This window comes from Carassius gibelio, chromosome B10 (assembly GCF_023724105.1).
Source record: "Carassius gibelio isolate Cgi1373 ecotype wild population from Czech Republic chromosome B10, carGib1.2-hapl.c, whole genome shotgun sequence".
Lineage (NCBI taxonomy): Eukaryota > Metazoa > Chordata > Actinopteri > Cypriniformes > Cyprinidae > Carassius > Carassius gibelio.
In genome coordinates this window covers 8,516,936-8,767,211 of record NC_068405.1, presented here as the reverse complement: position 1 = coordinate 8,767,211, position 250,276 = coordinate 8,516,936, and the positions used below count along the sequence as shown (strand labels likewise).

At 37.6% G+C, this 250,276-nt stretch overlaps 15 protein-coding genes across 23 annotated transcripts; 9 read left to right on the top strand and 6 right to left on the bottom strand.

The window, feature by feature from the left end:
* Window positions 1-833: 833 nt before the first annotated feature.
* fstb (follistatin b) lies at window positions 834-5,691 on the top strand. Its single transcript, XM_052567795.1, has 6 exons — window positions 834-1,050; window positions 1,825-2,016; window positions 2,182-2,400; window positions 3,253-3,477; window positions 3,750-3,980; window positions 5,415-5,691. The coding sequence occupies exons 1-6, from the start codon at window positions 966-968 to the stop codon at window positions 5,495-5,497; spliced, it is 1,035 nt and encodes a 344-aa protein (XP_052423755.1). The 5' UTR covers window positions 834-965; the 3' UTR covers window positions 5,498-5,691.
* A 16,976-nt stretch (window positions 5,692-22,667) lies between these two features.
* On the bottom strand, window positions 22,668-65,816 carry arl15b (ADP-ribosylation factor-like 15b). 3 transcript variants are annotated; one of them, XM_052567793.1, is made up of 5 exons: window positions 65,405-65,816; window positions 47,408-47,552; window positions 47,115-47,174; window positions 42,972-43,180; window positions 22,668-24,297 (listed from the first exon to the last, which is right to left on the bottom strand). In XM_052567793.1, the coding sequence occupies exons 1-5, from the start codon at window positions 65,510-65,512 to the stop codon at window positions 24,145-24,147; spliced, it is 675 nt and encodes a 224-aa protein (XP_052423753.1). In that variant the 5' UTR covers window positions 65,513-65,816; the 3' UTR covers window positions 22,668-24,144. The 3 variants fall into 3 exon arrangements, with proteins under 3 accessions (XP_052423753.1, XP_052423754.1, XP_052423752.1); XM_052567794.1 differs by lacking the exon at window positions 65,405-65,816 and adding an exon at window positions 63,671-63,925; XM_052567792.1 differs by lacking the exon at window positions 47,115-47,174.
* A 1,617-nt stretch (window positions 65,817-67,433) lies between these two features.
* snx18b (sorting nexin 18b) lies at window positions 67,434-71,139 on the top strand. Its single transcript, XM_052567791.1, has 2 exons — window positions 67,434-69,128; window positions 70,433-71,139. Exons 1-2 carry the CDS (start codon window positions 67,682-67,684, stop codon window positions 70,678-70,680), a joined length of 1,695 nt encoding a protein of 564 aa, XP_052423751.1. The 5' UTR covers window positions 67,434-67,681; the 3' UTR covers window positions 70,681-71,139.
* Window positions 71,140-72,545: 1,406 nt separating this feature from the next.
* On the bottom strand, window positions 72,546-85,547 carry LOC127966644 (chondroitin sulfate proteoglycan 4-like). Its single transcript, XM_052567789.1, has 10 exons — window positions 85,260-85,547; window positions 83,735-83,898; window positions 79,558-83,070; window positions 78,988-79,461; window positions 78,612-78,788; window positions 78,039-78,237; window positions 77,819-77,950; window positions 77,380-77,555; window positions 76,111-76,288; window positions 72,546-75,999 (listed from the first exon to the last, which is right to left on the bottom strand). The coding sequence occupies exons 1-10, from the start codon at window positions 85,342-85,344 to the stop codon at window positions 73,916-73,918; spliced, it is 7,182 nt and encodes a 2,393-aa protein (XP_052423749.1). The 5' UTR covers window positions 85,345-85,547; the 3' UTR covers window positions 72,546-73,915.
* An 11,742-nt stretch (window positions 85,548-97,289) lies between these two features.
* On the top strand, window positions 97,290-105,943 carry rasgef1bb (RasGEF domain family, member 1Bb). Of its 2 annotated transcripts, none has more exons than XM_052567787.1 (14): window positions 97,290-97,566; window positions 100,058-100,247; window positions 100,339-100,461; window positions 101,327-101,464; window positions 101,833-102,057; window positions 102,719-102,793; window positions 102,914-103,006; window positions 103,273-103,375; window positions 103,505-103,584; window positions 104,460-104,555; window positions 104,646-104,741; window positions 104,823-104,946; window positions 105,323-105,395; window positions 105,509-105,943. In XM_052567787.1, the coding sequence occupies exons 2-14, from the start codon at window positions 100,065-100,067 to the stop codon at window positions 105,528-105,530; spliced, it is 1,431 nt and encodes a 476-aa protein (XP_052423747.1). In that variant the 5' UTR covers window positions 97,290-97,566; window positions 100,058-100,064; the 3' UTR covers window positions 105,531-105,943. The 2 variants fall into 2 exon arrangements, with proteins under 2 accessions (XP_052423747.1, XP_052423748.1); XM_052567788.1 differs by having other exon boundaries at window positions 97,290-97,585.
* A 295-nt stretch (window positions 105,944-106,238) lies between these two features.
* Window positions 106,239-109,479, bottom strand: si:dkeyp-41f9.4 (PR domain zinc finger protein 8). The gene is made up of 4 exons (XM_052567786.1): window positions 109,138-109,479; window positions 108,890-109,057; window positions 108,205-108,412; window positions 106,239-107,772 (listed from the first exon to the last, which is right to left on the bottom strand). Exons 1-4 carry the CDS (start codon window positions 109,153-109,155, stop codon window positions 106,790-106,792), a joined length of 1,377 nt encoding a protein of 458 aa, XP_052423746.1. The 5' UTR covers window positions 109,156-109,479; the 3' UTR covers window positions 106,239-106,789.
* A 2,646-nt stretch (window positions 109,480-112,125) lies between these two features.
* Window positions 112,126-121,479, top strand: antxr2b (ANTXR cell adhesion molecule 2b). The gene is made up of 18 exons (XM_052567783.1): window positions 112,126-112,557; window positions 112,759-112,830; window positions 113,149-113,220; window positions 113,304-113,385; window positions 113,478-113,582; window positions 113,798-113,866; window positions 114,436-114,516; window positions 114,602-114,662; window positions 115,353-115,451; window positions 115,760-115,829; window positions 116,254-116,332; window positions 117,894-117,989; window positions 118,089-118,139; window positions 118,222-118,317; window positions 118,401-118,574; window positions 118,668-118,748; window positions 121,007-121,073; window positions 121,156-121,479. The coding sequence occupies exons 1-17, from the start codon at window positions 112,412-112,414 to the stop codon at window positions 121,043-121,045; spliced, it is 1,473 nt and encodes a 490-aa protein (XP_052423743.1). The 5' UTR covers window positions 112,126-112,411; the 3' UTR covers window positions 121,046-121,073; window positions 121,156-121,479.
* Window positions 121,480-122,423: 944 nt separating this feature from the next.
* Window positions 122,424-126,639, top strand: paqr3b (progestin and adipoQ receptor family member IIIb). Of its 2 annotated transcripts, XM_052567785.1 has the most exons (8): window positions 122,424-122,592; window positions 123,022-123,220; window positions 123,293-123,455; window positions 123,592-123,747; window positions 124,596-124,793; window positions 124,896-124,986; window positions 125,733-125,924; window positions 125,985-126,639. In XM_052567785.1, exons 2-7 carry the CDS (start codon window positions 123,036-123,038, stop codon window positions 125,873-125,875), a joined length of 936 nt encoding a protein of 311 aa, XP_052423745.1. In that variant the 5' UTR covers window positions 122,424-122,592; window positions 123,022-123,035; the 3' UTR covers window positions 125,876-125,924; window positions 125,985-126,639. The 2 variants fall into 2 exon arrangements, with proteins under 2 accessions (XP_052423745.1, XP_052423744.1); XM_052567784.1 differs by having other exon boundaries at window positions 125,733-126,639.
* Window positions 126,640-128,067: 1,428 nt separating this feature from the next.
* Window positions 128,068-133,683, bottom strand: anxa3b (annexin A3b). Its single transcript, XM_052567782.1, has 15 exons — window positions 133,532-133,683; window positions 132,654-132,708; window positions 132,165-132,209; window positions 131,995-132,042; window positions 131,818-131,905; window positions 131,575-131,669; window positions 131,375-131,488; window positions 131,196-131,286; window positions 131,005-131,084; window positions 130,843-130,899; window positions 130,234-130,327; window positions 129,993-130,088; window positions 129,767-129,825; window positions 129,515-129,637; window positions 128,068-128,425 (listed from the first exon to the last, which is right to left on the bottom strand). The coding sequence occupies exons 3-15, from the start codon at window positions 132,177-132,179 to the stop codon at window positions 128,363-128,365; spliced, it is 1,023 nt and encodes a 340-aa protein (XP_052423742.1). The 5' UTR covers window positions 132,180-132,209; window positions 132,654-132,708; window positions 133,532-133,683; the 3' UTR covers window positions 128,068-128,362.
* Window positions 133,684-142,907: 9,224 nt separating this feature from the next.
* Window positions 142,908-159,757, bottom strand: LOC127966637 (ribosome-recycling factor, mitochondrial-like). 3 transcript variants are annotated; one of them, XM_052567778.1, is made up of 8 exons: window positions 159,620-159,716; window positions 157,639-157,765; window positions 155,174-155,344; window positions 154,721-154,873; window positions 150,970-151,088; window positions 147,723-147,814; window positions 145,010-145,169; window positions 142,908-143,490 (listed from the first exon to the last, which is right to left on the bottom strand). In XM_052567778.1, the coding sequence occupies exons 3-8, from the start codon at window positions 155,340-155,342 to the stop codon at window positions 143,413-143,415; spliced, it is 771 nt and encodes a 256-aa protein (XP_052423738.1). In that variant the 5' UTR covers window positions 155,343-155,344; window positions 157,639-157,765; window positions 159,620-159,716; the 3' UTR covers window positions 142,908-143,412. The 3 variants fall into 3 exon arrangements, with proteins under 3 accessions (XP_052423738.1, XP_052423737.1, XP_052423739.1); XM_052567777.1 differs by lacking the exon at window positions 157,639-157,765 and having other exon boundaries at window positions 159,620-159,757; XM_052567779.1 differs by lacking the exons at window positions 157,639-157,765; window positions 159,620-159,716 and adding an exon at window positions 155,878-155,898.
* rbm18 (RNA binding motif protein 18) lies at window positions 159,743-172,493 on the top strand. Its single transcript, XM_052567780.1, has 6 exons — window positions 159,743-159,930; window positions 160,656-160,769; window positions 167,307-167,433; window positions 167,942-168,022; window positions 171,152-171,240; window positions 171,461-172,493. Exons 2-6 carry the CDS (start codon window positions 160,663-160,665, stop codon window positions 171,621-171,623), a joined length of 567 nt encoding a protein of 188 aa, XP_052423740.1. The 5' UTR covers window positions 159,743-159,930; window positions 160,656-160,662; the 3' UTR covers window positions 171,624-172,493.
* A 1,780-nt stretch (window positions 172,494-174,273) lies between these two features.
* On the top strand, window positions 174,274-188,179 carry lhx6a (LIM homeobox 6a). 2 transcript variants are annotated; one of them, XM_052567775.1, is made up of 9 exons: window positions 174,274-174,729; window positions 175,351-175,422; window positions 175,808-175,990; window positions 177,678-177,799; window positions 184,442-184,662; window positions 184,751-184,851; window positions 185,410-185,505; window positions 185,602-185,776; window positions 186,650-188,179. In XM_052567775.1, the coding sequence occupies exons 1-9, from the start codon at window positions 174,652-174,654 to the stop codon at window positions 186,727-186,729; spliced, it is 1,128 nt and encodes a 375-aa protein (XP_052423735.1). In that variant the 5' UTR covers window positions 174,274-174,651; the 3' UTR covers window positions 186,730-188,179. The 2 variants fall into 2 exon arrangements, with proteins under 2 accessions (XP_052423735.1, XP_052423736.1); XM_052567776.1 differs by lacking the exon at window positions 175,351-175,422.
* A 1,403-nt stretch (window positions 188,180-189,582) lies between these two features.
* On the bottom strand, window positions 189,583-199,707 carry morn5 (MORN repeat containing 5). 2 transcript variants are annotated; one of them, XM_052567771.1, is made up of 5 exons: window positions 199,445-199,684; window positions 198,552-198,699; window positions 198,154-198,265; window positions 197,925-198,056; window positions 189,583-189,940 (listed from the first exon to the last, which is right to left on the bottom strand). In XM_052567771.1, exons 1-5 carry the CDS (start codon window positions 199,489-199,491, stop codon window positions 189,843-189,845), a joined length of 537 nt encoding a protein of 178 aa, XP_052423731.1. In that variant the 5' UTR covers window positions 199,492-199,684; the 3' UTR covers window positions 189,583-189,842. The 2 variants fall into 2 exon arrangements, with proteins under 2 accessions (XP_052423731.1, XP_052423732.1); XM_052567772.1 differs by lacking the exon at window positions 189,583-189,940 and adding an exon at window positions 195,847-195,946 and having other exon boundaries at window positions 199,445-199,707.
* A 66-nt stretch (window positions 199,708-199,773) lies between these two features.
* ndufa8 (NADH:ubiquinone oxidoreductase subunit A8) lies at window positions 199,774-202,130 on the top strand. The gene is made up of 4 exons (XM_052567774.1): window positions 199,774-199,944; window positions 200,499-200,662; window positions 201,531-201,696; window positions 201,819-202,130. Exons 1-4 carry the CDS (start codon window positions 199,894-199,896, stop codon window positions 201,954-201,956), a joined length of 519 nt encoding a protein of 172 aa, XP_052423734.1. The 5' UTR covers window positions 199,774-199,893; the 3' UTR covers window positions 201,957-202,130.
* A 32,681-nt stretch (window positions 202,131-234,811) lies between these two features.
* On the top strand, window positions 234,812-243,508 carry LOC127966633 (keratin, type I cytoskeletal 18-like). The gene is made up of 9 exons (XM_052567770.1): window positions 234,812-234,888; window positions 236,375-236,760; window positions 237,299-237,381; window positions 237,449-237,605; window positions 238,892-239,056; window positions 239,940-240,065; window positions 241,201-241,418; window positions 241,579-241,607; window positions 243,007-243,508. The coding sequence occupies exons 2-9, from the start codon at window positions 236,380-236,382 to the stop codon at window positions 243,120-243,122; spliced, it is 1,275 nt and encodes a 424-aa protein (XP_052423730.1). The 5' UTR covers window positions 234,812-234,888; window positions 236,375-236,379; the 3' UTR covers window positions 243,123-243,508.
* The last annotated feature ends 6,768 nt before the right edge of the window (window positions 243,509-250,276 follow it).

The following is a 250,276-nucleotide window of genomic DNA, read 5'->3' as shown; positions in this document are numbered from 1 at the left end:
TGCATACATAAAAAAAATTGCCTAGAACACATGACAATTTCTCTCTCTCTCTCTCACTATACACACAGACACATACACGCACACATTTTTTATTAAAAGAACATGAAATTCCAGGTTAGACATCGGCCCATTTCCCTTATAATTCCCCTTATCTGTATAATACCATAATTTAATGAAAATAATTCATAATAACAGTAATTATCATTGTGAACTTGTATTTTTCATCATCTTATGTTGTATTATGATTTTTGGCAAGTACAATCTAAAATTGTCAACCCTGTTGCCATATGTTTGAAAAAAAAAACTGGATATTTGCAGAAAGATATCTTGTAGTTTCAAGATTTTAAGAGCAATGTAATATTTAGCATACAACTCAACTCTGTTATTCTTATATATAACATTTCAGCCTCATGGCACATCCCACTTTATTAACATTAACATTTTCTGAGAATGTTTACAATCCTACAACAATCAAAATGTTACCCCATCAAAAATAAACTAGTATTTATTGTGCAATTTTTCATAACTGATTTGTTTCATAAAGTTCAACTTCAAAGTTTGGCATATGCTGAAAGAAAAAAAATATTATGCTTTAACAATCAGCTTTCTTTCCACATTAAACACAAACAGACCCCAAATCAGTTTCCTACTGTTTTCCAACTCTTTGAAACCCCCCCCCCCAAACTCAGCCCCAAATCATAATGTTGCACTTGAGGGGAGAAAGTTTCTAGACTTCCAAGTGTCACCTGATAAATTTCGGTGGGCAAACTATTACAATGCTCTCCCCACCCCCCTATGAAGTATGAAGACCGCCCACCACAGGCATCCAACTCGAGACCCCATATAGATTTAAAAAGCGAGACGGATTCGGTGTGTATGACAGTCAGTGAGTGCAAAGCATCGGGAGAACATCTGTCCGTCTGTAGCCCGTCTGTCTCCAACGCGCGTCTCCACTTTTTCTAGGGATGCTACAGTTACCGCAGCTCCGCCAGAGCGTGATCGCGCTTCTCATATGGTTCGCGCACTTGATGGAACAGCAGAAAGTACAAGGTAAAGTGACACATATCTTTCGCGTGCAGTCTGAAGTCTGAATGGGGGATGTTATGCAGTGAAAAAGCCATTCATGCGTTTATTTGGACTTGAGCAGCGGTCCGGTTGCGCGCTGGTGCCTCTCGTGCGTAAAAACTAAGAAAAATGATATGAACTTGTTTTTGAGACGCCTATAAGAATTTTACTATATATATTTATTTTAAAGGCACTTCTGTCAGACGTTCTGTCAAACTTTGTGCAATAGCAAGTGTGGTATTTTTTTTATTATTTATGATGTTTAAAATGGTATTATGTCTAAACGGTTGAGCATGTTGCCGAACAATGCACACACACACAAAAAAAAAAAAAAAAATTGCTTGCACAACCACAATATAGTGTTTCTTAAGTGTCTGAGTGGATTCAGATGGCAGAATGACTCTTTGAACATTTGGAATTTAAACCCGAGTTCCTTTTTAAAAATACCAGTGAAATCATTTTCGAAGGTTTTTTTTTTTTAAGCTTTTACCTGGATCAAGCGAAATCTGTTGTTATTTCATAATGTAAGTCGTCACTAAAGATGTAACCAGATATTCAATACTGAAGGGACCAAAGTTAGAAATTGTAGACATGTAAAGTAAAAAAAAAAAATTCCAGCATGTACCCCTCAGTGTCCAAAGTAGTTGTGGCTCTACTTGGCACTATTTGGTTTCAGTAAGCTACATTCAATTACATGCCTGGTATGAGTGATATATAAGCAGAATATTATTCAGCACGTAATAAAGTGGCTCTTTGCAGCTGGGAACTGCTGGCTTCAGCAGGGCAAGAATGGGAGATGCCAGGTTCTCTACATGTCTGGGATGAGTCGGGAAGACTGTTGTAGAAGTGGTCGTTTGGGCACAGCGTGGACCGAGGAGGATGTACCCAATAACACGCTCTTCCGGTGGCTGATCTTCAATGGCGGTGCACCGAATTGCATCCCTTGTAAAGGTACCACATAAGAGTGATTTCATCTTTTGAATGACTTGCTTTGAACTGTTAGCCTATAAAGATTTCAGACAGGAAATTAAAGGGAATGTTTATGAACATTGTGATCATTTGTCAGTCCAGAACTGACATGTCAATTAATCATAGCCTTCTTTATTGATTCCACAGAGACTTGTGATAATGTGGACTGTGGTCCTGGAAAGAGGTGCAAAATGAACAAGCGGAATAAGCCTCGCTGCGTATGTGCCCCAGACTGCTCCAATGTCACCTTTAAAGGGCCAGTGTGTGGCTCTGATGGGAAAACATACCGGAACGAATGTGCCCTTCTTAGGGCTAAGTGCAAGAGACACCCTGACCTGACTGCGCAGTACCAGGGAAAATGCAAAAGTACGGTCACTTAAACCTGAAACCTTCAAATTAAAAATGAAATCTAAATTTAAATGCTTAAATATTTAAAAAAAATAACATGCTCCATCTCTGAAACAACTTTTTCATTGACAACAGGAAGAATGCAAGAATTGCTTTTAAGAAACTTGCATTTTTGTTTACATTTGGTTATGTAACACACTTTTCATAATCCACTCAATTCCCAATGGATATAGAAAATTTAGGTCCCGACTTACATTTATCTTGCCGAATATCCTGTTTTATGATATTTTAACATTACAGAACGTCACATTAACGTCACATTACAGAATTAAAATGTTCACCAAATACTAATCTGCTCTGCCTCTGAAACAATTTTTCGTTCCGCTGACATCATGCAGGCCATGCGATCTCATTGGCTCATATAAGATCAGTTTAAACCAGCATTTTAAATTACATTCTGTTATGTACAGTAACACCCACTTTTGACGAACCCCGTAAATTCCCAATGGATACTGCAACTGTAAATTCCGATCAAAATTGTCATTAAATATCCTTTTTCACTCAGAAATATACCACATTACAGAAGTAAAATGGTTTCAAATGCTGTTTCACGTTGACTCTTTTAAGTTTAAAACTCAGACTCAATTCTCAATTCTTTAAATACAATGTGCATTTAAAAGGAACTGAATGATATCTTGCTAGTAATTGAATGGACATGCATAATCGCATGTCTTTTTAATAAAAATACTATGCCTACTAATGCACTGACAAAATATAAAGTTATAGTTTCACATCAGTATCACGTAACCCAGGTGTAAAAGTTTGTTAAACAGAAGCTGCCAGCATTGATGGATTATTATTTTCATACAGAATCATGCGATGATGTGCAATGTCCTGGAAACTTGAAGTGTGTACTGGACCAGACCAACAACGCCTACTGTGTGACCTGCAACCGACTTTGCCCCGAGGTGACCTCACCGGAGCAGTACCTGTGTGGGAACGACGGGATTGTGTACCCCAGCGCCTGCCATATCCGAAGGGCCACGTGCATCATGGGATGGTCCATTGGAGTCGCCTACGAGGGGAAATGCATAGGTGAGAATAAGTCAAAATCCTGTGCTTGCACAATCCTCTCTTAAACATGTGGTTCTCATTACTCTGTTTTCTGTTGCAATAACATATTCATGTTTCACATGGGTAGCTTTGACTGTTGCTGCTTTTCTGCATTATTTAATACCTCCTCAAACCACACGGAGTGGAATAAGACTAAAATTAACGGCCGAAATGGGCTTGGAAATAGGTTTTATATACAGTTTTGTGAAATCATACTTTGGGAAAACTTCTAATTTTCTTTGTCTACTCCACAGACGCCAGGTCCTGTGAAGATATCAAATGCCGGGAGGGACGGAAGTGTCTTTGGGACAAGCAGACGGGACGGGGACGCTGCGTGGTGTGCGAGGAGACCTGTCCCGAGAGTCGTCCGGGCGACAGCGTCTGCGCCGGCGACAACGCCACTTACCCGAGCGAGTGCGCCATGAGGCAGGCCGCCTGCTCTTTGGGTCTTGTCCTGGAAGTCAAACACTCGGGCTCCTGCAACTGTAAGTAGAGGATGCTAAACCTAGCCGCACCCATGTCCCGCATTCCCTTCCCCTGCCGAAAAACACCCCTCTTTCTTGCCCCTCCCATTGCGCCCACGAGGAACACGAGGACTGTCGGAGAGAGAGCGTGTATTTGCCATTGTGTCGGCTTCCTAACGCAAAGACTTAACTCAGTGGCGATGAGATGTTAGAAGTGTCCGGGACAGTGCAGTTGTCCCCTGCTCCTCTCGTTCGATGAGGTGTAAAGCCAAAATCTTTGAGGTCAAGCCTGGAAGGATTTCCGTTTTGGGATGCGAGACAGTTTTGAACATGCTGCTCCTCTGATTTGGTTTCACTGTCTGCGCATCAGAGACAGAAACGTGTCTGACGGTGTCATGTGGAAAGTGCATAGGGACGTAAACTCGATTAGCGTGCTCTGTTTGTGAATCGTCTTGTTGTTTTCGCCCTATGGCAGGCTGACCGACTCTGTGATGGACAAAGAAAAGCGTAACTGGTGCCATTATGGTGCACGGCCAGAAATTCACCAGTTGCAAAAGTGACAAAAAATGCCCTGGAAATATAAAATATACGGGGGCAGAATTTGTTTTTTTTATGTGTATTTTAATATATAGATGTATTTCTGACGCATATTTTAATTGCAGTTTTTGTAATGGTCAGTATGCTATGTTTTATAAGCCCAGAAAATCAAATCCGAGAGACAAATATTGTCCGCGGACGTTCATTTCTGACCCCAGCTAACATCTTTAACACCTTTTGTCTATTGTCTATATGTAATAAAGGGAAACTCCATTTTTTTCACTGACGGTTTGTTATGTCCATTTTGCGTAATGTGAAAAAAAAAATTTTTTTTAACCATATTCTGTGTTTCGTAAGTATTTTAATTAAATAAAAAAAGCTATGTTTTCATCTAGAAGAAAGGACTTTCTTCACATTTCGAGAAAATATAACTTTTTCATTTGAACCCTATAATGATTAAAATGTGGGACATAACAAATCTCATGTGGGAAAAATGTGATTTTATGTTTAGCAGGAACATGTTTAGATGATCAGTTGTTAATGCCCTAAAGTAGAACCATATTTCACCGGGGCGAGTCTGTGTGTGGTATTGAAGAATCATCATCTTCCAAACAGCGATATTTTTGTTTATACGAAGGGATTACGTAGTGTCTCTTTGCTTGATTTGATTAGATTTTATACAATGACTTGACAAATACAAGAAATCGTCTCCACTAATAAAAAACAGAGGTAAAGCGCCATTCCACAGAGAAACTCAAATCCCACCCTCTGGTTCCTCTCTGAGCTGTGATCCCACAACCTTGTGTGAATTGCAAAGCATCAGTTAGAGATGCTTTTGGGAGAAAGATGCAGTAAGACTCTGTGCCTGAATGCTGTTGTGTTTTATACTAATGCAACAGCTGCTATATTCCTCCGTAGCTCTCTCTGAAGAGACGGATGAAGAGGAGGATGATGAAGATGACACGGATTATAGCCATGAATCTCTGTTACTGACTGGATAAACCACCGTCAACAGCAGGACTCCATTTGAGCACAGAGTCGTGTTCATGTTGTACAGACGCGGACTCTTATTTATTTTCCACAGCCACGTGGAAGATGCTTATTGTTGTAGATGTTTATTTATACTTGGTTTTTTTTTTTGTGCCTTTTTTATTTATACATTTATAGTCCAAATAAATGATCTCTCTCGTCTTTCCTTTGTCGTCTTTGAAAGAATATTATTTATTATAATGTGCAATGTTACTCTATGTAAGATAAATGTGTTTTGAAAAGTGTTACATTTTGTGAAGCTAAAAAAAAATCAAAAGAAGAAAAAAAGAGAATAGTTTTCATCATTTCCCCAAATGAAATCTGCAGCGAAACATGCATGTGTTTTATTTATCAATCTAATGTTCACTAATACATGTACTTTGTAGATCTGGATTACAATCAAAGATGACAAAAACAGCTTTGTCAGTCAAATCTGTGTCTGATTTGTTTTCACTCTGACACCAAAAATTTGATTTGTTTTACAGAAATCATGTTAATTTTAGTGTTTTCTAAAAAGCGAAATATACCCGTTTTTGCTAATATTTTTCTGTTTTTATGTGGGTGCTCAGACAGAGCAGTTTATCGTATGTTGTATAAAATTAACCATATCAACTTTAGCATTGTTTTCTTTCCATATATTGTTTGTCCTTTTATTTTAGAGATCCAGCTATAAATTTCTAGTTTTGTATTTGTATGTAAATGTTTAATGTATATAAAGTTAATGATGTAAAGATGCAATATAAAAAGTAAAAATTGAACCAAATATGTCTCCTACTTCACTGGGGTTGGATTTAAAAGATTACAGCCATGAAACTAATCTCTGGAAATCTCTCCAAAACCTTCACAGAAATGTACATTTTAAAGAACCTTTAAGAACTTAATTGGCCCTGACCTTGAATCCTTAAAGTGGAAATTTGTTATTTCTTTCTAGTCACAAGCAGATTGCCTTGAACACATACACACACACACAAGCCAATCCAAATTCTGCAGAAGCCACCGGAACTGTCTGAGCTGCAGCGAGGAAACTAATTTGCCAGGAAGTCACACAGACGGCTAATTGGAAAGCAGAGCGACAACACCTCTTTGCTTTGCAAGGCTTCATTAGATGCTTATCGTTAATTCAAACCCACTGAGATGTTTTTCAGACAGTGTGGGAACTCATTTTTCTTCATCTGATATTGCCACACAGATGCCTTAAAATATCACATTAACTGGTTTTATGAAAACAGTTCTGTCTAGACTCTAAGCTAAGCTCTTTACGAACAGAGCATCCAGTGACCTCCAACTTACTTTGGCTTCACTGAAACTGAAGTATGAAGAGAGACAGTGTTCAGGAAGGTGAAGTGTGTCTACGCTGAATCAGCAGCAGTTGTCATGAGGGAATATGGGCATCCGGGTCTCGCTGATACCTGCTGGGCGGCATCTGTGATGGCTCAGAAACAGGGAAGAGTAATCATATCTGAAATGACTGCAATGAGGAAGATGGTAATCAAGAGTTAACACTTGTGTCACTGTCTCTAACTTTGTTTTGAACAAAATAGCAGGCCACCACTATAACAATGTTAAGAAACAGCTGATGTGACATGAAAGAGGAGAGACTGTTTCCTATTCTCACGCTGATGAAGTTAAAATCCTGTGGTCAGGTTTTACATTTTATATTTAATCCTTTAGCAGACACTTTTATTTCAAAGCAATTAACAAATGATGACATCAGAAGCAATCAAAATCAACAAAAGAGCAATAATATGCAAGCAAATATACATAAATAAAAATCTAAACATCTATAATATAATCTAAATCCCTCTGTCTCTCTCTATATACACATATTATATATATATATATATAATAAAAAATGCATTTTATGATGAACGCAGTAGGCTAGGCAGTTTAAGCTCACATGACAGGTCATTCCTGCATCTGTACCCGTGCTCGCTCTCACCTCATGTTTGCAGCTGAATACAAATGATCATCATAATTAATGGACAACTAGGCTATGTAAGGGAAAAGACATCAGCGCAGTCCGGCGCAGAGAAAAGAAAACGTGTTTTAATATTGACCAAGCATTTAATACAAATTTGTAATTTTTGGCCACCTTTTTGCGAACCAAAACATGTAGACATCACAACCCTTACCAAAATGATCTATGGTTATCCTAGTAAAACTGCTTAATTTTATTTTGTGTGATTTCTGAATGCTTGAGACTGTGAAATCAACCAGACAACTGTTTTAACAAAATCATAGCCATTGTTAACTGTCTAGAGCAACGATTGTAATTTATAAATTATACAATTGTTACCGTTTGGCCCTGAACTCTACAATAAGTAAATCCACTTCACCAGCTTTAACAATAAAGCTATAGAGCTTCACAAAAATGGAAGTTCAAATACGAAATTCTGAAGATGGCTGATGTACACTTGTTTCACTGAGCCACAAGCTATAACTCTATAACTGCTAAAAAAGAAAAATAATTAAAACCTTAAAGCATTAGTTCACCCAAAAATGAAAATTATGTCATTAATAACTCACCCTCATGTCGTTCCAAACCAGTGAGACCTCCATTTATCGTTGGAACACAGTTTAAGATATTTTAGATTTAGTCCGAGAGCTCTCAGTCCCTCCATTGAAACTGTGTGTACGGTCTACTGTCCATGTCCAGAAAGGTAAGAAAAACATCATCAAAGTAGTCCATGTGACATCAGAGGGTCAGTTAGAATATTTTGAAGCATCGAAAATACATTTTGATCCAAAAATAACAAAAACTACGACTTTACTCAGCATTGCCTTATCTTCCGTGTCTGTTGTGACAGAGTTCAAAACAAAGCAGTTTGTCATATACGGTTTACTGACTGAACTGCTGTGAAGAGAGAACTGAAGATGAACACCGAGCTGAGCCAGATAACGAACAACAGACTGATTCGTTCACGAGTCCGTTTCTGTCAGACGAGTCCGAGTCGAGAACCGAGGAGCTGATGATACTGCGCATGTGTGAATCAGCGTGAAGCAGACCGACACACAGAGTGTCTGAACCGAACTGATTCTGTGCTCGTGTTATGAGCCCGGGTAAACCAAAGGCTTGAATCAAGGGCAATCATCGCAAATGATGCCATTACGTAGAGCGCAAAAGTTTTCTTCAACCGGTTTATTGAATCGAACTGTCCAAAAGAACTACTGGTAATCCGAAAACCAATGCAACCAGTACTTGACCTGTGAACGAGTCATTATCTGGCTCGGCTCGGTGTTCATCTTCAGTTCTCTCTTCACATCAGTTCAGTCAGTGTACTGTTTGAGTAAATGAATTACTCCGGGATATTGGTTTGTTTGAACTCAGAGGGAGTCTCAGCCACATTAAAAAAGTTAACAGCTTAAGTCATTTGTGGATTAATGCGTATTAGAGATGCGAAACGTTCGATTTGGTGAACTGAATGATTCGTTCGTGAACCGGATATCCAGACTGCTTTGATTTGAACTCTCTCTCACACAGACACAGAAGAGAAGACAATGCTGAATAAAGTCGTAGTTTTTGCAATTTTTAGACCAAAATGTATTTTTGATGCTTCAAAAAATTCTAACTGACCCTCTGATGTCACATGGACTACTTTGGTGATGTTTCTCTTACCTTTCTGGACATGGACAGTAGACCGTACACACAGCTTCAATGGAGGGACTGAGAGCTCTCGGACTGAGTCTAAAATATCTTAAACTGTGTTCTGAAGAAAAACGGAGGTCTTACTGGTTTGGAACGACATGAGGGTGAGTTATTAATTACATAATTTTTGGGGGGTGAACCAACCCTTTAAGAAAATTATAATTTTTGTATTGCAAACAGTCACCATTGATTTAAAAGGCCTACAGTTTTCTGCCAAGTTCATGTGAGGACACCCTTTTTCTCTCTAGGTATAAACCAGTACAAAAGGACAGTGCTCAAAAAAGCATAAAGCGTTCTGTGGCGCAAACAAAATGTTTGAAGAGAAGCCGTCTGGAGAGAACTGAGCTCTGTGGGTCATTTCCTGACAGTTCATTGAGTCTCTCTAGCAACCAGTCTGCCGGATCCCCGCTGGGTCTCTCATAGAAGTTCAATACAAACGTGCGAGTCAGTCGATGTTGTAAGGGAAACAGGTCAATTTAGCTCAAAGGGAATCATTTAAGATTTTAAAGGGAATTTGAACAGAATCACTGTTTCACGGCTGTTCACGGAGACGCGCCTGCGGTTCAGTGAACGAGCCGTTTAACATCAAATCTGCGCTGGATACTAATATCCAAACTATAGTGAAACACTATCAATTAGCACAGTAACAAGATCGGCAGCTTAAGACATTAACTTGTAAGCACAAAACACAAGATACTTCTCTTTTCAATATGAATAAGGCTTTATTAGATAAATCTAAAACATATAAACTAATCTAACACATAAACGCACGCACACACACATTCACACAAGTTGCAGGAATATCGAAAGTTAGGGAAATATGAGTTTAAGAGAATGGAAATATGGAATCCCAAGTTTACAGCAATACGTTAAATTGCATAGACATGAACAACCATCAATCACGTAATTAGCGCTCGCATTGAGTTCCTCAATGAGGTTAAAATTATATTAGATACACCAGTAAAGGTCACAGTCTGGAGGTAAAGTTACTTGCATCTCCTGTGAAGAAGGAGCCTCGGTGAAAGGGCTATCCCGAGGTCGTTGATTGGCTGGAAGTTCAGTCTCTGAAGTGACGTCTTGGGAAGCCCGTGGTTGTTGGGCGTTAGCTGAAAGTGCAGAGTCGTGTTCGCTGGTTGAAGTTGAATGGATGTTACAAAACTTAACTCAGAACACGAAACTCTCAAACGGAAAAGAAAAGAAATAAAGTTTGACGAGACTAGGTTGTGTTCCTTCTCATTGTGGCATAAGTAGCAGCAGGCAGGCACGCTGGAACCGCGCTCGAAGAACCATGATGACTAACCACATGGCTAGATGCTACAAGCTAAAGCTAGGTAGCAAAGCTACAAGCTAAGAGCAGGCATGACTGATAGCACGAGCAAGGCTGGAACTAAAAGCAGACTAAAAGCCGACATGGCTAATAGCAGCAGGCAGCCTAGAACTAAAAGCAGACTAAAAGCAAGGCATGACTAAAAAGCGAAATTACATCGTGTCCAAAGTATTTAAAACTTCCTGTTGGCCACCCCTCAAATGTTGCCTTGACCAATCAGATATGTTCTTGAGTCTTGGGTATCATAAATCATTTGTTTATCTTACCAAGCATGTGGTTCTTGCCTCACAGGGTCTAATTTTGGACATGATTCCTATAACATGATTATGATATATTTTACAAATAAATGATTGTCAGGACAATATCAAGCAAGAAAATGCGATTATTTGAATACTAGACATGACTAGGTATCCTATAGTTATCAAAAGACATACACAATAAGTGATTATACATGATAGTCAAATGTTTGGGTTACACGTAAATGAATATGGAGTTAAGCAATGGAATGATTCATTCATAAGTCTTTTTTGAGTTCATTCTGGTCCATATATAATGTATAAAAAGGGTTTCTTTGCCATTCTCTGGCAAAGGACTTTTCTGTGAAGACAAAGGTTTAAAGCCCTTCCCCCCTTAGGAATTTCAGTCTGGTTTCACTGGCTGGGGGGGGAAGTCAATGCAAGTATTTAACTTGATCTCCTGGGTTTACATGTGATGTCCAGCGTTGCATTCCAATCACGAACAATAAATTTGACAATCTCTTCTTCGAATTAAAATTGTCAATAATTGTTCTATTGGTGTTAATGTTGAAAGCTGTTGTGTGAACAAGTTGGTTGGTTGGTTATCTTGTTTGGTTCCTGTGGCACTAGAACTGATTTATGACTTCCTGAGGAATTCAGCTCATGTTTCAATGCACACAGCTCTGATAGACTCTTTGATTTGTCTGATTTGACTCATTTCTGCTACATATATCCCCCTTTCGATCGGCGAGGTGTTTAGGTGAAGACATCGTCGATCGCTGGAGAAACAAAGGCAGAAGAAGCAGACAAACACAGCAAACAGCAAGACAACACCTCCATGACAGTTACTGTACTGGTGCAGGCATCAGGTTATTTAGGTACACGTGGTTAAGTTCAATTAGTCAATGTAGTTTAGCACATTGAGGATAGTTTAGATGGTCTTGGAAATTGTTTTTATTTTGATTCATCAATCAAATTTGTGGTTAACTTTGTTTGGTTCTTCTAGGTTGTCTTACTTTACATGTTTACCATTAGTTTTCTAGTAATTTCATTTTCAATTCAATGGATTGACCTATCATGCATGGAGCTCTCTGGCTTCCATTCAGTTTAGAGTGGCTGGCGGATATTAGGTGTTGCGAGTCAATCCTAATATCAGACCTTCAACCCTCGCAGGGTGTCTAGGCATTTCACCTACTCAGGAAAGAGGGGAAGGAGAAGGATAGGTAAAAGAAGAACAAAACAAAACAAGGCTGCTGTGGGTTTTCCTAGCATGTGTTACAACTACTATTGAGCTAGGATGTCAGGTGCAGCTAGTGTGTCGTGAACCTTAACTTAGTGTCAGGTGTTCTACCTATTGTGAGGATGGCTGCACGTTTCTTCATGGTGGGTATGTGTAACTTTGTTACGCTAAAAGTTGGATATTCTACCTGTGGGAAGAATATGTTTGTTGACTGTGTTATCAGTAGATGTGTTTACCTCTGGGTGTAGGTAATGTTGTGTGTTAATGGTGAAGTGCATGTGTGGTCAGATCTGTTCAAGTCTGTGTTGTCTCCCCCTTTTTCTAGCATGTCACTGAAGACTGGCTCTCTGCATCTTTGGCTTGGATGAGGGCGTGTCCATGGTCTAATGAGGGGTCAGTCCAGCAAGGCAGGAAGTTCTTTAGCACGCCGTCGGAGGCAGTTTGGCATGGCTGTGTGAAGCTGAGTTGCAAAACTTGTCTCCTATGTTGCATTCTTCTTGTGATGCCTTCTGGCTGTAGCAGACTTTCTGACCTTCTGTGCTCTGGTGGTTGCTGTTGCACAGACAGGGAATGTGGTACTTGGAGTTGGAGTTCATTTGACAGTTTGTTAGTGACTGAGGTGATGTCCTTTAGTACCTCAGATTTTTCATCAACAGTTGGCCGTTAAAGACTTGTTCATTCTGGGTTGTTGTTGAACAGGTGCTTGTCATCTCTGATGTGGTGCACCAGGTGATCACCGGCCTTCCGTTCTGTCGCTGGTCACAGCGAGCATGACTCAACTTTGTGGTCATATGCATGTAAATTGTCTTGAAGGAACTCTCTTAGTTGTTTCATGACTTGTTCCGTGTCTTCTAATGGTAAGCGGTTATGTTCTTGTGCATACTCAGCACTGTGCATGTCTGAGTGGTGCTGAGGTGGGTTTTGTTGTCGCTTACCCACACGAGTTGCTCTTGGATGAGTCAGGTGATTACCTTTGGATCTCTGGTTAGGTTTCCAGATGTTATCCTTTTGGTTTCTTGAGAAGCGTGGCTGGTCCCATGGATTTTTCCAGCAGTTGGGCTGAAAGCGGTCGTGGATATGGGCGTCACGTTCTCTGTGCTCTTGATGGAAGACTCTGGTGTTGTGATGCCACTGGGTGTCGTCCAGTGCAAGGCTTGAGTCTTTGTTGACAGAGTTCAAGAGTGTGGATGTTTTGTTACCTTTCTTTGAGGCCAACTTCTGCTTGTTATAGGCCTTCTGTGTTAGGTCACGCAACTGTTGGATGGTCATGGAGTTCGGACAGGCCATGACACCTAGATGGTGACTGACTCCAGGGTGCAGATTCTTTAGGAAGAGGGTTTTGAAGTTCACATCCTCTTCAAGGTCAGAGTTGTTGTGTGCACCAAAGTAGGATTGTCGGAGTCGGTTGTAGTAAGCTTGTGGAGTCTCTTGACGACCTTGTTTGGTTTCCAAGGCAGTTAACAGTCCATGTTCAGACTCTGGGTCTGTAAACTCTTTAATCAGGACCTCACGAAGTCGCTGGTAGTTTGACTTGGTTTGACTGGGCTGTCGATCTAGAAAGTTTCGTACCTCGGAACTGGACGTGGCTCTAAGGAGGTATAACCAGTCTCTGTCAGTCACATGAGGTCTCACTTCCAGGTGAAATTCGATATCTCGCAGATAAGCTTGGATGTCGGGGCTCTCTGTGGAGTTCGGGTTGAACCTGCTGATGTTTTTAGACAGCTTGTTGAGGTCTTTGATGGTCATCCCGTGTGCAGCTTCAAGGCCTTGGACGGGAGGTTTTCTTTCGTTGGCAGGAAAGGGTTGTGTGGCGAAGGCAGGTGAGGTTTTGGGTTGTGGCCCTTCGCTCCTTTCGTCACATGCCAGTTCTTGGACGTGGGACTCTGCTCTGCTCAGCAGTGATGAGGCTAAGAGATGTTTCTCTTTTCTTGGCTCTAGTTTGTGCTTGTAAGCATTTTGGAGTTCTTTTCTGACCATGTAGAGCTCATCGTTGGTATCATCTAGTTGTTGGGTCAGATTGTCCATTTCAGTTCTGTACCTTTCAAGGTGGTCTTTCAAAGCACTGATTTCAGAGTTCTTGTTTCTGATGTCTAGCTTGGCTTTCTCTAGTAGCTGTTCGGCATACTGGAGTCTGTTTACCAGGTCTTTCTGAGCAGCCGTTGCATGTCGCTGGTCGAGCTGAGCTGCTGCCAGGGCTGCTAGGAGCTTCATAACTTGTTCTGTTGTATCCTGCTCCCTCTCGCTGGGTGCTTTGAGTTGATTTTGAACTTTCACTTCCAGCTTGTCTATGCGACGTTGAGCACCTGTCAGCTCCTCTTGAAGGTGGGTGATGTGCTTGTCGCTCAGTTTCAGCTGGGTTGTGAAGGCATAGTTTAGGGAGCTCGTGATCTTGACTAGCTCCTCGTGGTTGTTGTTCTGGCTTGAATCTTGTGTCAGGAATCTTCTCAGGATTAGGATTATTATTAAAAATAATAACAGTTCAAATGTCTTTGGAGTGAGGCTGTCTGTTATGCCTCTCAGCCAAATGTTCACATCTTCCCCATGGGCAATGGGGTCTGCAGTCTGCGGCATGTTGGCACGCTGGGGAGAAGAGAGACTGACACAGATCTGTGTGGAGTAAAAGCCTATGTGTGGTGGGACAACTAAGTGTTGTATCAGTGATTGTGAACCACTAGTGAAATGTGGTGATGACTGTGTTGGTCTCAGGGTGTCTAAGTAGACTACAGATGCGAAGACTTTGTCACTCTAATGAGGAAGAGGAAAAGAGAGACAGAGGTGAAAAACAAATTCAAATGACAAGCAAAATTTCTGTTTTTCAAATGAGGAAAATTATTTTTTCCAATTAAATGTTATCAAAAACGTAAATAATATTATTATATTTCTTGCTTTGGACAAAAGAATACAATAATAATTCTGATATCTCTTTTCTTAGTCTGACAGGATTGACACCGTACACCTTTCAGTTGGACCGCTCACCAGGGAGTCAGCGAAGGCGACAGTTGCTCAACACGTATCTCTATTAAATTGATCTCAACGATGGATGAGATGCTAAAACTTGGAATGCGTTTCCAAATGTAGGGAGGTTAGGAAGAACAAATGAGAGGATGATTACAATCAAATTCATAAGGATGATTCGTAGTCTTTGGCACGATTGTGTATTTACTTCACTTAGAATTGATTGATGGTTCTTACATGTCCTACAAATGTAAAAAGAGAAGAGGAAAGTAAAGGAGAGAGAGGACGGAGATGGTAAGTCTCAGAAGCGGTTACCTCAACTACAAGGAGAGCGTTGTGTTAGTTGCTGCACAACTAATCAAACAAAATAAACTTTAAATGAAAGAGAGTTGTCTTTCTAATTTATTTGAACTCGTAGTGAGGGATAACAATGTCTCCTTTTAGGGCTCAGGTTTGTCGTTCCCAGGCTAGGATACACAAAGTAAAGAAATGGTAAGAAAAAGTAAAATTAAAAAAATTAATAAATGGGCAAAATATGCAAAAATGAAAAAAAAAAAAAAAAGGAAATCAATAAGTAAAACAATAGTGGTTAAGTGTATAACCAAAATAGGAAGAGGGGTAAAACGCATTCAAATAATTAAAGGTCTGAATAGCATATATTCAGATGGGTAATAAATAAATTAGGAAGAATAAGTTTACTTAAACTTCCAAAGTTCAAGGCTTATTCATTCCTAAAATAATAAGACCCAAAAGAGAATACTAGAAATAAAAGATCATATGAAATGATCTGAGAGGGAAATTTTAAATGATTCAAAATAAATTTAATGTTTCAATTAAATTTCAATTTGACAATTAATAATTGTGAGTCAGTATTTCCCTTTCTAGTAAAATGAAAATAAGTGGTCTAGTGAGAAAACAGAGCGATAAAAAGAAAGAGACTAACAAGTGTTAGTTGAAAATTGTTAAATCACGTCAGCGTTGCCCAAACACACATTATTCTACCACTGGATGGTAATGCTAATGGCTAACCTTTGAGGCTAGTGGCTTTAGTATAGACTTCAATGTAAATGCAATGGTTTCGTTAGCTTAGCGACACCGCAGAGTTTGTGCGCTGCGCGTGCACAGTTCAGAGTTGCTCCGGAAGTACGTTAGGCTTCCGGGTCACGGTCGTCACTATGGCAACCAAAACACATTCTAGTGGATCAGCACATGAATCGTTGCATTGTTGCAAATACAGTTAAGCATGTTACATGAAATGTCGGCTCATTTCAACACTGTACAAATAACAACACCGCCTTTCAGTTGGTTTTGCGATGTGGCACTTAAACTCTCAGTTTGTATAGAGTTAAATTTATCTTAATTCAAATAGCAGCTTCCTGCTGTAGTTAAGGGAACACAGTTATATCAATCTCAGCAATTTGAATCTCCGTGCCAGTTTTTCTGGACACAAACATAAAAGTTTTCCTTCGCTGTTGGTACACAGTTAAACTTTACTTGATCAAGCTTTTAAAACACTCCCATTCAAATTACTCTCGGACACACGCAGTGTTACGCGAGATTGCATTCACTTTGTGAACGGATACAAATGGGCAAACATTGTTCTCTAATGTTTAACGTTAATTTAGGGGAGTAGAATATCAAATTTGATTCGGCAGTGGAACACGCACTGGCAATCAAACTATATGAAATATGAATACGGGGACTTTGATAAATAGATTGAGGAACCCGCTCAAAACTATTCTTTATTCACCGATTTATATCCCTTTTGAAACACTAACAGTTTAGCTCCGTTCAGCAAACAGTGACTGAGATAGCGTTTGAGACACTGGAACACGCAGTGAAATCAAATCAGCTATAAAACAAGGCATTACACAAATGAGGAACACGCTCAATTTCTACCTTATTGTACGATCTCAGATGTTTACTTTTAAGTTCACTTACTGCTGTTAACAAAGGGGAGACGGACTCGAGTTAAAGTCTCCTCTAGCTCCTTTCATTCAAGCGGGAGGGCGCGCGCTGCTTACGTCACGCAAACACACACACATACTCAGGTCTCGGAAGCTTTTCATCCATCATTCCTTTAGCAAAATCAAAGATTAAATAACTTGGTTTATGCTCACAATTTAGGTTAAACTGCCCGCATCCTCCACCATAATAAATGTAAGGGAAACAGGTCAATTTAGCTCAAAGGGAATCATTTAAGATTTTAAAGGGAATTTGAACAGAATCACTGTTTCACGGCTGTTCACGGAGACGCGCCTGCGGTTCAGTGAACGAGCCGTTTAACATCAAATCTGCGCTGGATACTAATATCCAAACTATAGTGAAACACTATCAATTAGCACAGTAACAAGATCGGCAGCTTAAGACATTAACTTGTAAGCACAAAACACAAGATACTTCTCTTTTCAATATGAATAAGGCTTTATTAGATAAATCTAAAACATATAAACTAATCTAACACATAAACGCACGCACACACACATTCACACAAGTTGCAGGAATATCGAAAGTTAGGGAAATATGAGTTTAAGAGAATGGAAATATGGAATCCCAAGTTTACAGCAATACGTTAAATTGCATAGACATGAACAACCATCAATCACGTAATTAGCGCTCGCATTGAGTTCCTCAATGAGGTTAAAATTATATTAGATACACCAGTAAAGGTCACAGTCTGGAGGTAAAGTTACTTGCATCTCCTGTGAAGAAGGAGCCTCGGTGAAAGGGCTATCCCGAGGTCGTTGATTGGCTGGAAGTTCAGTCTCTGAAGTGACGTCTTGGGAAGCCCGTGGTTGTTGGGCGTTAGCTGAAAGTGCAGAGTCGTGTTCGCTGGTTGAAGTTGAATGGATGTTACAAAACTTAACTCAGAACACGAAACTCTCAAACGGAAAAGAAAAGAAATAAAGTTTGACGAGACTAGGTTGTGTTCCTTCTCATTGTGGCATAAGTAGCAGCAGGCAGGCACGCTGGAACCGCGCTCGAAGAACCATGATGACTAACCACATGGCTAGATGCTACAAGCTAAAGCTAGGTAGCAAAGCTACAAGCTAAGAGCAGGCATGACTGATAGCACGAGCAAGGCTGGAACTAAAAGCAGACTAAAAGCCGACATGGCTAATAGCAGCAGGCAGCCTAGAACTAAAAGCAGACTAAAAGCAAGGCATGACTAAAAAGCGAAATTACATCGTGTCCAAAGTATTTAAAACTTCCTGTTGGCCACCCCTCAAATGTTGCCTTGACCAATCAGATATGTTCTTGAGTCTTGGGTATCATAAATCATTTGTTTATCTTACCAAGCATGTGGTTCTTGCCTCACAGGGTCTAATTTTGGACATGATTCCTATAACATGATTATGATATATTTTACAAATAAATGATTGTCAGGACAATATCAAGCAAGAAAATGCGATTATTTGAATACTAGACATGACTAGGTATCCTATAGTTATCAAAAGACATACACAATAAGTGATTATACATGATAGTCAAATGTTTGGGTTACACGTAAATGAATATGGAGTTAAGCAATGGAATGATTCATTCATAAGTCTTTTTTGAGTTCATTCTGGTCCATATATAATGTATAAAAAGGGTTTCTTTGCCATTCTCTGGCAAAGGACTTTTCTGTGAAGACAAAGGTTTAAAGCCCTTCCCCCCTTAGGAATTTCAGTCTGGTTTCACTGGCTGGGGGGGGAAGTCAATGCAAGTATTTAACTTGATCTCCTGGGTTTACATGTGATGTCCAGCGTTGCATTCCAATCACGAACAATAAATTTGACAATCTCTTCTTCGAATTAAAATTGTCAATAATTGTTCTATTGGTGTTAATGTTGAAAGCTGTTGTGTGAACAAGTTGGTTGGTTGGTTATCTTGTTTGGTTCCTGTGGCACTAGAACTGATTTATGACTTCCTGAGGAATTCAGCTCATGTTTCAATGCACACAGCTCTGATAGACTCTTTGATTTGTCTGATTTGACTCATTTCTGCTACAATGTCTGCGAGACAGACAGCCACTGGTCAGCTCAGCACACTCTATGTGCGACAGATGCCTGGAAATAGACTGAGAAATGTACTTGGGGGTGTAATCGAACAGCTCTGCCGCTCTGGACAGCAGTCAAAACAGTCTCTCCTGCCTGTCTCTGTCCACTCTTGATGAAGGCAAACCAGAGTGTTTCTGTTGCAGCTCATGCACGCAATATACAGACCTTTATCTTGGTTTATACACTCAGTCTGTTGTCTTTAGTGTTTATAGAGCGTTATTAAAGCCAGGGATCGCTGCATAGCGAGTGACTGATGGGCCTGTATGGAAAATCCACGCTTATTAATGTGCTGTTGACTGTTTTTGCCATTTCAGAAATGGTCTCTATTAGCGGTCGTATAAATTTGGTTTGAATTTTAACAAGGAAATGGAATGCACAGAGCCATCAAAAGAGGCGTATGCTTCCTCCAGCTTCAATGGGCCGACGGAGAATCGTAGTCGAATCTGAGAGGGAACTTAATCTGCCGTTAAAAACAATCAGCAATTAAACCCTGGCTTGAGGCTTTGAAACCAGATCACAGAGAGCCGCCATTAGAGACTATCTTTGTTAGTCCTAACATTAGTAAGGTTTTTTCACTCGCTGATGGAGAAAGTGTCCCAAATGAGCATGCATGCCTCGTTACCCCAGACAGGCCTGTTTTGATGTCCCAGGGTTGTAAAGCGGAGAATGTACATTTTGTCCTTACATTTGACCCTTGTGTTGCAACACAATGCAAAATGGCATTCACTAATGCGAGCTGCAGCCCTAACTCATTATAATCAGTCATGGGAACATGTTTGTGGAGGTACAGCGGCGATAGGAATTGCACATTTCTCATGAGCATGAAGGAAAGAAGCAATGCAAAAGGGTCATTGCTTTTCAGACGCATGTGCTTTTGCTTTGAGTGAGTCTGGCCTAGTTAAGGTCATTTTCATGGGGAATTCTGGGATTCTTGAGTTTCATTGTTTTTTCCTGCACAATTTTGAGGTTTTTTTTGGGCTGTTTGGCTTTTCGTAGGATGCTGTGTCAGAACAGTAGAAAGAAAACATGCATAATACACTTCTTAGTGTTTATTTAATTTGCATCTACAGCCTACAGTTACTTTGTTTATCTTTAAAAGCTGTTTTCTATATATGTATATATATATATATATATATATATATCTGTATAATTTGTATCTCAAATTTTTTTACTAAACTAAAAAAGAAAACTAAAATATGTAAATAATTTAAACTTTTCATGCAATTAAGATTTTATATCTTGCAATACATATTTTCTTGTTTATATCTCACTGTTTTGAGAGAAATACCTCTTTCTGTTATTATTTGTTTTCTCCACAAAATAAAGACTAAAACAATAATTGCAATTTATTATTTCACAATTCTGACTTTTTGAGTCACAGTTATAACAATTTTTCTCTTATTTGTGGGGGTGGGGTACTGTGGTTTTTGGTCGGACCTGAATTGTTCTATAATGTTTACATAATTCTGTTTTAAAAAGAGATCCAAAATCTCAGAAATCCAAAATATTCTCTATTATGTCAGGAAAATGAATTTTGAACATGACTTTCTCCAATGTTTAGATTTCTGTTCTGGAATTATATACATATTAGTGCTAATTTAATGATATAATGTCTCATATGCATATACTGTATGTACAATGTACATTTTTGAAAATGTGTAATACAAAAAATATATATATATATATATCTGTCAGTTACATGGTTTTCAACTAAAAATGAACTTTCTGTCATTTTTCTTTAACCTCATGTAAATGAAAGCCAATGACTTTCAAAAACAGTTATGTACAAAAACAGTTATATCTCAGAATATCTTGTTTTTCCACCGAATAAAGAGCGATTTTAGGGTGAAATATTCCTTTAAGAGCTGCAAAAGAAACTAATAATACTTAATTTTAAGAAACTTTCTGAAACTCTCCCGTTGCACAGGTGTGAAAGAGAGCAGAGACGTTTTAAGAAGATTAGCACACGGCTGTCAGACTGACACTGGAGAAAAAGAAGAAAACATTGAAAGTTTGTCTTGCAGACAGTTTTGTGAAGTTCTTCAGACATGGTTGAAGTTGAAAGATTAATCCCAAGTGTTCATCTGTCTGCATACTAATATTCGTCTGGTATCGCGTGGGTGAGTCATTTCAAATGGTCTCAGGTTATTTTAGATAATGTCTCTTCGCCAGACACAATACCCATTACCAAAAGATGGATTTTTCAGAAGTTCATTTCTTTCAACAGCTTCATTTGCATTTCATTCTGTCAGAACAGGTTTTGTCAGTCAGATCTGAAAATCAGAGGAGTAATTTTCTGTCTGCCCCCAGAAAGCAAAGTCACAGACAATTTCAATGTTGTATTTAGAAATCATTATCTGATCATCAGTGTCTGTGCTGCTTCTTACTTAAGTTGTCCTCTGGTCAAGGAGAAATGAGAGCGAGGTTAAACTTTAGGCGCCTAATTATATTTCCGGACGTCTGCTGTCAACTGAAACTAGAAGAAAGTTTCTTTAAAAGTCGTAGAATAACAATGTGGTCTAGTGATTGTGGTCCAGGTTGCCTAAAGCTTGCATTTTAGATGTTTTTTGTCCCCACTCTGTTTTGTTTTGTTGAATCCCCAGGATCTATAAATGTGTCATTTGACATTGTAGCAGGATCTGGTTTTGTTAAGCTCCTGTATGAATACATTATGTTTATTGGATACATGGATATATTAACTTCAGAGTCTGATTTATGGGATTCCCTACAAGCCAATGAAAAGAAACTGCCTCCATGTCATAGTTTTGTGTGTTATGAGGACAGCTGGAAATGACTGTAGATGACTAATCCATAGACGAGGAAACACTATGACTAATCACTCTTGTGCTGATGACCCACAGAGATGCTGGCATTCCTTACGCTTTAGTCAGTGGCGAGCTCAAAGCCGTTCAGATGACCAAAACAAAGGGAAATATCAAAGAAGCCAACTATGATTATTGGTAAATGGGTCAGTGAAATGAATGGATGAGAGTTCATACAAATTTGAGGACATGAAGTCAGAAATAAAGGGACGGCATCTTGACATGAGGAAAAAAGTGAATCTTAAGAATTCATTTCTTGAAAGCAAAACTTAAAAAACACCAAATTAAAATTTGCTTAAAATGTACTCACCCTCAGGTTATCCAAGATGTAGATGAGTGTGTTTCTTTATCAGATTCGGAGAAATGTATCAATACATCACTTGCTCACCAGTGGATCCTCTGCAGTGAATGGGTGCCGTCAGAATGAGAGTCCTAACAGCTGATAAATACATTATAATAATCCACACATCTTTTCACTTCACAAGTCATTAACTGATGGACATTTTATCAGGTGTTTGGGCTCTCATTCTAATGGCACCCATTCGCTGCAAAGCATCCACTGGTGAACAAGTGAAGAAGAAACAAACTCATTTATGTTCTGAAGGTGAGTAAATTTTTGGCTAATTTATACTTTTGGTTGAACTATTCTTTTAAATAGTTTTCCATAATCTTTTACTAATACTTTTTAGAAAAAAAACAAGACAATAGCGATGTTTTGTTAATATATTACAATTATTAGCAGAAAAAAGATATAATAGAGAAGATCGTTGAAGACATTCACAACTCTGCGTCAAGGTCTACAGTAGATAAATTGATCCATTATTAATGGGAAACATGATATCATCCTATAAATAAATGACCAAAGACAACATATTTGTCCTTTTTCAGCCTTTATTTTCCATGTTGCTCAGTGGAAATTATGCATAAATACACATAAACATCGTCAAACATGTGAATAACTTGACGCAACCTTGGTAAACGGCTAAAAGTCCACCTAGACCTTTTATCTTCCAGTACAAAGACAGGCACATGTCTTTCCAGCGACTGATCTGTAACAAATGTACAAATATTGGAATTACAAAAAGGCAGCTGAATTGGTTCGGAGGGTATAAAATTGTAGTAGATATAAATAAAACCCAAGATGTGGCCCGAGTATGATGATGATTATGAATTCAAGGTGTTTGTTTGCTTCTGGAAGTGTGGCTGATGTGGCACATGAATGATTCGGTTAACACCAGACTGGGCTCTTGCATTGCTTCCTCCTCCAGAAACTCATCGAAATGGGACCACATTGAGACTAGAGGAGGTGTGACGATGCAGAGAGAGCATGTTACATTCAGGGCCAACACAAATTCAAATAACGTGATATCCCAACAAGCACATGGTAAATACATCATAGATACAACATCAAAGGCTGTGGCACTGTTCACCTAAAGGAGTTGATTGTGGTTGTAGTGTCTTTGGAGAAAAGACAAAGTCAAAGCAGTGTTTTTTGTTTCAGTAGGGCTTTGTCAACCATTACCATCCAAGATAAAGAGACAGACAGCAAAATCCTGGATATGATCAGCTGTGAAATAACACTAGACCAAGATATGAAAACATCAGTGTCCTCAATGATCCCAAATTAAAGATGTGCATTTATAGTCACTCTAAAGCTCATCATGGTACATCAAGTGCGGCTCCGTGCAGCTTAGAGATATTATAGAATATTTCTATATTCACGACTGAGGAATCACTCTTCTTTTTCACTTCACAGCCACAAATATTTAAGACGGCTTATTTGAACGACATACAAAGACTGTCGTTTGTGAGAACACAGTGAAACGTTTGTTTTAAAAACACATTAGCACTCACTTTTTAAGGCTTTTAAGTACAAACTGACATATCTCTCTCGCAAACACACATTCACGCAATCACTTGCACGCTGTGCTAAGAAAACAAACTAGAGACTACAAGACATCCAGTTGCCCTACGTGACCAAGCATATGACTACATTATCTATTGAGTAGCAATGTGCAACTAGGTCAGAATTAAAAAGGACAGATACAACCATTTAACTGAGAATGGTAATCGTGTGTCGAGCGCTTGTTCTGGGTTAATACGTGTGGTTTGAGAGAAGGTATCAAACTTAAGAGCTGAGGTACCTTCTTTTTCTGCAGATATGCGTCCTCACATGAGGATTTACCATAGTCCATTTTTCCCATGGCTCAATTTGTTTCACCACAGTAGCAGAGCTATAGTAACAATGTAGTTTACACGATGGCCAGGCTGAACCGGGATGTGCTGGCCTGTGGTAGGTTGGCATTCGGTAGTGTCTGTGGGATGCTGGGATGTTGCCGTCGTTCCCGGGTCATATCCTGCCTATCTCTTGGTCCTTCTCTTCGAGCAGATGAATGAGCTGACTGAAGATCTCCTTCACCGCGTCCATGTTGTCCACTGTGCTGCCCTCCAAAATCCAGCTCTTGCCTCGTGCCAGAGGTTCCAGCTCAAAATATTTCTTTATCTGTGGGATAAAGAAGTAAAACTTAGTTCGGTGGAGGCATCTTACACTATGAACTTGAGGTAAAAGGAAAAAAAAATGTTTAATTCTGATTGGTCGGGAACCATGTGAACAAACCAATGCTAAATGCAAAACAGTGGACATTTATAGAATAGATTAATGGGATAATAACAGGACAAATTTTGTGATGTAGGTAGTGCATCTAATTAAACTTAAAGGTTAATTAATTGGATACTTGGTAGAAGCTAGTTAAATTAGATGCCAACATTTTCAAACATTATTTAATCTTTTGCAAACCCAAAATGAATATTCACTATCATGCTGCACATTATTGATGCCTAAATTCTCTTGTATTATTGATTTTACTTTTTAGTGTTTTATTTTTTTATTTAGACAAACCGTATCAGTTATCAATCATAACATGACAATAATTAGCAAGTTTTTTTAATTACAATGCACCCAGCTTTGTAACAACCAAAATATGCAATTAGAGGAATGCGATATACCAATAGACACGATTAACTGTACAAATCTGTCAACCGAGAGATTTTAGACTCTCTTCTGTATCACAGTTACACGCTCATGTGATTTTGCTGTACTCTGGGTCATGAAAACGTACTGTGTGCATGTGTTTTAAAGCATTGCGGATTAAAAGAGAACAACTCATTTCGCTGTATGTGCGCACTGTCTGAAAGAAATTTCTGAAAGAAAGCATGTGCACTTGAAGACAGCACTCGTAGAGTGTGGGAGTTATTTTTGCTACTTACAGAACTTGAACTGTTAGCGTCTGTGTAGCGTCTACGTCACGGCTCTCAGCCCGCCCTCTGTTTGTTGATTGGCCGGCTGTTTTGGAGCCGGAGGAAAACTGGGAAATGTTCGCTATCTCAGACTGAGTACAGAAGCGAACTGAAAATTAGCGGAAGTACGAAGTCTGACGTAGTCAGGCTAGATCAGCATGTGATGTCCAATATAAAATCTGTTGCCCTAAACTGTTGCTGTAATTTACCTCATTTACGAATGAGACATGAATCAAATCTGCAACGCATTAGCTAACATGCTAACAAATGCTGTATTGGAGTTACCATGACTCGCTAGTTAACAACATTGCTAGCATGTGTTGGCTTACAATTTTTATCAAGGTAATTATCCAACTAATATTGTAGGACTGTACTAAAAATCCATCCTGAGATTTTAAACAAGAGTTTTTAACGAACATTTGGCTGGGGTTGTTATTTTGGAACAAGTTTCCCCTATTGACCAATAATAACGCAGGATAAATTGAATCTGTAAATATTCAGCCTGTGAATGAGTTCCAAAATAAAACAACTAGATCTTTATTCTACTGAAGTTAGCAAGTATGAGGTATCAGCCAAGAAATTCCAATGTATTAGCCAGGGGAATATGAGGACAAACTTGTAGCACTAGCGCCAGTCCTTTTCAACGGGGCAGAAATGGGAGGGGAGACAGGAATGCACACACACTGCACTGATCAGCGTTTGCTATGCTAGATGATGTGGAGGAACATTTGAGGTAACAACAGAAAAAAAATGCAAAAAAAAAATAAAAAAATAATATATTACAATCTTATGATTAGCAAACATGATAGACACAAAGACTTGAGGGACAGAAATGTCAGAATTGATCGCAGCATTACATGAGATAAGACTCTTCTGATTATAATCAGCTCTGTGTTTTCAGAATTTCCATGGCAACAACAGAAAGCAACAATCACAAATATTTCAACAAGAGCGATGTCCATGCTTGAAGCCCTTCAGGAAAGATCTACAACCATTTTATTAAAAATTTAAACAGCCAGGTGTAACATGTACAGTGGTCCCAAAAGGCATTTGGAAACTTCTGGATAGAAAAAAAACACCTAAAGGGACAATTCACCCAAAAATAAAGGCCTTCTGAAGCAAAGTAATCTCTAGCTTCCGCTAACTGTCATACACATGTACACGAGAGAGTAGCATAGGCGTAGCGTAAGCTCTGATGAGAATAAACTAGTTTACAGTAAAGGAAATCCAGTCTCCTCTTGGCTTATATTGCAATCCACCATCATTTTTCTTTATAAATCCTTTTTTGTTTTGTATACTCATCTGCACTGCCACATTTGTCACTTCTCACTGGAGCTTACACTACGTCCTACGTCATCCACTGGAACGCCACTCTCTCATCAATGCATGTATGACAGTTAGCGGAAGCTAGAGATTACGGTTTATGACATTTTAAGTATGGATATTTTTTTGTTTTTATGGATATTTTTCAAATGCATTGATTTGCTTAAGAAGACCTTTATTCACCCAGCAGAACTGTGTGGAGCACTTGTTATGATGGATGGATGCACTTTTTTGGGTTTCAAAATCTCGACCTCTATTCACTGCCAGTATAAAGCTAGGAAGAGCTTTTTAATATAACTCTTCTGAAAGAAGAAAGTCGTATACACCTAGATTGACTTGAGGGTAAATATAAAAATATAAAGAGTAAATATCGGGGTAATTTTCATTTTTGGGTGAACTATCCCTTTATTAATATGTCTGAATGTCATTGCATTAGATTCTCATTACTTTTAGAGCAATTTCTGTCCTGTCAAAGTAACCACAGGTGTATTTCTCTACTTTAACTATTAACATGTTCTACCAAGTATTCAAATTTTCATAATATTGAAAAAGCAATTTAGTTTTTCTGATTTCTCTTTAAAAAAAAACACTTTGAACAATATTTTTCTTTTATATTGTTTTACATTCATCAGTTAGAACTTAAAGGGATAGATAAATTGGGCCCATTTTACAGATATAAAATTTATAAAATGTGATTCTGGTCTTAAGTCATTGGGGTATATTTGTAACAATAGCCAACAATACATTGTAGGGGTCAAAATTACATATTTTTCTTTCATGCCAAAAATCATTTAGATATTAAGTAAATATCATGTTCCATGAAGATATTTTTTAAATTTCCTTCTCTAAATATATCAAAACTTAATTTTGGATTAGTAATAAGAACTTCTTTGGACAACTTTAAAGGTGAATTTCTCAATATTTAGATTCTTCTGCACTCTCAGATTCCAGATTTTCAAATAGTTGTATCTCTGACAAATATTGTTCTATCCTAACAAACCATACATCAATGGAAAGTTTATTTATTCAGCTTTCAGATTATGTATAAATCTAAATATCAAAAAATTGGCCCTTATGACTGGTTTTGTGGTCCAGGGTCACAAATATCTTTTGTGTGTACAGAGGGGAAAAAAAGGTCATAGAAGTTTAAAATGTCAAGAGCAAATGGTGACAGATTTATCATTATAGGCTGAACTAGCATGATGCCAAAAAAAACCTTGACCTTCGCATGAACAACAACAGCATCTAAACATCCAAAAATGTCTCCGTCAAAGTGATTTTTCCCCTCCAGGTCCTAATTTATGCTTGTGCCAAAATCGTTGACCTTTGACCTTGGGGGACTTAAAGAAGCCCAGAATAAATATGGAGTAAGCCACTAGCACAGGTGTGGAAAGTGAAGGCTGAGAGGTGCTCACATCATTCCCTACACAAAAGAAACACAAAATATGTTTCTCTTGTTTTGGCGGTGTTTCTGGAAGCCAGCCTGTCTCGTCACCTGATTGGTTCAGCCCCAAACCTCCCTGCTGTGGAGAAAGACCACCCCAATGGGAGCACTTCGTCAAGCCTGGCCTGTGATTCCATGTTTAAACTCACTCGCAGTGATGAAAATATGGCATCAGTGTCACATCTAGGAAGACTGAGCTTAACTGACAGCCAGCGGGAAGGGGCCAAAAAAGTTGTTGGAATTTTTTACTTCCCTTTGAGAGTGCAATAAGAGGAAAAAAATTAATGAAATAATCAAACAAAACATCCTTTGAGCCAAAGCTTTCCTATTATGCCAAGAATGTTGATTAAGATTTCCCTGTCTGGGACTTCATTGCTACAAAATTACACAATCCTGCTGCTTAAAAGAGCAAGAACAATCTTGGAACGTAAAGCCATATTTGTCTATTGTCTCACAGTGAAACCAAATCTAGACTTGAAAAGCAAAAGTAACATTTGCAGAAGACAGGAGGATTAGGACGGTCTGCCACTGACGTTCAGGAAAAGTACTTAAAATGATGATACAGATTGATACAGAGTGCTGGTATGTATGACGACAGCTGATGCAGCAAAATGTGTATCATCTATAAATTGCACAATAGCTAAAAAAAACTAGGCAGAAGGAATGGGTCAAAAAGAACAACTTTGGGCGGTGTTTATAACTTTTTTCGCACGTATATGTAAATTTGTAAACGGAAAGCATTTTTGTCTTGCATTTAAAAATAAAATCCTGTCCACACTGCACTACACTGTCCTATCATAAAGGCAAAAACACCAAAAAATGTAATCAAAAAAAAAAAAAAAGAAACATACTTCACTCTTTCCCTGCCCGTGTTTAAAAAAAAAAAAAACTGCAGGCATTTTTAATAATTTTAACGAAACCTTGGCCACCATGATATTTTGTTACATTAACATTTGAACTTGGCAAGCATGTGCTGAGAAAATTGCATTTCTGTAGTACATCTCAATTGAATTTACAACAATGATCAAAAAAGATGATACACGATTGCTGTTTCTGCTTTTTCACCATGTTGTGATTTAGGGATTCAATAAGGAGATGTGTAATAGTGCCCCCCTAAAATACAACAGTGGAAACAAAGAAAACCAGAAAATTGTGTCAATGGTGGAGACAGAGTTAAGAACATTTTGGCAATGTAAAATTTACTGATGCCGTATATGCATACTCCTCCGTATAGCGGTATAATAATAAAAAAAGCAGCATTTTGCTATCGTGGTCAGAATCCTTCTTGACGCACATTTTTATAATCAACTGTTGCCATGCACCCACAGTGCTCTTGATGTGATCCAAAATGTGTTTCACGTGTTCACACACATCAAGGAAAACAGCATTTTGAAGTGTTTTCCGAATCCTCTGTTTTCAGTGAACTAAAATGTTTACATGTGGATGGGAGGCCAAAACACAGCGCAAACTCAACGTTTCCATAAAAAAAGATCCATTTGTTTTGAATGGGATTTTAATTAGTGTGCTGTTAACATAGACATTTGTTTAACAGCAGATGCAATTATGTTCTGCAAATCAAAGCTGATAAAAAAAAAACTCAGTTAGGAAAATATCTATGTGGCTTAAGCCCCGTTTAGACAATTTTTTAAATGTCTGTTACAACAGTCACTGTGTCAGATTATGTAATTTGATTCATAAAATCTTGACGTGTCATGAACAAGAAACATGTCAGATGTTCATCATAAATTCAGGAGTATTGTTGCTGTAGCTCCACGAACATTTTCCTCCATTTTAAAATTACACCTAGCAGGACTGATACCATTGTCTCCCTTTCATTTCGGAATGTCTGAAAGCTTGTACAAAGGCGCTTCTGTGTTCCTATTGGCCAGAGTCATAACTGCGATGGAACTTGTTGTGTACGATGGGGAAAAAAAATTCAACACGCTAGTCTTTCTGTGTCAACGTCGTAAAGCATCACAGAGGCATTGTGTACTATGACACACTACATGAGAGGAAAGATTGAATCGTGCGTCCCAACGCCAATTGTCGTATACGAATGCCCACAACACCTTAAGTCAAGCAGATTGTGGTAAAATCGGCCTAAAATCATGTAATCTGAATGGGGCTTTAGATGACAATTAAAATGATTTGCAAACTGAAAAACAGAGCATAATACAATAAATGAAAACAATTGATGAAAAGTTGCCAATTTAACCATTTAATTATTCTTAAAAATAAAAGGATATCTAAATGTATCTATGGATGTTCTAAGAAACCAGATATCAGTCTCTGCACACAAATACGATTACACAAATTTAGGCGTGCATCCCTACAGAGAAACTTTGGCTAAGCTCAAGATGAAGCTTACCTCAGGACATGTGCAAGGCTCACATGGCGCCAACTAAATCTGCACGTTCTTCAAGCCAGATTGGCTTTTACACCTGGTTTACTGCAGATCTTTCTCTTTATGACATGTTTGGGTATGAAGCCTTTCCGGGGTCAGTGGGATAAACCCTTACTGGAGACAAGCCGTGACTAAATCACTTTGTCAGAGACCTGACTACTGATGCCCCTGCACAAAGTCAGAAGCTCACAGGTTCCAGGTCAGATGCCACGAACAAGTCTCTTGGCCTGTGCGCTTTCACAGTGTGTCTGCCTGGTCATAGAGCAGATTTACAGTAACTCAATTTGCATTAAGCTTGACAGTTCACATCTGGATTTGCAACACGATAAAAAGGAGCTGAGATTGAGCTAATTAACTGCAGCATTGCAGGACCTCAAGGTCTCTTATTGGTCAAACTAGCCAACCGCCAATCAGTTGAACTCTTGCCCTGTGCATTTGTGAGGATCACTACCACAAAGAAAGAACATATGTCCACAGATGCACTGCCTAAGGCACTGACAGGTGACCTGCTGGCGAGCCCACATTAACAAACCTGCTTAAACTATGATACATCTGATATCCATCAGACTCTGAACTTTATATGCTTAACCGCACACACAGACCCCACTGCAGGCCTGCTCCCCAAAAAGGGAGAAATTCCCCAATGGAAGTGCTAATTTCTTAAGCATACTGCAAGTGTTACCATTGGGAGAGTCGTTTTGAGGATCACAGCACAGTGAGTTTCTAAAGATAGGAATGCGTAAGCATTGTAATATTCATCAATTTTGAAGAGAAAAACATTACAAATTTTCAGTCCAAAGATGGGGTTGAAGCAGACTGCTATAAAGAAACGGTGAAGAGCACACCTCCTCCCCCAAATACTGAGACTCTGTCCAGTTGTTTTGTGGAGCTCTAGTTTCTGTTATTCATATGTTAAATCAGGCTCATTCCATAGCAAACCACAGCAGTTCCATGGGCCCCCCTCTATTCACATGCTGGAGGCTGCACTCCCTTTCTGAAGAGATTTCCTCATATTAATAAATCGAACAGTATTTCATGCAGGGCAACGAAGGCCCTGTCGCTGGGGATTCCTCAGTGAAGAAACATTCCTGAAAAAGTAGCTCAGAACAAGAGCTTCAGCCAAAATCGTGTTCAAGTTTCAAAACAAAAAGTGCTGGCCAAGCAATATGGGTATACATGTGCATGTATTAGAGGTGTATACATGTGCGTTATGTATTGCTCAATCTCTCTTGACAGGAATGTCTTTGCGAATTTAGAACATGAACAAAGAGACAAAGCTGCAACAGACAGATAGTTTAAGCTGTCAAATCCAGTGCAGAACAAAATGTATTGCACTCACTGGATCTCTCCATGCACCTGAGATGAAAAAGCGCCATCTGCTCCAATGCCATGACTGTCAACCCCAAACAATAACTTCCCATCGTCATGACTAGTGTTAGTCGGCTCTTATGTAAGCATGTGTTTGAGTTACGGCGATGACTGAAGTGAAGTTCAGAGTTCTCAAAACTCACATAGTCTGGCTCCAAAACATTAGGAACATATTAAAAGGAGCTGAACCTGGCCCCCTGGATATCTTCAACAACACTTTACCTAAACATAATCCAACCGGGAGCCCCAGGCCATATCATTGCTGATTCATAGACAAAAATTCTAATCTTGATATTACGCCAATAAACAGTCATCCATAAGATATTTCACTTTCCTTTACAGGTTCACACCCTTCTAGCGTGACATGCTCAAATGCAAATGTTAGGCAAGGCCTGCTGTTCAGACTCACAAGACTGCAAATCAAATTGGTTAAAAATAACCAATTGTAACTGTTGCTCATGAGAGACATGATTCAATTAGAGTGCATGTTGCAGGCCAAATGTGGTCTGCAAAAGTAAAAATGGTCTATTACAAGATGAGCAATCTGGTGCCCTTTTTCAATAAATTAGACGTGTGCCCATTCTTACAACACTGCGGATCATAAAAACAGTTCCATACCAGCCCTCAATGATTGCCAGTCTAGAATCAGGAGTCTGCTTAAAGACTATAGAATATCCAAGACATGTCATTAGTAAAGTTGTGAATGGAGAAAAATGCAATGCTCAATATGAAATATACAATCCTTCCCTGGTTGTGCTGATTTAAATCTAGTGGGTCTGGTGTAGGAGATTGGGTGCTTCTGAATTTTCTCAGTGAACTGTTGATGGAAAAAGCTGAGGCTTTAAATGGATAGTTCAAGTTGTTCCAAACCCATAAGACCTTTGTTCATCTTCAGAACACGATGAAATCCAAGAACTTTCTGACCCTCCATTAAAAGCAACTCAACTACCATGTTCAAGACAAAGAAAGGTAGCAAGGACATTGATAAAATAGTCCATGTGACATCAGTGGTTCATTCACAAAAGCTGACACAGAAGAGAAGAAACTGGTGGGTCTTTGATGAGCAGCTGACCTTCAAAGACCACATTGCAAAGACTGCTTGATCTTGCAGGTTTGCATTGCACAACATCAGAAATATCAGGCCCTTTCTAATGGAGCATGCTGAGCAATTTCTTGTCCAGGCCCTTGTCATTTCTAGGCTGGACTACTGCAATGCTCTTCTGGCTGGACTTCCATCAAGCACAATAAAAACTCTACAAATGATTTAGAATGCAGTGCCACAACTGGTCTTTAACAAGCACAAAAGAGCCCATGTTATACCTCTCTTTATCTCCTTGTACCGGCTACTGGTTGCGGTTCACATCAAGTTCAAGACATTGATGCTTCCATATAGAGCAGCCACATGCTCAGCACCCGCCTACTTCCACTCACTATTACGAATCGACATCAAGTCTTGAGATCCGCTAGTGAGCGACGCCTCATGGTACCATCAGAGAGGCTGAAAATCACTTTCCAGAACATTCTCATTCACCATTCCTGGCTGGTGGAATGACCTTCCCACCCCTATCCGAAGGCTGAATCCCTGACCATTTTCAAGGGACAGCTGAAAACTCATCTCTTTCGACACTTACTTGACTTCATCCTAAATAAAATTGTAAAAAAAAAATTAAAACTTTGTCCTTCTCTTTATTTATTCCTTCCCTATCTAGCTTGTTCTTATTTGAACAAATGCCTGAAACTTGGTATTACGAGCATTTCCTGTGTCTTGGACCCTCATTAAGAAGAACAGCTTTATGTATTTCACAATTATAAGTCGGTCTGGATAAAAGCGTCTACAAAATGACTAAATGTAAATGTGATGGGGGGGGGGGGGAGTCAAAACATTACAGAAGATAGTCTATTACTTCTAAATGTATAGAATCTGGCTTCAGAAGTAGACATTCAACCAAGACTGCCTTGCAGTCCTAAAACTGGCAAGAGCGGAATCCAAATCTTCAATACTTATCTTGCTTGATCTGTCCGCTGCTTTTAACACAGTTAACCACCACATCCTCCTGTCAACCCTACTGACATAGGGCATCTCAGGAACCGTACTCAAGAGTCTTACCTATCAGATAGTTCCTTCAAAGTATTTTGGAGAGGTTAGGTGTCCAAGTCGCAACATCAAACTACTGGGGTGCTTCAGGGCTCAGTTCTTGTACCATTTCTCTTCATTCAGAAACATGGCTTTTCATACCACTGCTATGCTGATGACAATCAACTCTACCTCTCATTCCATCCTGATGATGATCAGCTTGTCTAACAGACATTTCTTACTGAATGAAGGACCATCTCCTTCAACTCAACCTTGCCAAGACAGAACTGCTTGTGGTTCCAGCAAAACCATCGTTTCATCACAATTTCACCATCAAGTTAGGAACATCAACCTTAACTCCTTCAAAAATAGCAAGAAACCTAGGATTTATGATTGATGATCAGCTAGCTTTCTCAGACCACATTGCTAAAACTGTCAGGTCCTGCAGATTTGCTTCATTCAACATTAAGAAGATCAGGCCCTTTCTTTCGGAACATGCTGCACAACTCCTTGTTCAAGCTCTTGTTCTGTCCAGGCTGGACTATTGCACTTATCTCTTGGCATGTCTTCCAGCCAGCCATATCAAACCTTTAAAATTAAGATTGCGTACAGATTTTTTGAGATGTGTTGATGCCATGAAATGCAAAATCAAACGTCGCTTTGGATAAAAGCGTCTGCTAAATAACAATGTAAATTATGGGGTTTTTTTATGTACAAAATCTTGATAGCATTAATAGCAGACCTCGGGGAACAGTACAAAATAATAAAAAAAGGCAGTTCATGACTGCTTTAAAATTTGTAGTAAGGAGTAGTTCTGAACATTACAACAAAAACTCTACAACTACAAACACTTCTGCTCATGGTGCTCTCCTATCAAGCTAATCTCCAAATCAGGTGTGTTAAATAAGAGAGACAATCAAAATCTGCAGAGTTCTGAATTCCCAGAATCAGGACTGAAAACTACTGTTGTGCGTATGTTGGGCTATACGGAAAGTATCCAGCCATATAATATGAAAAATAGAGACATTTATCAAAGAATATACAAGATACAAAAACAATTTACATAGGATAATGGTGCCTCAGTCTCCTATAAAGGTTATTTTAGTTTGAAGCAAAGTCACAGAGTGCCAAATTTGGGCTGTAGATAGGGCCCTATGACTTCCGTGATATGGAAAATGCAGACGGATTCACAAAACCGAGTAATAAAAATGGAATTTACTATATAACACAGAATATCACAGAATTTCAAATAAGTTCAAAATTTCAAAATTTTAGATAAGTAAATCAATCAAAATCCGACACGAACTGTCTGTGAATATTAAGCCACAAAACATATTGTTATTCATATGTAAAACTATTTAAAAATGAATCCTGCAGGTTCTCCGCTTCTTAGTGTGAATGAATGGCGCAGGTGTACAGTTTCGTTTACTACACACGTCCATGTGACGCTCATGTTGTTTTCAGCCTTTGCCACCTCAGTATATGAGTACATGAACATAATCTAAAGAACTGCTCTGAGAGTCACTTGAAGAGCATGTTTTGGCAAAAAATTCTGCATGAGATAAACAGGCACAATTTTGTGATGAAGCTGCCAATAACACAGTTGCCCATAGCTGTGGCTGTTTTCGTCGTGTTACATCACTCACCTCATATTTTTCATATTACATGGCTGGATACTTTCTGGAAAGACCTCATGGTTTGAAGAGAAATGAGAGAATTTGCAAAGGATTAAGAATTACTAATATGTAAATATGACAAGAAATGCTAAATGCTGAGTTTAAAAAATATTCAATTAGACATCAGCATTCAGTGCTGACGCCATCAGAAACGTGGATGCAGCCAAGAACCAGCACCATCTCTGAAGTAAAGCAATGTGGGGTGATCAAGGGACACTGGGATCTGTAAAACAATGGATTGTGTTGCTCACACATGGTGGTACCTTAAGACACATCTTCTAGATCTCCTCTGTCAATACTTCTGAGCTTTTGGAGCACTGCCTTGCTTGTGCTCTATTCAGACGGTGGGCATCATCTGCCAGACGGTACGTCACACGTCCGTTCAAAGTTCAGAGGAAAGAACATTAATTGCCATCATGAAACTATAAGATGTTCCAGCACATGATGTTTCCCTTTGAAATGCTTTGTACACCACAATAAATTATTTACCATGATCTCGCTGACAACTTGTTCTCGAGTTGCTTGCTGTAATCTCAATAAAGCACTGTCCAAAAACCACACAATTGGACTGAAAGAATTTGGGTAGTTCAACTGCATCATTTATCCAGGATCCATGACTATATGGTCTTGAAGCAGATGGCTGCTGGTTGTTCAGACACTGGGCACTGCCACCAGACAGAAGTACTCCATGTGGCAGCACCAGTGACCTCTCCCAGCAGAATGCCCTGAGTCAGGCTGCCAGCCGAGACACACAATAATGTCTGGCCAGAATGTTTCTTTCCAGGCCAGACAGAATACAGAGTGCACCCAGCCAGACAGTTCTACCACAGTTCAGTCTCCTTCAGGCAAACAAGATGGCCTTTGTCTTCACATCTCAAACACATCTTTCAGGATGAGGAAAAATTCCTCCCCCAAGAAAACATTCAATTGATGGCGCCTGATGGCAATGAGGACTTCAAGATTTTCCTCACCCAAAGTATTTTAGAGATTCACAACAAACCACTCAGGACTAGTTACATAAAGTGCCTTAAGGTATGTTGTACATCTTATTGCTCAATGTTGGTCAACACGTTGGGACTCAATTCTATTGTATAGCTAAATGAATTTGGCGCGCAAGCAGTGTCCAGGAATGAGAGTATTCTTGAGAAAGCAGGGTGTGTGAGTATTGAAAATGAGAAAAGCAAAAGGGTCAGTGAGGACATAAGAGGAGCAGATAAGCCAAACACCAAACATGTTTGTTTTCCAGCTCTCTATGCAAGGAAAGCGATGTAAAATGACACATGCATTCATTAGCGGAGAGGAATCGAAGATCTGATCTGGTCATCAGAAACAGGTCCAATTCTGGAGCTTGGGGGTCTGTGTGTGTCTCCCACTCATGTTGGTTCTGTGTGCATCCATCTCCATCAGTCATAACTTTATTAGAGCCAGATGTTACGGGTGCCCTGTCTACTTCCAGAGCCGTGGTAATTTTATTATTACTCTAAATCACAACCCAGTGAGATCAGCCACGGGAGAAGGGGAGGGGGACTGGGTCATGCAGGGGAAAACCGGGCAGTTCTGTTTAAGGTAAGACATTGACCCCTTCCATTACCACACGAGGGGGAGCTGCTTCCAAAGAGCAAATGGGGAGACGGGGGCAGTAAATTACACCGGAGACTGTGACTCTGCTGGGTAGAGTTTCAACTGCCAAGCCCTTACATTTGAGGACCATAGAGCTCCAGGGGTACCATATATCAAAGATACAAGAGTCTTTCTCTTTAGCATGAGGAAGGGATTTAAAAAGTACACACACACACACACCTGTAATAGTCAACATTAAAGTGTTGCTTTGAAAAAATCATTTCTTTAGAATTGTAAGACTGGTTTAGAATTGTAGCTCTGCTTAAGTCAGATTTTCTGGCGATCAAAGCCAAATTATGTCAAATTAGACAAACGTCAATATGGACAGGTTATGCAATCTCCAAAAGAATGAGCAAAACTATGTAAGTAAATCAGACAATATTAAAATATAGGATGAAACAAGGATTAAATATGTATATTTACTTTAGTATATAAAGCTTAAAAGGTGGCTTGAAATAGAAACCCTATTTCTATTCACCCTACATGCATATGTTCCTTTTTTTTTAGAACAATAATTTTCAATCTAAAGCAATTCTGTTACATTGAAATTTTTGCTCATGAATATTGATGACATGATATGATGTCTGACTCATAGTCTTAACTGATTTGGCAAACGCAGAAAAAGTAATTCGTCATAGGAGAATGCTGAGGCTCTAAATGGATAGTTCAAGTTGTTCCAAACCCATAAGACCTTTGTTCGTCTTCAGAACACAAACTACGATGAAATCCAAGAGCTTTTCTGACCCTCCATTGAGAGCAACTCAACCAATGTTCAAGGCAAAGAAAGGTAGCAAGGACATTGATAAAATAGTCCATGTGACATCAGTGGTTCATTCACAAAAGCTGACACGGAAGAGAAGAAACTGTTGAAAAAAGTTATTTTTGTTTTCTTTGCACACAAAAAGCATTCTCGTAGCTTCATGAATTTCATCAATCATCAATTTAACGATGTTCTTACTACCTTTCTGGACCTTGAAATATATCTTAATTTGTGTTATGAAAATAAATAAAGGTCTTATAGGTTTGGAACAACATGAAGGTGAATAATAAATGACAGAATTTTAATTTTTTTTGCACTAACCCTTCAAGTCGTCATTTTACACGGTTGGCTACTTTTTTTCTTTGCAATGTGGCCAGGCAAAACAGAAATCTTAAAGTGGAGAGAGTCCTGCACAAAATATAAAGATAAGAATGTTAAGAATTAATTAGTAATATTAATAAATTATCATGAATAAATATATGAATACATTTCAATGTTTGACATTTCTGTTTACTTTTGCTACTGTGCTGAATTGCCACTTTATGTCCAATATCAACCTGAGTCCTGAAGCGAAACCAGTCAAGAGCCACTGGTCTAAAGATTCACTGGACTCTAGTATCTTTGTATAACCAAAATGAGAAAGAAGATAGAGTGGGGAAAGGAGCAAAAATGGACAGCACCAATCTTTCCCACAGCAAGTAACATGAGAGACTGAGGAAGGGATGTAAAGCCAGACAGACACCCAGACAGTGGAGTGAGTGTGTGTGTGTGTGCGTGTGGTATGAGGGAGAATGGTGTTTCTCCTGCTGATCAGACACTGGCCTTGGCACCCAGCACTGAAAACCATGCCAATGTCGGCTGAGCAAATTCCGAGCCCCCGAGGAATACAACAAACGGGTCTGTTGTTCGGACCCAGATTGCTGTGTGACCACGAAGGACACAGATTCCAGGTCTGTACTGACTGAACTGAGCCGGTCTCTCACATCACTTCTTGGATCTAGTCTTTTGTTAACATGCTAACTGAATGGTACTAACTGGCTAACTGGCTTTTCTCTTCTAGATCTTCATCAATTTTGTGTTGTCACAACTTTTTCCCATCCATTTGGCTCTAGATTGTCAACAGTGCAGTGGTTTGACGACAGATTTCCAAATCTGCGAGAACAGAAACTCCTCGTTCCCTTTCGAATCTCATTAATCAAAATATGCTTTGTATAGTTACATTTGTCCCCTTAAGCAACCTTAATTACAGCCTCTGGTCTAATTGGCACACAAGAAGGAGAGAATTATACATTATTTTTCATGTGGTTGTTTAGACAGTAATGCATTGGTTTATTCAGTTTCGGTACAATAGGTCCCTACTGCCACATTTTTAATCACTTGTATTATTCTCACAGTCAAACATCTCAACAGGTCCCAAATATGCTTTTCGTCTCATCTTCATAAAGAGCAAAGAAAACAGAGTCATAAATCTAGCAGTCAACACAAACGGGTTCTTTTGAAATTCAATTTTTTTTCAGTTTCTCCTGCGTCATATTGTATGCAAGACAGCAATTTTACACTTGACCAGATCTAATCCAAACACAGTTGGACAAAACGGAGTCTCAAGTTGTGTGCTAATAACCATATATGCTGTTTAGTGATATGAGAAAATATTTTCAAATTTGATTAGTCATTGGGTTGTATGAATGATTAGTCAACTAGTCGTATTTAGTGCAACCTGGCTAAAAATCATTAAAGATAAACATTTAAATCCAGATAAACTTCATTAATCAACCATTTGGTTGGAGGACAACTAGTTAGTCCTCTTGCTCCTGCTCAACCCTAATCCAACAAAAAACTATGCTCAGTCATCTCAAACTCATCTCATAGCAGTAACCTACTGTAAATTAAAAATATTGATGTGCTAATGTCAAAAGACAAACTATAGTAAAAGCAATCGAGACTCAAATTTATGAAGAATAAGTGCAAGTCTTGTCACCAGTCAGTAGTAATTTATTTAGGATTAAGTATAAATTGAAATAAAACAATCATTCACCTCTGCAAACTACACGCTATCTTTAAAATATCAGGTTTACCATTTTTTAAGAATCTGCATGATGGAAAATACACAGCTGCACGCATATTTTGGGAAGGGGGTTCCTCGCAAGGGGGTCATCATATTTGGAGTTCCCTGGCAATAAAATATTTGCAAACTCTTGACATAGGTGGATTACTTAGTAACCTTAGAAGTACGGAAATGTTTACTGGAATCAAAAGCATTATGAAATGGTCATTCAGGGCAAGACAGATGATCCATCACAGTTCACACCCTGAAATATAAAACAAAACAGGTTGATGCTGGCGCACAGGCCACTTCCATGCAAACCACATTGCGATGCAGACCTTCATTTGATACATTCAGCAATTTATATCTGGCAAAAATGAAAAACGATCTGAAATGTCTCCACAGAATAGCATGTGCAGATGAAGTAGTACAGAGGGAGGATTGTATTTCAAGATTACATTTAACAGCAAGGCTTTTGGCTGAAGACTTGTGGACTTAATCAACAAATGGAGCGGTGTGGCAAGTAAACAGTCCAAAAAATAAAAATAAGAAAATACTTTTTGGTTTATTTATATAAAGCCTCAAAGGTACATTTAAATAGCGGTGAAGCTGAAAAACAGCTTGATGTAATTTGTCACCCATAAACTTTTTCATAACAGTGGATTTTTTTTTTTTTTAATGCTGGCAGCAACTTTATCTCTTATAATGACCAAAAAATATTTGACCCGTTCACTTTCTGTTTTCTACACTGTGGATCTTTTCTTCTTTCAAAAAATGCCCATAGGAGGTCCAGGAGATCTGATCCAGTCTGAAATCGATTGAGAGCAATTTAATGGAAAACAAGCTGGTCAGGACCGATATTGTGTAACCCAAGTTTTATCTCCAGCAAGGAGAGCGAGTGTCGCTGCCAACTGAAAAGCCCCGTTTTGACACTCATCAGTGAACTGGGATGTGTTATTCTCCAAAGGCAGATATTTACTGCTCACTCAGGACCACTTCTCAGCCAGTTAATTAGCGCTCTGTGCATTGGGTGATACCCTGCAGCCCGTGGACCGATTTCTCCACTCGGAGCAGATGTGCGCGCATGCACGTTCACACACGGACACACAAACCAACACGCATGGTATCAGCCAAATAACACACACAGACACCAAATCTTTCAGGAAAAGACGCACAGGCTGAGTAATTCAATCCTCCAAACATAAAAGTGACAAGGGGACCATTAAAATAGAAATGTGACAGCAGAGACATGCCACACATTCCAAATGTTTGCGATTACCAACAGCGGCCAGCAATTAATCTGAATTTCGATGCCACTTGCTTTTGAAACGATGTTTGAAAGAATCTCAAATAGAGTCATCGGTAAAATGAATACACTCTTATGAGATGGGACAACAGCTGTAGTGTTTCCCCACACCACCAGTGTTTTGGGCTCGCAACAATACAAAGACTTATTGTCAGGATAGCCTGAGAAAGTGGGTAAGCTGGGTGCTGCAGATCTGTGGGAGAATGTCTTGTGGCCTGTCAGTGTTTGCAAACAACAATCGAATCCTCTGAAACAGACAGAGCTGCCTAAAGTTGTCATTTAAAGGAGTGGTTCAATTTCAGAATGAAAATTCTGTCACCATTTACTCACCGCCAACTTGTTCCAAACCTGTATCAGCTTCTTTCTTCTGTTGAACACAAAAGAAGATATTTTGAAAAATGTTGGGATCCAAACAGTTGATGAGCACCATTGACTTGCATAGTATTTTCTTTCCTACTATGGAAGTCAATGGTGCTCATCAACTGTTTGGATCCAAACATTTTTGGAACAAGTGGGATGAGTAAATGGTGATAGAATTTTCATTCTGAAAGTGAACCACTCCTTTAAAGGGTTAGTTCACCCCAAAATGAAAAATCTGGCATCATTTATTCACCCTCACGACTTTCCAAACCCATCAGATTTGTTCATCATCTGACAGATTTCTGTCCCTCACTGAAAGAACCAATGAGTTTTGTTCTTGTGCATCCAGTAAAGTGTGGTTGAGCTTCTATTTATGCTCGCTGATCAATGTTTATGTGAATAAAAGCCTAAATTAAATCTGTTCATCACATAAACTGATCATGTCTCTTCAGAAGACTTGGATCAGTCTCCAATTCCTTTTTTGACATCTTTACGAATGTTTTCAAGTTTCAAGTTTATCTCAGGTTTTATTTAAAAATATCTTAATTTGTGTTACAAAGATTAACAAATTTTGTATGGGTTTAGAATGACATGATGGTGAATAAACTATGGCAATTTTCATTTTGGGGTGAAATAATCATTCAACATTTACAATAAATATCTCAAAAGTGGTACACATTTTTGTATCTCAGCAAAGGTCTAAAGATGTGGTTGCATTTACCATTCTTCTGTTAATACTGTTGGAGAAAAAAGCAGGATCAGGAAATGAACGTAAGGGTAAAACATTCCTCACGTGAAAAGTTCCATCGTTTTTTTTTTCCCTTGAAAGCATTCCAAAATTTTGCTAAAGTGAGCACAACATAAAAGTGACAAAAAAAGAAAGAAAACATAACGTTAAATATGGTGGCTATGGTCCCGCTGTAAAGTTTTCATAAACGCATACATTTTTGGGGGGATTTTATAGGATTTGAGCTAAAAAAAAAAAAAAAATTACCAATATTGTTGCCAAATTATTGTTTTAATAAGACAATATTTTGCTTTAAAAGGGACTTTGGATTTAGGAAACCTCTTTAATTCTGTCATCATTTACTCGCCCATAATATCATTCCAAACCCGTATGACTTGCTTTCATCTGCTGAACATATTCAATGAACATGAACAGATATTTTAAATATATATATTTTTATACATGTAATTCATGTTTGGGGCCCTGCTGACTTTTATTTCATGGAAGAAAGTGAGTCATACAGGTTTAGAATGACATGAGATGGCTCTTGAATGGAGTGTATGACCATTATATGATGATGATGGGAGGTATAAAGCGAGTATTAGGTTGGTTTTAGTACAAAGGGGGCGGCAGGCTTGTCCCAGTGGTTGGCCAGTACGATGATGGGAAGTATTAAGCGAGTGTAAAGTTACGGCTCGTTCAGAGCGGGTGGCAGGTTTGTTTTGGCCGTTAGCCAGGGTGAGGAAGGGAAGTGTTAAGCGAGTATTAGGTTACCTCTTGTACAGAGCGGGCAGCAGGTTTGTCCTGCTGGTTGGCCAGAATGAGGAAGGGAAGCGTGCAGAGCTGCGGATGCTGCAGGGCAGAGTGGAGCTCCGTACGCGCCACCTCCAGGTCCTCCTCCGACGAAGCACTGTCCAAAACAAACACCACCCCCTGAGAGCCCTGGTAGTACCGGCTCCAGTACTTTTTAATTGAATCCGCTCCTGCAACACAAAACACAAATTCACACCATCAGGATCGCAGCGAGGAAGTCATAACATTTAATACACACATTAACCCCTTCGCCGAGAAAAAAAAGGTGGTTTTCCTGTCCGAAATAAATCAGACGCCAAAAACCAGGCAAAACTCTAAACAAAAAGCACAATGAGAAACTTTCTGGCAACTGAGTGGGAAACGGACTACAGCGTGTTTCGACACAGCATCAGTTCGAACATTGCTGGAATGCATTTGGTGAGGACCCAGACCTCCTTTCAAAAATCATTGCGGATATTGCATTATGTATTTTTATGACTTCAAGAACACATGCCAACTCGCACTCTCGCTTGGGGAGGCCTGTGGGAAAAGCCGTGTCCAAATGAAGAGCGCTCGATGCAACAAGTCGACCCTGAGAGCATATTAAAATGGTTTCTTTCTGATGGCCAGTCTACAGCACAGTTCAAATGGGCCCACTTTTACAGTGAACATATGGTTTCTCTTGTGCACAGCAATTTGGGGGTACAAAAATGTGGCCACCAAGACACACAAGCACAGCATGGCTTTGGTTAAAGTGAGTCACTGCGGGGCTGTACCCTAACCGTGAAAAAACAGAGACCAGTTTGTCTATACCTCTGGTCCTTGTGAGTCTCCCGAATGGAATTTGTCGTATTAATTACTAGCATGACTCACCCGCGTCATATCCTATGACGAGGAGTCCTAAAAAGTAGCTTTATTTCTCTGTATTCATCTCGAAGCATGAAATAATAAACAGAATGCTTTTCGAAAAGGTGGCGTCTTAAATCAATGCCAGACAGTAATCGACGGCTTTATTCAAAGCTCTTGAAGTTTGGCCAAGACGTATAAGCTGTTTGCTTGACACTAAGCAGCTGTGCGATCCTTTTTTCCCCTCGCTAAACACACTGGACGCAAGTTTAATGGTTCCACTTCTAAACTTCTAAGCCTTTGTCACACCACAAATTGAGCTCTTAGTCACGCCTCGCCAAATTATCAGCACTAAAACTGTTCTAGAGGTCTCGGTTCACGTTTGGAACAGACTCCACCTATTCGATATCATCGCCGTGTATGATGCACAATGCAATACTTCCAGTTCTTATTAGGTATTATCCATTGTGGTACTCTGCAACAGCTTTCCAACCGCTGACATGCAAGCCTGACAGCAACAGCACACGCTGGCCAAGGAAATAATAATGTTTTTTGCAGATGTTTAGACAATTTGTGACTCACAATAAATATTTGGGATCCTCACAGACAGGCCATGTCCGAGGCTGACTCATCTAATTAACAGGCATTTGATCTGCTGTTGCCATTTTACCAAGCCCTATTAACGCATAATCACTCAGCTTGATATTTCTTTCCTATATGGCCTTGGCTTTTCCAAAACACAACTTCCCATCAGTCTCAAATGTGCATCAACACTTTCTTGGTGGCTTGCCTTTTGTATAGTTTTACTCAAAGTCTCCATCTACTGGCTGTGAAAGTAAAATCAAAACGCTGGGAGGTCTTCGGCTTTGAAAAGCAGCAGTTTACTTTCATTTCAAATGCATAAACATGTGCATTAAGACGAAAACAATGTGACAGAACAAAACAGCATTTATCAGCAACGGGCTGGTGCATTACAATCTCATGTGATAATGCAACTAAAGCACATTTTCGCAGAAATCATTACATCATGGCCGTGGTCCAGAGACAAAGAGAGAGAGTCTGCTAAGTGCTTTCAGATGGTCGCTGCGAGATGGTAAATGTGAGCATGTGGGGCTCCCTTCTCTGGTGTGTCTGTCAGCCTGGCAGGTCGCACAGGGTGTCATCGTGACACTGATGGGAAATGCACGGAGACAGCGCGGTGCTTTGAACGTCTCCCGGCTTCCTGACATCACTCACGCAGACCCAAAACACGGGCCAGACGGGCAGACCAAGCAATAACACGCGAGAACGGTAAACGGCGGGAGAGCCAGCATGCCAAGCCGGCATACAACCTCCATCAATAAAGTGTGACATGAGCCTTCCGCATCAGATTCAAGGTTAATGTCCCAGCCGTAACCCTACACTGATATTTTTGGGGGAAAAGAGGTCGCGCTCCGCAGGCCCCTGACATTGAGCTGAACTCGTTGGAGGTCGGGAGGAAAGGTTTCCAAAGTGCTTAAAAGGAAAACAGGACATAATTATACTGGTTTTCAAGGAGAATTCAGAGGTTCATCAATTTCAAGGCGATCTCCCATTGTGGGGCTTTTTCTCACCGATAAGAATTCACTTTTAAAGGATTAGTTCACCCAAAAATGAACATTTGTCCTCATTTACTTTCTTCTGAGGAACACAAAAAGAGAAGTTTGGAAGAATGTGCTCATCTCTCTCTTCCATGCAGTTAAAATTAATATGGATAAAGGGCAGAACAATACACCGGTGTCATGATACACAAAACTAATTTCACAACATGACACTCTGACGATTCTTCAAAAAAAGCCAAAATGTATAAACTATTACTTCATATTCAAAACACATATAAAAAAAAATTGTTAACAAAAACCGTTGTTCATTATCCAGAAAGACATTTTCCCACTTAGGGTTAGGGTTAGGGTTAGAAATACAGAATTATGTGAAAGACATTCTGTCCATGAATACATATATTTAAAAAGGTTTAAATATTGTTGTTGTTTTTTAATTAATAACTGTATGTTATAATGAAATTTTGAATAATCATTCATAAAATGTGTGAGCGTCCGGGTTTACCATATTTGATAAGCTCTTTGTAAGTGTACTGATCATTGATTATATGTGAAATAATACCTGAAATAACACTCTCCCAACATTTATTATTGTATGGTCACTTGTGATATATTATGACACAATATACTGCTACACCCTTAACGGGACCTCAAAACTTTCAGCTCCAAAAAGAAGGAAAAATGGCATAGAACCATAACTGTGCTCCAAGACTTGCGTCAGGAACAGGTCAAAATTTATAGTTGTGATTACATTTTGAGAAGTGGGCACTGCTCTCAAACATGAATGCGCACTAGCAGTCGGATGCAAGAAAGAGAAAGGGTTTTTTGTTTGACAGAAGTACTTTTGTTTTTTTGACGGAAGTTCGGAACAACATCCAAACTTTCAGGATTTAAATTTTTGTAGAACCAATTCCTTCAAAAAAAGCTGACATCTGCTTTTCTATAACAGGCGTCAATACACATAGCCTCTTTAATATCAGTTCCAGCAGTTTTTTTCTCCTCACCTATCTAGCCCTCCCTTCCCCTCGGGTTCCCTGCATCCTCAACACCCTCTTATTCTTGTCATCACTCACTCATTTTCAAGACAGATTCAAAGCCTCAGCCCATCACTCATACGAAAAAGGAAACTCGGGCCAAGATGGCTCTGGGTTCATTGAGCGAGTGACATCTGAAACATTTCCTTTGCGTGCCGCATCCAAGCACTTGCGCTTCCTGGGGTTCAATTTACCTTGAAGAGAAAACTATTAGTCGTCAAAGAAATGAGTTTGTGTCCTTTCTGGTCGAGCCCTCATGTAACATCTGTGTCAAATTACATTCATATTCGTCATGATATGTCAGATGATGTGTTGCGAAAGTTTACTTTTCAAAAGATCACATGTGAAATAATGGTGAAATAACAGCTTAAAATGTTGTTACAGATGCGTCCGCAGATATTCTCTAATGGGTCAATTACATAATGCACATTTTTTTCTGAACTGAATAATTTACTCTACAATGACTTGAATGCACTTCTTACACTACTATTTAAAAGTTCGGAGTAGGTAAGGATCATGTGACAGTGAAGATTGGAGTATTGATGTTGAAAATTCAGCTTTGAATCAAGGGAATAAATTACATTTGGTTATTTGGATGGTTATTTGTCAATGACCCATAAATAAAAAAAATAAAAGCAGTATTCTCATGAACAACAGAGAGCATTTACCTCCGAGCTCCTTGACATTTAAAATGGCATTCTGGAACGGGACAGCTTTAATGCTAAAACCTGCAAATGAAAGTTGAACAAGATTAACAACCGCAGGCATGAGGATTTCATAAAAGGAAGTCATTAAAACACCTTCACTGCTACACTGACTGAGATTTAATCACTTTAAAAGACAATCACAAGGCAAAATCTCAATACAGGGGAAAGCGTATCTGAAGGCTAAGAGGAAGTGCAAAGATCTGTGTTTGTGTTTGCAGGACGGGTCTGGTATTGCTCTATGATGGTGGGCTGACCTGTGGTAGGGACGATGTTGTCTGTTGCCTCACTGCAAAGTCTGGAGAGCAGGCTGGTCTTCCCAGAACCCGTCAGGCCGATACAAACCACGTCATATTCTGGTCTGGGAGGGGGAGGTCCTTTACAGCACAACGTCCTGAAGCACTGAAGACGGGGCAAAGAAGGGAAAGGGGAGGAAGGAAAGTAAGAAAAGTTACAACAATTTAGATACAAACGTCCCACTCATGTTTGTGTTTATGCGTTTTTTTTTTCTCTCCACGAGAAAGGCTGTGGGTGTATGCGTGTGTCACTCTAGGAACAGAAACACATCTCAAAGACATCTGACATCTGTTGACACCATCTGGTTGAGGAAAAGTTACTGCGAACGAAAAAAACAAAGTCTACCACACAGTGCCTCCATTGAAATCATATGGGCCCAAAGTCACCACAGTGTTCTGGGATAAGTAAGCACCCCTATATATTTCCGCCAGAAAACAGCCCTGTTCTCTGTAAGCCGCTGTCAGGGCCCTTTGGTTGACGTCATGACATTGAGTGATAAAGCAAATAAAAAATTACCCAATAAATTTCGACAGAGCGAGTAGAACTAACCACCAAAACACACTCACACACATAAAGAAAGCCCGTAATACTGCTTAAACCAATCACATCACATCAGATCAAACGCTTCCTACTATACGCTCTACGCAAGGAAGATCAAAGCATGTTTGACATGCTTTTGGTGCGAGGAGAAAGCATTTTGTTTTGTTACAATGGGATGGGTAATACGGTCAGGCCCCTTTCGAGTCAAAACAAACCGATATTTTGTATTATATTCTTCCCTTTTTTTTTGTTGAGTAACAAAGTTCATTTCACATCTGAAGGTCTTTATCTGGTTGGCTGTGTATAGCTGTATCTCTAAACAGAGGCTTATAATAACCTCTGCTGCACAAACTTTATATTGCCTACATAGCATCCTGACCCAGATAGACCCTCCAAAGTGATTGACTTGGACCTCTTCATAAGCCAAAAAAAAAAAAAATGTTGTTAAGCCAATGAAATGAGAATCTAATGAGCATAGAAATACATAGCACACTAACAATAGTGTTGATTTTTTTGCTGTTCCTTTTCAAACATTTAAATTTTTTCACTTAACTTTTTCATGGAATGCATTCTAGCATTGTGTGGAAGAATAGCCTACTTTTTTGGCTACAGTGTCTTACATTTCTGTCTAGGTGAACAACTAGAGTTTTCAATTAAATCCATATGACTGTTGAATTTTAGAAAATACATTTCAGTCAGTTGGTACTTAAGATGGCAATACAATTGTTTTTTTTTGTGTTTTGCATCAATACTCAAAAAGTTGGAGACAGAGTGCAACAATGGCTGCCCACTTTTTCAGTGGCATCTTTCGCATAGGGTTTTAAGATGTTAAAGAGTTCTGGGTCATGAATCAAACCAGCTACGAGGAGAATCACAACATTACAAACTTTGATTTGAAGCAAAAAAGTATTTGAAAATCTTAGAAAAAGGAACAGGTACAAGATTGTGAACTTTGCAGCTTTAATGAAGAAATGAACTACAAGAACTACAACAATCTCATGAAGCACTCCGCATGACAATCAAATAAAAATGACAGGAAAATATAAAACAATTATTCTACTTGCTGATTATATAGAAGTAATATATTTTAAGTTTATAGCAAAATATGGATATATATATTTTAAAATTTGATTCTCTAAATTGTAGAGTTTTTTGAAGAATCATGGGTAATGTAGTTTCTGACCAGCATTCCCACTGTTAGACCATTTAAAAATAAATATTTTTAAATAATGCAAGCTACTGGCTTCAACAAAAGAATACACCACTGATTAACAACCACATAATTCACATAAGGTCTATCTGTTATTAATTTCTGAGTTATCATTAAAAACTAATTTTCATATAGAGAAAATCAATGGGATTTTTACTTATGGAACCCAACAGTTGCACTCTATACCACTGACAATTCTTTCTGAATAAAACCCATATGTCTACTACGCTATGAATTGTGCTCTGACTGATTAAAAGACACAATGTGTGAAATCGAGCCAGACAGACAAGTCTCTTAAAGAGATTATGTGCCACTGGAATAGGGCATTCCTTCATCATCACTAATGGTGGGAATATCTGTGAGTTCTCATGTGACACATGAGCCAAGCAAACACTGGAATGTATAGAAGAGGGTAAACCGTAACCAATACGGTGAGAAATCATGACAGTCTATAAATTAGTTCCTTCATTCAAACATCATAAAGCCTGAACATGTGACTGCGAGGAAACTGTGGGTGGGGTTGGGGGGCGTGTTTTACTCTAAATTGAATACAGACTGAGTTTCTGTGTGCGGTTAGCAAATGCTGCCCTTTAGTGGACACACAGAGCTTTACACCAATCAAATAAAATGAGAAAGTTTTTGCCTGCTCATAAATGCTACAACATCCTGTGGTCAGCAGGCATCTGCCTCCACTGATGGTCATTCAAAAGTAAGTATCCCTTCATACTGATTAAATGCTTTTGCAAGCAATCCAAATAGGTTATAATATTATGACTTTTGTACCAGCGGCCATTGGTTTTGGAAGGCTGTTTTAAGACATTAAACGAGATGTATGTGGACTAAGTGCCATGAGCAACATTTTTAGACTATAATTTAGTTTTTGAAAAGCAACATTACCAGCGCTCTCTCCACCTTCAAACTGAGGTGAGACCACTATTCACAATTCAATCAATTCCCAATGGGTAAAATCAAGTCTCGCCCCACATTGTTTTTCCCAGTGAATATCCTGCTATTCTCGGAAATACTTCTCGAGTGACATAAACCCACTCCAGGCAAACAGGGAAAATAATAAATCTAGACTTTCACGTTTTGAAGGAAAAGTGTGTATTATTTCTTTATTAAATAGAATACCCAACACAATGCTAGTGTGTTTTGGGAACTGCTTTATAGCCCAAAGTCAATGGCTAATATGTCAGTTTAATGTGGTAATTGGGTGTGGTTATTTAAAAAAAAAAGTAAAATGGGGGGTATGGGGGGGTACTTTTACATTCAGCAATAGTTCATTTAAAAATATTTACTCTGCTCTCTTTTAGCAGAATGAACTAGGCACGTGTATCAGTTTTCTGAAGCCATAGTTTAAGGCAAACTACAGTATTCCTTTTATGCTAGCCATTATTTGTCACCCGAGTACACCATCTGCCCCACTTTCTCTCAAAAGAGACAAAAACTAAATACAGCCTGCAGGGGTCCATGAAAACACTATCTCAAAACTTCCTCAGCGAGTAAATGCTAGAAGAAGCACTTCAACAGACAGAAGGTGGCAGCACTAACAATGTTCCTGTCTAGTTCAAACTGACTTTCTACAATCTTTTGATACTGTAAAAAAAAGATAAACGTGCAAAGTATTCAATCAAGAAGTAATCTTCCTATGACTGCACAAGTGCTCTATCATGCAGAGCATCATCTTAGGGGACAGTAATGCATTTTGAGAGTAAAACAGGTCAGACCTGTAATTGGTGATCTGTAAACTAATGCAGAAGGTACATGTACAGTGGTATGTTTTCAAGGATTCTTTCTTAGGAATGGAAAGCTGCTCTGATTCATGCACAAGCTGGTCAGCATGCATGAAGATGATCAGATGTCCTTAATTACAGTTTAAAAACAATTAATAAAGTGTTACCAAATTCAAGTCGAAACTTACGAGTTTACAAAAGTGTTTACAAAAAAAGGGGGAAAAAATTTTAAAAATGTGATTTAAAACGTACAATTTGGTTCTAAAAATGTATTCTTTTATATAATTTTCAACAAAGGTTTACATTTAAATGACTATTTAGCTTGAAAACAAATTACTATATTGCATATTGATATTATGTATAATATATATTATGTTTATTTATGTCTTAATGCCATATCAGCAACAATGGCTATATAATTAATGGCAACATTAACAGTATCATTTGAATATATCATTTTCAATAATATAACACCTTCTTTAGTAACAACAATAGTACTGAAAAATAATCATATAGAACTTTTACATTTAATTTAATGATACAATTCCAAAATTCTTCCCAGAGAGACAATAAAAAAAATGTCATTTGGTATGTTTTCTTATTGGACATTCTATTAAAATATGCTTTACACTCAAAAAGATTCTTACACAAGTCACAAACTGGTTTCTCTTCATAATTGGATGGAGGCATATCTGAATGTGAGCTTACAGACGATTGTTCGAAAAGTAAAGAGTATAGAGTAAATTAAACGATTTGAGAAATTGTATAATAAAAGTGGTGCATGGATGTAGAATAGGGGTGTAACGGTACGCAAAAATCACGTTTCGGTACGTACCTCGGTTTTAAAGTCATGTTCGGTTCATTTTCGGTACAGAAAGGGAAAGAAATGCAAACATTAAACTGCAGGTTGTTTATTACTGCAAACCTTTTTTTTAACAATTTGTTTACACTTTTTTTATATATACTTTTTAATAAAATATATATAAAATAAAAAAAGAATAAGAAATAAAATACTGCTGCAAAGTTCTCCACTAAATAAAATACTCTCAGTCTCAAACCAACATCATATAATAAAATATAATGAAAAATATAAATAAATAACTATGATTACAGTGCAGCATTACCAATCCCAGCTTGTAGGCCTGCTCATATTTAACATATATATCGGAATTAAGAGCAAAGGTCTGTTTAAATGCAGACAGGAGCTGCGTTTGAATTACAATCGTTTTTTTCCTAGTTGTAGTGATGTTCACACTCGCGTGATGCCTTTTGAAAACATAGGCGGTGACACACTGGCATATTGCACCTGTCAAACATAGTCTATTTTGCCGTCAATACTGTTGACGGTGTCCTTTATCAGTAGGCTTTATGCTCAACATGAAGTATAGATATTGTTGTCGTGAAGACAAGATCCTGGTCTGTTGGCGGTCTCCCTCTATGTCACCTACAGCAGCAGCAGCGCACCAGCGCCACGTCAGGCAAGATTCTGGTGTGTAAAGACACAGAAAACACGAAGCAGCCATCACGCAACTAACACGCAGCAGAAACGCCACGCTCACGCCACGCAGCCAGTGTGTCACCAGCCTTAGAATCAGCTTAGAGACTTCTGCCACTTAATATGTTCGTTTGGAAACTCGAAAATGTATATGTTCTGCACACAAAATATTGCATTCGGTACACACGTGCACCGTACCGAAAACCCTGTACCGAAACGGTCCGGTACGAATACACATACCGTTACACCCCTAATGTAGAAGATTAATAAAAAAGATAAAATATTAAAATGAAAAAAAAAATCCTTTAGCATTAGAAACACTGTCTGTTTAAATATCAGAATCAGACTCAGAATTACTTTATTGAACCACACTGAGAAATTCTTTGTTACAAGTTGCAATGGAAAGTAGGTCAGTCCCGAAACCTCACGAAAAATGCATGCCGTGGTTCGGACAAAGTTGCTTTTATCTTCATTAAAATTTGAGGGGAACGTTACTCTCATCATAAAGAACACAATTCAGTTTGTGTCATTTTTGTGCTCAGGCTCTAATAATGACTACTGGTTAGGATCACCTCTAAACCATCTCGATTGGGTTGGGATTGCCGTTATATATATATATATATATATACATTCATTCAAAGAAAGGGTGAGCCACTGCATTTAAATTAAAAAGTATTTTGAATTGTCATGCCACTAACCAACAAATTAAGACCAAAAGTGGAAGTTGAACTATTGTTCAATGGCATGCGAGTATCAAGAGGACTATCACAAGAGTATAAACACACCCACTTCTCCCAGTTAATCATGCATAGAGCAAATTACACCATCATAACAACATCAACAGACCAATCTTTACACAGGTAATCCTAATGTATCCTGATTCATCACTGATAATAACTATCATACGTTTCCACAACAGTACAAAGGGATATATCCACAAGCCAAAACGCCGACTAATTCTGGAGGTCCAGTCACAATGGACTGTGGCTGTTTTTGCAAGCTCCACAAGGTCCCAGTGGCAATGGCCACCCATGGCAATGACGCCCACATTACTCTGCATTGCTGTTATGATAGTGCTTCCATGTAAATACAGGCTGGGCCCAATGCCAGCTGGAAAGGCCAACAACAGGAAACAGGAAGGGTCTAAACTGTGATTGATGCCACAATCAGAGGACTGGGAGGAAGAGGTAGTCCCATGCCTGAAACGCACCAGAGACATGCTGGCACATGATAAAAGCAAATGGCACCTGTTTGTTCTAGGATAAAGGTAAGGGAAAGTGGAAAAATCATAGCATAGATGCAAGGTCTGAAAGACACAAGCAACTTCAAGCTGATGACTTGCTTGGCAAATGTTTAATTCTCAAAAAAGATTTAAGGGATAAAAAATAAAAATAATTTGAGATTCGCTGTGGAAAAGCTGATTCCCTTTAACCTAACAATATTTTCACCCATCATCCAGTTAAAGGTATATTCTGGGTTCAAGTTAAGGTCAATTATGCAAAGATACATGCAAAGTTCGGAGTTGAAAGATTTTATGTTTTTGTAGTGTTTTATGCTCATTAAGGCTGCAATTATTTAATCAAAAATACAGTAATAACAGCAATATTGTGAAATATTGTAATTTAAAATAGTTGTTTTTCATTTGAATATATTCTAAAATGTAATTTATTCCTGCGATCAAAGCTGAATTTTCAATATCATTACTCTAGTCTTCAGTGTCACACTATCTTTTAGAAATCATTATAATATTCTAATTTGCTGCTCAAGAAAAATGTATCATATTATCAGTGCTGAAAACAGTTGTATTGCATAATATGTTTGCTTAAAATAGTGCTGCACGATTATTCGAAATTAAATCGCAATCGCGATTAGGCAAAAGCTGCAATTGTCATGATTATCTTTCAGTGGAGAACGGTTCTGTAAACAGAAGCAAATCTCAAGCCATTACTACCCAGAGCCATAGTTCACTGACATGCTACGCAAACTACTTTCATAATCGCAGAACCATTTCATCAATTTCATAATCACGCAATTAAATTATTATTACTGTAATTATTACAGCAGTTTTGAGTAGCTAGTCAGTGAACTACAGCTTTATTGTTAGTTTCCAGCCACAGTGGTATTCCTTGTAGACATGACCCCGGAACAATGTGCAACACCTTTCTTCTGCACAGCATATTTGATCACAGAACCATGCTTTACTAAAATATACGCATGTGCATGAGATCACATTCGATTATTTGTGCAGTCCTAGTTTAAAACATTATTTTTTCAAGATTCTTGGGTGAAAATTTTCAACATAGTACATACACAACTTCATTGTAACACAAAACTTAAAATGACTATAAAAATATTTAAACAGCTTTACAGAACAAATTATACAAAAGTAAATAAAAGTAAAAAAATTATCATTTTCAGATTTCTGCTTTAAATATACCCTTCATTTTTGCTTTTCTCAACTTTAAGTAAGGATTTAAAACTGGCTCAACAGTAAACTGAGAACTCTGCCTCTCATGCTAATTCATTGTGGTGATTGGATACACAGTGACTATCTTCAATATAGTGGAGTTCTGCATCAATAGAGCGCATGGGGATTTGCACAGTATTAAAACTTCATCAGGATAAAAGGAAGGGGCCCAACAATACCCAGCTAAGCTAGAGCTCCCCCCGCTCCTCCTGCACTGATGCCATTAGGCTATAAATCTCCACTGTTCCACCCCTCCTTCAGCATTCAAACATGTTGAATATCAGGCTCCAATCTCCAAGCATCAGCTAGAACACTTCAGATAACAACACTATTCTTGGCCCTTAGGAACCATCAAACAATCACATCATCCACAAGGTCAAGCCGTTCCCTAAATAACTGGTGAATGGAGATTTTATTTAGACTTTCTGAATAGCGAGCGACTGGCCAGTGAGAGATGGCTTGAGTTATGGTCCCAGAATCTGGAATGGCCAGGGCAGCCTTCAAACCCAGTGCACTGGGAGCTCATACAGGAAGTTCTTTTTGTTTTCTTATTCTGTGATGATTTACATCCAGTTCCCACCTTTGATGGGCTGTATTTGGAGTGGTATCCTGTTTGGTCTGATGAGGCTTCCAATTCCCAGCAGCTCCTGAGTCCCACTAGCTATACTGGAGTGTGGGATATTCCCCGCTCGAGAGGAACTCTGCGACCTGACTGCCACATCCTGGCTTATCAAAGCACGGATGTGAAGCACACCGAATACATGGATAGCGTCTCCATTCCAACACCAGCCAGTCTCCAGTGTGGGCCGCCGTCTGCCAGAGATGTCGTCCACCCTCTCATTGTACCATACAGAATGAAGTGCAAGGAGACTGGTTTTAAAATCATGACTAGTCTAGAACTGAAAACACCAAAAATATTGCTGGATGATTTCTTACTCTATTCTCTGTAGGAATAAGTCATGATGGTCAACTAGTCATCCAATAACTGATTAGTTGGTTTACTTTGGCATGCTGTTTAATTGAACACCATAATGCATGTTAATGAAACCCTCACATTAAATACATCTGATCAAAGACATGTGACCCCAAATCCAGCCCAAAAATACAGGGCTTAGGGTTCAGTCCAAGTCAAAACCAAGTCAATATTGCTCCTGAGTCTAAGACAGAATATGATCTTGGCCCTTGAGTCCATGCCAAGGGTCTTGGTCCTTTTGGACTATACATGGACCATGAATACATGGACTTCAGATGGAGAATTTGTGGTCTTGTCAGAGCCCAACAAGGCCAAGACCACACATTTTTTAGTGTGGGTTCAAGACCATATATTTATGGTCTTGGTTCTCAAGTCAGATAAGATCAAGACCTTGGTAACAGACTCAAGGACCAAGAATATAGCTTCATGGTCTTGTCAAACTTGAGACTTGAAGACCAAGACAAAGGGCATAAAAATATGGTCTTGGACTCAGAATTGAATACCAAGACCATAACCATATTTTTTTTTATTTGCTTAGATTTGATAGCATGTGGACTCCTGAATAGTGCTCTTCTCTTCTAGTCTCACTCCTGACCCTTAAATGAGCTGGTCTCTACTACAACAATGTGTATATTAATATGGGCGTATTATATGTTCCCTGAATATATATAAAAAAAAATGGATTTTGTGAAAAACTGAGAGCATTGGCATTTTCTGAGACACTCAAACGACCTTGTTTGGCACCAACAATCTTTTCACAGTCACAGTAACTTAGATCACATTTCTGGCCCAGTCTGATGTTTGGGTTGGAAAACTGACCTGATTAACCATGACTGCATATTTTGGGTTGCATGCATGCTTTTGGATACAAACCGCTTTAACCTAGACTATGAGCTAAGGTCATCAAGTGTGCAAAAGTGACACTTAAAATACTGCCTAACTGGTTTCACACCTTAAACCACTGGTAAACAAAGATAACTCTAGCATAAGGGTTGGTTCCCTACAAGGTTGCTTATTGCAGTCTTACATTCACTATCTTAGCAACATCTCTGCAAATTGTCAATTATTTCACCTTTTTCACCTCGGAGCAACCTGGGGCAAGTGTCTTGGTCAAGGGCACAGTGATGATAATGTGTTGGGTTTGAACCTTCAAGCTCTTATTTTTTCTAGCCCAGGTCAGAAAGAACTAGACACAAAACTGCTCATGAATGGTAAAAGAATGGAAATGCCACTGTGATTACTCTGTATGTTGTAAGCAAGACTAATTCAAAACAAATACTTGCCCTTGATCCTAAATGCTGCATGAAGCTAGTCAATCAGACTGGAACTGTAGGTTTTAGCCAGCACTGATTATTTGTATGTGCAATATGCATCAGAGGATCAGTGAACAAGGTGTGGGTAAGCTACAGAAGAAGAGGTGCATCCCCTGTGGGCTTCTTAGGTCCAACTGAATGATCTACTTTTTTCACTCAAGCAGTGAATCTTATCAAGGCCTCTGAATCAAACAGGACTTGAGCCTGCTTAATAAACATGAGAGTCACTGTTACTAGTAACCTCATAGCATCCATTAAGAGATCAGCCTGATAAACCGACTATTTAACACACCATTAGCACTGAAACTAGATCACACAGGGCACAAATGACCCACATTACACAAGCCTAAAGACCTCTTTCAGCCCATGTCAGTTTGTTTTATGGCTACGTAAAAGTTGCCAAATTCACTTTTAGCAGATAATCACATTTAGATCATTCCATTTCAAATGAACCAAATTTCGGAAACTTCCACATCTCATTTTTTTTATTTTATTTTTTTATGTAGAAAGCCAAAATATTACATTTCACAGATGTATATTTAATCAGTAATCCATTGTATTGTAGAGGGGGTCAAAATTAGAATTTTTACCTGAAATTTGGAGCCAAGTTACAGGGGTGTAAAAATGACTTTAGAAAGCTGGCAGCACTTAATTATTTATTATAAAGTTCATTATTATTATTATTCTATTAGTTAAATCTGGTGACTTTGGCTAAATATGTATCATCACTGGTGAAAGTTCAGAAATGCACTTTTTGATCCCATCAATACCATATACCAGCAACACTTTAAACTAATAATATAAAATCATTAAAATAAAGAAAATTAAAAGAGCGAAGATAAATAATTAAACAAGTCCTGACGAAGCAGAGAGATGTTCTTCATGTTGACTTTATCAGTGGGAGATATGAGGTCAGATCTTTTCAGGTCACCTCCTGACAAAACATAATGACAAAACTCTTAATAAATTATTAGCTCTTTTTTGACACTATTGCTTGCTCCTGACTATAGGTTTGACTTATGTATGTAGAGCAGAGATGGAGTTTCCAGACTCCTGACATCTACAGAAAGACCAATGAGGGGCGTCTCCTGCAAGAAGACCCGAGAGGAACTCAACCCTTAGAGAAGGACCCTATATATGTAACATGATAGAGCACGTCATGAAGTTTCCAACCCCAGCTAGGAAATCCAAAGATGCCTGGAGAAGATGAGATCTGTTTTGCTCCATTGCCCCAATGACATACTGTGAGCAAAAACCACCAGGCAGATAATTGAGCAGGACGAGCCCAGACTTCACCACCCGAGAGTATAAACAGAGGAGCTTCTGTGTCAAACCTCTCAATTTTATCCAAGCTGTGATAGTTTGAAAATACGCCAGGGAGAGGGCCACTCTAATTTTGGATTGCCTGAGAGTTTTAGAAATCTAATATGCTTGAGCTAATTATAAAGCGTTTAGGAAGAGCAGAAAATGGTCTCCGGTGTTATAGATTTGGAGTTCAGTCGTAAGCACTGCCGCTGCTAATGAGTGCAACGCTAAGATGGTCTCAGATAGTATTGAGCAATCAAGAGATGGATGCAGAAATTATTGTTTAATTGCATCAGTGCATAATTTAGTCCACACCACAGGGAAACAAGTTCAGTGTAAGTCTGAGATCACAATAGAAGATACTTCAAATCTTCAAATCAGCCCTGCTAGTTAAAGGGATAGTTCACCCAGAAATTAAAATTATTTCATGAATCCCCCCCCCCCCATTTCGTTCCAAACCTGTAAGACCTTCATTCATCATCAGAACACAAATTAAGATATTTTTGATGAATTCCAAGAGCTCTCTGACCCCCCATAGACAGTAAGGATCCTTACACGATCAAGGCACAAAAATGTAGTAAGGAGATTGTTAAAATAATCCATGTGACATCAGTAGTTCAACCGTAATTTTACGAAGCTACGAGTACAGGCCTACGTTTTGTGAGCAAAAAATAATGACTTTATTCAACAATGTGCATCACTCTATAGCAGCATTTTGGAGAGTATAACATTTGTAAACAACGTATGCAATGTTGATGCGTATGCACTTGGATACGTTGTTTACGTTAGATCAAAGCATAAACAATGTAAACAATGTATCCTTACACATATGTTTACCTTTAGTCACTGACTTCCTCATTGCATTGCTCGACTTTCTCTCTTGCTCAAAGTCAGCCGAGCTCACATCTACCGCTGTTTCTTTTGGCAGTTAAACTCAAACCAAGGCTTTAATGCTCACCAGGGTAAAAGTTAAACAAACAATTCAAACACAATGTTCCCGGACACATATTTTCCATGAGCCAATATGATTTTTCACATAAAAATACAACCGTCAACTTACAATGAAACATAAAAACATAATAATTGTGACTTTTTTAAAGCTTAATGGCTTTAACACACTAGAATAGTCCAAAAGAACCGTCATTGACTTCTGTCAAAAAATGCACTTGAACAGCACTAACCATCAACATAAAATCCACTGCCATTGATCCAGTTTCACACACAATTTCCATGTCCACAAGCTATGATAATAGTCCTTAAAAGTCCATTAACCCTCAAAAGGTCCTCATTTCCTGTTTACCAATCTGGTCTTTGGGGTCAATATGACCCCAAAATTGAAAGCATAATTGTAGAAAAAATATACATTTTCAATAATACAAATAATATATCATTTTTTTTGTTAACTCCTCAACTATGCATTAATGATGTGTTTTGGGAGATTTAAAGTACTTTTGTACCCATTTACCACACAAATCCACAACTACACCATTAGCTTGCATGTGAAATATCATTTTTTAATGAAAAAATCACTTAAATTATTATCTAAATTTAATTTAAACTGTTTCTGGATATAGATCTAGGTGTTATGTGTAGAATGCTACCATCTGGAGGTTAGTGAAAAAACTAAGGAGATTAGTATTTAAGCAATAACTTGTTTTGACCAGCAGAGGGCCATTGAAAGCCATTCATTTTACTGGATGTGACCAACTGTTCATAAATGGCACCTAGGTCACACCTAAAGGACAAAACTCTGAGTCAGACTGTAGTTGCATATTATTGAACATTTGAATGATTCAAATGCATAAAAAAATAATAATAATAATAACTTTAGAATGTAAACAAAATAAAAAAAAGTGTAAATAAACAACAGCAATATCCAGAAATAAACCGGAGTAAAAGTATAGGCCTACAACATTTTTTTTTTTTTTTTTACAATCACATTCTGAACACTGAACATAAAAGCAATACCAAACTACCAAAAAATATGTGAAATACATGGTGTAAAACAAATAAAATAATCATTCCATACACATTTTGTGAGTGAGTGTGAGTTAGAGAGGGAGAGGGAGCATGTATGCCTCTCTCTCTCTCTCTCTCTTTCTGTGTGTGTGTGTGTGTGTGTAAGTGTCTTTCTGTGTGTGTGTGTGTGTGTGTGTGTGTGTAAGTGTCTTTGTGTGTGTGTGTGTGTATGTGTGTGTGTGTGTGTGTGTGTGCGTGTGTGTGTTTGAGAGAGAGATAGAGAGTGTGAGTGAGAGGGAGAGAGAGAGCATGTGTGCCTGTGTGTCTCTGTGTGTGTGTGTGTGTGTGTGTGTGTGTAAGTGACTTTGTGTGTGTGTGTGTGTGTAAGTGTCTTTGTGTGTGTGTGTGTGTGTGTGTGTGTGTGAGAGAGAGAGAGAGAGAGAGAGAGAGAGAGAGGGCAAGAGAGAGCATGTGTGCGTGGGTATCTGTGTGTGTGTTTGTGTGTGTGTGTGTGTGTGTGTGTGTGTGTGTGTGTGTGTGTATCTTTGTGTCTGTGTGAGTGTAAGTGTGTGTGTGTGTGTGTGTAAGAGAGAGAGAGAGAGATGTAGAGAAAGTGTGAGTAAGAGAAAAAGGGAGAGAGGGCAAGTGTGCCTGGGTCTCTGTGTGAGTGTAAGTGTCTTTGTCTTTGTGTGTGTGTGTGTGTGTGAGTGTGAGTGTAAGTGTCTTTTGTGTTTGTGTGTGTGTGTGTGTGTGTGTGTGTGTGTGAGAGAGTGAGTGAGAGAGTGTGAGAGAGGGAGAGAGAGCGTGTAGAGTGGAGAGTGTCTCTGTCTGAGTGTGTGTAAGTGTTTGTGTGTGTGTGTGTGTGTATGTGTGTGTGTGTGTGTGTGTGTGTGTGTGTGTGTTTGTGTAGGTGTGTGTGTGTGTGTGTGTGTGCGCATATTAGGTCTCACCCCTTTATATCTTTTTTTCTGCATGTGTGGCCGATTTTATTAGACAAATCGTATTTGCCAAATTCTATATAAATGCTCTCTGTGGCATACCTGTGTGTGTTTGTGTGTGTGTGTGTTTGTGTGTGTGTGTGTGAGCATGTGTTTTCTACATTGCATTTGTGCTCAAGTACCAGGCCTTAATTTCTGTGTGAAAATTTTCAGATTTATGTTGCATTTATTGTTTTTTTTGGGGGGGCAAATGAAAAAAACACACGTTTTTTTGCATTTCCCATTCATTTTCAATTGGGGTCATATTGACCCCAATGCCCAGAAGTGTTAAATTTTTTTTTACACACCTTCAGAACAACCGAATCAAGCCCAGGTTTTTTGTGTATGTATAGATAGATAATGTAGGAAAAGTCACAAAATTTTATTCCTCTGAGATGAAGGGAACCCTTTTTTTTAACTAATTAAAAGTCGATTGGGGTCATATAGACCCCAAGGACCAATTGAGGGTTAAGTAAAACCAGAAGATGCTTTACTGTTTAGGATAAAGAGATTTCACATACTCTTAAAGAGGGCTGAGTGGTGATGGAAAAGCATGGTAGAGATTAGGGCTGCAACTAATGATTATTTAGAAGAAGAAAAAAATGTGATAGCTCAAAAGTTTGCGATCGGTAAAACTTTTTTATGATTTTTCAGTCATATGCAAAGCATAGCTGCATTTATTATTAAGATAGTGATATTGTGAAATATTATTACAATTTAAAATGTTGTATAATTGATTAAAAACATAATTTTTTCCTGTGATCAAAGTTGAATTTTCTGCATCATCACCCCAGTCTTCAGTGCCACATGATCCTCCAGAAATCATTATAATATGCTGATTTACTGCTCAATAAATATTTAGGACCTATGTTATTATCAATGTTTGTAAAACATTTGTGCTGTTTAATATTTTTCTATATTTTTTAAATAGTAAATTTTTTGTAACAATGTACTGTCATTATTAAGCAGTTTAATGTATCGCTGCTAAATATATATTTAGAATAAAATAAATAAAAATAAATGAATAAATAAAACACTAAAAATTATAACCAATCAATTCAAATGCTTGAAAATGTAGGTGTCACAACATTGTAATGTACAGTATTTTTTCTCCTGAAGATTACTTTATTAAATTATTCATGCATTTAAAGATTAACTTTGAGTTAGCACCAGATGATGGCAAAGGTAATCTAAAAAAAGGCAGGTATGAGAATAATAATAAAAAAACTACCTACTTCTAAAATAACACCTCCACCCCGTCAACTGCATGTCCTGTCTCCAAAACACTGCCTTCCAAACACTAAATAAAAAAAATAAAACGTGCTTAACTGCTCAAAAACTAGCAACCTGACATACTCAGTCCCTCAGTTAACCATTAAATAAAGCTTCCGGTTGGCTGTAAATTAGCTCGGCTGTCCGTAAAATGAATAACATTTAAAAAGGATCAAAATAATACAGCAGCTGTATGCGATCCAGCTTGATTTAATGAGAGGGTCACCAAAAAACGGCTAATGGACAAATCCTTGAATACATTATGATTCCTCTCACAAATTAACCATACAGAGTCAGGGAACAGAACACAGTACAATAGGACCATTGTTGTTCCCATTCATTCCTAAATCAGCAGAGCCTGGTCCAAATGAGGCCAGATCCATAATTAAACCGAGCTAAGATTCTGCACTGGATCCACTGTGTCCTTTAATAATGGAAAACCGTGGGGACACCCAGAAGAATGAACTCAAACCTGAACAGTTAGAACTCAAAGCGAACATTAAAACCATTGGGCACGGATGGCCCGCACTTAAAAAGCGTGAAGGAAACGCGCTGCTCTGGAAAAACATACCAGTAACGTAGATACAATGATGTGGTTTCCATGCCAATTACAAAGGCACAGATTTTAGCTCCACCCATTTTCGAGGAGAGGGGAACCAACTGAGCATGGCATGAATCTTAAGAGCTGACCATGACAAAGCTTTCACTGACCATGCTAAAGCCTTTTTATAAGCAAACTGTTGATTAAAAGGTATTAAAGTCTGTTTATTTACAGCTGTGTACAACCTGTTAACTACAAATATATGCCGGTGTGCACATGTGGTTTCAGTCGAACCTAGTTTCCACATTCTAGTGAAATAAAAGTCTCAAGAAGTACAAGACTCTTCGATTTTATAATGTATCAACTGAAGAAAACCCTGAGTGAGAAAAAACATCCTCGTCCTTAAGAAGTCTGATTTTTCCGGATAAAAATACTTACATAATCAAGCATGCTCCTAATCCACACACTGCCAGCACTTCCAGTCTCTTTTCGGCTCTGTTTCTTGAGGAAATGGTTCTATTCTGAGAATCCTGACCGGAACATCCCAAAGGAAACACCCCTGTGACCTAGCTGCATATGTCAAGTATCAAAGCACTGAATGCGCGAGAAATGTACTGGCACCAGAATTCAAAACTGTCACACTGTGGAGCGGCACCAACAAAACAATACAGCAGCATTCCTCTGAAACTGAATATTTAACACGATCAATTATATAACACGAATGGTGCAAAGAAAGGACTTTGAAAGAGGTCACGTCAAGGCCAAATAAGCTGATAGTAAACATAAAATGTCATAAAATATTTGATATGTGACCACTTATGTGACCATAAGTGGCTGTTTATGTCACTATAATATCTAGATGAAAAGAAATGTCATAAAAGGTAATTGTAGTGGATTTTATATGGACTGTAACAAGGTCACATTAAAGGATGATCACAAACAATAAGCTCCAAATGTAACCAGAACACACAAATATCTGTAAACGTGTCAAGAAATCATATGATATATGCATCACTGATATATGTGACTTAAACATAGGTCACCCTAAAACGACATTTATGCCATCATTTACTTTCCCTCAATTCTTCTGAAACTTATACTTTATTTCTTCAGAGAAACTCATAAGGAGATGTTTAGCAGAGTGCCCAGAGTGCTCTTTTCCACAAAATGAAAGTGAAAGGGCACTGCTGTTGACATGATATAAACTCACAATTCTGAGAAGAAGAGCCAGAATTGTGACTGAGATAAGCTCGCAAACTACCAGGAAAAATATAAAAATGACATATATATATATATATAAAACAATTTTGTGGCAGAAAAAAAAACAGTTCAATAAATTAGAATCGTGAGATACAAATTCAAAAATGAGATGTAGGTTAAATTTAGAACTAAGAAAAAATACAAAATTCTGAATTAATATGATACAATTTTGTTTATATCTTGTAATTCTGACTTTTTCACTCTGAACCGCAAGAAACAAAGTCTGGATTGTGACACAATATATATATATATATATATATATATTATCCTGTGGTGAAAACAGGCATCCATACCATTCATTTTTACTGTATGGAAAAGAGCAGCTTGCACATTCTGTTTGCTGTTTTAGTGTTCAGAGGAAGAAAGGAAGTCGTACAGGTTTTGAAGGACATGAAGGTGAGTTCATAATGACAGAATTCACATTCTTAAACTATTCCTTTAATACTTGCATAGTTTTGTTACCTGATTTTGAATAAGTGCAGCAAATTAAATTAATTTTGTAAATTACCTTATCTTACAGGAAAACTACTATACATTACATCTAATGTGAAAATTTGTTTAATTTTTTTTCAAATAGGCAGAACAAATAAAGCTAAAAAGCATAAAAGAGGTGGCCAAAATTGTTGGTATATACTATATAGCGAAAGACTTTCTTTTAAGTGTGCTCAGAACTATGTTTTCTGGACACCAATCTCTACTGGCTTAGGTTTGTTTTTAAGCGAAACAAACAGCAAACTGTAAGTGACTTCACCCATCTAATGAGTACATTTGTATTAGCTGCATCAAAACATAAATGTTCAAAAACAATCCCGAACAAGGTTCATAAACTGTGGAAGCAGCAATGAAAACAAAACACCTGATCCTACATATTCTGACCTTCTTCAAAAAGAAATAAAAAACACTCCAAGTTACCAGATAATCCATGTAATTCCTCGATAGCTTCTTGCTGTTGTCTTCAGAAAACAGAAGTCCTGAGATAAGGCGACTATGAAATGAAACGCTGTCGTTAATTGAATGCATCCAAAAGTCTCGATTTTTTTGACAGCTTTGGATTCCCCGCCTCTCAGATGAGAAAATAATATATGAATAAAGCGGCTAGCAGTGTTAGCTGTGCACTGCACTTCCTCTGTAAATCCCGCGCGCGATTATGTGACTAATACACGTCCATGTATAAAACAAACAAAAATATTCAGGCTTTTAATACATTCAAATACATTACTATAAATGTATTTAAGTCGTAATAATTCGGACTGGTGAGATGTATGTACGGCGAATGTACTACAGTTTGGTGGTGTGGGCGGGGAGAGACGCTGTTGTTTGTTGTGTGTTCGCGAGCCACAGAGGCTCGAGCATCACGACTTCCACGTGACGTCACTGTCACGCGGAATATTACGTTCATTCATCCAACGTGGATTGAAATTATTTCTTGTTTCTTACTCATTTTAATTGTTTAAACCGATATATAATATAAATTGGCCACTCTTTCGAGATTGTTTTTGTGTTATATTAATAAGGTAGGCTACGTGCTGGTTCTACGTACGTCTGAGCGATCACGTGATCGTAGATCGTATCTGAAAGCTGTGACGCTACAGGTCCTTTGACATCACGTGACAAGGAACTAATGGTGCCAGATTTTTGTTTGACGGTGACATCTGCTGGTTAAAGTAATGTTTTATTCTTCAGAAAGATTGATAGGAGACTTAAGGTGTGTTATGTGATCTGAGATCATATGTCCATAGAAACGTGACCTGCTGCTAGTTTATATCATAATGCATAACGTTTTTTGTGTTTACCTTTAAGTATAATATACACATTTAGAAATTTAGTACAAGACAAGTAAAGTAGGCTAGACTGGACAATGTATTCAAAATAAGGGGGAAGTAAAAACACACACATAAATGTTGTTTATTCTAAAGACTTCATTTAAAAACATGCTTCAATTTAAATATTAGGCATTTAATGTAATGTTTTAACACATTACATAGTGTTTATTTATGGATGAAACATTTTGAAGTAATGTTTTACCTAATACTCATTTGGCCATATTATCACAGTGCAATAACATTTCATTTTTGGCACAAATTGAGTTTGAAAGTTAATTTGCTACTTATTATAAACAGTTGTTTGTGCATAGTTCTGTTAAAGTGAACAAAATGCTCTGTAAGTTTAGATGACATGCATGTTTGTATTTTTCATGTTTTACTTTTCATAAGTAATGTGTCTATTTAGGATTACATAAAATTTGTCACAGTGACTTGTATGACCTTTTAGGCCTTTATCCTTTTATATATCTTCAGCCAATGAAGTATGTTGATAAACTTTTTAATCAACACATTATCCTCTTAACACCCAATCCAACCTAAGTGAACTATAAAAGCCTTTTTATTTTTTATTTTATTTTTTTACAAGTACAAGCGAAAAAGACGTTACATTTGGAAATGTAATTTATTAAGTGTTCAGTTAACAATCATTTTTACTTTTTATTTTTTAAATGGTAAATGAACATTATAGTTATAAATTATTTCTGATATCAATACTGCTATACATACTGGGTATTTTTTTTAGAGAAAAAGAGGTTACCCAGCATTCGATTAACAATCATTTTTACATTAAATGTATACAATTTTTAATAGTTATAAATAACCACTGATAGAGAGTGCTATATATATATATATATATATATATATATATATATATATATATATATAGCAAAGTATAATGACCAACAAAATATATATATATAAAAATATATATAGATCATTACACTTTGATAACAAAGTTATTATAAAAAATGTAACAACATATGATTATATAAAGATGACATTTCTTCGATAAGACAAGGTCTACGATGGTTTACATTCATCATATTGCTCTATGAAAGGGTATTGGGGTTTATTCGTGACCCCAGGGCTGATTATTCGGATTGGCTCCACCCTCGATTATTCTGCCCTGGACCACAGAGCATTCAGCGGAGAGGGAGGCAGGCGCACACAAAACCCACTTTTTACATGCTCTACTGACAGGAATTTCTATCTGTTTTCACGGGATAATGTCTTCAAAAGTTATCGACGTGTTTTGGTAGAAAACAGCGAGCGTAAATTCCTGAAAGAGGTTGTTTTAACGGGACAGCGCGGAGGAGAGTTTATTGAAACTTTGTAAACTGAGTTTACAAAGCGTTTCCACACAACTATGGCGCTCAGAGCGAGAGCTTTATACGACTTTATCTCTGAAAACCCCGGCGAGATCTCTGTGACAGAGAGTGAGCTTCTAACTTTGAGTAGTGAAGAGGTTGTCGATGGTTGGTTGGAGGGCACGAACAGCAGAGGGGAGACGGGGCTCTTCCCCGCATCATACGTGGAGATTATAAAGACTGACACATCACTACACGGTAACGGGACATCCGCCAGTCAGCACTATTACCGACAAACTAGTCCTCAGAGGAGGGACACCTCAAATGAATCGACTCCCACTCATTCCGCTGTTTACCAGGGACATCTTCAGCAACAGCGACACAGTTTTCAGACGAGCCAGGGAAGTGATGAGGATTGGGACGATGACTGGGATGACAGCGGAACGGCGGATGAACACGGAGGAACACCTGAAAAACGCGGGAATACTCAAACGGGATATCCCATGACAAGCACCTCAGCTTCTCGACGTGGAAGTGCGCAGCAGTCCAAAAGTACAGGAACAGTTGGGAAAAATCTCAATAGGTTTTCCACTTTTGTAAAGTCAGGCGGTGAGGCATTCGTTTTGGGTGAAGCTTCAGGTTTGGTCAGAGATGGAGACAAAATATTTGTGGCTATGGGCCAATTCGGTCCTGAATGGCAAGAGAACCCATATCCATTCACTTGCACTATCGATGATCCTACAAAACAGACCAAATTCAAAGGCATGAAGAGCTATATGTCCTACGGACTCACACCTAGTCATACTCAAATCCAGGTGAATAGAAGATACAAGCACTTTGACTGGCTTTATGCACGGCTTGTAGAAAAATTCCCTGTCATTTCGGTTCCTCACTTGCCTGAGAAACAAGCTACGGGTCGTTTCGAAGAAGATTTCATTTCGAAGAGGAGAAAAGGTTTAATATGGTGGATGAATCACATGACAAGTCATCCTATTTTATCTAAGTGTGACGTTTTCCAGCATTTTCTCACCTGCAGCAGCAATGACGAAAAATCTTGGAAGCAAGGCAAGCGAAAGGCCGAGAAGGACGACTTAGTCGGTGCTAACTTCTTCCTCACTATCTGTCCTCCAGCTTTACCACTTGACTTACAAGAGGTGGAAAGCAATGTAGATGGTTTCAAAACGTTCACCAAAAAAATGGACGAAAACATCATACAGCTCAATGTCACTCTTAACGAATTTGCCAGAAAGCAGATCACTGGTTTTAAAAAGGAATATCAGAGGGTTGGACAGGCTTTCAGACTTCTGAGTCAGGCCTTTGAATTCGACCAGCAAGTATATTCAGTGCCATTAAACAAGGCCATGGTACACACTGGAGACGTCTACGAGACCATTGGGGATTACTTTGCAGAGCAGCCCCGTCAGGATTTGGAGCCAATTTCCGATCTTTTAGCGATTTACCAGGGCCATCTTGCAAACTTTCCAGACATTATCCATGTTCAGAAAGGTTTGGGATTTTTCTCATGTGTTTGCTCCAAAACCACTTGTCAGAATGGCATGCCATAAAATGAATATAGGTCAGTAGGTCAGTAGTTTATGTGAATGCCATCAGTTTAAAGAAGTGACGCACTATCCCGTCAACCCACCATGTATCAAGTTAATATTTAAGAGGAAACCTAAATCAGAATCATAAACTGCTTTTTCATGAAACTAAAGAAGCATCTTATTCATACTGAATTGGATGGATTGCGTTCTAGCTGCTGATGTAAAATGGCATGCTTTTTAGATTTATTAACTTTTTATACCTAATAGCAAATGGCACAAGGTTCTCAGCAGTGTGTCAAATGACATGTCCTGATTTTTCCGTGGTTGAGAGAGAGGGAGCATATGAGGCCTGCTAGCTCTTGCAGCTTGAGATGTGTGTTGGTATGGTGGAGTGACGCCAACCCTGTTGTAATTCCCACATCCCTTTAGTGGGGGAAGTGTGTACTTCTGACTAATCAGTTTTTCCTTTACTGTGACATTAAATTTAATGATGTCATTCTTTATTGCAGAATCTTATCTCTGCGTTTATATGACGCAAATAGCTAATGCGGTTTTGCATGAGAAATAGCTTGTCTACATAAAACAACTGATGCTGGGAAAGCTTTTGTGTTGAAGGCCCTAATCCTAAGCTTAGGGCCCCAGCACAGGGTAGCTCTGAACGCTTACACTACATTTTAACACACATAGTTATTCTGATGTCTTGGATGTAAAACCACATCTTTTAACTAAACATTTTATATACTGTATGTGATTGTCTTCTTAACGTTGATTTGAAACTACATTCAGAGCTTATTTTACTTCCGTAATCAAAAATATCCCAGGGTGAAACATGATATTTGCAAGAAAAAAATGTAGGGCAGATTTTTTTTCCATCTGGAATTGATTGGATCATGAAAAGTAGGCGTTGCATGTCAGAATGGAGGGGGGAACAGCAGACGTTATTTGTGAAGTCATGCATAAAGAAATATTGTTTCAGAAAAAGTGCAAGCTATCACGTTTTTGATGAGCAATAAGACCAGGAATGTGGAATTAGAATGTTAGTAAGAGATCATTTCATGACTGCACAGGGAATATAGATTTTTCCTTGCGAAATTCCAAAGAGAGCTGTAAGCCATAAATCAGAAGCCTGACTCTTTAATGTGTTCAAAAGAGTGCATGTGTGTTTTTACAGATGTGATTGGGTGTTGTAGATTTTAATACTTTAAATGAACCATTGCTTTCATTTGTTTTTTTCGTTGCTTTCTGTTCACTTCTGTCTTTCTCCAGGAGCCCTCACGAAGGCCAAGGAGAGCCAGAAACATGGGGAGGAAAAAGATGGCATTGCAGGTGGAGGCATCCACGACCGCTGCAACATCATCTCCTGTGCTACGCTAGCTGAGATCCAGCATTTTCATCGCGTACGTGTACGTGACTTCAAGGCACAGATGCAGCATTTCTTACAGCAGCAGATCAGCTTCTTTCAGAAAATCACAGGCAAGTTGGAGGAAGCCTTGGACATGTATGACCAGGCTTAGGACGTTACCATCCCACACTGTTGTGAGAGAACGGAAATAAAACAAATACGCAACCTTTTTATTATAGAATCATAAAAGTACACTTACTTTATTGTAGTAGTGTTTGGGGTGGCTTTGAGAACAAAAAATGATGACAACGTGTGGCAGAAATTGACAATGGTCTTTAAAATGTAGAGTACTATATACTCTGATTACACATAACTTAATCATAATTGATTTGAATTGGAACCCTTGAAACATTATCACAATTTTAAGTTTACATTTTAATCGGCTTTGTAGTTACAGTCGATATAAACAAAATTATTACTTATGAGTGTGTGCCTGTACTGATACGATTCTGTCAGTGGACTCATTCCATGGACATGTGGTGATGGTAATTAAAGGCATTTGTGTCTTCTGACCTGTCCTCTGATTCCAATGGATTTAAATAGAGATATAAAGATACATTATGCACTTGAATGTCTTATTGTGTCAGTCTGTTAAGTATGATCCTTGTCAGTCTCTGCAAGTTATACTTTTAGTAACCTTTATCTAATTTGCTCTGAAGGAGAGGCCTGTGTCTGTTTTAAATTAAGAGCTTGCAGGAGAAAGATGAGACACAGTTTCTCAGCCCGGGAGGAAAAGTGCAAAGGAACAATGACCTAGAAAACATGGGCTGAACCCTCTTTATCTAGAGGACATTCCAGACGAGGTAGAGTGGATCCCTCACAATACTAGTTTACCAGCACTTTCATTATTCAGTTTAGACTTTTTTCTCCCATGTTACAACATAAGTATTTTAGTTAAAGTACAGCAAATGAGAGCTCAGTGGAAATATTTTAAGAGCTGAAGACCGTTACCAGCTGTATGAGCAAGAAAAATTGAAGTGAAACCTTTAAAAATGGAACTGCGGTTCTCAAACTCTGGACCACTGGTGGTCCGTGAAAGATTCCCAGTGATCTGCCAGTTGTTACTGGCTGGTTTACCAAAACAGACCTAAATATAGAAATATATCGGACAAAAAGCACCAACATTAAATAAATCATCCAATTAATAAACTCACAACAATTCATTATTAGTAACACTACAATCAACCGATTGTGTTGTCAAATTTGGTTGTGCACTTTGATAATATAGATGTTACATGTCAGTGTAACAGTTATAATATCAATGTTTATTCCAAATGTTTAGCTTGAGATTTGTTGGCTTGTAAAAAGGATGACCAATGAGAGCCCCATTTGAGATTGGAGTTGTTAGGGGTTTCGCAATTTTTGTTTTACTCTTTAATTTTCACAACTTTAATTTTCACAACTTTTTCAACAGTTCTTAAAAGCTTTTTAAATGACGGACCATTCCGTCATTTAAAAAGCTTTTAAGAACTGTTGAAAAAGAACAAAAAATTAAAAATAATCAACCATCAAGGAAGATCAGCATACTCAAGAGTTGGGCCTCAGAGCTCCAATCAAATGACCTCTTGAAGGAGACTGTACCATTATTAGTTTCTGTGCTTACTAGGGAGAAAAACCAGAGCTGCCCGGAGCAGTCAATCCCTCACTGCGTTTGAATTATTTATCAGAGCTAAAGTTAGGCTTCTCTTTCCACACACACAGGTCCTTAACCATGAAGAATTTATTCCCACACCCTGATCACTTAACAAGCCCACACATATTACGCATAAAACAATGCTAAGGAAAAAAGGAATAACTACACTGTACATTTGTGTTTTTATGAACCACTGTTCAATATCAATATTTGTTGCTATATTAATTAACTATATTAATTACCAGTAATGTAATGCAATTCTAACCCTAACTACACTAATATAATTTATATAATGTATTAATCATAAATATAATTTTTGTACTTTTCAAAACTGGTCAAAGGACTATAAAAAAGAATTCATTTATTATTTCATAGATTTATACATGTAATGACAATCATTTTTACATTAACAATCATTTTTCTAACACACAGACATAAATACACACATGCATGTGAACATTCATAAATCTGTAGCCCAAAGTAAATTATAGGTATTACAAGATAACAAACACATATTGTCAATATCAGCACATTTCTGTCGTATCTCCTGCTAATGCCATCTTGCTAGGAGTGTAAAAATTATGGTGCAATATTTGTGAGGGAGTTTTTGTTTTTGTGCTCAGCGTAATATTTTAATTTTAGATACTTCTTCAAAATGCACCTTTAAGCAGTTTCAGTTCTCTCTTCAATTTCATTACTTTCTGACAGACTTTGTTTACAGCAAATGAGACCATATAAACAAACATAAGGCATTAAGGTACAGCATGAAGCTATAGTGTCTTTTGAAAACCATTTAGAGAAACTGTGAAAGAAATATTCAGTTTAGTTATCTTTTAGAAGTAGTAGTTATTCTATATCTTTCACTTTAAATAATTACGAATACACTGAATTAAACTTTACCTTCCCTATTCCAGTACCTTCCCTACCTGTAGGCTTACATGTAATAACAATACTTTATTATTTAAGCAATCCTATAATCATTAAAACAATCATGTATTGTTACTACATGAAGGGTGAAGTAGCATAGTGACCTACATCAGTATTTTATAAAAACCAAGAACACTGGATGTAAACACTTGTGGTGTTTTACCTCTAAAATGTAGAAAATTATTTAAATTTATGATAAACATTTGTTTTATACTGTATTCAGTGAAATGAATTACACATTGTTCATTCATTCTATCCATAGCACATTATCAAATAAATGTGCAAAAACCCATTGTTTGTCACTGGGGTAGTACCCTCAAATGTTTACCTTTGTACCTTATAAACCCGTAAAGGGTACATATTAGTACCTTAAGTGTACCTTTGAGGATCCTGCCCAGTGACAAGCTAAAGGTAAAATGTTTCTGACTATGTGTACTGGAAAATGTAACTGCAAAATATTGTGACTCTGAAATAAGATTTGGTGGCCATCTGTGTTTTGTAAGAAACAATTTTAATCTGTGACAGGAAAAAAATTTAACAATAGGATTAACATCAAAAATGTATGTTAAAATTGTAGTTATTTGGTGTTTTTTTTTTCCCTTGATACTAAGCCAAGAGACCTTCAGAGTCTGATTAGATAATTAAGTTTCTCAATGTATGGTATTAAACGTAGAAGCTTACTTTCTTTTGCCTTTAATGCTAAGATCTGTCTCCGATCATGGTCATGCACAATGATAGTTCATGAAATGGGTTCAAGCAACATCTGGATGTGATAAAAAGAGTTGAGTCAAACCCAGTATTGGTTTTGTTTAAGGGGTTGTGTTGCTGGTGAACAGTGCTGGGCAGAATCAGGGTTAAGTGGATTCCATGTGCAAAGGAGAAATGGAGACACAGCTTGTTCAATTGCTGGCACCATGGCTGCATTATGTACTTCCTGTAAAACAGGACTACCAGGGCAACTCGGAGTGAGGGGGGTTACTATAACTGAAGGAACAGTGAGACTTCTCTCAGGCTGACCCAGATATGGGCCTCTGGCTAAAATATCTTCACTAGGGTTCCCTGTCAGATGCTGTATCATTGCAGGGTGAGCCCGCTTTTCCCTGCGGTGCCGGAAGACGAGTATGAGAACCACAAGAATAACAATCAGGAGGAGGCAGGCCAGAAGCGGCAGGATGATGAACAGGGGATCAGATGCAGGTCTCGGTAAAGTCTCCATCCTCACCAAAGTATTTTTCGGGGAGGGGTCCAACTTGCTCATAGTGGTACGGGGCACGTGAGGAACCGTGGATCTGCTTCGTGTGTGGTTCCCCCAGCGGTTTCGAGGTTTGAGCTTTGAGGCAGTCCTGTGTGGTCTTGTTGATGGATCTATGTGAGATGGAGGGTACACAGCATTTGTTGTTTTGTTCAAAGTCGGCATCTTGGTCGGCTCTGAAAGCATATGCTTCCCTGTAACGGGGTCATAAGGTAATACTAGGTACACAAATTCACCCATGGCAGGCTGGACGTTGGCTGCCTTCAAAAGGAAAACGAATGAGTCATTAAGTGGATGGACCGCTGTAATGTTGTACCTGGGTGTTGTTGTGTTGCCATAATTGGCATGGAAGTTGATGTTTTCCTCAATAGCCACTCTGCCTTGTTCAACATCCCTGAATGAGAAGGACTCCACCGAGTGAGAGGCTCCTCCAAGGTCAAATGTGACTTTGACTAGCTTTCCGTGCTTCGGTGGCTCAAGAATTTCAAAAATGGGATCACTAGCACTAAGGGAAGCCAATTCTGTTGCATCCAGGACGTCCTTTCTTAGCTTCACTGGGATGCCATCTGGGATCCTGACATGCTCTCCTAGGTGGATCAGTGGCTTGACTGTAATGTTGACCACCTGGTTGGTCAGATTACTCTCAGATGTGAAGACCGTGAACTCAAAGCAGTCCCGAGGGGATGACAGGTCACTCATGTTGTAAAATACTCTGCCGCTGTGCAGGTCCTCTTGGTCAAAGTGTGTGACCGGTTCTTCCATAACCATGACACTCCCATGATTTGGTGAGCTTGTAACTAAATACTTAATGGATGCATGTCTCTCATTGGACACTGCGGCCAGGTTCTCAAATGTCAGAGTCACTGTGGTCTGGCCTTGCAATAGAGTCAAACCAGTGTTGTTGACCACACTGATGGTGATATTCTCTACCTCAACACTGAAGAGCTTGTAGAGTGGTCTGTGGAATCCATCAGTGATGCTGAAGTGGATGACCCCTGATGAGAGTTCCCCTTTCTGTACAAAGTGCACTCTTCCTTGATTTACATCAGCTTGGGTGAAGGTGCTGATAGACTCATTGAGCTGACCCTCCAAAGCAAGGAAGCCATTTTTGGGCTTGCTGATTACAGTATAATAAAGCTCCTCAGGTGGAGTGTCTTGGTCCTCCACATAAAGATTCTCAGGATCCAAGGTCACAGTGTCCCCTTTGACTACTTTGAGTCGAGGGGATCCTGTCTTAAGCACAGGAGGCCGGTCATTAACAGGGGTCACAGTGATGTTAAATATTTCAGATACTATATAATCTGTATTCTGAGGTCGTTGAGCAATCTTTCCTTTTGGGATTAGCCACACGTCAAAGGTGAAGTTATCATGAGTGGTCTCTGAGTCGTCATGTACGTATATGATTCCATGCTTATGGAGGTTGATTTGAGAGAACTTTGGGCTTTCATGTGTCAGATTTTTTTCACCTACGACAATTGTACCATGGTGGGGTGGAGAGGTGATTTCGTACCAGATCTCATAGAAATTATGTTCCGCTTCATCTAATTTTCCCAAAACGTTTGAGGCATCCAATTTTGATTTATCAATAAGAACACTACTTCCCTCAGCGACGACAGCACCTAAATAATAATTTGAAAATATATATGTTATATATTGTGATTTATTGTTTTTTTTTATGTAATGGTAATCTGTTTATCATATTAAAATAACCAGAAGTCAGAAATAATTACCAGTATTTGTTAAGAGTGCACTCCTGTGCTCCGGACCTGTATTTTCATAAGAGATGTGGATATTAAAGGTATGAGCTTGGAGGATTGCTGGGGGGCATGACGCAGTGAAGGTGAAGGAATCTGTAGCGCTCCATGAAACAGGTTTAGTCTGTGCATACAGCACAGCATGTTCTTTCACCTAAAATAACACATTGACACAAGTAATTTAGCTTGTTTATAAGTCAGAATGATCATATCCACCTTTTTCCTGAATAACCTATCAATGTCGTCATGATGGATTCTAACTTCGGATTGGATGCTCACATTTTTCCGTCTCGATCGAAATGGTGTAAAGGTCAACTGAATGAATTTAATTTATAACTAAATATAAAAATGTTGGCAGGGTTAAGCTGTGTTATCGGCTGCCACAGTAACAGCCATAAAATTAAAGAATTCCTGAACAAAAAGTACTTGTTTTGCGCAAAAGCAAATCTGCAATTCTTAAGTTAAAATACAGTATGTAAAATAATAAAATAATGTGTTTTATGGACAAAATCCCCTGAACTTCACACAATCGGGAGCTCTATGTAGGATATGTGTGATCATGTGTTTTCAATACAGCTAACCGTGGGTCGCTTCATGTCATCTAACCATGTTGTAAACTCACTCAACTATAGTTGAGTAACTGCACAAATATGGACATTGCAACACTATAATGTAATAAAACAATGGCGCAATGTGGTTTTTAAAACCATTTTCATAGGTTTAACTTGGAAAATACATTTTGACTATAATTTGTCTTGAAGCACCAGAGACCAGAAATGTAAAGAATCGTTCCAATATGAGTTGGGCAAGACTTCCACGTTCAGGAAAAAGGTGCATAAATGTTATTTAATATCACATTTGAAAAATAAATCAGCTTAAAAGAAAACGCTAGTCACTAGAAGATGAGGAAGTGTTAACATTATGTGGTTGATTCAGATAACATGCAAGAGAGTGAAGTTTACATCTAAATTTCTTACTGCCCAAATAAAAATTGTGATGCCAAAAAAAGAATAATAATTTGGGCTCTTCAAAACCTCTATGCTGAATGATCTTTGTGATAGAGCATTTTAAATGTTAAACATTAGCAGAACTTGCTAGCTCAAAAGAGTTTTGTCTTTATCTTAGCAATGTCCTGCACCAGTTCCTCTCTGGAATTGAAGAACACTTCAATGTGAACATGCTTTTGAAACGAATTACACATTTTAACATCAGCCAACAAAACTCAGAAGCAGATTTCATAAATACCATGTTTTGTGTAAAGGATGAGATTTCTTCTGTGGAAGTTTCATCTTGTTTCCAAATCAGGCTGCCAAATCTTAGAGGTGAGGTCACAGTGTACGTGATGGTGCGATTGCCATAAATATCATCAAAGTCATTTGTGATTATCAGCAGCTCATCTTCAGTAATTAACTTTGAAGACCCTGTAGAAGGATACAGGAAATACATCCTTTACATCACACAGACAATTACACCATTACTGTTTCATTGACTTGCAGTCTGCTACAATATCTTGTTCTTTTGCTACCCTATTGCTTCATATGAAACAGCACCCTTACCAGCTCCTTTCTACTAAAAAAATATATAACATTAACAGCAGTACAAAATATCACTTGGGTTTTATTTTAAGAAAACAGCAACAACAAAAAAAGTCCTGAATTTTCTTTAAAGCACAGTAAAATAAAACCTGGGAAAACCCTGAGCTCTTGGTTTTTCTCTAAGCTGATGACCAGAGATTGGGCTGCAACACTGAAGATTTGCCTTGGAGCAAAGTTCACCCCATCGTTGACTTGAAAGTGAAATCCTCCAGACAGGGCACCTGTCAAAACATAAATACCACAGACCTACTGAGAGATCAAGGAAAATGGGTTATCAAATCTTATGGGCACTTTATTACATAAACTAACCACTATGTACAAACACCAGCTGGCCATGACTGATATGCTCTTGGGTGAAGTTCAGAACAGGCCTGGAGGGGGCGCTCTTCAGGGCTAGATGCCCATTACTCGGTGGAGTGATGATGAATTCTAGGCTCTCAGGAAGAGAATCTGGATCCTCAGAACTGAGGTCTTCAGTGGTTATCTCTGTCACAGAACCTTCCCACACCTAATGAAAGAAAGTTTTGTCAGGTGAGGTTTGACATTTTTCACTTGAAACTTTTTTTATGTTTTTGACACCAGAGACTATTTTAGAATGTGTTTATTGAGCCTCCTTCTGGCCAAAGCAGGCATCTAAAGTCTAGGTCTCCACACAGTTTATGCTAAACCAATGCTTTTTTCCATGATGAAAATGGAAAAACAATATGTGCCAAACCTATATTAGATAAATGTACCACTATTTTAGTGCTGGTCCACACATTTGTTGGGTCTGTGGAAAGAAGATGTAAACTGACATTTGAAAAATCCAATTTTTTAAGATTTAATTTCATAAATACTATACACATGAGAAGATTACACATTGGCTTAAAGGAAAAACCTCACCTTAAGAATTCTGTTTACAGTTACAATTGGAGGTTCATCATTTATGGGTGTTATATTGACATAAACCACAAATGGCAAACTTTGCTTCCTGATATCTGTATTATTGGCCACCACTGTAAAATTATCAGCCACGGTCTCACTTCCATCATGGACATAGAATATGAATCCCTGTTCAGCCTGTGGCAAAAGAAAGAATAAAATCGTTTTTGTAGCAACATTTATCATAAAAACTACTAGTGAAAATCATCCTTTCATAATGATTATACATATATTTAATTTATTCATATAAACTGTGATAAATTAAATGCCTTGTTTTAACCTGTGTTGTACGGGAGTGAAGAGAAACAAAGGAAACAAGTGAAAAACAGAAACTCACTTGAGCCCTTGTGAAAGATGGAATTGGGACACCAGGGATCCTTGAGTGTTCAATTCGTCCATGATGAGGCCCCTCGGTTACAAGATAGAAGATTTGGAGTCCATGAAAGTGTCGGTCGACAACTTTGATGATGTCCTGAGTGAGAGCTTTAGAAGAACCCTCCATCAGGGTCATATTGGACACTTGAAGCGGGATGTGCAAGGGGATAATATCCACTACGACTACAAGGTCACGGATTGTTTGAACGCCATTGGTTACGTCAAGTGAGAAGGAGTCATTGACATATCCATGCTCAGTTTGAACATACTGAACATGCCCTTTATTGATATCACCCTGTGAAAAGCTTTGGATGGGATTCTCCTGACTGCCACGGTAGTGATCTTCTTCTAGCATAGATATCCGCAGAAAACCGTAGGTGGGTGCCCCCTTCAGACTATACACAATCTCAAAAGGTTTGTTATCTTCATGAATGACCTGGAACACACCACATGTACACGTTAAATACGTAAATAATAGTCTACATTTCATAACCTTGTTATCTGAAAATGATTTTAATGAAGCAAAACTAACCTGAAGAATTTCCTTGTTGATTTTGACAGGCTTTCCTTCTTCCACTACAATGGGGTTATTGTGAATGATTCTAGGAGGCTTCTGATGACTCTCAAGGTACACCTTAACTGGCACACTAACATCCAAACAGAGGCCTTTAACCTTGCTGGTGAAATTAAAAAAGTCCTCCAGGATTTCACTGTCATCGTGATGATACACAACATGACCCATCTTCAAGTCATGCTGTGTGAAAGTATTTGCTTTTATATCATTGCAGTAAAGAGTCCCATGGCTCGGTGGTAGAAACACCTCAAAGACTACTTCTTCATCATGCCTGACATCCAAATTAGTGGAGATACTGAAGTTAGCAACTCCTAAACTGGCCATCTGGCCTTTCTGGACCAAAATACCCGTGTTGTTTGCCACCTTAACAAATGGATCATTGGCCGACACTTCAAGTAGTGTTGATGTGTAGTGCTTCCCATCAGATATAAAGAGGACAAAGCGGCCATAACTCACCCCTTTGTGAATGAACAGCACTCTCTTCTCTTCTAGGTCCATCTGATGGAATTGATAAAGCTTGTGTGTGGTGTCATTTACCAGGACCAGCTCACCCATAGGGATCTTTCGTCTGGTATAAAGCAGATCTTTGTCATCAAAGTCTGTATCAGCATCATGGTAGCACAAATCTTCCAGTGTTAGCAACCGCTGGCTGTCACGCACCACATGGAAAACTTTATCCACAACACGGATGGGTTTCTGATCATTAACCAACTGGATGGAAATATTAAATGTACCCGCCGTGCCTTGGGACTTATTTTTCAGAGAGCCGAAAGAGGCCAGGAATGTAAATGCATCATGGGTGGTTTCACTATCATCATGGACATAAAAGATGTGTTCCTCTAAAATGTCCTGATTGGTGAACTCTACTATGCTGTCATTGCTGGCAGAGGAATTGGAGAGGTTCGTTCTTTTCAGTACCCCATGTTTAGGGCTTCTGGTGACAGTGTAGTATACTGCTCTAGAGCTGGGAGTCTCTGAGAAAAGCATTGCCTTAGTAATGACCTTGCTCTCCCCTTCCAATAGAGAAATTCCATGATTTTTTAAAATTATGTTATGAATATCTGCTTTGATACTGATTCTGAACTCATGAATCCCTGACAAGGCAAATTTTGAGAATACTTGAAAGTGAAACATATCTCTTGTATCGTCAACTGGCTTTTCTAAGAGCTCATATTGCAACTTGTGATTAGCAATGTCATCTTGGCTGAAAGTTGAGTTCTTTTTTAAAATCTTATTACCGAGGAGAAGATGTCCTTTCCTTGGTAATGTCAATAAACGAATGTGAAGGTCATTTTCCAAAAGTCTTGCACCCTTGGCAACAACATGGAAATGTTGAGGTGTCAATGTGACTTTAAGTTCACCATCTATCTCTACCTTATTTTTGGTGATTCTATAACGAATCCAGTGTACTCTAATCAAAAACAACAACTCATCTGTAATGACTGAGCCAACTGTGGCTTTGCATTTGAAACTGTCAGTGATATTACTTTGCTGCGTCCCATGGAAGGTGCTGAGATATCGTAGACGCTCCTTTTCCAGAAGTTTTTGCGTAAATGTGCTTGTTTGTTTCCACTGTCCACTTGAATGCAGCCTTTGAAGCTCACCGTAGATTGGTGGCACTGTGACGTCATAGCGAATGTCCACTGCTTGTTTAGGAACATTGACTTGCACAGCAAGATGTTTGTTACTAATAAACGTTGCTTCACCTTGGGTTACCTCTACGCCGGTGTTGTTGGCAACCTTGTATTCTAGAGGAACAGCGATGATCCTGAGTACCACTGTGTTGCTTAACTTGTCCCCATCACTTACCCTAATAGCCATTCTAGCGTTCTTGACACCTTTGTGGACATAACTCACTTTACCCTGCTCTAGATCACTTAGAGAAAATGAGGTAACTGCTCTGCCCGGGTGTTCCTCAATCTCTAGAAAGCCTGAACCCGCATTCAGGTTACCAAGGACTGAGAACATCAGGTTTGTGGAGTTACTGTCAGGGTCGATGACCCTGAGGACATCTGTGCTCATACGACGTCTTGAGCGCTCTAGGAGAATGAAGAGACTACCCTCAGGAAGGCTGAGTTCAGGAGCATCATTGACAGGTGTGATGCTGATGTTAAATCTGTGGAGACGGTTTCCTTTGAGAAAGCTAGGCACTTCCTTTTTGCTGTTGGTGAAGATGGAAAACATGAAAAAGTCAAGTAGGTCCTCAGATCCTCCATGGACATACATGACCCTTCCTTGCCAGAGATCCAGAATACTGAAGGTGTTTCCACCCAGATCAGGGTCAACATCCAGTCGGAGTTGTCCATGGACCGGCTGCTCTTCAACTCGAAACATAATCTGTGACTGACGGATCCCAATCTTACGAAACTCTAGATTAATTTTAATGTGTTTAGACTCAAGTGGTGCCCGTCCGCCTTCAAGAACCTCCAAATCCTTGAGTAAAAGGACATTCTTCTTGTCCATCTCAGGTAGGGCATCTGTGATATTTTCCGAATCTATGGTAATAACTGTTGGACTTGTGGTACTGGGTCCAAGCTGTATTGCTGGTTCACAACCAACAGAAATATCCTTGGTGACCAATGCTTTAGGAAGGCCCATCCTTTGGTAATTGACTCTGATATTCCTAAGACAGCCTTTAAACGAACCAATACGTTTCCCTACCATAGAGAGCAATCCATTCTTGCGGACCTCTGTGTAAGTGCTGACATCGACCCCACCTAGGAACAGAGGTCCAGTAAACTGTAATGCACTGGCATTTATCCCAAAGCTAGAATTGTGCATCTCCAAACCCAAAGTAAACTGAAGATTTAAAGGAGACAAATAGAGCCGCAAAATGTGCCATGCCCCATCATTGATGACCATCAGGGAACGCAATGCTGTCTTGGTTACACCTATTTTAATTACAGCAACAAGGTGACCCTTTTGGATCTCCAGGGCAAAATAGTTACCCTTTCCTGCAGAGCTGTATAAAAGGATGCCCTCTGAATGTACTGTATGTAGTTCACATTCAAATACACCCTCTTGGGGTACGTCCCATGTTGGCAGGGACATGTATGCTTTGGAACTGAAAAAACTTATAGAATCGTTGACAGTGCCTGAAAATTGTGGGCTGCAACCAAGTGACACTTCATGGATCATTTTGTATCCAGAGTAAGGCCTAAGGGAGGATAGGAGGTTATGCTCATTGAACAGAACCTCATCCAAACATCCCCGAAAGCCAAAGGGAGTTTCATTTGCTGAGAGGTAGGATTTTTCCAGATCCCAGACACCACCAACAAAAAGTCCATCCTGGACATCCAGTTCAAAGTCAGGTCCTGGCATCTTAGCAGATGTTATAGAGTTTTTGTCCACAGTAAGCGTGACGTTCTCATTATCATGTTGAAGTTCTAATGTATGCCAGGTCAGATCATTTAAGGGGATACCCTTTTCAGAGCGAACAGTCCGTTCCCCAGATCCAAGCTGAATTCGCACCTGACAGAGACGGACAAGAAGATCTTTATAGTAATGTAGGAAATAATCTCTTTAAAAGCTTACTACTACCAGTATTGCTAAGACACTCATACTATATTAACTGCAGGCAACAGTCACTGTGTCAGTATTTCTTAGCAAGAAAAAACTTGTCAGTACAGTGATGCATGTGGAGGTTTAGACTATGAACAGACCTTTTTGTCTGGAAGCAACAAGAAATCACTTGCCTTTTGTTTTTGCCTCCGGGCAAAAAATATCTGAGTTGAGCGTGCAGCTAATTACAAGTCAGATGAATGTAACTACCATAGATGGGAATAAGTTTAACCTCAGTTTTCATATAATATTTCAACAAACTGTAGTTTAGCCAGTTCATCCAAACTGATCAACATATGCAACCTTTCACTAAGTAATCTCAGCTTCTTACAGCAGTTGCAAAACTGCAGTGATCTCAAGACAATTACTGTACTGTATTCTTATGCTAAAATATTCTTTCTGTTTTTGACTTATCTCTGAAATTGACAATTAGAAACTTATAAATAATATGCAATTAAATGTTACAAAACATAAAATTACAGGTTGCAATAAAGTATAAATCTATAAATACTGTTGTATATGAATATCTCGTTTTAGAAAAATGATTTAAATGTAATGCATTTAATTAAATCACCTGTACTCTACCAGAATGCAGCCCAACCCAGAGGAAGTCCGTCTCCCCAGCTGCCAAGAACAGCAGTCCACCAGGTCCAGAGGTTCGAAACCGTACATGGAAAGATGTCTGACTAGACAACTCAACTGCTTTCAAATGGACAAACCCATCTCCGTAGAAAGAAGCTGCAAAGTCATTTGTACTAGGATTAATTATTTATATATATATTAATAATATATGGAACCCCTATTGATCCAGATGTTTTATAATACTATTGCTTAATACAACATATACATAAACATGACAAATTTTTTACAACAGTAAGCGCAAAGGACACATTCCTTAAAACAAAAAGTGCCAGAGGGGGCATATCTCTTGCTGTTTAAGAAATACAATTTACACTTTCAAATGACTTAATTTCATCCCCTCAGCTTGTGTGTCTCATCATAATGGCATGGATTATTCGTGCATACTGTATGTATCGGAGTTGCTACTGCCCCCTGTAAATTAAGAGATTTATTGGCCTGAACAGCTCTGTAACAGCTGCTGCTGCTCTGTGCCTAATGCAGTTTAGACTAAGTGCTGTTGTGTCTGCAACCCTCTAATGCTTTATCAGAATTCAATTAATGCATTTTAATGAGCTGAACACCTTTTAGGGGCACAGTAGTACTGCTTCATTTCTAGAGCACTGTGTCAAAGGAGTCAATAGAGATTAGCACAGTGACTGCAGATGAACATGCTTTTTTAAAATGCTAACCATACTGAGTTAGTAGGGCAGGGAATTTTTACTATTTAGATTGCTCTAATTTGATTGTTCAACCTGTAAGAGACAGATTGCAAATTATGTCCAAATAACAGTATAAACTAGTCATAAACATAAACACCTATTCAAAAAAACAGTGAGTCCATACATGGTCACTGGGATGAACATACATTGCATTAATGTTTACATAACTTTAAATAGCCTGTAGCCTAACTTCAATACTCATAAAAGTGTTTCAGTGTTGAAAACTGTGGTTCATATTTTTAAAGGTTTGAAGCAACTTTATCTCATCTTTCTAGCAATGTTAGGATGTTTTTAAAAATGCATTGAATTGCAGATTATGGTCTATATCTGGTTTTGGACTGGGGGAGGTTGCTTCCATTCATGCTGCAAGTAAACAAAATGAACTTGGACAGATCGGATTATATCTAATCCCATATTAGACATGTGCAGAAGTGACTTTGTACAATGAGGTATTAATTACTCCTTAAATGTCCCTATCGCCACATATGTTGTTTATGAATTATTGTTTATATTTTATGTCGTCAACATAAATAGTTGTTCCATTTTTAATAGAATTATTGAAACCAAACTGAAATTCTACTGAGACGAAACTAACGTTAGATTTAGCCTAACTACTGAAAACAAAATTTGTTGTTTTAGTCTTAAAATGTAAATAGAAACTGATCATTATATTATATTATATTATATTATATTATATTATATTATATTATATTATATTATATTATATTATAATTAATGTCGTGGTCTGCTCACACTCACCTCCGAAAGCCTCTCCAACAGTCAAAGAGAGCAGCACAAACACGCGCCACCAAAACTTTCGCTCAAAGGAAATGTGAATCCACATGTTTCATAGCTTTTCAGATCAATTTAAATGTCTTATTGATTTTATATTCCCTGGAGTACGTCCATTGCGCGACCTTAAATCATCGTTAACTTTAAATCACTGTACCTGCAAATCTGTCATCTAAGCGACGTCACGGGTGTGTGACGGGTTACCCCGCCCCTTCATGCATATTCATAATGCGCATGCCATCGGAGGAAAATACCAGTCTCAGAAACTGCCCAAACTCTTCATTCATATTTTGCAGTATGCTTCTACTTTAGTAGCAGTAATGAAAGCTACTGAAATCTTAAAGCTGCAAAATCTGTGGATCGTTTTTGTAATCCTTATCGATCGTACTTGAATAATCATAATATTAAAAACAATGGTTTTCTGACATATTTTGTCCCTTTTTTTATGTATGTAGTATATTTTATGTTTTGCTTGTTTATGTGTTGTTTTATAAATATACGTCAAAAATTCCAGTTTCAAATCATTATAGTTATAAAAATAAGTAGAAATATAAAGATGTAATATCATTTTAGTAAAAAAAAAAAATATTATAAAATATTATTTTAAAATATGATATTATAAAATAGACAAATTCAATATCTGCGTTTAGTGATGTGTTTGTTTATAGTCTATTTATTTTTGTACAATGACCACGAGGGGGCGTGACCACACTACATAACGTGTTAAAACGTGATTTAACGCTGAACAGTTTTTTTTCAGTGAACTCCTGCACTGAATCTAATATTGCTTCCTTCGTAGCACGTGTCTTTATGGAGATAATAATTAAGTATTAGCTTTCTTAATTCCTTTGAAACAAGACCTTAACACACAGATCACAACTAATGTTATAGGTAAGAAGTTCAATACATTTTATTCTAAGGCCACTGTGACTAAATCACTTTTTTTTTTTTTTTGTATTTGCCCAACAACAAGTAGACCAAGTTCACATATTGTTTCTTTTTAATCATTTGAATAAACATACAAGAAGATATACTGTGTTAAATACATAAGATACGACATTATCACAACATCTCCATGAACAGAGGGTGTTTAAGCAATGTAGCTGTAGCATGGATGGTATTCCTTCAGAGTATTTCCACAGTATATAAATATCATATCACAAAAGTACCATGATTATTACCTGAGACCATCATGGTTCAGTTTTTATTAGGGAACTCAAACAGCAAATACAGACTGTGTATCTGATAGCTACAGTCCATGATAGTGCGTGCAGAGGCAATAAGCCCGAAATGAACCCAGCCATATGTAGATATGCCAAGAAAAGCAAATGTTAGGTAACACATTAAAAAAATAATAATATATTGAAGCAGTATTTTCTCCGGGGCAAAATTCCCCCGAATACATTTTAATTTCTGACTCAAATCCAACTGCTGTCAATAATGACTCCCTGTTGTGTGGTTAAACTGGTTGTCTTTTAATATGAGGGGGTTCCATCTGCCTTGTTCTTTAACATGAAAATACATAAAAGTTCTGTGATTTCAGATGCACTACTGAATCATCTTAACACTCTTATAAATAGCGTTCAGGGAAAACATGTTTGTTATTGCCAACGCTTTAAAAACCTGTTGTTTTTGAGTGCCAATGAAGTGGCCGGGATCCAAATGATTGGGAAGAGAATGTAGCTAGGTCAGCACTGGGGCAGTTCGGAGAAACTGGTGACTTAATTTTGATGTCCATAATTGTTCCAAACGAACACAAGCCAGGCCTGTATCCTGTGATATAGAGCAGCATGTTCTGGGCCATGTGTTTACTGTCATTAATTTGGATGTGGTGGGTGGAGATCAACCGCTACATCAGGAAAGACTTATGGATCATTTTTCCAAACGTAAATATGTCTTCACTGAAGCATGTTCTTAAAGGAGTAGTTCACACTAAATTGAAAATTAGCTGATAATTTACTCATCCTCAGGTTATCCAAGATGTAGATGAGTTTGTTTCTTCTTTAGAACAGATTTGGATTACATCAGCATTACATCACTTGCTCACCAGTGGATCCTCTGCAGTGAATGGGTGCCGTCAGAATGAGAGTCCAAACAGCTGATAAATACATCACAGTAATCCACAAGTAATCCACACAACGCCAGTCCATCAGTTACTGTCTTGTAAAGTGTAATGCTGTATGTTTTTGAGAAACAAAACTATCATTAAGACATTTTTAACTTCAAACTCTTGCTTCCAGCTAAAATACAAGTCAATAATATATTGTTTCCGCCAGTGAGGAAGATGTCTCACCTGAATCAGGAAAGAAGTATGTGCAGATCAAGCATTGATTACAAGGGAAATGCTCCAAAAACAGTTCTAAACAAATATGTTGGTGGATTTGATCTGAGATTATAACGGGGGATTTTCACTGGAGGAAGCGTTATTATGTATTACATACTCATATTTTTACCAGTATTGTTAAAATGTATACATCTTAATGATGGATTTGGTTGTTACAAACACAAAGCTTTTTGCTTCACACGATGTAAACTGATGGACTTGAGTGGTGTGGATTATTGTGATGTTTTTATCAGATGTTTGGACTCTCATTCTGACGGCACCCATTCACTACAGAGCGTCCACTGGTTAATAAATGAAGTAAAGCTACATTTCTCCAAATCTGTTCTGATGAAGAAACAAACTCATCTACATCTGGGGTGGCCTGAGGGCGACTAGGCCTACATTTTAAGCAAATTTTCTTTTCTTTTTTTGGTTGAACTGTTGCATTAACTACACAAGTTTTACATTTTACAAACTATATGATCAGCTAATGTTATGGGACCTGATTATTTAAACTAAGTAACGCTACGTTTTAAGAGCAAATAGGGATGTTTCAAACACATTACTGACCCTGAAATGGTTGCATAACGAAAAAGAAGGGTACTTTTTTTTCCCCCCAAAAGGCCTACTTTTCGGAGATTACCAAATATGCAATGTCCCTGAGACTGCTCCAAAACCCACAAGTTCTGATTTGACAGATCAGTGTCGGCCTCCAAACACTCTTAATTATTTCAATATGCAGTGGATGGAAAAAGCCTGCTCTGGACAGAGTAACTGGGCTACATGCATACTTTATTCGTGGATCGTGGTGTAGGCTAACACCAGATTGCATAACAATCCACTTTTTTGGAGCTCTGACTGCCATGAGACAGGCCATATCCGGAGAGTACGTAGACAGCAGGCCTCTGGAATAAGTCTGGGATTGTGCAATAGCAAAACAATTAAAGCCAGACAGAAAACGCTCCTGCTAATACTGATATGTTCTCTTTGATGAACTTTTAGAAGGAATTTTAACCATTTATAAACACAGAGTTATTGCTTAGCATTTGGTTGCACTAAAGCTTTGGTGTCCTTTAAAATGACACATTAAAATTACCACAGACCACATACTTAGAAATATGGAAAATTATTAACATGACATTGGTTGAATGTAAAAATATACAGTATGTAGAGCACTTGTATATTAGAAATACAAGCTTGAGGTCAGTGAGTTTTTTTTATATATTAATACTTTTTCAGCAATTCAGCAAGGATGACTAACTATATTGTTGCAAATATATATATATATATATGTGTGTGTGTGTGTGTGTGTGTGTTTGTTTTGTTTTATAAATGCTGCTCTTTTGAACTTAAATGATTTCTGAAGGATCATGTGACACTGAAAACATAGTTATGTTGCTAAAAAAATTCAAGCTTTAAATCACATAAATAAAAAACATTTTAAATTGTATTAAAAGTTAAAAATTCTAAATTCTATTATTAATTCACAGTATTACGTTTTTTGTTTGTTTGTTTTTTACTGTCTTTTTTTGTATCAAATAAATACAGCCTTAGCCAGCATTAAACACTTACTGACCCCACTCTTTGGAACAGTAGGGATTTGTATATTTGGTAAATGATATTTCAGCATGCTGGGTTTAGAACACAAAAAATGACCCTGAAATGTATTTAGTATTGCAGACCTGCTGTCTGCCACCCTATCAGAACAGAGCTGCGATCTATTTTTGAAAACCACTAACCTAAAGCATTTAGCATTGGCATGTGTACAAATACAAACAAACATGTAAACACAATCTGACTGATATTCTAGATTGCATTCAAAATCAATCAACGTTGATCTGAATGCCTGCAAGACACTGCAGATGAAGGCTACACTATTAGACCGAGGCCTCAGTGCTCAGGGGAATTCCTCTGACATCTGATCTTCTCCATCTAGACGCCTGATGGAGGGAAGGGCCAGCTGGTGGCCCTGAAACACTGCTCGGGATGAACAACTGCATCGTGCATCCATTAAATACATATAATGAAGAAAGAGAGGCAGGGAAACAGCAAAAATCTTAAAATGAGTAGTTGTGACCTATTTCATACATGCATGCATCTGTGTGTGTCAATTCCTGTTTAACCAGGATAAAAACATTAGCAGGGAGTTTGGGTATTTAGTGGTGGAGAATATCCAACAAATCCCTGTTTTTTGTTTTTCATCGGCCGTTGTGTGAGTGAATGGATGTGTCTGTGATTGAGAAGAGAAAAGCTGATCTCTGTGCTGACACTAAAGGGATCTGATGTAAAGGAGATTAATGAAAGCCCCCACTTTTCTATTTCCATAGGTGAGTCTCCCCCCAACAGAAGCTAGTGGAGGATTACAATTTTAAATCCCAGGGGCAGAGACACTTTACACTACACTGATTAGACCGAAGGAGACACACAAGATGGACACAATAACAGGTTTTAGAGCCCGAGCCGTATTTATGGTGCAGAACCACTATTACTACTCTTATTATTACTGTAAGTATTAAACTTCAGCATATCGTTTGACCCAGCTTGCAATTGGAGAAGTGAGCTACTACTATTCAAAGATACCAGACTAACCATTTTTATATAAAAGAAATCCTAAACACTTACATTAGGGTAGATCAATATCTAGTGACCAGAAAGTTATGCAATAACCTTTCAATCACCTTGAACTCCCTAACAACACCTTAGTGACTCAGAAGACCTTGCTAACTTTTGGATCACTGAGGTAAGCAAGAGTTTTGCACCGACAAGCACCAGTGACAATTTCCTCACAAGTTGTTTTCCTAGGTTATAAGATTATTTATGGGAACCGGCTATGTACTGGATATTTAGGGTACCTTCCCCTTAACAGAACTAACCATAACTCACAAACCCTACAAAGTGCTGAACCTATGTAACAGAACTGTGTAGACAGGGAAACATGTTCATCCCAAACACCACATTATAGAATACTAACAATTATAAATGATTTACTGATATTATAAGCAGTTTATCTCAGCCGAGAGGATGTGGAGGGATATTCAGTGAGCATAATCTCTGCTGTGCTGATTTTGGACAAAGACACACAGCAAAAACAGTCTGTCTGGGACACTGAGCAAGAGATGATCCAAGCTCTTTATCTCACTAAACGTGTTCGTGTGTGTGTGTGTGTGTGTGTGTACAGGTTTTTCTTACACTGGTGGGGACTTAAACCTGAATGCACACCAACTCATGGGGACTTGTGTCATCATGGAGACCTAAACTGAGGTCTTCACGGGTACAAAAGCTTATATGTCATACAGAATGAGTTTTTTTGAGATTGTAAAAATGCAGAAAATTTTCTGTGAGGGGTAGGGTTAGGTGTAGGGTTGCTGTAGGGCGATATAAAATACAGTTTGTACAGTATAAAAAAAATTTCGACTATGTAGACTCACTATAAGGATAGTGCACCAGACTATCTGTGTGTGTGTGTGTGTGTGTGTGTGCATCCAAAATCAGGTCATTGACTGATTGATGCCTAAGGTCTTCCTAGACCGAGAACCAGGCAGATATTAATGCAGCAGAAAACAGAAAGAGAAAACAGGAAGGGAGAGTTTGACAACTGTTCAGGAACAAATGCCGTATTATGATAACCACCACCTGGAAACCGCACTTCCTGAAACACGTTCAACATCCTTTTTTCTAGAAAATTTGCAATCAAACCTTTTTTTTTTTACCATAACTAGTATTATCTTACATTAAATACACCATTTGCTATTTTTTTATGTCTAGTCTTAGTGTTTTCTTTGGAGTTCTCAGGTGTTCTTTGTGTGTTTTCCGTGAAGCCCTGTATGAGTGGCTAAAGACAATAGAGGTCTGCCACAGCTGTGTTTACCACTTTGGCCCCATTTCCACCTCTCAAGGCGGGCTGCTTTTAACAAGCCTTTTCAAAAAAATACAGAGGCCCTTACAAACACAGAGATCCTCACCAGGGGAAGCCAACACACCTTTATCCGCACAAATGTCTTCAATGAAGTAGCACATTGCCATAACAAAGCCATTAGCATTGCTTTCCATGAACACTATGGCAGTGGACACCAAAAGCTGTGGCTGAATAAGCAGAAAGGACATTTAGCCATTCTCTGGCATGTGAGGTCATCTGCTGTTTTTCTTCAGTGTAAGGTTAAGGCCATCTCTGGAGATTGTTTGTTTTTCTGGTGATTTGGCTGGCAGGAGCTCTGCGGTAGACGCTCTCTCACAGCTTCTGTGATTGTACTGCTGAGGCCCACATAAGGTTTCCAGACTGTTTGTCTTGATGACAGGACAAGACTTCAAAGTCTGTTTGAAAAGCAAAGAGCTCACTGTGAAAACCTTGATGAACTACATATAATAAAATTATAGTATTTAGGCTAAGTTTTAAAGGGGTCATATGACATTACTAATTAGAACATTATTTGGTGTAATGAAATGTGTTTATGCAGTTTAAGGTTAAAAAACACATTATTTTCCACGGACTGTACATTATTGTTTCTCCTCTATTCCCCGCCTTCTGAAATGTGTCGATTTTAACAAAGCTCGTCAGTCTGAAAAGCGAGGTGTGCTCTGATTGGCCAGCTATCCAGTGTGTTGTGATTGGCTGAACACCTCCACCGTGAAGAACACGATATCCACTTTGTCATGCATAGAACTGATCCGTGGTCGCTGAGGAAATACATCAACTTCACGCTGTGGATCACCAGATTGGCTTTCACTTAAATTTGACTCAGTATATAAGTAGGTTTACATATGTAAAGAATTTGCGTAAAAAGTTATTATAATCAGTAATTATGTTCCCACTGGATACAAAAACTGACTCGTTTGTAATAGTTTTTATTGTTATTGTCCTGTCATGCCGGTGTTTTGACCAGGACACGCCATAACAGTATACGTTGAGGGGGCGTAACATTTCCGTCAGACACTTGAAACATTCGGCCAATCACAACGCACTGGATAGCTGGCCAGTCAGAGCACACCTCGCATTTCAGACCAATGAGCGTAAACATTTATTGCATTTCAGAAGGCGCGGCATAGAGAACATGAACAAATTATGTGGAAAATAATGTAACCTTAAACCGCATCAACACATTTCATTACACAAATACACTTTTTTTTGCATTACAGTAAGGATAATTTGGGTGGGAAATTATCATGAATTTTGTGACATTGTTCCTTAGAATATTTACAGGGAATCTTTGTTTATGTTTTTGGGCCAAAGTACAGAGGAGACTATAATACACAAGGGAGTAATATTATCACTTTTTTGGAAGTTAAATTTAACTATGATAATGTACACAGATAAGACTACTGTAAACAAAGATCCCAAAAACACCCAAGAGCAGTAGTGTCTCCAGTGACTGTTGATTGTGACACACTTTTTTTACATGCTTTGACGCAGCAGCTGTTGCTCTGTACCGTTTTCTTACTTTTATCACTTTGGATTGGATAGAGATGGAGCGAATGAGACATGGAGAGAGAGAGCAAACTATGGGAATGAGATCCTGTCTGGTTGAGGTTTTTCTCCTTCAGTTTCCCTCTCTTCCTGAAAGTTCCTCCCTCTCCCCTGTTGTTTTTCCTGGCCAGCTGTACTTACTGTTCCAGCTATGTGTGCGTGTGCATGTATGTGAGCTTGAAGAGTTGCACTGCTATCCACTCCCTTTCCCCTTGAGTTTGAACACACACACACACACACATGCTCATAATGAACACATCTGTCTGCATGGCTGCACAATGAGGCTCTGTTGGAATGTTACTACACTCTAACTATGCACTCTTTAAAGTAAGTGGTAAACAAATTTGGATCATGTAGGAGGCGGAGGAGGATCATAACAGCGCTGAAATGTAAAGGACAAAGCCATGTTGCAGCCCATCCTGTTTGGATCATTTTTACCTTCCCCTCTAAGAGCTCTTCCAGCCACCTGCATCTCCAAACATACATTTTAAGTCTGTACTATATTCATATTTTGATTATTCCAAATGTAATGTGAAAAAAAATATATATATATATATATATATATATATATATATATATATATATATATATATATATATATATATATATATATATATATATAAATATATATATATATATATATATATATATATATATATATATTTATTTATGATTATTTAAAAAAACAAACAAAACAAAAAACTTTTCACTATTTATTTTCCTTCATTTTGTTTTTAACCCAAGTGACTTTTTTATTTTCTTTCTTTTGATTGGTTTAATTTTCCAACCTGGCACAATAGCTACAGCAGAGGAAATGATTTTCAGTCAATAATGACTTCAGTCTGTTCATCACACAAAATGACTTCAGAATATTTTATGTAACTTGTCAGAACCTAGTCACTTTATTTATTCATTACAGAAATTAGTATCTTTTATGTTTCACTGAAAAACATACTTTACTTTTGGTTTTAAGTGTTATACAGGAATCTGTTTAATTTGTTATTTATAGGCTTTTAGGTTTGGGGAATGCAAATCAGACAGAAACTAATTAAAATCATAAAGAGTTATCTATTAAAAGACAAGGCAACCAAAAACAAAGCAGGAATAAAATGGGTTGGTTGTTACAAAATAGTGGCACTTCTTGTGAAATGGTTTAGACTGATCACAGAAATTACTCCTCAACAAAATTACCACAGAACTCAAATCATGTCTTTTTTTAGCTGATTAAAACATTCATTGTTTATTGTTTTTCTCAATAATTCACATGTGTACATTTACAGGAAACTCCGACTGAAAAGGGGAAGGGGAGACGGTTTTAGAATTGTGTTCATCGGAAAACTATTTCATAGGCCGACCCAGACATGAATAGTTCACCTTCATGAGTGTGTGCATGTGAGATGGGGGTCATTAACATTTGCGGTGGTGGCGTCACCATGGATATGGGGACAGCTGAGGGAGGTACTGAACTATTCTGGCGCACACAGAGGGCACCATGTTTGAAAGTCAATGAACCGGGGGGCTGAATCACTTTCTTACTGGAAAGCAGTGAGTCACACTCCCACCCCCATTATTCAAGTGTATCCATTGTGGAACCAACAGATGCTATTGCACTCATCCTTAATGGCTTGCAGGTTTCATTTCCACTGTCATATGGAATTTCTCTTAAGTGAATGTTTAGCATTTTTGCTTGTTTCGATTGTTTTGGTATAGTTTTTTGCTTCATCATAATGGTACGAACCTTGGTAAAAGTTTTGCCACTTGCTAAGTAAACACAAAAACACAGAAGTCTGATTCCACCACTTAATAAAAAAATCTAATATGTTTTTATCTAATAATCCTGATATTTATTTCTGGCAAGTATGATTTTTGATTTAGATTTTGTTTCTCAGAATAACGAGATTTGAACACAATTACAAGAGATAAAGTCACAATTCTGAGAAAAACATTGCAATGTTGCAATTCTGGCATGCAATTATAACACACAATTGTGACTTTATATCACACACTTTCAGTATGACTTCAAGACTCATTTACACTGAAACATGTTTTGCATAAAATCTATTTTATCTAGTGGAAACAATCGGTACTACGCCCAAACAAAATCTTACTGAAAGCTCTTATTTTTGAGATATCAACCTCGAATTTGAAACATAATTAAAAAAAATTTCTTTCAAAGATTTCTTGATGGATTTTTTGTGTTGGGACAGTAAGATGACAGGAAGCGAATTTGGAGAAGGAGAGGGGGGGTGTGATCAGGAAATGTCCACGATCGAGGACTCGAACTTGGGATGCCCAAAGCACAACAGTGCTATACGCTGGTGCACTGCCCACAAAGCTATCAGTGCAGATGGAACACAACTTAATTTTATTATGACTTGCTTTAACTATACTGCTGTGAATGTTATAGGAATTTCATCAGAGACGGTCCACCCATAATGCTCATTTATGCAGGAAATTTATTTTGCAGCTAAAAGGTCACTTTTTAAAATAGCAACGGAAACATTCTTGTGAAGTGTGTGCTGACGTAGATTATGGTTATGTAACCCCAGTCTATAAAGGAAGATATCCTCACAGCTAGTTTAGAGATATAAAAGACTGGAGTTCCCAAAGGGTTCTGCTCTGTTGGTTGAGTCTTTGTGGGTGTAAGCTGAAGTTGATGTGTGTTCACCATATGTGATAACACCATCCTTCTGTAGCTGAAGCCCTGCAGGGGCCAGAAGGTTTCAGGGCTTCAGCGCCGTGGGTGGAATCCAACAGGAGCTTCAGCTTGAAGCACTATTACTGAGCTCAAGTCAAACTCTCACCATTAGGTGCCTCTTAACAGTGTGGGCGAAGCACATCATTCAGAAAAGGCCTTGCAGGGGTGAATTATTCTTACAGACACTTTGTTAAGTGGACCTGGAGAGGTACGGGCTTGAAATGCAAACCACCTACTTATAAAATGAGACTTGCCTACCTCTGCATTGATGTAATTCAACTTTTATATAACCTAAAACTCTGACCACACCCACAGAAATAAAAAATAAGCTGTTCTGGAAAGAGTGGGAAGCTAGTGTTTACCATGGGAATACTGCACACAGCAACATTTGCCCAACCAATGACGTAGATTCTGGGGCGGGATTATCTTTTTGACCAACCAGTGGCAGACTGGGGAAGTTTTCTGGAAACCTGTTGGAAATTAATAACTTTGTGTTCGTATAGATGGTGTATTCTCACTGACCAATACTGCTAGCGAGTTAGAATTGAAGACCATTGGGTCAAGACCTTTTGACTTAAATGCCTGAAATAAAATCTTATTTATAGCCCACATTTAGCTTTTATTAGACATCATAATTCATTAAGTTGTGTTAATTTGTGAAGATTATCATTATGAACAAAACATCCAAGAATTATAAACTTTTGTTGGTAACAAAGCCTATTTTCTGGAATAATTCAATCCTAATTTTTTTTCTCAAAAGTGATGCTAACGTACAGGTTGGCCAACGAAAATCTAATCACTGCAAAACGCTATTTTTATTCCCATAATTTCATGATATGCTGAATTCAAATAAGGAGATAATTTCTTGAGCTCCGATTATAAACATTATGTTATAAACATATGTGTTTTATATGTTTTATATATATGTGTGATTTATAAACATTGTGTTGCATTCTCAGACATATTACATTCACTGTGTTGCCCAACACCTGCCCTCAGGTGTTAATTTAATTTACTTTATTGGAAGCTATGACACTTACCTTGCGCTATTTTTGAATTTCTAGTGACTCTTCAGGCTTTATGAGATGGCAAAGCTTGATTTTTGCACACTTCAAAATCTCAGGGAATGCAGTAGGCCTCCTTGATACTGTTTGGATACTGCGTACACAGTGACACAAGTGGCGCAGACATTTCTTCCCCCTTAAAACTAAATATCGCTTGCCTTAGTTTATATGCTATAAATTACATAATAATACTGCCTGTGTATAGATTATAGCGATTCGCAGAGTCGAATGAACGAATGAACGAATACTGATGAATCCTGGAAAATAAAAACAAGTGAAGGGTGTGTACAGACTTGAACCTTCAAAACAAGCGGCTGTTTTTGTTTTGTCAGTGGTTTGTGCGCGTCTCGGGAATTGATGGACATCGCGTTGGCCAATAAGATCATTGGGAAATTTCAATTTGTTGCATCCTGCCTCTGATTGGTCAGTCTTCCCTTGTGGGCGAGACCGCATTTTCCGGTTTTCCTTCTTAATGCTGTCGGTGTTACAGGAATTCGATATCAGTTTCTCATGCTCACGATCTGGATTATTGGTAAAATAATGGAGACCATCACACAGTATCCGTTTGCGCCTCGTTAACAGTGAATTGATCATTAGTATCGCGCGCGAAAGAAAGATAAGAATATCAGTGAGCTTGCATTGTAAGAAAACAACTTGATCTGGGGTGTGCACGCGTTTTGGAGTCTTTTTGTTGGACCTCTTTGGATATCCATATCGCCAACTTTCTCGTAAGTTTACCTTTTTTTGGTAAGTTTACAGGGATTTGTAAATCACTGTCTTTCAAAAAAAAAAAACGTTTTAAATGACGGTGTCATACTGCCCTTAATACTTAATAATAATTATTTTGTATACTTACTGAATGTGTAATTTTGCAATCAAACAATACACGTATTAAATTTTACGTATTTCAGTTCGCTTCAAAAATGCATTTAGTTTACTGCATATTTAGTTATTCAAATTTAGTTGAACTTTTTTTCAGATGTGAGTTTTTTTTTTAATCCGTGTGTTTGAACTTGTTTTCGTTTCGTTTGTGCTGCTCATACATGTGTAAAGAGTGATTGCTCATCATCCATCTGTGATTTTCAGTCTGGTCTGACGAGTCAGAGCTAGTTAGTGAAGGACACTCGTGTAATTACATAGACTGTTTACCATCGCTTCCTTTTCATGAATTATGTGCATTTTGTTTATTTTTGTGGTAAACTGTCACAGTGAATATGACCTGTTCCAATGGAAATGTTTACTTCCTCAGAGAAGCGACACATTTACAGGAGACTTCCATCCAAGAATATTTTATAGTCAGTAAGCCTACTTCCTGTTGCTCCTAACATATATGATTTTCTTAATACAAAAACAATGTTACATGAAGACAGCTACAATTTGCATACACCTTAATGTATTCTTTTTCCACTGACTGTCATTCTGCTTTTTACTGTTCCACACAAGAAAGAAAAGTCATACAGGTAAGGAACAACAGGAAGATGAGCAAATGATGATGACGGTTATAATTTGTGTGTCAAATATCCCTTTAATGATTGATGAATAAGTTCGAAAGGGAAGATTCGCACGTGACGTGATTGGTCAGTGAGTCACTGTTGTCATAGAAACATCGTTGCCAGTCAAATTAGTTGTTTTGGGGTTCGTTCAGAATTTGGAACGTTTGCTTTTAACCACAGGCGCGCGCCTTTTATCTCTCAAATGACTTGTGTTTTCAACATGAAATGGAGCAGGACAGCAGGGATGACCAGGAAAAGAGTCCTGCCATTAAAACTGCTTGACCACAAGACTCTTCCTTAATCCAATAAGTGTTAAGAGTACACCGAGTTTACAGGAGCTTTAGAGATTGCAGAGCAGGAGGGAAATTAACTCTTCTGACCTCCATCCAATGTGATTTGTAAATGCCTTTTTGCATTTTTGTTAGTTTGTTTTGTCCCGATTTGAATAGCTTTTAAAATATCAGAAATGAACTTATTTGGCATTGCACAAATAATTATAGTGTCAGCATTCACTGATAAGTTCATTCAGTGGTCAGTTCGTCCTGGGAAGTTCACATTTGTGATTTGGGAAGTTGTAAGCATGACTTCAAGTGCAATCAAGTCACTTCAGTTGGAGCAACTTGGCAAGATGCCTTTTCTGCATTATTTTTTTGTATTTTTTAAAACTCTATGTCTATAAAATCATGAATAAAGGATGTGGATTGGGTGTGTTTTTGTTTTGTTTTTATTCAGTTGACACACAAATGCTGTAAATTGAATGATTATATTCTATTATAATTGTACACTTTGGTATTTTGTTCATGCAACCTAATTTTATTGTAATTTATATATTAGTACATTTACCATGTATGCAGATATTGCATCCATTGTGTTTTCTTACTGACACTTTTGCGTTGTAAATCTGAGGCACTTTTGTAACTTTTAGACCTGTTGTCAAAAGTGTCACTTGCCCTGTTGGTGCTGTTTTGCACTAGCTAGCTTATGTTGATGAAGTATGTGCGACTTTACAACTAACTAAACTTAATCACTTAACTGTCCAACTGTTTCAGCATAAACCTGATAATAACATTTCCAACTGAAATCTGGAAATCTTGAATGGTTTGAAGTTTGGTCTCTTTTTAAAGAAAGCACTTTGCACATTATTGAATCCAAACAAGCTATAAATAGGAAACGGAGAAAGAAAAATCGACAAATAAAAACTGAGCTTTCCAATGATACACAATTTGTTTAGATTAGAAAGGTTTGTAATGGGTTAATTGGGCCCATGGTTTGGCCAGTGACAGCGAATATTAAACATGGTTTTCTATGATGAGGCTTTACTAATATTGAAGTTGATTGTCATATGCATATGTCACAATGGACTGGAAAAGGAAAAAGAAATGTGTGTTTAAGTTAATCCCTATCATTGTGTCTTATTTACGTATTTTAAACTGACAGCTAATGGTTTAATAAAATCACTCTGGCACATTAAAATACATTTGATCTATGAATCATTCGATGGAAATATTGGCAGGGCAAGGAAAAAAGTTTCTTCAAGCATGTTGTTGTTTCTGAACACAACTTCTTGTCCAATCGCATCAATCGAGGCAGTCTGGTAGATAAGCAGAATACAGACTGCTTGCGTGTATCTGTGTTCATCTGGTGGTGGGTGTTCATTTCACACCTTGTTTCAGAGGGATGCTGCTATGCGACTTTCTTACTGGCTGACTAATATTTTCATCCACAGGTCCAAAATGCCACAGACAACTCCATATTCAAGCAAATTCAACCCTAGCACTTACAGCAGCAGCCATAGTCACCGCCAACCTGTGGAGGAGAACTATGGAGGCCTGCACTACCGTGATAATAAGCTTGTGTCTGGCTCTCTGGAAGCCTTGATACAGCTCTTAGTCCCGACTGTGGACTATTATCCTGACGTAAGTATACAGACTTCGCTGTGATAATTATTAGTTGTGTGGTAAATGCCAACGTTTGACTGACGCTTTAGTTTTTCCTGTCATTTTTCAGAGATCATACATTTTCACTTTCCTGCTAAGCTCCCGTCTCTTCCTTCATCCGTTTGAGCTCATGTCTCGCGTCTGTTACCTCTGCGTGGACCACCACCGGGTTGGCGACCCACAGACAGATAAGGTAATCTTATATCACCGAATGAGTCATTTTACATCACAACAAAGTTTTCTTCTCTGGAAATATTACTCTGATGTATTGCATAACCATGTGGTAATGTCTGTTTTTGGATAATCCGGTGAATTAATCAGACTTGGCCAGTGAAAGGTACTTGATGGATGCGAACCAAAAGATAAGATTATTCATAACAAATGACTGAAGAAGTCTGGCATCAGTGCAAAAAACACATTCACATTATGTAACACTTGAACAAATGATTCAAAGAGAGTCATACATAATAAAATGATTGTAGCCACGTTTGAATCATTTTTTTTAAAACAGCCGATGCACATTCACCTGTGTGACAACTCATGAATCAATTCTATTTTAATATGCCAAATTGTCCGCAAGCGCCATGTGACATGACGCATCAAAAATAAATCACTCCTATTCATTTTAAACTTTGGGTTCATAGAAAATAGATTAAAGAGATAGTTCACCCTGTCTGTATGAGTTTCTGTCTTCTGCTGAACACAAAGGAAGATACTTTAAAGAATTTTGGTACCCAAATTATTACGGTTACCATTAACTTCAGTTATATATATAAATTTTTTCATACTATGGACGTCTATGGGTACTAGTAACTGTTTGGTTACCAACATACTTTAAAATATCTTCCTTTTTTATTTATTTAGTGTTTTTTTTTCTTTGTGCATTAAAAGATTTATTAATTGCAAGTTTAAACAATTCATTTTACTAAATAAACTCTAAAATTTACTAGTATCTGAAAATGTCAGATCTAATAGTTCTAATAGTTGTATCCAATATCTACTCTCTTATAGCAAACTGTAGATGATTCAGTGCTAAACTGTCTTCCTTTATTCAACAGAAAAGAATACGGGAAATAGCACCGAAAATCGTGCAGCTGCTCACAGAATGGACCGAGACCTTCCCGTACGACTTCAGGGATGAGCGCATGATGCGCAGCCTCAAAGAGATGACCCATCGTCTTGCTTTCGGAGATGAGGTCAGCAGAGATGATGCCTTCCTGATGATCTAGCACAAACACCGTGACTGCATCATGTTATTGTTTGTTTCTGAACCAAGTTAAATCTTAAATAAATAAATATTGACGTATTGCCAAATTCGAAACGGCTTATGGATATATCGCTATATTGGACAACAACATGACATGGATTTGAAGCCAAATGCAAATGTGTTGGATTTGCATGTACGTGTTTGGCTTCAAACCCTCTGACGTATTTCCTTTTTGCTCAAGCTGTGATATCAACACAACAGCTCACAGTTACCAAATGTTATTTCTGGCTACAGAGTACAGACGTGAATGGATATTATAATGCTGACATAGGAAATGGTTGTGTTGTTTTTGACTAGCTGTCACGGAGGGCCATGCAGAGACTCATTCAGCGCCTCTTACGCAAACTGACCACCCTCGGACAGTACGAAGAGTCTCTGGCGACATCCAGCGCCGCTGCCGCCGCCATGGACAGACCGCTCGCCCTCAAGTCCAAACAGCAGTTAGTACGCAGAGAAGAGTGCGTTTTGAACCTGTGTGATGACCCTTTCGTCTTCGCCCAACAGCTGACGCACATTGAGATGGTGAGTGACAGCAAGGTTCAATCTGATTGGCTGTCAGTATTGATGTTCTGCACTGTTAAACAGTTCAACAAAACATTACTATTTGCTAACAATTACTCCCCTTCAGGCCATCCAACATGTAGATGAGTTTGTTTCTTCATGGGAACATATTTGGAGAAATGTAGCATTACATGACTTGCCTGCTGCAGTGAATGGGTGCCGTCAGAAGGAGTCCAAACAGCTGATAAAACATCACAGTTATCCACAAGTAATCCACACCACTCCAGTCCATCAGTTAATGTCTTGTGAAAGTGAAAAGCTGCATGTTTGTTATTAAGGTGTTGTAACTGCATATTTCTCTCCTGATTCAGATGCAATATTATGGATGTAGTACTTGTATTTTAGAAGCAATGATTTAAATTTAAAAACATCCTAATGATGGGTTTTATTTCCTTCAAACACATAATTTTTCACTGCACAAGATGTTAAATGATGGACTGGATTTGTGTGGATTATTGTGCTGTTTTGTGTTGGCACCCATTCACTGCAGATGATCCATCGGTTGGCAAGTTATGTAGCGTAATGCTCCATTTCTCCAAATATGTACTGGAAAAGAAATAAGATTGTCTATATTTTATTACCAGATAAACGACTACTTTAAGCCTGCTCTCTTGTTTTCTAGGAGAGACTCAGTTATATTGGCCCTGAAGAATTCGTACGAGCGTTTGCTCAGAAAAGACCCTCGGACAACCATAAGGTAAGCCGGTCCCACAGCTGTAGTCAAAGATTACCTAAAACACTGTGAATGGAAACAGAATGGCCACAGATAAAGAAGCAGCTTGACTATTTCAGTGACACTTGAACATTTGTCCCTCAGAGTTTCTTCAGCAAAAGAAAAGCGAGTAACCTGGAGGCTTACGTTGAATGGTTCAACAGACTAAGCTACCTGATAGCCACAGAAATTTGCATGGTGAGCACACCTTTCATCTATTTTGGAAATAAAGCAAAGCAGTGCTAGCAGGCAAAAATCTGTCTGTTGTTGTTGACGTCAAAGGTTGTGTAACCGCTCTGGCATTTGTATAATTCTGAGCCTGTGTGGTTAGTTTTGTTACTTTTAAAAGATGCAAAGGTGGTGGTTTGCTACTTTAAAATCTGCTTCCTGAAGCAAAGCCTATTGAGAACACAGTATGATTTGCAATGACTGACACATGCTGCCCTCTGCTGGTTTGTGTTCAGCCAGTGAAGAAGAAACACAGAGCAAGAGTGCTGGAGTTCTTCACAGACGTGGCACAGGAATGCTTCAACATCGGCAACTTCAACTCATTAATGGCCATTATTAGTAAGTACATACTGAATTATATTGTGGTTAACTCTGATTTTGAATTGATTTTTAAAATGCAAGGTTTAAAATACAGGTTCTTTAACATAGTCTTGATTTCACATTATTAAAACCTGTTTTCCTGTGTAGCTGGGATGAACATGAACCCTGTATCCAGACTGAAGAAAACCTGGAATAAAGTCAACACAGACAAGTTTGACATCCTGGTGGTAAGGAAGAGAGAAAGATCTGCAGCGGGGTCCAACAGTTTAATGGTGTCTGCACACCTAACACGTCACTGTAGTTTAATTAGGGCTGCACGATTATGACGAAAGAAATTAATAATTTATTATTCCCTTGAAACTGTAATTGCAAATTTAATAATAATGCTTATCGCAATTAATTAATTTATGCTATTGTTTGATGCAACTGCATGCCGTATTTTTATATGAAAATAAACAATAACATAAGTGGGCTTTGAATGATTAATTGCCGCTTTGAGCGATTACGTAATTGTGGCATCCATAATTGTAATCGTGATTAGAAATTTGATTAATTGTGCAACCCTGAGTTTAATCGAACAATGTTTTTTGCATCACTTGCGAAAACATTTTTTTCCAATACAACGGGATGTCTCAATAAGTTCTTTGCTGATTGGTTTGCGCGACACATTGTTATGCAAATTTTCCACTGAAGCTTGTGTGGAAGATAACCAATTCATGTCATTTTTGTCGCCCCGCGCAAATTCACATCTTTTCATTGACTTCGTTTGTAATCCACTCACGCAAGAAATTAGATTCGTGAAACCACAGCATAATTTAAACGTGGAAGTACAACAATTTCTTTTTTTTTCTTTTTTTTTACAGAAACATTGAAAGAAAATGATCCGCCCCATTTCTCTGTCATCACACAAATAAGCAAATTTGTCACAGTGACTTTGTGATTTGCAAAAATGTTTATTAGAAATGGAATTACATTAAGAAAAATTTAAAGTCTTCTTACTAGTATTCTCAGACTTTTAGCCTGATATTATATATGGCAGTTTTAAACTATGCATGATTTTCTATGCACACCGTTAATTTTGCTGTTTGTTTTGGTATTTTAGCACCAAATGGACCCATCTAGCAATTTCTACAACTACCGCACAGCATTACGGGGAGCAACTCAGAGGTCTAGTACAGCACACACAAGCCAAGAAATGGTAATTTAATTACAATAATTACAAAAGTATCATTGTAACACCTAAGATTGCATGTGAATTTATTATGAATTCACCGTTCTTGTCTTTCAGATTGTTATCCCGTTCTTCAGCTTGTTCATAAAGGATATCTACTTCCTGAATGAAGGCTGTGTCAACAGACTGCCTAACGGCCACATCAATTTTGAGGTGAATTGAAATTTAATACTCCACAATAATATAACTTGGTTATCTATTGGCTTTAAAAGCTTTTCTTTCCTCCTCTTACAGAAATTCTGGGAGTTGGCCAAGCAAGTGAGTGAGTTTCTGTCCTGGAGGCAGGTGATCTGTCCTTTTGAGAGAGACAGGAAAACCCTTCAGTATCTCATCAGCGCACCAGTTTTCAGTGAAAATGGTGAGCCACCGCTGCTTTCTACTTACACTTAGAAAAATAGATGGTGAAATGGATGTAGAGGTTTTGCAAAAAAGAAAGGACTGATCACAAATCAGTATTCAAATATTACAGTGATGTCACCCTAATAAATACCTTAGTTGATTTGTTAAATATTTCAAATTTATTTTAAGGAAACATCACTGAAGTGTGATTACAAATAAGTATTGCGTAATAATAATTATCTACATGTACTTACTACAGGGTTTGGTTTATGGTTAGTTGCTTATAATTTCCTGTTATTACTATAGTAAGTACATGTAACTGTCCCGTTAAAATAAACTGTTGCCGTTATTTCTAGTGGTTTTGGGTGAATGAATGTGTATTTGTTGTGTTTCAGAGCTCCAGCTCGCTTCATATGAGAGTGAAGGTCCTGAAAACAATCTGGAGAGAGACACGCGCCGTTCACTCAGGTCTGAAAAACCCTTGTTTAAGATATTAAGTTGTACTTTTTAAACGACAATCACTAGCCACTACTGTAAATGCACACTTGATTTCGCACGCTGATTGTTTCTCATTGCTGCAGGTCGTCTCTCAGTAGAATGTGAACGGTGAATTTGGGATCGTGTCCTAACACAAGGACTGATGGCACTGAAGACTTTGAAGGACTTTTCTAATCATTCCACTTTTTCTGTTGTGAAGTTGAGGCTGGATTCTCATTGTGACAGTAACACTATGCTAAAGGAAACATACTCGTGTCATTTACCTCAAGTACCTTAATGAAATGTGTTATAAATATGCTATAGATCTCCTGGGTGAATTAAGAGCGTGTCGCTGGCTGACCTGTTCTACTGTTACATTGTTTTGTTTTTTGCTTTTGGTAAGTGGTATTAATAGTTTGTGTACTGAACATATTTGTTACAATATTAAAAAAGATATTTTTATGTATTTTTTTGTGTATTATAGTTTCATGTGATCAAGTGTATATGTTTCCCTATAAAGGATCTCTGAATTAAGCAGATTCTTCTGTTGTCATATTATTTTTTTCACTTTTTTAGATATTTATTTCTGTGTTCTGTTAATAGTGTGTGATATGCACAGACGGACAGCAAATAAACAAGTACTCTTGCGCCACCTAGTGTACAAATTAGCATTGATCCCATGACCAATTTAGATAAAATATTAAACAATTTAAATTAATCTAGTAATCTGTTTGGCTTTTCAGGATTTTTTCACACACACACACACAAAAAAACATAAAAATAAAATAGAAATGTACTAATGTACATTTTAATGCTGTTTTACAGTTAAAAAGCTTTTGGTCACATCATTCAATTATTTACAAAAATGTTTAAAAATAGATATGCCCATTTATACCTATGTAGTAAAGGGACAGTAAAATTGTTTTAAACAATAAAACCGTGATGACATCAAATAGTTTTCTGACAGCACAAATAATAGATGTTTTCAAAAAGGCATTTTTTTTTTTTTTATTTTTTTTTTTTATTTGTGCATTACAAAGTGGCACCACATGTAAAATACAGTGTGTAATATAAAACAGAAAACTGGATTTAAAAATCACAAATAATTTGGCATAATTTTGTCAGACTGTCCTGATATATAAAATAAATACTTAATAAATCTAAATCTTAAAAACTAACTTTTATGCTTACAAAGTGATGCATCCACATTCCCTGAAGACGACATTGACATCGATATAACAATGTTTATGAGAACTACAGTTAAATTTGACAATGACAATATACATTAGTATTTTTTTTTTAATTTTAAAATGCTTATTGAGATAGTTCTAGGAAATGTTGGAGAAATATTTAATGAAACGATATCTTTTTTATAAACTAGCAGCTTATGTATGAGAGGTCATGTGACGTGACAGGTGATGACGCTCTCTGAACGTTTCGTTACATACGGGACACTTCAGCCTCTCGTCCCTGTGCCTCGACTGTCTCTCATCTGACAGCGCCCGCTTGTGGTGGGACCTCATGTGTTGCACCAGGTCCGACGTCAAATGGAAAGAAATGTTACATTTAGCGCACCAATTCTGGAAAGGTAGCCCAAGAGAAGACAGAGAGGTGGTCAGTAGCGACTGGAGTCGATTAGTGTGTGGATGCAGTAGATGGGAGGTCTTGGGCCAAAGGTTTGCATCTTTGGAAAGATGAGCCAAATGTTTTGGAAGATCCGTGTTTAGTAAAGTAGAGCTGTGGAAGTTGAGTGTGAGAATGCCGGGGAGGACAGATGTCCGGTTAGTGATGAGGTTGTTGGTAAGACTGGTTGACATCAGCGGGATATGAGGAGCAGGTTGCGTGAACGCGCTCTTCTTGTTCTTGTCACCTTGAACATTGCTTGACACTCTAGTGGTGAATGCAGACTTTGTCACTATTGTACTAGATTTCAAATCCTGGTTGTCTGGGTCTGTCCTGCAGTTGTCATGGCATTGTGGAACGCTGCATGGAGAATTTTGGCCCATGCTGAAAGACTTGGAGGACGACCAGGAACATCTATTCACTCCATTAACACAAAACCTTTTCACTAATACCTTTTCGTCTCCATCGGTGTCCAAAGATGACGCTTCGCCATCACTCTCGTCTGTGTCTGATTCAAGAGAACGTCTTCTTTTAGGGCTTTTTGCATCTGTGGGACGATTTTTCCTGCAGTTCTCCAGCTCTCGTGCTAAATTGTGGAAGTTTGTGGCAGGTTTGCGACTAAGAAATTCTGGGATGGTGATTTTCTTCGAGAAGCTTGTAGGTTTCTTTGTGCAGAAAAACCTCTTGTGTGCCAACAGAGGGAATTCAAAGAGAAAACTCTGTTTGCATTCAGAGCAAATTAAACCTAAAAGAGAAATCAAATAAAAAGTTATTTACCATTGCAGTTAAACATTAATGTAAAGGCAGTAACTGAATCATTTATTTAAAAGTTTTGTTCCAAAACACTGATTCATTCATTTGTGAGTGACTTTATTTTGTTATTACAGTTTCCTAAAATCAGTCTAAATCTTGTTTTATCATTTCAGATAAAAATAACAACAACAGGTCTTCTATTTGAAATATATTTCAAAAACACTGATTCTTTTTTGGTAATGATACATGCATGGGTGATTCACTGAATCGTTCACTTATCCAATTTGTTCAAAAACATTGATGCATTCATGAACAAAACAAGTGGCTGTTTTAGTGAATCATTGAATTATTCACTCAACTGATATATTCATTCCTAAACACTGCTTTTAATATCATGTGTCATAAATATGTAATGCATTCAAACCTTTTGTGTTCTTTTGCTCTGTGCCGAGGCCAAGCAGTTTGGCAAGATCTCTCCCATACCAAACTAAAAGCTCTGTGTTTTCAGGAATATCCTTTATGGCTCTGAAAACCAGATGTCCGTTCTTCATATACGCCTCTAGATTTTGCTCCTCTGTATTTCTGGCTGACTGAATCATCTGCAGATATTTGCTTGACGCTGATGGGTCCATCTGAACAACACAAAATAACATGTCCTTAATATCTGAAAATGAATACATTAACTATTTGTAATACAAAATATTTGTAACGTTAAACATGCTTTTACACAAATTCGGATTTTCTCTATCAGTGGAAATATCTTATATTAAAAGCTGAATTTCGTATATTATTTTTGCAATAGCAAAATGGCATACATTTAAATTAGCGCTACTTATAAAATAAAAGAATATTTTATTTGCATAATAAGTTGTCATATGACTTAATATGTTTTTGTTTATTTTATATATATAACTCCAATTGCCAAAAATACTTGTTTCTACTTGTTCATTCTTTTCCTATAGGCAATAATGGTGAAAATCTCAATAGATTCTTTATAGCATAGAACTTAAAGTAGCCTATAATATAAACACAGAAATTAAGTTTCATTCTAATAAATATTCTCTGAGTAAAAGCCCGGTCTATACGTCATGTATTGCTTGTTTAATGACCTGCAGCACACGGGCGGTCTCTCGTCTGTCCGAGCTCTTGCAGGCGATGAAGGCGATGCTGTCGCAGAGGGAGGTGTGTGTCAGAGCACATGGTCCGAGCACAGCTCCTGCAGGCACGGCTCGAGAGATGCTGATGCTGCTCTGGAAACACGCGCTTTCCTCTGGACCCTGACACAACAATCTGCAAATCAAATTCACTTCCTGGATTTTGAAATAGAGTTTTAAATATCACCATAAATGCATCTTACCATTTTCATCTCAAGCATATAAAATCCTCTCAGCTGAGTCGGTGTCTTGGGTCCTGATTTGGATGCTGTGATGATTCTTAAATGATGAACGCAGTCATTTATCTGCGGGAAACAGTGACAAGACTCCGCCCCCGATCCTTCTGACCTGTCCTGTCCTGTCCTGTCTCTAATATGAGCTCTTATCTCTAATATGTCGTTCTGGGTCAGTGTCGCTAATCGTGGATATGTGTGGCTGATTCCTGAGCACTGATCTTCGGCTCAAACATCGCTGAGATGAGCTCATTACTGTCATGTTAACTAACAGCAGTGAGTTCAGGCGTGAAACATCACTGACTAGTGTTATGACTGCAGGCTATAAGAGCCTAGCTCTATCTATCTATCTATCTATCTATCTATCTATCTATCTATCTATAAATGAAAAGGGTGTTTTCTGCGATGCACAGTTTTATAAAAATAAAAAAAAAGCTATGGCATTTATAATTTTACATTTCACGTGAATATTCTAGTCTGTGAGCTTTCTAAAAAGAAAATTAAACCCATTCCCTAGACGTCCAAAACAATTTTGATTTACTGCAGTGTTCACCTGCATGCAGACAAATACATTAAATAACGTTATCTAAAGATTATTACATAATTACATTATTTGAAAGCATTTTTGTGGTTCGTTTTTCAAATGAACTTCTAATTCTTGACTTGGATGTGCCATTTAAAAATATATTTCGAGCTTTCTAAAGTTTTTAATACTGTTTCACAATTGTGATTTATTTTTATTATTTTAGTCATGCATAGCCAACTCATTTTTTAATATAATATATAATAAAATTAAATTAAAATATAATTTTAAATTTTATTGAATCAGCATATTCTGAAACTGATGACAACTATGCTAATATGATAACAATTATTTTATTCAAGCAGCCTAGTATTAATTATTAATTAAGTATACTTGCAATAGTTCCACTTTAGCACTTTTTTTTCAGTAGCCTACAGGGCGCCACTCGTCCATAGGGGCGCCAGAATGAGTGAACGAGTGAATTTTTTTTTTTTTTTATAATAGGCTACTATTTAAAAACCATTTATTCGAAATACTACCAAATAAAGCAAAAAAAAAAAAAAAAAAAAAGTCCGGCTCTTCAATTTTCCCCCGCCCATCGAGTGCTTGAAGTGCGTCAGAAACAGAGCGCGCGCACGATCAGTTGTTGGTAATTTGTTGTGTAGCGTGCCCGACGCCGCATCCAATATAGACAGCACTGCTTTTGTTAACACACAGCTCGTAGAAACGGGCCTGGCAGCTCGCGCCAGTTCTAGACACGGTGAAAGTTTCCTGATTGTGACGGAAGACCGAATTTACATGACACATTATAAATGAGCATAGTCTGCGATAGATACAGTGCCAAAAAGAAGAGAAGAGGATAAAGACAGAGGTAAAGAGATGTAGTGAAAGAACAATTTATTGCATAGGAGTAAGATACTATAATTTCATGGCAGTTATTTTTACCTTAAACTTAATATTAGCAGTTGTTCTGAGTTCTGAGTCCCCATACTGTGATTTTGTACAATCATGTCAGTTTTAAGACGCATTTTTTTATTATCACTTTTTTATTAATGTTTTACTCTACAGTTGTGCAGTTTTGGGGGGATACAGTACAGGCCAAAAGTTTGAAAACATTACTATTTTTAATGTTTTTGAAAGAAGTTTCTTCTGCTCATCAAGCCTGCATTTATTTGATCAAAAATACAGAAAAAATGTAATATTGTGATATATTATTATAATTTAAAATAATTTGTTTTCAATTTATTATACTTTAAATTATCATTTATTTCTGTGATGCAAAGCTGAATTTTCAGCATCATTACTCCATTCTTCAGTGTCACATGTGACATCCAGTCTATCACATGATCCTTTAGAAATCATTCTAATATGATGATTTATTATGAGTGTTGGAAACAGTTCTGCTGTAATGTGTGTGTGTGTGTGTGTGTGTGTGTGTGTATATATATATATATATATATATATATATATGCTAAATCATGAACACAATGACAGGGTGAAATGGGCTGTGATGCATGGGGCGCCCGGGTAAAATCTTGCCTAGGTGAAAAGGAATTTTGAGAGGGATATGCAGGTGGCTGGCTTGAGACCAGTGGAGGTGTCGGTAAGAACAGTCCAGTCCAGTCACTTCAATTACACAACTTCTTTCCTTTATTAGGTATGTATATGTGAGTATGTGTGTGTGTGTGGTTTATAGTTCAATAACGCACACAAGGCTGGAGACACGGCATTTCCAGCAGCAACACACTAGGATTCCTCCATGTGGCATGAACAAAGGGATGATGCTATGTCTACAGGTGCTACCTAATAAAGCCTGTGGCTAATTGAGGCTAATTGAAGGTGTGGTGAACTGCATGAGAACTAAGTGGCAAAGAAAACTGGAATGTGGCAACTGCAGGACAGAGAGCAAAAACTTCCAAACACTAGGGCAGCAAATTGGTCAGGGCCGGCCCTGGTAGCCTATATCTATTGGACTTAGAAATTCCACACAATTAAAATTAATTAAGTACAAAATTAATTTTTCTAATTTAGCAAATTTTAAGTATACTAGTTTAGTATACCATAAGTACAATTGCAGGGTATTTTTATTAAGTAGCCTAAATACATACGTAAATGTATTAGAAATAAACATAAAATAAGATCTGTTATCATGATATCTCTTTATTAATGAAAAAAAAAGTTTAAGTTCAATGCAGCAGGCTTTTATTACAGGTGCATAACAGGATGAATATTTTGCGTCTATTTGTTTAGGCTCTAAGTGTTTTTACCTGTTACTTCTTTGAAAACGTTTCAAAGGTTTTTAAAGCTCGAAAGTTGTCCTAGATGGCCAGCACCCTTCTGCTGTTGCTGCCGAAGACCTTTAATTTCTCGTTTTATTGTGCTCTCTTTTGTCCCACAAAACCATCCCTGCTCTTTTAAGATCACACGCTGTTGTGTGAAAGGAGCGCAACTCCACATATCTGCGCACGCGCACTGAATCAAGCGTTCATGTGCAGCGCAGTCCGGACGCGCTTTGAAAAAAACAACAAAACTTCACGGAATGAAATGAATCTGGAGTGGAGGACATGGATATTTGAAAGCGACAGGAAACGAGTAACAGTTCCTGAAGATCGCGGCCGGAGTGGCGTTTAAATGCATTATTGTCCGATAGTGAAATAACTGCGCGCGCCAGCTGCATTTCTATCACTGGATTTGACGTGTTCCCACAACAACGCGCAGCACATGACAGGAATGAGGAGAGACAGCGATCGAGCCAGTAAAGCCACCTGGGTCCTCCACCTATTCTGCATCTCTCTCCTGACTTCATTCGTGAAAGCAGAAGATGGGTCCTGTCACGGAGCCTTTGATTTATACTTTGTTTTGGATCGGTGAGTTTGCTGTACATGTTTTATAGAGTGTATGTTCATGAAAACACGCGCACACCTCTCTCTCTCTTTCTCAAATAAGCTCATTAATAGCCCTGGTATTTTGAGATAGCCTACAGTTGTTGTTTTTCTACATAGCTCCCAGGAGCCCTTATATGGCCCTGTTTATCTAGTGATGCACCAAATGTTCACCATCATTTATAGGTCAGGCAGTGTTTCTGACAACTGGATGGAGATCTTTGGATTTGTGGAACAACTGACGAATCGTTTCGTAAGGTATGAAACTAAAGTTAAAAGTTGCTTTTTTATAACCAGCTAACAATTAACAAAGAGTTTCATAGTCCTGTCTGGTACAAACCATTCGTCCGACTCTCAAGCTCTTGCTCATGTGTGGAACTAAATATAAACTTAATTTTAGACTACTATATTTAACTTTGTGTAAAATGTATGTTTGGATTAGTGTGTGGAATGGTGACCCAGTTATACAGCTATTTACTGCTATAAAAGTTATATGAAAACATATTATTTTTCTTACCCACCCAGAGAGTAAATTTGATTTTATACTTCCTAATTGATTGTTTCTACTTCCTTCAGCCCGAAAATGAGAGTATCCTTTATAGTCTTTTCTTCTAGTGCAGAAGTAGTCTTGCCTCTCACTGGAGACCGGTGGGTTTTCCTTCATACTTAAATATTGTTAGTATAAATCCAGATAAAAAGCGTAAAGCTGATGTATTTGCATGGGTGTTTAGGGCAGCTATTGATAATGGTCTGCAAAGTTTGAGCGAGATCAGACCTGCTGGTGAAACCTACATGCACGAGGGGTTAAGAAAGGTGAGTAGATGATATATCATCACCAAAAGCATTGCATCTTTTTTCCCCTACTATATGTATGTCAGAGATCATAACAAATAAATATATTTTAGGTATTAGAACAAATGACTACCCATGGCACAAAAGCATCCAGCATCATTATTGCACTGACTGATGGGAAGCTGGAGGTCTATCCGCATGATCTTGCTGTGAACGAGGTAAAGCAGCGTACTACATATATGAAATATTAATATTGCATGAGCATTTATTTAATGGAAACTATTGCATGTTTGAGCTGATGTCAAATGTTGAGGTATGTAATATCTTCCACCTTGTTTTGCAATAAAGGTTTGACATGTTCTGGATTTATATTAGTATCATGCATATTAATATTGAATAAACTATTGACTGTATTCCCTATTTGCTTTCTAAGGCTGATCAGGCGAGAAAATATGGTGCTCGGGTTTACTGTGTTGGCGTGAAGGACTTTGATGCAAACCAGGTAAGAAGGATTCATCTTGTTGTAGCCTACATTAAAGATGCACAATTTTCATCTACTGAATAACAAACAGAAAATTCCATTGACTTACATTGTATATTATATCTAGAGACCACAATATCATATAAACTTGCAAGCAATCAGCTAGAAACCGTAGCATGATTGGTGCATCTCACAATGGCAAGCGAAAAATATTTCTTCCAGAAATGTAAAGCATCTATTTTATAACATTCTGTTTTGTCTGAATTTTTTATAGTTCATCAGTTGTTGGTGCATCACTGTCACGGGAATGTTGTGGTCATGACGATATTGTTTTTTTCATGTGCATTAGTAACTGCATTAGTGTAACAGAGGGATCCTTTATATTGACGTTGGTGGAAGAGCTTGTCCGATGCTGAGTGTAATTGCATTCAGCAGAGCATATATCCGGCCCGTTTTACATTAGCAAGAGATGGCTTCTGGCTTGGGAAATGGTAGCAGGATAGCTTCAAGAATTGGCTGCTACAGTGGTGAGAGATTCTGAAAAGAGAAGTAATTTCTGACATGATATGCCAGTTTTAATGTTTTCATAGCTTGCAGATATTGCAGACAGCAAAGATCAAGTGTTTCCTGTTGTGGATGGATTTCAGGCCCTCAAAAACATTGTCAATTCGGTGAGGTTTAGCACAAACAAAAAAGTGCTTTTCTCACATGTGGTTTCTACATTGGCTTCTAATTGACTTGTATTTGTGTTTACAGATTTTAAAGAAATCCTGTGTAGAGATTTTTAACCTTGAGCCCTCCAGCATTTGCGTGAATGGTACGTCTAACACCGCGTTTACATTGCATGACCCAATTCAGATTTTTTCCTCTCATGTAGCACAGATGACCCACGGATATGTAAGCAGGAAAAAAGCACATGTATTCTGATATTCGTTGAAAATAAATCATGCATTTGTGTCTACAATGTAAGTGGACACATTGGATATTCCAGGTTTGCCAGGTCAAAACCCAACTGCTATTGAAAAATAGCCCAAAACTAGGCCAGTCATGTTCTTTCTCTGAAGAGAAAGACATTGTAAAAGTAGCCCAATTCACACGGCAATACTGGGATATTCCCCAGTCAATGTGAGTTGTGTGTCACTGAAAAAGAGACAGTGGCAACTGACGTCAACTAGACGGACACTTTTTTTGGTAATGTTGACAAGTCTGCAGTTTTCTTCTTTCTACTATTGATTTCGAGGGACCCCCAATGAAGGAGAAAACCACAGAAAAATCATGACTGAGTTTGTTTTGTTTTAGCAATTGGATTGGTTTTGTTATGAAGACCTGGCAACCCTGTTTCCAGTTCAATTTCTAAAGTTTTAAAAGTCAAAAACTTTTGGATAGAGTCAACAAATCAGAATTGGGCATCAAGACCTGCAGTGTAAATGCAGCTTAAAACCTGATTTTTTAAAATCTTTTTGAACTCATGATCATGTCTAATTTCAGTGTAAACACTGTGTTTTAGAGACTTTCAACATTGTTTTGCGAGGGAGGGGATTCACGCAGGGAAGAACTTCAGAAGGTGTGGTCTGCACATTATCTGTCAATCAACAGGATCCTTACAGTAAGCCACTGAATGCATTCCATCTATTATAAAACATAACAATTAGCCCTGTCCACAAAGATACGCCTTAAAAAATAAGCATTCTAATTCACCTCCCCATTCAGCAAATGAATAAATAGCCCATTAAACCACAATGTTATTATTATTTGCTAGGAAGAGACGTCCTAAGCTCTTCATGGGCTCCAGAGGCTCATTTTTTTTAGCCGATGGGGAAGTTTCATGCAGCCACATCCTTAAATAATGCCTCTGTGTTTCAGCCAGCGTTTGGCATTTTATAGCAGTCTCATGCTGCTCTCTCTTCCTTCTAGATGAGAAGCCGAGTGCAGTGAAGGATAATTACGTTCTGTGTCCAGCTCCAGTGTTGACCGAGGTTGGACAGTAAGTGGCATTGGACCAGCTTCAGTTGGAGAACAGTGGCTCTCCATTCAGAGCCACAGCTGTTACAAGCCTACATGCAAAGGGAACGAGTTCATCATCTTTTCCCGGGGGGGGTTTATCTCGGTTTCTGTTTATGGAATAGCTAACAGACAACTGATAAGGACAAGCTCAGTGCAGGGCTGAAACAAAGCAGTGTGTGTGACAGGAGCATATTTTTGTTTGCTGTAGAGCACTGCCTTAAAGAGATGTGCGAAATAAGCCACCGTTTTGTTTTGAACTGTTGAAAGAGTCTTTTTAAGAGACATTCATCTTGTTGTTTTAAAAATAATACTTTAGTACAGCGCTGTTGGTCTTTTTATATGTTGAACTATGCTCCGCCTCTGGAATTTAATCCAGTAATAACGGACTCTCCCTCTCTCAACAGCTCCCTCGATGTGCTCATTAGTCTGAATAACGGCCAGTCTTTCATTTCAAGTCCAATCACAATATATGCCACAACATGTGTAAGTACACAATACAGTTTTTAACAAAACAAATGTAATAATACATACATTTGCCAAAAAGGTCAGTAAATAAAAAAAAAAACTGTCTGGTTATAGGAACATAATTAAACCAAAGTACAAACGCGATTCCAAAAAAGTTGGGACACTGTTCAAATTGTGAGTAAAAAAGGAATGGAATAATTTACAAATCGCATAAACTTATATTTTTTTCACAATTGAATATACTGTAGATAACATATCAGATGTTGAAAGTGAGACATTTTGAAATGTCATGCCAAATATTGGCTCATTTTGGATTTCATGAGAGCTACACATTCCAAAAAAATTGGAACAGGTAAAAATAAGAGGGCGGAAAAGTTAAATGTACATATAAGGAACAGCTGGAGGACCAATAAGCAACTTATTAGGTCAATTGGCCTCCAATGCTGCAGCGAAAAATACTGGAGCAATGAGAATTGAAAAATTGCAAAGAGTTTGAAGTTTTCATCATCTACAGTGCACAATATCATTCAGAGAATCTGGAACAATCTCTGTGCGTAAGGGTCAAGACAGGAAAACCATACTGGATGCCCGTGATCTTCGGACCCTTAGACGACACTGCATCACATAAAGCTACTGTAATGGAAATCACAACATGGTCTCATTTTAAACATTTGATATGTTATCTGTGTTGTATTCTGAATAAAATATTGAAATTTGAAAATTCCACATCATTGCATTCTGTTTTTATTCAGAATTTGTACAATGTCCCAACTTTTTTGGAATCAGGTTTGTAGCTGGTTATTGCATGTTCTCTTGAAACAATGGATTCTAATACAGTGTCACTGTTGTTTTAGTTTATATATAAATACACACACACACATTGTATTATTGTATTTTTGTAATATTTGATTAAACATGTTTTTTTTATTTATAATTTTAAGTTTTAGTTATTGTTATTCATTTGTTATTAGTTTTTAATTTTCAGTTTAAGTCATTTTAAATTAAATAAATTTTAGCATTTAAAGTTATTTTATTAAGGTTTTTTAATTTCAATTTTTTGTTTAGCTTTTTCCCATGTGATATGTATATTAAATATATTTCAGATACATTTAAATTATATATAATAATGCTTGGGAAAGAAAGCTTTCCTGGTCACCAAAGGATTTATTTAATCCAAAATACAGCAAAAACAGTAATTATGTGACATAATAAAAGAGTTGGTTTCTTTTTTGAATATACTGTCAAATGTAATTTATTCCTGTGATGCAAAGCTACATTTTCAGTATCATTACTTCAGTCTTCAGTGTCACATGATCTTTCAGAAATCATTCTAATCATACTGATTTGATGTTTAAGAAATGTTTCAATATTGAAAACAGTTGATTTTTTTTTCAAGATTCTTTGATTAATAAAAAGTTCAAAAGAACAGCATTTAACTGAAATAGAAAGCTTTTATAACATCTTAAATATCTTCATTGTCACTGTTGATCAATTTAATGCATCCTTGCTGAATAAAGGTAATTGTACACAACATTTGTACATGATTATAAATCCAATGCATTTTTTAAATTTCTTATAGTCTGATGGGATAGTGATAGTGATTGTCATCCTGGTGCTGCTGGTGTTGTTGGGTTTAATTGTGCTCTGGTGGTTCTGGCCGCTCTGCTGCATGGTGGTGAGCACTACAGATACACATCTTGTGTTATTGTCTACAAACCTGTATATTAATAAGATATTACTATTTATACAGACTGTTTTTCTACTCTTGTGATAGGTTATCAGAGATCCACCCCCATCTCGCCCTCCGCCTCCATGCCCAATACCTGTAGGTACAGCACATTGGGGCTTGACATTTATATTTGCCAAACTGACGATTTCTTGAAATGCTTGTTGTATATATCTTACAGGAACCTGAGGAGGACCTTCTGCCGAAGAAGAAGTGGCCTACAGTGGATGCGTCTTACTATGGTGGCAGAGGGCCTGGTGGCATCACACGGATGGAGGTGACTTAACAATCCTACGCAATCCAAAAAAAAACCAGAACAAAATGTCTATGGATATACGCTGAAGCTTACAACATCCACAGGTTCGCTGGGGTGAGAAGGGCTCTACAGAGGAAGGGACGCGGTTAGCGAAAGCCAAAAATGCTGTGGTCAAAATGCCAGAGGAGGAGTTTGAAGAGCCTGTAAAAAGACCCCCACCCAGACCACCACCAGTATGTCAGGCCCCAGTCCCAGACAAATGGTACACACCCATTAAAGTAAGTTTCCTGTCAACACACTGGCTTTTCATTGTTGGATGATTGTGGTAATATATGTATTCTTACAAATGCCATTGTGCTTCTGTGTGTTAGGGGCGTTTTGATGCTGTGTTAGCGTTGCTGCGAAGACAATACGACAGAGTTGCTATCATGAGACCCACAGCAAATGACAAGGTACGGTGGCCTTGGTTTACGCAAACATGTATATTATAAACTGCAGGAAAATGGCTTTTTGTAAACTAAAATGTTTGGTTATCAATAAATAAATCAGTTTTTTTTTATCTCATAGAGTAAATTGCTGTAAATTCAAAACAGTAAATTGATATTCTTTGATATTTAATAGTTTGTAGTTGTGAGGACAAAAGGAGGTACAGTATTTTAGACTATGTGTACATTAATATGGATCCAGAAGATGTTATCAGAATATCCAAAAGCTAGCTGCTGTGTTGAACATGCCACCTGATGACTAATTTACCATTTTTTCTTTTTTGTAATTTAGCGGTTTCCCTCTTGTATCATCCTCCAGGTTTCCCTTATGGTGTGTGCATACCGAAAGTGAATCTAATTATTTGCGCTAGTAGATTGTGTACACGGTCAATGCAAAGACGCAAATAGATGCGAATTCGCGCCGGCGAAGCAAATGACACAAATTGGGTGACTTCAGTTGGCCTCAATCGCGTTTTCCACCCAGGTTGAAAAATGTCAATGTGAATGTGAATCTATAGCGACATCGTGATACTTCCTTAAATATATAGATATATAGATTATCTATTTATAGATATAAAGAAATGTATATATTTCGATAAAATGGAAGACATAGATTGTACTGCATGTTAGCTTTCTTATCTTGCCCAAAAGCATCATTTATTTAACTCCAATTGTCTTGCTAACAAGAAACCATGCTTCTAACCACAAGTCAGAGGCTGTAGATTGTTTAGAATGTTTTTTTAGAATGTTCATTTAAACTATGGTTTCAGGAAACACCAACAGAACGGAAATTGCTACCATAGTTGGCTAATGCTTTTAGGAAGTGGAGCCCTAGGCAGGAGCCTGTGATGCCTTAAAACGCTGCTTATGTAAAATCTCTCTAGGCTGTAGAACAGAGGCATTGTGTTCCTCATTCAACCGCTTAGTTCAGTCCCTCATTTGGTCCGCTGACAAGGCTCATTAGCACTAATAAGCTGCACAAACGAGGCTGACAGTCCTGTCACAGACAGACCAGATCACACTCTTGCTACGGTAGTACGTCTGTGTGCGGTGCACCGACTGCTCATGACCTGACCCTCAAACACACACTCATCAGAGAGCAGTCGTCACTATTATACTCATTAGATTGACCTGACTGTCAGAGTTCAAGTTGTCAGGATGTGACACTCAGTGTCTGACACTTCACTGCCGAGAGTGACCTCTGACCTCACGCTGATTGCACTGTCACACTTAGTTTGAGTTTAACTGAACGTCCTTCTAGGGCACAACGAGAATATTGTTGAAGTGTTTGTCTATGGGCAGCAGTCGATCATTGCACAAATAGTTCATTAATTCTTTAACTAAATTGTTCATACCAAGTTTGACTACTAAAATGCCTGCATTTGTTGTTTTTCTTAAAATAGATAAGAAAAAGATAAAAGTAAAAAGTTAAAACCTTTTTCTTATATTATTCAGTTTACTTGTCTTCAGAAGTTCTATGTGTTTAAAACCTTTTCATACCAAGTATGATGTGTATGCATGATGCAATTTAATGTCTAATTCAAATGTGCCCTCAGATCAATAAACATCCACCAGGCAACCAACTCCAAAGCAATGCCATTGCAATGTTCTAGCAGGATTTTCAAAGACAGACACTCCTTATTTTCTTGTTATACAAGGTTTTTTTTTCACACCAGAGATTCAGACCTGCTGTAAAATAGAGCTTAATTATTAACACTGGTACCTGTTCTCCATTCATGTTACCAGATCTGTCCAAACAGGGTTTGTCATGCATTAGTGTTGCTTGATCAGCCTGCCTGACCTCCATCATTCCTGCTTCCTTACCGCCAATTAAAATCAAACCTCCTCTCAATTGAACTCAATTACTCCAAATTATCGTACATGTCAGCTTGACAAAAAATATTGTCAAAATAATTATTTTTTACCATATGAGATGCATTAAAAAAATCCAATGTGGATGATTCAGCTCGAGTACTGAGTTAATGTGATGTGGACTAGTCAGTGAATGGTGGGTAAAAGACCTTTCACCAGTCTCAAAATGAGGGCATAGCCAGTAACATGAGGCAGAGATGTTAGGGGATTCCACTTGTCATATTTCACATTTATAAGAGATAATGGGGTAAAGAGATGAGTGTGATTGTAAGAGGGGGTGGTGGGACAGTCAGTCCTCCATTATGGATCTGTAATGCAGGGTAACATTCTGCTTTTGTTTTTTTGTCTTTCAGGGGCGCTGCATCAAATTCAACCGAGTTCAGCATCACTGACCGAACTCAATGTGTCTTTTACTTTAAAGTAAGTTCTAATCAATTTTAAGATACTATTTGGAAAGCCTAGAAATCCTGATGTAGGATTCACAATAAATGTCACTTTTCAGGTACGTTCAGACAAAAAGGACTGGAGGATCCACTGCTGTACGGACACGGTGTGAAAAGCTGCACTTCTGAATTAAAACCTTTGCATTTTAATGTGTAAATCTATCCTGCTGATTTTGTTTCTGCATGTCTTTGAATATGGTTGAATTCACTGCTTTTATAACAATCAGTCTGTTTAAGGTTTTCTAGTTACAAACCAACACAGTGCCTTCTTGTGAGTGTATTATGAATGGATTTGTCAAGGAAAGAAAATGTAAATTATTATTTTTATTTACATAGTTATTTCTTTCATTATTATTAGTAAAGATGAGTATCCAGTAAATTCATGGAGATGTGTATTTGTATTATTTGTTCTTATATTTATGTATAACAATTTGATTTAATCAATAGATTACACGTGTGACACTGTTTGTTAATGAGGTAAATGGCATATAAATACAATAAAATATAGGAGTTAACTTACATTTTTTGTGGAAACTATGACACATTACAGTTCAAAAGGTAACAGTAATAACAGCAAAAAAAAAAACACTTTAATATTAAATATTCTGCATTAAATTGGTCAGAAGTGACAGTAAAGACTAATGTTGCAACAGATTACTGTTGTATAATCAAGTCATTTTGAATTTTCTCTTCATCAAAGAATACTGAAAGAAATGTCATGATTTCCACAAAAATATTAAGCAACAGAAATACTTAAAATACTAAAATAAGAACAGTCAAGTTTCAATAATAACTGAGAAGCAAATCAGCATATTAGAATAATTTCTGAAAGATCATGTGACTTTTTTTAGGTTAATTAAATTCATCAGCTAAATTGTGACATTGTTAATTAGGTAAAGGGCATATCTGTTAGTTCACTTGTGAGTATATGATTTATTTTTAAAGTTTTTACAATTATCAATGAATTATTGCCGTAGTCCGCAAAATAGTCTGATAGAAAATGAAAAGCCTAGTAGAATGATAAAATATAATTTGGTAGGGATTAGTCTGAAACACAATCAACAGACTGTATAATGTTTTAATGTCTGGATTTTCCAAATTATAATCTTAATCTCTCAGGATTTTATGAAAGATTATTTTGCTGAAAGGTAAAAGGGGGCTGAAAATCAGACATCTTATTTAAATATATAAAAAATTCTATACGAAACGGTTCTTTTTTTTTTGGTAAAATATATTTAAATCATTATGTTTTTAATTGTTTAATTTCTTTCCACATATATGTGCTTTTTCCATTAAAAACGCAATTCGTGCGAGAGTGGCTTGCCGTCGCATAATGTTCGTCTGTCGCAGGATATTAATGTCACACACTCGCCTCTTTAGCCTTTAGCCGCTCGGCTAACCACCGGTCCTCAACATGACGCTCATATTCTGTTATTAAACAGAAATTAAGAAACAAGTAGGGCTGAATGGGATATACGGCAGGTCTTTACCTGGAGGTGAGATGTTAGCTGTACTTAAAATGGATTTCAAAGCCTAATCTAATCTTCATTAGCAGTTGTTGTTAGCCTGCAGCAGACATAAGCGGCTCGAACTAAACATTTACCGTTATGTATGTTCAAATCTTATACGGAATTTTATTGCATGTTTGGTTGTGTTTATAATATATGTTCTCAGGAGAATATAGAGACTTTTATATATGAATGGACCGTACTAGCCACAGATTTCAATACATGCAAAGTTATTAAAACCGACTCGAACCAACTGTCCTTGTTTAAATCTTGCTGATCTGCTTTTTAGGGCTTTTTGTTGGAGCTGATTTTTGGGCTTTAATAAATACTGTTGTGTGTGTGTGTGTGTGTGGAGCTCGCTGTTTTGAGACACCGCCTCATTGAAACGAATAAGACACATTTGTCTTGTTCCTCCAGCCACATGAACCAAGATGCCTCAGAGCATCCTCAAGAGCACTCATTACATTGAGCTGAGCAGCTATCAGTACTGGCCTGTGCTCGTGCCCAGAGGGATCCGATTATACACCTTTGAACAGATCCCAGTGTTTCTGAAGGAGAATCCCTACATCACAGATGGATACAGAGCACACCTGCCATCCAAACTGTGCCTCAAGAGGTGCGTTTCTTACTCTTTTGAGAGTGTAGATGTGATCCCGTTCGTTTACACATAATTTATCATATCCTACAGCATATTTATTCTGTCCAATGAGACGGTGAACATCTGGAGTCATCTGCTTGGGTTCCTGCTGTTCTTCTCGCTGGGAGTGAATAACATGGCCACAGTCCTGCCGTCTGCAGGGGCGTCACGAGAGGACTACGTCATTTATTCAATAGGACTGTTTTGTTTTCAGGTAATATATGAAATGTGCGATAGGTAATATTTCTATTAATGTGCTTTGAGAGAGCTTAGATAATCGTGTATCATACACAGGAACAAAGAAGTGTCACATTAGTTAATGGGCTTTTCTTTTCTTGTTCTCTGGTCAGGTTTGCATGCTGTGCTCTGTGGGCTATCACTTGTTCTGTTGTCATCGCTCGGAGAAGACGTGTCGCCGCTGGCTTGCTCTGGACTATGCTGGAATATCCGTGGGGATTTTGGGATGTTATGTGCCTGGAGTCTTCTATGCCTTCTACTGCAACAGTGTATGACCGATGTGTTTCATAAGAGCCGACTTCTGATGGTTTCTTTTTACAGCTTTAATTTAATTTGTATTGTTTTTATGGCTTGTATTAAATTAATTATTTGAATCTATTCTGAATTAGTTAAATTTAATTATTGATTGTAATATTATTTTATCTATTTATTTATTTATACATATTTATTATACACATTACCAAATAGTCAAAAGTTAGGAGTAATTACATTTTTTTATGTTTCTTGAAAGACACATCTTAAATTCACCAAGGCTTGCATTTATCAGATTAAAAATATAGTAAAAACAGTAGTATTTGGAAATATTATTACTATTTAAAATAGTTGTAAAATGTAAAATTTGACCCTGGACCAAAAAAAACAGTCATAAGTAGCAAGTGTATATTTGTAGCAATAGCCAACAATACATTGTATGGGTGAAAAATATTAATTTTTCTTCAATGCCAAAAACCTTTATGATATTAAGTAAAGATCATGTTCCATAAAGATATTTTGTACATTTCCAACTGTAAATACATTAAAACTTAATTTTTGATTAGTAATATGCATTGCTAAGAACTTAATTTGGACAACTTTAAAGGCGATTTTCTCAATATTTATTGATTATTGATTCTTTTGCACCCTCAGATTCCCGATTTTCAAATAGTTGTATCTTGGCCAAATATTGTCCTATCCTAACAAACCATACATCAATGGAAAACTTGTTTATTCAGCTCTCTAATGCATTCCCAATTGACCCTTATGGTTTTGTGGTCCAGGGTCACATATGATCCTGTGATTAAAGCTGAATTTTTAGCATCATTGCTCCAGTCTTAAGTGCACATGATGTTTGTTTCAGTTTTGGAGGCAGGTGTACCTGCTGACGGTGCTGGCTCTCATCCTGGCTGTGTTTGCAGCTCAGATCCATCCGCTCTACCTCACACAGAAATGGAAGAAACTGCGCTCTGTTATGTTCTGCTCAGTGGCTGGATACGGCATCATCCCGGCCTGCCACTGGGTCTGGCTCAACGGAGGATTTGACTCTGAAATCGTAAAGGTGATATATTTTCACTGTGAGGAGGGAAAGAAAGAGCAATACATCACTTCTACCAGAGAGGGTTGTTGTACTATTAATATTGATCACATCATATCTCTGCAGGTGTTTTTTCCTCGAGTCATGATCATGTATTTGATTGCCGCCTCAGCATTTCTTTTCTACGTCAGTAAAATCCCAGAACGGTACTTTCCAGGTGATGTTTTCTATACTATATTATTATTGTTTTTTATTGAAGGTATATTTCACCCCAAAATGAAAATTTGCTGAAAATGTCATGACATCCAAGATGTAGATGAGTTTGTTTGTTTATGTGAAAAGATTTGCAAAAATGTAGTACTACACATACACGTTACACATAGTATTTGATCACAAATGGATCTTCGGCAGTGAATGGGTGCCGTCAGAATGAGAGTCTGATAAAAACATCACAGTAATTCACACCACTCCAGTCTTAATTAGTGTCTTGTAATATGAAAAGATGTTTTTTTAAAGAAATTTATCAAAGCATTTTAGCTGCATATTTCTCTTATGATTCAGATGCAATATTATGGATAAGAGGACTTTTAGACAGAAGCAACGATTAAGTTCAAAACATCTTAATGATGGATTTGATTCTTACAAACATGCAGCATTTCACTACAAGAGATGTTAATTGATGGACTGGATTGGTGTTGATCACTTGTGGATTATTTATATCAGCTGTTCGACGGCACCCATTCACTGCAGAGGATTGACTGGTGAGCAAGAGATGTAATGCTACATTTCTCCAAATCTCTTCTAATGAAGAAATAAACTTTAAATACTGTTGTCGGATGTTAAAAACCATCAAATCCAGATCACCAATCTAATTCTGGTTACATGTACAAATGAATCATGTTGAAATAATCTAATCAAATAAAATCAAATTGACCAAATTAGTCTATATGTGTGTCCTCACAGGCCAGCTGAACTATCTTGGAGCCAGTCACCAGCTCTGGCACGTGCTGGTGGTGGTCATGTTCTACTGGTGGCATCAGACCGCTGTCTACATCATGAAGTTCAGACACAATCAGCCCTGCACAGACTACAGCAGTCACGATTAAACACCGTTATACAATCACCTGAGCCATTTATGTTCAACAAATTCATTTGGTTTTTGCTTGCCATTATTTTAAGTTGTGCTGATTGAATCAATGAAACTTCTCTCATTTGCCTTTGAACGCCGTACAGTAGGGTTACGTTCAATGAAAATCACATTTTGTGCAATCAGTTGAGTTCCTCTGGCTGAACTAATGATCTATACATTGTCTGCTGGATATCAAGTGTCTTTGTCTGTTACTTCATGCGTTTTGTGTTTTATTGAGCCTTTTCCCCATGGTATCATTGGGGCTGTGAAACTATACATACTTGATAATACGTTGCCTAACTTTTCTGGAGTGTCCTTCATTTAAATGCTCTTAACTATCACTGTTCTGAGAACGATGAATTCTATGGTGTAATTCTGTCTTTTTTGTTTTATATACTTGTTTGGTAAAGCGAGTTGTTTTGATGTATTAAATGCATTCGAGTTTATGTATACAGCACTGGAAATTGGGCATTTAAATGATTAAGAAAGTATTACTTAAGTCCTTTTTGTGAGCAATAGGTCAAAATCACAATACTTGCACTGAACTGATTTTGAACCTATGTTATGAACATATATCAAGGTTGCCGCTAGCCTAAAAAACCTTTTGCATGACTTTCTCCATTTCATCCTTTATAAACGTTTGTTGGCTGTTTAATTTTGTTTAATTGATATCATGTAAACTTCCTGTCTGAATGAATATATATCTGAATTGTGGAACTGAATAAAAAAATATTGTTTGTACTTCGTGTAGCCTATAATTGTGTAGCTTTACTAAACAGATTGTTTAGCTGCTTGATGTCGCAAACTGAGTGTGTCTTGCCATGTTATTTAATTTAAATGTATTATCTTCATTATGAACAATAAGACTCGCGTTGAAAAATAAGATTCATAAAAATAATATTTAACACAATTAGGTCTTTAAACATATTTTCAGTACGCATAATTTGTAACATTTCAGAATTATAGTAAAAAGTATTAAAAACGTTTAAAAAAATCGCTTGATCGAGTTGAACGATTCAGTGTAACTCGCGAAGAATCGGTTCTATAAACAAAAGAATGATTCCGACGTCGTTACGTAGAACTGAATATCAACTGTATTCAGTATAGCCTACTGTATTTAACAACTCTTGTTTGTGAGTTATTATTTCGTTATCGATATTCTTCAGGACAATGACTGTTGTATGTATGCCATGTGAAAGTTGACCTTGTGTCTTTAATCCCTTACTTGTCACCCCCCATTTTCTGCATGGAGACACAAATTACATTCCCAAAATTAAAAGGTTGCTGCTTATGAGTCTTTCTTACTAGATACATAATATACATAATGATACCATCTTACATGGAGTTTTGGCATAATAAAAGAGCTGAATTGTCTTAATCATGTTGAAATCTGTCTTAATCCGAGTGTTTTGTTCTACTCTAGTGGCATTAAGGATTTTCCAGTGCATTGTTCTTTTCCAGTCTGAAGACTAATTGAAAAGAGAGAATGTGGTTTAGAGGTCAGCTTTTCTCTTACTTAACAGCTTATATATTATGAACAGTATGAACAATATGTGAATCACACGTGCTGGCCTTATTTTGTGTATATGATGTCTGATGAATTTCAATAAAACCCAAATTACTGTGTGTAAAATCAATTTTCATTGCATAAACGCTCATAATAGTGTCTTGCTTTATCTCCAAGTATTAGCACTGATGCAAGCCATATCTCATGAGAATGAAATCATACTTCTGGGCCTCAAATATTTCCACAATCTGTCGGTGACCTCACAAATGCTCCAGAGCAAATTAAAACCCGTTTCAAGTCTCATCAGTGGTTTCTTTACTGGTGAAAGGAGTTAAGAATCTTTTGTTGGCTTTAGCAGCATCTGCGAACATCACTTTCTCATGACAATCTGCATTGTCTTGGGGGATTAGATATTAATAATCTCCAAATGAGATTGAAAGTCTAATTTCAGCATCTGAATTATGACCAGTTGTCATCCTAATTCTGTTTTAATATATGTGCTTATGTGTGTGAAGGCAAAATGAGCAGTCTCTTAAATGCTTGTCCCACTGAAATCCCAAAAGATTTTAATCGTTGACCCCTTTTGGTACCAAATACATGTACTTCACTGCTTCCTGCTGGATCAGGGACAGAACACCACATTGAAGACTATCACAACTCGCTAAATTTCATAGGACAAAAAAGTTTATTCTTCATTATGTATACACAGTGTGTAAAAAAAAGTCAATTTAAAATGCAGTTTCTGATACTAAAAATATTTAGTTTTATTAGGGTTACTATTAAACCAAGTATACATGTTATCTGTGATTACAAACAATAAAGTTAGTTCAAGAATACATTTCATAAAGCTCTTCTGATTTACTGATAGTATTTTAATTGTAATAAAGTTATATTTGGACATTCTTTCACATTATAGCACTTCAGCAGTGATGTATTCGTCTTTGGCAGTGGGTACATTCATTTGCCATCTTCACCACAGATCTTCAGCAGGGTTTGACGAAAATCCCCCGATGTTTCAGACTACAATAAAGACATAAAAAAGACATTATGAATGTGACTACTGACATTAAACCTTATACTGCACTTGCTAAATGTTTACAACCTTTATTTATTCATTATTTAGATATATATTAATAATTTCTGTTAAAAGCACTGGTTTTAGAGTGGCAAAAATGAAGAGACTGGAGGGCAATAACAACTTCATAGTAATACTAGTAAAGTAATAACGGTAAAATATGGAAACATGACAATACTTTAAAGCAGCAGATTTGTGATTACAATGGGGACGTCAGGTCACAGTCCAAAGAGTGTCAAAAGAATGCTGTAGTACAATGTTAAACATGTTTTTGTATTTGGTTTTACACTGAACCTCAGAGAAATCTATATGACTTTGGGTGTTGTCATGCAGTAAATTGAATTAACAAATTCAATTTATGAACCCCTTCAAGATGCATCAGCCAAATGCTGCCTTGAAGCCTACTCTACGTTTTCAAAAGTCATAATCTTCACTACAAGCGATTTGGGTCAGAAAATAATGTAACAAGACACTGTGCCATTTTCGTATGTACACCTTCAGTAATATCTGAACGGCTCTAGTCTCGGTTCTAGCCACTTTTGTGTCCCGTATGCATCAGATGTTTAGCATGGGCGTGACATCTGAGGCTAGTCTAGAACGGATCTGGTTAAAGTGTGAGGTAGGCAGTAACTTTGACCAGTGTATAATAAGGATTTGCAGATAAAATGATTGACATCCTCAGTGGGCGGGACTGGTGATTAGCCCCACCCTGTAGTAGATCCTTGTGTGTGTTCTCTTGGCTATAGCCGCCTTTAAGTCATGTGTTTTCAAATGGAGTGCACATGAATGCCACCATAATGCTGTAATTACCATAGGGGGGTTAGTGTTTTTTTTTTTTTTTAAGTTTAAGGAGAATGTTTTTACAAGAAAATACTATTTTAATTTTTCTACTTCAAAATTTCACAAGTAATGTTAAATGTGTTACATGTGATTATTTGTGAAGTTTACTTGCAGTGGCAATGGTGAATGTTTTTTTACAGTATATTTTTTCAGTGTAATGTACAGTGTACAAATTCTCATTTAATGCTTCTTACCGCAATGTCAGAGTATAAAGAAGTGCCAAAGAGCTTCTTATATTCCGCCTTGATGTCCTGCAGGTCGACCTCTGAACGGCTCACTATGATTCTAGTTAAGGTAGATTCAGTGGTCCCAGCACCCTGAAAGCACAGGTGTTTCTTGATCAGAAATAGTCTGCTTATAGAGGCATTGCAGAATCTTGTTTCACTGTACATCATTTATATAATGTGACAAAACAAGGGAACTGGATACAGAAAGACAGTTCTAACCTTCATGCTTTTATACAGACGCTCCGCAAGGTATGCTGGGACGCTCTTCACACATTTCACTAAAGCAGAGACATTTTCAATTCGATTACAAAATTAAGGATGAAACAATAAAATATAAAATAAAACAAAAGATTAAAAAAAACCTAAACAAAACTGAAACCACTTATGCATTTTATGTGGAATAGGTGCCTTAACAAATACCACTTAAAAAACCTTTATAAATCACCTATAGCCACCAGAATATCCTCCAGTCTTCCAGTCATCTCTCGTTCAATGCTTTCCTGAAGGGTCTTTCCACTCAGACTCTTATACTCAACCAGAGCTGCAAGATAAAGATCGAGACGTGATTCACACAACTCAAAGTAAACTGGAACACTGATCCTCACTTACTGGTTTCACAGCTCTTTCAGAATGATTTCAAAACAGTTTATAAAATGAGAGATCTGAAACTAAGCCAGCAGGTGTACTTTGTCTGAGCTGAGGAACGCTTCTGTGGCAGAGGATGTCGATAAACTTGCTCTCGTCTGTTCCCCACTTTTTCTCTCCTGCCTCATACAAGATCTGCACCGTGGGGAAAATAGAAGAAGAATGCTGGTAACCAAACAGTTTTGGTTCCCACTGACTTCAACTGTATGAAAACAAAAATATAATGGAAGTCAGTGGGATCTTCTTTCAAGTTCTTTCAGATAAAATACAAAGTTCTGTCATGAAACTAAAGATGACGCTTGCCACTAAATCTAATATAATCACATCATTATTCACACGGCACAACTGAATGGTTTCTTTTTGCATCAGCAGCCAATGAGCTGCTGCTTAATATTCAAATACTTGGCTAGCGCTTGCTGTAGCAGTTCCAGTGTGCTTCAAAAACCCTCCCCCTTCCCCAGTTCCACCTGTGTAGCTCTGCCACGGGTTAATTTCATGTTATGCATTAGTAGTAGCAAGACTCTGTACTTACTCTGCCGCATGTGGGTATATATTGGAAATTTAGTTTTTTTATTTGATTCTTTTTACCGAGTTTGATTGTACTTATGTATACACCTGATAAAACATCAGCAATAGTGTTTTCACTTCACCTTGGCATCCTCTTTAGCTTTTGCCACGTCCACGTTTGTACTTTCAACCCTCTTACCCTTTTAGTTAGAAAGAAAAATGGTAAGTGAAACAGCAGCATCACTCATTTGAATGAATTTAAATATGATGCAGGACCAAAAGCAAAAACACTGATTTGACTGAACCTCGGCGAGGATCAACAAGGTCTTTTCAAAGTCCCCTGACACCTCAGATTTCAGGTCGTGAATTAGAGCTCTTCCGGTTTCTGGAAAATAGACAACATGTAAATGGCATCCAAGAGTCAAAGTACAGTAAGAAGGAAAGAAAAGTATATTAAAAGGAAAATATATAATAAGTAACATTAAAAAATACATACCAGCCAAATATGCATCACACATAGCTTTGATTTGATGGTTGGAGCGTGATGCAAAAAGTTCTATCAAAACGCTTTCATCTGTACCAGCACCCTGCGATCAAACTCAATCTGTTAACAACTTCATTGATGTAATCTTGGTTGAATTCTAAATAAAGGCAGAAAGAAAATGCATTGTGTACTTTAATAGCCCGTGTGAACTCTTGGCAGTCAAACTTAGCAGGAGGAGTGATCAGGGCCACCAAAATATCCTCAAAATGTCCATGTGTATCACCTTCCAAGTCATCACAGAGAGTCTAAGATGAAAAACATACCCGTTATTATATATCAGACAACATTAATCACTTAGTTCAACGTGTGTACAGGTAATATGGGGTTTTACCTTCCCAGTGGCGTCCTGATACGCTTTACAGATGAGTTGGCGCTGGGCATTGCTTCTTTGAGTTAGAATGTCAATAAGAGTCTTTTCAGTAGTGCCTGAGGAATTACAAACGCAAACACACAGTTCCTTATTGTGCAGAAGGCAAACAGCCAGCAAACAGAAAGCAACAGGATTTCAACATCTGAGCTGGATGTGTACACTAGTGTAAGTTCACTAAAGTCCACACCCATGTCAGTGACTTACCAATGCCTTCAATTGCTTTCCTTAAAGCGGCAGCATCCTCGGCTGGATTAAAGCTCGGCTTCTCCTTAATGGTGCCACGTACCGTTGACTTAGAAAACATGGATCATGTTAATACAGAAGCATGTTTAACTTACTACATGAAATGTGTAACTGTATAAAATACAACCACAATCTTACATTTACAGTCAAGGAGGAGGGGGAGTCCAGGAGAAGATCCAAATCATCCTGAAAACAGAAAATAGAAAGTACCAAAGTATTATCATCAGTAAATATCACTGAAATGTAAATGTAGAGTCACTCTATCCTGAAATGGTTACAGTAAAAATGTAATAAACAGCCGCACTGACCCATACAGAAGACATCCCTGCTGTTATTGTGGGTGGGGTTCAGTTCTGTAAACAGATGTTATCTAGTTATGGTAAACATAAATATAAAAGATTCTTAACTTACATAATTTTAGTCACTAAGGAAAGTTGGGATGTTTTCAAAAGCATTTAGCAGCGTTAATTCTCCTAACGCAAGCCATTTTAACGCATTAATGAAATACGTGTTAAAAATGAAAGATTAAATCCCGATTATATAGCCTAGGTCTCATTGCAAAGTGTATTCTCTATGCAATTTCATATGGTATTCAGAAGAGCATGACCAAATCCGCTAACATCACTATGTGCTCGCTGAGATCAAACCCAACAGAACATGAAAATATGGCGTCTTTCACAGATGAAAACTTGGCAACACCGTAACAAACGAAACATCAAACTCGACAATGTCGGTAAGCGCGCGATTGGATTTAACGCTATTTTATTAAGACAAAGGAAGAAAACTGTAAACTTTACCTCTGTTAAAGCGTCCGTCCACTGTAAGCCACACCTTTCACGGGTCTCTCTGGGACTACACCCAAACACAGAGGATATGAGATCAAAATGAGATCACCAACTCGTGTATCACGCCAGTTTTACATACGTGGCCACAACTGAGAGCCACAAATCACAAAGATAAGTGATAAATGTGGTGATAAACCAGTAAAAATGTACAATGTGCTAGTTTTATTTGCCTTTAGCAGATATTTATTTTCTTATAGCTTATTCTGTCTTCGGAAATAAAATCTCATGTTCCCAAAACAAACTCTTTTGTGGAGTTGAGATCATTAGGCCTGGTCTTAATGGACTAGTTTGTGACAAACGAAGGCTATATTTTACACACACTCCAGTTTAATAAGTCGTGGGAGCTGTATATTGATGCCAAAATGAGCAAGAAACCTCATATCCGGAAAATGACCCCAACTAAAATTAAACACCACTTCAAAATATCCTGCAAACTAGGAAGTTGATTGATTGTGTTATTAACTTTGGGTCTTCTGCCAGAACCAGCAGCTGTTAGCACAGTCATAAAACTAAAACATGAAACGTCACATATAAATATGTTTATATGAGCTTACTGAATGTTCCTGCTTGAGGAGCACATTACTGTTTAATGGACAATTCATGAAGTCTTAGATCTTGGTGGGAAGAAAACATTTATGTGGAGTATCATTTCCTGAAAAGTAATAACAGTACGTCTTCCTTTTACATATGTTTAACTACAAAACAAATACAAAGAATGCATTTAACTAGTCCTTTCCTGTTCAGTTAAGTTGTGGAAGTCATTCTAAACCAGAAAAAAAGCACAATGAGTAGTTAACTGGGATTTTTACAAGCCCAACAACAATCCTCACCAGAGAAAGATGTAAGCCAATTACAAGCTCATTACACGATGTCTCCAAAGTGGTTGTTCTCCACGTGATTCTGCTCTTTATGAATCTTACAGTGTGAAGTGCAGAGCAGGTAGACACAGATGAGAAGATAGACGGAAACCACCGACCATATGACCGTCCCGTACAGAACAAACAACCACAGGTTACCGACGGGTTCCCTCTGCATCCTTACTTCGGGACAAACAGCAGACAGGAGAGAGAGGTAGGCCTATCTGATAGGGGGGCTACAAAAATCACTCTGACGTCATGGAAAAATATGAGAGGAGCAATAAAAATGAGTGCTTTACTAATACAGACCATTATATTATTACTGCGGAGCACAACTCACATAAATAAGGAATATACACAGGGAATGACACACTTGCATAACAGTACTGCTGGAACATAACAGTGTCAGAACAATGTATTTCTGCAGTCTCAGCTCCAAAAAGCTATTGAATATTTACAATTATTTATTAGGAAAAAGAATTTAGTTCAGTAAACGTGTTAACTATGTTGGCACACTGTATGGGGTAAGTTGTCACAATGGAAAGCTGCAGTTTTTTGACACTCATTTGAGAAGATTACATTTTGCGAAATATTAAAGTTAATAATCTTGCACAGCATACCAAAAAATAATTACATTCAAACTATGCAATGGAAAGGAAAATACTGTTCGATTTTGATTTGTAAAAATTTCTTTCAATTCAGAGTCTTGCCTTTTTTTTTTTTTTTTTTTTTTTAATGAAAATTTACTAGCAATTTCTGAGTAAAAAAAAAGTTTCAGAGTAAATAATTTTTTTTGGTGTAGGCGATTTAATGGTTTTCAGAAAAATAAAAAATAATGATAATAATAAAATATAAACAGTACAATTAACAAAAAAAAAAAAACCTTCTTAAAAAAAGAATTCATGAAATTGCAATAATGGAAATAGTTGGTGGCTGGGCTGTTATTGTAATAAATGTATTATTTGTAAATGTATTTTTTAAATTACTTAATAATAATAATAATAATAATAATAATAATAATAATAATAGCATTTTTTTTTAAATCACAAGAAATTATTTAACTCATAAATATGATGCCTACCTTGAATGCATTTAAATTTACTGAGGATAAAAACATCCAAATGGATAAATTTAAATATTTAAAACAACTGATATTAGTTTCCCTCAAACCTGACATTTACAAAAATCTTGTCTGAAGAAAAAAGTTGAACCTAGTTAAAAGAAAACATTCCTAAATTTTTTTATAGTTCACTCGTGTAGTTTTATTTTGTTCAGATGTTTACTATTACAAAAATATAAAAATATATTGTCATTTTAGTTCCCGAAAATTATACAGATTCAAGAGGGATCAAATGAACTAGACGTTTGACGCTAATAAACAAAAACCACTGCTAATAATTAAAGATATTGGCTTTTTAGTCTAAGGTTTTACTATGACTTCGAGATTCGAGATTCGAGGCTTGTGACAACTTGCCCCGGTGTCCCAGTCACAGATTCTTACGGGTTACATTGTCTGCTGTCTCCCTCTGCTGGTCATTACTGTACACAATATACACACAATTAGCTTTATTTTTCGAAAGCCCTGACCTCGTGGACATTTCTCAGAAACGAGAAACGGATATAGTGTGAAAAGTAAAGAGCCTGATGAAAGTCTGATTCAGCTCTCATTTGTCAAGAGCTGTTGAGGTTTGCAGTTTCTCTAAATCACATGTTCTCCACACCACTGCTGTAGATACATTCATATTTCAATTTCACGAGAGGCCAGCTGAGTGTATGTAAAACACCAGTCTACTGTTATCTATAGTCTCGTCTCCAGTGCAGCACCCTTGAGGAAATTGTGGGCTGAAGGAAGCAGCGGACGATCCAAGCCGAAGCCGGAATAACGTCTCGAGTGCAGATTGATCCAGAACAGTGTGGGATTATCGAGAGAGCCAGAAGAGCTTGGTGCTCACACTATATCTGAGGCACAGCCAGAACCCAGAGTCAATTACTTCCATTTATCAAATATGATATATACAATTTTATTCTGGATAAAGTGAGCACATTTGAGATAAAAAAAACTTTGATTCAGTTAGATATAAATAGACTCAACAATACCAAGAAAAAAAGATTTGTGCGTTTAGATAATATAAAAATATATTTTTAAATGTATTCCTATTCCTATTTGAAAACTCAGATTTTTGCTAAAGCTGGATTATAGTGAAAACAATAAAATACATTCAGACAATCGACAACTATAATTAGTACAGACTTAAGTGAAGGTTGACTTGTAGACTTTCTGAGGACTTTCTTTTTTCTTTTCTTTTTTTTTTAGGAGCGAGTTGACATTTTAAATGTTATACATTTACTGGAGTAAAAGTAAAATAATTGTAAAATGTAATAATACAATTACCATGTTTTTAAATGTGTTAATTACAATATCTTATGCCTAAACTGTTTTTCTTTTCTTTTTTCCTTTTGCTTAAATCTATCTAAATCTATCTATGATATGCCGTTTATAAGCAGGATCCTTTTATGACAATACTGAAACGTGTTTTAAATGAACTGTGTTGTTTTTTTCTTTCTTAACCTACTGTATGTATATCCTCAAAAAATATTCAACTAAGTACAAAGTGTCATAACTAGCCTGACCTACTCTTAATCGTGCCATTAAAGTTTATGAACTCTAATCTAAGCAAAAATAAAAATAAAAAATAAATAAATACAGATCCCATCCCCAAACATTATTTATTCGCATCTGAACAAAATACAAAAAATTGCTCAAATCCTATAAAGAAGGACAATAGTAGTCGGGAGGCTGTCCTTCTGTCTGCAGCCACATGGTGGAGTCTTGTCTAAATCAGGAGAAATGACTAAATAAGAGGCTTTAATTGTATATACATGCTCCTTCCTAACAAACACATTAAAATGAAGCCTTTGCTGCTTTTAAAACTAACCACAGCGAGACTAAAAAGACGAAAGATTGATATGCGTCGTCAAGGATCCAAGGACCACAGGAGACAGACAAACAAACTCTTCCCGCTTTTTTTTTTTTTTTTTTGTTAGTTTGGCGTCCTGTTTGAGAGAAAACAAGTATTTTTTTCCCGTGCCAGTAGAAAACATATGCAGTGCAGCTCTGGGTTGTTCTTTTCTTTTCTTCATTTCCACCGACCGTAAGAAAAATCAGATGCTGAAAGACTCTATTAATTTGGGAAACTCTGCCAAAACCTCAATCCACATGAAATTCTTTACCCTTTGGAGAGAAAGATCTCCTCTTGAGCTACAAACCAAATGTCCGATCTCCTCCCTAAATGACAGTTAAACCCCTCAAACAGTGCACCGTCGCTGCACTGGGCCTCACAGCGCTCACCCGAAGACCCCAAAAAGGCTCGGATCGTCTCGTAATTAATATTCCTCGAGAAAGAACCCATGAGGAACCAATTATTCAATAAGCCCCCCAGCCCCCATTGTTTAATGTGTCGTACAGGACGCTTCCAGCCGGTGGATCCAGAGGTCCAGCACTGCGCCATGGGCCGGGCTCGAGCCTCGACCGATGCACGGCGGTAATTGAGATCAGATGCGAGCGCGACCTGCTCGGAGGGTAACCTGGAAGCATTTATTTTATGGAAAAGATGTTTAGTTAAGTGCAGCGCTGTGGTCTAATGAGGCTGGACTGGGTTCTGTGATGAATATGATTGGTGAAAGCTCTGAAGGCTGGTTCCTGAGTCCTTCCTTCCTCGCGCACGCATCAGGTTACAGATTAGTAGACTTCCTGTCCACTCCGAGCATTTACCCTCGAAAAGACGATTCTTTAATGACGCTTTTCGTGTATTGGACTCAGATGCATTAATCCTTCTTCTTTGTGACTTAGTGTTTGATAAGAGGGGCTCTTTGAGGGGCTCTGTGAGGCATCATGAGCCCGCTCTCTGATGACATTGAACTCTGGGGGGCATTAGCCTGTGACTAATTTCGCATTATAACTAATTAACATATGTTTTTTTTCTTGTCCTATTTATTAATTTATCTAAAAGTACATTTAAAAAAATACAAAGACTTGTATTTGTCAAAAATATATATCTGTGAAACAACCATCCTGATATCACGATGAAGAAAAACTTGATTTAAAATGTTATTCTTGAAGTATTTTAATAAAATTCAAAAACAAGAAATCGGTCACGTGGTCCAGCAACACCAGCACAATCATAACAACAGGAAATGATCACGGAGAAGACCACAGACGCTTATTATGTCTGTCAAGATCAATAAATCAGCTAAAATATCACATAATTAGATTTTTTTTAATGCATAGACAAAGACATTTCCATTTTTAAAATGGCATGATGTGATTCCTTAACATGTAATATTAATAAATAATAATTCATGATATTAAAAACCTTGAAAAACCTACAAAATCCTTTTTTTTTTTTTTAATAATGACTAAGATGTGTACACTCACCGTTTAAGGAAATTATGATATTACTTTCTACTTAATGGTTGCACCACATTATATTTTTAGTCAATTAATTGAATCCAGTCAATAAGTGATCAATAATTTTGGATTTATTTAAAACCGTATGAAGCAAACATGATAGAGGCTAGATTTACTACAAACTTAGCACATGTTATACATTTGATAGATGTAAAATCTTTCCTGATTTGCGCCGATTTCTTATAAGAATGACCACCTTTTTTTCCTATGCTGGCGTTATTTGAGATGAACCTCCTCTAAAGGACACATAAAAACAATAAATGTGGTCGGTTGATTTACATGTCCTTCTTGTGGAAGTTAATGTGCTACAAAGTTGACCAGACTTTATGCCACTAAAAATATATATATATATGTTATTTAATGGCTTTAATGATTCAGTGAAGCACCTTTAACATCCATGGCACCTTCCCAATGGATAAAAGTATCTTTAGATTACTGAAATGTTCTTCACACTAAGACAAAAAAGTTATTTTAAGAGCAGGGGCCAGTTGCATAAACTTAGCCACCATGTTTTAAGAACTACAGTAGTTTGACCAGCTAGCACTTGTCAAGGGGAAATCAGTCTCACTTTTCCAACACAAATAAAACCAATCTGCCTTTTTCATAACCAAATTAGAAAATGCATGACCATTCTTGAGGATTAGATGCAGCCGGCCACGATTCACTGAAAGGTTCTTTTCAGAACAAAAATAGTTTGAAAGTCCCTTTTCGGAAGCTTTATTTTAAGTCAGTGTGTGAGACTCCAACCACCTCAGATTCCTGAAGTAAACTGTATACTATTTTTAGATGCTACTTGCTGAGAAATCTTGGTGGCCTTAGACAGCAGTCACTCACACCACTACCCAATCTGTTCCTGACACAAAACTACAGTCCACTGACACTAGTGATCACAGACTCAGTGAGAGGCCTTTAACTAGCTTGCAAGGCAGGTGCTGCCTCCTCCTTGTTTGTGCAGTTAAGACTTCAGCTCTGTGCATACATGCATGTAGGCCTATGCCGTGCCCCCACTCGCCTCATCTCGCATCCCTCCGTGCTTTGAGCCGTTGATTACGGTCCTCCCGGGGGGATATGGAGACTCCGTGGAGATGGGGGCATCTAGAGCTCCAGTCACTTAGGATCAAGACAGGGGCAGGAAATCGCCACGGACTTAAAACTAAATATATAATTCCTCCCGTGCTGGTAATCACAAGGTCCAGACGATTTGAAATGACAGTTTAACCACTTCAAACTCAAAGACGTTTCTGTTCAATAGGATCCATCTAATGAGCGCACCCTGGGCAGGGATCTAATTGCACGTAGCACAGGTTTAGGTCGTTCAGGTTGGATGGAGGGCAACCGGAAGGAAACTATTTCCACAGACTAAAATCCCAACTAGAATAGACTGTGGTCAGATTTGCGCCATATTTCATTTATGACAGGAATGGAAATGAGGCTGAAGTAAGTGCATTCAATGGATTGTGCTGTTGTTTAACAACATACAAACTGTTTGCCTGATGAATCATCTTTCTGTAAGTAAAAAAATGAGACTTGTGTGTTCTGAAAATTCTTCTTGACCTAGGATCTTTATTCAGTTTGTGTCATTGTAAACACGTTACATAATCAGATTACTTTTTTCCCTACTTTAATAAAGTATAGGCTAACACAAGAGTAATGTAATGTATACTTTCCATAAAAAGTAACTAACGTGATTAGTTAACAGCCCAATTTTCATCCATGTAAAATTCAATAATGTGTCTAACCTGTAAGGTCTAAAGTTTACATTTTGTATAAAAGTCAGATCTGCATTTGTAGTGCTTGGAAAACAATAAAAGGTTTAAGGTTAGCTAAGCTTATGGTGTAAAATTAAGCAATTTACACTTAAATAAAAAAACTATATAAAGCTTTATATTATTTACTATAAAATGAATCAAAAACTACAAATTTCCACTTCATGGAAAACAGATTGATCTCCCATTTTGTCTAATCAAATGGCTCTGAAATGAACAGGTCTCTGGCTTTAGTTCCTCTTATACCACCTGAACCAAGTAATAGCATAAATCATAGTTCATAGCTGCGGCTACTGTCTATTTTGTATTATTATAGAGAATTTTTTATTATAAAGGGATAAGTTCATCAGTCTATCCTGTTTCAACTTCCAAATTTCATTAGGAAATATGTAAACACAAGGAAAGAAAACAGTAAAATATATATTTTTTTGGCCTTCGAAGAACCTGATTTCACAAAATAACCTTTCAGTGAACAGTTCTTAAAATAAAAAATAAAAAATCTTATTGTACATAACTTTTTAATAATCTAAAGAACCTATTTTTCCATTACAAAGAAACCTGAAAGGTCCCTTAATGTGCAGAAAACTGTAGAAAAAAAGGTTTGCTATAAAAAAGATGGATTTCGATTCTGCGTTTCCTCACAGGCAGCATAATAAATGATCAGGGAGGAAAAGTTTGTTAGGCTGATATCGAATAACAGCGGCGAGCTCGAAGTCCAATTCAAGTGTGAAGTGACACGAGCACGCGGCGGTTAAATCTAACCGCGCGTTCGCGCAGGCTGTCATCATGCCGGCATTACAATGCAGTTCACTAGCAGCCACATATTAAGTTGTGTAATTCTTGAAAAAGCGCTCAGATTGACCTGAGATCAAGAATGAATAATGCATTTGCCAGAAAAGGCTTCGATTTGAACTCCTTACTCGCTCCCCTGATATATGCATGACTATCAGAGGAAGAGAATCCGCGCTAATTTCCCTTCCACTTTGCATATGCAGTGATCATGCCCTTATGGCACCGACACCCCGACGGAAAATCTCTTTTCATCTCCAGCGAAGTGCATCTCGCGCTTAAACTGATTGGATTCTTGATGAGGCGGTCGGGGTGGCTCGCGCACTTCAGGCGAGGACGCGTCGAGCGCGCGGGAGCCAAATCGGTGCCACTGAAGTGATTAAACGCGCTCTCGAAGCATCTCCGCGTACGGATGCGTGCGTGGACCGTAATCAGTGCACGCGGATAGGGAAAGTATAGCACAGCGCTGCTCCTTCGCTGAAGACCCCGTTGTCTGTAAAGTGCTCATATTCCCACCTAACCAACAGATCAGTGTTCTAGCATTGTCACGAGACTGAGAGGATGAATAATGCAGTGCAGTCCTAACTCATTTGCATGCAAACAAGGGAGGAAATATGGAAGATTTCCATGTGTTTTTGCACGGCAAACAGAAAATGCCGATGGACACTTGCCTCAGTTAATAGATTGTTTTGTTTTTGCATGCACACTGACCCCGTTCCGACACGGGTCAAGAGGTGACGGTCCACGTTACGCAGAGTGTGTATATTCTGCGATGCGAGTTTACTGTCAATTCAAGAGTTTACAGAGCCAATTTACATGTATATATTTCCAGCGACACAGAAGGAAAAACATTTGGTCTCCCCGCTGCTATCACAATCCTCTCCATCATGGTAGTGGTAAACAGAGAAACACACAGTAATCCACTTGATAAATGTCAAGTGAAATGAAGCTATCAGCTGAAAGCAATTTTCGGGGCCGCGCGCGGAGCCAGCGACTCGGGCTTTTCACCCCTCCATCGATCACGAGCCTCTCTCTCAGGCCAAGGTATACAATGCCCCCAAATTACTGACATATGGACCGCGGGAAACCTGCCCATTTCCTCTGTCTGCGAGCTAGCGCCTCTAAACTTTTGTTTATTTAGTGACCCCACGTTTTCATCCATTAGAGACAATGCTTACGGTTATTGCCGAGAAATACTGTTGGACATGCAAGGAAAAACTGAAGACGGAATGTTGTATAAAATAAATAAATAAATACAAATTCGCAACCAGGAGGTGATAATGCAACCACAACGCTGTTAACCCATAAGTGTTCTCATAAAAAAAAAAAAAAAAAAAATGCAATAGCTCAATACCACATTTTTTTTTTTTACATATATATATATTTTTTTTTTTTTTTTTTTTTTTTTTACATTTTTTTGTCTCTTGCAACTGATTAGAAACAGTCAAGTTCCTGTTGACTAGTCACGTTATTGCCATTTATGGCTGAGCATGCACCCCATTCAACTTTCGTCCAGCTGTCGAAATTGTAAGAAGTTAATTAAGGAAAAAAAAAAAAAAGGAAATTATTTTAGATTTGAATGGTTTTAAACTGTAAGTAGTCATATGAAGCCTGAATGAAATAGTTTTTTATTGGCACCTATACAGTTCCATAAAGAACCTAATCTTAAAAATACGTAAAGGCTCAGAATAAGGCTTTGCGCAGTGATGCCACAGAAGAACTATTTTTAAATCATCAAAGAAACTTTCAGTAAACTGTTCCTAAAAGAGAGCAACGTTATTTTATTTTATTTTTTATTTTTTTAAGTGTAAAGATTATTTAAATAATCTAAAGAATCGTTTTCCACAATAAAATGCACTGGAAAATTTCCATGGATGTTAAAGGTTCTAAATGGAACCATTGATGGCAATAAAAAACATTATTTCTAAAAGTGTAATAGTGAGAGAAGGTTCTTTAGATGATTAAAATGTTCTTTACACTCCGGAAAAAATGGTTGTTTTGGTTACAATTTGAGTTAAAAATGGTTACAGTTCACAGAAAAGTTGATATTTTATAGCACTTTCTGTAAAACACCCCTTTTCTTTTAAAGAGAGTAGCCCAAAAAAACCTTGGAACATTCATCAACCAATAAGAATCAGTATTCAGCACTGAGAATTCAGAAATGTTGTGGCAGAAGAAGATATATTTCACATTGCCATTGTAGAATAATCTTGGGCATCAAGTTTCAACAGTAATAAACAAAGAACAATAGATGTGGAAATATGATTCAAAAAGACGAAGCACACAAACACACACACACACACACACACACAGACTACAGCACAAGGACAGTAACTAAACCATTTTATTAATTTTACATGGCTAGATCTGATCATACAGATGAAAATATGACTATTTTAGGCCGTTTTTGTGAATGCGAAACAAATGTTGGCAGCATGTTGCTTTGTGCTCTCATCCTCCATCCTGTGTGACTAACAGCCTCCTGTAAAGACCACAGCGTTTACATTCAGTGCGGTGCTTTTCACATAAACACCACGTTTGTGGCATCGCTTTGATTAGGAGGAGTACCCCAAATCACATTAAAACTTCATTTGTCCTGCGTTTGTTTGTTTGGAGATGTGAACACAAGCAGCGTCATAAGCCACTGGCGTGCCATGCCTACATTTGTTTATGCATGAGAAAAACACCCAAACACCCATCCAAAACACCACCTTCCATCGCCACGATCATCAACTGTTTTCTGTTTGGGGGATTTTTGTTCCAGTCACAAGAACAGCTGATTGTTTGTGACCTGATGATAGAGAGACAAACGGACCGGGGCGTTATGAAAGTCATCCGAGTAACTCCTTGGTTTTAGTGGCCAGCTGTTTGTCAATGTCTGCCACGTAACCGTCTGCCATTTGTTGAATCTAGTGATGTTGGACAAAACAAGACAGAACAAATGTAAATGATTATTATTTATACATAAATACCATACAATATTTACACAATCACATATTTGTGTGACTGCAAAAAAATACCTTGTAGGTATTTATATGTTGGTTTATTTAGATTATAGATTATTAATATATATCCCTTTTTATTATTACTACTACTATTAGTACTAATGCTAAATTAACATTTTTAGTAATAATAAAACAATTTATTAGCATCAGTACTACTACTAATACTAGCTGCTAATTATTGGCTATTTATTAATAGAACAATAATTATTAATAACATTTAAATTATTTTTATTAACATTTATTTTTATTCATATTTACTGCAACTACTAAAAGTACCAGTAATAATCTATATTTAATAATAATAATAAGACTAGTATTAATATTTATAATATTATATTAATATTTTGATTACTACTATTGCTAAAACATTCTAATTAAAATGAATAAAACTGCAATTAAAATATTTATAATTATTTACTATTACTAAGGGCTGGGTATTGATTCAGATGTCCCGATTAAAATCAATTCTATTCAGAAAAAAATTACTTTATTCAACAGCACATAATCTCCAAAAATTGCACTACGGTGATGTGGAGAGAAATAGAGGAGAGGAATTGTTGAATAAAGACCTTGACTATGGGACAGTCTGAAGCCTCCCGGTTTTCATCCAAAATATCTTCAATTGTATTCTGAAGACGAACAAAGCTTTTACGGGTTTGGAACGACATAGAGGTAAGTGATTAATGACAACATTTTCATTTTGGGGTGTGTGAAATAAATACCCCATAAATAAATGTGTGCTGAAATAAATACCGGAAAAGATTGATTTGCTGCTTTTGAGAATAAATATCAAATCACTGTCATTTAAAAAAAAAAAAAAAAGATTAATGGAAAAAACTTTTTTTTGCCCAGCTCTACTATTACTATACATTCATATAATATTAATAAAACATGAAATAAATTATTATTATTATTAATTACTACTGCAACTACTACTACTGTGAAAATAATATTATTACTAAAACAATAATTAAAAATATACATAATAATAATTATTAAAATTACAACTGCTGCTGCTACTGCTACTTATGATAATAATAAACATGAATTATTAATAAAATAAGTATTAATACTGTATTATTATTATTATTATTATTGTTATTTTAATAAATGTAAATGAATATTTATGCATTTATTAATAATAAAACAACAATAATTAAAACATTTAATAATTTATTATTAATACTACTACTACCACTACTAATAATAATAATGCACATGAATTTATTATTAATTAACAACTATTCATAATTATTATTATTATTGTTACTATTACTACAATTCCTACTACTTTCAATACCTTCAAGTTAATAATTAAAAAAAAAAATACTACTACTACTATTATTACTACTGATATTAATAAAAAATATATAATTAATATTTATTTTTATTTTATTTCTTGGTTAATCCTTATTTGTGTCACCTGTTTTTCTACCAAGTGAATGGTATCTTCAGAGACGCTCTCTTTGGACTTCTTCACTCGCGTCACGGCATTGGTCCGTACTTTCCTCAGCGAATCCTTGGCCTTGTTACTGAACTGCTTCGCCACTTTCACCAGATTCTCCCTGTGTTCACGCGTCACCCTGGAAGTCAAACACACGGTTAAACCAACACATTTTAGATCATAATAATCTCTGAAATGTCTCCAGATCAGTTGTGCTAATTTATCATTTTAGACCAAATGACATTTAGAGAAAGAGTCACGTCATTCAAACAGCTATAAGCACAGTCTTTGAAAATAAACCAAAAAGTCTAACAATAAACAAACTGTTGTTCTCGCCCAAATTCTGCTGTAGGTGTAGAAGTTTCCCCATCTTATAATTGGCATTTTGCTGCCAGCCATTTGCAAACAGTCCAAGAGTAGTGTCTGTTTACTCTAAACAATGTTCATAATTACTGATTCGGAGCCAATCAAGCCTCCCGCTCTCTTTAGAAATGCAAATGCATGCGAGGAGGCTGTGCTGATTACGGGCGAGACGTTCGGCCCCTCCGAACACGCTGCCAGACGAGCACCTGCTGCTGGAGCTAGAGCTAGAGCGCGCTCTCGTAATCAAACAGTTTTGTGCTTTGTAGAATGAAGGCCGTGCGGCGAGACTCTTAGGCTTGGCAGGGAAGAGCAGTTCAAGACCTCTGCGTTTGCTTCTTTGTGTCACATATAAAAGAGAATATACAGCGAACAGAAGGGAACATGACAAATGACAACACAACGCCAATATACACTTACTAGGGTGTTCTGAATGGTTCTTTGGAGTGGTTATGCGGTTGATAAGGTGCAGCTACAGTTTGTAGCTGGCACAGTTGATACTAAGGCCTTTTTTACACTAGTGCGTTTTCGTTTTAAAACAGTATTTTAAAATGAATACAATCCTTGTCTACATTGACGTTTTCACTGCATTTTGGAAACGCTTTTCACTACACAACCAAAAACACATGTCACATGACCATTCAGGCAGGTACAACCATAGATATGTAAAGGTAGATTCCCTGTTATTCAGATGGCGGACACGTCTGCGTGCTTGGGGCGGTCGAATGGGGAAACAACCTAACGTTATAGATATCTATGGGTACGGCTATGAGCATGATGTTATTGTTTACATGTTCGTCAAGGATACGAAGAGCTAATGTGGGCAGCCACACCATTTTCAAAAGTCTCCATTTTGGTCCGTTTACACTAAAACGCTACCCCACAGTTTTCAAACTGAAACAAGGGCTGCAACATTTTCAAAAGTCTCAGTTTTCGAGTGTAACCATAGTTAGTAATGTAACCATGCGTTTTAAAATGAAAACTCACTAGTGTAAACGTAGCCTAAGATGATCTGGATTAGGGCTGTCACGATTATTTGATTCAATTCAAGTACTTTATTAACATACATACCTGAAAAACGTGACATGGCTCCAAATATAATCCTTGAACTGGGGATTGGGGACTACCCCATCCCCGAATAACATTTTTGAGAATACTATGCCATAAGCTATTCTATTCTGTTTTGTAGTATAAATAATGCGAGAAAATGTTAAAAATAAAAAAAGCACTTAAATAACTGAAAAACTAAGTGTGGAGTATTGAACACTTCATGCACTCGACTGTTGCAGATTTAATTGCTTCATAGAGGGGTAGGTGCAAAAAGACTCAATAACCTATTTATTATAATTCATACACTACATGGTTGAGTACACAGCGCATAAGTAAATGATGTGCAAGTACATAGCGTATAGTGTGTCATTTGGGATGCAGTCCTCGTTTATTTTTAGATGATCGAATGAAGAGATGATCTGTCCATAGTAAATGCTGCTCCACACAAACAGTGATCATTTACATGTGGGGAGTGTCTCAAACTCCATCTCTGCATACCGTTGTGAGTTTGGGATTATTATAATGTTCATCTGGGATCAATGTGCACCATTCTATCATTCTATCAGATCTATAATGTAAATCATTTATAAACCTATGCCAACACAGGAGAATACATAATCTTTCTCAATATGCTAACTTTTCATCTGGCCATAACTTAACTGGCCCCATGCGCCATTTATCTGGGACACTGCCTGGCCAGGATTTTTATATTGCCTAAAACATCCAAAGTAGTCTGCAAAGTGAAAACATCAAAAACTTTTAGGCAATTTTATGCAATAAAGGGATCCTGGCAAGGACGGGTCCCTTACAAATGGCCCATATGGTCACCCTACGATAACCAAAATAATCATTAGTGACAGCCCTGTTCTGCATCGTTCCTAGGGTGACTGTTTATTACCTCTAGAGAAAAGAGCCTCTCCATCAACCTGCTGAAAAAGTTAAAACCAGCCTAAGCTGGTCCCCCAGCCCAGTCAAGCATGTTTTCAGCTGGTCTATGTGGTCTCCAGTCTTAAGATTTAGAAAGTCTTAACTTTCTTAACTTCAGTCTTAACTTAAGAAAAGTGCCAAAAAAATCCAAAAATGTCCTAAAGCAATGGTTATGCATGCCATAACAAGCTAAAAACACATTAAAGAGACATTAGCATTGCACAGACAACAGGATAAAAATGAGACAGAACGACAGGAACTGGAGTGAAAGCAAACAAAGCTTGTAGAAAGTGTTGTTAAAAGGAAAGGTGAGAGTGGTCATGGGGATTCAGGCCCTGGGCGGTAAAACACTCACTTGGGAACAGGCACCCTGATGATAGTGCCCTCCACCTCCGGGTTGAGTCCCATGCTGCTGTCTTGTAAGGCACGGGTGACGGCTGCCGTGGCCTGAGGACACATCGCACACACACACACACACACACATCAGAGCTAATGACAGCCAGCTGGGCTTGTGGTACCTGCTGCAAAACTTCACACACCCTTTGCATCTCTCCAGCCCTCATATCTCACAAGACCACCCCCTTCCAGATCAGTGGAGTATCCCAGCCCTGGGCCCTTTGATCCAGAAGGAGCTGGGCAGCATCTCCCCATGATGGAGCTCTAGAGAGCGAGGTAGAGGGGTGGAGCGTGTGGTGTAGCAAGCGCCGTAGGGCACTGTCAGCGCCTGATCCAGTGGGACGGCGCTGAGAGGTTGCAGTGCAGGGCCATGACCCACCGTGACCCTGTGTCGGGGGTTTTTGCCTGTTCACCTCATCTCCTGTGGCCAGACTAGCTTGAGATTACACTCTGAACTTACATGCATGCAGTCTAGTGTGTATACATCATAGTGGATTTAGTTTGTTTAGACTGGAATACTAGTGCATACTGCACAGTATTTACTGTATATGCCTATTATTACATAAAACAGCATGTGAAGTAGTATGCAACAACAAACGTTTAGCACAGTATTGTGCTATAAAGTGCTATAAAGTTCTCCCATTACCACATTGCATGTTCAATTTTGTGTATTTTGCATACACACTGTATACACAAGTTTCAGGAGTGACAACTGGATTTAAATATGGGACTGAATCCCCTAAATTATCATTTTGTGTTTGTATGGAACAGAACTGGTACCATGCCAGGTGTCTCACATGTTTGATATCCAAAGGCTATTTGCAGAGTACGCTCCACTTATTATAAGCGCATTGGGCCTGTTGTTTGGGCTCAGGTCATAACTTGATCAAGTTTATGGAGTTAATAATGTAGGCAAGCATGTCACAGTTTTTTGCCATGTGGATAATTTGATTTGATTTGAGGAATTATGGGTGTCTTCTTATTAGTTTTTTTTTTTCTAGGAAGATCTGGCAACATTTATGAGTCAAAACATACCCTGTTATTTTATTGCCCCACACGTATAGAAGACACAACTCTGATACGTGTTTAAGTAAATCTGAATCAGACTCAGTAACCGTGAGTCATTTTTTACTTCTGTTTGAAGTTAACTTTGAAATTTTATATTGCAGTAATGAAAACAGTTTTAGTTTCATGCAATTTACATCAGTCTATTTACTGACTGGTTATTCATATGTCAGTGTGCAAATAAAGATACATATTCACCATAGAATTTTGTTGTACAAATTAATAATTGAACTATACAATTATGACTTATACAGTTAACTTTTTTCTTCTCCAAACAAAAATAAACAAGCAAAAAAGTATACACGCAAGTGCTGCACACAAATTCCTCTGATGTTAGTATGCATTTCTTGTGAGGTCTGACTCACTTACAGGCATTGTGTGCATGTGCTTTCTCTCTGATCGTCATCAGCCATCATTACTTCCTGGTGGTTCATAACTTTACGGTAAAACCCGTATTGTTCTGTTTAGTATGTAAAAAAAAAAACAATCTGTATCCCCATGTACTTGTGTTTAAACAGAGAATTGGGTTCAAAGTCAACTTGAAAAACCTTGGGCAAAAAAATCCTAATTTTCTTAATGATTCTGGATACCACACAGGCACACGGAGAGTGAAAGCTAATGACACACACAACAGCCACTGGGGTTTCTCAACAAGGCTGCACCTTCCCTGGCCCTTTAATGAATGACTGGAAAACAACTTCTCAGAGAGTGTGTAATGGATTAGAACAATCATAAAGCTGTTTGCTTTTGGCCCGGGCCACTCACCTCTGTGTTGTTTTTTGCAGGCCTGTTAGGTAATGGCCAGTTTCTCCTGACACCGTAAATGGCCGCATATGGTATTAGGGTCATCTGAGCATAAAATCTGACCCCTTAATACTGTGCAGGATCTTTTTTTAGTATTGTGTTAACATAGAGCTGATGAATAGAAAGGCAAACCTATTTGCAAATGGTGTTGTTAACGAAAGGGAAAATTACATTTAGTCATATTTCTGTATTCTTTACATGGCTCTCCGTAACGCTTTATTCTGATTGGACAGTTACAGCATTCAGATGTTTTTGTATAATGACTTCTTGGGCCCTATTTTAACGATCTAAGCACATGATCTAAACTAAAGCACTCAGGGCAGGTGCACTCAGGGAGTGTCCGAATCCACTTTTGCTAGTTTAACGGCGGGAAAACATTCGGCGCACCCAGGCGCAAGGTTTAAATGAGTTGTCCCCATTCTCTGGGTGTTTTTTGGGCGTAACGTACAATAAACCAATCAGAGTCTCATTTCCCATCCCCTTTAAATAATTAAATAACTTAAATAAAAATAGTTATAGTACACATAAAATACAATGCTAAAACTTAAATTTACATTATTTGTTAATTTATTTATAATTTCATATAATTTTTTGCATTTTCATATCTAAAATCAGCAGGTTTTTGATCAACTGATGTATTGTAATGGACTACACAGGAGCTTCAAGCCAAAACCACCATATATCACCTTTAGGGTGATGCAAAACCCCTGTGCCTTGGTTTTGATCATCCTATCAAGGTTAGTTTTGCAATAATGACTGGCTGACTATACATTATCCCGTACATACATGCAATCTTTAGCTTGAAGTCTCCCAGGATGGATGGCGATGGTAGATTGGTGGGTTTTAGAGCCACCAGGAAACTAGAGACTTTGGTATTGAGTGGACATAGGCCAAGAAGTGAGAGCATTAATCTCATTAGGGTTATCTGAACATCAGGCAGAGAGAACTCATATATATCAATGGAGAGAGTGTGGTGATGGGAGGAGGAGGAGGAGGAGGAGAGGAAAAGCAGAAAGACACTGACCTCATAAGACACAGAAAAGAGAGGGAGATATCACACATTAACTCAGGTCTAAGTTCCAGAGGCCACTTTGCGGTCATTTCCTGGCCTGACAGCTAACCACAGAGTCTTGGCCTATGTTTCAATCGTTCTCCAAGAACAAAGGGCTTCCCCCAACAATCAATCAATTTCTCTGAAACCAGGCTGGAAAGAGTCCATCACACTCAGGTTTCAGTAGGAGAAAGAGTGTGTTTTTGGTGTGTGTGCTTGACATTGCATGCAAACAGTATGGAGTGAGAAGTTCTGCAAGGAAGCCCTCTGTAGTTTGGTTCTGTACCTCTGGGAAGCCAGTCATGTTGACCACAAGTAGCTGAGGAGACTTCATGGATATCTGGCCCAGCTGGTTGAGTGGAAATTTGCCATCCTTTGTGGTGACTGTAATGTGGTCCAGCGCACCTGAGAACACAAGAACACAATCCTTTGTTAACCAGTGTGTTTCTCCACAATTTTAAAGTGATTCAACCATTTGCCAATTAAAATAGAAAAAAAAAAAAAAAACTCGTACAGTTTCATAACACCTCCTTATTATTAAACGTAATAGGAAAATTTGGTCATACTTTAGTTTGGGACCAATTCTCACCATTAACTAGTACTTTTTCCCTCAATAAACTCCTAATTTTCTGCTTAGTAACTCTTTCCCCACCACTGATGAGTTATCTCGTCATTTAGAAGACAACGCTTCCCTGCAATTGACAGTTTTTGACAAAAATGCGATTTTCTCAGCTTTTTGCTCCAAATCATACATTTTTATGAAGTGTTGATAAAAAAAAGAATGCTTAAAGATAGAAAGCAATATTTTTTTAAACGTAGAGGCTCTTATCTTTATTTTGTCGATTGCATATTCAAATATTCATACAGCAAAATATACCGGAGTCCATCAAATTTGAGTCAAAAATCATCAAAATCGCTGGCGGTGCCTGGCAACATTTTTCAAAACTACTGGCAGGGAAAGAGTTAATAGGCAGACGTTAAGTTTAGGGATGAGGTAGGATTAGGATATCTAAAATACAGTCATGCAGAATAAGACATTAATATGTGCTTTATTATTCCTAATAAACAGCAAATATTCTAGTAATAGGGATGCTAATAAGCAACTGATGGTGAGAATTTGGCTGAAATCCAAAATGTTTCTCTTTACTGAAAGTGAAAAGCATCAAAAATCACAATTAATCAGAGTGTATGTGATTGTTTGATATACAGTTATTAGCCATGGCATACAGGACCAATGAAAGCGGTCCAATGAGTTAGCGACAAAAATGGAAAGTAAGCAACTGACAAGATGTTGTGCATTGTTGCTGAAACTCAAAGAGTAAAGGCAATAACAACACCGAGGTCATGGGATCCATTCTCAGGAAATTCATGAACCGAAAAAAAGAATGTTTCTGAACTCTAGAATGTTTCGACTGTTTTTGTTCATACAATGAAAGTCATTAAGGCCCAAAACAACGCTGTATGTACCATTGTATGTACAAAAAAACAGACATTTTTCAAAATGCCACAGAAGAAAGAATGTCAGGTTTGGAATGATGTAAGGCTGGGGGAACTATCCCTTCAAGAAAAACAAATGCAATAACTACCTCCACTATCTGTCAACTAGACACTTGCCTGCATTCTGGATCCATTCCCAACCAGCCTAAAAGGTTGCAAAAGAAAAGGCACTTTTCGATGTCTGTTGTGACGACACGTCTCGCTTTCCTTGAGGGATGAAAGCACCCATTCCTTTCTCTCCAGACAGAAAACCAGAGCATTTCGCCAGCATGTCTCCTTCCCTCATCTGCCTTCCCTCACACAGCAGTGTTTCTGTCTCCCGCCCTTTGTCCCCAGTCTAACCTTACTTTATCCCACACTTCTTAAAGACTTGAGAACAGCTGAGACGCACCTTTGATCTTTCAGAACCTGCATGTGCCTTTCTGACCAAAGAAAACACTTGAGAACTTCAAATTCTCTATCTATGCACCATTCTGCCATTCAGTTGAACAGTAACATCTAAGAAGAGCATACTTCAGCTTCTGTCCAATCTCTAAGGAACTGAACAGTGCATATGGTGCCCAACCCTCAATCTCAAATTGGGCCAGGATCCCACCTCAGTTTGTGTGTGTGTGCTACCTGGAAGCCTTCACATCTGCTAACGCTTCCATGAAACATATAGCTGTTTCCTCCACTAAAGATCCATGAGGTTTAACAGGGAAGCTATTAGCCAAATGTGCTCTTTATGGTCATGATACCACCTGCTGCCCTGGCAGTTTCAAAAACATAAATTTTAGTCAATATTCAGAAGCAACACTGGCTTGGTTTTTGATTTACGTTCTTGCAGATGAACCACAAACATGACGACTGTTTAAGCCTTTAGTTGGAAACACCGAACCGATGAGGTGTTTGGAAAAATACAAATGTCTCTGTGAAGCAATGTCCTCTGACGGCAGATTTATCTGGAACAAGAGATGGTATATTTGTGGAGATCCAAACGTAAGCGTTCAATCCTATAGATGACAGACCGACAGGCCGTAATCCTTATGTTGTGTGCCCAGACACAGGGTCACCACATTAATCCTGCACTGCGCAACCTCATTCCCCCAGCCAAGGTGATTCTCCTGTCCTTCACAATAAACTAGCTGCTTAACTAAATCCAGATGAGTCCGTCATTTGCTTAAAAGAACGTCATTTGATTCTGCTATATCACTGAGCTTCCATATTTGCTCCAAGGAACCAAGCTGGAGCAAGGAGGGAAGGACCGGCAAGTCAAGAGGTCAAAGGAAAGAGCATGGACTCCACAACCACAAGTCCCAAATGCCCAGCAGCTGGGTCTTTTGGGATTGAGCTAGAGTGAACGGGGTTGACCTGGATGTACTTTAGGAAGTAGGATCGCAAACAGGGTGACCCCACCTTTTTTCGGAACAATGGTCACGGCCAGAACGTGCAAAGGTGGATTGTTGTGCATTGATCCTCATGGGAGGACAAGGCAACACAATACTACTCTAGCCTTGTGTAACCTCAACATGACATTGATAATGCAGATCAGGGCTCTTAATGTCCAGTCCTGGAGGGCCAACAACCGGTTTAGTTTAGTTTTGACCCTAACACACCCGAACAAGTTAATAAAGGTGTGGTGAATTGCTTGCAAATTATAGATAGGTGGGTTAAATTAGGCACTGGCCCTCCAGGAATTGAGCTTGCGAGCACTGATGTAGCAAGGTTGAAATCAGTGACACCAAACAGCACTGGATCTTGTGTCTTGTTATTGAATGTACACAATAGTTAAGTATATATAAGAATGTGATCCTATATGAGAGAAGCTTTTCAATGAATAAAGCTTCTTATGGCTTCAGAAGTCACATTTATTTCTGTGATTCCTTAATTCTCTGATTCAATTGCTTGTTCACTTTATTACTCAAAAATCAAGAAAGGCTTAATGGAAATGCAGTATATTAAAACCTTTGATTAAAACGTAATTAAAATAATAAAATATTGTTGTTTTTGCAGCATTATTGTCTCGCTTTAAACATTACGAATTCTCATTAAATCAAATAAATAAATAAATATAGTAAGTCATCAAAAGGCAAACAATGTCTTCGATTTAGGATAAGATTTTGTGCATGCATTTAATTATATTATCCATATCTGAAATTAATTGAAATTTAAGAAAATGGAATTAAATTAAAAATTTCTACTACTATATATGTACTATAATACATTGTATAAATGATCAATAAATGTCATTTACATGATCATACATCAAACATGAGGTATAATATGATGGACATTAACTGCTTTGCAAGAATTGAACTTTTAAACTTGGATAAATCTATAGAGAAATAATTTTATTCTACACATCGCTGACTTAATTGGCATAATTAGTCCAAATTAAGTTTGTAATTCCTCTGTTGTGTGCCTGTGTGAATGGCTTCCAGTGGTCAAAAAGCAGCCAGATGGTGTAGTGACAACATTTACCAGTGGGGGCTAACTAGTGTAACCAGTTACAGGTTAAAAAGCACAGGATTGCCTGTGTGTCAGTGTCTGTGTGTCCTGACCTGGGGATGTGCGAATGCTGAGGCTGCGGCTGAAATCTTCTTTCAGAGTAGTCAGGACAGCAGCCATGTCTTCCTTCACCTCCTCCAGGCTGATGATATCCTCCACCAACGCCGCATTGATGTTCACTTTAGCTGTCTGCCCTTTTGCTTTTGCTAACATATAAAAAGCAACAAAGAAGAAAGAAACATTAATGTCTTCAAAAGAAGAGCAGGAGATAGATATGAAAGACTGACCAGCATGCTGGCTGATTGTCTTAGCAATTACAAATGAAAGCAGGATTTCAGACGGGAAAAGAGGGAATCTCTCCTCCCTTCATATGGGCTCTAAACCCACTTGAGTGAACCTAAACAAGCACGGCTATGGGAAACAAACACAATATCACTTCTACCCCTATGCTGGATGTTCTTTGTTGTGGCTCTGTGAGGGATGAGTAGCGGCTGTGCTCCACTCACCTTTACTCTTCTTGGTGGCATAATGCCGGACATGATTGGGCAGGACTGTGGGACAGCTCGCGTGGGGCAGAGAGGGGACTCTTGAACTGGTCACCAGCGGGGTCCTCGAAACGGAGGGCAGAAATCTGCACAGTACTGGTCGCAGGAGGTTAAGATGACTCAATGCCATGTCTGTGGTCACAATACCATGGAGAGAAAATGATTTATGCAAGGATGATAAACACATACAGCAACTTTACATTAAATATAGATAATGAGAAAAATAAAAAGAGTAAAACACATTAGCAACAACACAATGTTGCCACCAGGGGGCGTCTGTAAAATAAAAAAAAAGACATCTACAGAGACGGACAAGAAAACCATCAGTTTCATCAACAGAGTCAAACTGAACTCAAAAGCGTACTTTCTGAAATAGCGTGATTGTCCTTTCAGCACAAATACAAGTGGATGACAAACAACAAATAAAGAGTGTTCGAGATAAAGAATAGGAATAATTCTTTAAAATGCATGTGCAAAGTTCACAGAAATTAATTTACTTTATGTTGGTTTTATATACAAACTATTATATACATTTTAAAGGCATTTAACTTTAATGGCTCAGATGTAATTCCACTGTGAACATGTAATTTCACGGTCTAATTTTTTATTATTGATCTTATTGTCATAAAAGATCAAATTACTTATATTTTAAAAGACGTATTGACCTTGACAGACAGTTGTGAGGGTCCGAGGGGGTTTGTAATATATAATTTAGTTGCACAACATCACTTTGATCAGGTGAAAAAAAAGCATATTTTTAATATATTATTAATATGTATATCCCCAATTTTTTTTTTAAATGTTTTAATTATTCAAGTAATTGTATTTATGAATTGCGTTTTGATTATTTTTCTTTATTCAATTTAATTGTAATTGTGTTTTTTAGTTGCATTAGTTAATTGTTATAATAAAATATTAATTTTATAATTACAATTTTTTCATTAATTTAATACAAAAATGTAAAATATATGTATTAAATGTAGCATAATCCATTCCATACGCCAAATTATTAAAAAATGCAGGCAAATTTAAAAAAAATTTTTTTATGACAATTTAGCAATCTAGTATGTTTTTATCATGTTGCTTGTGTTTTCTAGGTGTTTCTTCCTGGCTCAAGTCAAAAAAGTCCATCCCTGAGTTTCTATTATATTCTAGTCCCTTGATATGTTTCAGGACTTTTCTTCAAATGTAAGTTTATACATTTTTCCACCTTGTTTATAATCCGCCTGGTGAAAATGGTAAGTCTGATGGTTTAGAAAAGTAATAGCACAACTCCCCTGCAGCCGCACGAGTTGACGTATCATTCCTGTCCACAGCACAAACAGTGCTGAGTGTAATACTCAGGGTTAGGGCAGTGCTCCTCAATCCTGGTCCTGGAGGTCCCCCAACACTGCACATTAGAGATGTCTGCTTAATCGAACACATCTGATTCAACTCATCAGCTCATTAGCGGAGACTCTGAGTCCTGCAATGTGTGTGTCACTGCCACTTCGTTTAGTAGCATAAATCTTCAAACGCTGGTTGTTTATCAGCGTGGACTGTAACAACAGCGCTGTTCTGCAGGTGCTCTGGAACAAGCTCGCTCATGGGTTGCTTGCGCCTCTGTCATTGGGTCTTTGTTTTGTCTAGCGTGAGGTATCCCGCTAGTCAAAATACAGCCTGGCTTCTGCTTCTCTAAAGGATAGAGACTGAAACAAGTTTTTGGCCGTGTGTTTTTACAGTTGCTGTGATAAAGATAAGTTCGTGGCATGGGTCTAACAGCAGCCGCTGCAGCTTTCCCCCAAACACGCACAAGCTGAGATTTTTATCGGCTCTTGACGATGCTTGTTGCAGGTTCAATGGGAGCCGCAGCTGTTCTGGTTAGACGCAGATCAAAAAAATGAAAAGCGTGACTCTTCTTGTCGTCCTAAGGAGATGGGAGTTGTCCGACACGGGGTGTGGATGGAGAAAGAGATGATGGCAGTTTTTAGAGAGGCCTTCAAGCAGAAAAACTGTTGCACAGGTGGTCTGTGGGTTACATTGCGCTCGCTGGTAGGAATGAGAGCGGTTGTCTCCCCTCATGATAGAAATGTTTACAGTGTGAACTCTTACAGTTCTTACTGTGAAAACTGAGACCGTGTTGCATATCGCTCGGGTTTCAGTAATAAAAACCAGTGGATGGATTTCAAGAAGTTTAAGCCAGTGCATGAAAACTGACATTGTGCAGTAACTGTATTTCAAAGCTTTTTAATTAAAGGCATAACTCACCCAAAAAAGAAAGAGCATGTCATTATTTATTTACCCTCATTTATTCACCTTCATTTCATCTGTTGAACACTTACAGGTGGTGTTTAGCAGAATGCTCCTGCTGCTCTTTTACAATGCAAGTGAGGGCTGTTGAGGGAATAGTTCACCCAAAAATGAAAGTTTGCTGAAAATGTACTCACCTTCAGGCCATCCAAGATGTAGATGAGTTTGTTTCTTGATCAGAATTGGAGAAATGTAGCATTTCGTCACTTGATCACCAGTTCATCCTCTGCAGTGAATGGGTGCCGTCAGAATGAGTCCAAACAGCTGATAAAACATCCACACCGGGTGAACTACTCTTTAACAATCCTTGGACACCATTCATTAGAATTGTATGGAAAAGAGCAGCGTGTACATTCTGTTATTCTCTTATTGTTTAACCAGCAAAATTAAATGAGGGATTAAATAATGACATGATATTACCTTTTCGGTGGGCTATGCCTTTAATAAAAAAACCTGGAAATACAGTTGTTGCAAAAATATATATATACACAGTGGGTATGAAAAGTATTCAGACCCCCTTCAATTTTTCACAAAATATCCTGGACGAAAACCTTCTCAAGAGTGCTCAGGACCTCAGACTGGGCCGAAGGTTCACCTAACAACAAGACAATGACCCTAAGCACGCAGCTAAAATAACTGTGGATTCACAACATCTCTGTGACCGTTCTTGAATGGACCAGCCAGAGCTCTGACTTAAACTCAATGAGCATCTCTGGAGAGACCTGAAATTGGCTGTCCACCAACGTTTACCATCCAACCTGACAGAACTGGAGAGGATCTGCAAGGAGGAATGACAGAGGATCCCCAAATCCAGGGGTGAAAAACTTGTTGCATCTTTCCCAAAAAGACTCCTGGCTGTATATGACAAAAAGGTGCTTCTACTAAATACTGAGCAAAGGGTCTGAATACTTAAGACCATGTGATATTTCAGTTTTTCTTTTTTAATAAATGTGCAAAAATGTCAACAATTCTGTGTTTTTCTGTCAATATGGAGTGCTATGTGTACATTAAAGAGGAAAAAACTTAAATGATTTTAGCAAATGGCTGCAATATAACAAAGAGTGAAAAATTTAAAGGGGTCTGAATACTTTCCATACCCACTGTGTGTGTGTGTGTGTGTGTATATAGTATGGTATTTATGTCCCAAAAGTCAAAATTATGTAAATAAAAAAAAAAATGTATCACACCAAATGTTTATTCAAGCCATTATTAAAGAATCATATTTTTTTTATGTATTTTTTGATTAATTTATTGTTATTATGAAATATATAAATTTATAAATGATGAATAAATAAATAAATGAAATGAGGTACATTAATAATGATATAATATGAGCTATGTCTTTAATTAAACAGCCTTAAAATAGAGAGTTGCTGCAAAACAACAAAAACAACAAATAAAAAAGATAATAATAATAATAATCATGTCCAGTTATTTATTTTATAAAACTGATTGAACCGTGTTCATTTTACAAATATTCTATTTCTTAATCATTTGAAATGCTTATATTTTAATTTCTATAATGTATGGTCAGAGCATTCAGGATATTTTTCAGTTTCTTTTATTAAATCTAAAATCTACAGGCATAGCTTATTAAATAGTATTATATTTTGCATACAGAGATGAGAAGGAAGTGGTTTTAAGTGTATGATCCATCATTTATCAGAGCAAAACACTTAAAAGTGAACATTTAAAGAACAGAAGCTTGAGTTGATGAAAAAGTTAAATAATTCATCATCTTAGTGGCAACCTATAACAAGACCTTAACCAGTGCTATATGGATATTATGTTCTGAAACTAAAACAACAACACGTACTTTCCTTTGCCGTTTACTTCTTTATGCCCTGTGGTATTAATAACAATGTTTCCGAGCATTACCCAAGAAATTATTTAAATGGACACGATTTTTTCTTTTTCTCTCAGCACAGACAGGCTGTTCATTTGACGTCAGGTCAAGTCTGCATTAGCACACTGTAGTACAGAACATGTAACTTTACTCCAAGCATTGAAAATACAGAAACCCATACATTGCTACAAACATAAACATACACAGCGAGTACAAATACATTCATCACGCTAACGTAGATAACAACACAAGTGTTATTCAGACATACTCACTTTTCTCATGTAGAAAAATGTGTCTTAGCAGGCATGGCTTGTAACAGTCCCTTTTTGACAACACGGGCAGCTCAAGGGCACACGTCATCGCATTTTAGTGTTCTGCGTCATCAAAGCCGGTTGTCAACGTCACTCTCCGGCGCCGTTGTTGATGTTATGCATGCTAAGCTAACTGGCTACACTCAATGTTGAGTCTGACTCGTTCGTGTGGCAGATATACGAGATTCATTTTAGGTTTTGAGGCATTGCCACCCAATTTGATACACAGTATCTTTAGTTTAGGTCTAAACAACAGAGGATACAAGTGAAGGGTGAGTGCTCTGATAATCTACGTAACGTAATCTCTTAATATTGTTTGCTAGTTGTTAGCATAACAACCATTCATATGGAAAATTTATTATTTTTCGACTAGGTTTATGTTATTTATCAGTTACAGTTGTTCTATAATATGACAGTGTTTGTACACAAAATAATCTTTGATATTATCGTCTTCATATTGCATTTGACGTAATTGTCGTTATTATTAACACACTAAGAGGCCTAAGGTATAACTCTTCTGCATATATCACACTGTCATTATAAAATAAAACGTGTGGCTATCAGTCAGAGCATTTATGTAAAGATGGTCTGTATGTGATATATACTTTAGTCTATATATATAGCTAGATTGATAGACAGATAGATGGTTAGATAGAAATTCAGATAGATATATAGATGGTTAGATGGTCAGATAGGTAGATCAATTGTTGGTTGGTTAGACAGACAGATATATAGACACTTGGATGGATAGACAGTCAGATATATAGACAAGTCGGAAGGATAGACAGTCATATATATAGACACAGTCAGATGGATAGATAAACAGATTGTTTGACTGATATATAGATAGACACACTCACAAATGGACAGACTGGTAGATTTATTAATAGAAACTTTTGATAGATGGAAGAAAGTTACATATATTTTTAAACAAATCAAATACCTGAGGCACATACTTACCTGAGCATCATTGAAACAGCTCTCTGTCTTTTCTCAGGAGCCTAATGCAGTCTGCTGCAGAGACTGTGGAGAATGCCTCCATCCTGTCCGGTGGCTCGGGACAGGACGGTCATCGGCTCTGGATCGGCAACATTGACCCTAAAATCACAGAGTGAGTGTTTGTCTGTGCAGTAAACCAGTGCTGCACTGCCTCCCAGGTAGACCTGCGGAGCTGCCCGGGTGATTGATTAGCCAAGTGTGTCTTTGTGCTGGAGAATGAGCAGATGAAGACTAGGCGTGTTAAAGAGAGCCGCTCGGCCGTGGAGACCTGTTTTGCTGAGGGCCTGCCATCATTTCTCATTCACCTGGCGTGTTTACTTAGTGAACCTGTAGCGGCTGCTCAAGGTGGAGAGGGGGTGGCTGGGTGACACAGAAGGGAAGCACGAGAGAAATAGCACACGTTGCTGGAGCGCCCCTGGAAAATGTATGGCTTGCCCGGGCTGGCGTCTAGACAGGCGTTTCCTTCCCTCTCGCTCCTCTGTTTTTCTTTAAATAACCTGCTTGAATGAAAACAGCCGTGATGCCCACAGGCTGGTGATTGGGAAGATTAATTAGCTCACATGCTGGGAGTGTTTGTAGTAGGGGGTTCCACTTTAGGGTCCTGCAGATCTCACACACACACAGGCACACAGTGGTGGAGTCCTGTTATGTGAGGTCAGCGTTCACCCAAAGGCAAATTTTTCCTGGGGTTTCCAAGTAAGTGGATAATTGAGATCAGTAATTGAGTTGGGAGGTGAAAAGGTATTTTAAGCACTGCTCTGTAGCAGTTAAAAAAAAAGAGAGATTTACGTAGAAACCAAGGAGATGAGGTAAAAGCTTTGGATTGGATGGGATGACCTTTTACAACAATTAGGAGTTGTGGTCTTGTTTACAACTATTAATCTTGCTCTTTTGGTCATCCAAACACTAGTGGTCAGTAGTAGTCTACTGGTGTATAATGTTTAAAGACTGATGCCAGTGCCAATATCTCAGAGAGCAGGATGATCAATAGGTGAAATATATAAGAGCAGATATATATGAATTTACATTATATAATGGAAATAACATGCATGACAATTTCTGCACTTAAATATTTACTAAATTTGAAGTGATCAAAATCAATCAGTATGAAAAAACAATTGGAACTAATATTATTAATTTTGCAAGGTAGTTTTTTTTTATAATTGTAATTTATATTAAAAAAAAAAAAAAGTTCACAAGTAAAAAAAAAAAATTGGTTAAAACATTAATAAAAAGGAAGTAATTGTAACCAAGTATTCTGTTAAGTTTGTGCACACTGGCAATCATATTTTTTCAAATAAAGGCTAAGTAAACCTTATTGTGCATACAGTATGTACTGGATATTACACAGCATAGTTTGAAACCAAAAATATTAATATTTTATTTGCGCTGTCAAAATAAAAGTTTCTAAAAACTTCTTTCTTTTTTATAAATGTTTTGCCTTTTTATTGTGACAGGACAGATTAGAATTGAAAGGAAGCGAAGTGGGAGAGAGAGAGAGAGAGAGAGAGAGAGAGAGAGAGAGAGAGAATGGGGGCGGGATCGAGAAAGATCTTTGACTCGGGAATCAAACACAGGACGCCTGTAGTGCAATGGTGCTGAATGCTGCCGCAATGCCCACAAGGCTATTAGCACCGACAGCTTCTAAAAACTGTACATTTTTACAATTTTTAAATTTTGCATTAAGAATCCTTTGGGGAATTTGTTAAATTTAAAAGTAGGGTAGACGATTTTGGAGAGGCTTGCAATTAGCTAGCTTTGAAAGCATAAGATCCCACCCTCCCTGCGAATCACTCTCCAAAGCCACGCCTCCTCCAAAACACATGAACATGCACAGGCAGGACTGAGGGATATGACTGGACAGACATTTTATGGTCTTGTGCCTTCCACAGAGGATACACAGTAGTGCTCATAAGTTTACACACCAGAATGTGCAAAATGTTAATAACTGAAATGAAATAAGAGGGATCATGAAAACTGCATGTTATATTTTATTTAGTATTGTCCTGAATAGGCATAACAGATAACAGAACAGATGTTTACATTTACTCAAGGGTATGTACACTTTTGAATGGGGTCAGTTTTATAAAGTCAGTTATTATTTTGTCTTGTGGAGTGTATGTAAATATCTGTTATGTGACATGGCTTATTCAGGACAGTACTAAAGGAAAAATAACATGCAATTTTCATGATCCCTCTTATTTTGTTTCAATTATTAACATTTTGCACATTCTGCAAGGGGTGTATAAACTTATGAGCACAAGTGTTAATACAGTTAGACCACTTACCTTTGATTTCTGTCAGGATGTGGAAAGGACTTACTAGCATAACAAAAAATGTTTTTGAACCAAATCACCTACCCTGCCTTTAATGCAACAAATACTACTGTGAATTATATTACATTTTTATATTCATAATGCTTTTTAATCATTTGAGTCACATATCATCCTTTATGTGTACTACAATAGTAAAAAATAAGTCTTTAGCTTTACAGTTACCTTAAATATTTGTGTGAAATATGACATTTCTCCACAGTTTTTGTGAGTTTTACCAAGTAGTTTTTGGGATTGAAAAAAAGTATGAACACTCTATTTGTCTCTCTTAAGTTCTTCTCATGTTATTTCTCTGGCCTTTGTGCATTAACAAACAATTTCTTCTGTCAGTTTGCAATAAATTAGTAAGATAAAGTAACATTTTGGAAGTTAAAATCTATCAGCTTTGAGCCTTCATGCTTAGATTCTGATGTAACAGTAATGTATTGAAAAAACACTTTTTCGTCAGTCGTTCCATCACTTCACAAACAGCCTCATTTATTTAATATGATTAATCTCAGTACATCACAGGTTTGGAAAAGTCTGTGACATACACATTTACAGTTCTGCAAACACGCACCAACAAATTTCAGTAAGACAAAAAGAAAATCTATCTGTTCTTTCACTGTAAACGGTTTCTCCCGAGTGCTAATCCATCTACCTTACTGACTGTAAGTTTCACCATCATCGTTACATTCATCACAAGCTGTAGCTAGATGGAAAAATTACCGTTTCTGGACACAGTTGCTTAATTCCTCGCATTTATTTTCCACTGAAATGTGGTATAAATGTATGATGCTGATTTGTGGTATAGTCAGTGCTCGGGCACCATGACAAGTCACATCGCTGAAATTGAACGAGTCTCATACTTTCCACCTGTCAAATCAGCCCTGTGTCGACACTCTATCCAGGGTGTGTCTCAATCCGCTAGTGAAGTAAGCACACTTCCTAAGAAGTCAGCCACTTCTAGAGCTGTTCCATTTTTTTTAAATCTTTTAAAACTGGAAAGTTGTTTCAGTAGCACAGACGTACTTATCACTGTCCCAATATCACCATGTCCAATGTACACATCCACATCATATGGAACTAGGATTTGTAATGGGACACAGCCCAAAAAGGGTCACAGGTGTCTCACAAGTTCTCAAGCACTTTGGCCTCTGTCAGAACCACCTTCACTTATCCTTCAGCTTGAGTGACTTTCAGATACCAGGTGCTGAAGTTCGACCAACCCACGTAGAGGACAGTGATGACAACCTATCTTCGCATTTTCCATCTAATGAATACATCCGTCGACATTTCGAGAGCTCCACCCCATCACACATGCACAGTCTCTCTGACACAAATATACAAACTTTCTTTCAGGTTTGGTTTCCCACAGTTGAGACCTGTGGCGGATACAGCCGTTCACACAAAGCAGGGGCTGCTGTCGTAATAACAGGCTGACATATTGACCTGTCCATGCTCCGCTGGGGCCCATTTAGAGCCGGTGATGGATCTACCATGTGCCGCAGGTTGTTTGTGAGTTTGGAGGCCTGCTTTGCATTGTCCGTTACATTGGCAGAAGAGAACAGGAGGCCTATCCGATGGGACGGCCGAGGACGAAAACAGCACTGGCCTCAGACCACACCCTCCAGTCATCTGAAATAGACACGTGTCTGTTGGAATCGCTCCTTGACCTTGATATCCGTGCTGTTTTTTTGATTCTGTTCTGCTAAACGTTTCTCAAGGTTTGGGTTAGGATACTGAAATGGGAGACGCTGCAGGTGGGTGGGCAGGGGTCCGACTTCTTTGGCCCGAACAGATGACATGCTTGGCTCAAGTCAACACTTCACAAAATACTCCAAGCTCCTTGGACGGACCCCTTCTTCCTCCCAAACTGCACATTTTGTGGCTCTCTGGGGGCATGCATTGTGGTCTGAAAAAAAAAACCTACAGGTTGTCCCTTTGAATCGGGACACTATCAATGCTTCAATCTGTGGCAAGTCAGGAAGATCCCGTGGTCGTAGCTTGAAAGGGTGGTGGCTGGGAAAGTGCAAAGTACTACTTGGAGAAAAGCTCCTGGGAGAGGAGGGGAAAACATTAATACCGAAGCCAGGACCCCCAGTTCTATCTGCGTTCCTACCTTTCCAGGATTAAAAATAACCTCAACCATCCAAAACAATAAAGAAATCCCCGGCATCTCCTCGTCTTGGTGCAGGCGGCAACTCCCAGACGCTCTGGCTGTCATGCTGGAAGAACAACAATATAGTAAGAAGTTCCACAAATGGATTGTTGTTTATCCCCAGCATGTCTTGAGCATGCTCTTGATTCTCAGTTCGGTAGCTTTCCCAGCTGCAGGAAGTGCTTGAACGTCTTCCTGAGCTGCATTACTCAATCTTTAGATTTTGGTTTCAGGGATGCCCATGTGATGCCATTACGTCAAGATGAATAACTGAAGAAGATGCCAACACTAGCGACAAGTTGCTTTATATTTACTTGAATCTTAACGACAAGTAGGCACTTCGACCTTGACACACTGATATGAGTTTGATACCATATCCTGATTTTCCCCTTCATGTTTCTGCACACTGGTTGCACCTCATGACAGATTTTTTATTTTTTGGCATTTTTGCCTTTATAATAAGACAGGGCGGTGAAATTGGCAAAGGTCCTCGAGACGGGATTCAAACTCGGGATGCTCTTTGCAAAACAACGCTCTATGTCAGTGCTCTGCCCAGGCTCCAGGCGCCAACACGTGAAGTTTTCTATTCAAGAGTTTCATCCTTTTTAAGAGACTTTTCTTCTTCATTATAATAGCAGATCTGTTACACGTTATATACTTTTAGTCATATAGCATACAATTTTATCTGAAGCGACTTACAAATGGTGACAATGGAAGCAATCAGAATCAACAAAAGAGCAATGATAAGCAAGTGCTATGACAAGTAGTTAGCCTAATGCAGTACACGTACCACTTTTTAATGTTATTTATGCTCTAAATTGTTTTAGATGAATACCGCTTTTATGAAAAACCTGTTTTTCAAGTAATTGTTTATAGAAATAGACTTTTTGTGTGTTTTTGATAAATTCATAGATTTGGACCGAAAAAAACAACAACAACAAAAAACAAACATCATGTCAGTGAACCTTGACTTTTCTTTCGCCAGATGTTGTTTTCCAACAACGTGAGGTGCAAATGGAGTTGTGTTCATGCAGCGTTCAGTCACATGAAATGTTAACGGTTCGGATGACGTACAGGTGAACATGCAGAAGCAAGGATACTTGCAAACGTTGTCTTTTATGCACAGACTGCATGCTAGACTGCTCTCGAATGCTGTGAACGTGGTTGTTGGAAGAAGACTGTTTGCACGAAGCTCTCTTTGTTTGAATAGCACAGGTTCAGCGTGAAGTTCTCTTGGAAAGAAATTCATTATTCTTATTTTACAAGAGTTCTCTAGCTCTATTGAAGAATTTCTTTTACTAGAGATTCTTTTTTGGCTGATGTCACCAAACCCTCTATTTTCTTTCTCAGCTTTCATTCATATAGAGACCACGCCAAGCCGGTATTGGTATGCAACACCCACTTTTCACAAATCAATTCCCAATGGATGCACATCTCAGTTTCACTTGGAAATATGTCACATTTGGAATTTAATGAGTTGCAAATGCCATTTCACGTTGAACCTTGGTGACCATGTGGGCATTGTGAATTTGAATCTGGCTTGCAACATTTCAAATTCACCTGTCTTACATTGCTATCACTTTCTTTCTTTCTTTCTTTCATGGAACACAAAAAAAGAGCTGTTGAAGAATGTTTCAGCTGTTTTGGTCTACGTTGTAAGTCAGTGGGGTCCAAAATGACATTCAACTCTATCACCCTTCATTAATTAACAAAATAACCAGTACTGTTTTTCCCAATAATAAGGGATGTATTGCTTCCATGACAGCAGGTTATAGAAGCTGTACTCGTCGTCATTGTTTGTCTTTAATGAAACTCTTCAGGGAATTCAGTCTTCCGCTTTTTTATATCCCTCTGCTGTATCCGTTGTATTGTGTGAATAAAAGATTTACAGCAGCTAAAAAGGTGTAAAGAGCCCTGTCATTCTGATCAAGCCTTGCTTACAAAGAATTATGACACCATGACATGCATTATTCCCTTGTGGCCTTAATCACTCATTTTTTAATTCTTGGTCTGTACAATTATTAGTGCCATTTGTTAAAGGAAGCCTTATGATTACAATCGCTCATAATTCCAGTGTCCTTAGTCATGACATGATGACTGCTGAACCCCTATTTTTGCAAGTATGTTGATAAAAGGCAATTAACCTTCAAAATAAAATCACTCTGTGTTCCTGCAGGTACCACCTAGTGAAGCTCCTGGAGAAGTTTGGCAAAGTGAAGCAGTTTGACTTCCTGTTCCACAAGTCCGGTCCTCTGGAGGGCCAGCCGAGAGGATACTGCTTCGTCAACTTCCACACCAAAGAGGTTCTCTTCGTTCTTCTTTACAACATTGAGAATTAATCACTGTTCAGTTTTGATCCAGTAATGATATGCAAGTCTTTAAGAGGCACCCAGACAGCTGATGCAGATAAGGAACCGTTGGCTCTCTGGAGGGTAATATGAGGCAGTCCCAAGGGTGTTGTTGAAGAGGAAATGTGTGTTTACAGATCTCATTCACGCCCTTCGTGAGAGCTTGGAAAACTAGTGATCCATCATCAGCCATTATTGTTCCCTATCATTACGCCATGCTTCCAGCAACAGCCAGAAACTAGAAAGTAGCAAACAAACACACAGGAAGGTTCAGAATCCAGACACTTCAGAGACGATCTCTGAACAGCACAGCACTAATAGAGGATTTCAGAAATAGGCATCAAACTCTTCTAATCCTGATCGTTTTAGAAGAGTATAGTGACTTGATAATAGATGCAGGCAGGATTGTGGTCATTATAAAAGCATAACATTTGTGATCATCAGTGTTTTCTGTCCATCACAGGAGGCTGAACGGGCTATTCAGTGTCTGAATGGAAAATTGGCTCTTTCTAAGAAGCTAGTGGTGCGTTGGGCTCATGCTCAGGTAAAGGTGGGTATCGCATGAGAATGGGGAACACACAATCTGCTTCTTATTAATAGTTCATAAGGTTTTGGGTTGGATTAAGGGATATAAAATATGTTCATGCAGAATAAGGCATTATTATGTGCTTTAAGTCCTACTAAACAGCCAATATGCTAGTAATGTGCATGCGAATAAGAAACTAGTTAATAGTGAGAATGGGACCTTAAAAGAACGTTACCCATTTGTTTTAATCGATCAGACTTTCGCCTTAAGAATGATAAAACAGGACAAAATACAAAATTAAAGTTGTATTGAAGAAAAGCCTTATCTAGACACCAAAATATCATAGGCCTTGTTCAAACTGAATGTCATGTGGGTTTTCATTTTTTGTTGTGTGATATTTTATATTTTTGAGAGCAGGTTGGCTGTTATAAAGCATATAAAAAAACATAACACAATTTAATTTAAAAATAGTAAATAAAACATAACATTGCTCAAATAAAATTAGCATTTATTTGAAATAATATTTACTTCATTTGAAATAATTGCACATTTAATTTTGATAATTGTTTTTTTTTTTTAGCTTGATTAAAAAAATGAAAAAATTTAATTAAAACTTCTTGATTCTGTTTTTTAATCCTACTTTAGTATTTTTTTCCCCACAGTAAAAATATGTATTAGAAATGATAAACTTCTGTTCAAAGATTTAGGATCAGTATGATAATCTTAATATCTTATGCTCACAGAGGTTGCCTTATAAAGAAGTGTAATATTAGGAGTCTTAATTGTGAAATATTAGTACAATTTAAAAATAACATCATTTGTAATATATTTTAAAATGTAATGTTTGAAATTTAGAGCATGTAAATGTAATGTAAAGCATTACTCAAGTCTCACATGTTCCTTCAGAAATCATTCTGATATGCTGATCTGCTGCTTTTACAATGTTAAAAACTATTCTTGCTGTTTAATATTTTTTGTGCATTGAAATTTTTAAAGAATTTAATTATTTGAAACAAATATTTTGTAACATTACAAATGCCATTTTTTATAAATTTAATCAATCCTTGCTAAGAAAAAAAAACAAAACAAGAAAAAACACTTACTGACCCCAAATCTTTGAATGCTATTGTATAAATAAAGAAGATTGTGACCAACAGTGAACCCAGTAATTTGATTAATCATTTTTATGTGTGAAAATTAATACCACACAATGCTAATTACTTTTCCACCAGTCGTCGTTGTTTTCATGCGTCCGTATTTGTAGCAATGACAGTGCAACAAACAACGCACAGGCCAACGTTTACCATTTTTTACGCCATTGTCCATAATAAATATTCATATTTTGATACTGCGCTCATGAAAAACACTCCATGGAAAAACATCCACTGCTAAAGTCTCACACATGGTGGGTTTAAACAGCATTTAACTAGCACATCCAGAAAAGTGTGCTGCCATGTAGACTTGAGGGTGGGCTGTTTTGACTTGGGCCATTAAGCCCACCCAGTAACCACTCAAAACATCCTAGCAACACTCAGAGCACCTTAGCAACCACAAAGCAACAACCTAAAAACACTGTAGCATCATGCCGTTAACTTCAGTCCATCACTGACATTAATAAATGCTTCTATTGTTGTTCAGTGGAATATCTGGGTTCTGCTACAACAAAACAGACCATGAAGATCATGGATCACATGTATAGTTGAGCCATAGTGAGGGGCTCCTGAGGCTGCCAGGCTTCTTAACAATAGGCAGCTGCCGCTGGGAGTGAGGAAATCCTGTATGGTTGAGAATCGCACCCCTCTGCCCCTCCCCGTCTGATGGGAGCGGGACACCAGGCCGGGGTCAAGGTCAACAGTGCACAGTTGTTGACAACAAGTAGCAGAAGACCGGTCTGGTCCCAGGTCCTCTTGAGCAGCTAACCCAACACTGTGCTCATTGTGAGGCTGGTGAAAGTGTTGGATTGGTCTGGGAAGGCCCTGCGTGTATTCTTCCGCACTGGGTTTTTATCAGCTGTGCCCTTTGAAGGCCTCTGGTTCAGAGAAGCGCTCTGATAAATGTGGTGCATTTAAAAAAATGGCTTCCTCTTTATACGTAGTTGTTTGTGTGGAGTGCAGCGATCTAAAGGAAAATAAACAGAAGTTAAATGATTGTAACCTAAAAGGTCAGAGGCAGGCTGTTAGAATATTGCTTTATGGTTTTCTGTATTTAAAAAAAAAAAAGTGGTTTTACAGAAGTTATATTTACTTGTCATTGGTCTCAATGTGCAAAATGTACTCATAAATTAATTACATTATTTTAGATAAGATTTTCTGCTTTTGTAACAAAAGCTATGCAGGCTAAACTAAATAAAATATATATATATACCGTATTTTCCGGACTATAAGTCACACTTTGTATTTATTTTATTGAGGAAACAAATCAAAGTACTTCAAAAGTACTTGATATTTGATACCTGTTTTATCATCCAACAGGTCTGATTGTTTCGAAAAGTAAGAGCAACTCTCATAATGAATGATTTAAAGTATAATTTGCGTATGTTCAAGCCAAAGCTTACTTCAGTTTAGGAATCTGGAACAACAAGCTCTTCTCAACATTGGCAAACTCTTTATTATTCAAACAAAACCAATCCAAGCAGATAAAATTCCCGCATCCTAAAACAGAGACGAGTCCCAGCCCACACTATTTGACACCTAATATCCAATTCAACTCAATAAACGTGTCTCATTATGGAAGTTGAATGCATCGTTAAAGCAGCTTCAAAGTGTCTTTAATTGTGTTTCGATACATTAGAATCCTAAATTCCTAAATAAAAGTCTAAGCCAGTTGTAAATAATTTTCTAGACTCTAATCAAATCTCTTTGTTTTTATTCCCCACAGATTCCCAAGAGCTATCATCATCATCCTCATGGTCGCAAGGGTTGTTGGATGGACGTTTTTGAGTGGAATGAATGTTTATGATGTTGCATAGCCCAACTTTTCCCACACTATTCCAAGGGAGCATATGACTAATAAGCAGCCAACTCTTGTTTTTTTCCCGGTCTCTAAAGCAACCAAATTAGTTGAAGTTACTAAAGGCCCAGCAAGTTATACAACCCTTTAGTGCATGTTGTCTTGTATCCATCCTGGTGTGTGTTTTTTGCCTTTCAGAAGTTTGAACCCTTCAGAGGAGACAAAAATGTGCCTGCCAGTTTAGAGCCTTCGTCCAGCGACGCCGAGGAGCTGCCATCCACACTAGGGTTTGAGACATTACCACTCAAAATCTCTCAGTTGCCATTATTTTCTTCCATGTTTCGAATCTCTCCTGTTGACTTTCCCTCCTGTTTTTGTTTTCGTTCTCAACTGTTCCCTCTCCAAATGGCCCTGAGCTCACATTGACGAAAGTGACCCATTTGGACTGGATAAAAAGGTTAATGCTCTTTTCTTTTCTCTCGATTCCCTTTCCTCTTGGGTTTAAAGCGTTAATGCAAAGATCCGTGCCATCGAAGCCAAGCTGCAGCTGATGGAAGAAAACCCAGATGACTATACTGGCCCATCTGCGTACATCTACAACAAACCCTCCGATAAAAGAGACAAGAGGTCCCAGCCCTACCACAAGCCGTTCCGCAGATTCAGGAGATGACCTCTCCAACAACTGTCCAGGTGTGAGGGGTGCGGAGATAAGCTAAGCTGCTCTTGTCTCTTGGCTAGTGGGAGACTGTAATGTATTATGAGAGCAGAAAGTCCAACACCTTTGATCGGTAGTGCTGTTCTGTTTCTCAGCCAGCAGAGGAGTCTTTACTGTGAAAGACGGCTGAAGTAAGCAGAATCTAACCACTAAATTCTAGTGAATTCATTTTTCTTTTTTTGAACATTGCTGTTACCCAAGTAATCCGAGTTCTTCAGGGTTTAAAGGGATGGTTCAGTCGAAATCTGTCGTCATTTACTCAAAAGCAGTTGAGAGGATTTTGATAAACGTCTTTTGTCAATGAGGTCCGAAGGTGTTTGAACCCTAAAATATCTTCCTCTGTGCTCCACTGAAGAAACAACGGTTGTACAGGGTTGGTAAATCATCGAGGCACATCAATCGTGATAGAAATTGTATGAGTTTTGCACCTTTTCGAAATCTCAGTTCACATCCCTTCCTTGAAATCCTTCCAGAATGTATCTCCCATTGTTTTACTGTAACTCACTTGTAAACTGCCCGGGGTGCTGCCTGTGAAAGTGTTGTTGTGTGTTGTGAGTCTTATGATCCTAAATCTACATACTCAGACTTTACCATTCTTTGTTACACTGGTGTGTGTGTAAAGGAAGCACAATATTATGCATTGTTTATTTAACTATTAATATCTTGCCTTCTTAAGTCTAAAGTGAAAAGGGCTTTTATCACATGATCTGGAGAGGGGGCATCAACAGCAGATGTCATCAATAGTTTAGATCAAGTGTAAATATACAGGTATTTTGATAGATTTTGCTTCTGTCGTGTTCAAAAATAAATGAAACTGTCCTCCTATGAGGTGTCCAGACTTCTTGTGCTTTCATTTGAAATGGACCTGTTTGTGTATTTAGATCACAGTAAGATCTTGTGCTGTTTTTGCATTGCTTAAACTCCCTGTAATGATCGATTATAGGTCCTATTGACCTTTTTATAGCAGCGTTGTCTTAATAGCCTACGTTTATTTATTATACTGCGAGCGTTTTCAATTACGAACAGGCCTAGTGAGTCTCTTACCATGAGGAGAACTGAATTATTTCAATATCAGTCGGACCCTAAAATAATCCGTTTTCTTATTTATTAAAACGGTCTGTTTTTTAAATTCGTCATTAGCATATGATCCCCTGTCCATTTCCTTTGATTCGGTTTCATTTGATTTATTACTGTTTTGTTTTTAATTTACTGTGTTATTTTTCGTCACTACTAGGTTTTGATTTTGATTTTTGTGATATAAAAAATAGGTCACCTCGACAAACGAGGCTAGTTTCCGCCATACACTTAAAAATAAAGGTTGTTCTTTTGCATTGATGTTTCTACGAAGAACCTTTAACATCCACGGAGCCTTTGCGCTGTTCTTGACAATAGAAAAAATGTTCTTCGCTCTGGTTATTTTTTTATTTTAAGAACTCTTCGCTGAAATGTTTTTCCCCCTTATGGCTAAATGAAATAAAAAATAAATGAACATTTTTTTGGAACCGTCAGAGGTCAAATAAACTGTAGGTTAATATGACGTAAATAAATTCTGCAAGGTCACGTCACACTATTCCTCTTCGTATTATTTTCAAAAACCCGAACAATAAGTTCAAATTCAAATGAAAATTATAACTGCTGCTCCTATTAAACCTGAACTTTTTCCTTTATATTCTCTTACATGCACATGCAACCCTTCATTCTAACAATATCTAGACGATATTTTCCTCCTAATGCATCTGTTGCATAAGAGAAAAGGTCCAAGCTGCTCCCTCTGGATATTATCTGATGCAAATGTGTTTTCCCGCTGCTTCTCCCCGACATAATGATAGCATGAGGGTTTCAGGCTTGCTGACTGATGTATATATATATATATATTTTTTATCTCGCATGCCCATTTTAAACCAAATCAAGAAGCAGATAACATTGTGAATGCATATAATTTGCGATACATTTATGTGCATAAAAATAGGATCTATACTATACCAATTAAACAGGCTACAGTTTGGCATTTAAATGTACATGTCATGAACGATATATCATTGCAGTATAATAGAATACGACACATAGGCCTATCCAAGTTGATTTCTTAACAAATAAAAACCTTTAATCCTGCGTTTGGAGATTTCATTTTATGCATAAACGGCCTCTGTAAGAAAGGTATTTTTGTTGTTAAAAAAAATTGCAATTGCAGATGCAACTAGGCTATTAACGAATAGAACCGAAATATCTGAACATTCTGTTGTTCCATATATATATATATATATAATTATTATTTAAATGAAAGTTAATTTTGTTTTATTTCCTTTTTTATGCTGGAAGTTTAGCCCATTTCATATAATGTATTACTATTTATGATTTATTATATTTGCTACGAAACTTTCTTTAAAATCTTTGAAATCGTGTAACATATTTAAACTAGTTTTTGCTAGTTATACGCTCGATTCCACTAACAGCCCTGGCTAAATATTGACTTTCGGTTGTCGAATATCATTTCTAATCGCCAATTTGTCCGACAATTAAAAGCCAAACATCATGCAAGATTTCAGCATCACAAAATGTCGCTGCACACCCAGGCCACATCTCTTCCCTCCCTCTGATCTGATCTGTGAACTTTCAGAAGGTAGGCTGTGCTCTGACTGCCTATGAGGAGAGCAGGAGCGAAACCTGCCAGCCCCTCAATTTTCTCCACTTCCTGTACTCAAGCAACTGCGTCCCAAAAGAGGGAAAAAGTAGGAAATATCCAGCAAACGGTTGTAAATAAGGCGTCCCGACGAACCGCTCGCGCTCGCGCGTCTGCTGCAGCTTTACTGACCATCACGAAACTTGCTTCAGACGTTTATGTTAGTTTACCGACTGACTGTACTGAAGGAAACTGCGAGCTGTGTTCATATTGCACCGAATTTGACCGCATGGGAAAACGAATCTTTAACAGAAAAAGCTTGAAGCAATTTGAAGATATCGAAAGAGAAGGTTAAGCCGTCAAATGTATTGGAAAAATGAGGCTTTGGCCCCTCTATCAGAGGGAAATCAGTTTCTATCCGACGGAATTCCCTCAAAACGGGTAAGACTTTTATCGTGTCCTATTCAAGTGTGGATGCAGTCGTGCTTATTATTATTATCCATTTAATTGCATGGGAAGAAAAACTTGGTTTCACTGGAGAAGCAGTCAACATGTTGCTCGACGTGAAAGTCCTCTGTATCATCTCCAGCAGCCTGTAACATCTTCACCTTGGAGTGATGTCATGAGAAGCAGGATCTATTCTGAACATTGTGATTCGCGGTCCATCCTCTTCACATGCCAAGTCTGCAGAGGAAAAATTAGATTTTAATTACTGCCATTAAAAATCAAATTTGCAATTCTTTGGGTAGCCCGTTGCTTCCTCTGATTGGCAGTTGAAATTGACACTCTAGGGTCCTCTTATCGCGAGCATTTCAAGCTATTTGTAATTGCAGGTAGTTTATTTTTTTCAGCTGCCTGGATTGCGTGGAAACACGATTATGGGAAGAGGCACGGGTTAAGTGTGGGGAAAAAATTCAATCCAAATTGAAATCGCTTCATTAAAACGGCTTTTTGTTGCGAGGCCCTCAATGCACCGTTTAAAGCGTTTTTATTGTTTTTTGGATGAATATATAGAGCTTGAGCATGCCTGACATGGAGCACTGTGGCGTGAATGTGTTGTAGGTGATCTCTCCAGACTCGCACAGCACACCGGGAGCATCGCGCTGCGTGGACGGACAACACGGTCGCGCGATGGTGAGTGCGCGCGACGAGCCATAATGCGCCTTCATGCGTCTCTGCTAGCTCACAGTTTTAATTTTGCTGAAAGGCCTTCTGACATAACATAATCTTTACTGGTGAAGCCTAATGCAATTTTGTAGATTATTCCAACTTGGATTTGTAAACCGCTTTTATATCATCAGTATTTCACTGAATTTCCAAATGTTAGAAAACCACTTTATTTCTATTTAAGTTGAAATAAATAGAAATGTTGGTTAAAGAGTGCAGCAAATCACTGCTTGCTGTTAAAGTGTTCCGTTTAGATTTTTTTAATTTTTTTATTAAACAGAAAATTCCTGTCCACCTTCTGAACCTCATTCTTTCCCGAGTGTGATGTTTATCGCGCTGTTTCCTCTCGCAGTCCCAGTCTGACGGAGAATCTCACAGGTCTGCTATGGAGAAAGAGGAGCCCCGCTCGTCGCCCAGTCCGCCCTCGACGCCGTCCGTCTGCTCGCCCACCTCCAGCGCCTCCTCCGTGCCGTCCACCGGGAAGAACGTATGCGCGAGCTGCGGCCTCGAGATCCTGGACAGATACCTGCTCAAGGTGCGAGGCGCGAGCTTGTGTCTGTGTGTGACCTGTCAACTGACTCTGCTAGATAATACTGTCCTTTGGAGTGGAGCGTTTGACTGACTTTTGCAAAGCATTTGCGCAATAGTTGGAACTATTTAGTAGCTAGTCTGTGCTGTGTCTTATTGTTGCTTTTATAATTATTTCACATTGTTTAATATTAGTTATTATTTGTAGCCTATTAACTATCATGTTTGGGATCTGACACACCGCGGCTAGTTTAATAGATAGGAAAATATAGGCTTCTCAAAGTGATCAACTAAATGATTAACATTTGTAACTTTCCTAATTCTGTGATAACTGATTCTAAACCAAATTGATGAAACGCTTCAATAAATGTTAGGCTATATGAGGATACCTATGTTTTGGGTCTCAGAGTCCTCATGTAGCCTATAAAGAAATAGGACTATTCAAAAAAGAAAAACAACGCATTTTTTTTTAAATTGTACTTTATCCAAAAAATTCTATTTTTTGTTTTATTTATTTGCTGAGGACAAACTGGTCAGAAGCAGACACGTTATTAACCAGTCATATTTCGGAAAAATGCATGGCAGCTTCGATAGAATAGACTGGGTTCAGGTTTCTGTCATGTGTGCATGTGTTGTGGTTTGGTCAGAGGAGCATATTATAATAATGTGAACGGTTAAAGAAGTTCATTTCGATTTTGCTGTTTTTACACATGCATCATACAATAAAGTATAACATGGATACAAATTATTTCGATTTTTTAAATCTATGATATAGCCTAGATGTTGATTTTTCGACAAAGAAGTTGTCTGTAGGCTATTTTGCTTTCTAAAAATGACTAGGCGTTTTTAGTGCAGATGTTGACAGTATCGCTGTGCTCTCGGCCTGCTTGTTTTTCAGGAAGTGCGTGTGTTGCGCGTGAGGATCAGTGGAGCGCGAGCTCTCAGACTGTCGTGTTTTGCTCTTTTGCGGAAACTAATAAAAAAGTGCGTGAGTTTATTACAATTTAGTCAGGATGAACGAACTTAGACCGCTTTCTGTGCATTTCCCTTTTCCTCAGCTCCTGGGATCTGAGAGTCAGGGAATATAATTAGGCCTACACTTATTATTTTTATTTTATAGACAGAATGTTTAAATAAATATTTCTAAGATGCACCTTGTGTGTGTCGTAAATGTTCCACAGATAACATGTTTATAATCATAATTTAAAATCCCAAATCTCAGTAATTTGAATTATCAATAATTATACATTTATACAATTATTACATTGATTAACAGTGTTTAAATATACTTTTTCTTTTTGCTTAAAATTCAACAAAATAGGCTACGTAATATGCTTGCATCTAGATTTAGCTATATTTAAACACCTTTATACACAGCGAAATTCAAATGAAATATTCACAAATATTTACAAAAATCACATTTTAAATCATACCTTTAATTATAAACAAAAAATTGTATTTAGTAGCCTGTTATATTAATGTGATTATATATGGCAGTCATTTTGAGACTGTTCATATAGAAACACGTGTGTGCGTTTCGATTATTAATTTTAATGCACGTTGACATTCCATTTAACAAAACTATGCATGTCAAATATTATGAAATGCTTTTTTCAAGGAATATGCTAATTTCATTATTTTCCATTATTATTATTATTACTGTATTTTCATATGGGCTGTTGTGTTTGTTACAGGTTAATAATCTGATCTGGCACGTGAGGTGTCTGGAGTGCTCCGTCTGCAGGACGTCATTACGTCAACACAACAGCTGCTACATCAAAAATAAGGAAATCTTCTGTAAAATGGATTATTTCAGGTAGGGTAAGTTTTCACTTTCTGTCCTCAGAAATATCAGGAGTGCATATTAACGAAATTCTGCTTAATTATTAACTTTTGGTTGAAAAAGCGCTGCGTGAGTGTTGCGTTTGGGTTTATTGTTAAAATACGCTTTCTTAAAAAAAAGTAGCGATCTCATTCTTACCACAGCAAATACATATAATTATGCAATACGCCGTTTGTAATTTAGTTGATTTTCTAGTAATGCAATCTCTGAAAAAGGCCGATCATTTAAAATATCATCAAACGTGATATTCATAACCTTCAATTTATTAGAAGTATTTCGTATTTGTAGCTAAATTATTCATCAGTTAGAAAGCTTTATACTTGTCTTCTCTAAAACTCCATTAGAACTGCGTTTTATATTATAATAGTAAAACACACAAACAATTGATCTGAGACCAAAATAACGGTTGTAGCTTAGGCCTATTGTAAGTAAATATTTTATAATGCTTTAATTGATTAGATTGTTACACATGAAGCACTTTTTTTTCTTTTTGGCTGTCTGCATTGGATTATGCAAAAACAATAAAAAGAAAACATTTTTATGTCCACATAAGATGTTGTCAATAGTAATGAGAGGTCTAAATAGTACTTGATTACTTGATTATTAGTAGAGTTACATTTGCCAGTATTTCCTTGTATGCGACTGAATAGTGTTAGAAATCAAACACAAGTTACATAATTCAATCTCAGTAGTATCAAGATGCAGTAATATGCTGATGGAGTGAGGGAGAGCCGACAGGGAAGCTGTGAGATTGCATTGAGGCTAGAAGGGCTGTGATATGGCATGATTGCAGAGCACTCAGCGAGGCTTGTGAATGGCACTGTGATATTGGCCAGCTTTCCCTGCTTATTGCCCGTCAATGTGAATGACTGGCCCCTCTAAAGTCAATGCTGTGTTGCAGGAGAGGGTTTGTTTTCTACGTTAAGGCCAATAATCTGAAGAGATGCTCTATGAGATGGTGCATCAATGCCTTGATCGTCACTGGTTGTGTTGAGTCTAGGGCATCGGGATCTCTCAGGCTGTTTATCCACAAGTGATTACAAAAAGGAAACTGAAAGGAATGCAAAAAACTACACAAAATAGACTTTATAGGGGATTATGTTATAGATTGTATTATGAAAATGGCGAGTTGTGGTTTAGTAGAAATCTGAAATGACAAAATGATGACTGATGGCGGTAAAACAAAAAGGACAAGGGCTTTACAAATTCTTCCAAGTGGTTTAATGTGTATTATTTTATTGGCATTAAATATGCAAACACTATTCACATTTCTTTGAAACTGACCTTAAAACTTAAAGTGTGATTTTCATGTGATTTGCAGCTTGTAGAAAATTTATATATATATATATATATATATATATATATATATATATATATATATATATATATATATATATATATATATAAAAGTTACATTCAGATGAATAAAATAAATGCAAATTAAAGTATCCAATTTTTCTGATGTTTAAAATAGCTTTATAAACATATACAATTGTATTTTACTGAAAAACATTAAGGCAGCATTTTATTTCATTAATATAAAATGTTAATGTATTTTTTTTTCTTTTTTTTTTTTGCTCCTCTGAAGTTCTGTATGCCAAAACATCAACCTTGGGGGTTTATGTTGGTTTTAGCATCAAATTCAGCCTCAGATTGAGATATCAGATATCTGAGATAATCAGGAAACATAATCAGATATACGGTTAACATTTTTTGATATCACAGGAACATCACCGGAAACGAAATACTGATTGACCCACGTTTGCCTTGAAAAAGAGACATAATAGAGTTAAGTTCAGTGATCTGAAGTACTGCAAATACAAGTGGGTCTTAGTATAAGCAGATTTCACCTTTTTTTAGTCTTAGTTTTGGTATCCTTTTATTTATATATATATATATATATATATATATATTTCATATAAAGCGATTGAGATCATAACTGCTAGTAGTTAGTGGAGCGAAGCATTTGACATAATTGCTTGAAACTAATTCTGTACATTAATCTCCACGCTCTTAAGTTTTTTTATTGGCATCGATGGTTCCATAAAGAACCTTTAACATTCATGGAATCTTTCCATTCCACAAAAGAGTCTTTATAGTGGAAAAAGGTTATTTAGATTTAAAAAAATGTTTCTTTTAAGAACTGTTCGCTGATAGGTTCTTTGAGGAACCAAACATTTTTATTTTATGGCATTGCTGCAAAAACCCATTTTGTAACCTTCATTTTAAAGAGTGTATATTTATGCAACTGGACAATTTTATGCATAAACTTGTTTCAAGTTAAGATGTCAGTTATTTGTTTCCTTTGTCCATCGATATAATAAGTAGACTGGTGGACCTGTGGCACAAGTTTATGAACGCAATGCCATGTTTGTCTCTGGATTGTTTCCCTGGTGCTGCACAACACTAATATAAGATGGCCATCATATGCCTGAAAGGAAAACGATCTCCATTGATTTCTTGCAAAAATAGGAAACGAAATATAAGGAGATATGTTTGAGTTGTGTTGGTCTCTCATCTGGGCCAGATTGACAGCTGCTCTAATAGAGTGTAATTACAGGAAATCAAAGTGGGTTTGCTGTGTGTGCGAGGGGGGGCAGATCTGGCGGTAAGGGTCAGAGCGGAGACTGTACCTACACTAAAAAGAAACAGCCACAAAGGCACGAGCATCAGGCCACACAGGAAGTCAGAGGAGGCTGTTAATCAGAGGAACCAAAGGATAAGGACAGGGTGATGGAGTAAGGCGGTTACCCGAGTGGGTTTGTGTGGAGCTGCGATCGCTAGATTTGGAGGAGATGACGTACTGTAATGTCCATATGCGTGTACAGGACTTCTTGTGTTTAAATGCAAACAGAAGTAAACAGAGCGCGTGTAACTCATAACTTGCTGGAGACTGAGGGAGATTATATGAGTGACTGAAATTACGATGACAAAATTAGATGTTTTTTTTCTGGTTAACAGGAAAATTGCTTCAACATATGGGTATGTTTGAGAATAAAAAATAAATAGGATAATATTTTTTTCTGTGGATGGGTGCTAAGGTGTTGTTAAATTGTCCGAAATTGCATATTGTCTAGTAGGTACTACATTCTGTTTTATACTTTGTGACTATAAAAAGTATGTTTAATATAGAATAAATGTGTAGCATGAATACAGTTCGGATGTACTACATCTGACGTGTTGTCATGTGGTCACTGCCATCCACAAATCCTGTCCTGAGGCCTCATGGGATAGTTAAGAGTCATCAAATGTGCAATCCACAAACTTGGTGGAAGAACTACTTCATCCAGTTACTTTTCGCCTATTTTTGAATACTATAAATTTGGACGAACTACTACTGTTTTTCACATATATAATAGTATGAATTTCCGAATGGGCTGAAGGGAACTGTATGAATTTCTTTCTTCTGTTGAACACAAAATCCTGAAGAATCTTGATAGCCAAACTGTTGATGGTAGCCATTGACTTTCATAGTATGAAAAAAAAATAATGTGTCAATAGGTACCAGCAAGTGTTTGCTTAGACACATTCTTCTAAATATCTTCTTTAGTGTTCTACAGAAGAAAAAAATCACACAGTTTTGGATTAATCACAGTGTAGTACACAAATTAATGCAAAAAAGCAAACAAATCACATACTATACATTTGGATGTACTACTTCTTTCATGTAATGTTTTATCGCATACTATATAGTATAGAAGTAAGCACTTTCAACTGTGAAAATGGGACCTGCAAAAATTTCTTTAAATACTGAAAATTAAAGAGGATATTTTGAAGAATGTTGATAACCAAACAGTCCATGGTAGCCACTGACTTTAATATGAAAAAATACAGTGGAAGTCAATGGCTACCAGAAACTGTTTGGTCAGACCCATTCTTAAAAATATCTTAAAATTCATTTAAGTCTCTATTATGCTTTCTAGATTTGGCTGACAAAAGACCAGCATGTTTCGCAGACAATTTATTGTCCATGAGGTTTTGATGATGCAAGTGCTAAAGAATGGTAAAGCACACCTCGAAAAGTTTTAAGATCATTTTGGTATTATTTATGCCTGTTGCACAATCAATGGAATGAGACGAGTTTTGGTTACATACCAAAATTAAAAACTCTTGATTCAGGTTTTTAAAAACCACCATGAGCACAAGTAAAAGCGATGCTCACCGTAGCAAACTCTGTCTGTCTCAGCAGTCTCGGAGAGGGAGATTTCCCCCAGATTATAACACTCCGAGAGTATATCAAATTTAATCTACCGAATTTGTTCTTCCACAAGCTTCTCTTTTCCAGCCAAAGGTGAATTTCTCGGGCGCTGAGGGAAACGCTTTGCGGCTGCAGGAATTTTCCCCGGCGAGTTATGAACTGCAGGACAGAAATAAATCCAGAATAAGCACAACAACGCACAATCAGATGTGCGGCAAATCTGAACAAAAACAAAACCCCCTTAAGATCTTCATGGCTTTTTTTGAAAGGTTTTGCGGTAAATGAACTGCCATGACAGATTACGGCTCCGTTCCACAATGTTTCTCCTCTAAACACACGTCTGAAATGCATCATTACTCAAACGTTGTATTCTTTGTCTGGAGCGATGCTGTAAGAATATGGTGTGCAGTGTACACAGAAAGCCCTTTGAATGCTTTTTGCAGGCATTAATACGTGAGGTGTGTTTTATGTGTCGATACTTTGCACATAAGTGGACTGTAAATATTTTGGAAGGTTTTTGATTCAGGTTTGTTTTCGCTCCTTGACTCATCCTGCTCAAGTGCCGATTGGCAGAGACAAATTATTATACATACACACAAAGTGCCGGTCCAAGTTTCCTGGTCCCCGTGGGGCTCCCTGGTGGGCTATGATGTCATTTCCAGTGGATGAACGCCCTGAGGGCCCCACTGTGGGACTTTCGGGGCCGGTGTCATCATTCTTCAGTAGCGTATACAGGGGAAACATGGCTATCTTGATATCCCTGTGTTTCTTTGCAGTTGGAGGAGGTTGTGTGTGACACTTTGTTTACACAAGGGCTCCCAATGACAGAGGTGTAGAGGTGGAGGGGGGCTCAGATTCAGGCCAAAGAAGGGCCGTGCCTGGCCATCTGCAGAGCATTAGTCTCTTCTAGTCCTCTCAACACTGGAACCCTCTTTGGTCAACCAAATGTGATGTCTGGGTCAAGAAAAAAAAAACCGGCACGGTCAGCCCCGTCCAGTCAAAATAACACTTAATTTTAGCAGTCCTCGCTGTTGGCTTGTATCGCCGCAGGGTTGTTTACAGAGTCCTGTTGATCCCAGGATAACAGAAGAGGTGCTATGAGCAGCTACACGGCCATACGGCTGCTGGAAACGCAGGGCTGAAGTAAATATGGATTACGTATGTAGTTTACAACTCACAGTTGGCGGAAAATGTGATGATTAACGTGATGTCAGCAGTAACATCAATAACATGCAGCATCTTAACTCCATTTCTGCATCAACTTTGTAGTGTATTATATAATTAGATATAATTGAACAGATAAAAAACTGAATCACAAAGTAATATGCAAATTAATGAGAGAACCAATCGCATTCGCAAATCACTTTATGACGAATGGTGAATGGCACATTCTGTAGTAAAGTCAGTGAATAAATTGTAGAAAAAATAAATAAATTATCAAATAGACAGACAGATACACTTAAAAAAAAAAAGATAAATGATCCAGTTATATGTAAAGTAAGCTGTTTCAGATTATTTATTTCCAGAAAATTCTATTTTTAAAAATGCTTTAATTTTATAAACTATAACTAACTATATATATATATTAACTATAATAAATTGTAATAATTGTAATATGTAATAATATAATAAATTGTAATAATTGTATTTATGGTTATAACTAATTATATTTTTACATTTTATTTTTCACTTACTATAGTGTAAGTAAAATATATTGTTTAATAATGTTACCATAAATATTAAACAAAGTAATATACACTATAAACTAATTATTCTAATGTTTTTTTCATTTATTTAAATAGTTATATAGTTTATTATTATATAATATATAACATATTAAACAATATATATATATATATATATGTATGTGTGTGTGTATATAATTAAAATTAATATTTATATTAATTTATAATAATATTATATGTCATATATATTAAACAAGGTAATTTATCAACTCCCTCCCTTTATTAATTTACATATGCATATTAACCATATCTCAAGCCCTTTTCACAAAAGAAACAGTGGAAGTGGTTTAAAAATAGACAATCTTACATGCATTACGCACTTTGTTGGATAAAATCAAGAGTTTATGGATCCTATCAGCACAGTTTATCAGCAGACATTTCCTGTCGACCTGCGGCTCAGAGAATTACTGGTGGTTTGTTTGTGCTGAGAGTTTTACAGCCGTGTCTGACACGTTCAGCAGTTATCTTTTGGACACGGTTCAGCTTATCTGTATTCTGTCTTCTGCCATGGAGAAACAAAATACCTGCTTCGCTGTTAAACTGAATTCAGAACAAGAAGCAAACAGCACAAATGCTTTTATCATTACACTAGCTTAATACTAAGCACATGTGTAACATGTTTTATTGTTTATGGGATAAGTATTGATGCCCAAGCTCTTCTCTGTCTCACAGTAGGTTTGGTACAAAGTGTGCCCGCTGTGGCCGGCAGATCTACGCCAGCGACTGGGTACGGCGAGCCAGAGGCAATGCCTACCATCTGGCCTGCTTCGCCTGCTTCTCCTGCAAACGGCAGCTGTCCACAGGCGAGGAGTTCGGGCTGGTGGAGGAGAAAGTACTTTGTCGGATCCATTACGACACAATGGTGGAGAACCTGAAACGGGCTGCTGAGAGCGGTACGTGTGTTTTTCAAGATGCATTTCGCTTTAAGTCTCGGGTGATCTGAAAAGAGTTTCTAACCACTTTTCCCGGGTTTTTACGCAGGAAGCGGACTCACTCTGGAGGGGGCGGTGCCATCAGAACAGGACAGTCAACCAAAACCAGCCAAAAGGGCTCGAACGTCCTTCACTGCAGAACAGCTGCAGGTAAGATGATCAAACACAATGTGGTTATGTTTTTGTGGTACATTTATTTGTTCATCTCTCAATCATCATTGTATTACATTGCATTATACGTTATGAAACTACAGAGCTTTGATCATCAAACTTAGCATTTTAATATCATCTTTATTTGGCCGATATAGAGTGAAAATTGATATCCATTTTATGTAAGTAGCCTGTTATAAAGATCACTGATTTACATTATAATATATGAGAATTTTTGGCCATATACATATTGTAACACTGCACAAAATTGCAAATTACAGAGTTTTTTTCCTCCTTAAGTTTGAGCTCAATATTCTTAATACATCATACTTTATTAGCCATATACAAAGGCCTGATGTTTCAAATATACTTTAAAAATCAAAGTGTTCCATTTATAAAAAAGTATTTTAATTAAATTTATAATTATAATTTGCAATGACATTTTTATTTTATTTTGAATATAGGCTTATTAGATTATTTTTAATGTATGCATTCTTTACAAATATGCACTTCCCCTCAGTAAATGAGCTAATGTTAACATTTCTCATGCATGCACAGGTAATGCAGGCGCAGTTTGCACAGGACAACAACCCTGACGCTCAGACCCTGCAGAAGTTGGCAGACATGACAGGACTGAGTAGACGAGTCATACAGGTGACGAAAATCTCTTAATGTTTCCTCAATACTTCCATTCCATTCAAATGCTTGAAAAGAGATAGCTCGTCTTGACAGTAGGTTGTATTTGCATAGGTTTGGTTTCAAAACTGCAGAGCGAGGCATAAAAAGCACACTCCACAGCACGGCGGCCCACCTCAAGCTCACCCGCAGGCCCGCATGCCCCCCTCGCTGCCTGACGAGCTGCATTACTCCCCTTTCGGCAGTCCTGAGAGAGCACGCATGGTGGCCCTGCACGGGTACATCGAAAGTGAGTGTTATTGCTAATAATATATTAACAGTAATAATAATAATAATATCTAAAATATTTACTTTGATATAAACAACTGTTCAAAAGTTCAGAATAATTATGATTTTTAATGGTTTTGAAAGAAGTCTCTTATGCTCACCAAGGCTGCATTTATTTGATCAAAAATACAGTAAAACAGTAAACTATATTTGATCTAGTTTAGAAGAATGACTGTCTGATGTTATATATTGTAAAGCGTGATTTATTCCTGTGCTGTAAAGCTGAATTTTCAGCATCATGGCTCCAGTCTTCAGTGTCACATGATCCTTCAGAAATCATTCTGATATTCTGATTTGATGCTCTAGAAACTTTGTTTAATCAATGTTGAAAGCAGTTGTGCTGCTTCATATTATGGTGGAACCTGTGATGCACAACTTAAAAGTTAGTAAGATTTTAAAAAATATATATAAAAAAGTGACAGAAAATAAATTTTTTACAAAAGATTTCTATTTTCAAATCAATTGTTCTTTTGTACTTACGATTCATCAAAGGAATCATTGTTTCCACAGAAATATTAAGCTGTTGTCAAAATACACAAATTAGATCGATTTCTGAAGGATCATGTGACACTGAAGACTGGAGTAATGACGGTCTTAATGATTTAATAATTAAATTGTAATCATATTTCACAATCTTTCACTGTATATGTGTTCAAATAAATGTAATTCTTTTAAAATCATTTAAAAATCTAAATTATTCCAAATTTAGTGTTGTAGTAGTCACCAGTTTGGTGGCGTTTTTTACTACTGTTCTCTGAACTAATAATACGTCGCGATTAATTAATATAGCTAGAGATTAATATTATGTTGTGTTTATGTTTTTTTGGTTTCGCAGGTCATCCGTTCTCGATGCTCACCACACAGAGCCTCCCTCATCAGGCCATGACGCTGCCCCAGCTCCCTCTCAGCCGCTAACACCCCGCCTCGCACTGACCCCTGACCTCCGACCCCAGAGGTCAGATCTGGCTGAAGGAGAGGGTGACGGTCCCTCTTGCTCTTGACCTCTGAACTCGCAAAGAGAGAGACTATTTCCTCTCTGGTTTCATTGGACAGGATTTTACTCACCTGCATCTAGTCACTCTCGGGTTAAGGAAAACCGCATGCATGACCTGTGAATTTAGGACTTTGTCTTCAAGACTAGGATCTGGACTTCTGGACAAAAAGAAACGACTCGAGCACACACTGTAAAAGACTAGCGCTCTTGGTGCGTCCTCTCTTCTGAAAATCTGAAAAATGACTCTTGTTCAGCGTTTGGAGACTCTGTATGCAAACAAAAGGAATGTAAAGTTACCAGCATCAGTGTTAAACATTTAGATTGAAAAAAGGCAAAAGCACAAGAGATGTGGATGGGAAATAAATGGCATAGAACCAGGTGGTAAGACAAATTTCCTCTCTCTTTTTCCTTGCCGAAATACGCCACGATTGAAATCTGTACCAAGCCAGTAAAATGAATTTATGCCACAGTTCAGTTCTTTCTTGTTCTAACACCCGTATGCAAAGCATTTGTGTTTTCTTGGGCCTAAAAAGCCAGCAGTCTTGATTTGTCCACAGATTTCACTTTAAAAATAATCTTACATCATTTAATTGTAAAAATAACTGCAAGTTGTTTCTGCAATTGTTTGTCAACATTTCGTTTTCGGAAGCAGATAGAAAAATTTGACATTGTCTCCTTTTAGATTCGGGTAAAATGCTGAATAATATTTTCTATTGTTTAAAAAGATGTCTAAATCTTTGATAGTTTCCCTAATTTTGTTTTCAAAAATTAATTTCAATAACTGTTGTCATTGTGGTTTATCACGCAATCAGAGACTACAGCTGACGATGATCTTACTACGAGATTATTTGAAATCAAAATTTTCCTTTTATACAAAACAAATGCAAATAAATATTAAGGATCAGGAAGGGATTATCAATGACAACAGTATTTTGTGCGTAAAACAGAAAGGAAGAGGAAACCTGAGACTAAAATGAGCACTTGAGTAAAATGTAAAGATAACTACATGTAAAGAAAATGTACATTTTTTTTATTTAAGCAGTGTCCTGACTTTATGTGGGAGACGAAAGTGTCAGTGTTTGATTGTTTTCTTCGTACATGTGTGCCGTATATGCCTCAGCTGTGACGAGGGAGCGGGAGCGTTGTATACTTGCTGCAGACACGTTGTATACTAACAGATAGGAGCTGTGTACAGGTCAGAAACCGGGGGAAAAGTCTGCAATTGTAACTTAAAGTGGAGAAATCCATTCTTGTGTTCTGAATGGGGGACAAGGCCTCTACATTCTTGTATTTATTATGACAGGTAGCCTGTAAGCACTTTTCCCCACTTCCACATGTCTGTTTTGTAAAAAATAAAATAAAATAATTAACTATTTCTGTGGCTGTGCATCATTAATAAACTATTTCTTGGCTATTTATATTTTATAAATAAATGAATTAGTTTAAAATACTTAAAAAAATATTTTCAAATGTTTTCCAGTGCTTTAAAAAGCCTTTAAATAATGTATTTGTGTGTGTGTGTGTATATATATTTATATATAATTCATATATATAATTTTTTTTTTCTTGTGCTAGCTTGGCTGTTATTTCTAAAAAAAAGTATAAATATAAATGTTTAATTCAGTACTATGGTATTCCCAGTAGAGTACTTTTTGAAAGGAACACTCTTTTATGTCATGAAATGCAGATTCTATATCTTACCGTTACAGGTTATGATGACTGGACAGGATATATTGACATATTTCAAATATTACAGATAACAGATAATTTGAAAAGAGTATGTAGATGTTTTTTTTGTCACTTACACTGGTATTTTTGCCCTGAGTTAATTTCTGTCTGTGGTATAAATGCATGGGCCAGTGTTGGGTCTGTGTGCACGAGTGAAGCAGGAAGCAATCAGAGGCTGATGGAGGAGCTGGCAGACCCTTCACGGGTCAGTGTGTGCAGTAATGACTCCATCACTGATTCCATCACCATCACATACAGGAATTCCCTGTCAGGCCACATCACAGGAATGGTCTCGCATCCTGTGTTCTGTTTCAAAAAACCCACCGAGACATCCTTTTTCACGAGCCTGTCCTCTCTTCACTCAAGCCCACACACACATTTTTTAAACGGAGAAGATTCTGCATCAAATTTCCTTTGAGCCGAACAAGAATCTGACTCATTTACGTCAACAGAACACTGTATTCTGCTGTTGAATGTTTTCTCAGTATTGGTCATTTGCTTGGGCAGAATATAGCAATGATGTAACATTTTCTTACTTGATTTTGTACCCAAACTACACTTTTATCTATTCAAACAGATTATCTTAATAAATAAACTGTATATAATGACTTGAAAGGACTGTATGTAACCTAAACTCATTTAATGTATTTTATTTTATTGTGGGTTGTTGTGTAGCTGTTCAGTTTAGATATTTTTTTTTCTAGTTGGACTTCTCATAATAATAATAATAGTTAAATAAAGCATATATAGTACAACTGTTAGAAAGATGCTCAATATAGATTTTTTTTTTTAATTCTATATTGAGCATCTTTCTAATAGTTGTACTATATATGCACTTCCACATGTCTGTTTTGTAAAAAAATAAAATAAAATAATTAACTATTTCTTTGGCTGTGCATCATTAATAAACAATTTCTTGGCTATTTATATTTTCTAAATAAATGAATTAGTTAAAAAGACTTTAGAAATTATTTTCAAATGTTTTCTTATATATATATATATATATATATATATATATATAAAGAGAGAGAGAGAGAGAGAGAGACTTGTGTTAGTTAATGCAAACTTATGTTTTATTTTTACGTTAAGCATTCATTCATTCACATTATATGATTTATGTGGGTTGCAGTTTTACAGATGTCAGTGTAGTGGCAATCACTTATTTTTAGATATATATTTTTAAAGTGAAAATATATATATATATTTTTAACTCTCCGTACAGTTTTGGAAAATAAAACAGAATTAACGTCCCAAAGCATTTCAATGTGTCGTTCATATAAACAATGGCCTGTGTGTGTGAGTATCCTCACTTCTCCTCCAGTGTGTTGCCTCTTGGACAGTGGCCAGTGAACTCATCCCAGCTCTTCCTGCAGGTCCTCACAATCCACTCGTGTTCCTGCTCGTCTACAAGGACAGATAATACACATTTCACTCATTTTGATAAGGAAAAACGCTTTCTATGTTTTTAATAAAAGCATGTCACACGCATAGCACACTTGTAAATGAGATACGTGCTATTTTTTTCCCCTTTCTGATTGTTTGGTCAAAAATCGAGCTCCAGAAGGCATGTGTCAAACTCATTCGTATGCGGTTAAAGGCAATTTACATTTTTTACGTGCGGGATTAAGACAACAATTATGAAAATTCGCTCTCAGCAGCCTACTTCACGCGACAATCAATCACTCCCTTTTTTCTTCGCCTTCCCAGAGATGATTCCGCAACCAAAAACAGTGGATAATATACTGCATTTTTAAACGGTTAAAACTGAAAGGAGTTGCTAATTGCGGAGCGCGAGGTAGTTCTGCTGCTGGTGCTGAATGTGAGCGCGCAGCTGCACGCACTTGAGCGCTCACCCCCATGAACATGGCGAACTGGGCCCATTGTTGAGAACAGGTCTTAAGCTCTCCTCTGATTGTCGGTAATTGCACGCGATGGCCCTAAACGGCCTCTCCACGCGCCTCCCGCCACTTCTACCTGGCTCCCGCGCGCGGCAATTGAGACTTTTCCAGCACGCGACCGGTCCATTCTGCGACAGCTGCATGCTAACGTCTCTCACTTCATTCAGTCGCTCGCACCTCACGCGCTCCACATGGAGGTCACACTCGAGAGGAACATTTCATCACTATTTTAAACCAATTAATACCTCCGTGGACGCTTCAGCCAATGGCTGATGGACAAGGTCGGTCTACAATTATGTCTCTAAACGGGGTTTGGTAAATGGACCGAGTTCGCACGGTTATATTTGCACGAAATTACCTCAGTACTTATTGTTTGCCTGGCATTCATGCACTTGCTAAATCCATAGGCTAATAAAATCCTATTTCGGAACACACGTGTCACTCACATCAGATCTACTGCAAGTAAACCATCCTCCATATCAATGGGTCTGTAAATTATACCTTTGACATGCGATTTACATGACAGTGGTGTTTAAGATTTAACTGTGTAACAGGTAACTGTATGTCTACGTCAAGAAGCATACAAAAGCAAGGTTCTTATACTGTATGTAGGCCATTGTATCTAACACAGCAGTGTGAATAGAGGCTTTCACCTTATTGGAAACAAGCACCACAATAAAGTGTACAGGCCAAAATATTATTCCTGCCTGCTGGAAAATTAGTTCTTTGTTAACCGGCCACAATTCGCTCTCTATCAACATAAAGTTCTGTCTTCTTGATATCTTTGGGTCAACTCACAGTTTCATAAACAGTACAAGTCCTTATGGTCCCTTTGTTTAGACTGGGTTCCCACGGTTATGGAAAACTACCAAGGGAATGTTAAAATGATGTTTTTCGGTCAGAGAAGTTTTATTCTAGAAAATATTTTGAGTGCAATTTCAATAAAATGATTTTTTTTAAATCCTTGTCCAGTAACCACAAATGACTGGAATAGTCTTTCATAAGTCATTCACAATTGCACATTCATTGTGGGAATGCTGTTTAAAGAACTGTCTTAGCCCTCATACTTCCTCGGATCTTGCTGAAATTTATCTCCTTGAATTTCCGTAACCCATATAACCATCTATTTGTTTTCATTACTAATGTTTAGTTTCTTTTTCTTGGCTGTTTTAAATTCTGATTTCCCCTTATCAATTCATTACTTTTTTTCTTGTCTTTTGTCTGCATCTTTTTTGTTTATGTGGTAGTACTTTTTATTCACTCCATACAACCGCCTCCCCCTTTTTTTTACTATCCCAACATTAGCTTTTTTTCTCTCTATCAAATTTATTGCAGGGTCTGTATTTTGTACAAAACGCAAATTATTTATTTTTTTCTAGTAATAATCAGTTTTATGCTTCAGTCGACCCTCCTCTCTGGTGGCCTAACAAATAAGATACACAGTCTCACACGATCAAAGCCCAGGAGTCAGAAGGGAAGTGGTAATTGTACCTTGTTAGGAGGTGTTTATCTTAATCCTTAAAATACAATCAAAAGGAAAAGTGTTTCCTTCCAGAGTTGCTCTTTTTTTTTAATGGCTTTGGGATCTCTGATCATCTGAGGTTATTCAAAGACTCGGGGAGCAGTGTGTGTATCCTGAATAGCTGGATGATCATCTTCTGACAAGGTTTGATATTACCCTTAAAGCAGTGACTTGTGGCTCAGGCATGGGCTGTTTTCATTGGCGAAGGGATTTTAGAACATGAACCTTTAGCAATTATCAAAGACGAAGGAAACCACTGCAAACCATATGGCAGTAGAGCTTCTGACTCAAGTGAAGTTATGTGTTACCAAGGAATAGGCGCTAAAACTAGACAAAAGTAATACTGTTTAAAAAGCATCAAATCCCCAAATATTTAATAGGATAGAGCAATATATTGATTAATTCTAAGCCAAGCATTACTGTTTCTATTTTTCTCTCTTACTATAATTCATTAGAAGTTCACTTGTCCTGCACTGGATATGAATAATATCCTCATATGATAAGTAAATGTAAAATGTTTCCTGGCAGACGATACAAGAGCTAAAACATTCATAGACTGAATTAGGGATCTGAATCATATCTAGAGACCAGAATATTACAGAAATTTGCAGTGGACTCCTTGTACTTGGGCCAGTAAGTAACCACCTAGCAATGAAATAGCAATGCACTTAAAACCACCCAAACACTTTAGTAACCTTATAGCAACCACACAGACCATCCATGGCGAAGTTCAACATTGGCAATCACCACACAGAAAACTATAAAAGTCACATTAAGTATGAAAACAAACTGTGGATAGTACTAAATATGGTCTATACATTATTATGTCTTGACAGGTCAATCAGATTTAATTACTGTAAATGAAGTGTATCAACCTCCTTTGCTCATTTACGCACAGTGTTATTAAAGCTGGTTGTAAACAGGATTTCCAGTCCTATCATAAACTAAACGCCTGCCTCCTACTGCCGGATTGGCTCCAGGTAGTTTGCTACAACCGGGACACCCTATGTACTCCCTAAAGCCTATAATCCTGCTGCCTCTGCTGGGCAAGGCTCATTACAAATGTTGTGTAATGAGAGGGGCTTTACTGATGCCCCCACTTACATTTCAAAGCCTTTCAAACAAGGAAGGAAACAGAGGAATCATCCCATGTTTTTATAGCAGACAAACCTTATGCTTCCCTTCTCTCCAGGAATCTTATAGAAGAAACTGGTGTAAAGACAAATAGGTGTATCATTATGGAATGATTTGGGTTTTGTAATTAAAATTCAACTTTAAAATATATTTTTAGAGAAAAGTGCCTGTCCAAAAGATGCCACTGTGATGCAAGGGTATTTTGTGTGGTTATGAGTTGGTTACTTACTGGTCCAAGTCAAAAAACCCACCTCCCAAAAAAAGCACAAGTCTTTACAATGCTCTGAACCCTAACTACAATTTGGGTACTCATTTAATGCAAGTTGCCATTTAAATACTGTAAATCAGCTAACCGCTTTTAAAATACTAGACATCATACACTGTCAACTTCATAGCATCATACATTAAACGACTGAAAATCACACACTACCAGTCTTTCAAGTCATTCCGAACAAAACAAACTCATGTAGAATTTGGATGCAGTTCCGGGTGGGTAGATGCCAGGCTTGTTCAGATTGCTGCTGAACTTGGGGGTAAGTGACATTAAAGTGACATTCAGTCTTTGCTCGTGCAAATACCTCCGTGTAAATAGAGAATCCGCCATGATGCAAGCGCAACTGGAGATGAGACTCTGATTGGTTTATTGCACATTATGCCCAAAACACACCCATTAATAATTTATGAGAACAGGGACAAGCCTTTTAGACCTTTTTTCCCCGCTGTTAAACTGGCAAAAGTGGATTCAGACATGCCCTAAGTGCACCTGCACCGTGCGCTTTAGATCATGTGCTCAGATCATTAAAACAGGACCCATAATGTTCTGAAAGAATACCTCTGATACCCTTCGATTGGATGGAATTATAGTCTAAAGCCAAAAAAATATTTTAAGTGCCTGTCATACACTACGTGTAAATGCACATTATGTGATATTTCAGACTGACCAAAATCTTCAGACTGGCTCTAACATTACTAGTGGTCACTCATCCAAACTGTAAATTGGGCAAAAATGTTGGGCAAAACTTATTTTGTGTATTCCAGCTTCCCTCTTTTCAACAAGCTGCAAGATCTGAGGTATCATTCATCTCCGCAACATAAACGGTTACACGCCAATGTTGAATACTTGGGGTTAGAGGTTTAGAACAGACAATAGTGAAAGAGCACATACCACTAACTATGTATTTACTGTTATTTTGGTCATTTAAATATTTTTTTTTTTGGTCATATAATTTTCCCATTTTCGGAAAGAAAATCCATATGGCTTTAAACTTGATCAGAGAATGTTTTGGTCTTGGACACAAAACAAAGAGGAGGAGAATCTGGTTGACTGGGGCAGAGCAGGACATATGGAAGAGTCTCAGTCTGCCTTGTGTCCATCTCAAGGGGCAGTCCTACATGACACGCCAGCAACCGCTGCTTGTAATAACCCATCCTCCTTGACTTCAAATGACCAGTGTGTTGAGATTCTTCAGGGCTTCCTCCCATCTGCTTTTGTCCTGCTCTCCAACCAGTTTCAGAGTTGGCCCGCAGCCTGGGCATTTCCGCAGGCCTTCCTGTCCAGCCTGGGCTGCTTCTGCCTGGGATTACCACCCTAATCATCATGCCTACCTCCTGGATCTGACTGTTTCTCTGCCCCACAGCTGTAGTTGGACTTGTCCCTCTTTCCTCTCCTCCCAAAAACATCCTCCCACAGGGAACCTGGTTCCTCTTCGCTTGCCTCTTCAGCGTCTGTGCCCTCTGTGATCCTCCATCCTGAAGGGAAGCTACTTGCATTAAATTATGTCTGCACACCCATTTTGACAAATGCACCATCACCTCCAGGCGATAAAAATAATTCCATAGGATGCACAATATTCCATAATGTAATGCATTCCAACGTAGGAGTTGCCGTTGATTTGAAGGCCAGATGTATGTTTGAATGGGAATTCCACTATGAAGCCTATGTGAATAATTCCTGCGCCATGAGACATAGTCAGGGTAGACGTCATGCTTAATTACCATTGGTCAGACAAACAGATAGCCAGCAAATCTCAGAGCAGGACCAGGGATTTAAAGGGATAGTTCACCCAAAAATTCTAATTCAGTCACCTGTTGCTCCAAACCTGTATGAACATTTTTGGTGTTCCACAGAACAAAGAAATTCATGCAGCCTTGGAACGACATGAGGGCAAGTAACTAATTAAAGAATTTTCATTTTTAGGGAAACTCTCCCGTTAAAGGTCGAACCAATGTTATGTTGAGCAGTCATAACTGGTAACTACAGCTTACGTGATATGTTCACTTTATTGTAAGTGGCTTCAGTTTAAAAGTTTCTACTTAGAAAGTGAATGTAAATGCAAATGAAGTCTGTGATGTGGACTGATGTGGAAGCGGGTGGGCTTTGGCTCTGGGAGTCATAACCAGGATGTGGTTTTATGTGACAGGTCTGCACTCTTGTGTAAGTCTCGGTCTCTGATGTTCGCTCTCACTTTCCAGCCACATGTGGTAAGGATGTAATCCCAGAGGTCTGGAAATTATCTGATCTGAAGACCGAACAAGTACCACTCTGACACAGAAGTGAGAGTGTGTTTGCTAACCCTGGATAGAGGCATGGAGTGACTGACACATGGAAATGTGTACGAAAATGTAGGAGCACAAATAACTGTCCAATATGAAGACACATACAGTAACACATATTAGTGAAAAGCAAAACACTGAGACTGTGCTAAGCTCATAAGGAATATCAATATCTACCAATATAGTTGGTCTCAAAGCTAACAGATACAGACTGGCCACAAACACTCACGGGCTGGAGATGTCAATGGATTTTCAAATTCTAAGGAAATCTGCAGTGGTTTCCCGCTAAAAAAATCTGTGGGCCTGATGGCGACACATAAGAAAGAAAGAAAGACAAATTTTATTAGCATCACCATGCTGCTACTATTCCTTTACCACACACAGATTGTGTTTCTTAACAATATCAGTAAACAGCTTCCAATTTACTCTGTCATGAGCCCTGCTACACAGAAGAAAAATCGGTATGCATTTCGATACAGAACTCTTCTGACATCTGTTCAGGATGTGTCTGTCTTCCAATGTTATAGTAACTGTAGATGTATGAAATAGTCATGCAAGCTCACAATCAGACTGTGACGAAAGCTGGGGCTGCAGATCGTGTTGCATGTAGTTGCTTTAGACAGTGTTTACCAAATTATGCATCTCACAATACTGGAAAATACAGCAAACTGCCAAATTATTCCCAAGCAAACTTCCATATACAGATACGTGTATATAAAAAACAGCGCAGCAGCAAAATATCTAAGTCTGACACATGCATACATAGAACAGTGACTTAAAAAAATGCAGATGGAATACATTATCACGTTTTTATACTCAATGCAATATGTCATATTGAAAATAAATGCAGATAAATATAAAAGTAAAACTAGCCAACGTGACTTAAACTGATAAAATAATCTTCACAGAGGAACATGACACACTAGTGTTAATTTTATGTTAATGACTGGTTATGTTTTATGTGCATATTACAAAAGAAACGGCACAAGACAATATATTTTAACGCATTATAGGTTACATTTAAAGAATGTAATTCCACAACTTGGTTATGATTGTTATTTTATTTTCACAATAAACTAATTATAATATATCGTGCACCTTTACTCAAGCTGCAAAAATAAATGATAGACTCTTCAGTACTGTTCAAACATTTGGGGCTGGTAAAATGTTTTTTAATTGTTTTGAAAAAACTTTTATTTGATCAAAAATACAGGAAAATCTGTAATATTGTGAAATATTACTACAGCTCGAAAAGACTGTATTATTTTAATATGTAATTTATTCCTGTGATACAAAGCTGAATTTTCAGCATTATTACTCTATTATTACATGTTACTAGTTTTGTAACATGATTCTTCAGAAATCATTCAAAATCCTGCTCAAATAGCATTTTCAGATTTCTTTGATAAATACAAAGTTGAAAAGATTTATTTAAAAAAAAAAAATGTGTTACATAATAAATGTCCACACTGTCCCTTTTGTTTAATTTATTACATCTTTGCTAAATAAAAGTATTAATTTCTTTGAAAAAAACTCCTACGGACCCCAAACGGCTGAACAGTTGAGTAATTATTTATTTATTTATTTAAATATTAATTTATATGAATAAATAGTGATATATATATATATATATATATATATATATATATATATATATATATATATATATATATATATACACACACACACACACACACACACACACACACACAATATATACGAGACTGTAGATACATTCAATAAACTAATTTAGGTGACAAAGGAATTATCAATTCCAAAATGTTTTCTAATCAATAACATGTCTTGGTCTTGTGCTGATAAGGGTTCTTGCCTCCTATCTATAAGTCTGGCATAATGAATTCACCTCAAATCAGAGATCCCACGTCGGGCACTGGGAAATGTGTTTTATATTTTCCTTGAAAACAATTCAAATGACTACAGCACAGAGGCATGTCTGCCCGAGAGAAAAGACCTACAGATGAGTTATCTTACAATCTCACTGCTCACTCTTTAGCCCTACACTATCTACATGCATTTAGCTAATCCATTTATGCCCCTTTAATGCTTGTGGTCTTATGTGTTCCAGGTGGAAGGACCAAAGGCAAATGTTTGCTAAAAGGTACTTCAGACCCGAAAAGGATTGAACTAAGAAATATACTGAGATTTTGTGGATTTCATGGAACATTGTGTAGGAAATTGTGAATGACTTGCTAACACACACACACACTCACTCACTCACAGACTAAAACTTGCTCTGGCATTGCATGACGCATTCTCTTACCTGCGTTCCTGAGAAAACTGCCATCATAGTCTTTGACGACTCTAGTGCTGGGATCATAAAAGCCATCGCCACTGTCATAGCAACCTTCAGGGATGGTCCGCGGGGGGTCCCCATCAGTTAACTGGGATTCTCCTATTCAAAGACACGCTGAGACTTATTTTCTTTCTTATAATTTAGAGAATCGTGGTGCTTAGCTGTAAATGATCGCACACAATCATTTCGACCATACCTGCTGGTTTGAGGCCATTACACCTCTCAGAGTAGAAACGCCTGTCTTTGCCATCACAGTAATCCCAGTCCATCTCTTTATACTCCAGGCCATCAGAAAATGTGTACTTTCCCTATGTGTAACAAAAACACTTAGTCCAAGCATTTACTTAATGCACATTTTAATGCGCTCAATAGCAAAGTAACCACATGTGTAGTTCATTACATTAACTATCAACATGACCCATTAAATTTTACAACCAGAAAGGGTTACAAATTACAATTCTTTTTGATTTTGATCAGTATATATATTTTTATTGTTAATATTTTAAAATGTATTTTCGATGCTTTGCTTGTTAAATATTAAATATGTTGAGTTATTAACATGATCATTATTATTAACATTAGGAGGCGGAAAACCTCTTTGGAAATTCCTTTCTCCCAAGTTCCCTCATATTTGCTTCCATTGGGGAAATGCAGCACTCCTTTTCCATGGAACGTGCCATCTTTCATCTCTCCGACATATCTGGTGTGAGTGGGAAGTGTGTATTCACCCGACCCCTCCATCCTTTGAAAAACAACATGTGAAGAGAGGAAATTAGACCGTTTAATTCACTTCTTCCCTGTTCTTAAAATTACTGACTGACTGTGACAAGTATTGTTATATTATACATTATTGTTTTTGTTACTTGAAAAATAACGAGTCATATTTAAAATATGGCATGTCCCTTGATTAGATAGACATTAAAATTATTCAAATATTCAGGAATTCACATATAAAATAAATAATTGAATAACCTTAAGCCATTAAATAATATGAAATAGTTTAACTTAAAATGTATACATAAAAAATATATATATTTAATTTACCAGATGCCAGAAAGAATCATAGTGCCCTTAATTTGGTCTAGCACTTATTAAATTTAAAGTTATGTATTTATTATTCACTTTGTTTTATGAATGTAATTTATCTATATGTATGTATATGTAACATATAAATGTATTTGTGAAGACCTTTCAATTCATTTCTTTATTGGCATGACAAAAGCACATTTTGCATTGCCAAAGCATGCATAGGAAAAGAGAACATATACAACAGTGTAATTTGGAACAATATAGCAATTGAAATAACATTTGAACAAGTAATATTGCAAGAATCCTTTCGGTCTTTAGCTTTGCTCATTAAGGTATGATTAAAAACGGGAAACATCGTTTAAAATATTACATGTAACAAGTGTATGGCACACACATAAACTTAGATTCAAATCATAGGTTATATAAATGTCATCAGCCATCATTAAAAGTTGATTTACCTGCCATTATTGTAATCTCCATCATAACTGCTTCCCATAAACTCCATGTTGATCAACAAGAGCAAGAGCGTGATACTGTTTCCATAGAAACACAGCCGAGACGTTACATATTTAATGGTAACACTCCTCTGGGACGGATGCCATGGTCATGCATGAATAAGCGATAGAATAAATGATAAATAATCATCTCAGAGCCAGGCAAATGTTTTGAAAAGTTTTGGGAGAAAGGTAGAGCCATAACTTTGCGTTTTGTTTGGAGCCAAGATGGCGCTACAGCGTCTCAGTTTCCCCGCTACTGACGTCATCGAAAGGAGCCCGTGATTTTACGCGCATGCGCAGTTGACTGACCTTCTCCGTGCGGCCTCGTCCTGCGGCAGACGAGGACCTTGAGTTGTGTTGTGAACTGTCAAACTCATTTTGGTTAGCTTTGGTGGACTAAAAGTTGCACCATGCCCGGCGTGGTTGAGGTTCCGACGTTGAAGGAACTGAACGTCGAAGAGGTAACGTTACGTCTGAAAGAATGGAAACACAACCAGCTGTTAGCCTGAAGCTGCTGCGACGTTCATTTAAATATGTTCAGCTAGTATTAGTTGAGATAAGAAAGAAAGCATGGATTTAAATGAACTGGAAACTGATATGTTGACTAAGTTACATTAGTGTTGTTTTTAGCAGCTTGCTAATTGCAAATGGTTGGTTTCATATTTTGTGGCAACGTCAGAATCTCTCTTTCTCTCTCTCTCTCTCTCTCTCTCTGTGTGTGTGTGTGTGTGTGTGTGTGTGTGTGTGTGTGTGTGTGTGTTTTATTAAGGGTAACAAATTAACATTAACAGCTTTTGTCATATAGAAGACTTTTATACGCAATATGTTAAAAGCATGCCATAAGATCCATATTATATTGGAGATTAATATCTAATGCAATAGCAATAGACATGGTGCTTTAATAGTCAATTCTCTTTAATGTTGTGCATTAAATTAAAATAATGTTTTAACTTAAAGATGAATAATTTTATCCTGCATTATACGTGATCTCAGGACTTTTCTGTTTGGTGTGCAGGTTAATGTGTCTTCAGCCGTACTGAAGGCATCTGCTCATCACTATGGCTCTCAATGTGACAAGGCCAACAAAGAGTTCATGCTGTGCCGCTGGGAGGAGAAGGACCCCAGAAAGTGTCTGAATGAAGGGATGAAAGTCAATGAATGTGCACTCAACTTCTTCAGGTACTCAACACTTTGATCTGTTCGTCCTGATATTTCTCTTCAAAATCTTTAAGATATATGTGTTAACTATGAGCACATTCAATTTGTGAAACAATCTGCACACTTTTGTTTTTATTTAAGATGTTTTTCTCACCTCTAGCTAAGTTAAGCAAACAGGTGAATTAATGGAGGCTAATGTTTTCATATTGTCTTGCATCTGCACTGTGACCATTTTCTGTTGTTCATGGAAGGATAAGCTTATAAAAAAACAAAATTTGATAATGTGGATGAGATGTTTTATAAACAACGTTAACATATTCCATGCACTAGAATCAGAATCTAAATAAACATCGGACACCTGTTTTTTCAGTAAAACAAAATCTGTACTGACCTACCAAATAACTAGGAGTGACACATGAAGCCATGAGCAATGCTGCATTTTGCCAGTAACTGTTTTGCAGCATTGAGCTGGGTAGAACCATCCATTCCTAAAAGGTCACTAAACCAAAAGTCCCGCTCTTTATTTATATGACCCTTGTGCTATGCTGAACATATTCCAATCTACTTTGGTATTCACAGGTTAGAAATGCCCAGCCTTTGAAAAATCCAAATTTGGGAAAATGAAACCACAACACAATTTGAGGGTCAAATACAAAACATTTACAAAAAGCATTTATAAAAGCAGGAATAATTTTTTCATGATATTTTACAACAAATGCAACAAGAACAACCAAAAATAAAAAAAGGTGCTGTCTAAAGAAGCATTGTGTGTCATGTGGATATCAGGTATGTGTTTTTACTTTTGCTTTTCAGGTATGCCATGATTCATAATAGCATGTTGTTACGTTTTTTATTGATTTATTTTTAATCACATATTGCTTGACCCTAGGCAGATAAAGGGGAACTGCGCCGAGTCGTTCACAGAGTACTGGACCTGTCTGGATTACTCTAACCTGGCTGAGCTGCGCCACTGCCGTAAACAGCAGAAGGAGTTTGATAACTGTGTGCTGGAGAAGCTGGGCTGGGAGAGGCCAGAGCTGGGAGACCTGTCCAAAGTGGGTCAATATATCCATTGCTTTGTTATTTTAAAATTAACCAATTTATATTAGAAGCGGTTTTGATGTGTTTAGTCTCCTGGTCCATATCCTGTACATTAAACGTTTGACCTCTCCAACAGGTGACCAAGGTGGCAACCTCTCGGCCCTTGCCTGAAAACCCCTACCTTTCAAGACCAAGACCTGAGCCCAATCCTCCAATCGAGGCTGAGCTACAGCCATCCAAGCACGGCAGCCGTATGTTCTTCTGGAACTGGTGAAAAGGGGCAATCGCTGTCCCATTAACATCATGTTCACCATCTGTGTGCTTCTGACCAGACGAGAGACAGTGTGCCAGTGCACTGTAATCCTTATGTATTGTGTAGAAATGTTAATAAATTGTGCTCATTCAAAACATGTCATCGAATTAAAAAGATGTGGTAATGTAAACCAAACTTCAGTTTTCTTTTTGTGTACTTTATATTTTTTTGATTTAAAAATGTTCTGGGTTCAATAATTTCAATGTATTCTGTCAGTGACCACAGACATTATTTGAGCTGTAAATTTGTCCTATTAGTACAGGTCTGTAGCTCACAGGATAATTTAAAAATATTTAAAATTATTTAAAAAATTATTAAAATAATAATTAAAAAGCAATCATGTTTTAATTGCAATTAAAATGCTAGAAAATAATATATATATATATATATATATATATATATATATATATATATATATATATATACATATATATATGGTTATTCTAATGTAATGCCTACTAAAAATCTGTTAGTTTATAAACTGACCGATGAGTCTGCCACAGATCGCACAAGCTTGTATTGAATCTAGAGATGAAATATGATTCTGAATTTGGAGATGCACGTAGTCCAGGTACTATACTCTTTCTGTGTGTTCTGTAATGGTGTTGTGGCTGTGAGAACTGTTCATATGATCACGTATTCACCCTTACAGCTTGATAAAGGTGCTTTCATTCATTCACCTGGCCTGCTGTCTTAATCCAGGGGTATGGTGTGTGTTTCAAAACCAGATTGTGGCTGTGTAGTGTCACAGACCTCAGGGGCTGGAGACCCGGTCCCCTCGGGTAAAGGCCAATTTCCCCCAGAGCTCCCTCACTTCCTTACCAGCCCCTGGAGCAGGACTGTCTGAACAACACTACAAGTTCAAAGAGTCAGTAGTGCACATCCAGAGCAGCACAGGTCAATTGGCCCTACAGGCACCAGCACTGCTGTCTTAAGAAAATAAACCTGTGTGCAAAGCTCCATTTTGCAGCGTATTTTCATAACAGGTTTTCAAATGTTAACCTTTAAGACACGCAAGGTAAAAGACGCTCATTGTCCCAGTAAAATGGCACTGTATCATTTTCTATCAATGTGGAGCATTTTCAGGGAGGTCCCACATGTGAAATTTAATCAAACTGTGGAACTAAATTTGTTCTTTTTTTCCCCTCATATGTGCAAATTTAGCTCAAGAGTCGCTCTTGCCCCATACAAGTCAACCGTCATCTTGGATGAAATCCGTACTCTTTGAAGAACTAAAGTAAGCTGATGTCAGACTGCAGCCTGAGAGGCACTGCCGAATTTGCGTTGACATTTCCTTGGCTAGAGAAATTTAATAGGGCAGGGCCAGCTTTGTGCCAATGACAGAGGAATTATGGGAATACAAGCCCTGCGGGTATCAGATTAAGGGAAATATGACACATATAAAGAGTACTAGTTAACACTGGGGCAAAACAATAAATGTAAGCTTACAATAACAAGATATTAAAGTTATAAAACAAGGTTGCCTTATGCTTAATATTTAACAATAGGGTCGATGCTAAAATTACCAGGTCCTAGGACAAATTTTTATGGGGTCTCTCTGGTTGGAGCTCACTGGCAATGACACTTAGTAAAGTAAACTGTGCTTTGAGATAAAATAAAGCAATATGCTAAGAGAAGGCGTCTATTAAAGTGACTTCAATGCACATGTAAGGTATGATATAAAGCAGTAGCAGGAATACGATAAAATGAACATGACCAATAAATCCAGTCAGAATAGTGAGTTGGGATCATTAATAATTAAGTCTTATCTTTGGTATAGTTGGAAACAGTAAATGTTTCAAAAGTGACATTTATTTCCTTAGTGGGAAAACTCTTGACTTTTAACAGGACTGCTGCAGTCCACAGATTGTCTTGTTTCCATGCTGTAAGCGTTTATAATATGTGTTTGTCCAAAGACGCGGTGATAGATGTACTTAATCAAATTATTTCAAACTCCACCCTTATGACCAAAGCTGCAAGAGCAAAGAGACAAAATATTCATCTTGGCAGTCATAATTTTAATGCTTAGCCAGTCAAGGCCAAGTTTTTCTAGTTCAATTCCATGTCAGTCACTAATGGTGTTTGCTAATGTATGCGTCACTAAACTGTTAATGCTTAGTGATCTGATCACCTCTAGCCATACAACTTACGTAGAGGTTCGAATCAAAATGTAAATGTTTAGTGGACAATTAAACACAAATATATACTATAGGCTTTAATTGGAGTGAATCGATCCATATCTAAAAACAGACCAGCTAAAAAGTATCCCAAAATGATGAGAATGGACCAACATGTCCAGTCTGGGATGCTTTTTGTCCTGATGTTTTGTCTAAATCCATAAGTGGCTATTTTCCTTTAAACATCTATTTGAGATGTGGTTCAATCAAATGAACCGTTCTCCAAAAATTTAAATTCTTGTATATCTTGTTTCTTTAGAAGATATTTAAAGAACTCTGGGTTCCAAACAACATTGGACCCCATTGACTTTCAATGTAAGACATGTCTCCAAATATCTTCTGTGTTTCAATGATGAAAAAAAAGGCAATGTTTATTGGAGTGATTTTTGAGTGGACTATCCCTTTATGGTCTAGCCATTCGAGTTGTCACTGAGCCAAAAGTGTTTAATTGCAAAATTCTCCCTAGATATCCAAAGGTGCGGTCCGATCCACAGACTCTCGCAGGAAACGTCGACAGAGGTGGCGGTGACCTGGACCTCTTCGCAGGTCCACGCAGGGAGGCCGGAGTCTGGAGGCAGGGCCCGGGGGCTCGTGGCAGCGCTAGTTCAGACCTCAACAAAGGAAATGGAGGTCAGCGTCGGTCGACTCTGCCCCGGCGCAGGAAGCACGCTTTCGCAGCGGAAAGAAATACAATACTAGACTTTCACAAAGCAACAACCCGCACGGGAGTCCATGGTGCTAAAACACTCAAACAAACGAGCTCATTTTCATCCCTACACTGTCAATATTCCTATTGTTCGCTGCTGACTTTGACAGGATCAAATAAATATTTAAGGGTAGCGATGTGCACAAACCGCTTGTTGCCTGGCGTTACCTTATCATTCAGTCATCGTACACGATGTTTTGAAGCATGAGCTATGACCTGTTCGGAGATCCTCCAGAACCTGGACCTGCTGCCCGTGTGAAATGTTGAAACTACCTATTGACTGTGGTTTGTTGTGATGTACATGGCTTGCTGTAGTTTTAACTCCTTGTTGCATCTGTTTATGACAAGAATGCATGTTCTATGTTTACTTGAGGCTTTCTCCTCGTCTCTGATCTGGCGTGTTGAGAGGCGCTTTCATGTTTCCACTTAAAATGGCCTCTCACTCAAGTGGCTTTGAACTCACATGCAGGTCTAAGTAAAATACACAGGCTGCCACAGTCTGTAGACAAGCGCTCCAGATGTCACTGTGTGTAACAATACATGCATATTGCAGGATAACGCAGCACTTGATCCATACCATAAGTATAATGGGCCCTGCATTTTAATGGGATTAATGTCATGTGTTTGACAGGACAGACTGATTTTACTCATGCACACATGCAAACTCAAATGGCGGTTGGCAGAATACGAGAAACACACTGAACACCTTGACTGTGTCCACTAAAAAAGTACTATGACTATAATAAAGTACTGTGGTACAACTTTGAGATGCTCGTTCTATGGTAGGCCTACCATTTGATTATCCAATTCATATGGCATGGTGTTTATATGGTATTTCATAAGATGGCATAGTTTTACCATTATTACAAAAAAAAGTTAATCCATAGCTACAATCTAGGCTAAATTTTTTTGTCCTCACGTCATGTGTGAAGCTCTATATATTAAAAAAAAATGGCTCTTAAGTAGTTTGGTAACTTTTAAACCGCTCTTTCTATACTGGTTTATCATCAGAGCACAAATTATGTATTGGAGATACAGCTCATACTAAGTTAATAGCACTTTATAAGATATCTATGAGTCCTTTCCAATGTGAAAGCTTTAGTCCCCACTCGTTGTGACTGAATGGAACAGAGCAACCACATACTTCAAAATGTTTCATTTTGTGATTCACCAACCCGTGGTTGGATTCACAGATGAAATAAGTAAAATGGGGTTTTAACAACACGTAAGTAAATGATGACAGAATTTTTAGGTGAACTGAGCTTAAAGTGGAATGTGTCAGATCATTGCCCACTCTTCTACTCTATTGATGGTGGTTAGAATGATAAGGGTCTTAAATATATAAATTAATGTAAAATAAGTTATGTTGTCAAAGTTAATAACTAAATTCCACCAAGCTTTAACCTCATCTGACACACCTACACACCATCCTTGGACCTCCCACGGTGATTTAGCTTGTAAATTTTCAGTATATCCTTTTAAAACAGACACTTTCAGACATCTGATAACTAATGGCCACTACGTTTTTTGCATTCCAAGCGCGTGTAAAGTGGCTTTTCTGTTTTGAAAAGGCTCGTTATAGCAGAGTTATCCATTTAGCCACTCTTTTCACAAGCCAAAACGAGGTGCAACAACCGGGACAAAACAGCACACGTGCATACACTCCTTAACACACCTGAGCAACGGCAGAAAACTGTCTACTTCAGCTGAGCTTTAGCTTGTTTATTGCGCTCTCTCGCAATAACCGTTATTTTGGCGCGAATACGCGCGTGTTGAAATTGAAAGGTGTCAGCGCATGAACACTTGTTTATATGAATTGACTGCATAATGCGATATTGCGCTGGGCAGAAGTTAACGTTTTTGAAAAGTGTCAGTGCGTCACAAATCTTTGCAAACCGTTATTGAAGTATGTGATGACACGCGACGTCTAAACGCATCACAGCCTTCCTGCAGGTGTCTCCACGCTTTTCCAAAGATTAATTGCAGAGCTCCATCCACCATATGCCTGTGGCAACATGACCGTTTTTTCATGGCAATTTTGCTGCGTCCTCTGGAGTGTACGCATGCTTTCAATGCAACAAGCCTGGCTGGACACTCCATACTTGACATTATATTGTATATGGAGAGATAAACAAATAGCGGAGTGATTGATTGCTCATTAAAAGAGGTTTCAGTGAATGACAGACCCAGCTGTTGACAGCTGCAAGGGGATGTGGAGGAGGGCAGCTGATGAGGGCATGGGGCTCTGGATATGAAAAGGAGGAAAACGGGCCCTGCGGTGCAGATCCTCTTGGGCCAGCCCTGTGTTTGTGTTGGCTCGTGACCAGCCTCCCATTTCTCCTTCTGAGATACAGCTTTCAGGACTATTTACAGCCCTGGCCACAGTGTTCGTGCAAGCTCCAAATCCTTTTCTCTCTCTCTTTTTTTTCCTCTCTCACTACCCTCATTTCTTGTCAGAGGGACAGTGTTATATATGGCATTGTTTGTTGAAACTTCAACCTTGATTCATTGGTTTCCTTCAATGAAGGGAGAATAATGACAGTATCCTCAGGCAAGACTTGGCCGAGGATGAACTGAGATGTTCAGGGGATAATTCAGCCAAAAATTAAACTTCTTGTCATCCTTTATTCACCCTCATGAAGAAACACATAAACTATTTTTTTTTAAAAACAATTATCATAGTGACCATGTCTCTAAAAAAAAAGCCAAGAACCAAGTTGTCTATGCAAATTGTCTTCATAGGTTAAACAAGAAAAGGATAAAAGTATACAGATTTGGAATGACATGAGGTCATTTTTTTATTTAATTTTTTTAAAGGTGCATTGCAATTAAATTCACTGTTTTCCAGAGATTGGCCCATGGACTATCTTTCCTTCCACTCCTTTGATTTTAACTTTTCTTACTGAGATGGAATTACGTCATAGACATAGGCTCTTCAGCCAATGCATGCGATCATCAAACAAACCTCTAATTTTTTTTTTTTTTTTTTACAAAGTACATTATTTGCTGTCTTTTTATACTGACATGTTCCTGAAGGGCTATTTACTTGATTTCTCCAAACATCTTGGCACCGTCTTGTAGGCAGCAGCTTATATTTGTTGCTCCTAAGCAAACGTATACAGCGAGATTTCATGTCAGCTCACTGGTTGGCACTGCACTGAATGCTCCTCGAAGGCAGTTGCTCATTTCCCATACATATCTGCCTACATGTCATTTTAATGCATTTGTATATGTGGTTTCAGGGCTTTTGGAGAGAGCGGTGAAGGGGAGGAGGTGCAGGATGGATGCATTCTTTTTCTGTGCGCTCATCTAAACAGATTGAGTTAAAAGCTGTGCTGAGCGGAGTGGTGCGTCCGCGCTGCTTTGGTGGTGCGTATGTGACTCTGCTTGGAGCTGGGCTTGGGTTTCCAATGGATGTCAAGGTGTGTTAAGCTTTCCCTGCAACTCTAGTTTCTCGGGCCGTGGTGGGCCATCAGTCACTGTGGACCACCTCCCACTCCAAGCCTGGATCTGATCCACACGCTTCTGAGCTCTGGGAGTCCCAAACCCTTCACGTTCTAATGTCCATTTTCAAGGCTTTCTTTATCTTTCATGTTTCAATAGCTGATTATGGTTCCAATCCATCTCTGTAGCAATAAGTATGTTTGTTTTAAAATAATGGTCACGTTCCTACTGTTTCTTAATTGTTCTGAAAGTTCATCCCTGAAGCTTATGTAGTGCTGGGTGATGTTCTTAGCCACTCCATCCAAAGTTCTTTGGTTAACCAGTATCACCAGATAGACCATGCTGGTCAACCATCTAGACCAGCAGTGAACCAGACTGTAATTTAAGTTCTTCAGTTCTTCACTGAAAGCCTTCTACTTTGCTGCAGCTCTTTGGAATTCTTTCATGAACCTAAGGTGCTCCAAAGTTCCATGAACAAACTTTATTTTTAACCTTCCCATGTTCCTTTGCTCTTTTTCTTTCTTGCATCTTCCCTTAACCTCCAGGTTTTATTGAATCATATGGTCTTGACCGCCACGTCATTCAGGGCTTCTGTGGAGTTTTCCAGCTGTATTGGCTCTGTGACATTATTTAGTGGTTGTTTCATTCAGCAAAATGTTTCTGCGTGCCGCCCAAACATCCAAGTAAAGCCACGAGTCAAAGCACTTATAATAGGAGGTGAGTTTGTTCCAGGTAACCACAGGATAGTGTGGGTTTGGAAGAATCCTGTTTACTGCAAAAGCCACACTGCTGCAGCTGCTCACTGGGAACAAGCGGCAAATCCAGGGAAGTGAAGAGCTTAGTCACTGGTTGGACGACACAATAGTATTGCGATTGATCATGAGAATGCGAAAGGATCTGGATTGTCCAGCGCATTGTCTAGAGAGACCTCTGCACACTGTAATGAAGTCAGAATTCCTCTGTTTATGATGGATTCACTCAGCCATCCTGGAAATCAAAAGAAGGATGTGAAGATCAGTTCATGCTCGCGCTGTGTGTCGGTGTGTTAAAGGTTCAGATTATATTTACACTGCAGACCTCATTCAGTGACAGGAAGGCTGGAAGTGTTTAGCTGGTAGAAGGATCCTGAATCCAATTCAGGTTTGTCACTCAATGTAAAGGTCATTGCTTTTGACATGATTACAACCATATTTATCGGGTCTCATGACATCATTCTTGTTTACCAAGACCTTTTTGCCCTTTCCACTTCCACCAGCTATGTAGATTAACGGCGAATGACAACAGATCTTATAGAGATCAACAGCTAACAGAGCTTGACTTGCAAATGGTGGTCAAAACAAATGGGGTTTTCATAGACATAATTGCTGAAACTAAATGAACATTCCTTGGACACAAATTCATTTAAGAATGTTTGACGACTTCTAAACTATCAGAGACTAAAACCTAACCTCACCAGCTACCATTAGGGGTATAGGAATCCAATGAAATTTGGCCAAATTTCCAAAATTAAGAACTAGCTTCCTTTTAATTATTTTACCCTCAATGTGACAAGATTTTGAAAGAAAGAGAATCTTTTCATTTGTCTTGACAAACTTAGCTTTTCTAGTTCAAAATTGTCTAGTTCAGGATTTTCTCTAATGAATGGTGGGACAACTTCTTGGGGGTGAACACACACAGCCCCCCTACCACCACCCCCAACAACCTTCTTGAAGCCCAGCCATGATTCCTTGCATCCAAACTCAAATTGCAATCCTGCTACCTTTTTGTCACTCATTTGAATTCCAAATTGGATGCAACCCTGTTAAGCGTAGTTTGACGGTTCAAGGGCATGACATTTTTTATTTATTTTTTAAGTTAGAAATTATATTAAATTACCATGGTAAATTGGCAGCCATCAAGTCACTGAAGCCTAGGTATTATTCTAGTAAAAGAAAGAACAAGTGATTATTAAATTATTAATATTTCCATTTTTAAATATTTAATTCTCAATCAAAAGATAATTTTAAATGAGCATCTTTGTGTTTGAGTTTTGGCTTAGTAGGCTTGGTTAAGCATTTTAATTTTGGTGTATCACTAATTAGGGTTATCTGTGTGACTTCTTATAATCAGCCAATGCAATCAGACAATTCTGAGGGGAGATTGGTTAACCAGTTTGTGGATGTGAGCGTTAAAGACAGTAGCTGGGGTCTGAAGAAGATCCACACCTTGAAAGCGAGTCTTCAGCTCATGCCAGGCAACCGCGTGGTTCGGGTGTTATGTGTGAACATTGATGCGATGTGATGGGAGTGAGAGATGGAGTCCAGTCCACCCGTCCAACTTCCTGAACACAAATAAGCACCTCACTTCCACGTTTGCCTTGCCTGTTAGTGTCCAGCCGTACACAACCCAATTACAACCACCATGGTTTTAATTGTGTATGCGGCGAGTTTACGAATAGAAAGTAAAATAACTTTTTGCAAAGAAAAATAAACGACGGGGGATTTTTCCTGGGAGGAAACCTTTAGTTTACTATATGACATGTTTCTTAATAGTGCTAAAGTGTTCTGTGTTCTTTAAATAAACAATGGGGAGTTTTGCATAGAGGGGCATGAAAGAATGCAGGATTTCACTGCTCCTCGCACACATGTCAGCAATTTGGCTGCCTTGTGTATTTTGGATGTAAAAAAAAAAAGCAGCATTTCAAAGTAAACGAAAGAGGGAGTCTTATCCGCCTGGCAGCTGCGCTCGATACGAAATTGCTTTCAGCTGATACTCTGCAGCTCAAACTTGCTTGGGTAATGTCAAGTGATGCATTGCAATACTGAGAAAACAACACGGACAAAAATAAATAAGGGGAGAGAAAATGGTGGAAAGTTCCTGCTTATCCTTGGCCTTCACCTCTGAGACCCTTGTTCTGCATTGGCCATCTAGTATAGAAAAAGACAAGACCCGGATAGCATTTATTTTGCAGTGACACTGTGATGAATCTTTAAATGGCACATGAAGAAATGTACCTGTATGTGCTTTTCAATCCATTTTAGTAAAGAGATTGTGGGGATTTCTTTTTAAATAACATAAAATTAACATAATTTAACATTTCAATAACAGATTTGTTTGTTATGCCAGTGTCACTCAAGTGAAAATTACCCCATTGGGGAAATTACCCAATTTTGTGGATTAATGTTATATACAATGTCAGTCTTTTATTTATGAAGTCGTTTTTCTAAACACAACAAAAAATACAGAACCTTTGTTTTATTTTTGTGGGTTTTTTCCCCAGTTGACATTAGTCTTTTTTTTTCAAAACCCTGTGCTTGAATACATTTTATATTTATTCTTTCCATATATTTTTGACGTGTTTGTTTTGAAATTCAGACAATGATAATCCATAGTGTTGCATGTCGCAATGCATGTGGGATGGTTTCCACACCCTGCATCCCAAAACCTCCCCCTTGGACCTGACAAACCTCAATGGACCATGTTTATGCAAGCCAGGCTTAGTTTAGCAGCAATATGAAATTATAACACAGAATTAGCTACAGAATGGCAGACACAGTTGTCAAGTTAACATATGCTTACTACTAAGACCAACTTAAATAAGTGGTGATGCCCGTTTTAATGAGTCCCCCCTGCCTTTAACCAGTAGTGGTCCATTACCTCTTTACGAAAGCTCTTCAAAGCTCTGAAATAGAGCTCTTTTGCAATTAGCATTTTTTTTTTTTTTTGCATAATAACTGGACTGCATGCTTTCTTTGAGCTCTGAGTTCTTGGGTTGCCACCCACAAAAGACCTTGAAATGTATCCTTTGGAGTGAAGCCACCTACCATGCAACATACCTTTGGAAAATCATCAAATCAGTTTGCTTTCTCCTTCAAAACTGGCAAACATTTGTTTTTGTTTTTTAAATGTGGATTCACGAAATCTGCACCCTCATTGTTCTGCTAACTTCTATTCTGACTAAAACAAGTTCACAGTGTGCAAACTCATTCCCATTGCTGTTGTTTATACTGTCAGAGCGGAGGAATCTGGAAGCATTTGGTGGGTTCACTCGCTGGGAGCTATCAGACGATTTCTTTTTAAACTATTTTGATATCAGCTCTGTGGAGAGTTGACTTGTGCCTGAGAAACGAGACCTTCTGGGCTCAAAGGCTTGGCCGCGCTGCAAGAATAAACACAACAACAGGATGAAACCACAACCGGCCGAGAACTTTCAAGAGTTGAAGCACGTCACACAGCTGCTAAGAAGTTTCAGCATTCATCACCAAGGGCATTAGGACTGGTGGATGGAGATGGCACTGCTTTTGTGGTGATATCTCAATTATACAAGCCATAAAGGTCAACGGCAATCAGGATATTGGAAGCCCCACTGGCCTACAGCGATTACAACTGCTTAAATTCGAACTCCGCCACACGCCTAGACATGTAACAGTTTTAAAACGACAACCACCTTCTAGGCAAGTCTGTTCCTTGTGACCTATTACCCAAATGTGTTTATTCTGGGAGCCACCATTACCCTGTTCAGGATCCCACTTTGGAGCTAATGGTTGAAATTCCCTACATACGTTTTTGTGAAATAATTGATCACATGTGAGTTTTGCGGTGCATGTTTCCTCCATTTTGAAGGTGATATCATGTGGTCAGAGTTTTCCTGTGATACTGTGATTGCTTCCCCCCGCCGTGGCCAGGGCAGCGAGATGGAGGCATTACACCACAGGACTGGAGTGCTCTCATCAAAGTGTGCCGTTATCACTATCACAAACTGCCCTGGACCGCGGCCACATGGACTCAGCAAGTATGCAGCGTCTGCCATCAACATGACGTGGTGAGGAAATTTGACTACAATTAAGCTTGAAGGCCTGCAAGATGTTTTCAAGACAAAAATCAAGGGGGAAATGTTCCTAGGTGTTCCAGGTTTTTCTGGGGACGTCCAGCTGTTGCTCTTGTGCACGTGTTGGACACACTGTTGCTTTATACAAGAGTAAACTCACTTCCATGCCAAAGAAATCATAATTTGATAAATACCTATAAAGACTTCAAAGGGTTTGCTTCAAAAAGAATCACTTGTTCGGTTGAACCGGCAAGTTCTTGGCTCTTATGTAGTCCATCTATATTCACTCAGTACTCCAGTCCAAACAGTTATTTGAATCCAATATTTTCGTCCATCTTCATTTGTTCATCTCGCATGGACTGTTTTGTATACATCCAGTAAAACCACGGAGAACTGCAACACAATTTTGACTCCTCTCCAGCAGTGAGTGAAGGGCCTTCTGCATTAATCGAACTGCTTTATTTTTCGTATTTTGACAAATTTGTGTTTCCAGGAAGTGGCTGAGGTCAGCGCAGCATCTGTTGCTACTTACGTCCAAGATGCATGCCTTGCTTTGTGTTGGTTGCCAAGGAAACCAAGTCTGTGCAATCACCACTGAATGGACACATCTTCAAAGATCCCATGAGACGGTCAAGCCCGATGATTCCAACAATCTCATTTAATACTTTCTAATAAGGGGACAGTTGACCCCAAAATGCAAATAAATAAATAAGTACTCACCCTTAGTCATTCTAACACAAAAATGTTCTCAAAAATGTTTGTCTATACAATGAAAGTAAATGGGGTCCAATATTATTCTGGAAGTAAATGGGGTTTTATCCCACTGATTTACACTGTATGGGCAAAAAGACACTCAAACACTTCTTCAGACTTTTTTTGCTCTTCACTGAGAAAGGAAGGAAAGTCACATAAGTTATGACACAAGGTTGAATAAATAGTGATGAATTTTCATTTTGGGGTGAACTTTCCCTTTAAACACACACTGATCTCGTAAACAAGAACTGCTTGACACATTGCTGGTTCCTTAGAAATACTGTTTTACCAAAAATGGCTTAAAGAAACCATGAACAAAAAAAGAAAACATGACCGAAAATTATGAAACAGGAATTCCAAGATGAAAAAAAAAAGAAAGTGCCTGTTTGAAAATGTCACAAAAAAAATGTAGAGGCCAGATAAACATCTAAACTTGTGAGAAATCTCTGAGAAATTTTTTCTATTTGATGTTAAGCTTGCCATTGCTTTTTTTTTTATTATACTAAATTCCTATAATATTCCCACATACATATAGGGAGCCCAGGTCATTTCTACAAACCATAATTTGACATTGGCCAGTATGCAACCTCGTAGAAATTCATCCAAAACACCTTAGGATTCTGGTGGCAAGTGAAATGGGAAAGCACTGCTCACATTTCTTTTGAAAATCTTGTATTTACATGTCCCGGTTGTATTATCCGTTTTAACATCACAGCCTGATCCCATCTAAAAGAAAGAGTCGTTCTATAGAGGATCATTTTGTCGAATGGCTCTATAATGAATTCGAGATCTGTGCTTGACAACACTGGCTCACTCAGCTGATGTCTCCGTTAGCTTATTAATTTACTTTTTGGCAGGATCCACAAGCCATGCTTTCTTCTTTCCACTCTAGAACTGGAATGCATGCACTTCCACACAGGAAACCCTTCTGGGCTCTGCCAATACTGTCACCAAGGGAACATCTCGAAAAAAATGTATCAGTTTTGGCAGTTTGGTCTGTCTCAAGGATGTACATCTGTGGTTTCCTACTGGGCACAGTCTCTTCTGTATCCTGATGAAGGCTAATGAACTAATGAATCAATTTTACAGGCATTCCATTGATTAGTAGAGCTCAATTAAAATACTTTTTTGGATCAACCCACAGAATCTGACCAGGGTTCAGGAGAACCCACATTCAGGAGAATGCTAATACTGGGTTTGTGGGGGCAGACATTTAGCAACGTGTTGTGCTAACAGGGCATTATCCTTGTTGTGAGAGGACCACCCCTACACTAGCTTCCCCCAAAACTCAACCAGATGTGTAATGAGCTTCGCTGCACTAGTAGTAGTAATTATTTTCACCTGTCCTATGACAGTCTCCTGTGTAGATGCTAATATGTGCAACCCTCTTCTGCTCCTCAGAGACAGTATGAACCTCATTTCCATGTGGTCATTGGCCCCGAGCTACACCTCTTTTGTAGACAAGCTGAGAAAAATCTGTCACCAACGTGAGCTCAGTTCTGCCAAATGCCTACATTTTTCCTTTTTTTTTCACCACCAAAATCCTTTTTTTTTTTTTATCTGGAGTGCTATTTTCCATCTCTGTTCGACAACATGAGGATTTAATTTCCCCTACCCTTCCGAGCCCCCATCTTGCTCATTTTTACCTTACAGCTGTTGTTTTGGATTAGCAAAATAGCTGCTGTCAAATAGGACAATCTTTCTCCAGCGCCACCCACTAAGCCACTGGAATTGACAGGCAAATGTCAAGACATGTCAAGGGTTCCTGCACTGACTGTGGCCGGCGGTGCCCTATTCATTGCCAGCTAGCGGATCGGAGCTGGCGTGCTGTTCACACCTTCCTGTGGTTTGTTGCACGCTGTGAGGAATGCCATAAATTCTGTGCTTTCTTCCTCACTTCTTGTACCTCTGCGCACACACTTTGTTTTCCTGTCCCATATGGAGAAACTGAGTAACAACTGAGTTTCGACAGCGTTAATTCCTCTGTCAATTACCAGACTACACACTAGTTTTATGTGATATTTGTAATTTTATTTTTATTTTTTATTTTTTTAAGTATTTCAGATATTGAGGCTAAAGTTGACGCACTTATACACTATGTATTTAGGCATTATATATAAAGTTATTTTGTAGTTGTAGTTATTTTCACAGTGTTCCTGTGGTTCAAGTGGTAGAGCATTGCGTTAGCAGTGCAAGGTTGTGGGTTTGATTCCCAGGGAACACATGTTAGGTAAAAACTGTTAGCCTGAATGCACTGTAAGTTAAGGCGTCTGCTAAATGCATAAATGTAATTTAATTAAATTTAATTTAGTTCATTATCAGTCAGATAGCTCCTCCCACTCTGTGAATGCATTATGTGTACAACATTCCATAGTTCTTTTTTTGTTGTTGTTGTTCTTAATTAAATGCATCATTTAAAGTGTGCTTTTTCTTTTTGGAATTTTTAGTTTGAACATACTACTCACACTATTTATACTACAAAATGACATATAATACATAAGCACATAAGTACACCATTTGGGATGCATCTAAGAACAAGGAATTAACATTCATATCAAGGTGAAATATCTGTGCCACTGTTTTGTTGTTGTTTTGTCTCTTCAGTTTCATTTGTTACTATGAAAGAAGAGCCTGGGCCAGTGTCGCCACCTTGTGGAACGACTGATTAGTGCAAAGTCAATGAGCATGCGCGACCTTAAGCGTACAAAGTACAAGTGATTACTCAAAGCCCAAAGTATACTTTGAATTTTACATGTATGTGATGGTCAGCATACAGTGTGCTTGACACAAATTTTGTGACCAAAATAGTATGAGCGTACTATATGTGCACCACGCAACTTTTAATCAGTGGTCGCACGCTGCATTGATTTGGTTTTGCACTAATAAGTTGTTCCACAAGATGGCAGCACTGGCCTGGGGCGCTGTTTCACATTAAAATAATTAACTAAAGAAACACAACAACAAAATAGCAGCGACTGCAACAACAACAGTCTACTGCATTGAAAAGCACTTGTGACAAATGGTTGTGAGATAGCAGCAAATTTATTTTAAAATATTACAAATACAATATTATCAGTTATAATTTTTTAAGAAAAATAGAGCAGACATTGAGCTAATGAAGCTTCTAGCGTGCATGTGTTGACCATCTGTGTTCGTGCACATTATCAAAAGGAGAATACTTTGAAAGGCTGCGCGTATCGACTATACGCGTAAAAACTGAATTATATTTTGAGCTAAAATCGGATGAAAATCATCATTTACATCATTCACTGCAGGCTTGCTTTTTGCCCACTGATCTCTAAATTATAAATTTCATATTGTCAAATCAACACCCTCCTTCCAGCAACTTGTTAACTAGTTATGCAGAATTCCAAGATTCCTACATGTAAATATGATTTAGTGCAGCTATTTGTGTTTGGATATCATAAATACAATATTTCGGACTATATTTAAAGATAACATCATATGATATCAAAGTAATACTTTTTTTTATTTTTTTATTTTTATTATTATTAGTTTGGGAAAACCATAACATACAACATGTTTATCAAAGTAATACTTCCCCTTCTTCCGCTCATCAGAGAAATGATGGCTCCGCCCCAAACCCATGCCATTGGTCGAGCCGCTGTTGCTATGGTGATGCTCAAACAAGTAATGTTTTAAAAGGGAAGCACAGTAGTGTTTACACTGTTAAGGGGATCGAAGTACAAAATTTACATTTGTAGTCATTTCTAGGATAGAAAAAAAGCATATTAATAAAAAATAAAAAAAACTCAAATTAAACACTGTATAATGATGTAATTATACATGACTTAAACATAATTTCTTTTTTGCTATTACTGAAGTCAGATCATTACAACCAGCAGCTTGATGGCAAAGTAATAGTTTTCATTAAACATGACGTCTGTTTCACATGTGCAAAACTGCAAACGTTACACGCATTCACCAGATTTCCAAACTAAAATAAACACGTGTACAAATACTGGAGCTTTAATCTATGAAATAGTGAGTGTAATGATGTTTCTGTTGACCAGCTTCTCTTTTTTCATCTGGTGCAGATTATATCGACCTACGGTCTGAAGACGACACAGATGAGAGGACAATGGAGCTAATTATTTTCAGTGTAGCTACTGCAGACATTACTGGCTGATGGTTGATATCCAGTGTTTGTTAATGCTTCATGGTGACCCTGATACAACAGAATGACTTTGAACACAGCATGATGGACGGCCCCTGATGATGGTTTCAAGAGCTGTGATTGGTTCAAGCATTTAGTGAAGTTTTTAGCGGATATCTCACCTGAAAGTGAAAATTCTGTCATCATTTACTCAACCCTGTAAGACTAGACACAAAATAATATATTTTGAAAAATGTTCAGTGCTGGGTAGGAACTGTAATCTGGATTACGTAATCAGATTCCAAAAAGTAAGCATTGCAATTAGATTAGATTACATTTTAAAATGCTCATAGTTACTTTTTATTACATGATTATTTATTATAATGGCAGTAAATTGTTTATAATGTATTGATTTGCCCTAAATCTTTTTTCTCTCCTAATTTTCTTTACCAAAAATATATCCTACGGTTTATATACATTAGAAAGTCTTCCAGTTTTTGGGAACTGCGCACACCACCCAGCCACTAGTCAGGTTACTGTAATTGCACAGAAAATAGAAAGGCCAAACAATTAGATTAATTTGACATTCTTATGATTTAGTGAATTATTAGCTTTTCGTCAAACCCTTTGCAGTTCTTCCAGGAGCCCCAGTTTGGGAAACTCTGTTGTGATGTAATGTTTAATGCAATTCATGATGTCGACAACAAAGAATAGAAAATATTAGGCCAAAGTTAGGTCAAAAGTAATTGAACAGTACTCAGAAAATAGTCACAATACATTACCCTAATATGTGTAAACTATAGCAGATTACATTGCTAATTAATTTGTAATCAGTAATAGACTACAACCTGTAAGTAATCTATCCAGTACTGGGAATGTTTCAGCTGTTTTGGATCATATTATGAAGGTCAATGGGACCCAAAGCTCCGAAAAGAAGTTTGGAATTAAATCATACAACTCAATTGGTATCGATCTTCTGAAGTGACACAATCATTTCGTATGACAAACAGCTCATAATTTAAGTATCAATTTTATTTGTCAATCGCTGTTCATTCCTTTCTTTCATCATAGTTTTACTCTGAATTAAGAAAGTCAGACTGGATTGGAATGACATTAGGGAGATTAAATGCTACTCTTTTTGTTATCATAGTCCACAAACGTAAAGAATTGCTGTTGCTCTTGCAAGCATCTGCAGATCTTCCCTTCTGTCTGCTTTCTTCTGCTGCCCCTGTGGCCCCTGGATGAAGTGAAGACGTAGCCAGGCCTCACTTTTGCGCAGGTTTCCTTTGAGAGACAATAGGGGGGTAGCGCAGGGACGTTCCAGGGCCGAAGGGGCAGATTTATTGCAGAGGAAACAGAGATGGGTGTCAAAGAGAACAATAGGGGATTCACACAGCAGTGGTGTCCCCAGGACAAACGCTTACTTTTAACTAGGACTCTTTCCCCTTAGCCATGAACTCGCTTCCTGCAGAATGACTAGAAAGGCCAGCTTCCACAGTCCGAGAGAGCAGGAGGGACCCAGAGAAAAGAGAGATCAACATCTGACAGGGGGTCTGTCGCAGACCTGGCAGCACACGCCGGTAGGTCATCACATATTGATATATGGGTTCACCAGCTCCCACGTGGAGACAGCAGAGTTCCTTTCCATACTGGCCTACAGCCCATTTGTTGATATTGAGAAGCACCACATCAATGTGTCTGATTTCACTCAAGAGCGCCCCTGCTGGCAGATATCAGAACTGACTGGCACACACAAAGAGTATACAACATCTCCAAAAGGTAATTACACTCTTAAAGGGAAGGTTCACCCAAAAAAGAAAATTCTGTGATAATTTCTGTATCAGTTTGAATTTATTTCTTCTGTTGAACACAAACATTCTTCAAAATATCTTATTTTGTGTTCAACAGAACAAAGAAACTCATACAAGTTTGGAACAATTGGAGGGTGAGTAAATGGTAACAACATTTAAATTTTTAGGTATGTTATCCCTTTAAGCCACTCTATTGCGTCCATTGCACATTGACTATTTATTAGTACTTATAATATAAAGCACACATTAATGCCTTTCTCAGCATGACCATATTTTAGATCCCTTAATCCTATTCCATCTCAAAAACTACCTTACTAACCATTTATAAGCAACAAATTAGGAGTTTATCGAGGCATACTTTAATGGCGAGAATTGGACCTTAAAATAAAGTGTGCCACTACTCAGGAGAGACAAATTACAATACTTTAGCAACTGTAGAGCAATGCAATTAAGAGTTAATAAGGTGTATAAAATATGTTATTTAAAACTGCAATTCTTCCTTTGATTTTGGAGCATTTAAAACTTAACATTGACATTAAATTAACAGTGATTAACTAAACAACGAACTAACAATGAAAAAAATAACATTTATAAATCTTAGCCAATGATAATTTGAACATTTACTAATAGATTGTTCAAATCAAAGGTTGCATCTGTTAATAGAACTCGGCTTATATTAACTAACAAACGTTGAACAAATAATAATAAACACTGACAAATGATTATTAGATTTTAATGCATTATTAAATTAATTCTAATGCGTTGCCCCTAGGTTTGTGCCATTTATCTAGAAAGACATGCATTAGTATTAAACTTAAGCATAACTTTTCCTGTGCCTGCACAACCCAGAACATCTATAGTCTGCTAAAAACACATAGCAACGCCTTGGCAATCTCCACATTATATATATATATATATATATATATATATAAAACGTATCTAGTTTCTTTTCAAAACAGTTCATGCTCAATGTATTATCTCTAAAAGTTAATAGTTATTCTTGAATGTATTTAGACATTAAGGATGTAAGACGCTGAGGGGGTCCCCAAGGGCAAGAAGCACAAGTCTACTCATCTCACAAGCTGCAGGAATTACCACAGACAAATACATTCTGTGCTTTAGCTTTCCATCTGACATTTTTCATATTCCCTTTATGACGGCCAGGTAATTGTTGCTCTCCGCGCGAGACAAGCGGCTTCTAACGAGCACGCGCCCGCCGAGGGAAAAAGGTGATATAAATGCATAAGATTATGTTGTTTCATTAAGTTCGTCTCTCTTCTCTTTCACAATGCGTTAACAGCCATTCAGAGCATAAAGCGGCGTAAATATAGTGTTTAGTGTTGTTGGCTGGTAATTGAAACTTTTTTTTATTCCGCTTTTGTGTCTGCGGCGGTGATTGGCAGACTCGAGTGCGCGCGGATGAAACGGCTGCCGTGTTAATGAATAGCGCGCTGATTGCAGGATCCCGAGCCGTAAATTAGCGGTGCCGCCACGCTGACGTGCAATTACCGGCCCCCCTTCATGCATATTCATCACGCTGTTTTGCATATTGATCAACAACTTCAGCGCTCCCACCAACAGCTAGAAAGGACTTGACAAATTCTTTGGTCGGAAGTCGAAGGTATTTCTCCTGGGGTTCATAATTGGCGGTAACAAGACTTTTGCATCCCACAAAGCCTGTTTCATGTGATATTTAAGTTCCAGCTCTTTTCCATACACCGTGAACCTATCTCGGAAGCGCAGCAAAATTATTTCAGTCAAAATGTTATTCACCTTGCATTTGCATTACAATACACACACGAGTTTAAATAGCCAAACATTTTATTTATGACCCAACTAAGGCTCTATAACCATTGCGTTTAAGTTAATTATTTTATTTACTGCCGGTTAAACAACAGCAAATGTGGCTTGAGGTGTTATAGGCCTAATATTAATAAGGTATAGCAGCACAATATATTTCACAACTGTAGTTCTTTAAGTGTTGCAAAATCTGCACAAAAAAAGATAATTCGGATTATCAGTGTGAATTATTAATTTCAACGAATAAAGTCCGAATAAAGCATTAACAAAATCATAAATATAATTATTTGCAAATAATTATTTTCCAAGAATAAGTTATCACTGTGGCAATTAACTTTGTAAATGTGTTAGCCTACATATTATGCTAATCTGCGGAATTATTATAGCTTTCCCTTTTATTTGAATACATGAAGAAAAATATATCTTTACATAAAGATATTTGACAGAATTCTGACATTGCCTATAAAGTAGAAATATTTCTACTTAATATTACAACTTTCAAGAACTTTCTTTAAGAAGAAATTGAAGAAACAAGACGAAATTGTGCATCTCTGTACATTAGTGATTGTAGGCCCTGTAAGCCTAGCAGTGAATTTGATTCACAACCTAAATTCAATATAAAACTGGGAAAGAATAGATCGAGGAAACATTAAGTAACAGTGGGAAAGTAAAATGCATGCCTGCAGCTGCATTGTGCAATCAAGACGAGTCAGAATAAGTGGCCTTTTGTAGGTTGGAAGCGGGCTTTAAAACAATATGTAGTTGGTTATAATTACAGTTAGCCTTTAACATAAAGAGGTTCGTTTCTAGTTCCTGCTTTCATACATTTATCATCACACCCAGTGCAACCCACAGCAAAAGAAATGACTCGATTCATATGGCAAAGTCTACACTTGAAGATGCACATTTTCTTGTAAAAATAGCCTACTTTAAAAAATTATACACTAGGCTATATTAACACTAACACTAGTATCTATAAAGAAAATAAAACAGTTTTTCTGTGTCTAGCTTACACATTAGTCTATTAAGTTGCAGTCCAAAGTACATTTTGTCATAAACATTTGTTCTGGATGATAAAAAAAGAGCACAGTTCATCTTGTTTTATAACAGTTTTTTACTCTAAATGTAATGTTAAAGAGTGATTTTGAATGTTATATTGTCAGTTTTCTTGAAAAAAGCAGCACTATTAGCTATCTGGTTGTTGAAAAAATGATAGGGACATTATAAAAAGCCAGCTGTAAATATAATTGCTATTGTAATTGGCTTATTTGACTAAATTCTTACCTGAAAGGACAGCATGCCAACTGAAATCCTAAGCATATGAACCTTTGAAAGCCTAAGAATATCTTGGCCACACCGTATCATGGTAAAAATCCGACAAATTAACTTAGCCTCATATTTTATGCAACTCAAAGTCTGTCCTTTTGACTTCAAGCCATTTTGTGAAGGCATACTTCTCCTTCATTATCTCTCTCGGTATTTTAGCAATTTCCCTTTAAGCTTTTCACCATTGCCTCTGTGTTTTTTTTTTTTTTTTAATACCCAGGGTTCTCATCAGTCAAAGGATGGAAAATTATATTAAAGCAGTGGTTTTAAAAGCCGCTGTAAGCTGGCCAGCGGTTAAAGTGTTCACACACAGGCCCTCTCTAGATTGCGATCTCTTCCTCAGACATGTCCATTCACATTTTGACTGCCTCTGTTGGGTCTTTTGAAGCACAAAAGCAACCTGTGCTCTGGGAGAAGAAACACAAACGGCAAGAAAAGAAAAAAAAAAGTAATGAACGAAAGGCAAATGCAGGTGCTGACCCCCAGTGTAATACACATCTGTTCGTATCTGTTTGCAATTTCACCACTAGTGATCTTATCATTGATTCAATTGAGCTATGCACTGCAGTCTCTGGCTCGGGCCTTCCTGGCCAAACGCACTGGCAGCTATTCAAAGGACCTGATCTGTGTTCTGAGCCTGTGAAAACGTTTCCACTTCCCCTTAGATGGGCTCTGGATATCAGCAGACTAATTTTGCGAAGTGGTCACTGTGTGCAGTTTGGAAGACAAACAGTAAACACCCTGGCAGCATCTGTGCGTGTAAACACAGGGACGGGCCGCCCGCTACAGCCGGTCAAACAGGAAAGAATGACTTAAGATAAAATGAGGGGAAAGATAAGAAAAAACGCACTAACTACAATAATTTGGCCACGAAATTGAGAGTGGAAGAGAGGCTGATACTGCTTTCCATGTACTGAGTCCAAAAGTCTGAGACCTCTAGTGAAAGTCTCTTTGATTTCTTTTTTTCGAATGGACTTTTTTAGTAATGTTTTTGTGTGTCATGAAAAATTCATAACTATTTTAACATTATGGCAAATGGGTGGTGAGTTCACAAGAATTCATACTATCTCATCCAACCCCCATGAGAAAACACAACTTTCTGCAATAACCAGTGGGCAATTTTGAGAAAACATAAAAAGAGTTGCCGATTTGGTTCATATCATATTTAGGAAAAAAAATAAGCATGAAGCTCCACCCCCTCTTGTAAAAATGTAACCCTCAGTGGTTTGTAAGCAGATTCTAGGTTAAAAAAAAGTTACAAATTGCCATGTTTTTTTTTACTTATTTGTAATTTTTTTAATCATATTTTTTTCTATAAAATATATTTAAAAAAATTTCAAACAAATTTTCTTGAAAATTGAGAGGGTGTTGGAAGATCATTCCACCATCCAGGAATGGTGAACGAGAATGTTCTGGAAAGTGATTTTGAGCCTCTCTGTGATGGTACCAGGAGGCATCACTTACTAGCGGATCTCAGACTTCTGAAGAGGATGTCGATTCGTAATAGTGAGTGGAAGTAGGCGGGTGCTGAGCCTGTGGCTGTTCTATATGGAAGCATCAATGTCTTGAACTTGATGTGAACCGCAACCAGTAGCCGGTGCAAGGAGATAAAGAGAGGTGTAACATGGGCTTTTTTGGGTTCGTTGAAGACCAGTCATGCTGCTGTATTCTGAATCATTTGTAGAGTTTGGTTGCACTTGATGAAATACCAGATAGAAGAGCATTGTAGTAGTCAAGCCTAGAAATGACAAGGGCCTGGCTGCAGCCTGCTCCGTTAGAAAGGGCCTGATCTTTCTGATGTTGTGCAATGCAAACCTGCAAGATTGAGCAGTCTTAGCAATGTGGTCTTTGAAGGTCAGCTGGTCATCAAAGATTACACCCAGATTTCTGCCTGACGTTGATTGGGAAATTGTAGAATAGCCAAGTTGGATGGTGAAATCATGCTGTAGATTTTGAGTAGCAGGGAAGACAAGAAGCTCAGTCTTTGCCAGGTTGAGCTGAAGGTGATGTTCTTTCATGCATGCGCAGATGTCTGCCAGGCAGCCTGAGATCCATGCAGTTACCATTGGATCATCTGGATGAAATGAGAAATAGAGCTGTGTGTCATCAGCATAGAAATGGTAAGAGAACCCATGTGCCTGTATGATGGGACCCAGTGATATAGTATATATGGAGAAGAGGGGGGGTCCTAGAACTGATCCCTGAGGAACCCCAGTGACCAGTTAATGTGCTTTACATACCTCCTCTCCCCACGCCACCCTGAAAGACCTATCAGTGAGATAATATTCAAACCAGAGAAGTGGAATCCCCGTGATACCCAGTGATGAGAGGGCAGACAGAAGGATCTGATGATTGACAGTGTCAAAAGCAGCAGATAAATCCAGCAGAATAAGAACTGATGATTTGAAATCAGCTTTTGCAATCTGCACGGCTTCCGTGACTGACAGTTGCACAGTCTCCGTTGAATGGCCACTCCTGAAACCTGACTGGTTAGCATCCTGTTTGTTGTTCTGTGAAAGAAACAATGATACCTGGTTGACAGATATGTAGATGTAGTGTTTAATATATGTTTTTTTGTGCAGTGGGGTTACCCGAGCCTGCTTGAATGCAGTGGGAAAAGTGCCTGGGAGGAGAGATGTGTTGATGATGTGTGTGAGTGCTGGTAAAAGTATAGGAGAGGTTGCTTGGAGGAGGTGTGAGGGGATTGGTCTTGTGGGCATGCTGTAGGATGGCTGGAGAGGAGAAGTTTTGATAGGGGACAGAAGGAGAAGATGGGAGTTTTAGCAATGGGTGAGGTTGGTTTGAGGTCCTGTGTGTGTGGGGCTGAGAATTGACTACTGATTGTTCTAGTTTTGCCTGTGAAGAATGTGGTGAAATCAACAGTTTTTATAAAAGTGGTGGGAAGTGGTGAAGGGGAACAGAGGAGAGAATTAAATGTTTTGAAGAGATTACGTGTATCTGGAGTGCTGTTGATCTTGTTGTGGAAGTATGAAGGTTTGGCAGTATGGACTGCAGCAGAGAAAGATGAAAGCAAAGGCGATTTGATTTGCGCCATTTGCTCTCTGCTGCCCTGAGTTTGGTCCGAAGCTCTCAAAGAACATTGGATAACCAGGGGTTAGAAGGGGCAGCCCGTGTTGGCCTGGAGAATATGAAAATTTCATATTCATGTTCCGTCAAAACACTTTTGATGTTTTTAAGAACCTAAAACTTCCATTGTTTAATGATTTTTAATGTGGCCTCACACTTTTGCACCAAAATATATCAAACGGTTTACAAGAACATTTTAATCCCTCAAAATGAGGTAAATGTGAGTCATTATTCGGGGCCAAAACCCCACTGTTATTGGTCAGAAGGGCCAGCGTGGTGTTTAAAAGTGAGAGGGAGACTGCAGGGGTCTGTCCAGGCTAATGGTGTGTGACAGAGGTCAGCAGAGGTCAAGTGGGGTCAGAGGTCACATCCTGACTGTGCACTCACTGATCAGTATTATTGATTTAGCTGATTTCACTGACACCGCACTGATGCACTTGTGTATTTTATGTCTCCACTTTATTAGCTGGCTATATTTGACATAACCTACCATGAATAATACATCTGTTCAGGTTTTTAGCATTATTTCCTACCAAAACAAAATTTGTGTTAGTGAATGTACAGTGTTCCCAAAAGGTATTTATACACTTAAATCAAGATGTCTTAAGGTCAAATATTAAACCAAGTACAGTGCATCCGGAAGGTATTCACAGCGCTTCACTTTTTCCACATTTTATGTTACAGTCTTATTCCAAAATGAATTAAATTAATTATTTTCCTCAATTCTACAATCAATACACCATAATAAAAACATGAAAGAAGTTTTTTGAAATCTTCTGAAATCTGAATCATAGGCTTTGCTCAATACTTTGTTGAAGCACCAATCACAGCCTCAAGTCTTTTTGAGTATGATGCTACAAGCTTAGCACACCTTTTTTTGGGAAGTTTCTCTCATTCTTCTTTGCAGGAGCATCAGTGCACCGCCATTTTCAGATCTCTTCAGTGTCTGCGCCACTCAAGGACATTCACAGAGTTGTCCTGTAGCCACTTCTTTGTTGTCTTTGCCTTGTGCTTTGCATTTGTTATCCTGTTGGAAGATGAACCTTCGCCCCAGTCTGAAGTCCAGGTTTTCATCAAGGATATCTCTGTACATTGCTGCATTCATCTTTCCCCCGATACAACCCTGTCTCGGAGGTCTACAGTCAATTCCTTGGACTTCATGGCTTGGTTTGTACTCTGACATGCACTGTTATCTGTGGGGCCTTATATAGACAGGTGTGTGCCTCTCCAGATCATGTCCAAACATCTGAATTGACCACTGGTGGACTCCAATCAAGTTGTAGAAACATCTCAAGGATGATCAGTGGAAACAGGATGCACTGTATGAGTGGCTTTAGCTTCAGGACCGAAGCTCGTTGGTGACCCCTGCTGTCTCCGCTCTGGTATAGATTTCTATTATTTTGTTGTCTACACGCTTTACTCCTTTATGAGGCTTAATACTTAACTGATATGCTGGTCAAGATGTTGATTTTGAAAACATTTTACAATCGTTATTACAATCAATCCATTTCAAAGCTAAAACCAAAGTCTAGCATTCATGAGGGGGGCTTCATTACAAGTCATTCACAAGCAAACAAATAAAAAATCAATAAAATGAACAAATAATAATAATAATAATAAAAGCATATAATTAATGCTTTATAATTGACAATTGTCTTTTTAATTTTTTTAATTTTAGATAAATGCTAAATACAACGCTGAAAAAAAATGGTTGCAAACAATTTAATTTTTGTTTTAAATGCACTGCAAGTGTAGCCCTTTGAGGAAAAGAAAACATATCTGTACACAAACCTCTCAAAACGAGCAAAGCAAATGGACCTGCTGCTGAAACTGATGATATATCAAGCAGTTCTTTCACTAGATAGAAAAGCATCCACAAGGTGGAGATGTTGTCCTGAGCATTTCAGATCATCTTTCAAGTTCAAGTTGTCTCACGCACACATTTATTACATACACTTTATTATATGATATTATATTATATATGCAGTGAGATAGTTCCATCCCTTTCCCCTTAATCTAACCTTCACCACACAAATCTTTAACACTACAGTTTGTTTGTTTAGCCTAATTCTTTATACTATTATTTACATGGCCAGTCAGTACACATATCTTCTGGTGAATATAACCTTTTAAAAAACATCAAAACCCCATTCCCCTTACATATTGTATATCTTAAAATAATATTTTAAAATCATCCCTCAGGTTGTTCATGTGCTGGATTTATTTATTTATTCAATGAAATGAATGTAGTACTATATTCGCCACTATTTGAGTATAGACCTGAAAATGAAACGTGTTTAGCAAATCTTGAACGCTTTGGAGCGCAGTCTTAAGTTTGGTCTCCTTATGTTTTCAAAAAGTGCAACTAAAAACGATTATAGAAGTTTAGAAATGCACAAAATACTATTTTCAAATTTGAAATGAAATACATAAAAATGTGAGAAAATCAAAACTGCAAGAAACCTAAACCCTTGAATGCAAACAAGCTGCGTTTTCATCAGACTTGAGAGTAATATTTTGTTTGAGCGCAGTACCAAATCCTTCCACTAGATGAAATTAGCTTCCCATTCATTTTCAATGCAATGCAATGTCATTTTTAACGGCGAACAGTATAAATGTGATATTTGTTCGATTTTAAGGATCGTTTAATCTTTTCAAATCATGTCAAAGATTTTGTGTGTGTGTGTGTGTGTGTGTATATATTAACATAGCCAAAAGTGCCAAAACCTTTACCAAGTTTTGCACCATTCCATTGAAGTAAAAAATTATATTAAACCAAAACATACAATTCTGATGCAAAACAGCATCAAAGGGGTTAAAGTTATAGTCTGTCAAAGAAACATGATCCAGCTGTCTTTTATACAATAACCTGATGCCTCCAGCAAGTGACCAGTGTAGTTTAACGTCTTGACTTGCCAGACATTGAACACTGGATACAGACACATAAGACTCCTGTAGACCCGTCCCATGGCTGTACACACTCTCTATGATAAACTCATCCTGTTTGTCTCCGGCTGAGACAACAAACACAAAGCGTTTGCTCCAACACTTCACCTCTACACAAGCCAGCCACATCATTTGCGTTTTTCCCATGTGTCACATTTTCCCTTGTGTTAAAGATTTAAATGTGAGGTGTGGACAGACAGTTCATAACTCAACACTGAGTCAGCAATGCATCAGGACAACACATGCCCTTTTTCATAGAAATGCCAAATGTGTGTCCAAAATGTGAGGCAAATATAACATGCACATGCTTAGAAAGCTGCATACAGAGCGGTTTTGTTTGCACATGTGTGTTCAGTCTGTCTTCTTTATGACACGTCTGTATTTAGTTTGAGTTTGCTGTATCTCTCACGTGTTTGTCTTTAACCTGTCATCATAAGCCGTGTCTCATCTCTACCATCAGTAAATTAAAGGATTAGCGCCAAAATGACAATTATGTTACTGTTTACTCATGCTTCTCTCGCTCTTCTTTATTCTGTGGCAGACAAAAGTAGAATTTTTGAATAAAGTCAAATGAAAGGGAATGGAGACTAGAGCTATGAAGGTCTAAGAAATGAGTTCAAATGAGTTTTTGAAGTTATTCAATAGCTTTGTGTGGGGAACAGACTGAAATATGAGTCGCTCTTCACTTATAATCTTCCTCTCCAGTGAGCTGGTGCGATCAGATGAGTTGAGCTCCAGAACTGGATCAGTTCAGTTTGTCAACAAATTATTCAGATAATGTCTGATTCATTAAAAGAATCATGAATTCATAACCGACTCTCTGATAGTGCCTAGGAAAACTGATCAGTGTTGTTACTGTTAATTTAAACTGTTACTAATTACAATCGAAATGAAATCAAATATGTTACGGTTGAAGTGCTAAAATCACACACACACACACACACACACACACACAGAATTTTTTTTTAAATAAATTTAAGCTAAATATAAAAAAACTAATACAAATGACAAAAGCACTTAATTGAAAATATGAAAACTCTCTCTCTTTCTCTATAATAGTAATAATAATTTTAAATAATAACCAATTCCAAATAAAATAAAACATGCAATGATAAATAATACATTTAAAACTTAAAAAAATATGTTGTCTTGGCAACTAACTGAAATAATTTATGTTAGGGCTGAAGCACTAAAATCATAAAAGATAAAATCAAAATAAATTAAAGCTAAATATAAAGAAAATAATACAAATGACAAAAGGACTTAATACAAAATTACTAAAATTTACTAAAACTTATAAAAAAATGTATCTCTCTACAATAATAATAATAATATAAAATAATAACTTATTCAAAATAAAATCAAATAATAAATATTACATGACAAACTTACAAAATTAAAAATTGAAATAAAAAATAAAAATAAAATCTAAATAAATGAAAGGTAAATATAAAAAACTAATACAAATGACAAAAGCAAATCTAACTTACTAAAATGAAAGAGGAAAACTCTCTCTCTTTCTCTATAATAACAATAATTATAATATATAATAAAAATGTCTTCAAAATAAAATACAATAATTCTGAATAACATGGAGGTCAAGATTTTCATTGTAAAAACTTATATTTTGTTCTGTTTCTTAAAGAAAACTTTCAGAAGCAGGGGTGTAGATTACGCGGGGGACGTGTCCCCCCCCCCCACTTTTAATATAACTGAAATTCGTCCCCGGCACTTTTTCGGTCAAGTGTGTTCGCATGGAGGTTTTCAAGGGCTGGTGTGAATAAATATAGATTTTAACTCAATGAGACAGGATAGTCTGCCCATGACATTATATTTTATTTGGACCCAGAAGAAGATGAACTTACCGTAGCGCTAAACACTCCTGCAGTGTGTGTTTCATTCATCCTCGAAGCCGGAGGGCGCTCTCGTGCAGAAATTCATACCAGGAAACTCCTAATACTGCCAAATCGTCCAGCTATGCTGTATGAAAACAACTGTTTTCACAGGAAAACAGACACTTTTGGAAAAACGAACACATTAAACATACGATTGCGACAATATGGTTTTTCAAGTCATCTCCAGCAGGAGATATATGAACAGTATATGACTATTACAGTATAGAAACTATTCTGTCTTATTATGTGATTAAAAAAAGTGTTTGTAATAAACAAATCATTATTATTTGTTATTGTCCAGCAGTTACAGATTTCTAAGCCAATTCAAAGCTTGAAATTACTGAAAAATTTAAGTTGCCTATATACTACCAATGAAAGCTTTTGAACAGTAAGCTTGTGAATGTTTTTTTTAAAGAAGTCTCTTCTGTTCACCAAGCCTGCATTTATTTGATCCAAAGGACAGCAAAACAATCAAATTTTGAAATATTTTTACTAGCCTGTTTAAAATAATTGATTTCTATTTGAATATATTTCGAAATGAGATTTCAAAGCTGAATTTTTAGCATCATTACTCCAGTCACACGATCCTTCAGAAATAGTTCTGATATTCTGATTTGCTGCTCAAAAAAATAAAATAAATAAATAAATTATTATGATAACAGCGGAATAGTTTTTTCAGTTTTCTTTGATGAATAGAAGAACAGCATTAATATGAAATATAAATCTTTTGTTAAATGACGTCTTTATCATAACTTTTGATCAATTTAAAGAATCCTTGCTAAATAAATGTTTTAATTTCCATAATTGTTTTTCCAAAAATTAAAAACTATACTGAATGATATAGTGTATAATGTTGTAAAAGCTTTTTATTTCAAATAAATGCTGATCTTTGGATCGTTTCATTCATCAAAGAATACTGAAAAGTTTTAAATACTGATAATCAGTAAATCAGTATATTAGAATGATTTCTGAAGCATGAGACACTGAAGACTGGAGTAATGATGCTGAAAATACAGCTTGGATCACAGGAATAAATTACATTTTAAAATATATTAAAATAGAAAACAGTTATTTTAAATACTAAAAATATTTCACAATATTACTGTAATTTTGTAATGAAATTTCTGTCCCCCTCCCTTCTGAAAAGATGGCTACGCCCCTGTTCAGAAGACTTGCGTGGGACTAGAAAAAAATGGCCAGAATATTCTTTAAAAAAAAATCACCGATTTGTATTTTCGGATTAACTGTTCTTTTAACGACTGTCAAAACTATTTTCATTCTAGTAGTTAATTTTTTACCCCACACAGTGAAAGTTGTATAGGACGGGATTCACTGACAAATAACTGGGCCTCTTCACAAAGACACTGGGATGAGTGTAAGTCAAACATGTGCTGAGTAATTACTCCAGCTCTAGAAGATCATAAATCACTGCTAATGTGTCTTTCTTTTCCATCCCATGCAATGTTTCCATGCTGCAGATCGATTTGCCCACCCATGGTGCCATAAAAGAGCAAGAGAGAGATGGAAAAATAAAATTTGAAATAAATGATGAGTTTGGACCAATTTTGGTTAAAAAAAGGAAAGTTTTATGTTTTATTTGTAGCATTATATTTAAATATATTTAAATAAATACAACTATAATGAAATTAAAATGCATTTAAATATATATAATTTTGTGGGCAACCACTAGCACTATTTTCTTCCCAAGAAATGCAAAAATATATACTACCTTAACAGGTCCAGAGCTCTTCTTTCCATACTCTTTCAGCATTGCTCATGTTTAACTAGAGAAACACTGACCCTCAGTGTGAAACAGCCGGAGCTCTGCTTTAGGAATGTCATTGCGGTTTGCAGCCGTGTTTACAGGCACCAAACCTTGAGACAAGGCGACATGTAACCTGAAACACACGGGTGTGTGAATCAAACCGATCGCAGCGCTGCCATCGAGTCCAGCTTTGTGAGATCTGGACACTTCATTGTGTTTCTAGAGCTGACACAAAAGATCTCTGTTTGCTGCCCAACTCTGTTCCCATGACACAGTTTGAGAGAAGGATCACGCTGCTGTTGGGAACATTTGAAAGGTGCTGACTTAATCGGACTGTGCGTATCATATGAACTAACCTGTCGCTTTTTGCAAAATAGTTATTGCACACTTGTAATAAAAAATGTAATGTTTCTCTGCTGGAAAATGTAGTAAAATGGTAACTTGGAATATGACAGCTGGTTTCTAGCTGCTATTTTAACTAAAGAGGATATTTTAAGAAATGTCAATGTTTTTTTGTCCGTATGCACATAAAAAAATAGGGGTAGAAATAATTTTCACTGAATATTTGTTAGTAGATTTCATGATTAATTACCACAAAATAAATAAAATAAAATAAAAATGTTTTGAGAAATGTCAGTGTTTTTTGTCCATGCACACTGAAGAGAATATTCGCTAAATCTCACAATTACCCCCCCCCCCCCCCAAAAAAAAGTAATAAATAACAAAGGCAAGTAACAGTGAAGTACAAATACAGTTTTTTTTACAGTTCAGTGGAAGTCAATATTAACTGAGACTGTTTGTTTTCATTATTTCAGATAAAGCTGAGGTAAAAATAAAATAAAATAATTATATAAATAAAAAAACCTGAATGAAAATGATAAATCTTGGCTTGTCAGCTAACTGAAATAAAGTAAGTTAAGGCTGAATTACTAAAATGACTGAAACTAAAACAGGACTAAAGTAATTAATAAAAAAAAAATATATATATATATAAAAAAAATTAAAAAAAAAAAATATATATATATATATATATATATATATATATATATATATATGTGTATATATATATATATATATATATATATATATATATATATATATATATATATATATATATATATATATAAAACGACAAAATCACACAACAAAAGTAAAAACATTTTTTATTAGTACTATTCATACATATTGAAAATATAAAAATAAAAGCAAATTTTTAAAAATATCTATATTTATAAATGTAAAAAAGTGTAAAAATATAAAAAATAAAAGCTTATTTTTTTTATAAAGCCTCTATTTATAAATGTCAAGATTTTCAGTGTAAAAATATAAAAATAAAAGCTAATTTTTATAAATGTCTATATTTATAAATGTCAAGATTTTCAGTGTAAAAATATAAAAAATAAAAGCTAATTTTTTATAAAGCCTGTATTTATAAATGCCAAGATTTTCAGTGTAAAAATATACAAATAAAAGCTAATTTTTACAAATGGCTATATTTATAAAAGTCAAGATTTTCAGTGTAAAACAGCTACAATTTTGCTCTGTTCCTTACAAAAAAAGAAGAAGAAAAAAAAGACCTTTGACGACATGGAATATAGTGCACAAGACGTATGAACCACTTTCATGTCACTTTAAATTGCTTTATTGTTCTTTTGAAGCTTTACAGTTCTCAGTTGCCATCATTCTTCAAAATACCATTCATTTGTGTTCCACTGAAGAAAAAAACTCAGACAGGTCTGGAACGACGAAAGAGTATGCAAATAATTACAGAATTTACATTTTAGCATGAACTGTCCCTTTAAGACTGAAGAACACTTTCCATCTCTCTGTGAACATATCCCTTTAAATTAGGCGAGGTCACCATCATTTCTGTTTTGTAGAGCACAGTTTGCAACTAGAATACTGAAAAGATAGGCTATCCCTCAGATCTAGTTGAGAGGGAATCGAGGAAGATAATAAAAAGATATTATCCTGCAGGCTCATAGAGCAGCCTTTGTTTTTTCATTCTCTTTGTTCATGTTACAGCAGAAACCTGTTGAATATTTCATGCCGTGATCTCTGGTATCTTGAGTTACACTAGTGTGAACAGCTTGAGTTTGACAGAGAGTCAGGTTGGCTCCTCCCACAGGTGTTCAGGTGTAGTATAAGCCCCGCCCCCTGTCCTGAGCTCTATATGAGGGCACCGTTAGGAACTGACCACAGCTGAACACTCCTCACATCACACAGCACAGAAGCCATCCTTCACTACCAACACCACAGGTTTGAGACTTCTTTAACTTCTTTTCTTCTGCAGTAGCCTATCCACATAGAAACCAGCCTCTTTTCAAATGCTAAAACCAAATGAAATCATATATGTTCATAAATAAGATCTCTGTAATTCTTGGGCGGTCTGAGAAAAAGTTTAAAAAATGATGTTGAACGTCCACAGATTAATCGTATTTTCTTGCTCGGAGTAACTCCAATTGTATTTGACAACACAAGAGGCACAGCTAGTCTCCAAGACAGCAAGCCTCGCACCAGAAGAAGGTTAATTGTTTGATGTGCCAACACAGAGAAACAATGCAGTGTCCATTTACACATCATCTGATCCTTAGCATTCAAGTTTTGTGCATTGTTTGATGCTGTTAACACTCCACTGAGCAGAAACCATGAAATGATAATGGACTGTGCAAGTCATTTTCATTTAAAACAACTGTCCATCGCTAGCTAAGACTTGTTTCCTGAATGTGAGGCTTAAATGTGGTTAATTGTTAGGAAAATAAAGTTACAATGCAAAATATCTTACATGTTTCTCTTGTATTATATATATATACAATATTAAAATAGGCTTGCTTTTTTTGATGTAATATATATATTCAGGTCCCAGATCAGCATAAAGAGCTCCTTCAGCCCAGAGCTCTTTAACAGTAGACGGTTATCACTTTATGGCAGAAGATAAATGGATGAGGAAGGTGTGAACCAACTCTCTTAAGCAGCCAAGAGTTGAGAAGTCATTCATTACAGAGTTTGGACGTTTACTTCTAGCTGTAAAATCCAGCACTGGGGGGAGCACTGGAAAATTCTTTGCTCGAAAGGCTTCTTTTAAAAAGTCTTTTTGTGTAGAGAAACAGTTTAAGATGGAAATCTTGAGGTTAGGAGGAGATGTGTGATGTTCTTCTACACCAAATATGTGACCCTGGAGCACAAAACCAGTCAATATTATAAATATTCTATCTACATATGGAGAAAATCGCCTTTAAAGCTGTCCAAATGAAGTTCTTAGCAATGCATATTAATAATAATGCACAAACATTTAGTTTTGATATATTTATGGTAGGAAATGTGCAAATTATCTTCATGGAATGTGATCTTTATTTAATCTCCTAATGATTTTAGGCATAAAAGAAAAATCTATAATTTGGACCCATACTGTCCCATATTGTTGGCTATTTCTACATATATACCCGTGCTACTTATGACTGCTGTTGTGGTCCAGGGACACATATGATTTTCTTTGCTCATTGTTGTTACTAGTATTTCTGCAATAATGGGTGGTTTGAGTTGATTCTTATTCTAAAGGCACATTACATTACTGTTGTTGTATAATTTAGTGTATACCTGTAGCACTGTTGCACAATCCATTTCTCACATGTAAGCTATAACCTCAGATGATATTTTTAAAGCGAGGCTATTATTTAACTTTTAGTTGTAGCTATTCATCAAAAGTGTTGAGTGCATACTGAAAGCCGTCTCCTTCTGTCCGCAGAGGTCATGTCGTCCAGTCTGTCAGTACGGAGTTTCTCTCTGGGCCGACAGCCCTCTTTCTCCAGCATGTCTCTGAGGGACAGTGGACGTGCCCGATCCAAGGCAGCGGTCTCGTTCGCTTCCTCCAAGCCTCTGTCTCGCTCTGCCTCCATGAGCATGTCAGATCTGAACGGCCTGGGCAACAGCCTTCACGGCAACAGCACCAATGAGAAAGAGGCCATGCAAAGCCTCAACAGCCGACTCGCCAGCTACCTAGACAAGGTCCGCTCTCTGGAGAAGTCCAACGCTGACCTGGAGCTGAGGATCAAGCAACTGATGCTGGACCGTGTGCCCAAAGGACATGATATTGACTCCATGATGGCCCAAGCCCATGCTCTGGAACAGGAAGTATGTGGACGATGCCCTTGAGGTCTTTAGAACTTAATGAAAACAAAGATTGTTAGCATTGCTCATTGTGTGTCGGTACACATGCTCAGAGAGTCTGATCATTAGCCACACCAGACGCACTAGTTCAATGATTACCTTCTGTCAGACTAAACAGTTACCTTTTAACAAAGAAGGAAGGAACCTAAATCAGAATAAACAGCTTCGTAGAAGGGGTCAAAAATCTCAGCTGGTTACCCAGTGGTACTAGGTTCAAACACGTTGAAGTGATGAGTTAAGTTTCCATCACAACTGCGTCCTTTCAGAAAAGAGACATTATCCATAAGTACCATCTATGACGATTGGTTTTACTTGCTTCAACTCACATGCTTGAAGGTTTCAGAAGATCCTAAAGTCCGAAATCCAAAATCTGAATGAAAGTGGTCTTCCAGGAGCAGAAATTAACACTCCTAGTTGTGTCATCCTTCACTGTGATCACTTAATTCAGTGTGTTGGAGGTTTTATGTGCACCTTCATCTTCATCGTGTTCTGTATCTTACAGGTAAGGAAGAAGACCCTGGAGAGCGCCCGGATCATGCTTGAGATCGATAACGCCAAGCTGGCTGCAGATGACTTCAGAATCAAGTGAGTGCACGTCTCAGAACATCTGCTGAGGAGCTTTAGGAGGCATTGATTTGATGTGTGCTTGCAGATGGGAGACGGAGAGTGCCATGTGTCAGTCAGTGGAGCGGGACTGTGTGGCCCTGAAGAAAGCCAAGTCAGATCATGACCAGATCATTGCCACCCTCCGTGGTGACCTGGACAGCCTGAAAGAGGAGCTTTACTTCCTGAGGAAGAATCATGAGGAGGTGAGATCGAAATGATGAATCCTGCACCTGTTGCTCCTCATTTCTGCATTCAGTCAGTCTGCAAACTGGTTAAAAAATACCATTTAGTGAATATAAAGAGTAGGACGCGTACCAGTCCAAAATTCAGTGGATTTTATTCCTTCCAACCTTCTGTTGATGTAATCCCCTTTTGTGCATGCGTTAATGGAGGAACTGATGGTAGAATCTCTTCCATTATAGTTCCGTTATAGTTAGAAGAACCTACAACATCCATGGAATCCTTCCATTGCATGGTGGAAAAAAAGGTTCTTCTAAAAACGTCTTTTGAGGAACCAAAAATAGTTCCTCAAATGTGCGAAAACCCATCTCTTTGACAGGTTTGTCAAACCCTTGAAGAGTCTTAAGAGGTGACCTGTACTGTCCATGCTTGGAGTCATTTGTAACTCTATCCATGCAGTTCTTTTGGCTCATGAAATCTAAGATGTGCCTCACAGCTAACCTCCTGGCACTGAGTCATGTGAGTCAAGTGCTGATTGTCATTTTTAGGCCAGAAACATGCTTTACACAACTACACAAAGATGCATATCCTACAAATTCCAAGTTTAAAGAAGGTGTGCAAGTACTTTAATCCTCGTGTCCATTTCAAGCGAACAAGGCCTAGTTCATAAGTACATGATAGAGTTACTATTAAACATCTGTGCCATCGAACCAGAATAAGGTTTTTAGGGAACTTATGTTTTGTTTTTGAACTGTGTTCGGGAAATAGCGTGTGTTTATTGTATTTACATAGCCTGTTTTAAGCCTTACTTGCCACTGGTGCATTGATGAACCACAAATCAACATGTAAGAAAAAAAATACTCAGGAAGCACAGAACTATTCTAATGCTTTCTCACGCATGGGCTCTGGGTTTATTTGGAAAGAAGGGTGTGGTGTCATGGTTGTCGAATATTCAAAATATATCTGGCGTGTTTGTCTGTTTTTGTGCGGGACACATGCATACTTTCCTTGCGAGCAACATGAGATCAACACTATTAACTATTCATTGGGATGAACTTAATAATGAAGTAACTTCCACCGACCTTGTGCCACCACGTGGTATCAAATTCCCAGCGTTCACTCCGCAGTCTCAAATCAGCAAACAAACCGCACCCCAGTGTTCAAACACCAAATACACGCACATTTAACCTATCCAAACATGTTCAATATCTCATTAGTCAAGGGCTAACAGTTTTTGTTAGTTCTATAGAAAGTTACCAGACAGTTTGTTTAGTCGTATGACATCCTTCTCTCATTTCTTTTCTCACAGGAAATAGACAGTCTGAGGTCCCGGGTCGCTCAAGAGGAAGTGAGTGTGGAGGTGGATGCGGCCCGCGGCCCAGAGCTGGGGACGGTTCTCTCTGACCTCAGGTCTCAGTATGAAGGCATTGTCCAGAAGAACAAGGAGGAATCTGAGCACTGGTACCGTAAAAAGGTTGGTGTTCCCAGAGGATCAGGCTCAGAACCAGTGGCTGCTAGCTCCCATTAAGAGTTTCCTAAACCCAGATCACATTTCACCTTGGCAAAACCCAATTACTATGTATTACCATTAAACAACACCTTGTTAAATGATAATATGCAGTACCATGATATTAAGGTAAAATAAGGAATTTCAAAAATACTGTGGAATTACCATTTTTTTTTATTGGTTTTATTTGTGTGTGCCATGTTTTTTTGAACATATAAATACCATGCTTTAATACCATGTAGTGGAACTAGTACTGCGTTATTTTTTGGTAAGTGAAACCATGGTATTTAAATACTTCAAAATATAATCATGTTTTTTTTATTTTTTTATTTTTTTATTTATTAGATCACAATATTATCATGGTTTCTGAACCCTACTGATGCCAGGGTATTTATGCAAGTTAAATCATGTTGAAACCATAAACCATATGTTACTCTTAGCTACTTTTTGGACAAGGTATTTACACGAGGCACTTCAAAAATAAAATGGTATTACCATGTTTTTTTTTTTTTTTGTAAATGTGGAACCACAGTGATCCACAATCTGGAAGCTAGTGTAAATTATGGCATCTTATTTCAAGGTACTTAAAAAATATTGTGGTATTACCTTGTGTTTTGAACAAGAAAACTATCCCATGGTATTTTTTGTATATTAAACCACACCATATACTGAGCCATGATAATCATTGTTTTAGTAAATATCAATGCTCCATGTTATTACGACTGCTGCATCATCATATAAGACATTAACCTTTAGTAGGGTTTATTACTTTCTTCTGTTGCATGGTGGTCTTGCATGCAGAGCATTTTTCTAACCCATCCACTGTGTGTGTGTGTGTGTGTGTGTTTAGCTGGATATGGCGCAGACGCAGGTGCGTGAGAGTAATGAAGCCCTGAGAGGGGCTCAGAGTGAACTGACCGAGAGGCAACGCTTTCTGCAGACACTGGAAGTGGAGCTGGAGAGCCTTCACAAACAGGTCAGAACCAGGCGGGAGGAACCTTTTAAAGACCATGTGTTCCCTGAGTGAACCTCTAGAGCCGTGGCCAAAGCAGATCCAGTTACAGCTCGGCACTGGAAAGTAAAACCCTGCCCTTTATGTCGAGGTTATTTGAATGAGCCGGGCCATAAATGCTCCATCGCATGCCTTTACTTTCACAAGTCAATTGTGAGCTGAAAGAAGCACAGACACAGTTTGTTTTTGGATTATGTCGTGAAAAGGGGGTCAGTGGAAACCCTACTACGAGCAATACACATGTAATAGATCTCCAAAGAGGAACTATTCCATCAGAACACTCACTCAGAAACAGGTTTGCTTGTTTTCATGACCTTCAAATCTCACGCCAGTCCAAGATCACTCCCAGCATCTCAGATGTAGTCACACGTGTGTAAATAAGCCAAGATGTAAGATGCTTGTTTGGTTGTAGTTTCTCTGCAGGTACAATTATTTTGAGGGTGCAAGTAGATCCATAAAGGCACCCTTTAATCCCCTAATAATTAAAATGCAATTTATATGACTTGAAAACATACCATGTATTACATTTTTTGCAGGAATAGTGCTGTGTGAGTGTTTGCATAAAGGTTTTGCACTTCATCAGCACATGAGGAGTAGGCAAAAAAGCCTCTTTGTCCTGACAGTTCACCTTATCACTAACTGGTGGTTGGCAGTTTAAACATGATTAAACAAGTTAAATAAATAGGATCGACTTATTTACTGATGGAATAGCTTCATTTACATGCTAATTATTCACTAAAGACACACAGACAGAACACATACCCACATTTACATTCATTTCGGCACGTAACAGTTTACATCACTCAACGACTCATTTTGAAACCATTAAAAAAAAAATACTAATAAAGTGTGACCAAGTGGAATTTTTCACCATTTTTGACATTTTAAATATATTACCGTTATTTCAAATGTAATTTAATCTTCAGGCTTTTGATAGTTTTTCTTTTTGACAGTTGTGTTGCTGTCTATGCAGCCTCAGAGAGCTCTGGGATTTCATCAAAAATATCTCCATTTGTGTTCCCAAAGAGGAACGAAGGTCTTACAGGTGTGGAACGACATGATGGTGAGTAATTAATGAGGAAATGCACTCCTCTCGCAGGTGTCGGCCCTGGAGGGTAACCTGGGTGAGACGGGGCAGAAGTACACCCTGGAGATGGAGCGGCTGCAGGCGACCCTGGCCCAGCTGGAGGAAAACCTGTCACAGCTGCGTCTGGACATGCAGCGCAACAAGACGGACTACGAGCAGCTCCTGCGCATCAAGCAGAACCTGGAGATGGAGATCGCCACCTACAGGAGACTGCTGGAGGGAGAGGAGACGTGAGTGCAAGAGATTCCTGCACTTCACCAACAAGAAACATCGTCACTGTTCACTCACTGCAGAGTCCTTCCAGTCTCTTTCTTGTTACTTCTGTCAGAGAATTTAGCAGCTTAATGATTGTTTTGATAATTACATGAAATTTCTTTTTTGATTTCGCAGGGTTAAAGAGACTCCTCCACCACCTAAGAGTGAGTGCTCGCTCATACACAGCATGCCACATGAACACTAGAACAAATGTGCCCAAACTGATCTTACAAGTTATAGTCAACAAACTTTGCAGAAAAATCTGCATAACTAAAAAATATTGCTTAATTTAGTTTTTGGATCAAATCCCCACTGTTTCACCATTCAGGCAAAATTGATAAATAATGTAACAAGGTTGACAGCTTTATGGTTAATCTATGAAACTGCAAAGCGCTTTTGGAAAGAAAAAATCAGTGGAGAAATTTTGACCCTGGAGCACAAAAATAGTCATAAGGGTCATTATTTATATAATTAAAGCTGAATAAACATTGATGTATGGTTTGTTAGGATAGAACAATATTTGTCAGAGATACAACTATTTGAAAATCTGGAATCTGAGAGTGCAGAAGAATCTAAATATTGAAAAGCTCGCCTTTAAAATAGTACAAATTAAGTTCTAAGCAATGCATATTACTAATCAAAACTAACGTTTTTGATATTTTTATAGTAGCAAATATGGAACATGATCTTTACTAAACATCCTAATGATTTTTGGCACAAAAGAAGAATCCATAATTTTGACCCATGCAATGTATTTTTGGCTATTGTTACAAATACACCCCAGCGACTAAAGACTCCAGGGACCAGGGCCACAATAAAACCTTCACTTGTTAGAATAGAAAAAAAATCTTGGTAGCGCTGACATTTTTAGATTCTCTACTGACACACATCAAAATGATTTTTGATATATGAAATAACACATCACTTTAAAAGGAGAAAAAAATATGGCAAAATGATTGATGCATAACCTAATATCTAATCTAAAAATAGATTAAAACACATACAGAAACATTTGAGTAAAAATGGCAACTTTTATTTACAAATACACTACTTTTCAAAAGTTTGAGTTTTTTTGTTTGTTTTAATGCTTTTAACATCTCTTATGTTTATCAAGGCTGCCATTATTTGAATAATAAATACAGTGAAGCCATTAATATTGTGAAATATTATTGCAAATAAAATGAACTGTTTTCTATTTGAATATATTTTCAAACATAATTTATTCCTGTGATCAAAGCTGAATTTTCAGCATCATTACTCCAGTCTTCAGTGTCACATCCTTCAGAAATCATTCTAACATACTGATTTGATGCCCAAGAAACATTTATTATTATTATTATTATCACGTTGAAAACAGCTGAGTAGATTTTTTCAGGTTTATTTGATGAATAGAAGAACAGCTCTGATCTGAAACAGAAACCTTCTGTAACATTATAAATGTCTTCATCATTGTTTTAGCCTATAATAACTAAAATATAGCATAATCAGCTCTCATAACAGAGCCTACAGTCCACTGACATATCGCTCACATCTCTCTCTCTCTCTCTCTCTCTCTCTCCGCAGAGGAGCCGGACGTTCGGACCCGTAAGATAGTGAAGGTGGTAACACAAACCATGATCAATGGCAAAGTGGTGGACGAATCCAGCGAAGTTGAACAGATCGAGGAGACAAAGAAGTAAAACAAGAACAAGTCTGTCTGTGTGGTTCTCTGTATAAAAGCTTCTGTTGTCCATTTGCGTGCCACATTACCCTTGGCCCCCACAGGGCCCCTGATTTTTGTTTCATTCTCAGTCTTTCAAAGAGATCGTCTTTCCTTTCTCAAGCAACAGAAGAGCTGAAATGACTAACACCATCAGATTTAGAGCTGAAACTGAAGAAGAAACAAGTGCTCCTGTTATTGCTTTTAAGGTCTTATCAGACTAAAACCCCTTATTCTTTCTTTCTTTCTGCATGCATGCAATATTTATTTCTAAATAGTGTAGTGTGAGGAGGAATTTATTTACGTGAATGTTTGCTTATCTGTTGTTTCGTTCACTCTTTCTCTGTAATAAAAAGATTACATGCAAATGGCATTTTTTGTGACGTTTATGACTTTCAGTCTTCTTTTTTTTAAAATCCAAAATATATAACATGTATCTTTATACACATATATGCACACAAGATAATAGTATTAAAAAACAAAATAAACAATATATTTATTTTCTATTCATTTTCAATATGTAGTTCTTTGCAGAAACTCTATATTAATATTTGTAAGTTTAAAGTTTCTGAGTTATTAGTCTTAAACAGAAATTATTGTTCATTGTGTTTTTATCAGCAAGAGCTCATTATTTGGTTTAATTTGTATCACTTTTATTTAACATGTTCTTAATTTATTTTAAATCACTTCTGTCAAAATAGGTCAAGTTTGTTTCAGAAGATGTTTCTCCTGTTTACTGAATGAATGAATGAAAAACAAAATCTATCAATAATAAATAAATAAATAAAATAAAAAATAAATAAATGCATGCATAATAAATAAATGGAAAAAAGATAATTATTTAATAAAAAAAATAGTTTCAGGAATTAATAAATAAATCATATAAAAATTAAAACGGAATAAATCAATCACTAAAAAATAAATACATAAAAATAGATGCATGCATGCATGCATAAATAAATGAATAAATAAATACATGTTAATTTTTTAAAATAAATAATATATATATTTTTACATTATTTTTAATTTCCATTTTTAAAACAAAAATGTTTTTCAGAAATTTGCAACAGTACCATTTGGTAAAAGCCAAATCAAAATGAATAACTTTGTCATTAATTAAATCGTATAACAAATTATCACTTTTAATTAAATTATTTGTTTAAATATTCCATTTGTTATTCAGTAATAAAGCACAAAGATGTCTATATGAACTCAAATATTTCTCATCAGGTTCTTCCAAGTTTAATTGATAGAAGCTCTGCATCCACATTAATTATTGCAATATCATGTTATAGTGTATCAACAATTGTCTCAATTGATCTGAAAGAATCTGAAAGAGCAACATAAGAGTAATGACGTTTTCATCTGGTCAGCTTTAAGTGTGCAATGTCTCAATCAAGTCCTCTTTGATCATTTGATATTTAAACATGTCTGGCTTCTGTACAACAAACATAAAATGTACGGATAGCAGGTATGGAGAACAAGATAAATAATACAATAAATACAAAATCTAAACATAACAGAAATAATCAGGAGTATTGAGGGAAGTGCTGAAGATCCCCTGATGTACTGTAACAACACCTGCGTGCTTCTGCTCATTTCACTTTGCAAACCAAAGTCACTTTTGAATTACATGATTTGAATGTAAAACATGTAAATCAAGTTGTTGGTTCACATTAGGACAACAAAGTTTTCTATTTATTAAAGGTTACTGTATGAGTGGAGCTGACATTTACTGTTAATACTGTTAAATCGGTTTAATTCATTTTTAATGTGTGTATGTGTGAGTATACTAGTCATTTTCTTTATGTTTTTAAAGTCTCTTCTGCTCACCTGCAAGCTGCATTTATCTGATCCAAAATGCAGCAAAAACAGTACAATTGTGAAACATTTGACTATTTCAAATAACTGTTTTCTATTTGAATATTCCTGTGATGCAGAGCTGATCTTTCAGCATCGTTACTCCTTCAGAAGTCATTATAATACGATATTTGATGCTCAAGAAATATTGATTATTATTATTATATGTTGAAAACAGCTGAGTAGATTTTTCCCATTTTATTTTATGAATAGAAGACAGCATTTACCTGAAATAGAAACCTTTTGTAACATTATAAATGTATTTTTTCATCACAATATATATATATATATATATTATAAACTACATTTATTTTTAAATTTTAAAGATTTACTTTATTTTACTTGAAATATTTACTTGCGATGTCTGCAGAAACACACAAGTTCTCCAACTTTTCCTGTTTTTGTTTGTTTCATAGAAATAAAATAAAATAACAATGTTATGCAATTTATAATATACATTTTAATTAAAAAAATAATAATAATTCCCACCAGTAAGCAACCACTTAGCATCCAACCAGAGCAAGTTTTGCATGAGCAAACACCACTCAGATTTTATTTTATTTTATTTTATGATGATTTGAGCCTGTTGTGGACTTCCTAAAGAACATATTCGATTAACTTTACTATTTATCTGCTTCACACTTTGGCCCAATTCCATGACAGGGCTTAAATAACACTCTATAATCTCTGGAAAGGGATCAGGAACATTAGACAACAGCACAGCTGTGGCAGAGCGAGGGGAAAATAATGTCCCACAATGATGGCTCCGTGTAATTTGTTGTTCCCTTGAGTGAAAGGAGTCTCTGTGGATACTAATCAGGGTCAAAAATGATCAGTGCAATTATGACAAAAAGCCTTTCTTGTTTCTTCTAAAGAAACTCCATTCTTTCAATGAAACACGATTCTTTAACAGGGGATTTGTACTGTAGGAATAAAGTGAATGTACTTCCCCTGACTTTCCCTCAACCTAAAGCATACAAACTGACACGCATGATGACTCAAGAGCTCACACACACATCTGTCATACTCCTATATGCTATATCTTCACAAAGCCTGTCAGTTGTCTAATGCTGGGATTACTAATGCTGACTCGTATTTGTGTCGTCTCTCAAAGCTGTCTAGCTCGGACTGATGTATTGCTATGCTAAAGCTAGCACCTGGATTCTGTATGCTAGCTCACAGCTCTGTGCAGGAACGAGACGGATTCTTTCTGGTTTAGTTCACTGATGTCTTTAGTGCACAACTGGATCGCACACATTTAGCAAGTTCAGAAATGTTCATCAGAAAGCACAGTAGGTTTAATAATACAGCTGGAAGCAGCAATTACGCCGGTAAATGACACACACATTATAGGACGGAGTACATGTTTTTGGTCACAGCACTTCTCTTGGTGATTTTTAAGAGGACAATGCACAGACTTACTATTATTTTAACTGTTGTGTCATTGCCATCAAAATGTATGGGTTGTTTTGGTGTATTATGTCAACGATAGTGTACATTACCATTTAAAATGTTGGTGTTGGTCATGTTTTTCTTTCTTTCTTTTTTGGGAAAAGTCTTTTTTAAAGTCAAAATGTTGTGAAGATATGTCTTTACAATCAAACGCCATTATACTATAAGTTGCACACAAATAGTTTGCTGTAGAATGAATTATTCAGGCTTGGCATAAACGAGAGGTTCAGAAAAAAAGAAAAAAAAAAACTTGATCAACAGTATTAATGATGCTTAACTAATTATTCTGAAGTCTACTTGTGGAGTAGAAAATAAAGCGCTTGTATGAACTTCTGCCAAAATGTGCATGACTCTTTTTTTTATATGATATGCAAGAGTGAGAGAGACCTTTAGCTAGCTGATTAAAAACTTCATATGAAAGATCTCAGCTTAATGACGCACACTAACCAGTGAAGCCAGCATTATTAATATGCGTGAAAAATAAAATCACCCAGCATGACTCAAGCATGTCCATGTACCGGTGAGATACAACAGTTACCGGTTATCTTTAACTCTCTGGTTGCCCTGAAATGAGACAATGAACTTCATAAGGGAATAACCAAACATCCATCCATACTGCCCTGTCAAAACAACATGCAGAATAAGGATTAAAATACGAAAAGTCTGCAAATTATTGTTGCTAAAGAACTTTTAACCCTTTGAAAGCCACTTAAGCTGTTAGCTTAATCAGCACTGTCTTACGCTATGATAACAGTCTTACATAAGCAGTCTAGACAGATGTGTAAGATAAACCATTATTTCAACGATGAAGATTGTAGCTCCACATGTTAGTGAAGAATCTACATAGACAACATTTTAAGATACATAAATGTCTATCGTTTCAAGGGGTCATGAGATTGTTTTTTAAATTGATTATATTAATATGTTCCTTGAGGTTTATCTATAATGTTAATCCTTTTTTTTTTTGCACAAAATAATTAAATAAACAAACAAAAAAATCAATTAATTAATAGATACATGGAAAAATGATTATCTTCAACTCTAATGCCGAATGTTCTTTCACTTAATTTGTCCACCTTACAACAGACTCGATCTGGGGAGCGTTTCCCAAAAGAATAGTTGCTAACTAAGTTAGCTACTTTGTTGGTTGCAATACAATTTATCATTACCAACCAACCAACTAACAGGTTAGCAACTATGATTTTGGGAAACGCACCCCTGATCAGAATGAAATTAAAGTCTGGCAGTGTGTGATCCTCAGTTAAAGTCGTGCAGTGTATTCCAGTCTTTATACAAGTTACCTAATCAGATCACTTTTTTCCCAAGTAACTAGTAAAGTACCACAGTACTTTTTATCATTATTTGTCTTCACATCACTCAAAGGCCTACCTCAAACATACATTTTAAAGCAGGTATGTTTTTATCTATAACATACAAGTAAATCCATAATGACAAGATTAATCTGGTTCATAACAAATTGCTAAAGAGTAAAGTTCTTTAGATTATTTCAAATTTCTTCACACTAAGAAACAAATTGGGTAATGTTGTATTTTACATTGTCTCTGTTACACATCTCACATGTACTAAATAACAGTAAATGATGCATAATTACAAGCAAATAACCCTATTGTGTAGTAAGTACATGTACTGTAGTTAATGAATATTTCCCAGTACTTACGTGTACAGGCTCACTGTAACAATGAGAACTGTTCACTGAAAGGTTCTCTGGGGAACCCGAAATGTTTCTTCTATAGCATCGCTGCAAAAAACCCTAGGACAGTATATGTAAGTTAATGTTGTGGAACGTCAACAACAGACCTTATTCTACACATGAATCCAAAACCAGGAAGTACAAACTAGAATTAGAGCGCACTGTGAATAAGCATCATGACCGGACACCTCTGTTCTTCTCACATGTGCTGTAATAAATGTAAGTAGAATATAAAACATAAGAAACATATAACACATAATAGCTCTATTATACAGGTTATTAATTATATATATATTGCATTGGAAGCCTATTTGCTCCTAACTATTTTCTTATGCATTTCCACCTGAAAAACCTGTCTTGAGGTGCTAAAAAAAAAAACAGGTTCACTCCCATAAACACACAAAGGACCGATAATTCTGTGGAGTCTCTAGACTTGACAGCTCTTTGCAGTTTAGATAGGAAGCTTTCTCAGCAATTCATCACGTACTGCACATGTGCTAGATCAGATGGTTCTGTTCTGATGACTGACCTGTGTCACTGCACATCCTTCAAGCTACAAGACAACAAATGCAGAGCTGTGTTCTGCGTCCAGTCATTGGCTTCCTCACAGCAGCTGTCTTCAAACAGAGGACACGTATGTCATTAGCGTTCCTGTGACATTCTATCCTCAAACGGATTTGAGGAGCTCTGTAATTATCTCTTGTCCGACTCTGAATGGAAAGTGATTGTGGTCAAGAGACAGAACGTCTCTTTACTCAGCTATTAAATTACAACTCCTATGTTAAAATGTTGAAGCTTTTATATCTGGCACTGAATTCAACTTTGTAATTCTATTAATGTTTTTGTAAAATGTGGAAATAATCCTAATATAGGATAGGAGAGAAGGAGGATAAAATGTTCACATGCAGTTAAACCAACACCAACAGATCATGTGCAGTGAATGGGTGCCGTCAGAATGGGTGTTGTCTTTTGACGTAGTTTCCGCTTCTAAGTGACTAAATGAATATCTGGCAATGGGACAGAAATCCAGTCACCTATTTTAGAAATGATCCATTAAAGGACTATACTGGCATGGTTCTATACTGTTTTCTCTTGTAAAAAGTGCTTGATCCATGCATATTTCTCCCCTGATTCAGATTAGATCACTTTTTCCACTAGAGAAAGCAATATAATGGATTATGGGCTTGTTTTCTTAAAAGCATGAACCGTTTAGCTACACAAGACGTACATTGATGGACTGGAGTGGTGTGGATCACTTGTGATGTTTTTATCAGCTGTATGGACTCTCATTCTGACGGCACCCATTCACTGCAGAGCATCCACTGGCGATGTTGAATCTCTGTTAAAGAAACAAACTCATTTACATATTAGATGGCCTGAGGCTTAGCAAATTTCCAGCAAATTTAAATATTTGGGTGAACTAGTCCTTCAAGGGATCATTTCTAAATACAGGGGACTGTATGTCGCATTGCCAGATATTCGTCAGTCAGGTGAACTACAAAAAATATTGTCCAACAAACACTTTGCCGGAGCTCAGTAGCTTTTTAAAAGTGTTAAGTCATGGTAAAAGATCAGCAGAGAGATGAAAGAATCAAAAAAAAAATAAAAAAATAAAAATAAAAAGGAAAAAGATTTTGAAGACACTGTGTGCAAAGAGCGCCCCCTTGTGTTTCAATAAAACTTTCAAACTAACTTAAAATGTACCTATACATTTTGAAATTCTAAAAAAAAAAGTCAAATTAAAATGCTATTTGATATTAAACATTAAAACATTAATTAAATATTAATTAATCTTTATTTCTTTTTACCATACAGTCCTAAATTAGTTTGTCAGGCCTATTAGATTTTTTAGAAATAAAATAGCTCACACAATATTTATCTTGACCTCTTGAGGTTCGGATCAACATTTTCAAAGCCTCCTCTCAACCTCCATAACAGAGCACCCCCCCCCCCACACACACCTTTAGTCGTTGTACCTATTTTTGTAGCTATTTGTTTAAAGAACCTTCCATTGTTACAAATCGTTACAAATGTTACAAATAATTTAAAGAGCACGAAACTGAAAGATGCATGTTAGATTCAGGCAAAGCATGAAAGACAAAATAAACTAC

Excerpts from the sequence above, each read along its gene's own strand:
- fstb (XM_052567795.1), top strand. The coding sequence starts at position 966 with ATGCTACAGTTACCGCAGCTCCGCCAGAGCGTGATCGCGCTTCTCATA. Across the intron at positions 2,401-3,252 it reads GTACCAGGGAAAATGCAAAA|AATCATGCGATGATGTGCAA; the intron begins GTACGGTCACTT and ends ATTTTCATACAG. Across the intron at positions 3,478-3,749 it reads CTACGAGGGGAAATGCATAG|ACGCCAGGTCCTGTGAAGAT; the intron begins GTGAGAATAAGT and ends TCTACTCCACAG.
- arl15b (XM_052567793.1), bottom strand. The coding sequence starts at position 65,512 with ATGCATTCAATTAACGACAGCGTTTCATTTCATAGTCGCCTTATCTCA. Across the intron at positions 47,553-65,404 it reads GGAATTACATGGATTATCTG|TGCTTCAGGACGTTGTGCTG; the intron begins GTAACTTGGAGT and ends CCCCGTCTTCAG. Across the intron at positions 43,181-47,114 it reads AAATGTCAAGGAGCTCGGAG|GAGCGGATTCAATTAAAAAG; the intron begins GTAAATGCTCTC and ends TTTGTGTTGCAG.
- snx18b (XM_052567791.1), top strand. The coding sequence starts at position 67,682 with ATGGCGCTCAGAGCGAGAGCTTTATACGACTTTATCTCTGAAAACCCC. Across the intron at positions 69,129-70,432 it reads CATTATCCATGTTCAGAAAG|GAGCCCTCACGAAGGCCAAG; the intron begins GTTTGGGATTTT and ends GTCTTTCTCCAG.
- LOC127966644 (XM_052567789.1), bottom strand. The coding sequence starts at position 85,344 with ATGTGGATTCACATTTCCTTTGAGCGAAAGTTTTGGTGGCGCGTGTTT. Across the intron at positions 79,462-79,557 it reads TCAACAAGGAAATTCTTCAG|GTCATTCATGAAGATAACAA; the intron begins GTTAGTTTTGCT and ends GGTGTGTTCCAG. Across the intron at positions 77,556-77,818 it reads AGAGCTCAGGGTTTTCCCAG|GGTCTTCAAAGTTAATTACT; the intron begins GTTTTATTTTAC and ends ATCCTTCTACAG.
- rasgef1bb (XM_052567787.1), top strand. The coding sequence starts at position 100,065 with ATGCCACAGACAACTCCATATTCAAGCAAATTCAACCCTAGCACTTAC. Across the intron at positions 102,058-102,718 it reads AGCTGACGCACATTGAGATG|GAGAGACTCAGTTATATTGG; the intron begins GTGAGTGACAGC and ends CTTGTTTTCTAG. Across the intron at positions 103,376-103,504 it reads CTCATTAATGGCCATTATTA|CTGGGATGAACATGAACCCT; the intron begins GTAAGTACATAC and ends TTTCCTGTGTAG.
- si:dkeyp-41f9.4 (XM_052567786.1), bottom strand. Across the intron at positions 108,413-108,889 it reads AGACCGCCCGTGTGCTGCAG|ATGGACCCATCAGCGTCAAG; the intron begins GTCATTAAACAA and ends TGTGTTGTTCAG. Across the intron at positions 107,773-108,204 it reads AGAGCAAAAGAACACAAAAG|GTTTAATTTGCTCTGAATGC; the intron begins GTTTGAATGCAT and ends TTTCTCTTTTAG.
- antxr2b (XM_052567783.1), top strand. The coding sequence starts at position 112,412 with ATGACAGGAATGAGGAGAGACAGCGATCGAGCCAGTAAAGCCACCTGG. Across the intron at positions 112,831-113,148 it reads CTGACGAATCGTTTCGTAAG|CCCGAAAATGAGAGTATCCT; the intron begins GTATGAAACTAA and ends TACTTCCTTCAG. Across the intron at positions 114,663-115,352 it reads CTCCAGCATTTGCGTGAATG|AGACTTTCAACATTGTTTTG; the intron begins GTACGTCTAACA and ends ACTGTGTTTTAG.
- paqr3b (XM_052567785.1), top strand. The coding sequence starts at position 123,036 with ATGCCTCAGAGCATCCTCAAGAGCACTCATTACATTGAGCTGAGCAGC. Across the intron at positions 123,748-124,595 it reads ATGCCTTCTACTGCAACAGT|TTTTGGAGGCAGGTGTACCT; the intron begins GTATGACCGATG and ends TGTTTGTTTCAG. Across the intron at positions 124,987-125,732 it reads CCCAGAACGGTACTTTCCAG|GCCAGCTGAACTATCTTGGA; the intron begins GTGATGTTTTCT and ends GTGTCCTCACAG.
- anxa3b (XM_052567782.1), bottom strand. Across the intron at positions 131,670-131,817 it reads GAAAGCAATTGAAGGCATTG|GCACTACTGAAAAGACTCTT; the intron begins GTAAGTCACTGA and ends GTAATTCCTCAG. Across the intron at positions 131,287-131,374 it reads AGTTCACACGGGCTATTAAA|GGTGCTGGTACAGATGAAAG; the intron begins GTACACAATGCA and ends GTTTGATCGCAG.
- LOC127966637 (XM_052567777.1), bottom strand. The coding sequence starts at position 159,707 with ATGACGTGTGCCCTTGAGCTGCCCGTGTTGTCAAAAAGGGACTGTTAC. Across the intron at positions 147,815-150,969 it reads ACATGACTGGCTTCCCAGAG|GCCACGGCAGCCGTCACCCG; the intron begins GTACAGAACCAA and ends ATGTGTCCTCAG. Across the intron at positions 143,491-145,009 it reads TTCACTTGGTAGAAAAACAG|ATTCAACAAATGGCAGACGG; the intron begins GTGACACAAATA and ends CAACATCACTAG.
- rbm18 (XM_052567780.1), top strand. The coding sequence starts at position 160,663 with ATGCAGTCTGCTGCAGAGACTGTGGAGAATGCCTCCATCCTGTCCGGT. Across the intron at positions 160,770-167,306 it reads ATTGACCCTAAAATCACAGA|GTACCACCTAGTGAAGCTCC; the intron begins GTGAGTGTTTGT and ends GTGTTCCTGCAG. Across the intron at positions 168,023-171,151 it reads TGCGTTGGGCTCATGCTCAG|AAGTTTGAACCCTTCAGAGG; the intron begins GTAAAGGTGGGT and ends TTTGCCTTTCAG.
- lhx6a (XM_052567775.1), top strand. The coding sequence starts at position 174,652 with ATGTATTGGAAAAATGAGGCTTTGGCCCCTCTATCAGAGGGAAATCAG. Across the intron at positions 175,991-177,677 it reads TGGACAGATACCTGCTCAAG|GTTAATAATCTGATCTGGCA; the intron begins GTGCGAGGCGCG and ends TGTTTGTTACAG. Across the intron at positions 184,663-184,750 it reads GAAACGGGCTGCTGAGAGCG|GAAGCGGACTCACTCTGGAG; the intron begins GTACGTGTGTTT and ends GTTTTTACGCAG.
- morn5 (XM_052567771.1), bottom strand. The coding sequence starts at position 199,491 with ATGGAGTTTATGGGAAGCAGTTATGATGGAGATTACAATAATGGCAG. Across the intron at positions 198,700-199,444 it reads GGAGATTACAATAATGGCAG|GATGGAGGGGTCGGGTGAAT; the intron begins GTAAATCAACTT and ends TGTTTTTCAAAG. Across the intron at positions 198,266-198,551 it reads AGAAAGGAATTTCCAAAGAG|GGAAAGTACACATTTTCTGA; the intron begins GTTTTCCGCCTC and ends TGTTACACATAG.
- ndufa8 (XM_052567774.1), top strand. The coding sequence starts at position 199,894 with ATGCCCGGCGTGGTTGAGGTTCCGACGTTGAAGGAACTGAACGTCGAA. Across the intron at positions 199,945-200,498 it reads AGGAACTGAACGTCGAAGAG|GTTAATGTGTCTTCAGCCGT; the intron begins GTAACGTTACGT and ends TTTGGTGTGCAG. Across the intron at positions 201,697-201,818 it reads AGCTGGGAGACCTGTCCAAA|GTGACCAAGGTGGCAACCTC; the intron begins GTGGGTCAATAT and ends CCTCTCCAACAG.
- LOC127966633 (XM_052567770.1), top strand. The coding sequence starts at position 236,380 with ATGTCGTCCAGTCTGTCAGTACGGAGTTTCTCTCTGGGCCGACAGCCC. Across the intron at positions 236,761-237,298 it reads CCCATGCTCTGGAACAGGAA|GTAAGGAAGAAGACCCTGGA; the intron begins GTATGTGGACGA and ends TGTATCTTACAG. Across the intron at positions 239,057-239,939 it reads AGCACTGGTACCGTAAAAAG|CTGGATATGGCGCAGACGCA; the intron begins GTTGGTGTTCCC and ends GTGTGTGTTTAG.